Source organism: Tachypleus tridentatus, chromosome 13 (assembly GCF_004210375.1).
Source record: "Tachypleus tridentatus isolate NWPU-2018 chromosome 13, ASM421037v1, whole genome shotgun sequence".
Taxonomy (NCBI): Eukaryota; Metazoa; Arthropoda; class Merostomata; order Xiphosura; family Limulidae; genus Tachypleus; species Tachypleus tridentatus.
Genome location: NC_134837.1, coordinates 64190980 through 64466396, shown reverse-complemented (window position 1 = coordinate 64466396; position 275417 = coordinate 64190980). Strand labels below are relative to the sequence as shown.

Sequence of the window (275417 nt, the reverse complement as noted above, 5' to 3'; positions counted from 1 at the left end):
TTTATGAACCTAACATTAGAAATGTTTGTTATAACAATACCCTCTCGAGCCAGTGGTGGAAAACAGAAAAACAAAAAACTATCAAATTCAATTTTTCTAAGTTTAAGTGATTCTGGACAACTCATTGGCTAAAAGAAGACATTTTTCCGTTCTATTTCAGCGACGTGGCTGCGAAAAGTGATTTAAAGTGGTAAGGTAACTGTAGTCTGTAAGTGCACCCTCGGTGGGCTGAGCAGATAGCCCGATGTGGCTTTGCTATAAGAAAACAAACAAACAAACAAACTGTAAGTGCATCACGAGCTTAACAGTCAAACATACGAATCATGGAAGACTCCAAATGACACAGATGTATTCAGGAACCGTTTATATCCACCTTGGAAGATATTGTGCAGCAAGTTGAGTACAGTATTATGACTGTAGCTACTTTAAAAGTCTTACTATCTGCTCATCCTACTGCTGACTATTGTGATGCTTCCATCTTCCTTACCGAATCGTAGGTGAAATCATTTGTATCTCAGTTGAAAGATAAAACTAACAAATGTGATATTAAATTTACTCCAGTTAATAAGGGGACTTCAAAATGTTTTATTTCAAAATATCAACTCACAAATGTAAACTTGACTTGATGTTTTCGAAAAGATACGTTTAAAACAACTCTGAATGGAAGTTTCCCTTGTTTTAATATTCAATAAATTGTAGTGTAAAGACCCCTTGGATCCTGATTGGCAATGTTAATATTCAAACCATAATGTTTTCACTGTTACATCAGTCGAGTCACACGAACAATATCGCTAAGTAAAGAGAAGAAGGAATCCTCAATAGCCACGGCACTTGAAATTTCTTTAGGCAAGATTAGAGTAAATTGATCTATTTCATTTTCATTAGCTATACTTTTGAGAGCCAGCAATACAAAGCATAGGAAGCTTGAATACCCGATTCGATTTCATCATTCTTTGGGTCTCAAACTGAAATTATTTTAGGCAGGATTGCAGTAAATTAATCTATGAGACCTCGGGTATAGTCAAATACGGCAATCGAAAGGGTTTGACTTCCTGAGTCAAAACTTAGATCGGTTAAGAGGTGCCGGAGTTATAAGCAAAACGTTCATACTTGTAAAAAAATCTCAGAGTCGTTCTATGAACCGCTATGCCACGGCTGAAACTAATCTTAAATATTCTTGTTAATTTCATCAATATGGAAATCTCATTCTTGTTAGTAATTAATTTTGAAACAGTGTATTTATTACCTACTACAAAGAAAGCTTAACTTAAACTTTTCTTAGACGTAAGCACAGGAAAAAATTACCGTATTTCCGGCGTCGAAGACGTTATTTTTCCCGAAAATAAGTCTCAAAACTTACCCTGTGTTTTCCAGGCCGAAGGTTACGTTGCTCATAGGCCTAAACCTAAGCCAGAGGAAGCGTTTTGATATACTAGACATTAATCCAAGCCTCTCTGTATGACCCATAATGAAATGTATATGTTACTTAGTATTAAATAACAAATAAATAAACAAGAACAGGTCACCGTACATATGGTGCAGTAATACAGGCACTCTTTTTAACTCCCTAGGCTTCGAATAACATTATTACTGGTAATAATCACATATTTCAGTGGTAATATAAGGTTTATACTTTCAAAGGTATGTAAGATAAGCATTGGCTCACAAAAAAACGAGAAGTTGGTGAGATAATTTATGTACCGTAAATCACTAAACAATCCACGAAACATCTTGATAAGATTGGTGGAAGTGCTGCGACCTTATTCTTATATTTATGTTTTTTTATCGATATTTAGCTAATCAAAATGGGGGTGCGTCTTCGATGCCGGGAAATACGGTACTTATTAGGAGCATTGTTAGAAAACGCTATTAACTTTTATTTGTTATTTAAATTTACTATTATTTTAAAGTATTTAGCTGGAATCCAACAAAAGCTGTTTCACAGATATAACTTAAGTTCATGTTTATTAGAAAGTCACAACAATTACAAGAGCCCAAGATTACAAGACACAATTAGCTTAAGAGTTACGTAATCTCTATAATTTCGTTGCTTATTTATTTATAGTCATGTCATAACTTGATTAGTTAGTATATTAAACAAATCTATTCTGATAGTTTCAACCAATAAATACATATCTTCTTTAAAGAACTTAGGATCAAAGTAAGGAATAGTATGCAGAAAGTATTTAAAAAAGTTCGAACATAGTCACAAAGCAGTTAAATATAACTAGATATCACTAACTATTTTACTTTATTTTGTTTCGGTCGTAAACTTGTGTTAGCACAGACCTACAACTGAATTCAGACATATTTATGTTACAGCATGTATTACGGTTGACAACTAATATTTATCTCACAAAGTTAGTTTAAGTAAACTTTTCCAACATTGAGGCAGTTCCAGTCGTTGAAGTGTCACTTGTCAAGCATAACTACTGGGCATCACATCTCAATGACGTCACAAACTGGTTACAACTGTTTCTGCAAAGCTATCTGTTAAGAAAAAAAATTCTAACGGAGTGCATCATAACTAGAGAAGTACCTCACCGAATTGGGGGCTAGGCCTAATAAGAAACACCTACGATCATCTACTGTTGTTAAGTGTTTACTCTTCTCTTGTCAAGAGTTTCTTGTACAAGATTCTGCAGGTGTCTTGATAGGAAATGTTTTGAGCTGCTAATTTAACATTACTGTTATACATTCTCTGTGGGGAAAAAAGAAAAACAATAAAATAGCTCAGTAAAACACGTTTCTAAATTATATTATGCCATAAGATGATAAAACATGTCTTGAAAAGTTCCAATTAAATAATATTTCATTAAAACCAGTTTAACTTGCTAGTAAAACCTTCATTTTAGTGCACTTTAATTTATTAAGTTTATATAAGGATTGTGTTTTATATATATATATTTTGAAATATATTTAACAAGTAAACATTATTTAAACAGTTAATATTTAGCTTTAGGGATGTGGAATAAGTGTTATATGCTTGTTCAGATGATTCGGTAGGAATTTTATTTTATTTAAATATAAACTGTTTTTGTCTACTGTTCTATTATGAGGTAACTTTGAACTTTTTTTACCATAGTGGGGAGCTGGAATGCCAACTTCAGGAGTTAAGGTTTTTTCACTCAACACCCTAATACTAGGACCTTATTTTTTATCACTTAGGTTTTTCTGAGAGCATTCTCTTTCACACAGCTGTATGTAGACAATGAAGAATAAGATGGTTGTGGAACACTGTGGGCTTGAACCCCACATTTTACTTTTTTTATTATATATATCTATATATATATTTGATATTATATTCATCACGTTTAAGGGTTAGCGAACAGTGGTTTAAACTGATAAATTTTATTTTGAGCACTATTTTTATTTCCCTCCTTTCACACCTAGTGGCAAAGAATTAACTAGAAGCGCATTTTATTTAAGCTGAATATAAAAGTATGAGTTTGAAGGTTATAACGGAAACTTTTGATTAAGAAAGTGCTTTTATAAAAATAAATACAAAGGAGTGCTGAACTTGAATATTTTAAAAAAAGAAAATTTTAATAAAAATTACTGTTTTTAACAAATAGAACCACACGTGCTTTAAATTTTCGATTTTTACTGTGAAATACACTAAAAGTAATTTAGAATGTTTTAATGAATTAAGTGATGATTCTGTCAATCCTGCAAATGTATTGCTGATACCAATGGATTCAGAATTTAAACAAACTCTCGCGTTTCACACAATGCCCAAATTAATTTCAAGTCGAATACCTCAGTAACCAGCATCGACTAGATAAAAGCTATGGAATATTAATTATAAGAACGTTTGCTAACTTTATTGTCTCATAATATATTTCCGGTGTCGAACTAAGATATATTTCTAACCTCTTGAACCTTTTGTTTTTCGTGACTAGGCTAAATATATATTCTCAATTTTAAAAAGGATTCCAATGATAATGTCAAAGATAACCTTGCAATGATTAGTGTTTGTTTGTCTGTTTTGGAATTTCGCACAAAGCTACTCGAGGGCTATCTGTGCTAGCCGTCCATAATTTAGCAGTGTAAGACTAGAGGGAAGGCAGCTAGTCATCACCACCCACCGCCAACTCTTGGGCTACTCTTTTTACCAACGAATAGTGGGATTTACCGTCACATTATAACGCCCCACGGCTGGGAGGGCGAGCATGTTTAGCGCGACGCGAACCCGCGACTCGGATTACGAGTCGCACGCCTTACGCGCTAGGCCATGCCGGGCCTTTCTTGTAGCAAAGCCACATTGGGCTATCTGCTCAGCCCACCGAGGGGAATCGAACCCCTGATTGTAGCGTTATAAATCCGAAGACATACCGCTGTACTAGCGGTGAGCAATGATTAGTGATGACGTCAAAGATAACCCTGTGATAATTAGTGATGGCGTCAAGGGTAATCCTGCAATGATTCATGGACATTCCTTTGTTTCAGGTTCTCACCAAATCTCCTGGCCGTTACAATTTCCCTCGTTACTTTTCATACTGGAATTTTATAACAAACCTATTTTTCCTCTTCTCACGAAAAATTTCTACATCCACATACTGTTTATATAACAGTATGAACAGTATTTCAATAACTACTAGATCTGTCGTGTATCAGTCAAACTGTGGAGTCCTGGTATTATACAGAGGTGCTCAATAATAGTGGATATTGCAGATGTAATGGAGTTAACATATTCTTCTCTACTCTCATTCACAAGTTACTATAATACCCACACTAAAGTTACTTATAATGAAAAATGGTTGCAATTGTGTATAGAGAAAACAGTAGTTGAGGTTAGTCAAATGATTATTAAACGTACTTGAATATTTATATGGTGAAATAGATAACGAATTATGGTTATTTCAGGGTCACATAAAACATATGTTACCAAATTTGTCTGCTTGAATCAAAATATAAGAATTAAGGTCCCAAAACAAATTATAAGTGAAAACGACTCTACAAGATGTTGACGGCAAAGATGTTATGACAGGTGGCGCTTAACTAGTTTTAGCCAAGCAGCAAAGGTGCAATGTACTTGAAGAAATACATAGATTATGTAAGTAACTATGAAACCTAATTATATCATTGGATTACATACAAATCTTTAAGTTAACAGTTTTTCTGCTTGATAACAGATTATAATCATCAATAGTACACATTGTTATCAAAACATAAGTTCACTATGGTGAGATAAAACAACTAAGAACAACAATATATAATATACATGAACTGTTACATATTTGCTGAAACTATTTTAAAATATTTTTTATAATTTTAATTTTTTTCGTCACTTATTCTATTTGATTTGGTTTCTTTTAAATTTTGCGCGAAACAACACGTAGGCTGTATACACCAACCATATTTTCAGCAATTGTAGTCTAAAGGAAAGACACCAAGTCAACACCTTACATTGTCAACTATTGGGTTACTCTTAGATCAACGAATAATGAAATTCACTGTCATATTTTAATTTTCCCTTACGATTAAATAGGTTGAATGTGTTTGGTGTGACAGGAGCTCAAAACAGCTTTCCGGGTATTGTGAGCAGAGCGTCCTGGCAACCACGTAGCTGAAAGTCAGGATGTATTTGAGAATACATACCTTTTGGGTATGAAAATCCCGGAAGGAACTGATTCTTCTTCTTCATTCCAGATTGTATCATTGATTGGCCAAGATTCACCTAAGTTAAGATAAAAATACTGATTTCTACAAAATTAAATAACATCTAAACTAGTTTTGCTTTGATATCTAGTAAGGAATTTGCTAGATTAAATAATTAAATTCAAAACACAATAACAGCAGCTTTTACACGAGGTAAACTATGACTTTAATAACTACATCGTATTGTCCTTTTGTTTTTTTACGTTCGCGCAATGATACACGAGGACTGTCTTTGCTAGCCGTCCCTGATTTAGCAGTGTAAGACTAGAGGGAAGGCAGCTAGTCATCACCACCCACCGCCAACTTTTGGGCTACTCTTTTATCAACGAATAATGGGATTGAACCTCACTTTATAGCGTCCTCACAGCTGAAAGGGCGAGCATGTTTGATGCGACAGGGATTCGAACCCGTAACCCACAGATTACGAGTCGAATGCCTTAACCCACCTGGCCATGGCGAATCTCGTTCTTCGATGTGGCATCTTTATCAGTTCAAACTGTTTGTTATTGTAATTTTAATTTAACGGTTACATTATTTTCTGAAGGATCATCTCATTATATTTGTCTCAATAATTTTGTTTTCTCTTTAATGAATCAAACTGAATTTAATCAACTGAACATATCATTCCTTCATATTTAGTTAGATTTGCACTCACGAAATATATTAATAAATGAGACGTTTGGTGAAGAGTCTTCTAACGTGTTTTGTTTCAAGAGCATATAAGAATAAAATGAAGGTAAAAAAATGCTTTTATTTCTTGTTTTCAAGTTGGTATCTCATTCTGTTTTGTATCCTGCAGATTGTATAATTATTCTCGTGATTCATGGCATGTACACGTTTTACTATTATCACGGCATTACAAAATGCAGTGTTAAGCGTCCCTTTTATCACAACATCTGGAGGAACTGATTTTTCTTGGAGCTCACAGAGGGTGTCACTGATTGCTTTAGGAAAAAATGTGGTATCCTGACAAAGGCAATTTTTTTCAGTAACATTGTGATTGGTTTTTGTCTGATTTTAAACCTGAAGAGAAAATAATATAAAGCTGTTTTCATTAACAATTTGACTTCTAAGAAATTTTTAACTAGTATCTTTACGAATTATTCCATGTTATACGCACACAGATATTTAAATACATGTATGTAAGTTATGAATAGAACTATTATTTTTAGTTTTAGGAAGAGAATCCTACAATCACTGAACTCACAAAGAAGATTTAGAACTGAATCGCACTACTTAGAAAATGTAGTACTACCTAAAGGTTTAGGCCAAAGTTATATAATAGGGCTTGTATTAACGTTCAAAACAACACAATATATTATAACAACCAAATCCATTCTACCGGCATACCATTTCATGCTCTCTTCTAGTCTTACACTACTAAATTAGGGATGGCAGCGCATATAGCTCCTGTGTAGCTTTGCGCGAAATTAAAAACAGAAACAAACAAACCATTTCATACCAGAAATTTCTTATGAAATTACCAGCCTCTTTAATAAATGGAAAATGATATTAAAGCTTGAAATAATATAAACGTCTTATTCTCTAACCCTAAATAACTACTAATAAAGGAACAAAATATATCATATACGTAGAATCCCATGTATTGTGAAATATAATAGACAAATATCACATTTCTTGTAACTAAATCATGAAAAGAATATAAAGGTCATATGAGTAGTGATGAATTCCAGATATCGTTTTTAACATGCCAGCCATTTGAGCCTGGTCACAAAATACCTTGTAACTGTACACTTTACTCGTACGCTATCCTGCAACTGAAAACGAAACTATACTGTTTAGAAACTACAGAGATCAACAAACCAAACGGCATTTCTCCTAACCGTGATAATGTCTCTAGCAATATCAACCATATTTCGCTTCGTTCATTCACCAACCATAGACTTTACCAACCATGACATTTATATATAATCTTTTCATATGATGGAAACACTTCTTTTACTCTAAATTATTGTACCTCTTGTATATATACCATGTACTGCTTTGCTAAATACCATATCTGAAGAAGACAGACCAACACTCTTTCGAAAAGCGTTGCACGTTCTCCCAAACTAAATCAATTCATTAAAATATAGATTGTTGTTTACCAACTCATTGCTTTACTGAGCCTAAAGTACTTCTTTACTGAAGCATTAAAGGAATGTTTCTTGTGTCTTATGTTGCAGGTTTAATTATTATTTTGTTTAACGTGTTGAAAATCACCAAATATCTTATCCTATATTTTAATCGATAACAAAGATAAATCAGATTTTAGGTTATACAAAAAGTAATATTCGGTAAATATAAAATATTTAAATTTATAAATATGACTTTCTACGTGGAAGAAACTGTAATGGAGAAACAAAACGTGGTCTAAAATATTGTATACATTAGCATGTAGAAGATATAAGAATATTGAAATTTTGGTCATAGCAGAGAATGTACAAGAACAAAATTCAGCATAAAATATTATGTTAAGCATGAAGTACTAGAGTCAATGATATCCGGGAACAATTGGAAATAGCAAAAGAGTGAACAGATTTAATGAATTATGAAATAGAGACACATTTCTTTGTAAGAATATGTCGAGACTTGTAATAATTTTTTTTAAATCTGAAATACGCTTGTTAGACATGGTACGGGAATGTTTCTAAATGTTAAAAGTGTAAGAACTAAAAGGTGTTCACACTTCCAACTTTCGTGTTTAGCCTAGTATGATCAATAACAGCACGTGAGGGTGATGTTTAATTCAAATATTCGTTGAAACGTACATCTATAGGATAAGACTAATATGAATGATTTCACTTTTCTAATCCTTCACTACCCAATTGTGGTGTTGGTTGTAAATTAGCAATTCCACTAAGTTTGCAGAATTGATTGGCTGTGATGTGAGATTCGATTGTTGTCCTATTTTGTCTGTGTGTAATCTATTCCAGTTGTCAGATTATTTTATATTCTATCATGAGGTAACAATAGCTCATTATCATTTAAAACACAGTCCAAAATATGTTGATTTTATTTCCAAGCTTACTAAAGAAACATAGCTGTTGGATCGCGACGAGATGATGAACAAGATTTTCCTTTGTCTTCAATGTGTTTGGCTTGTAATAAATATGGTTTCCTTTCTACATTTTGATCCTTTTTAACTAACTTTCGTTTGGTAAGAACATGGTTAGGTATATAGAGTATAAGATATGTGTTAGTTTTCTAATGTCCAGGATTTTTCTCGTGGTTCTCTATAACTACGGCTTCAAATATTAGGCTCATGTAATCTTTATTTGCTCTGACAAGAAAAGAGTTCAAGATGTTTATTTACTACTTGTACATGATTAGTCGCTTTTATCAGATGAATATGCCGTGTGTATATTGAGTTTTCAATTAAATTAAATGTGACTTTTTCTTCTACTTCAATAATTAAGTTTGGAAATTATTGTTAACTGATGATAATGCTGCTTTGCTTCTAAAACTATTACACCGGATTTTTAAATATTTTAGACGTAACAGCCAAAAGGAAATGTTACTGTAACGATTGTTCTCCGTTAAATCGCTTGAGACTACTATTTGAATTGTTACATCCTGGTGGATATGATACTGGAAATTATATACAATTTGTACAAAATATATAATTATTGCCACTATTGCGGCATGTACGTTGATTATTTAAAAGTTTGAAACGAAACTCAGATTCAGTTTGATTTCGTAAAGATAAACCAACTGTTTAGTTTTTCACTAAGACATCTGACTTTGTTTAGTGCTTGAAAAGGAACAAGAAGTTCAGTTTTAGAAAGTGGAAATTCATGTGTTGAAATAAATATATTGATATGAAATATTTTCTTTGCAGATTTCTTTTCTCCGATTTTGAATTGATTTGCTTGAGAAATCTTATTGTGGTTGTTCTGGCGAAGAGAAGTAACTGAACTTAGGTTGGTTTTTTTTTAATTCCATACTTTCGATGCTTGTTTTGCAGTTTTGCAATTGGTGTAAATTTGATAAGTGGGAGGTAGAGGCGGTTTTGTTCTTGGGTCTACTAAATGATAAAATAAATATTTTAGAAAACGTTTCACAAATTTTGAAAGATTTTGCTGGTACTTTTAATATTAGACAACCAAAAAAATAGAGATATTTTACCTTTTCTTTGGAGCTTTTCTGAGTATTATTCAAGCTTTTAGGCTTGATCCTGGCCATTCTTTTTTCTTATCCTAGTGAAACAAATATATATATTTAACCAAATTTCTGTCTCTCCATAAAGTTAAGATAAAACTACATAAATAGCTCTCTGCGTTCTGTCTATGACAGGTATCGAAACCAGATTTCTAACGTTGTAAGTCCGTGTATTTACCGCTTGTCCCTGGGAGTAATATCCAAAATATCGAAATGATTTTCTTGTGGATATGAATACCAAAATACTGGAATATATGACTTTTATTTCCTTGTTTTACCAGTTTCATAAGTTTTGCCGTTCAAGAAATAGTTACACTGAGAATCTTCGATATCCGTTGTGAGCAAAGGAAAGATAACCAGTTGTGTAAATTTGTTCTTAATTTCAAAATATCAATCATTTAATTAACGTTTGTCTCCTTTTTAAATAGCTAGCAGTGAGGGAGCAGAAGAAACTGGTTGAGTACAGCCACCAGGAACTGTGAAAAGTTACTGAGACTTATAGATATGAAAAAGTAAGTTAAAGTTTGAAATTATATCACAAACAAATTGTATTTTTATTATAACAACAAAAATACAATTAGAATAACATATTAATTTTAAAAGGAAAATATACTAAGTAGTTATCTTTTAATAAATAGTTTTTATATGGACTTTATGATGTGTGTACATATGGCCAGCATATGTATTTATTTCAGATTGTTTATGTTTAATTCAGAAAACGGTTTTTGCATGTTTTGTTCTTATCGCAGATTCATGGTAAAACGGCCCGTTTTGGCCACGTGGGTAAGGCACCCGCCTTGTAATCTGAAGATCGCAGGTTCGAATCTGCGTTACACCAAATATTCTCGTCTTTTAAGACGTGGGGGCGTTATAATGGGACGATGAATCCAATCCCACTATTCGTTAGTGAAATAGTATTCAAAGAGTTATTAATAGTTTTTCATAGCAACATTTAAGATAAATATTAATTTGTCTTCTTTTAAATCAATAATGATGTGCCATATCTACAGTCTGCCGCTGGTACAGCGGAAGCATTCAGGCTTACAAGACGAAAACGGGGGTTCTCAAATCTCCCCGGTGGACTCAACAGATAATCCAATATGGTTTTGTTGTGAGGAAAACACATTTTTAAAGTTTAAGGTTGCTTCGGTAAGTATGAAAAACAGAACCATAGTTATTAAAATGTTAATACTATTTTTAGCGAAAATGAAATTTATTAATATAATTCACGTTCAATTAAAATTTACATCTGATTTCATTTTGTGATAATCGGAAAGAAAATGCGTTAGCAACTTGGTTCAACAAAACTTGTAATGTAGAAACGGCCACGTGATGAGGGCGTTCGACCCTCTATACATTGGCAAAATAGTAAACAAGAGTTTGGCATGTGGTATTTCCCATAATGCACTTATTAATGTTTATATTAATGTTTCGTTTGCGTTTATGGCATAAAATACATAAATTTATTCTGAAACTCGATGCAACGAAACGCTGAATACAAGAGCAAAGGAGGCTGAAAAACATGGTGACAAAATATAATAGCACAGACAGCCTTAACTTCTATAATAAGTGAAGAGAGAACAGGCATGGAAGTGTTCGAAATGGTGTCCTCAGATACTGGCGATGGTTGTAAGAATAATAATAATAATAACTTTTCTTAACAGAGAGCTGTTAAAACATCCAAAATAATGTCTCCAAAACAAAAGCTGAAGAAATGGCACATTATATGACAGAAGGTATAAATATCCAGTTCAAATCCTTCCTAAGTTTCAGACAGAGCCGTTCTTTATTTACAACTGTCAAATAGATGCAGATAACTATTAGCAATAGTTACCACTCTTATGTAAGTATTTTTAACTGAATAACAAGCTAGGATTGCGAGTTCGAATCCCTGTCACACGAAACATACTCGCCCTTTCAGCCGTGGGTCTGTTATAACTGACGGTCAATCCCACTATTCGTTGGTAAAGAGTAGCTCAAGAGTTGGCTATGGGCGGTGATGACTAGCTGCCTTCCTTGTTGTATTACATTTTAAATTAGGAACGCCTAGCATAGATAGCTCTCGTGAAGCTTTGTGCGAATTTCAAAAACAAACAAACTTTATTGGTTTTACACTTTGCGCTTAATATGGTTTTAAAATAAAGTTTTTAAAACAGTTAGGGTGAGCATAGTGCAGATAGACCTTTGTTAAGATTAAACGCGCTCACACACAGATTCACTCCGAATTGTCGTAACAGATTGATTATTGTATGGCTTAGCATATTCTTCACTCAAAGCCACCTATGGAATAACTGCGCATAGCAGTTCCAGGTTTTAAACTTATAAATAAGATAGAAGTTAAGTACTCAATAAAACCGTTGTCCTTTTCAGCCTACTCCAGAGCAGCATCCTGCCCATTTAACAGTTTCAATAGGTAAAAACAATTGTTCGATATGACCTAATATGTTGTCTTTCCTCCTGAAGTTAACAGCCAAGAACAAGTCCATAATTTGAGGGATAAGTAATGTAATAAATATACGAATTGAGCACAGTCAAAGAGGACCAATTTGCTCAGAGCACGTTGTATTACCAACAGTTATATAACAGAGTCTAGAAAAATTGCGTTATCATGCCTACATAGTTGCTATTCCATGTGTCTTTCATTGATTTGTTGTTACTTTAAGGAATGTTTTGTTGTGAAAAGAGAAGAGGAAGGGTTTTAACTGGTTAACGCGATCTAAATATTCAAACATTTTCTTTTCTTATACGGACAATATGTTTTCAAGCTATTTTGTATTCGTGTCTTACCTCATTAACATTGTTAAACAAAGCAAGTTAGCAATTCATAGACGAATTTTAGTAAAGAAGATTGACGCACTAAATAGCAAAAATTACTCCAAAGTGTACATATATGTATATATTTATTGTTTTAATAGTTTCAGGAGTTTTCGTTACTCGTATGAGAAATTACGAAACATTGATTTCACTCACTGGAATCCTTGATCCCGGTGACGAAATTTTAGAAATAGATAGCGTTAGTGTTAGCCAAAAAGCATCAAAGAAATCAGAAATATGATAATAAATACCAAGAAAATACGCTTCACAACCCGGTCATTTTGAATTTGGAAGGAGAAATGAATACATGCAAAGAAGATAAAATGGATTTTTCATTGTAAATAATAATTTGTGTATTTATATATGTTATGTTTCTTGTTTAAAATTGTAAAATAATAAATTAAGAAAAGTTTAAATTGTATTGTTTATTTTATTAAATGTATTGCAAAATGTTGTATTGGATTTTATTGTTCAAATAATGAAATAACACCAACAGAATTCAAGACAGACAATACAAAATGTTGTATTGGATTTTATTGTTCAAATGATGAAATAACACCAACAGAATTCAAGACAGACAATACAAAATGTTGTATTGGATTTTATTGTTCAAATGATGAAATAACACCAACAGAATTCAAGACAGACAATACAAAATTTTCTACTGGATTTTATTGTTCAAATGATGAAACAACAGAAACAGAATTCAAGACAGACTTGCTACAGAGGAATCAATCCAGAAAGAGATATAATTTTATGAACAAAGCTTCACTGAATATAATCAATATATAATTAATACAATCAGTTTAAATCAGTAAGTTACCAGTTAATTAACTTTCCTTACCATTCAATTAAATCATCCTGAAAAAGGATGATACTGTAGAATAATTGAAACGAACTCTTAAATATTAAATTAACTCAATAATGATTTTCGGTTACATGATTACAATAAAATAATCTGGACATATTTCTTTTTAAGAATTTATTAATTTTCTCACAACGTAGATTGTGCAGTATGACCTACACACAATGACACTCTATTCACATAGTATTTTCGAAAAACATTAGTCAATCTCGGTTGTGTCATCTTCTAAACCAAATTAGAATAATTTAAAAATAATTAAAGCCAGTCGTTATCATTCATGCACTTTTCAAGCTTTTTATCTAAACTCTTATGTACTGCTTCTTCAACGTCTGAAGATAACCCATTCCTATGGCCAACCAAACTCTTAAATAATTAAAACTGCCTTAGCTGAAGATGATTCCTACCAGTCCATAAGTTATACCTGTGTCCCCCAGTTCTACTATTTTCGTTGGCAAATATGGAAAAAAACAAACGATTATGCATCAGCATCTCCACGTATGATAAAACAATATTTTCTTTTCTTTTAGTGTGCTTTAAAAAAGTCTGTACTCTTAATTTTTTAATTTACAGTCAATCTTTTCTCATATTTTCATTTCTTGTTTCAACAACTTTTTGATCTTATGAATCTCGTGTCATACCAGTCAATTCAAATTTCTTAAATTTATGATGATTTTAATAAATCTTATATCTTAAACTGTGTGTAAGTCAACCTGTTTATTCTTTTCTTGTAGCTACCATTTTCATTCTATAAGGAATATGTTTATCTTGAATATTGAAGAAATTACCTTTAAAAAGTTTATACATGTGATCAGTGTCGCTAAATAACTCAGTTGACCAATTCAGAACAGATTATTCTTGTTGCATCCTTTCAATTTTTATTTTAAATTATGACCCAAATATCGTTGTTATTTATCTCTATTTGCAACAGAACATTTCACCTGATAGAGCACTTATCATACGCATCCATACGTTCTCCAATTTCCATAATCATTTCTGTATTTGAAGTTAACAATAAATTTAACATAGCATTGTTTCAATAGGTTCCTTAACTAGTTCCTTATGAAGCTCAACAGTTTTTAAAAGCATTTCTCTCTCATGGTTTGACTTTAATATTACCCAATACATATGTTCCCTCATGGTTTGACTTTAATATTACCCAATACATATGTTCCCTCATGGTTTGACTTTAATATTACCCAATACATATGTTCCCTCATGGTTTGACTTTAATATTACCCAATACATATGTTCCCTCATGGTTTGACTTTAATATTACCCAATACATATGTTCCCTCATGGTTTGACTTTAATATTACCCAATACATATGTTCCATCATGGTTTGACTTTAATATTACCCAATACATATGTTCCATCATGGTTTGACTTTAATATTACCCAATATATATATTCCATCATGGTTTCATTAAGAGCTGAATCTTAATCTGATTGTAAAGATTCTCACTTACTTCATCAGTACTATTGTGGTTTTTAAGAAATTCCCACTAAAAGGCCTTTCTTTTATATCCACTAATAACAACCAAAATCAATTTTATCTTCACACTAATATCCTTAATTTTACTATATATTACCATTAGGCATATCTTTTAAAAAACGCACTTTATTGATGAATGAAAAGCGTCGTATGCAACAGACATGTCGAAATTGAAGTGGTTTGAATATTATTGCTATACATTATTCTAATTGTTGAAAGTTTTCATGGGACTAGATATAGTATTATAAATATAATATGTTTAACATTTATTTCACACTATAAGTACATTAATATAATCTCTCATTCCCAGCTTGATGTATAAGTTTGTGTCTTCTTACTGAACGTGATGTTGATATTTGTAGCGGTTGATACGTCTGCAGTCTTAAGGAGCGTGGGTTGAGTTTGGCAGGATGCTGTCTTCTTTGGTTTGAGTCGCTGCTTAAAGGTAACGTCTACGTAGGTCGGAGTATCATTGTCTTTCTTCTTAGCATTAATTAAAGTATTCCTGCTTGCATCAGAGATAATTGGCAAACATGAAGATGAGAAGCTTACTGGAATAGAAGTACTCTGATTGACAGACTTGACATTTTGAAGATTAGTTGATCGATGTTGGGGGCGTTCGGCACTAAAATGAAAATACTGTAGGGTACATCCGTGTTTAAGTATAAAATCAGCTACCTGTTTGTCTTCGGTCACAACTTTAACAAAGTTAGTTGGCAATACTGTGATCTTGGAATGAATTCTGTGAGCAGCATGGAGTTACGTGTAATTTTGAAAAATTAAAAAAATATTTTATTTTGAAAAAATAAAAAATTTAAAATGTTACTGATTAAAGAAAATCTATCTCTTCTTGGTTGCATCATTTTCTTTTTCTTTATTTCAATTCTCGGTAACATCGAATGACATTTTATAACCGCACTTCAGGTCTGAATCATGATTAAATCATGATTACATAATTAAATATGTAGCAGTTTCCACTGCCCGAAACATTGTTTCAAGTTCCAGTAAGATAAATTATTCTTCCTGCTCTTCACGAGCACCTTCCTTACACTCTGGACTTTCTTCTTCTTCCTGATATGCCCGATCTTGGTCTAAATTAAAGAGCGTATCATTGTCGAGAGTTTGAGAATGTGCGTAAATGCACTCTCAAACATTAGCCACGACTAAAGACTCGAAATAAATAGTGTGTCCAATTTTGATGACGTCTTCGGAAACATCCCTAATTTCGGACTCAAAGTCGCAGGAATGACTTGCGCCATCAGGCAAAACGTGCTTCCACGTCGCTCTCGTGTTACTCTTGCTAACTTGGAACCACGCTTCGTTGATGTTTTCGACAGCACTTCCGATGTTGTAATTTTTCCAGAATTCAGTCATAGATAGTGCAGCTTCTCTAGTTGTAGCCTTTCTTGCTTGAGAAAATGTTCGCTTAAAATAATAAGCTTTAAACGTTGCAATGACACCTTGATCCGTTGGTTGCAGTGGACATGTTCTATTGAATGGAAAAAGTGAATTTTGAGATTTTCGTAAAGTCACAATGTCTCGTTAGACGGCTTGGTGCATTACCTAATAAAAACAAAGCTTTAAAGTCCAAGTTGTTTGTTTTCTTTGCAGTAATGTTCAGCTGTTGGAAAAAATTAGCTTTTTCACCAGTCATCAAATAAAGTTTTCGTAATTCATAGTTGTATCACAGTCCACACTTGCCACTCATACAGCCTACGTTTGGCTTTAGACATGGTTTTTGTTCCCCCCCCACCTTCAATCATGTATCCCATAAGTGTCCAAGGAGCTCCACAAAATCCCAGAAGAGGAACTCTACCCTCAAGCCAATGCCTGGTTAAGTTATAGCATCAAAAACATAACCAAGTTCTTTCTTCATATTTGGAGTCTCTTTTTATAGAGACAAGTCATCTGGTTTCTCTAATGGTTTGGGGAAATGTGACTCTCCACAGGACATCAAAATATTTATTTAGAACACTGGGTGGCAGTCAGTTACAGTGTGCACTTACTGTTACTCTGAGGGTGACAAAATTAGTATACATGTACTGTTAGTATGAAAAGTAATAATAACTCTGCTTTCTTCCAATGTTCTACCCAATAAGCCAACATATTCTACACAGCTACAGATATTACTTGTTTAACAAAGTTTTTATGCACTACCTAATTAAATGCTTTCTATAAATCAAGATACACTACATTCATATCTATACCCTTCCCTACACGTTGTACCCTCTTCAAAAATGTCAAATCTCAGTAAGGTAAGATTTTGCACAAGTGAAACCATCATTATTCTTAAAAGTCTAAAGTTTAAGTGACTTTACAAAAATTCTTTCAATAGACTTCCAAAACTTTCCCACAACTGATGTAAGACTAATGGGTCTATAATTAGTAAGGCAGTTTTTATCACTTCCTATTAAAAAGAAAAGTAACATTAGCTGACAACAAGAACAAAGTTATGAATGGTTCACATATCCAATCCTCAACTTACTTTCAAAGCCCTGGGTAGGTAACATCGAGACAAGCTTTTTTACTTATTCAAAGGTCTTTGTTTTTATCTTAAATAGCTCAGAATTAATGTAATGTTGTTCTATCTAGCTTCTATCTAGCAACTGTTCAGGTTGAGGAATATTGTTTAAATTTGATTAGTAAAATTGAAGAAGTAGAATTTAATAAGATAGCTATCCAATAACACTGGCTGTGAACCTTAGCTTCATAATAGTTGCATTGGTTTTAATAACAGGTTTTACATAATTCTACTATCCACGGACAATAAACAAAATTCATGTTTTGCTATCATATGAAGACTTTTTACAACTCGGAAACAAAAGTTAAAGTCTTACTTTTATCAAACTTACAATAAATTTACCAAACAGATATATGTCTGGGTCATTTTACACAACCTTTTGTTGCCATATAATCAAACAAGTATTGAAAAGAATAATATCAAGTGTTCACACAAATATTATCCACTAATGACACATCATGTTGTCTGTTAACTTGTATACAAGTGTTGTGTTTGATTTAGAGAAATCTATAGTCAGCGGTTATCAACATTTTAAGCATAAAAAATGTGACCCAATTTTAATTAAATGGTTCACTTATATAAGAGCACGTACAACATTTTGTGACAACTCTGTAAAGATGGACATCAAGTGTACACATATCACTGTAGAACATTTTAAGACAATAAAACTATTGCAGTTGTAACACCTTTCAAAGGCCATACTTCAATACTAATGTTTTGCTAGCCCTTAATATATTTGAATAAATTCTCACAATTTACTTTAATGTTTTCAGTCAACATTGTTTCATACCTTTCCATAATCTCTCATCCAACCAACTACACTGACCTTCTATAAACCTCCAAGTTTCTCCAAGATTCAAGTGAATTGAAGTTTTTATATTTATAATGGTGTGTGTTTTTTCTGGTAGCCACTTGTTTTGTCTATAGGAAACATGCCTATCTTGAACATTCAACTAACCACTATCTTGAACATTCAACTAACCACTATCTTCAACTCAACTAACCACTATCTTGAACATTCAACTAACCACTATCTTGAACATTCAACTAACCACTATCTTCAACTCAACTGCCCAATTCAAAGCACACAATTCTTGCATCATCTCTTCAAAAATTTGTTGTTTTTTTCATTTGTAATCAAAATATTATTATTTCTTATCTTCATATGTTACAAAATGTTGAACCTAAAGAGCAACAACCACTTGCATCCAGATGTTCTCCAACCTCTACTGGATCAATCACTCACTTATTAGAAGGAATAATAAATCTAAAGTAGCATTGCTCTTAGTAGGGTCCATAATCAATTGTTAAATAAATCACAATGAATCAGAAAACTAGTGAACCAATCAGTTGTTTCTGAGGAGAGAACTGTCAAGTTTCAAAATAAAAACAGCTTTAGAAAAAATGTCGGAAGAGAGAAGAATAAGAGTTTACACAAGATTATGGAAACAACTGTACAAAAAACAGAGAACCACAAATCTCTATAGTTATCTGAATGTAGAACTAGGGAAACAAATAATGAAACAATATGTTCTAAAAGAACATTTTAATAAATGAAGGGTAAACTGCAATAAATAATCATCTTCCTTATGCATTGAAATTTAAGCTCATTATAAAATATGAGCTGTACAATACAGAAATCAGTAGAAAAGTTATTCATATACCAGAGTTACTTGCATTTAAATACCTTCTTATTAAAAAAATATTAAAAACATAGCTTAACTCTTATCATCTTATCATCTTAAAAACATAGCTTAACTCTTATCATCTTAAAAACATAGCTTAACTCTTATCATCTTAAAACATAGCTTAACTCTTATCATCTTAAAAACATAGCTTAACTCTTATCATCTTAAAAACATAGCTTAACTCTTATCATCTTAAAGACATAGCTTAACTCTTATCATCTTAAAAACATAGCTTAACTCTTATCATCTTAAAGTCATAGCTTAACTCTTATCATCTTAAAAACATAGCTTAACTCTTATCATCTTAAAAAATATAGCTTAACTCTTATCATCTTATCATCTTAAAAACATAGCTTAACTCTTATCATCTTATCATATTAAAAACATAGCTTAACTCTTATCATCTTAAAGACATAGTTTAACTCTTATCATCTTAAAAACATAGCTTAACTCTTATCATCTTAAAACATAGCTTAACTCTTATCATCTTAAAATACATAGCTTAACTCTTATCATCTTAAAAACATAGCTTATCTCTTATCATCTTATTATCTTAAAAACATAGCTTAACTCTTATCATCTTGAAAACATAGCTTAACTCTTATCATCTTAAAAACATAGCTTAACTCTTATCATCTTAAAGACATTGCTTAACTCTTATCATCTTAAAAACATAGCTTAACTCTTATCATCTTAAAAACATAGCTTAACTCTTATCATCTTATCATATTAAAAACATAGCTTAACTCTTATCATCTTAAAAACATTGCTTAACTCTTATCATCTTAAAAACATAGCTTAACTCTTATCATCTTAAAAACATAGCTTAACTCTTATCATCTTAAAAACATAGCTTAACTCTTATCATCTTATCATATTAAAAACATAGCTTAACTCTTATCATCTTAAAAACATTGCTTAACTCTTATCATCTTAAAAACATAGCTTAACTCTTATCATCTTAAAAAAACATAGCTTAACTCTTATCATCTTAAAAACATAGCTTAACACTTATCATTTTATCATCTTAAAAACATAGCTTAACTCTTATCATCTTATCATCTTAAAAACATAGCTTAACTCTTATCATCTTATCATATTAAAAAACATAGCTTAACTCTTATCACCTTATCATCTTAAAACGTAGCTTAACTCTTATCATCTTAAAAACATAGCTTAACTCTTATCATCTTAAAAACATAGCTGAACTCTTATCATCGATTTGCTTATCAAGCTTTTTCTTAAACTAGTTTAAATGTACTGCATCTGAAACCAACCCATTCAAAATATAAACCACCCCATTACAAAAATAAAACTGTTTTAGCTGAAGATGACTCCAACCTTGTCCAGATTTTATATAAATGTATACTGTTCTCACTGTTAAGTATGAAGTAAGATGATACATCAACATTATCAATTCCCTTTACAATATTAAACACCTCAATCAAATCTTCCAATTGATTCTTCTTTTTTGAGGAGAAAACAATTTAAGATATTTTAGCCTCTCCTCGTATGACAAACCACTCCATTCCAGGCGCCATTGTCTGAACCATTTCTAATAATTTGATGTCTTTTCTGGGGTAAGAGGCCCAAGACTAAACACAATATTCCGAATGTGGCCTTACAAGCGACGTGTACAATGAAACTATAACCACTTTTTTCTTATATTCAATATTTCTATAGCTACAATCTTATTTGCCTTGCCACTATCAACAGCATACTACTTAAATGGCTTTAGAGACTAAGATCCCATTCTTTCATGCACTGTTAAGATTATTCCCATCCAAATTATACTTATAATTCAGGTTACGATAACCCACATACACTACGCTACATTTATTATAATTAAAACCCATCTGCTATTTATATATGCAAAACGCATATATATTTCTCTACAAGTGGGTTTTCTCGACATCACTGACCATCTGCTATTTATTTACTCAACTCACTAAATGAGCTAAATTAGCAGTATTCTCTTCAAGCCTATCAAAAACTTTAATATATTTTGTAAATTTAAATATTTTATTCACTATTTGTTAATCTTTGTCATTGAAAAAATAAAAAGAACAAGGGTCCTGAAACTGAGCCAGGAGGTGACTCCCTCTTGTGACATTAATTCGGTTTGATTGAACTCCTTTTGTAACAACCCTCTGTTTTCTTCCATTTAGCCATTCTTCTATCCAATTAGCTAACTTATTCAATGCATCTATGCAAATAATTATTTTAGAAGCATTTTACATGGCAGACTGTCAAATGTTTTCTCAAAATACAGACACACCAATTTCAAATCCTTACTCTCAATTATATATAGAGTAACCTAGCCAGATTCTTAGTTCCTTATATGGTTCGTCGTTTTCTAGTGTTAAAAAAGGTTATTCAAGTATGACATCAGATGCTAAATTGTATACATGAGTTAACTTGCTGTTTTTCTAAGGTTGATGCTGTTAGTTTCATAAATGTTATTAGTGTACGAAATAGGTTGTTCAAAACGAATCCCAATTCGTGTTCACGTTACCACTGACTGTAATATAATAAGATAAACTGTTTCTCACTAGATAATTGTTGTATGAATCTGGCTCTTTCTTTTGGAAAACAATAACAAAGACATGTCAGTTATTCTTTTTCTGAGATATCTGATGGTCATTATCATAATATTTCTGCCGTTTTCGATAATCCCAGGTTTAATTTCTTGAGAAACAGGATAATTCAATATAAAGTGACTGTCACAACCTTTCATATTATGTGCTATAGCTTATGTTCATATAGTTCATAGGTTCATACTGTGTGCCATAGCTGTATGGTTCATATGTTTTTTTTCGAAAATAATAATTCACAGAATTTTTCACATGAATAATATCCTTTGCAAACAGTTTCCATACCGTTAACACCATGGATGTTTGCTGATATGTGTCAGTTATATTTGATTTTATACAACAATTTCAACGTTAATAAAACGTTTATTATACAATAAAAATTTTACTAATTTTATTTAATACAATTTATACGTCAATAAAACATTTGTTATACATTAAAAGTCAAACTGATTTGATTTTATACAATACTTTCATCGTGAATAAAACGTCTACTATGCACTAAAAGTTTTACTAATTTTATTTTATACAACAGTTTCATCTTTAATAAAACGTTTATTATAGACTTAAAATTTCATTTGTTTCACTTTATAAAACAATTTCAACGTCAATAAAAATATTATTGTACAATAAATGTCTTACTAATTTGATTTTATACAACAATTTCATCGTGAATAAAATGATTTTCATAAACTAAAAGTCGTATTGATTTGATTTTATACAACAATTTCACCGTAAATAAAACGTTTATTATGCACTTATTTGATTTTATACAAAAGTTCCAACGTCAATAAAAATTGTTATTATGAACTAAAGGTTTTACTAATTTGATTTTATACAACAGTTTCATGGTTAGTAAAATATTTATTATGGGCAAAAAATCTTATTATTTCATGTTATAGAACAATTTCAACTTCAATAAATCATTTATTATACACTAAAACTTTTACTAATTTGATTTTATACAACAATTTAAACGTCAATAAAACGTTTATTATACACTCAAACTTTCATTAATTTGATTTTATACAACAATTTCATCGTCAGTTAAATGATTTTATGGACTGAGAGTCTTATTAATTTGATTTTATTCAGCAATTTCAACGTCAATAAAACGTCTATTATCCACTAATTTTCAACAAGATTTTTCAACGTTAAGAAAACGTTTATTATGCACTAATTTGATTTTATACAACAATTTGACGTCAATAAACTGTTTCTTATGCAATTACTTTATTTTTTACAACAATTGTAACGTCGATAAAACGTTCTTTATGTACTAATTTTGTTTTATACAACAATTTCAACGTCAACGAAACGTTTCTTACAAATTCAATGGTTTACTAATTTGATTTTTACAACAATTTTATCGTCAAGAAAATATTTATTATAGAATAAAAGCCTTATTAATTTGATCTTTTACAACGAATTGAATGTGAATAAAAGGTGTATTATGCACTAATTTTAAACACCATTTTGAACGTCAACACAACGATTATTATACACAAAACGTCTTACTAATGTTATTTTATACAACAATTTGAACACCAATAAAACTTCTTATTATGAATGAATTTTATTTTATACCAGTATTTCAACATCAATAAAACGTTTTTTATGTATTAATTTGATTTTATGCAACAATTGCATCGATAGTAAAACTTTTATTGTACACTAAATTAGTTTTATACAACAATTTCAACGTCAATAACACGTTTATTACTGGCTAAAGTTTTCCTAATTTGAGTTTATGCAACAATTTTAACGTTAATACAACGTTTATTATACGCTAAAACTTTAACTAAGTTGATTTTATACAACAATTTCATCGTCAATAAAATAGTTTTTATAGATTGAGAGTCTTATTAATTTTATTTTATTCAGTAAGTTCAACGTCAATAAAACGTCTATTATCCACTAATTTTGTATAACAATTTCAATGTCAATAAGTCGTTTATTATGCACTAAAAGTCATACTAATTTGATTTTCTACGAAATTTTTGAGCGTTAATAAAACGTTTGTTACGCCCTAATTTTATTTTATACAACAATTTGAACGTCAATAAAATGATTATTATGCACTAAAACTTTAACTAACTTGATTTTATACAGCAATTTCAACGTCAACAAATGTTTATTATACATTAGAAGTCATACTAGTATGATTTTACACAACAAATTGAACGTCAATAAAACGTTTATTGACGTTAAAATTGTTGTATAAATCAAATTAGTGAATAATAAATGTTTTATTGACGTTGTAGTTGTTGTATAAAATCAAATTAGTAAACCTTTTTGTGCATAGTAAAGGTTTTACTGACGTTCAATTTGTTGTACAAAATAAAATTAGTGTATAATAAACGTCTTATTGACGTTACAATTGTTATACAGATTCAAATTGGTGCATATTAAACGTTTATTGACGTTCTTATTGTTGTATAATATCAAATTAGTGTATAATAAACGTCTTATTGACTTTCATATTGTTGTATAAAATTAGATTCGCGAAAGTTTTCGTTCATAATAAACGTTTGATTAACGTTAATATTATTTTATAAAACATAATTTACAAGACTTTTAGTGTGTAATAAACGTTATATTGGCGTTGAATTTCTTTTATATAAAATGACATTAGTAAGACTTTTAGTGCATAATAAACATTTATTGACGAAGAAATTGTTGGATAAAATCAAATTAGTTAGTCTTTAGATGATAAAAGTTTTACTAACATTGAAATTGTTGTTAAAATTCAGTTTAATAAAACATTTAGTCTATAAGAAACGTTTTATTGATGCTGAAATTGTTGTATAAAATAAAATTAGTGCATAATAATCTTTTATTGACGGTCAAATTGTTGTATAAAATCAAACTAATAAGGCTTGTAGATAATAGTAAACGTTTAATTAACGTTGGAATTATTGTATAAAATCAAATTAGTATGGCTTTTAGTGTATAATAAACGTTTTATTCACGTTGAAATTAGTGTAAAAACTCAAATTAGTAAGACTTTTAGTACATAATTGGTGTTTAAATTGTTATATAAAATCAAATTAGTAAAACTTTATTGCATAATAAACGTTTTCTGACGTCGAAATTGTTGTATAAAATCAAATTAGTAAGGTTTTTGTTGCATAATAAATTGGCCCGGCATGGCCAAGCGTGTTAAGGCGTTCGACTCTTCAGCCAAGCGTCGCGGGTTCGAATTCCGATCGCACCAAACATGCTCGCCCTTTCAGCTGTGAGGGGCATTATAATGTGAAAGTCAATCCATCTCTTCGTTTGTAAAATAGTAGCCGAAGAGTTGGTGGTGGATAGGGATGACTCGCTGCCTTCCATCTTTTCTTATACTGCTGAATTAAGGACTCTAATGCAGATAACGCTCAAGGAACTTTGCGCGAAATTCAAAACAAACAAGCTTGATAAACATTTTTTGACGTTGAAATTGTTGTATACGTCCAATTAATATGACTTTCAGTTTTCAATAAACATTTTATTGACATTAAAATTTTTGTATAAAATCAAATTAGTTCATAATATGTTTTATTGACGTTGAAATTATTGTATAAAATCAAATTATTTCGACTTTCATGGTATACTACACGTTTTATTGATGTTCAAATTTGTGTATAATACACGTTTTATTCACATTGAAATTGCTGTATAAAATTAATTTAGTGCATTGTAAACGATTTATTGACATTGAATTTGTTTTACAAAATCAAATTAGTAAGACTTTTAATGTATACTAAACGTTCTATTGACGTTGAAATTGTTGTAAAAATCAAATTAGTGTGTAATAAACTTTTTATTGACGTTTTACTGCTGTAGAAAATAAAATTGTTTAACCTTTTAGATATAGAAAATGTTTTATTGACGTTTAATTTGTTTTATAAAATAAAATTAATAAGACATTTAGTGTGTAATAAACGTTTTATTAACATTGAAATAATTGTTGTATAAAATAAATTTAGTGCATAATAAAATTTTTTTTGACGTTGCAATTATTATATAAAATCAAATTAGTCCGTTATAAACGTTTTGTTGCATGTTGAAATTGTTGTGTAAAATCTAATTAAAACATAATGAAAGTTTTATTGACGCTCAAATTGTTGTATAAAATCAAATTAGTAAGGCTTTTAGTGCATAATAAACGTTTTATTGACGTTCAAATTGTTGTATAGGTCCAATGAATAAGACTTTCAGTTTTCAATAAAAGTTTAATTGACGATGAATATTGTTGTATAAAATAGTATTCGTAAAATTTTTAGTGCCTAATAAACGTTTTATTTACGATGAAATTGGTGTATAAAATCAACTTAAAGCATAATAACGTTTTATTGACGTCGAAATTATTGTATAAAATCAAATTAATGCATAATAAAATTTTTATAGACGTTGAACTTGCTGTATAAAATCAAATTAATGCATAATAAAATTTTTATAGACGTTGAACTTGCTGTATAAAATCAAATTAATAAGACTTTTAGTGTATACTGAACGTTTTATTGACGTTCAAAATAGTATGTAATAAACGTTTCATTGACGTGGAGATTGTTGTATAAATCAAATTAGTGAATAATAAATGTTTTATTGACGTTGTAGTTGTTGTATAAAATCAAATTAGTAAACCTTTTTGTGCATAGTAAAGGTTTTACTGACGTTCAATTTGTTGTACAAAATAAAATTAGTGTATAATAAACGTCTTATTGACGTTACAATTGTTATACAGATTCAAATTGGTGCATATTAAACGTTTATTGACGTTCTTATTGTTGTATAATATCAAATTAGTGTATAATAAACGTCTTATTGACTTTCATATTGTTGTATAAAATTAGATTCGCGAAAGTTTTCGTTCATAATAAACGTTTGATTAACGTTAATATTATTTTATAAAACATAATTTACAAGACTTTTAGTGTGTAATAAACGTTATATTGGCGTTGAATTTCTTTTATATAAAATGACATTAGTAAGACTTTTAGTGCATAATAAACATTTATTGACGAAGAAATTGTTGGATAAAATCAAATTAGTTAGTCTTTAGATGATAAAAAGTTTTACTAACATTGAAATTGTTGTTAAAATTCAGTTTAATAAAACATTTAGTCTATAAGAAACGTTTTATTGATGCTGAAATTGTTGTATAAAATAAAATTAGTGCATAATAATCTTTTTATTGACGGTCAAATTGTTGTATAAAATCAAACTAATAAGGCTTGTAGATAATAGTAAACGTTTAATTAACGTTGGAATTATTGTATAAAATCAAATTAGTATGGCTTTTAGTGTATAATAAACGTTTTATTCACGTTGAAATTAGTGTAAAAACTCAAATTAGTAAGACTTTTAGTACATAATTGGTGTTTAAATTGTTATATAAAATCAAATTAGTAAAACTTTATTGCATAATAAACGTTTTCTGACGTCGAAATTGTTGTATAAAATCAAATTAGTAAGGTTTTTGTTGCATAATAAATTGGCCCGGCATGGCCAAGCGTGTTAAGGCGTTCGACTCTTCAGCCAAGCGTCGCGGGTTCGAATTCCGATCGCACCAAACATGCTCGCCCTTTCAGCTGTGAGGGGCATTATAATGTGAAAGTCAATCCATCTCTTCGTTTGTAAAATAGTAGCCGAAGAGTTGGTGGTGGATAGGGATGACTCGCTGCCTTCCATCTTTTCTTATACTGCTGAATTAAGGACTCTAATGCAGATAACGCTCAAGGAACTTTGCGCGAAATTCAAAACAAACAAGCTTGATAAACATTTTTTGACGTTGAAATTGTTGTATACGTCCAATTAATATGACTTTCAGTTTTCAATAAACATTTTATTGACATTAAAATTTTTGTATAAAATCAAATTAGTTCATAATATGTTTTATTGACGTTGAAATTATTGTATAAAATCAAATTATTTCGACTTTCATGGTATACTACACGTTTTATTGATGTTCAAATTTGTGTATAATACACGTTTTATTCACATTGAAATTGCTGTATAAAATTAATTTAGTGCATTGTAAACGATTTATTGACATTGAATTTGTTTTACAAAATCAAATTAGTAAGACTTTTAATGTATACTAAACGTTCTATTGACGTTGAAATTGTTGTAAAAAATCAAATTAGTGTGTAATAAACTTTTATTGACGTTTTACTGCTGTAGAAAATAAAATTGTTTAACCTTTAGATATAGAAAATGTTTTATTGACGTTTAATTTGTTTTATAAAATAAAATTAATAAGACATTTAGTGTGTAATAAACGTTTTATTAACATTGAAATAATTGTTGTATAAAATAAATTTAGTGCATAATAAAATTTTTTTTGACGTTGCAATTATTATATAAAATCAAATTAGTCCGTTATAAACGTTTTGTTGCATGTTGAAATTGTTGTGTAAAATCTAATTAAAACATAATGAAAGTTTTATTGACGCTCAAATTGTTGTATAAAATCAAATTAGTAAGGCTTTTAGTGCATAATAAACGTTTTATTGACGTTCAAATTGTTGTATAGGTCCAATGAATAAGACTTTCAGTTTTCAATAAAAGTTTAATTGACGATGAATATTGTTGTATAAAATAGTATTCGTAAAATTTTTAGTGCCTAATAAACGTTTTATTTACGATGAAATTGGTGTATAAAATCAACTTAAAGCATAATAACGTTTTATTGACGTCGAAATTATTGTATAAAATCAAATTAATGCATAATAAAATTTTTATAGACGTTGAACTTGCTGTATAAAATCAAATTAATGCATAATAAAATTTTTATAGACGTTGAACTTGCTGTATAAAATCAAATTAATAAGACTTTTAGTGTATACTGAACGTTTTATTGACGTTCAAAATAGTATGTAATAAACGTTTCATTGACGTGGAGATTGTTGTATAAAATGAAATCAGTAAGAGTTTTGGTTATAATAAAGGCTTTATTGACGTTGAAATTGTTGTATAAATTTAAATTAGTGCTTATGAAACGTTTTATTGGTTTTTGGTTTAACAAATTTTAAAAGTTTGGTTCACGAATGTTTAGTCCCTTTTGGTTCCAGCAGTTTTATATCCAGTTCAAGTCAATGCCAATGTAGTGGGGCATTACCCTTATTCACTTGATAAATAGTAAACCTGGTTTTTTTCCACAGTTCTCTTTGTCTCATGTTTCCAAGGAAGTATGGTTATAAACTAACCACTTTTTTCAGACACTTCACTGACATCTCAGTTTAAAACTCATGTGTTTGGTAATACATATATTGAGCATATTTCTGTAATACAGATGTGTAAGGTATTCTAATGTGATATAATTTCCATGTGAGTATGGAAACTACTTGGTTATGATACATTTAAACAGAAAATTTATTGAGTAATTGTAATTAAAAAATATACTGAGTTGTATACCTCTATCAGAAATCAAGGACACTTGACACTCACAGTATGGTTCCACAGCTTTCCATCTCTCGAGGCTAACTTCTATTAAACTATATTCAAACATGAGTTAGGTTCAGCTGAGAAAGGATGAATGAAAAGTTGTATTTCTCTCTGTGATGGCTTCATGATATTTTTCATGTTTCCTGTCTCACCACATATCAGGTCATCCATTAAATAATGTCTGATTTTAGGTTCAGAAGGAGAGAAAGGATTTCAAATGTTTTTAATGTTATTTAATCCATAATGTATGTTCTGTTATTATTAATTACTTCCTGCCAATGTTTCGCAAGCTTCTGAATGTCACATCTAAAAATTGTTGGGGTTTGGAGGAAAATAATGTAGAGAGGATAGTTTTGACATCATGTGTTCCAAGCTCTTTCCCACCAAGACAGTTCTGCAAAATTTAGAATGGGTGAAAATCAGATGGGCAAGGTCTGGAGGGGAAGTTTTTTTTCCAGTCTAGTTCTTCAGTTTTTGGAGATGTGATCCTTTTTTATATGAGGCCATGCATTATTCTGACATAACCCAACACCTTTACGATTGGTCAAAATAGGCTTAATTTATTACAGTGCAACGTTCAGTACTCTAACTGTTGACAATACAAGACTGATGTAATCATTACATTGAGTGGCAGCAATGCAAAGTAGATCACACCAACAATATTTCACCAAATACTTAATAAGACTTTCCTAGGGTAGAGGTCCATTTTGGGCTATGCTTTAGCCAGTTTACCTGCATTGAGCCATTGTCTGCAGTGCTTCACACTTTTATAAAATATCCATTTTTCATCTGCAGTCACCTGTCAAAAAAAAAGGAGGGTTATGTTCACGAGAGTGAAGAGAAGTACAAATGTCCATTCTTGCTCTGAGGTTAGCTTCTGTCTGATCACCCATTTTTCAAGTTTTGACACCTTTCAAAGCTATTGCAGATCACGGTGAACTGTTTAATGGGTTGAATTAAGCTTCTGTACTAGTTCTTCAACTGTTACAGCACAATCTTCATCATAAGCAGCCAACAGCAAGTCATCATTAAACTCAACAAGACAACCTGAACGTGGTGCATCATTTAAGTTCTAGTCACCTGATCTGGAGTTTTGAAACCACCTTCAAAATTTTTTTTCATTGAGAGTCTTAGCACCATAAATGCCTTGAATGTTTCTTATAGTTTCTGCTGCACTATTGCCTTTTTAAACTCATAAAGCATTGTATGCCTTATGTGCTCCTCAGACACATCCATCTTCATAAGGGTTTAAATGATTAATGATTTGAAAAAGTGGAGTTGGGTTAGTTTATTTTATTTGTGTGAACATTTTTGTACACGTTCTACTACATATTTTAGTCATTAAAGCTTTCTACAAAGACAGAAATGATGATACACTTTGGGTATTAAATTTTTGGATATTGCTTATGGGATGACCTGATACATACAGCATTTTGAGATGTCACAGACATGACATCTATCCTGCAGTGGATGTCTCACACTTCCAGTGAAGTTGAAGGTGCACCATGTGCTTAATTTTCACATTATTATATTACTTTACCCAGTGTTCCTGTTGCAATAATGTTGTATTCCAAGAGCCACCTGACTTTTTAATTTTACTCAGGTGCCAACTGACTCAACAGCTTGTACGAGTTTCTCCACTTGACATTGTTAGATAATGGGCATTTTTTTACTGTTCTTCTACACTGGGAATATTGTTCTACCAGATGTAGGAAAATCCTTTGCTCTGTTACCCTGGCTACATGTTTAACCATCATTTAGGACTACAACTCATAATGAGTGTAACAGTTCAGGTACATTTTCAGAACCTTCCTTTGTTGAAAGTCACTTCATATTTGAGCACTTGTATGTCAAGTAAGAAGTTATTGAAGGATCCTGTTACACTAAATGTGTTGCGTGAATTTTGATTATCGTTTATTGAAAGGTAAATTATATTGAACCCTGACGATGACCGAAGAAGGTCGAAACGTTGTTCAGTCCTCTACATAAAACATTTTCTCAACCCAAACGAGCTTCTTTTACATATATATTTCTTTACAAGTGGGTTTTCTCAACATCACTGATTCATACTTCTCTAGTCCAAAGTTTGTATATGGAATTCCATGTATATTCGCCATTTGCAACTGTCTCTTATATATGCTTCCAAACTTCACTCTTTACCACAGCATCCTAGATGGGGTTGTGTTTTCCATCCTCAGTGGGCCACACTTTTCTTTAATAGAAAATCCACCATTGTTCCTTTTAGCTTTTGTATTCGGGCACAATCAGAAAAATTGGATATATCTTTGAATAGTATAGCAGTATCAACAGTTCAGCTTCTTCCACCATGGCTAATTACTATCACCAACTGTGACTTATCTTTGAGTCATCTGAGGAAGGCCAGTATTCCAGAGTGAAAATATCACTCATTATTTGCTGAACATCTTTCAAACAATCCATCCTTTCCCACATATATGGATGGTTCAAAATTAGATGACTGTAGGTTCTGCTATGGTTTGTTACAGTTCAGATGTAGCAAACAGAATCACCTCTACACTTTGTGTTCACTGGTGAATTATATGCTATTTCTCTTGCATTGAATCATATTGAAACTATGCAATATAGGAATTGTATGATCTATTCTGATTCACTCAGCTGTCTATTGGCCCTGACATCATTCCATGTTTGTTACTATCCTATTCTTATCAATATGCAAAACAAACTTGCCCATCTCTCTATATCATCTGTCTCTGTCCAACATTTTTGGATACCAGGTCATGTTGGTATTCGTGGGAAAGAGCTAGCTGTTAGAGCAGCAAAGTCCATCTGCTCTGGCTCTTATCACCACCGTACCTATTACATACATGGACTATGGTCCAATTATCAAAACCCAACTACACAACAGTCAACCTGGAGTGAGCAATGAAATAATGTTTTTATTGGACTATACACTGTTTTAACATTATTTGTTTTACACATTTTAATTTTATTTTAACTTGAACTCAGGACTGGAAAGGCCAACTTCAGGTGACTGACAGCAAGTTTGAACTTAATTCTTCAGTCTTCCTGGCAGGTCTTAATTTTACATATTTTCCCCATCATTTCCATATACCATTATAGTGTACTACATCCTGTTTGGCACAGATAGCCTAATCGCTTTGTGCTAATAAACATGAAATACCTACTTACTTTGCAAGTGATTATATTTGTTTCATTATGTTTATTTACATATGGAAGTGCTGCTGTCAATGTGATTTTTGATGCTACTTCTCATTTAGGTACAGTCAGGACAGTTTTTGTTTGTGCTTTCTTCTTGCACTTCATTTTTTTTTAGAATTTCATTTGAAAAACATATTTTTCTTTTTTTATACTTCATATAAATAGCTTTAAGTGATGACTTATATTTGTTATTTTCTTCAACATTTTATTGAAGTTTTCACCTCAGAAGTGATATTATTTACTTTTAGCTTCATTAAACAGAATTCATGTGGCAGTACTAAACTATTGTCTTCAGTTCACATGTAGCAGTACTGAACTATTGTCTTTAGTTCACAGGTAGCAGTACTTAACTGTTGTTTTTATTTCACATGTGGCAGTACTCAACTGAGCAATTATTCACTGATATCCAACTAATCTTTCACATTAACAAAACTGTTTACTTAGAGCTCTACAATCATTCTCATAGTCTAGTCTTCACTTCCAAATCCCACGTTTAAATTAAAACAGGTTCACGTGTTAATTTTAAAACTTTTTTTACGAACATTTTTAGCTCAAGAGTAGTTCATAGTGTGCAGAAGTTATGTTTGTTTCATGGTTATTACCAAAGACATTTTACGGAACGCGCGGAATTCTGAAGCAAAGATGAATTGATGTTTGTGTATTTAAGTTTGGTTTCGCTTGTTTGAAATTTCGCGTTATAGATATATGAAAGGCAGCTAATCATCACTACTCACCGCCAATTCGTGGGCTACTCTTTTATCAACGAAGAGTGATATTGACCAAAAAATTGTAACACCTTCCCCGGTGAAAATGGTATAATATTTAAGTGCCTACTAGAATATAAAATTGCATTGTATCATATACTGTGACTTATCAGTACCTGTTAGTGTAGAGAACTTTGTTGTTTCATAAACTCAATGTTGTTTATCAACACTCCAAAATGTAGATAATTTTTGTTTCAGGATCAGAAAAAACATTTTCCATCAATGACTCCCCCCCCCAGTAACGCTTATACTGCTAAAAATCCTTAATGGACACACCACAGGTAGCCCATTATGTAGCCATAAACGAACAAAGAGGTCTATTATGTGAGATATACTATTAACAACAATCCAAATGTCATAATTTGTTTTTCGATTTTCTTTACATTTGAAAATAAAAGAAATGAATTATGTAAGTTATTCAGTGGTTTACTTTATTGTGTGAGTTCTATTTTCTCTATTTGTTTTAACTTCGCACAAAGCTACAAGGGGGGCTATCTTCGCGAGCTGTCCCTAATTTAGCTATAAAACAACGTGGGCTACTCTTTTACCAACAAATAGTGGAATTAACCGCACATTATAATGCCCTTACGGGTGAAGGGGCGAGCATCTTTGGTGCGACGGGGATTCGAACCCTCGACCCTCAGATTACGAATCGAGCGACTTTTCCACCTGGCCATGCAGGGCCCTTTTCTTTATTATTTTCACATAAATTTTAAGACGATTTATTCTATTTTAATACCTAGAATATGAGCGGTGCACACACTAAATAGTTCAACTGCTCACTATCACATATGGGAACGTTCAAACAAGAATATCTATTGCACATGTTTTTACGAACACAACGGACAAATTATCCACAACAATAAATGGATTTAGAATCCACTTATTTATTACAATGAATAAGCTTTTCATTTTCATGTATTTCAAACAGAATATTTTTCTTTACGCAAAAAGAAGAGTTACCAACAATCATGTTGTAATTGTTTCATGTTATTTTTTCCTCTCAACTCAAGAGGGCGTTGATGTTGTTTTAACTCTAAGTTGTGGTGTGTCTCAAAATTTAAAAAAACTTTATCTTGACTTTGGTCAAATATAACACATAAATTCAGTGTTCCTTAACTATTATTTTGTTACCTTTTAGTAAAAGTAGGTCAAAAGTTCAAGGTCACACTAAGGCCAACACCATTCACTTTCATGAAAATCTACAGAGATTTTGATAAAGGGACAGAATTAGGAAACAATATGAGATGGAAATTGGATCTTGACACATATATTTCTAAGACTTAGGAATTGTTTGATATATATATTATATCATTAATGCAAAATTAAAAAACAATAAGCCCTTTGTGTGTTTTTTAATTTATTTATCAAATATTTATTTTTAAAAATTGCAATAAAACTGGAAATATAGCGATTTTTTATCAGTTGTTAGATTGTGGTCTTTGAACTGTAAAAATAGTGCCTATTTATTTAAGAAACAAACTAGTACGATTTTTTTAGAAACCTAGTTTTTTTTGTTCTATAAATTATGAAAAAAAAACTAATAAGAATCAGCTTTTCTCAACAAATTAGTAAAAGTAATTTTTAAATAGTTTTTATTTCGTATCTGTTAAAGTACCAAATATGTTTCCGGCTTATCACGACTCGTGTTAAGAGTTCAAAAATAGTTTATGTTCATTTGAAAAAAAAAAGTCAGCCTTGCTTTTCGAAAGCTTTAAAAAGAATTATTTTTACAAAACTGTGAATTTTATTTGGTTTGAATTTAGTGCAAAGCTACACGAGGGTTATTTGCGCTAGCCGTCCCTAATTTAGTAGTGTAAGACTAGAAGGAAGGCAGCTAGTCATCACCACCCACCGCCAACTCTTGGGCTACTCGTTTACCAACGAATAGTGGGATTGACCGTCACATTATAACGCCCCCACGGCTGGGAGGGCGAACATGTTTGGCGCAACGCGGATGCGAACCCGCGCCCCTCAGATTACGAGTCGCATGCCTTAACGCGCTTGGCCATGCCGGGCCGAAGTGTTTGTTAATTTTTACTTTTATCGTGAGTAAGTATGCAGTAACAGCCTTGAAGAGCAAAATATTCTCTTCTTGTCTGTCTGTCATTTTGCACTCTTTGTTTATTTGTAAAAATAATACAATGAATATCAATCTAAGTACTTTTAAGACTGTTAGTTTGACATGGCAAACAGAATATGAATTATGATTTTTTTTTTGACATTTTATTTTTTTTCATTTTATTTGTACAATGCCTTTTGTTTAGTTTTTTATTTTTTTTTGTTTTAGCACCTTTCGACAAAAAAACAACAAAAATAAAGAAACTATGAGGTTAACTGCTCTCCATTTACCGGGAAGAAATGGAACCCTAGATTTTAGTGGCGTGGGTTCATAAACTTACTGTCGACCAACCGGAGGGCGTATGGCTTCTAGAATTGCATTTGGGGGAAAAAAGTTTTCTTTAATAATTAAAAATATTTGACCTTTTTTGGTAACACAAACACTCTGTATCAGGAAGGTTCCTTAAAACTTCTTTAACGGTAGCCTCAGGTAGATCTCCAAAATCTTGAGACAAGGTGAATCTTTTTACAAAGTATATGAAAAGAAACTTGCAGTGGAAATTACTGCATCATAACCAAATTAGTCAGAACCTATAGGTTATGATGACTACCTCTGTAGTAAGTAGAATCATGTAGAATCAGTTGTTTTGTTTTCATTCTCTGAATGGTGTATTGCTTAAAGTTGATAACCTTTTTTGAAATTATTTCTAGAAATACAATTCAATCTGAGAACCTGTCTCATTAAACGATTTACATATGTAGATTTTTAATATAACATGCATTTCTCAGGATGTCACGAACAATTTATTAGAATAGCAAACAATTTTGTCAGACACTTGTAGAAAAATTCGCAATTTAGTATTTTACCTATCACAACAAAACCTAATGAGACAATATAACATAAAATTATTACAAATAGCTTCTTCAACATTATGTCAGTTCATATTAAACATTCAGTGCATGGTTGGTTCTATTCGTACTCTAATAGCCTTGCAATACGACGTGGTATGCTGTCAATCAGGTTATTGATGTGTTTCACTGTTATTTCATCCCAACTTGTCACTAGAAAGTGCTGCAAAGCAGCTACAGCTGCAGTACCTGATTAATGGCTCAATTCTGCCCAATAGTTATAAAGAGATTACACTTAGGAAACTTTGCTGGTCATGACAATCTTGTAACGTCCTACTAGTTGCAGTAATCCTGTACAATACGCGAACTGGAGCACTGCCATTGTTATCCTGGAATACAATGTTATTACCAAACATTGCCCTATCATATGGCAGTATATTATCTCCATGTAATGCCTTTAGGAGGAGTAACTGATGTTTTTCTATGGAGAATAACAATGTTTTCCACTATGATGAATAGCTGCTCAAACGTGTACTGTACCACCTCGTGTACGTCTTCTGTGGGAAAAACACTCTTTCTTCACATTTTTACCAAGTCAATAACGAACACAAATCCTACCATCGGTTTAACAAGCCAGAAACAGAAATCGTCTGAAAAGATGACATGTAGCCAGTGTCTTAATTGTAAAGTGCCATGTTGTTTTGCCCTTGTAACACGGTAATGGCAGGGAATTCTGGTTAATATCGGTTTGCAGATTGCCCTTCTTGCAGAATAGCCTTGTTTGGTCAGTTTTCTGTCAACTGTCCTTCTGGATATCCTGAAGTAAATGTGTTAACGTCATTCCTGTTGTAAAGTGTTGCTAGACTTCTTTCGAACGCTTATCCTGTTTGTTTTATAACAGTCGAACAATTTGACGCCCAATCATTTCTGTATGTAAAGAGACGTGACTATACACTAAATATAGAGAATGTTTTGTTGTTTTTTTTTTAAAATAAATCTTTTTTGGGGATTATTTCACATTATTAATAAACAAATAAAATTAGTTAGTTAGCACCATTAGATTCCATCTAGAACATAGGGCCGCAAACGCTTGCGGATTCGTCAACAAGTATTTAAGTGAGTAGGTTTTAGCCCACTGCACCGAGCCGTCCCTAATTTAGCAGTGTAAGACTAGAGGGAAGGCAGCTAGTCATCACCACCCACCGCCAACACTTGGGCTACTCTTTTACCAACGAATAGTGGGACTGACCGTCACATTATAACGCCCCACGGCTAGGGGGCGAGCATGTTTGGCGCGACGTGGGCGCGAACCCGCGACCCTCGGATTACGAGTCGCACGCCTTCCGCGCTTGGCCATGCCAGGCCAAAAATAAAATTAATTAGAACTAACTTCCCTGTGCTGTGTAAGGTCTCAGCATAATTATATAGGAACGTAGATATTTCGTACATTATAAACATCAACAATAAAGAAAACAAAATGATAACCTCAATATAGCTTGCCTAATTTTTAAAATAAATACTAAACAATAGATACTGTTTAAAGTGAATCGGTAATTACATAATTATTTATAAAAATAAAGATGATTTGTATATTACATTATTGTAATATTTTAGATGTCACTCTTTACTGTTTTTATAATTTAGGCTTAGTTATGTTTTTCTATTGTTTGTTATTTATCATAACTATTTAAATACTTATCTTAAATTATATATTCACTTCTTGTTATTAATTTAAGTCAATAAAATGCTTTTTACATCATTTTAATTATTTTTAGTTTATTAATTGTACGTTACGGAACTGTATTAAAACATACGCACCCATAAGCCGTCAGTGTCTTAGCTCTACTGTCGTTCTTTTCAAGGTACCTCATACAGACCCTAAACTACTCCCCTTATGTTACCAGAATAATTTAGACATTTTACTGGATGTCTCTAATGTTTCTAATATATCAAGGAATACACCATTACTTATACTTAAGTTCAATTCATATTTTATAGGTTTAACTTTACTGTCGATGTAAGCTTTAAACCTTTTAACAGTAATGTCATCGTCTCCTGGACCTGACCTGTTCCTCAGTTTATTTACGGACCGAGTATATTTACTCCAAGTTTTGATTTATATAAGTTAATTTCATTCCCACTTTATTTTTCCTATCAGTTAATTTGATTATTGGTCTTATTGGTGCAGATTGCGTCATAATTGTTGAATTTATTATGTCTTAAAATTTCTTAATATTAATATTCTTTCCCGATATTTATTTTACCATAATATAATTTTAATTTGTTTTAACAAACCATCTAATTTGTTTGAATATTTTAAAAATAATTTTTAGGTGTAAGTTAAATGGTTATTTGTGGGTATTTTTACTTAATTTATCTTCCATTTCAATTGAAACCAGTAAAGCGTGGGTTGTCCACGACTGTATTTTTCGATACTTCAAATTAAAAGCAGACTGAATTAGTCGTTGAGTGGTTTGTAGTAAATGTAAATTCATTACATCACTACGGTATTTATAGTAATATTTACATAGTTTTCCCTTAACTATTCTGTGTTCCTGTCTTGAAAATGTGACTCAGTCGCGAGTAATGAATTATTTCAATTTTTACAACAAGAGTATTGGAGGTTCGTATACTGGAAGTTTTGAAGTACATGTGTACAAATGTATAGTAGTGATACGTAATATTAGTTTTAAATACAATAAGTTTTGTCTGATTGCTTACGAACCCATTAGTAAAAATATAGTCGACACACGATTTCACATATCACAGACTCTAGTAGGAATATTTCCATATAAAGAAAAACTTATTTCCTACCAATGTATTTTCGTAACCTGAGGGTTTTGGGTTTGAATCCCCGTTACACCAAACATGCTCGCCCTCTCAGCCGTGGGGGCGTTATAATATTACAGCCAATCCCACTATTCATTGGTAAAGGGTAGCCCAAGAGTTGACGGTGAGTGGTGATGACTAGTTGCCTTCCTTCTAGCCTTACAATGCTAAATTAGGGACGGTTAGCGCAGATAGCCCTCGAGTAGCTTTGCGCGAAATTCAAAACAAACCAACGTACTTAAGGAATCATTCTACACCGGCCATCTTTAACGTAGTTGTAAATATTTACATTAGCGTACCCTATAATTATACATTTAAAATTCAAATACTTATTTATTAGTTCTTAACATTCTTTGACATATGTATATGTACTATTCCGTAGGAGAGTCCACCGCTGGGACAACACTCAAATCAGGGTTTCGATTTCCCTCGAGGGACATATCAGACATCTCGATGCGGTTTTCCTATGAGAAACACACACACTGGGAGAATAATAGTCATAATATTGTTTACTGCCGTTCCTTTATCAGTACAACCAAACAGTTACAGTTAGTAAGTTGTATTACATCTATTTTAAGCTGTGAATTTAAGCTGTCTTCAATATAAGTCATTAATCCACTGTTTTGGTTTAACTTGTAGTTGTAGTATATCCTCGAATATTAAATAAGGGAACTGACAAGCTATCTAACCAAGCTTCTGTTAGTATTATTATATCAAGTAGCTAGTGTATCCGTACCCTAGACGGATGTTATGTAAATTCACCATTAATTAAAGGTTATTTTTGGGGATGAAAAGTAGTTTTCTTCATATACAGTTTTAAAACAACAACCCAAAACGCCCGTAAAACAACAAAACACAAAATGTGAAACCTTCATGCCAAATTTGGTGAAGATCTATCAAGAGAGTTCAAGTAGTGGTTTAAAAAAACCGCAAAAACACTCATAAAAATGCAAAATTAAAATATGAAAATTTGCATTTATTTCACCATGGACCTAATTGGCCACCATACCAATTTTGGTGATGATCTATTCATACCCTGCGAAGTATTTACGTGAACATATTTATGTAAAAAGTGCCAGTGCATTAGATCCACGTGTGACGTATTCACAACGTCATCTCTGAACCCTGAGAATGGAAAAAATAAAGTTCTCCGTCACGGAAAAATCGTGACCTCTATTGCAAATCAACATGCCCAGAGGATAAAAATTTCGCAAAGCTGGGGATTTGCATACTGCGTAATAAAAATTTTTCCAATATTATATAAGCAAGAGTTTCGTTATAGTATAATATTTAATTTTTATTTCTGTTAACAATAAAATACATTATTCGTAGTTGTTCATTAACCTTCTAATATTCATGTAAAGTACGGTAAAAACATTCTAATAATTTTTTTTATATAAATGAAAACTAGCAAACAGTATCATCTTCACAGGTTTCAATTAAATTAAAATATTCTAAATTCTTTAGGCCTTGTTATAAATGCATACATATTATATCAAACTGTTACGTATAAAATGTTGAATTTTTAAAGAGAAATGTGCATCTTTTCAGTGATTAATTTATTTAATCAAAATTTAAATTTATAAATGCCATATTTAAAGAACTAGACATCCTTTGATACAATAAAGTCTTCGAAGGCACTTTTAATTGACCTTTGCTTTCAGACGTTTTTTTTCCCTTTTAAAAATGTCCAAATATTTAAAAAGGTAACAGTATACAAGAGTAGGATTTGATGAATATGGTGGATGAGGTAGTTTTATAGTATAGTTCGTTTAGTTTGTTGACAGTAACGTGTGAGACGTGAAGTCGAGCATTATCATGAAGTAGAATGAGTCCACTGTGATTGACTATTATTGAATATTTTCGTGACAACTTTGGATGCAAAATTCCAATTTCACCACAATATTTCTTTGATGTGATTGTCTCTCCTGGGTTTAATAACATTTACTGACGATTACCAAACACTAATCATAAGCTTCTTAGGGTAAAGAGCTTGTTTTGATGCTTGTTCATAGTCAAGCCACTGTTCAGACTGTCGTTGATTGTTGTAAATATTCCACTTTTTTATCACAGGTGACAATTCTATTGAGAAACAGGTCGTTTTTGTTGCGTATAAGGAGTGAGGAATAAATTTTAACCCGTCTTATTTGATGGTTTTCAGTCAAATTATGAGGTACGTATTTGTCGAGCTTTTCACCTTACTAATCGCTTCAAAATGTTGGGAAACTGTTGAATAATGAACAATAGGTTTGTCGGCAAGTTCCCTCGCGGTTTGGCAGGTATCTCATTCAGTTAAGGCCTTCGGTTCTTACTCATTAATGGCTGTCTAGGGCAGCTCCGAGGCTTATTTCCAAGGCTTGTGTCACCAGAACAAAATCTTTTAAACCGGCGCTGTGCTATGCACTCATTAGCTGTGCCATCGCCAAATATGTGACTGATATAACGATTTGCTATCGTCGCATTGTGACCAAGCTCGTACAAGTGAATCAGTCATACAAGACAATTACGGTCCGACATGGCCAGGTGGTTACGGCGCTCGACTCCTAACCTGAAAGACACGGGTTCGAATACCCGTCGCACCAAACATGCTCGTCATTTCAGCCGTGCAGACGTTATAATGTGACGGTCAATCCCATTATCCGTTGGTAAAAGAGAAACCAAAGAGTAGGCGGCGGGTGGTGATGACTAGCTGCCTTCCCTCTAGTCTTACATTGCTAAATTAGGGACGGTTAGCGCAGATCACCCTCGTGTAGCTTTGTACGAAATTCAAAACAAAGCAAAACATATATAACAACTCTTGTCTTTGACTGCCTTTGTACATTGTTTTTTCTTCCAGTCAGTAGACTAGGTGTCCTACGTGATAACGAGAAAACCCACTTGTAGAAAAAATATATATATATGTAAAAACGGTTGGTATGGATTGAGAAACTTTCATGTAGAGGAGCAAACAACGTTTCGACCTTCTTCGGTCATCGTCAGGTTCACAAAAAAAGAAAAAGGTAACTGACCGATTGCTGAACACAAGTCCAAAATAAACCAATACAAATGAACACTTTTATATTAAAATATAACGATTTAATTATATTAAATAAATATAATTTATATATTAATAAATATATTCCAACATCTAAGCACGCCCTCTACATTCCTGCATTCAATTGCACAACCGCTTTCAAACATGTGATCAGCTACCTCTTTCTTTCTTTGTAAACTTGACGGTGACCGAATAAAATCGAAACGTTGTTCGCTCCTCTAGATAAAATTTTCTCAACTCATACCAGCCGTTTTTACATATATATTAGGTGTGCTACGATTGAAAGCAGACGTGAAGGATTGTACGATTTCATATGATGGGTCACTTGGTCCTACTTGTAGGCCTGATGATAGCTCATCTTGCTTGACGACCTCTACACAGTCTTCTGTTGCAGGAATAGGAATGTCTACAAGCTCAACATTTTCAATTATATTTCTTTGCTCCAGGAGTAACATTCTCTCCTCTAATTTTTCTACTTCTTCCTTTAACACACTATTTTCTGCTTTTATTTTCCATATCTTTTGCTCTAAATTCACAACTGATATTTCCAACTGGTCCAAAGTTACCTTGAAATCATTAATTAGTCAGAAAATACCTGCACTTGAGTTTTCAAATTCCGAATATGTTATGTTTGTGTTAATGTTGCTGTTTTATCTTTAATTTCCTCCATCATATCTTTAAAATCTTAATAATTTAACCCTCCTTGCACAAAGTGTAATTAGATTCACCAGCACTTTGATTCGAGTGCATTTTGCATGAAATAATTCAAAACAGTCCATACACTGCATTATTTCTTTCGGGATTTTAAACTCGTATTCACACACACACACACAAAACACGTTGACACACCAGTAATAATAAATTTAGTTTTCAGTACAAAGCACAGTATTTAGGTTGGATGGAAAAAATCTTAAGACATAACAACTATCACAAATGCAAGCCGAAAAAAAGCAATTTTTTAGAATATTATAATTACAAACTACAGATGTGTATGTATGTTTTGATGAACAAATACTCAAAATAACTTATACAGATCAGAACAAGGGGATTCACATAAATTGCATACTTCCTCCATCTCCCGATTTTTGTGGAGATTACTTGTGTTTACATCTGATACCGTCAAATTTCACCTCAAAAAACTCACATAAATGAAAACATTTTAATTCTATACTGTAGTTTAAAGGTCGCAAACTGAGTGAGTAGAAAGTACCTAAAATACGTAATACTATATCTTGTATCTATAGCTTCATTGAACTGACTGAGGCCCCAGTAAGAATGTGGAATGTTCTTCAGGATAGGTGAGGGAATATTGAGAGAGTTTGAGATCCCCCTGATCTGAGCTACGAGCAGCTGGTTATGTTTTTGACTTTTAATTATGATGACCAGAAAGCTATAACTTTGCCCCTAAAGAAGAAACATCCACCTTTTGAAAGCTGTCGGATTGTAGGGTTTTTGTTATTTTGTGTCAATACTTCTTGAACCTACGTGCTTTTCTAACATAATAAAGCTACAAGCAGTTAGGGGATATTGAGTATTGGCGACATGTTGAAAACCTGTTCAAAACCAAGAGAAAATCAAACTTTTTCATCCACGTGCACCCAATCTCATTGTTGCAAGGAGTTATTGATGCATAGATTTATTTTAATACAATTTTAAAAAAGTTAGAGCATTGCTACAGATAAAAAATCTCGAGTTTGAAATCATCTCCTGTGGTTTTTAGCCGTCGTTGGATCAATAGTTCCAAGTTGGCTTTTACAATCACTACAACGACGCTATCTGTTGATATACATATAAACTATGTGACCAACTTTATAATAAATATTTAAAACCTCTGCGCTTAGACGTCTATAGAAATATTGCTATATAACTGCACTTAACGTATACTTTATTTATCGATGTTGGCTACGAATTCGGATCTTGTAGTAAAGCTAATTGTTTTTGGTCATATAAGCTATTATTAACTCTAACTAAAAATTAATGAAACTAACTATTGCGTGATCGTTTGTTTTTGGCTATCAGCCATGTTCACCACGAGGAATCGAACCTTGAATTTTTGCGTTGTATTTCATAATCTTACCGCTGTCTCACAGGGGATAATAAGGATGATAAAATATAAATATAAAATTAAATGCTTAAAAAATCAACCCCCTTTCTTTCTGGGGGTATGTTTAGAATATCCACACACATTTGTATACTTATGTGTGTGTGTATATATATATATATAAGCAAAAACGTTAAGTCAGTAGTCAATTGTAAATACAAATAAAGGACAAAGTTTATTCTGTATAAATTATGCTTCAGGTAAGACTAAAACAATATGTTTTGTTTTTGTTTCACTAGTATTCTTTCATTATAGTTTATTCTGAAAATAAAATAATGTATGAACTTTATAATCTGCAGACTTTTTGAAATAATATAAATTGCTTGTGTACTTTTCTTTCAAATAGCTATTTTCTGTGTGGAGTTTCATACAAACCTGGAATAAAAAAGTAACTAAGTTTATTTCATTCTAAGAAGCCATTTATATGTATATTTTTTTTTAAACTGAAGTTATATCTGTCCTGCTCGTAATCGGCTTGGCTGTAAAGCTACAAGTTGTTCAAAAGTGTAGACAGCAGTGTAATTCAATGGTAGGCCAAGTGGTATTTCGAGGTTAAGTTCTCCACATGCTTAAATACTAATGACAGGTCACGCAGACATCCCTAGTCCCTTTGGGTAAACCTGATGTTTTCTTTAAAGTAAGAAGCAACCGTCTGGTAGATATTCTCGACCAGAAAAATTAGATAGAATGGTTGATACAAACAACAGTCCACTGTTGAAAACAATACATATTCTGTGTTTGTGTCTTTTAGGGGCGTAGATCCTGGGGATGGGGAGATACATAATAATAATAATAATAAATTTATTAAGCAATAAATTAGACACAAAAATCAAATAACAATATAAAACCATCAACAAAGAGTTAACTCGTCCTGTGATGGTTAAACACATAATAAAGTAAAATTTTAGGTGGGAGTATGGTGCATACAATCATCCCCCCTACAGTTTGGTCTGTTGGATTGTTTTATTGCATCACAGGCCTACAAATTGTGTGTTTGTTTTTGTGATTCTCGTGTTCTTACCAATCGAATTACACAATTAGGCCTAGATGTAGAATTTTTCAGTAGCCGAAATGTACATCTTTAATACAGGCGTACTTCTAAGCTTTTCGATCTAAGCGATAGTTCTTAAGTATCAGTCAGTAGGCCTAAGTATACATGCAAGGCTTGCAAGCACTATCGCAGAATCTACCTACGTCTTGTACGTAGTGTAAGATTAAGTAAAATTTTCATCACAACAGATTGAATAGAGCATGAAATTCGAAAATATTACTCCCAAGCGTAAACTCCTGTGATCTATACCTGGCAGACCATTTGTAGCTTGTAGCTGCATCAATCTTATATGTATATTGTGTGGTTTTCCTACGCTATTTGTTCTTATGCATGTCTAGCCGGTTTTATTGTTGAACGCCTTACTCTCCTTAGATGCCGAAGCTGCTGACCATAGTGTACGTTTAGTGTACAGTTAACGACAGCTTCGGGCCGCTCGGATCCTACGTTATCCCCCTCCGCTCCCTTTAGTCTGAGCCTCGATTTTACAACAGGGCTCATTAGACCTGTGTTTGTGGCCCTCATTAATCCATGAAATTTTAGATTATTACTGCCCTCTAATAAAGTGCTGGTTCTTTATCGTAAAAAAATAATATATTCTCTTATCATTAACAGTAAAAATATTGTATTTTCTTGTATAAATAGAACACAAAAGGAGCAACTTCAGCAGCCTGAAGCCTCCACTCAATTGTATGCTAGTTTTCGTTTAGGTGTTTTTATTTAAAAGACATGATTATAGACATTATATTGCAACATGTTTGCCTTTTGATGAGCTTTAACAGGAATATAATATATTTGTGATTGTTTAAGTATTTTTTGAGAAACTTGCAATTACTTTTGTTGCAACCAACACACATTATTGTCCCAGCGATGCCCAGGCGGTCAGTCAGCTCGGTAGTCATTGTTAGATTCGGGCGTTCGACTTAAATACATTGTACAGTTCTGTCCTACTTCGATTCTGTTCTATCTTCGTTCATTGTACGTTAGAGTTTTTCAATAAAGACTGTATTTTAGCCTGTTGAGTCATCTGGGAAACAGATTCCAATTATGACAAGCAAGCGTTTGAAACTTTCCGATATTAGACAGTTCTGCAAGCCAGTTACTGGTACTACAAGTGACAATGCAGATGCAGATAATCCAACAACCTCAAGCAAAGGAATAGAAACTTGCCATACAGAGGAAATACCATGTTCATCAGAGGACGAGTCTGAAAATGCTTGTGCAATTATTGCACATCATGAACCACCAGATAGTTGTGAAACAAGTTTGTGCAGTGATGAAAAGGTGACACTCCACAAATACAGTATGGTAAGCCATATCATCCAGATGCACAATTAATACCACGACAGAAAGCAAAATCTCAAAATATCAACTTTCAGGGCAAATGGTTTGATGAGTTCCCATGGCTGCACTTCGACAATCAGACTCAAAAAAGTTATATGCTTTCATTGTGCAAAGGTGGAAAATAGAGGCATTTTTACAGAGAAATTGGAGAGGCCAGTGGAGTATACTTTCATAACCAACGGTTTTTGCAACTGGAAAAAGGCAAAACAGAAATTCACCGAACACCAATCCTCCTCTCAGCACAGATTCTCTATATCTCCAGTAGGTTCACTTGATGTAACTCCAGTGATTGTCCAGCTACATGATGGAAAGAAGAAGCAGCAGGAAGAATGCAAAAGAAGTCCAGTCAAAATATTTAGAAGTTTACGTTTCTTACTGTGTCAATGTTTAGCATTACGTGGACATATTGATACGGAGGGGAACTTCCTGCAGTTAATGAGGCTCCTGGAAGAAGAAGATCCTGTGTTGATGGCCTACTTGTCAAAGAAAACCACATTCACCCAGGCTCAGAATGAAATATTGGAGATGTTCAGCCATCAAATACTGAGGAACATAACATAACACACGAAGTGCAGCAAAGTAAAATCTTTGCATTAATGGTTGAGGGCACTCAAGATGTCACCAGTGCCGAACAGGAAGCAATATTTGTATGATACACTGCGGAGCACACAAGGCTAATTTAATAATGCAACATGCAGTTGAAGCTTGTAAATATGTTCGAGATTCTATCCAATGGGTACATGAATTTGTTGTCTTGCATCAGAGGTCAGGCAAATACAAGACAATCTTCGAAAATATTGTTTCGTCAGACAGTCACAATGGTCCAGTTAAATACATCCGTCCACTGTGTCCAACACGATGGTTATGCCGCCTATCTGCAATTACACGTGCTAATAATCACTGCAGTGACATTGTTGATTCTTTGTCTGAATTAGCAAATGAAAAATCAGATGTAGCAGTAAAAGCATGAGGTCTGCTGGACAGATGTAACAAAGGAAAGAGAGTTTTAGAATTGTTGATGACTCAGCATCCATTAGCTGCATTAGAGGAACTAAGCCATACATTCCAAGCAGAATCAGCAACAGTATCTGACATGACTGAAGCATTTGCAATGACAGTTGAGCAATTGCGGGTATTGCGAACAGAGGAAAATTACAATAAGATATTTGATGAAGCTGATAAAAAGGTAACTTCCCTAGATCTGGTGCCTATTGAACTACCACGCATTCGCAGACCCCCCAGAAGGATCACAGGTGATGGCTCAGCACACCATTCTGCAACAGCTAGAGATTACTACAGAAGCCAATATTTTGAATTTGTGGACACAGTCATAGAACATCTGACCACTAGATTCAATGCAGACAACAATGACTTGAGGCAATATCTGGCACTTGAGAACATGGTCACACCTGGCAAGATTGACAACTCGGTTATAAACTTCTATTCAGAAATCTCTGCACAACGGCTCGAGTTTCAGTTGCCAATGTTCAAAGGAACAACAAAAGCAGTATCTCTGAAAGGTGCGAAGGATTCTTACTGTAGAATGCATGAAACAAACCAGTAGATGTTCAGTGAAGTGTTTCTTCTCATGAAACTTTTGCTTGTATGCCCAGTATCCAGCTGCGAATGTGAACGCAGCTTTTCTGCATTAAGACGGTTGAAGGCGTGGTTAAGGTCAATTATATCTCAGTGCCGCCTCAACCGTGTGGCAATTTGTCACACTCACAAAGATGAGGTCGACAAGATAAATATGGAAGAGCTTGTGAAAGAATTCATAAACAGATCATCACAAAGGAGGTCTATGTTTGGGAACATGTAGACTAGAGGACTAAATGAATCTTACTTCAATGAAAAGTATGAATAATTATGTGCTACATTGTATTGATGTGTAATTTTCAAGAGTTCGCAAAGACATTTTAATTATTTTTTATCAAGCAACATAAACAGTTTCTCAGTAGATATAAATTATCAAGGGTAATTACTAATTTTATTAATATTTGAAACCTTAATTCATGCAATAAAAGTTATTAATAACCTTGTCAGGTATAATGTCCATCGTTTATACTGTGCAGTGTGCAGGAATAAATTCATGTGGCAGTTAATTTGTCTTTATTCTATTAACATTTTGAAAACTGTTCACAACACATCATTTATACAAACCTACATGGAAACTTTGAATATCGTCAGTGATGTCGAGAAAACCCACTTGTAGAGAAATATATATTTAAAAACGGCTCGTTTGGGTTGAGAAAATATTTTACGTAGAGAAGCGAACAATGTTTCGACCTTCTTCGGTCATCGTCAGGTTCACAAAGAAAATATTTTCTCAACCCAAACGAGCCGTTTTTACATATATATTTCTTGAAGTATCGTGGCAACAAGATTACTCTGTGAATGTATGTTTACAGCTTTCAGGTTCACCTAATCAGAGATTACCAATTTGCAAATTGTAGAGTCCACATAAGTCATCCCCCCATCGGGTGTAAAAAATCTACGCCCCTGGTGTCTTTGTGTTTTAATAAATATTACACATTCGTGTTCAGTAACATTGTATCCAGTCTCTTTATTTTGTACCCATGGGCACAGGTATTTAATGTTATACAGAGGTACTTCGTGAAAGAAGTATCTCGTTGAAGGAGACTTGGCGTTGCCTACGTACATTACATTGCACACATAACATTAGTGATTATTTCATCATGATAGTTTTCAAAATTGTCATTGAAACTAATATTTGTAAGCGCATAAGTCAAAGCTAAGTCAGACTAAAAACATTTTTATTTGAAAACCACTGCCACTGAAAATTGTTTGAAGTTATAACATGTTCATAGTATAAGTGCTTGGTACATTTAGTGGTACATGAAGTATAATAACGAATAGTAAAGCAATGGCAGCAGTTGTAAACATCTTTAATCAAAGTTTTGCCTTTACACATATCCCATCTTAAGCAATCTTTAAAACAATATGCGTGTAGTTTTTCTTACCGCAAAGCCACTTCTGGACATCTGCTGTGTCCACTAAGGGGAATCGAGTCCCTAATTTTAGCGGTGCAAATTCGTAGACTAAGTGCCTTCCCAGCGCTGAAAAGTTTCTAATGGTACTGCCCAGCGTGACCAGGTGGCTAGAGCGCTCGACTTGCAATCTGAGGTTCTAGGGTTCGAATCCCCGTTACACCAAACATGTTTGCCCTTTCAGCCGTGAGGGCGTTATAATGTCACGACCAATCCCACTATTCGCTGATAAAAGATTAGTCCAGGAGTTGACAGTGTGTGATGGTGAGTAGTTGCCTTCCCTCTAGTCCTACACTGCTAAATTAGGGACCGCCAGTGCAGATAGCCCTCGTATAACTTTGCGTGAAATTCAATAGCAAGCAAATAAATTTCATGGTATGATTGAATTATGGCTCAGATATTCACAAATTTGACTCAAATTGTACGAAAAGAAGTAATACTATTGAGTTAATGAAGTAAGTCATAAAAATAAGATCTTAGCCTAACAGGAATTATTGATGTGAAATTTCAAAATATAGATGATTAATAGAATAAGCATAATTTACTTTTATTTCTAAAATAGTGTAATAAGAACAGTTTGGATTATATTAATAGAGTCCATTGTCTCGCATTTCTATTGAAGAAAAAGTTGTGAGTGATAAAACGTGAGAGATAATTTCGTCATGAGTCTGAGTTAGGTAGTTTTTCAAAATATATATCAGTGATACCAATGAAAAAAAAAGCTTTTCATCAACTAAAACCGAACATTTCCTTATGAACAGTGTGTTAAACTGTGGACCTGAGAGTCTGTGGTTCGAAACCTACTGTTCTGTTAAGAAACAAACTGTTGTATACCATTTAAGCCAATATGTGTGTTATAATATTGATTATCAACTCCATCTATTCAACTGAAGTATATCACGAGTTGACGGTAGGCGTTATTGACAAATAGTTATTCATAAACCTTACTCTATTGTGGTATATTATGTGTTCCATACCCTCTCGTTTTGATACAGATTTTCGTAGTAATTCATTTGTTCATATATATATGCAACTTTCATTTGACATGCTTGTCAAGAAAGTCATTAGGTTCCTTCTGTTTTAGCTATCCATTTCCTCTATGACATTAATCTGAGATATTATCTTTGGTTTCCCTTAGAAAAGGTTCTACAATATTTAACATACTACGTATGAAAGTAGGCAGTAATCTTTTCTATTGGCATGTCGAGTGACGTCTCGGGACTAAACCTGTGTTACGATCAATGAGAATGGCTAACATTCATCATGGTAATGCAAGTCGTACTAGGAAATTACCATGTCTTATTATAATGTATATAATAGTATGCTTTCTCAGTCCGGAGCAGATTTCTCGAGAACTTCGTAAGTTTTTTCAAATTTAATAGCTTCCAGCTCTCCAATAAATGTGACGTTATACTGTAAAATAAATATACACGATGTTGTTTCGTATTGTTAAGTAAATATTTTGTTTTGGTTTGTGTTATTTCAGATTTTGTTTTTGTTTTTTTCTATTTCACAAGCTCAGTCAGTTTCGTAGAATATGATAATTTGGATCTACTTCGTAATACATTTTCTATTGGAATCTCTTGATATTCAGCGGACTTGTTTTTGCCACCTTAGGGAAATCAGTTTTATTTGACAACAGAAAAAACAAAACAAAACTATCTGTTCGTAGATAGAGATGACTAGCATAGATATCTTGCGTGTGAGTTTGCGTGAATATCAAAACAAAGTCCATAATTGTAATGTTTTTAGCACGTACAAAAACGTAGTTGACGTATTTGGTTTGATAGTCACTGTTTACCTCAAAATTACTTATTACTGCTACTTGCTGTTTTCTTAGTGCAAAGTCACATAATCAGCTGACTGTATTATTTCCACCGATGGTAATTGAATCCTGTGTAAATTTTAGCCTTGTAAGCTCGTAAACGTGTCCCGACCTACCTGGCAATTGAAATTAGCATACAAATCATCACCATAACACTTTTACCACTATCAGATGTATACTATTTTATACTTTGTATATCTCTCAGAGAAAAAAGACAACAAAAAAACAGGTGTAATCCAAAGATCTGTTCATTGATAAATTTACTGTATTTTGTTGTTGTATTTTGAATTTCGCGCAAAGCTACTCGAGGGCTATCTGCGCTAGCCGTCTCTAATTTAACAGTGTAAGACTAGAGGGGAAAGCTGTCAGTCGTCACCACCCACCTCCAACTCTTGGGCTACTCTTTTATCACTAAATAGTGAGATTGACTGTCACATCATAATGCCCCTACAGTTGAAAGGATGAGCATTTTTGGTGTAACGGAGATTCCATCTCATGACTCTCAGATTACGAATCGAACGCCTTAACCCCATCTGGCCATGCCGGGCCGATAAATTTACTGATTAGGAATTTATTATTTGATTTTGAAATATTACATTATTTAAATACAGATGGCAGAAGTGTGTGAGAAGCTGAGAACACCATGGCGGCAAGCGTGGAAACAACAGAGACAAATGAACCAATGACGTTTAAACCGGTAGGTTTTGTAGTTTAGATAAGTTTATAAATATTTAAATAACTAAGAAGTAAAATTAAGTATTTATTTTAGACTATACTGAATTTGTTCAAAATTTTAAATACCTATCTAAATTAAGTATTATTACAAAAGTGTTGTGATAATAATAGTTAAAATACTGATAATAATCAATAACGAGCCCGAGACAGAACACCAGATTCTGGCCTTACCAGATGTGTGATCTGTGCAGTGAAATTGTAACCTCTTTTGATTTGTATTCGATATTTCTGTAGATACAACTTGAAATTCTATTTACCCTACCACTAATAACAATGCACTGCTTGGCTGGCTTTAGAGACTGATTGAATATTACACGAATAACTCTTATAACATTGTTAAAGTTATTCCCATCCAAATTCTTCTTACAATTCAGATTGATATTACCCACATGCATTATCTTGCATTTATTATAAGTAAAACACATCCGCCATTTATTTTTCCAACTCGCTAAATGATTTAAATTCTTTTTTAAATCACCAGCGTTCTCTTCACAGCTAGAAACATCCAAGACCTTAATACCGTCAGAACATTTAATTAATTTATTGAGCATTCCTTTATATCATTAATGTAAATCAAAAACGGAAAATGCTCTAAAACTGAGCCCTGAGGGAACCCCACATTAATCCAGTTTGGCTGAACTCCATTTGTAACAACCCTCTGCTTTATTTCATTCAACCACTTTTCTATCCAGTTTTTTGTCCAAGCCCCTTATGTGGCACTTAATCAAATGTTTTCTGAAAATTCAGGTACACAAAATCTACATGCTTACCCTCAACTACGTAAGCAGTAACCTTTTTAAAAAAATATTTGTAAGACAAGATTTTCCCCATAAGGAAACTATATTAACTATCTAATAAAAGTCTAAGCTTTGTTAAATGATTTTTAAAGCATTTTTTAACAGATGTTAAGAAACTTTTCCCAGAAGTGATGTATGACAAATAGGTCTATAATCATTGGGACAATTTTTATCATTTTCCTCAAAAAGAAGAGTTACACTAAGTAACTCCCAATCCTCTGATACGTGCTCACTGTTCAAGGATAAACAAACAATAGTAGCAAGTGGCTCACATATCCAGTTTTTAACCTCCTTCAAAATCCATGGGGAAATATTTCTGGTCAGATGTACCCGTTTGTTTAATTCCTAAACTTTTGTACTTCGTACCTAATGTTCACATGGATTCCAAATGTAAATGAAAGGGATTTGGTGTGACTTCTACACAAAATAATATCATAAACCTATAGAACCATATTTCTTGCCTCGGATGTGTATTTATTTATTTTTTCCTCTACTGGATTCAGAATGCGAATTCCAAGTTTACCATAGTAGTCATAATGTTTTGAATAAACTGGCATTAGAATACTTTAGTGTTTGGTAAATAACCAAACTGAATATGAATGATAATATAACATTATGTTACATGCTTTTGATAGAAGTGCCTTAACGATGTAATATATTTGACACTTCTGAATGTAAATTTGTTTTACTAATTGTATCTGATATATTTACTGTTAAAGAAAGAAGGGAGGGGTAAATTATGACACACAAGTTTTCTATTTGCAAGCAGTATAATATTTTTAATTTTTTAGATTATGTGCATGGCAGATTTATAGTTTAAGCTCTGGACCAGAAATAATGAAAGCAAAACTAAAACTCGTGTCTTTGTTTAGAGCTGAAACTTCCAAACCAAACCCACTGCTTAGTTTTCACTGCTAACAATTAGTTTGCTACTTAGAGTTTCCTGATTAAATAAATTCAACTAATGGATTATGTTCACAAGATAGAAAACAAAACTGTTCTGAGAAGCTAACTACAAATGGCGTATTGCAATGTAAACTTGGTTTTCAATATCTGTGTTGAAAAAGAGCACAAAAAATCCATTTTATAGCTTTGGGCATATCAACAAACAAATATTAAAGGACTGTTTTAATTTCTATGGCAAATGGAATAATAAAAAATTGTAATAACTGGAGATCATAATTTTGATAAGTGAAATATTTTTCAGGAATTTTGACACTAATTTATTAATCTTTATAAACTTGAATTAATCAAAAAAAAATAGATAAAATCATAATAGTGATAATCTAAATATAGAATAGTTGTAATAATCAAAAATTAATAATTAGAAACACTAATTTTGGTTAATTGATTATATCTATGGCATTAATCAGTTTCATTGTAACTTCAGTTACTGAACAGTTGACATAACTGAAAGCACTAGTTGATCATGTTTATGACTTTAACATAATCATAATTCCAATGAATTGCTTGTTTTACATGATGGTACATGAGTTAAATCATCTAACCCTACAAAGGATCTATATTGAAGTTGCAGAATCTAATGTGTAAATAAGGAACATATATCACTATTACCCACAAATGTTTCACTGCTATAGTGTGATACTTACTGAATTCTGTACTCCTAACTTGCATTGTTAAAACAAATTCAAAGATAATAGCCTTCTCATAAATTTTTGATTTTCAGTTGTTTATTAGATAACTATGGATACTGTTTACATGCATAACAGGTCCATAGAAGTGGCTTCCTTCAAAGTTTTTTTTTTTAAATTTTCGCACAAAGCTACACGAGGGCTGTCTGCACTAACAGTCCCTAATTCAGCAGTGTAAGACTTGAGGGAGGCAGCTAGTCATCACCATCCACCGTTAACTCTTGGGCTGCTCTTTTACCAACGAGTAGTGGGATTGACCATCACATTATAATGCTCCCACAGCTGAAAGGGCGAGTATGTTTGATGCAACAGGGATTCGAATCCCCTGACCCTCAGATTACGAGTCAAATGCCTTAACCCACCTGGCCATGTCGGGCCTCTTTCTTTAATGACATTTATTTACTATAAATAACAGTAATTTGATGGTAAGCACTAAGAAATTATTTAAAATGATGTGTATCATATATTAAATATTTTGAAAAAGATTGTACGTTTCAGTTTGTTTTTTTTAAATAGTCTGCTGAATTTTAGGGTTTTTTTTAATAATTGTTAGTCTTCTAGATGATAATGATGGCTTCACTTTAGCCAATACATGCATGAATTTTCTGTATATTAAAAACTATTTTTTTTATACTGTTTCTAAAACTGTTGGGTAGTTAGAGTGCTTGACTCACATTCTGAGGGTGTAAAGAGTCTTAGCTTACAAAAGTGCTGGCTGGCACCAACTTAATTAGGATTAATTTATCTCAGGACAGCTGGTATGGGTATTAAAACTTGTAATAAAATAAAGTAGAGAACAACATTTCAACCTTCTTAGGTCACCTTCAAGTTAATAAATTTTGTTTTCTACTTTATTTTAATAAAAGTGTTAGTACCCATACCAGCCATCCTTAGATGTGTTTTTACTTAAAGTAGGTTTCTTGTCATAAGGAGCTAGTTAGGATTAAGATTTTAAAGGTAGAAGACCTGTATGTGACATTTCCAGTTGTTAAAGGAATGGATGTCCTATAAAAAGGTTCATAAAAATACTTTGTAATTCCCAAAGCATGATATATATGAAGGTAATCTTGGTATGTTTGGTTGACTTTTTCATTTCTATTGGTCCTCACAAAGCATTCTCTCATGAATACCTTGTACTTTTGACCAGCATAGAGTGCAAAGTCTGCTGCCTAACACCTACTTTCATTGTTATGTTGCTTTTCCATTAACTTGTTCATGTTATGGATTCAATCAGAATCTGTCATAGTGTTCTAGATGACCTAACTTCATAAGCATGAAGTGAGAACACATTGGAGGTTATTCTTCTCTCTCACATCAGTATGTGTTTCTTTAATGAATCATGTATACATTCACAGTATTTATACATACTGGATCCAGGTTTGTTTTTGAAGTCTATAGCAAGGAAATTTGTGGTTCTTCTTCATTAAAACTTTGTTTGTATAGGTATTAGATGTAAGTTGAATATCAAGAAATTATCTTACATGAATAGGGTTTATTTTAATAAACTTCAGTACATTTTGAAAAATTGATACATCTACTTGGTATCCCATTTGAATGAGAAAATCCAGAGAATTATTATAAGCGTTATTTAAGCTATTTATAATTTTAAAAGGCAATCATTAAAAGATATTGTAGGCTGGTATTAAGCCTAGTAATAAAAAATAATAAACTTAAAGAAATGCTGGGCTTGTTGAAATTTATTTTAAAATGTAAAAAAGTAAACAAAAGTTTGTTTTCTATTATCAAGTTTCACAGGGAATATAAAAAGTAACTATTCTTCATAGCCTAATCAGACAGATTTTTATACAGACACAAGAAGCAAATCAAATGTAAAGGAGAATGTTAAGGAAATGATAAGGGTATCATAATTATTGATTGATCATGATAACAAAAATGTTGTAGAATTAAAAAAATGTTTGGTAAGTGACATAGTGAAACCTAATGGAAATCTAGCACTTACCTTCATAGGTAATGGCATTTGTAACTGATATACCTGTCTTTCAATGTTAAGAAAATTATAATTACTGTTAAGATGTTCATAAATTGATCTTTCATTTAAATATAACCAAAAGGGAGAATGCACTTATTGAGAAAATGTTTAGCAATACTGGCTTTTGAAGTATATTTATAGACATTAAGGTATTATTTAAACAAAGTTTGCATTTGCCAGAGTTGTAGATATTTTACTTTGAAATCAAAACTTTCGGTTTTGTTTCTATAAATATAAATCATTATTCACTGAGCAATATATTCAATGAAATGATTTAAAAGGGAAGTAATTTCAGTTTCTTCAGTGATTAGTTAAAGCAGTATTAACATTTTAGTTGTTTTGTTTTTTTTAGAAAACCATCCAAGAAATATTGAAACTTCATTTTAAAAAAAAGGAAAAAACACGAAGTAAGTCTGATGGTCAGGTTTTTATACAAAGGCTATTAATCAAGGTAAGTCTGATATTCAGGTTTGTACAAAGAAAACCATTCAAGAAATATTGAAGCTTCATTTTAAAGAAAAGGAAAAGACAAGAAGTAAGTGTGATAGCCAGGTTTTTCTACAAAGGCTATCAAAGTAAATCTGATGGTCAGGTTTTTGTGTAAGAGCTATCAACCAAGGTAAGTTTTTCAAGATTCTTGTAATGTAATGACCATTGTTAGAATGTCATTTAATGAAATAATTCCATTTTATTCACAACCTGTTAGTAGGTAATGAATAAATAAGATTTATGATAGTGTTTTTCACAGTGTTTGTTATTGGCTAAATCCAAATTTTCGGTGCTATCCTGGTGACTAGTTCAGTGTCTTCCAGCTAGCTCGATTGCAACGTACAAAATATTAGTTAATATCCATAAGAAACTTAAGTATTATGAGTTGTAATATCTAAGATTTCTTGAAGTATGTAATGGGTGTTCTATATTATGATAATAAAGAAATTTTGCACAACTGAAACAATCAATCCATGAGGAAGTTATTGTTAATTATATAGGTAAAGCTTGAATCATATCAACTTAAAATCAGAGAAAATCAGTGTGACAAAACAATGAACATAATGATTCAGTTCACTTAGGGATAAGTTTAGTGAGAGAGCACCTCGGTAAACAGTATAACACCAGTTGGTTTTGCACTGATGTGTATTTGTGAATGTTAGGATATTAATGTTTTCCTTGTAGTTAACACAACAGGTTTTAAGAGAAAATATAAACAGACCATGGAGTAAATCATTTTTGTTAGTCTTAAAAAGTGAAAAGTAAATTATTATACATATTTTTCTTTGGATATGAAGAACTAAAATTAGATATTTTATAGTTGAATATGTAGTTTCATTCTTTTTAAAATTGTTCATTATTTATAAGTTATTTTTTGTTTTTTTTTAAGGAACAAAAGCTAGTAAGGAACTATAATATTGACTGCAATTTGTTCAAAATTACAACTTGTACTTTATCTTACAGTAAGTGGAGATGCCTTAAGACTGACAACAGAGGTGATTAGAGTGTTTGTCAAAGGTAACATATGTGTAATCAATTTGTAGTTTAAATCTAGTTGTAGTTTATCACTTGGATTCCATGAATAGTTGCTTTATGTATTTTTTATTCATTTTGTATGTTTCACATTTTTTCCAACCTGAGAGCAGTGAGAAATGTTAACAGGAAATGTCTCACACCCTCTTAGTGCTAGCTTTGCAGTTGCAGGAACATGTGACATTCGATGATATGTTTTGAGTTCCTGACAGACCCAGTGTACACATCAGTATTTGAGTAGAAATAGAAAGAAACTGTTGGTATTGGCTTCCCTCTACTTATATTTTTCATCTGCTTGTGAGTGAATACTGGATATTGAATGATAATAATGGTAATTATGCATTTATTTTTTCACAGTAAATATATGAATTATATTGTTATAATTGTTATTTGGCATGGCATGTGTATTTTTGAACAGTTAGTTAATTATAGATATATTTTTATATCAATGACATAAATTTTCATCTGCTGTTATGTTACGGTAAGTTAAATTATCGAATGTAAGTTTATTGGGGAAATATTTTTAAGTTATATTTACCCTTTTCAGTTTGTCAAAACATCAGCTCAACTTGCAAAGAAACAAAGATGCTCAAATGGAAGGAGTAGTAGCAGAGATTTTCAAGAAGTGTGGACTGAAAGATTTGATGTGATCAAAAATGGTGATAAAGCATTATGTATCTTATGTTCAGAAACAGTGTTGTGCAGGACTTCCTCTGTAAAATATCATTATGAAACTGTTCATAAATGGCTTTGTGATAAGAATGAGCAAGCAAGAACAAAAATAACACATTTCTCAAGAAGTCAGCAGCTACAACATACAATCAGATGATTTGATGAAATTTGTTTCAGGTAGTTTCAACTTGGTTGCTGCTAGTTTGGAAAGTTTAAAGGTTATTACTCAACATGGGAAACTACTTAGTGATAGGAAGTATGATAAAGAATTGTGGCTAGAACGAGCTTCCTTCCTTTTTGACAGTTTTCCAGAAAAGAAAAAATATTCAGTGCATTTAGGAATTGCCAGCAAGTAGAAATGCAGTAAAAGATAGAATGTTAAAGATAGAAACAAACATAGCAGAACAGCTAGCAAAAGTTATTGGTTCATGTAAATTTCCACTTATCTTGATGACAGCATTGATGTTACATCATCAACTAAGCTAGCCATTATTGCTCAGTTTCATAGAGGCGATAAATTTGTGAAGATCTGGTTAATTTGGTAACGTTACCTGAACATACCATAGGGACTGAAATATGTAAGGCAGTAGTAAATAAATTGTCCAATCGACAGGTTGACCTTTCAAAAATAGTTTCCATAAAAACTGATGGTGCACCCAACATGATTGGTAAAGAAGAAGGTTTTGTAAATCTGTTTGCAAAATATGTTGGGCATCCATTGGTCAGCTTTCATTGTAATATACACAAGGAGGCTTTGTGTGCAAAAGCTGGCCTCAAGGATGTGTAAAACGTGATGTAGATTTGTAACCAAGGGAGTTGATTTTATTTTTGCTCATGTTTTTAAAAAAAGACAATTTTAGAATTTACTGAGAGAGGTGAATTTGGTGTACACAGGACCACTTATGTATGACAATATTTGTTGGCTAAGTAGAGGTTCAATCCTTAAACGATTTGTTGAGTGTTTGGATGAAATTTGTCTGTTTTTGACTAATGAAAAATTTTCTTGTCAAGAATTATCTGATTATGAGTGGATTTTGTAGTTTGGTGTTTTTGACAGATTTCTCCTCACATTTAAATGACTTGAACACCAAATTACAGGGATCTGGCAAAACACTTGATGCTAGGTTTAATAACTTAAAAGCTTTTGAAATAAAACAGAAAATTTTTAGATGTGATGTTTACAAAGGCACTTTTAAATATTTTCCAAACCTAAAAAAAAAACAGTCTTTTCATCAACATATTTTGCAAGACATTATTTTCAGTGTTGAACTTTGTAAAGTGTAATTATATGAACAGACTTTCTGATGAAACTAGTGCTGCAGGTGTAGCTCTCAAAATGACCAAATACAAACCTGATGCAAAATATGTCATCGTTGGTGAAGCAGCAGTTGTGTGACTAGAGTAAAATATGTTTATTTTCCTTGTTTTTTTGTTACATAATATAAACCAAAGAGTATCATTTCATAAAATGCTTTGTTAATAGTAAAACAATGAATAAATGTGAACAAGCAAGAAAACCTCTTTTTTCTTTAAAAAAAAAGTCCATTATTATTGTTACTAATTTATTGATTTTATTTATTGTGAATTATTATAGTTATAATAATTTAAGAGTTACATGTTATTAATTATTATTATTTTAAAATTATTATTGTTACTAATTCATTAATTTTATTTATTGTGAATTACTATAGTTTTTAATAACTTGTAACTTCTAAAGCTGTTTCATTTAAAATAATTCAGAATAATAACAAATGATAATCTGTTGCTAAATTGACCATGAGCACACAAGAGAATTTTTTAGAAGGTTACTCCCAATTTAGGCACACACTCAAACAGGTTTGCCATCTCTGTTCTAAGCAGTTATAAAACTTATTTAATTCCATGACTAGGGGCATAGATTTTTCACATCAATGGGAAAGATGATTTTTGCAACCACTTATGTGGACTGTTCAATTTGCAAATTGGTAATCTCTGATTACGTGAACCTGAAAACTGTAAACATGCAGTCACAGAGTAATCTTGTTGCCACGACACTTCAAGATTTCCATGTAGGATTGTATAAGTGAGGTGTGAACAGTTTACAAAATGTCATTAGAATAAAGACAAACATCACAAATTAACAGCCACATGAATTTATTTCTGCACACTGCACAGTATAAAAGATGGCCATTATACTTAACAAGGTTATTAATAACTTTCATTGCATGAATTAAGGTTTCATATATTAATAAAATTAGTAATTACTCTCGATAAGTTTATATCTACTGAAAAACTGTTCATGTTGTTTGATACAAATAATTAAAATGTATTTGCAAACTCTTGAAAATTACACATCAATACAATGTAGCACCTAATTATTCATATGCTTCATTGAAGTAAGATTCATTTAGACTTCTAGTCTACTTGTTCCCAAACATAGACCTCCTTTGTGATGATCTGTTTATGAATTCTTTCATAAGCTCTTCTATATTTATCTTGTCGACCTCATCTTTGTGAGTGTGAAAAACTACTGCCATATGCTGCCCCAGATAGTACATTCGCAGCTGCATTTTGGACATACAAAAAATATTCATGAGAAGAAACACTTCACTGAACATCTGCTGGCTTGTTTCATGCATTTTACAGTAAGCATCCTTCACACCTTTCAGAAATACTGGTTTTGTTGTTCTTTCAAACATTGGCAACTGAAACTTGAGCTGTTGTGCAGAGATTTCTGGGTAAAAGTTTATAACCGAGTTGTCAATCTTGCCAGATGTGATCATCTTCTCAAGTGCCAGATATTGCCTCAAGTCATTGTTGTCTGCATTGAATCTAGTGGTCAGATGTTTTATGACTGTGTCCACAAATTCAAAATATTGGCTTCTGTAGTAATCCTTAGCTGTTGCAGAATGATGTGCTGAGCCATTACCTGTGATCCTTCTGGGGGGGGTCTGTGAATGTGTGGTAGTTCAACAGGCACCAGATCTTGGGAAGTTACATTTTTCTCAGCTTCATCAAATATCTTGTTGTAATTTTCCTCTGTTTGCAATACCTGCAATTGCTCAACTGTCATTGCAGATGCTTCAATCATGCCAGATACTGTTGCCGATTCTGCTTGGAATGCACAGTTTAGTTCCTCTAATGCAGCTAATGGATGCTGAGCCATCAAAAATCCTAAAACTGTCTTTCCTTTGTCAAATCTATCCAGCAGACCTCATGCTTTTACTGCTACATCTGATTTTTCATTTGCTAATTCAGACAAAGAATCAACAATGTCACTGTAGTGATTATTAGCACATGTAATTGCAGATAGGTGGCACAACCAGCGTGTTGGACACAGTGGGCAGATGTATTTAACTGGACCATTGTGGCTGTCTGATGATACAATATTTTCAAAGATTGTCCTGACGTCTGAAGCAAGACACCAAGTTCATGTACCCATTGGATAGAATCTCGAATACATTCACAAGCTTCAACTGCATGTTGCATTATTAAATTAGCCTTGTGTGCTCCGCAGTGAAAAAAGAAAGCTGACGGTTTCTTCTCTTTTATTTTTGCCTGGCATCCACTGTGCGCACCACTGATGTTAGAGGCTCCATCATAAGTTTGTGCTCTTAATCCTGAGTCTTAAATTGACTATAGTCAGTACATCAAGTACAGTCGAGGATATTGTGTCACCAGTTGCATTGGAAACACTGTACAAACCAAGAAATGTCTCATGGACATCAAGGTTCTTATTTACGTATGATACAAATATTGCTTCCTGTTCGGCACTGGTAACATCTTGAGTGCCCTCAACCATTAATGCAAAGATTTTACTTTGCTGCACTTCGTGTGTTATGTTATGTTCCTCAGTATTTGATGGCTGAACATCTCCAATATTTCATTCTGAGCCTGGGTGAATGTGGTTTTCTTTGACAAGTAGGCCATCAACACAGGATCTTCTTCTTCCAGGAGCCTCATTAACTGCAGGAAGTTCCCCTCCGTATCAGTATATCCACGTAATGCTAAACATTGACACAGTAAGAAACGTAAACTTCTAAATATTTTGACTGGACTTCTTTTGCATTCTTCCTGCTGCTTCTTCTTTCCATCATGTAGCTGGACAATCACTGGAGTTACATCAAGTGAACCTTCTGGAGATGTGGTAAATCTCTGCTGAGAGGAGGTGTTGGTTGAATTTCTGTTTTGCCTTTTTCCAGTTGCAAAAACTGGTGGACATGAAGGTATACTCCACTGGCCTCTCAAATTTCCCTGTAAAAATGCCTCTATTTTCCACCTTGGCACAATGAAAGCATATGACTTTTTGGGTCAAATTGTCGAAGTGCAGCCATGGGAACTCATCAAACCACTTGCCCTGGAAGTTGTTATTTTGAGATTTTGCTTTCTATCATGGTATTAGTTGTGCATCTGGATGATATGGCTTTCCACACTGTATCTGTGGAGTGTCAGATTTTTCATTACTGCACAAACTTGTTTCACAGTTATCTAGTATCATAAAGTTTCAGACATTTACCTATCATAATTGGAATCTGTTTCCCAGATGACTCAACAGGCTAAAATACAGTCTTTATCGAAAAACTCTAACGTACAATGAATGAAGATAGAACAGAATGGAAGTAGGACTGAACTGTACAATGTATTTAAGTTGAACACGCAATCTTCACATTGACTACTGAGCCGACTGACTGCCTGGGCATCTCTGGGACAATAATGTGTGTTGGTTGCAACAAAAGTAATTGCAAGTTTCTCAAAAAATACTTAAACAATCACAAATATATTATATTCCTGTTAAAGCTCATCAAAAGGCAAACATGTTGCAATATAATGTCTATAATCACGTCTTTTAAATAAAAACACCTAAACGAAAACTAGCAACACAATTCGAGTGGAGGCTTCAGGCTGCTGAAGTTGCTCCTTTTGTGTTCTATTTATACAAGAAAATACAATATTTTTACTGTTAATGATAAGAGAATATATTGTTTTTTTACGATAAAGCACCAGCACTTTATTAGAGGGCAGTGATAATCTGAAATTTCATGGATTAATGAGGGCCACAAACACAGGTCTAATGAGCCCTGTTGTAAAATCGAGGCTCAGACAAAAGGGAGCAGAGGGGGGTGATGTAGGGCGCGTCTGGATCCGAACGGCCCGATCCTGTCGTTAACGTACACTATGGTCAGCGGATTCGGAAGCTAAGGAGAGTAAGGCGTTCGACAATAAAACCGGCTAGACATGCATAAGAACAAATAGCGTAGGAAAACCACACAATATACACATAAGATTGATGCAGCTACAAGCTACAAATGGCCTGCCAGGTCTAGATCACAGGAGTTTCTGCTTGGGAGTAATATTTTCGAATTTCATGCTTATTCAATCTGTTGTGATGAAAATTTTACTTAATCTTACACTACGTACAAGACGTAGGTAGATTCTGCGATAGTGCTTGCAAGCCTTGCATGTATACTTAGGCCTACTGACTGATACTTAAGAACTATCGCTTAGATCAAAAAGCTTAGAAGTACGCCTGTATTAAAGATGTACATATCAGCTACTGAAAAATTCTACATCTAGGCCTAATTGTGTAATTCAATTGGTAAGAACATGAGAATCAAAAGAACAAACACAATTTGTAGGCCTGTGATGCAATGAAACAATTCAACAGACCAAACTGTAGAGGGGATGATTGTATGCACCATACCCCCACCTAAAATAGATCTCCCCAGGATCTATGCCCCTGTTTATGACTTATCTTCGTTATTATTGACCATACAATGAATTGAATCAATTTAAATTAGACTTACTTCATATGATAAAAGAGTAATAACTTCACTCACAGGCTAACCCAAACTCCAGAAACAAGTCTGGGAATCAAACATTTTTCAGTATACTTGCCAAGGTGGTTAGGGTGTTCAACTTGCAACCTGCAGGCCATAGGCTCAAATCCTTATCCCACTGAATATGCTTACCCTTTCAACCATGGAAACATTTTTGGTGAGAGAGTAGCCCTCCATTAGGCCCTAAATTAGGGATGGTCAGTGCAAGATTAGCCCTCGTGTAGCTTTGTGTGAAATTCAGACCAAAAATAAAAAAAATAGAATATACTTTTTTGAAGTATTATTTTGAATAATAATTGATTGTTCTGAGTGTTAAATCAACAAAATATATCAAATAATATTAAAATAAAAATTGAACAAGATTTTCAGTAATAACATTCTTTTAGTTTAAATTATGTTCTTATTGTAAATATATATCTGTACAGATATTCAGACAATTTTTCTATATTTGAGGTGTGATTTTTTAAATTTAAAACCTGTAGAAATATGTTCTGAGATGTGAAAAATATTTTATTGGCTATGGCTTCACATTTAAAACAAGTAATTATAAGTTCATGAAGTTTATTTTGAAAAAGTTTTAATTTTTTTTAATTACGAGGTTGTTTCTATTTGTACAGACATAAGTCATTTTTACTACATTCTGTAGAAGTTTGTGTGTCCAGTATTGTTTTTTCCTGGGTGATGAGATGTTTGGACATCCTGTTTATCTTCTCTCTCTTTTTTTTTTTTCTTTTATTACTTAGAGGCATCAGCAAGAGCTGCATTACAAGCTGAGGTAAGTTTATGTGAAAAATCATTCCAGGATATTAGGAATTTTTGTAAAGTTAATTCTAAATGGCACCTTGCATGACATGGACTAAAGAACCATGTCTGAGGTTCAAGCATAGTCATCCTCAATTAAAAACATTGCTCAGACAGAAGCAGGTACTTTATTTTAGAAGTTCTTCTGTGACAGGAGGAATATTTTATTTGGTGTTAGATGTAACCTGGGGCATTTGATTGTTAAGGGATTGTGTATATAAAAATTGACTGGTTGTATTCTCCAAAATCTTAATAGAAGTATATCTAATTTATGCAGTTCTAAATGCTATCATCTAGAAATAATACTATCAAACTTACAAGACAAATTTGGGGTTGAGTTTAAGGAGAAAATCTTCATCCCCTCTGTAGAAACAAAACACCTGGAGGAGGCATCCAGTCAGCATAACCTGCTTTCTGTTAATAATGTAGGTATTCATAAATGAATGGTGGGATTGACTGTTACTGTTATAACACCATCATGGCTAAAAATGTGAAGTGGTGGAGTTTAAACATTGGACCTTCCTGTTGTAGCTGGGCCCAGCATGACCAGGTGATTAAGGCACTTGACTGGTAATCTGAACATCATGGGTTTGAATCCCCGTCACACCAAACATGCTCACTCTTTCAGCTGTGGGCACACCATAATGTGATGGTCAATCCCACTATTTGTTGGTAAAAAAGTAGCCCAAGAGTTGGCAGTGGGTGGTGATGACTAGCTGCCTTCCCTCTAGTCTTACACTGTTAAGTTAGGGATGGCTAGTGCAAATAGCCCTCATGTAGCTTTGTGCAAAATTCAAAATAAACCAAACCTATTGGACTATACAGAATTTTTGTGTGATCTAGTAAATTTTGGAGAAAAATTGGCAAATTTTTGTGAAAAACAAAGACAAATGTATCTTCTTACAACTATTTATTTTTAACTAGTTTTTCAAAAAATATAAAATTGAAACAACTACTTCTAAAAAAAAAATATTTAACATTAAGTGGTGAAACAATTAACTTTTAAACTGTGTAGCAGTTTAAGTTTTGAGAAGTACAATGAATTGTATCATATGTCATTTGAATATTTTGTGTTGCTAATTTTAAGGAACCAGACTTAGAAATGACTTACCTTATTACTTTATGTAATATGTTTTGAGTTGGATAACAAAATAATATTAATGTTGTCTTGGATCTTTTAAAAGCATTCAGAGGCTCTGTGTGTGTTGTTTCTTTTAAAGGTGAAAAAGAGTTATAAAACATTTAATGTTCATTAGCCTAAAAGTAATATATATATACATAAAAACATTTCTGAACAAAATGTGTAATATTTGCAATATCAAGTCTGAGCCTAATCACAGTATTTTGTTTATACATCATAGAGGCATAACAATATTGCAGTGTATATAGATATTTATGTTAAGTTTAGATGGTTCAGAAGTTTTTGAAATTTTTTATACAAAACTTTTTTTTGGATTACTTTTATTTGAGCTTGTTGAATACAATTTTGGTGTAAGTCAAGTTAATGCCAATCTTTTGAAATGTAGCTGCAGTACTCCACTTACCACTACTTTTGTGTAAAAGGTATGGATGATCTAATTCTAATTTAGTGTGTCCAAATATTTTATCTTTTTTTTTTTTTTCAACACCAAGTCTGATCATTTTCAGGTGTTCAAGAAGGAAATTATTATTTTGGATTAGGGAAATAGGATCCAGTAAGGTCATGGCTTGACTACTTATGTTAAAACATGCTACTTTTAATTCAGTACATTGTATTGTGTGTATGAAGTATTTGTAGTTAAAATGTTGATCAAGATTCAGTTTCATGATTTTAAGTTTTAAAATTGTTGGAGGAGAGGCATGTCCCCAGACCTTCCAAAAATAGAATGCTTTGCATATATTGTTTAGCTGTGGCACTCCAAAATGCTCCCTTCTAGGTGGATTCCTGTATGTGGTGAAGGGACCTCCCAGGTAAAGTTTTGTATTTTCAGTTTACCTTTTCTGGGATCTGAACATCCACCCACCTGTTTGCCATGCATGGAAACCTGTGAAAGGGAGGAGAGGATTCTGGTGGTTGAGAAGTTCAACCCCAACATACCACTTTGGGCTTGAATTCCTGTAGGTTGGTGCTGCTCACCCCCATCCCAAAGACATCTGGCTGGTTCTGTTGGGCTAGGGTAATTTGAGTACCAGTGTTGAACATTCTCAAATGATGTTGTGGTTATTGTTTCTGATGCTGGTGTTTGAGTATAGTGTTAATAAAACCCTGGCAATGCAGCAATATCCTTCTTTGGCATTGTAGTGCATACCCTAGTAGGACTTTATAGTGGGTGGGTCCAGTGGACACTGAATCATTCTCTATTTATTATGGATCCCCCAATCTTCCAAAAAAATAAAATAGAAGAAAAAAGCTTATAGGTAAACAACAATGCATAGATGACTTTCATACAGTCACCACCACTGTAAGATTCTGTACCTCAATTTTTAATCCTTTATTCTTTATCTGACAAATCCTTAGGACAAATGTTTCACTTTTTCATTCAGAAAGAACAACAGGGGTTTGCTGTTTCTTCCAAGTTTGTCAGGCATTTATGCTCTGAGACATTTTGGTGGAAACATCTACACCTACATGTAACAAACTTCTCCTGAGGTAGAAGATCACTGGGAATATACCTGTTGATGTCACTTCTCATGCTACTTTCAATTCCTCCTGAGGAGTGCTCATTGAAAGGGATTGAAAGAACATCCCTAAGGTGGAGGTCCTCGCTGATTTCTCCACTCAAGGCATTTCTACTGTTTTGCCATATATCTACTTGCAAGGATGGAATTATTTTGCTGACCAATATCTTAGTTTGATGTTTACATCACAATATCCACCTGCCTTGATAGAGGCAGGATATCTAAATTGTAAGGTATGGCCATACATTCCTAACCTACTACAATGTTTCCAGTGTCAGTAGTGTGGACATTCAGAGGCATATTGTTGCATCACAGTGACAAAGGCCATGTTGTCCATAACTGTGAACTGGACCTTCATTGCATCATTGTGGTGATTCACCCCTCTTAATACCAATCTTGTCCTGAATGGAGGAGAAAGAGGTACAGCATTTGAAAGTGGTTGACAACATTTCCTATCCTGAGGCTTGGAAGTTATTGTTTCCATCTCAATCTCGGACAAATGGTACTGCACTTCATTCCACTGCTACAGTGTAGACAGCTAATTAGGTGTCTCCAACAGTGTCATTATCTAACCATGTGAAGTCGTTTGCCCTTTATGGATAAGCAGGTTCACAAGTCAACGTCTACTCCTGTCTATGTCCCCACTGTTCCTTCCAGTATCTGCTCAGGTCCATCTTCTTCGACCCTTAGATGCAAAATGATTATTCGTTTGCACCCTCAGTCACTGGAACCTACGTCTACTGACAGAGACATGTCCACTTAACCCAGGACAGCATCCACAGAGGTCAGCAGACCTTCTTTTAATAAAGGAAAATGGTGTGGCTGAAAACTCAAGGGTTCTCCACTCAGTTCTCTCCCACCTAAGTACAAATGTGATGGAAACTGTCACTCCTGTTCCACTACCATTCTCTGTGATGGAGACGTTGTATGTTAACATGATGATTGTGTTATTCTCTCTAGATACAGAACTTCTGTCATTATTTATACTTCATGTTAAGTGTGACACAATAAAAGATATTTTAACAGTAGAGATGAGTACAATAAATTCCTGTTTCTCGATCACAGTATGACTGAAGTAAGTTAGTGACTACAGAAACTGACAATTCTAGTTTTTTCTTCAAACTCAACGTTTCTGTTTCAGTTGTTCTTTTTCAGCATGCTTGTTTGCTTCCTGATCACTATTTCAGAAAACTATGTATGTTCGCTTATTCCTGGAGTAGTTTTACATTAGCTGTGAGTGGTGAAGTTAATGAAATGTTTGTATCTTGATACTACTACTGTTGTAAGTGAAATTATTATAGTATTAGTATGTGTTCATAGAAACTAACTTTATTTAGAGATACTTGGCTTTATCATGAATGAAAACATTCTATTCCTTCATTAGAATTCAGCAGAAAAAGAGGTTACTATGGATCACTTGGAAAAGATTTTGCCACAATTGGTAAGATTTGTTTTGAATGCAATGTATATTTTAAGGACTAGATTTTCACTCTATGATAAATATAGCACAGTTTGGTTCATTATTATTAGATAACCTAATTTTTGAAAATCCCTGAAAGATTTAATTAAGAATGGAGTGATTAAAAATGCACTAGGGCTAATGCTACTATCTCATTAGAAGTATACATTTGTTCATTCCTTGCCATCTTGTGACAGACATACACACCATAACAAGCACTGTTGTTTCACATAGCTTATGCAAATTGTGTTCTGATGATGGACCTGACAAATATAGTGTGGTTGGAATAGTTATTTTAGACCCTTCTAATTGTTTAAAATACATAAAGGACCATAGTGTTTAAAAAATGTAATATGCTTAACATTACTGTATTATAAGGTCTTTAAAATATTCAACTTCCACACAGGTAAATGTTTTTTGCATAGTTATTTATTATAGTTTATAACTTACTCATCTCATTAACCAACTTGTGATCTTGTTTCAGATCTTGGATTTCTAAGAAACATTTTCCAGAAGAAACCCAGTGTTTATAGAAAACACATGGAGAAATATTTATCATTAAGTTGTAAATAACTATGTTATAATTCATGTATGAATAAAATTACACTTTCTGAAAGTTATGACTCTGTTGTTGTTGTTATAGATGCTTGGAAATTTTGTCAAAATTTACACAAAAGTATGGGACTTAAAAATGTGACAAAAATTTGGTTTATCAGGTTGTGTATCATAGAGTAAGCTTTCAGTTTATTTTATTGCAGAATGTAATAATGTATATGGTTATGCTTTTACAGGACACATGAATAATAAAATAGTTTCACAAAAAAACTTTTTATTTCATCAAAATCATGATTCTATGGTTTAAACAGGTGCTCTACAATGTAATTAGCTTCTGAGCTTTAAATAAGAAAAAAGAGATTCTTAGAATTTAATTTTAACACACATTGGTATACATTACTTGATACAGTAACCAATAAATAAAATAATATACTACGCTAAGGGTTTGACCATTGAGATGATGTATATATAATACATAAGAAAATTTCATACATGAATATTACTACTATAATATAGGTCGGTTGATTCTACAGTAATGAGAGGACACAGTCTATGCCTTTCAGCTTAGTAAGACAAAACGTGTTCTGAATAAGCATATAATAGTATATGTGAAGTATTCTGTCTTACCAATAATTCAATAGTCCATGTCAGCTTTGTCTTTTATAAAACTTGAAAACAGACATATGAGAAATGTTGTATGATTAATCCACTAATACTAGTATCTTGAACAGATTTTGTTGTCATCCTTATATTGACTAGTTTGCCTATACTATACTGACCATAACTAGTAATTTGTCTAATAACTGTAAAGGTTCAAACCTTGATCTAATGATGTCAAAAAGAGAGGAAAAAACACATTTTTATACTATTTATTAGTGTACAGGAAGTATATAATACTAGTAAGAGGTCCACAGGAAATAAAAACAAATTATGAAACCTCCAATGTTACAGTTCATCATTACCACAGTCTATTGATAGTATTTATTCCCTTTGCTAAGAAATCAAAGAATAGTAAGTATAATATATATATAGATCAGCTGCAGTGGCACACTCTCTCTCTAAAACCTTTGATACATTTTTGACTTTCTATAACTCTAATCACTTCATGGTAAATTTCTCTTTTCCATTAAAGAAATAAGAAAACTACATCCACTTCAATAGCCCATGATAGTCCTGTTACAAATCTGTTGATTTGTTTTCCAAATTATTTCTAGATCATAAGACATGTTCTTATAAAAAAAAAGTTAAATACTAAAACAGTGAGGTTTTGTTTTGTTACCTACATCTGAGGGAAATGCAGGAGTTTGGATTTTATGTGAAACTTCTGCATGCCTAACTGCCACGAACATAGACGATGATAAATCTCATTGAATCTCAACAAAGATTGCAAAAACAAATAATAAATGTAAAGCTGCCATCTTCTTGTTATTGTGCAAGAGGTGTTACTCTCTTTGGTAATGTCTTAATATATTTTTTTTTACAGAATTCATCCACACTATGTAGTCTAGGCTATAACTTCCATGTGTGCTCCTAACCAACAAACAACATGATACTGTTCTGTAAACATGGAAAAATAGCAATGTTTTACTCTGCTGAAATGTTTTAAGGGACAAACAAACACAACATGAAATAGAAGTCCTTCAGATTGTTTTGATTACATGAAGTACCAATAATTATTTTGCTCAAGATCTATCAACAAATTAGTTTTTGTTTTCATAGTTGCCTATACTATGTAAAATAAACATTTTCTACCTAATTCTGTAAACAATACACTGAAGAAACAAATGGTGTACAGCAATCACTGTTGAGTATAATTGTCTTTTCTGAAAGTTTTAAACTATAATGTTACTTATTAAATATGGAAGTCCATAGATTTAAATGAATTATGTTGCAACCATTAAAAATGTTTCAGTAATGAGATCAGGACATCATTAAAGAGATTTCAAAGTAAAGTTGAATGAAGAAAATACATAATGTTATAATTTTAGAATCAGTAAGTCTTGTTTTTGAATGGAATAACCAATTTGGAAATGGAAATTAAACAAGGAAAGAAAAAAAATCTTTCGTGACTAGAACTTGGTGTAAAGCCTCGTTCCTTTAACACGGAAGCCAAACTAATACTTATTTTCAGACTTTGGTAAAAATATGCAAAAATCCATTTAACAATGCACAATATAAGGTAACAAAGAGATACAATGACAGAGGCATACACAAAAACATGGATTAACTTACACAGACTTCCATTAAAAACAGATAACAAATAAATAGTGAATGATAAAAAGCTTTGAAAGTGTGCGAGTATTACATGTGAATATAGGCAGTTCCTAAAATCCCATCACACTGTCTGGTGCAGTCGATGTCACAAAAATAACCAATACGGAGATTCTCTGTTATCCTGGTAACAAATCTGAGCTTTCATTGAGTTTAAGGAGAAAATCTTCATCCCCTCTGTAGAAACAAAACACCTGGAGGAGGCATCCAGTCAGCATAACCTGCTTTCTGTTAATAATGTAGGTATTCATAAATGAATGGTGGGATTGACTGTTACTGTTATAACACCATCATGGCTAAAAATGTGAAGTGGTGGAGTTTAAACATTGGACCTTCCTGTTGTAGCTGGGCCCAGCATGACCAGGTGATTAAGGCACTTGACTGGTAATCTGAACATCATGGGTTTGAATCCCCGTCACACCAAACATGCTCGCTCTTTCAGCTGTGGGCACACCATAATGTGATGGTCAATCCCACTATTTGTTGGTAAAAAAGTAGCCCAAGAGTTGGCAGTGGGTGGTGATGACTAGCTGCCTTCCCTCTAGTCTTACACTGTTAAGTTAGGGATGGCTAGTGCAAATAGCCCTCATGTAGCTTTGTGCAAAATTCAAAATAAACCAAACCTATTGGACTATACAGAATTTTTTGTGTGATCTAGTAAATTTTGGAGAAAATTGGCAAATTTTGTGAAAAACAAAGACAAATGTATCTTCTTACAACTATTTATTTTAACTAGTTTTTCAAAAAATATAAAATTGAAACAACTACTTCTAAAAAAAAAATATTTAACATTAAGTGGTGAAACAATTAACTTTTAAACTGTGTAGCAGTTTAAGTTTTGAGAAGTACAATGAATTGTATCATATGTCATTTGAATATTTTGTGTTGCTAATTTTAAGGAACCAGACTTAGAAATGACTTACCTTATTACTTTATGTAATATGTTTTGAGTTGGATAACAAAATAATATTAATGTTGTCTTGGATCTTTAAAAGCATTCAGAGGCTCTGTGTGTGTTGTTTCTTTTAAAGGTGAAAAGAGTTATAAAACATTTAATGTTCATTAGCCTAAAAGTAATATATATATACATAAAACATTTCTGAACAAAATGTGTAATATTTGCAATATCAAGTCTGAGCCTAATCACAGTATTTTGTTTATACATCATAGAGGCATAACAATATTGCAGTGTATATAGATATTTATGTTAAGTTTAGATGGTTCAGAAGTTTTTGAAATTTTTTATACAAAACTTTTTTTTGGATTACTTTTATTTGAGCTTGTTGAATACAATTTTGGTGTAAGTCAAGTTAATGCCAATCTTTTGAAATGTAGCTGCAGTACTCCACTTACCACTACTTTTGTGTAAAAGGTATGGATGATCTAATTCTAATTTAGTGTGTCCAAATATTTTATCTTTTTTTTTTTTCAACACCAAGTCTGATCATTTTCAGGTGTTCAAGAAGGAAATTATTATTTTGGATTAGGGAAATAGGATCCAGTAAGGTCATGGCTTGACTACTTATGTTAAAACATGCTACTTTTAATTCAGTACATTGTATTGTGTGTATGAAGTATTTGTAGTTAAAATGTTGATCAAGATTCAGTTTCATGATTTTAAGTTTTTAAAAATTGTTGGAGGAGAGGCATGTCCCCAGACCTTCCAAAAATAGAATGCTTTGCATATATTGTTTAGCTGTGGCACTCCAAAAATGCTCCCTTCTAGGTGGATTCCTGTATGTGGTGAAGGGACCTCCCAGGTAAAGTTTTGTATTTTCAGTTTACCTTTTCTGGGATCTGAACATCCACCCACCTGTTTGCCATGCATGGAAACCTGTGAAAGGGAGGAGAGGATTCTGGTGGTTGAGAAGTTCAACCCCAACATACCACTTTGGGCTTGAATTCCTGTAGGTTGGTGCTGCTCACCCCCATCCCAAAGACATCTGGCTGGTTCTGTTGGGCTAGGGTAATTTGAGTACCAGTGTTGAACATTCTCAAATGATGTTGTGGTTATTGTTTCTGATGCTGGTGTTTGAGTATAGTGTTAATAAAACCCTGGCAATGCAGCAATATCCTTCTTTGGCATTGTAGTGCATACCCTAGTAGGACTTTATAGTGGGTGGGTCCAGTGGACACTGAATCATTCTCTATTTATTATGGATCCCCCAATCTTCCAAAAAAATAAAATAGAAGAAAAAAGCTTATAGGTAAACAACAATGCATAGATGACTTTCATACAGTCACCACCACTGTAAGATTCTGTACCTCAATTTTAATCCTTTATTCTTTATCTGACAAATCCTTAGGACAAATGTTTCACTTTTTCATTCAGAAAGAACAACAGGGGTTTGCTGTTTCTTCCAAGTTTGTCAGGCATTTATGCTCTGAGACATTTTGGTGGAAACATCTACACCTACATGTAACAAACTTCTCCTGAGGTAGAAGATCACTGGGAATATACCTGTTGATGTCACTTCTCATGCTACTTTCAATTCCTCCTGAGGAGTGCTCATTGAAAGGGATTGAAAGAACATCCCTAAGGTGGAGGTCCTCGCTGATTTCTCCACTCAAGGCATTTCTACTGTTTTGCCATATATCTACTTGCAAGGATGGAATTATTTTGCTGACCAATATCTTAGTTTGATGTTTACATCACAATATCCACCTGCCTTGATAGAGGCAGGATATCTAAATTGTAAGGTATGGCCATACATTCCTAACCTACTACAATGTTTCCAGTGTCAGTAGTGTGGACATTCAGAGGCATATTGTTGCATCACAGTGACAAAGGCCATGTTGTCCATAACTGTGAACTGGACCTTCATTGCATCATTGTGGTGATTCACCCCTCTTAATACCAATCTTGTCCTGAATGGAGGAGAAAGAGGTACAGCATTTGAAAGTGGTTGACAACATTTCCTATCCTGAGGCTTGGAAGTTATTGTTTCCATCTCAATCTCGGACAAATGGTACTGCACTTCATTCCACTGCTACAGTGTAGACAGCTAATTAGGTGTCTCCAACAGTGTCATTATCTAACCATGTGAAGTCGTTTGCCCTTTATGGATAAGCAGGTTCACAAGTCAACGTCTACTCCTGTCTATGTCCCCACTGTTCCTTCCAGTATCTGCTCAGGTCCATCTTCTTCGACCCTTAGATGCAAAATGATTATTCGTTTGCACCCTCAGTCACTGGAACCTACGTCTACTGACAGAGACATGTCCACTTAACCCAGGACAGCATCCACAGAGGTCAGCAGACCTTCTTTTAATAAAGGAAAATGGTGTGGCTGAAAACTCAAGGGTTCTCCACTCAGTTCTCTCCCACCTAAGTACAAATGTGATGGAAACTGTCACTCCTGTTCCACTACCATTCTCTGTGATGGAGACGTTGTATGTTAACATGATGATTGTGTTATTCTCTCTAGATACAGAACTTCTGTCATTATTTATACTTCATGTTAAGTGTGACACAATAAAAGATATTTTAACAGTAGAGATGAGTACAATAAATTCCTGTTTCTCGATCACAGTATGACTGAAGTAAGTTAGTGACTACAGAAACTGACAATTCTAGTTTTTTCTTCAAACTCAACGTTTCTGTTTCAGTTGTTCTTTTTCAGCATGCTTGTTTGCTTCCTGATCACTATTTCAGAAAACTATGTATGTTCGCTTATTCCTGGAGTAGTTTTACATTAGCTGTGAGTGGTGAAGTTAATGAAATGTTTGTATCTTGATACTACTACTGTTGTAAGTGAAATTATTATAGTATTAGTATGTGTTCATAGAAACTAACTTTATTTAGAGATACTTGGCTTTATCATGAATGAAAACATTCTATTCCTTCATTAGAATTCAGCAGAAAAAGAGGTTACTATGGATCACTTGGAAAAGATTTTGCCACAATTGGTAAGATTTGTTTTGAATGCAATGTATATTTTAAGGACTAGATTTTCACTCTATGATAAATATAGCACAGTTTGGTTCATTATTATTAGATAACCTAATTTTTGAAAATCCCTGAAAGATTTAATTAAGAATGGAGTGATTAAAAATGCACTAGGGCTAATGCTACTATCTCATTAGAAGTATACATTTGTTCATTCCTTGCCATCTTGTGACAGACATACACACCATAACAAGCACTGTTGTTTCACATAGCTTATGCAAATTGTGTTCTGATGATGGACCTGACAAATATAGTGTGGTTGGAATAGTTATTTTAGACCCTTCTAATTGTTTAAAATACATAAAGGACCATAGTGTTTAAAAATGTAATATGCTTAACATTACTGTATTATAAGGTCTTTAAAATATTCAACTTCCACACAGGTAAATGTTTTTTTGCATAGTTATTTATTATAGTTTATAACTTACTCATCTCATTAACCAACTTGTGATCTTGTTTCAGATCTTGGATTTCTAAGAAACATTTTCCAGAAGAAACCCAGTGTTTATAGAAAACACATGGAGAAATATTTATCATTAAGTTGTAAATAACTATGTTATAATTCATGTATGAATAAAATTACACTTTCTGAAAGTTATGACTCTGTTGTTGTTGTTATAGATGCTTGGAAATTTTGTCAAAATTTACACAAAAGTATGGGACTTAAAAATGTGACAAAAATTTGGTTTATCAGGTTGTGTATCATAGAGTAAGCTTTCAGTTTATTTTATTGCAGAATGTAATAATGTATATGGTTATGCTTTTACAGGACACATGAATAATAAAATAGTTTCACAAAAAAACTTTTTATTTCATCAAAATCATGATTCTATGGTTTAAACAGGTGCTCTACAATGTAATTAGCTTCTGAGCTTTAAATAAGAAAAAAGAGATTCTTAGAATTTAATTTTAACACACATTGGTATACATTACTTGATACAGTAACCAATAAATAAAATAATATACTACGCTAAGGGTTTGACCATTGAGATGATGTATATATAATACATAAGAAAATTTCATACATGAATATTACTACTATAATATAGGTCGGTTGATTCTACAGTAATGAGAGGACACAGTCTATGCCTTTCAGCTTAGTAAGACAAAACGTGTTCTGAATAAGCATATAATAGTATATGTGAAGTATTCTGTCTTACCAATAATTCAATAGTCCATGTCAGCTTTGTCTTTTATAAAACTTGAAAACAGACATATGAGAAATGTTGTATGATTAATCCACTAATACTAGTATCTTGAACAGATTTTGTTGTCATCCTTATATTGACTAGTTTGCCTATACTATACTGACCATAACTAGTAATTTGTCTAATAACTGTAAAGGTTCAAACCTTGATCTAATGATGTCAAAAGAGAGGAAAAACACATTTTTATACTATTTATTAGTGTACAGGAAGTATATAATACTAGTAAGAGGTCCACAGGAAATAAAACAAATTATGAAACCTCCAATGTTACAGTTCATCATTACCACAGTCTATTGATAGTATTTATTCCCTTTGCTAAGAAATCAAAGAATAGTAAGTATAATATATATATAGATCAGCTGCAGTGGCACACTCTCTCTCTAAAACCTTTGATACATTTTTGACTTTCTATAACTCTAATCACTTCATGGTAAATTTCTCTTTTCCATTAAAGAAATAAGAAAACTACATCCACTTCAATAGCCCATGATAGTCCTGTTACAAATCTGTTGATTTGTTTTCCAAATTATTTCTAGATCATAAGACATGTTCTTATAAAAAAAAAGTTAAATACTAAAACAGTGAGGTTTTGTTTTGTTACCTACATCTGAGGGAAATGCAGGAGTTTGGATTTTATGTGAAACTTCTGCATGCCTAACTGCCACGAACATAGACGATGATAAATCTCATTGAATCTCAACAAAGATTGCAAAAACAAATAATAAATGTAAAGCTGCCATCTTCTTGTTATTGTGCAAGAGGTGTTACTCTCTTTGGTAATGTCTTAATATATTTTTTTTTACAGAATTCATCCACACTATGTAGTCTAGGCTATAACTTCCATGTGTGCTCCTAACCAACAAACAACATGATACTGTTCTGTAAACATGGAAAATAGCAATGTTTTACTCTGCTGAAATGTTTTAAGGGACAAACAAACACAACATGAAATAGAAGTCCTTCAGATTGTTTTGATTACATGAAGTACCAATAATTATTTTGCTCAAGATCTATCAACAAATTAGTTTTTGTTTTCATAGTTGCCTATACTATGTAAAATAAACATTTTCTACCTAATTCTGTAAACAATACACTGAAGAAACAAATGGTGTACAGCAATCACTGTTGAGTATAATTGTCTTTTCTGAAAGTTTTAAACTATAATGTTACTTATTAAATATGGAAGTCCATAGATTTAAATGAATTATGTTGCAACCATTAAAAATGTTTCAGTACGAGATCAGGACATCATTAAAGAGATTTCAAAGTAAAGTTGAATGAAGAAAATACATAATGTTATAATTTTAGAATCAGTAAGTCTTGTTTTTGAATGGAATAACCAATTTGGAAATGGAAATTAAACAAGGAAAGAAAAAAAATCTTTCGTGACTAGAACTTGGTGTAAAGCCTCGTTCCTTTAACACGGAAGCCAAACTAATACTTATTTTCAGACTTTGGTAAAAATATGCAAAAATCCATTTAACAATGCACAATATAAGGTAACAAAGAGATACAATGACAGAGGCATACACAAAAACATGGATTAACTTACACAGACTTCCATTAAAAACAGATAACAAATAAATAGTGAATGATAAAAGCTTTGAAAGTGTGCAGTATTACATGTGAATATAGGCAGTTCCTAAAATCCCATCACACTGTCTGGTGCAGTCGATGTCACAAAAATAACCAATAATGGAGATTCTCTGTTATCCTGGTAACAAATCTGAGCTTTCATTGAGTTTAAGGAGAAAATCTTCATCCCCTCTGTAGAAACAAAACACCTGGAGGAGGCATCCAGTCAGCATAACCTGCTTTCTGTTAATAATGTAGGTATTCATAAATGAATGGTGGGATTGACTGTTACTGTTATAACACCATCATGGCTAAAAATGTGAAGTGGTGGAGTTTAAACATTGGACCTTCCTGTTGTAGCTGGGCCCAGCATGACCAGGTGATTAAGGCACTTGACTGGTAATCTGAACATCATGGGTTTGAATCCCCGTCACACCAAACATGCTCGCTCTTTCAGCTGTGGGCACACCATAATGTGATGGTCAATCCCACTATTTGTTGGTAAAAAAGTAGCCCAAGAGTTGGCAGTGGGTGGTGATGACTAGCTGCCTTCCCTCTAGTCTTACACTGTTAAGTTAGGGATGGCTAGTGCAAATAGCCCTCATGTAGCTTTGTGCAAAATTCAAAATAAACCAAACCTATTGGACTATACAGAATTTTTTGTGTGATCTAGTAAATTTTGGAGAAAAATTGGCAAATTTTTGTGAAAACAAAGACAAATGTATCTTCTTACAACTATTTATTTTTAACTAGTTTTTCAAAAAATATAAAATTGAAACAACTACTTCTAAAAAAAAAATATTTAACATTAAGTGGTGAAACAATTAACTTTAAACTGTGTAGCAGTTTAAGTTTTGAGAAGTACAATGAATTGTATCATATGTCATTTGAATATTTTGTGTTGCTAATTTTAAGGAACCAGACTTAGAAATGACTTACCTTATTACTTTATGTAATATGTTTTGAGTTGGATAACAAAATAATATTAATGTTGTCTTGGATCTTTAAAAGCATTCAGAGGCTCTGTGTGTGTTGTTTCTTTTAAAGGTGAAAAGAGTTATAAAACATTTAATGTTCATTAGCCTAAAAGTAATATATATATACATAAAAACATTTCTGAACAAAATGTGTAATATTTGCAATATCAAGTCTGAGCCTAATCACAGTATTTTGTTTATACATCATAGAGGCATAACAATATTGCAGTGTATATAGATATTTATGTTAAGTTTAGATGGTTCAGAAGTTTTTTGAAATTTTTTATACAAAACTTTTTTTTGGATTACTTTTATTTGAGCTTGTTGAATACAATTTTGGTGTAAGTCAAGTTAATGCCAATCTTTTGAAATGTAGCTGCAGTACTCCACTTACCACTACTTTTGTGTAAAAGGTATGGATGATCTAATTCTAATTTAGTGTGTCCAAATATTTTATCTTTTTTTTTTTTTTTCAACACCAAGTCTGATCATTTTCAGGTGTTCAAGAAGGAAATTATTATTTTGGATTAGGGAAATAGGATCCAGTAAGGTCATGGCTTGACTACTTATGTTAAAACATGCTACTTTTAATTCAGTACATTGTATTGTGTGTATGAAGTATTTGTAGTTAAAATGTTGATCAAGATTCAGTTTCATGATTTTAAGTTTTTAAAAATTGTTGGAGGAGAGGCATGTCCCCAGACCTTCCAAAAATAGAATGCTTTGCATATATTGTTTAGCTGTGGCACTCCAAAAATGCTCCCTTCTAGGTGGATTCCTGTATGTGGTGAAGGGACCTCCCAGGTAAAGTTTTGTATTTTCAGTTTACCTTTTCTGGGATCTGAACATCCACCCACCTGTTTGCCATGCATGGAAACCTGTGAAAGGGAGGAGAGGATTCTGGTGGTTGAGAAGTTCAACCCCAACATACCACTTTGGGCTTGAATTCCTGTAGGTTGGTGCTGCTCACCCCCCATCCCAAAGACATCTGGCTGGTTCTGTTGGGCTAGGGTAATTTGAGTACCAGTGTTGAACATTCTCAAATGATGTTGTGGTTATTGTTTCTGATGCTGGTGTTTGAGTATAGTGTTAATAAAACCCTGGCAATGCAGCAATATCCTTCTTTGGCATTGTAGTGCATACCCTAGTAGGACTTTATAGTGGGTGGGTCCAGTGGACACTGAATCATTCTCTATTTATTATGGATCCCCCAATCTTCCAAAAAAAAAAAGCTTATAGGTAAACAACAATGCATAGATGACTTTCATACAGTCACCACCACTGTAAGATTCTGTACCTCAATTTTAATCCTTTATTCTTTATCTGACAAATCCTTAGGACAAATGTTTCACTTTTTCATTCAGAAAGAACAACAGGGGTTTGCTGTTTCTTCCAAGTTTGTCAGGCATTTATGCTCTGAGACATTTTGGTGGAAACATCTACACCTACATGTAACAAACTTCTCCTGAGGTAGAAGATCACTGGGAATATACCTGTTGATGTCACTTCTCATGCTACTTTCAATTCCTCCTGAGGAGTGCTCATTGAAAGGGATTGAAAGAACATCCCTAAGGTGGAGGTCCTCGCTGATTTCTCCACTCAAGGCATTTCTACTGTTTTGCCATATATCTACTTGCAAGGATGGAATTATTTTGCTGACCAATATCTTAGTTTGATGTTTACATCACAATATCCACCTGCCTTGATAGAGGCAGGATATCTAAATTGTAAGGTATGGCCATACATTCCTAACCTACTACAATGTTTCCAGTGTCAGTAGTGTGGACATTCAGAGGCATATTGTTGCATCACAGTGACAAAGGCCATGTTGTCCATAACTGTGAACTGGACCTTCATTGCATCATTGTGGTGATTCACCCCTCTTAATACCAATCTTGTCCTGAATGGAGGAGAAAGAGGTACAGCATTTGAAAGTGGTTGACAACATTTCCTATCCTGAGGCTTGGAAGTTATTGTTTCCATCTCAATCTCGGACAAATGGTACTGCACTTCATTCCACTGCTACAGTGTAGACAGCTAATTAGGTGTCTCCAACAGTGTCATTATCTAACCATGTGAAGTCGTTTGCCCTTTATGGATAAGCAGGTTCACAAGTCAACGTCTACTCCTGTCTATGTCCCCACTGTTCCTTCCAGTATCTGCTCAGGTCCATCTTCTTCACCCTTAGATGCAAAATGATTATTCGTTTGCACCCTCAGTCACTGGAACCTACGTCTACTGACAGAGACATGTCCACTTAACCCAGGACAGCATCCACAGAGGTCAGCAGACCTTCTTTTAATAAAGGAAAATGGTGTGGCTGAAAACTCAAGGGTTCTCCACTCAGTTCTCTCCCACCTAAGTACAAATGTGATGGAAACTGTCACTCCTGTTCCACTACCATTCTCTGTGATGGAGACGTTGTATATTAACATGATGATTGTGTTATTCTCTAGATACAGAACTTCTGTCATTATTTATACTTCATGTTAAGTGTGACACAATAAAAGATATTTTAACAGTAGAGATGAGTACAATAAATTCCTGTTTCTCGATCACAGTATGACTGAAGTAAGTTAGTGACTACAGAAACTGACAATTCTAGTTTTTTCTTCAAACTCAACGTTTCTGTTTCAGTTGTTCTTTTTCAGCATGCTTGTTTGCTTCCTGATCACTATTTCAGAAAACTATGTATGTTCGCTTATTCCTGGAGTAGTTTTACATTAGCTGTGAGTGGTGAAGTTAATGAAATGTTTGTATCTTGATACTACTACTGTTGTAAGTGAAATTATTATAGTATTAGTATGTGTTCATAGAAACTAACTTTATTTAGAGATACTTGGCTTTATCATGAATGAAAACATTCTATTCCTTCATTAGAATTCAGCAGAAAAAGAGGTTACTATGGATCACTTGGAAAAGATTTTGCCACAATTGGTAAGATTTGTTTTGAATGCAATGTATATTTTAAGGACTAGATTTTCACTCTATGATAAATATAGCACAGTTTGGTTCATTATTATTAGATAACCTAATTTTTGAAAATCCCTGAAAGATTTAATTAAGAATGGAGTGATTAAAAATGCACTAGGGCTAATGCTACTATCTCATTAGAAGTATACATTTGTTCATTCCTTGCCATCTTGTGACAGACATACACACCATAACAAGCACTGTTGTTTCACATAGCTTATGCAAATTGTGTTCTGATGATGGACCTGACAAATATAGTGTGGTTGGAATAGTTATTTTAGACCCTTCTAATTGTTTAAAATACATAAAGGACCATAGTGTTTAAAAATGTAATATGCTTAACATTACTGTATTATAAGGTCTTTAAAATATTCAACTTCCACACAGGTAAATGTTTTTTTGCATAGTTATTTATTATAGTTTATAACTTACTCATCTCATTAACCAACTTGTGATCTTGTTTCAGATCTTGGATTTCTAAGAAACATTTTCCAGAAGAAACCCAGTGTTTATAGAAAACACATGGAGAAATATTTATCATTGTTGTAAATAACTATGTTATAATTCATGTATGAATAAAATTACACTTTCTGAAAGTTATGACTCTGTTGTTGTTGTTATAGATGCTTGGAAATTTTGTCAAAATTTACACAAAAGTATGGGACTTAAAAATGTGACAAAAATTTGGTTTATCAGGTTGTGTATCATAGAGTAAGCTTTCAGTTTATTTTATTGCAGAATGTAATAATGTATATGGTTATGCTTTTACAGGACACATGAATAATAAAATAGTTTCACAAAAAAACTTTTTATTTCATCAAAATCATGATTCTATGGTTTAAACAGGTGCTCTACAATGTAATTAGCTTCTGAGCTTTAAATAAGAAAAAAGAGATTCTTAGAATTTAATTTTAACACACATTGGTATACATTACTTGATACAGTAACCAATAAATAAAATAATATACTACGCTAAGGGTTTGACCATTGAGATGATGTATATATAATACATAAGAAAATTTCATACATGAATATTACTACTATAATATAGGTCGGTTGATTCTACAGTAATGAGAGGACACAGTCTATGCCTTTCAGCTTAGTAAGACAAAACGTGTTCTGAATAAGCATATAATAGTATATGTGAAGTATTCTGTCTTACCAATAATTCAATAGTCCATGTCAGCTTTGTCTTTTATAAAACTTGAAAACAGACATATGAGAAATGTTGTATGATTAATCCACTAATACTAGTATCTTGAACAGATTTTGTTGTCATCCTTATATTGACTAGTTTGCCTATACTATACTGACCATAACTAGTAATTTGTCTAATAACTGTAAAGGTTCAAACCTTGATCTAATGATGTCAAAAAGAGAGGAAAAAACACATTTTTATACTATTTATTAGTGTACAGGAAGTATATAATACTAGTAAGAGGTCCACAGGAAATAAAAACAAATTATGAAACCTCCAATGTTACAGTTCATCATTACCACAGTCTATTGATAGTATTTATTCCCTTTGCTAAGAAATCAAAGAATAGTAAGTATAATATATATATAGATCAGCTGCAGTGGCACACTCTCTCTCTAAAACCTTTGATACATTTTTGACTTTCTATAACTCTAATCACTTCATGGTAAATTTCTCTTTTCCATTAAAGAAATAAGAAAACTACATCCACTTCAATAGCCCATGATAGTCCTGTTACAAATCTGTTGATTTGTTTTCCAAATTATTTCTAGATCATAAGACATGTTCTTATAAAAAAACAGTTAAATACTAAAACAGTGAGGTTTTGTTTTGTTACCTACATCTGAGGGAAATGCAGGAGTTTGGATTTTATGTGAAACTTCTGCATGCCTAACTGCCACGAACATAGACGATGATAAATCTCATTGAATCTCAACAAAGATTGCAAAACAAATAATAAATGTAAAGCTGCCATCTTCTTGTTATTGTGCAAGAGGTGTTACTCTCTTTGGTAATGTCTTAATATATTTTTTTTTACAGAATTCATCCACACTATGTAGTCTAGGCTATAACTTCCATGTGTGCTCCTAACCAACAAACAACATGATACTGTTCTGTAAACATGGAAAAATAGCAATGTTTTACTCTGCTGAAATGTTTTAAGGGACAAACAAACACAACATGAAATAGAAGTCCTTCAGATTGTTTTGATTACATGAAGTACCAATAATTATTTTGCTCAAGATCTATCAACAAATTAGTTTTTTGTTTTCATAGTTGCCTATACTATGTAAAATAAACATTTTCTACCTAATTCTGTAAACAATACACTGAAGAAACAAATGGTGTACAGCAATCACTGTTGAGTATAATTGTCTTTTCTGAAAGTTTTAAACTATAATGTTACTTATTAAATATGGAAGTCCATAGATTTAAATGAATTATGTTGCAACCATTAAAAATGTTTCAGTACGAGATCAGGACATCATTAAAGAGATTTCAAAGTAAAGTTGAATGAAGAAAATACATAATGTTATAATTTTAGAATCAGTAAGTCTTGTTTTTGAATGGAATAACCAATTTGGAAATGGAAATTAAACAAGGAAAGAAAAAAAATCTTTCGTGACTAGAACTTGGTGTAAAGCCTCGTTCCTTTAACACGGAAGCCAAACTAATACTTATTTTCAGACTTTGGTAAAAATATGCAAAAATCCATTTAACAATGCACAATATAAGGTAACAAAGAGATACAATGACAGAGGCATACACAAAAACATGGATTAACTTACACAGACTTCCATTAAAAACAGATAACAAATAAATAGTGAATGATAAAAAGCTTTGAAAGTGTGCGAGTATTACATGTGAATATAGGCAGTTCCTAAAATCCCATCACACTGTCTGGTGCAGTCGATGTCACAAAAAATAACCAATACGGAGATTCTCTGTTATCCTGGTAACAAATCTGAGCTTTCATATAAAAGTTGTTTCAAACTAAAACCAGGTTTCTTCAACTTAATATGGGGTAAACCTATTGTATCCACTCCGGTAGACTGCAGCCTAGACAGAAACAGACAGTTTCAAGGTAACACAATGATTTTGTACTTGCTTGTAAATAACTACAGAATTTATTAGTTAAACTGACAACTTTGTTTTGATTTAAAAACAAAACATTTGGGATTTGATACCATTCAGTAGCAGCTCATTTGCTTTGAAAAATTACTTCAGGAATTAAATGGTGTAAATATTCATGGTTTATTAATGAGGTAAGTCAGAAATGACTTTTTAAAACAAGTTTTTATTTATCACAAAAATTCACAATGCTCATGGAATTAGTAATTAACAAGCTGCACTACCCTGTTTATTAAGCCATCCTCAATGACTTGGTGATAAGTGTTAAAAGCTTATAATGCTAAGAACTAGGTTTTGATAATAAAGCTCTACACAGCAAAGATAGCCCACTATGTAGCTTTATGGTTAACAACAAAACATACAAACAAGTAAAAAATTCTTCATTTAATCTCAGTTGAAGTCTATCAGTAAATAGACCTCACACAGTTCCTGTTTTTCAAGGGCTTTTAACTTTCCTGTTCAACAGTTCACTATACACATGGTTCTTAATACCAGAAAATGATGTAGATTTTAAATTACATTCTTATGTGCATACTAGTAACCACCTAGTGGTAAATCCAACATAACAAAATATCTTTAGGACATTTATATTCACATACAACTCCTGTAGTTTTGAATACAAGTATTCGATCCTTAAATCTGAGAAAATTAATACAGTATCAAAGACAGCTTTAAGCTATTCCCTAAGAAATAAACAATTACAATGTTAATGGCGTAGTTAATTTTTCTACATTAATAATCCTTCAGTAACTGTATATCAACATGAAAATATTAAAATGAGATTTCCTAAGCATCTGTTGCAAAGACTTGTGAATTTCATCACCAAGGAAATGCATTTTCAATTTGACAATGATTTATATGATCGAATAGGTGATGTTGATGTGTATATGGATTAGCCCTGTCACTCAATAACTTGTTTCAGTGTCACCATGAAAAGTATAGCTTGATGAATGTCCTTTAAACCAACATACAGATGATATCTTTATTACTGTTGAACATGTATTCTTCTGAATTATCTTAATAGAAGACATCCTAATATCAAGTTTACAGCTAAACACCAACTACCTGTAATCTTTATTCAGAATAAAGATGGTAAATTTAAATGTATAATATGTTATAAGAAAACTTTTGCTGATTTGTATTTTATATGTTATAGCTTTCAACCAGCTTCCTTTAAGAAAAACACTTAAAATATAATAATTAATCAATATGAAACTAAATAAACTTTAAACAACTGGTAAAAACTGAAATAGAGTTTAAAAAGCCAATACCCTTTACAAATCTCAGCAAAGTTGTCCACTGATGGCATTATTCTTCAAAATGAAAAGTGTGACAATCAGTTAGTAAAAAATTTTAAAACACTGCCATTGCTCACAGTCATAATGATGGCACAACAGTAAAATGTGGGCTATTATGACTTCAGTATCTCACAGACCATACATTGATGCATCAGTCCCTGATAAAAGAAAACTATGACTTAAAAAACTGTAACCAATGACAACTTCCTCTTTCTGAATCTTACAGAAGCAAGGTGGCCAAAAAACAATAGATGGCCTGATTTGAAAAAGATTTTTTATCACAGTGCTCAATCCAACTGTCATGGATCTGAGCCTTGAAAATAGGACCATAGTCCATGCATGGAACAAACACGGTTGCAGACAGACAGCTGCAGTGTCAGCGAGCTTGTTCCCATGAATACCAAAAGGCCTGGTATCCAGAAAAAATGGATAGAAGTAGATGATAAAAGAGAAATGGGCCAATCATTTTCAAATATCGATGAGAACAGGGTAAGAACTAACATGAAGCAATTCCAGGGCCAGTAGAGAGCTAAGAGTCAGTGTAAATAGTACTGTTTGTGTACTGCGTAACTTCTATGTGATCCAGGGCAAAAGAAATGGCAGTGAACACAGAAACTTCTATGTGCAACCATTAAACCACAACAAACCATGGTAGAGCCCACACAGTCACTTGATTTTGAACCATCCTTATAAATAGGAATGGAAGGATGGTTTGAAAGATGTTCAACAAACAGAAGATGGTACTTCCAATTTGGAGTTTCCACCTTTCTCAGATGACTCAAAGAAAGATCACATTAAGGAACGGTAATAAGCCATAGTGAAATTGGCTGACCAGTGGATACAGCAATGTCATCCAAGAACACATCCAATTCAGCCAACTGTGCTTGGATATGAAGGCCAAAAGGAACAAGGGTAGACCATCTGTTCTGAAAGAGCATGGCCTACTGAGATAAAAAACACAACCCCCGGTTGGATTATATGATAAAAGTTTTAAAGCATACAGTAAAGAAAGTTACAAACTGCAGAGGAGATTCATGAGACTCAGTGTACAAACTATGGACTGGAGAAGAGCTAAAAGCTTCTGTGCAGATTTAAAGCTCCTGATGGTGAACAGGGTACAATATCTTCAAGACCAAGGTCCTGGCAGAGCCATAGACCAGAGACTCATAGTCCAGTTTCAATCAAATGAGGGCACGACAGATCTTTAGCATAAAACATTGACCTGCTCCCCAAGAGGTGAAGACAGGACATGAAGGATGTTCAGTGCCCTTGTACACTTGACATGTAGCTGTTTGATGTGTGGAATATCAGCCCCAAGAACTTTGCCTCGGGGACACAGGAAGCACAAATTCTCCGAGATGGAGCTCAGGATCAGAGTGAATACTCCACTGCCAGCAGAAATGCATGCAAGTGGTTTTAGAGTGAGAAAAGGTAAAACTGTTTGTTATGTTCCACTTCACTAAACAACTGAGAGTAGTCTTTAGCTGTCGCTCAATAAACCTCTTGCCCAACAACTGACATGAGACCATTTGCATCTGCAGGGGGAAGTTGTCCACTGATGGCATTAATCTTTAAAATGGAAAGTGTGACACTCAAGACACAGCCCTGAAAGACTCTAAGTTCCTCTGGGAAAGAACAGAAATGTATCAAACCCACAAGGACCCAAAATCATGTGTCCGTTAAAAAATATTTAATAAAAATGGGTAAATAGCCACACAACCCATATAAATGGAGATCTTGCAGGATGTTGTGTCTCTATGTAGGATCATAAGCTTTCTCAAGGTAAAAAAATACTGAAACAAGATGTTATTGCTTGAGATAGGCTTCTCTGATTAACATTTCAAATCGTATCAGATGGTCCATGGTAGGGTGCTGTCATTGGAACCCATGCTGAGAGGGCAAGAGGAAGTTGTTTGATTCAAGGAACCAAACAAGACTAGCATTAACCATCCTCTCCAAGATCTTAGAGACAGCTTATCAATGCAACTGGATGATAGTTTGTAGGAATCTTCAGATCCTTTCCAGGCTTATAGAAAGGTAGGACAATAGCATGATGCCATACATCAGAAAAAACATTCTCCTGCCAGATTCTGGTTAAAAACAACCAGACGAATAGCAAGAGAAGCAGGAGATAGATGGCACAGAATCTCAGTGTAACATGAGGTCCACCTGATGTACTGCCAGACTGATGAAGAGCAAGCTTGAATTCCACCAGCATAAAGGCCGATTACAGTTATAAAGACAATCAGCACAAAAGGAAAGAGGCGATTGTTTGGCCTGAATCTTGATGGCTAAGAAGGTGGGGGATGAAGCAGAAGTGCTAGATGCATGAGAAAAGCTTTTGCTGAGAGTATCAGCAATGCTCTTGGCATCAGCAGCTTCCTGGCCATTGGAAAGTGGAATGAAAAGTGAAAGTATACTGCCCACTGACCTTCCAAATTTTGTCCCATAAAACTTTGGAACTGGTTGTAGAAGAGATGCTAGCTGTGTACTTAACCCAAGATTCCTTTAGCTTTGACGTCTTACCTGCCAAGCATGTGCATGGGTCCACTGGAAAGCGATGTGTTGTGGGATACCTACAAAAGGTATTCCAGGCTCTTTTTTGAGCCTTCTATGCCGTGTGGTGGACAGAATTCCACCATGGACAAGGATGCTGCAGAAAACAAGTTGAAGTTTTAGGAATAGACTGAGCAGCTGCTTGGATAATATAGTCAGTTACTGTTGCCACACAATCATCTTTCAATGGTTGTGATCCAAGAGCATATGCTCTATGGAGCAACCCCTCCCACCAATATCAGCACCTCCCCAGAGGCAATTAAGTCAATTAAAGTTCCCCAAGATTAAAAAGGGAGACAGAAACTATTCAATAAGAGCATCAAGGTTCTATTGATCATAGATTTCTCCAGGACATTGGTAAAGAGAACATAGAGTGATGGTACAACCCAAGGAAATATGGAAGGCTACAGCCTCAAGGAGTGTACTGAGTGGGCATGTTCTGGTAAATCAGCAGTGCCACACCTCCATACACTTGTCCATCACACAACCTGTCATTGCAATATAAAGAAAACTGATAAAAGGTGACTATATTGGAAAGTTTTAAAAACGTTTCCTATAAGGAAAGACTCTCAAGATAATAACAATCAATCAGCGCCTTGATGTCATCTAAATTACAGTGGAACCCCTCTAAGCTGCCACCCCTCTAATCTGGCCCTTGAAAGTGGTTATTCAATCGCTATCCCTTTTTTTTGTTTTCATAATCCCTAATTATGTACAGTGGAACCCTTCTAATTAGGCCACCCCTCTAATCTGGCCAGTTTGTCTCAGTCCCGAATGTGGCTGCTTTAAAGGGGTTCCACTGTAGAATGGAAACCTTGACAGTTCTACTGTATCAATGTGGATATTTTTATTTACTTGAAGAAGAACTGGGTAGAGAACCTTTCTGGTTTTGACCATGTCTTTTCTCTTTAGCAGAAAGAGGTAATTGTTTTCCATGGATCCTGCCCTGGGTTAAATGGGCAGGTCTCTGTCAATAGATGAAGATTCCAGTAACTGAGGGCATGAACAAATAATCATTCTGCATCTCAGAGCCAAAGATGAAGACAGACCCGAGATAATGCTAGAAGCCAGAGCAAAACAAAGTGAAGTCACTGAAAAAATGGCGGAGATACAGATAGGTGTTGACTTTCATTTGTCAACTCTTGTAATCCTGGAGGGCAAAAGATTCTTAAAGTGGTTTGAAAACAACTCTGACAGAGACACTGAAAGATCTTTCTGCACTCTCACTGTAGCAATGGAATGGAGTGCAGCAGCATACATCCGAGATAGAGTGGTGAACAGTAACTTTCGAGCCTTATGGTAAGAAATGCTGTGAATCATTATCAAACATTGAACCTTTTTTCCCCACCAACCTAGGGCATAAATGAAAGTAAGATGGGTGAGAGCCATTACAGTCAACACAATGAGGTCCATTTCACACCCAAAGGCACCATGGTCCTTGCTGCTGCAAGGAGCACATGTCAAGGAACCACAACATGATGTCTTTGAATGACCAAACTGCTAACATTGTAAACATCAGAGAGGGTTAGGAATATATGAATGTACTCTGCAATTTATATAATCTTCCTTGATGGTGGCAGATGGGCACTGTAATGTAAACATCAAAATTAGGTCACTGGTTGGCATCATAATTCCATCTTTGTGAGTGGAGATATGTCTCACTGCAGAAACTTTTTGGGTGGAAAAACCAGTGTTGATCTATGACTTGGGGATGTTCTTCAAATCTCTCTCAACAATAACTCCTCATGATGAGTAGCATGGGTATGTCCCCAACGGCCTTCAAATGAAAGAGGAGTTCACTCTGCTTTGGAGTGGATGTTGCAACCATGATGCCCCCAGAATGTTGCTTTCTGACTGACTTAGGAAAGCCAGCAAGCCCCTCTAGTCTCTTCTGAATAAAAAAGGGAGAGATTTTCCCCTAAAAATCTGTCCTATAAAGAATGTAATATCAGAAAAAGAGGTACAGGTGTTGAAGAAGTTGAAGATTGCTGTTAAGAATCTCCATGACATTGTCATTTACTTATGCAAGGCCTGTTTTTCACTATTTTATTTTGATTTGGAGGATCCATAATAAAAAACGAATATTTTGGTGCCCATTGATCCCACCCACCATGAAGTCCTACGAGGGAAAGCATTACAATGCTAAACAAGAACTGCAGAACACCAAGGTTTTGTGAGCACTCTACCCAGACACCAACACCAGACACAATGTCCAAAACATCTGTTGAGAACATCCAACACTGGTACTTGGTTGACCATAGCCCAAGTGGACCAGCCAAATGACCCTGGGAGACCACACCAAAGCTGCCCATCTAGAGGAATTCAAGGCCAAAGTGGTGTGTTATCGTTGGGCCCCTCAACCACCAAGATCCTCTCCTCCCCTTTACAGGTCACCACACACAGCAAACACATGGGTAGATGTTCAGATCCCAGAGAAGGTAAACTGAAAGAACAGAACCTTCTCTGGGAGGTCCTCTCACCATGTACAGGAATACACACCAAAGAGTAAAATATAGGGGTTGCTCTGTCAAAAAAAAATTAAAGTTTTAGAAATCTGTTGCAAATTTTCAAAACCAAGAACCAACTTAAAACTAATTTTTCAATACTGAATTTGTGATGTGCATGCATTCATATAGATAAAATAGGGTATTTACAACACACATGAATAAGACAGTAAAAATTTTGATTTTAAAACATTTTGGTGTAAAAAGTAAAAGAAAAAAACAAAAACTATCTCTTTCTTAAGCATGTCACATCCAGTTGTGAATCAATGAATTAACCACTTACATTTTGAAACAAATGTCACAAAATATAGCTTTTACTCTGCACTCATATTTTTGCCATGGAGACCTGACATGGCTTGATGGTTAAGGCACTGGATTCACAACTTGCAGGTTTTAATCCCCATCACACCAAACATGCTTGCCCTTTCAGCCATGTGTTATAATGTTACAGTCTATCCCACTATTCTTTGATAAAAAAGTTGGTGATAAGTGGTGTTGACTAGCTACTTTCACCCTAACCTATCACTGCTAAATTAAGGATGGCTAGTGCAGGTAGATAGCCTTCACATGTAGCTTTGTGCAAAATTTAAAACAAACCAAAATAATCTCTGCCATGGATAGCCAAATGTCTAAAAATTTAACTGAAACTTGGTGTCCATGGTGATAATCAACAGGTAATTTCTTGAGTAAAGTTTTGAAATGTCAGTAATAATTTCAGACTAAACTGTCTACAGCATCTGAACAAAAGCCAAGACCAGACAGTTTAGAAAACTGCAGTGGAGAAGAATAAGTTTAATTTACACATTCTTAAGATGATGTGACTGTACAGAAGTTAAGCTAAAACATTATATCTGGATTTAATAAATAATTATGTGTTATTTTCTATTCTTACTCAGCTTAATGATTCCTTGTTCGGGAAAGTGATATAGGGATGAAACCTGGACTACTATCATAATTTCCTAAAAACAATGTTAACTAAAGCTAAGCAGACATGATTATGACATCTAACAGCATTAATAGTTTTTGTACCCTTTTGTGCAATGTCCTCCACTAAGTATTCCAGAATCTTAGTTATTTTATTAACTGTTGAACTAACACTCATATGATATCAGCTGAAATTGATAACTTGTGATGTTACCTGTACAATAAACAGACAGCACGTTACTCCAATCTGAATGAAATATTGATATTAAAATCTTACTGGCAAAAAATGTTGGCACAAAAAAACGTCCAATTCTATAGTATGTTGACAAGAAAGGGTAAGAGAAAAAAATACAAGATGGAATTTTGGCAAAGTTCAGAGCAGTCTGTGAAGCATTAGCTCACCAAGCATATGTACTAAGCAAGTAGTATGAAATTTTCTATAAAGTACTCATTCTTATTTTAAAAATACCTTTCCAATAGGCATTATAAGCCACATTATTTATGACTATTTACATCATACATAATGAAATTAAAATATTGGTAAACAGAGAATTTCTTTAGTATTGCCACTTACAGGGTTCTTAGAATATAAGTTATGCAACTGCACTTAACTGCAGGTTTAACTGTGATGTGTCTTTAAGCCTACAACATCTCTTCAGGTTTAAGAATCAAATACCAACATTCAAAGCTTAAAATATGGTATGTGAATATAAATGTTCTTCGTTATGTTGGATCCATCACCAGATGGTTATTAGTTCACATACAATAATGTGCAATTTTAAAACCTGTCACTTTCCAGCATTAAGAACCATGAACTGAACAAGTATAATAACCCTACAAGTAGAAAACAGTTTAAAATCCTTGAATGGTACGGTGATCAACAGGAACTACATGCGAAGTCTATTCATAAACCAAATGTGTACAGGGTCAGTTCACTGAATCTGTATCTACAAAAAATGCCACGACCTTCTATTCTGTTGCACACAAAAAACCTGATGTGTTACAAATGTATTTTTACTCAAATGTGTTTGCGAACTGCCCACATCAGTCTTACTAAAGAGTCTGACAAGTTGATCGATATTCACGTGAATAATAACAATACCTTTGTTCATCATACAATTTACATATTATATTTGCATAACCTCTAGAACCTCTAAAATGGATATCTACACTTTGTTCAGTATCCCTGCACATTATATCTGATTTGTACTCTCTTCTTCTATAAACATTCACTGCATTGGCAATGTAGAGTAAATTATAGTTGATAACTCTGACATGAAGTACATAACACTATGCTGAGATTGGCATTCTGAAAAGGATTGTGACATATAAACTTTAACCCCACCCATGTAAATAGGGTTAATATGCTTCAACCCAGGTTAATAAACAAAGTAGTACAGTTCATTTATTAAAGTTTCAGAATGATGAAATATAGAATTAGCATGTTATTGAAACTGTAAAACTTTGGATATTCATAGTATTAAAAACATATATATATATATTTAATACAAGTGTTCATATCACATTTAATTTGTAAAAGAATTAATAAAAAAATTATTTAAGATGTATTTTTGATAACTGGAACTGTCAGAATCAGTGACAAGCTAATGAAGTACTTTTAAACAATTTGCAATGCTGTAAAGGCATCTATAACTTAACTGAAAAATGTCTACCTTATTCAAAGCTGAGCTCACCCCATATCCAGCAACTGGGCCAATACTGTGCCCTATGTATGGATCTGTAAACTCTCTACCATATGCATAGTAGAGGGATGGGGATCTAAGGAAAGGAAAAACAAAATATGTACATAAATATGTAAGTATTAAAATTTGTAAAGTAAGAATATTAAAAACCAGTTCACAAACTGTGTCATAATTAGAAGCTTATATGAATGCCCAAAGCTAAACAATAATTAGTTACTAGTTTACATTTATTGATTTATTATTGTAATAAAAACTAATAAAGAAACTAGACACTGGCAATGATACTGGCTAGTAAACACTATAATTAATATCCAATCACCACAACCTTTACATAAATACTTAAATTACAGTTTTATATTTCAATGAAATAAGCAACATTAGAGTATAAATTACATTTTCCATGTAAACTCCAGTTCAACCCAATGTACTCTTCAATGCATAAATACTGAGGCTTGAACAAATGTTACTGTTATGGTTTCATAAGTAAGTCTACACATGTAGGTATGTATGATCATACTGGAGAGTGTATGTCACACTCTTAAAATAGGCTATTCACATGTGCACACTTTATTTTTGAATAATTAAGTCCATAAAGTTATTAAGATTTCTGCACACACACATACACACTACTTCATGTTATCCACACTTTGGGTTTGGTTATCAGTCAAGAAGCAAGGTTACTTTTAGCCAATAATTAGGTGAAATACTCCTAAGTAATACTGTAAGTACAGTCATACTTTCAAGATTTTATCAGAACATAACTTCTGCACATCAACTAAGCTTGAAATGTTTGAACTAAACACAATTTTTAAAAAACAGAACTAAACACTTAATATATACTGTGTGGTAGTAGTGCAGCTACATTATAACAACCTAATACAGATAACAGCAGATAAGCTAACCGTTAATAAAGGTAAAACGTTAAGCCTAACATTTCAAAATCCCCCTATTAATAACAAAGAGATGAAGATATCTCTGGCTTGATAAAAGCATATTTTTATATAAAAGTTTGACAATAAATGATTAATGCAGAGTCAGAACTGTGGAATTTAACTGATTAATATTTGTTTTTTCAGCATTTTGTGTTGTTAATTTTTGCTTGTTTGTTTTTACTTATACCTAAACTATGCTGTTAACAAAGACATGCTATTATAGAGACCTTACTGATGTAAGGGTTCTTTGAGAACAATCCCACAATTCCATGGTTTAGTTTGGTGAGTTATATTTATTCAGAACATTTTGTATGTTAACATAGAAGTTACAATGCTGATATCTGTCAGTAAGGACCAAGAAATCTCTAACATAAATGTAACAACAGTCCTGCTTCATGTGTTTTCTGAATACACAGATAATTCCCATATATGTGAATTATTTTTTAATTTTAGATGAATTAGCTAAACTATTGAATCATATATTTAACCAACTAAAGAAGCAGTCCAACACACTCTTGGTGAGAATGTGCTTTATAGTCAGTATGAGAAAAACCTATACACTGTATAGATGAAGTGAAGAAAAGTGTCATTTGTCACTATTGAGCTCTTCACATTAAATTGCTGCACAGTAGCGAACATAATAAATCACCTTAAAAACTTGAAATTACAATTTTTGGAATAGTATTTCAGAATGGATAAAGTTAAAAGATGTTACAATTAATTGGTTTTATTTATAAAAAGATGTAGCCCGCCTTGAGAAAGTAAAAGCATTAGCATTTCTTGAAATGTGATCAGTGAACAAATAAAGGGTTTGATTAGAGAACCAACAAAGTGTAGTGATTAGTGAACTAACAAAGTGTAGTGATTAGTGAACTAACAAAGTGTAGTGATTAGAGAACTAACAAAGTGTAGTGATTAGAGAACTAACAAAGAGTAATAATTAGTGAACTAACAAAGAGTAGTGATTAGTGAACTAACAAAGAGTAGTGATTAGTGAACTAACAAAGTGTAGTGATTAGTGAACTAACAAAGTGTAGTAATTAGAGAACTAACAAAGTGTAGTGATTAGTGAACTAACAAAGTGTAGTGATTAGTGAACTAACAAAGAGTAGTGATTAGTGAACTAACAAAGAGTAGTGATTAGTGAACTAACAAAGAGTAGTGATTAGTGAACTAACAAAGAGTAATGATTAGTGAACTAACAAAGAGTAGTGATTAATGAACTAACAAAGAGTAGTGATTAATGAACTAACAAAGAGTAATGATTAGTGAACTAACAAAGAGTAATGATTATTGAACTAACAAAGAGTAGTGACCAGTGAACTAACAAAGAGTAATGATTAGTGAACTAACAAAGAGTCATGATTAGTGAACTAACAACGAGTAGTGACTAGTAAACTAACAAAGTGTAATGATCAGTGAACTAACAAAGAGTAATGATTAGTGAACTAACAAAGAGTAGTGATTAGTGAACTAACAAAGTGTAATGATTAGTGAACTAACAAAGCATAGTGATTAGTGAACTAACAAAGAGTAGTGATTAGTGAACTAACAAAGTGTAATGATCAGTGAAAAAACAAAGTGTAATGATTAGTGAACTAACAAAGTGTAATGATTAGTGAACTAACAAAGTGTAGTGATTAGAGAACTAACAAAGAGTAATGATTAGTGAACTAACAAAGCATAGTGATTAGTGAACTAACAAAGTGTAATGATTAGTGAACTAACAAAGTGTAGTGATTAGAGAACTAACAAAGAGTAATGATTAGTGAACTAACAAAGCATAGTGATTAGTGAACTAACAAAGTGTAATGATTATTGAACTAACAAAGAGTAGTGACCAGTGAACTAACAAAGAGTAATGATTAGTGAACTAACAAAGAGTCATGATTAGTGAACTAACAACGAGTAGTGACTAGTAAACTAACAAAGTGTAATGATCAGTGAACTAACAAAGAGTAATGATTAGTGAACTAACAAAGAGTAGTGATTAGTGAACTAACAAAGAGTAATGATTAGTGAACTAACAAAGAGTAGTGATTAATGAACTAACAAAGAGTAATGATCAGTGAACTAACAAAGTGTAATGATCAGTGAAAAAACAAAGAGTAGTGATTAGAGAACTAACAAAGAGTAATGATTAGTGAACTAACAAAGAGTAATGATTAGTGAACTAACAAAGAGTAATGATTAGTGAACTAACAAAGAGTAATGATTAGTGAACTAACAAAGAGTAGTGATTAGTAAACTAACAAAGTGTAATGATCAGTGAACTAACAAAGTGTAATGATCAGTGAAAAAACAAAGTGTAGTGATTAGTGAACTAACAAAGTGTAATGATTAGTGAACTAACAAAGCATAGTGATTAGTGAACTAACAAAGCATAGTGATTAGTGAACTAACAAAGTGTAATGATTAGTGAACTAACAAAGTGTAATGATTAGTGAACTAACAAAGCATAGTGATTAGTGTTTCTACGTTACAAAGGTCTTAAAATCAATACAAGAAAAACAAGTATTTCTAACTCATTACCTGAGATTCTCAATACACAATAAACATTGAACAGCTAATATATATATACACTTATCAATATTTGATATTGTTTGCATCTGTTCTCGCATTAAGTTCACAAGTTTTACAGCAAAATGTGTAAGCAAGAAGATATCAAGAATTAAATAATTTTTGTTATTACATTTTAACTCTATTGTGCTAATGTTTTCACTTTCTTCAGTGATACTTACTAGCCCAGTTCTTGTGGTTGTAATTATCAACACTTTTGCATGTTAATTGGTATATCTTTTCATTTCAGAAGTGATTGAACACATAATTAAAGTAAAACAACTTCCTTCTAAATATTTCACTACATACCTTTACACTTGTCATACTTTCTCCAATTATTTAATAAGTGTTTTACAAGCTTTGTTTATCTAATACTTAAAACCTGACTTACAAAATTATTAGAGGTCAAAATTACAAATAATTACAAAATTATTACATTGTCTTTCAAAAAATTATTTTTATTATTTAGTTTATGCACAGGTGTTTCTTTTTTCTCACACACTCCTTGTATTCAACCAGATTTTATTGTGTTGTTTCAAAATGGCTGTCATATTGTTAAGTTAATTATACGTAGAACTGTATTGAGCTAGACTTTATTGTGTTTTTTTGCAAGATATGTAGTATTCTTGAGATAATTGCATGGTGAATTGTTGTATTAAACTAGAATTTCTTATGTTTTTTCCCAACATGTGTAGTATTGTTGAGATAATTACATGTAGAATTGTTGTATTGAACTAGAATTTCTTATATCGTTTCCCAACTTGTGTAGAATTGTTGTATTAAACTAGAAGTTCTTATGTTGTTTTGCAACATGTGTAGTATTTTTGAGACAATTACATGTAGAATTGTTGTATTGAACTAGAATTTCTTATGTTGTTTTGCAACATGTGTAGTATTGTTGAGACAATTACATGTAGAATTGTTGTATTGAACTAGAATTTCTTATGTTGTTTTGCAACATGTGTAGTATTGTTGAGACAATTACATGTAGAATTGTTGTATTGAGCTACACTTTATTGTGTTGTTTTGCAAGATATGTTGTATTGTTGAGATAATTACATGTAGAATTGTTGTAATTAAACTAGAATTTTTTATGTTTTTTCCCAGCATGTGTAGTATTGTTGAGACAATTACATGTAGAATTGTTGTATTAAACTAGAATTTCTTATGTTGTTTCCCAACATGTGTAGTATTGTTGAGACAATTACATGTAGAATTGTTGTATTAAACTAGAATTTCTTATATTGTTTCCCAACATGTGTAGTATTGTTGAGATAGTTGCATGTATAATGTATTCAGAACTTACCCTGCTACTGCTGCATATGTAGCAACTGGCTGGGCAGCTGCGGCTGCAGCAGCGTAACTTCGAGCTGCAGCTGCCGTATAAGCTGCAGTAGCTGCATAAGTGGCCTGTGGGATGAAACATAAACAGTCATCAACACATCTACTATACATGATTTTGTTTCTGAAGTCTAATTACTTTCAGTTAGTTGAGTGAATAATCAAAAATAAATAAATCTCAAATTGTTTTCAGGTCACCGTCATGCACATGCATTTCTTTGATAGACAGTTTCATATAATTGCTTATACATTCTAGTGAATGACACTTGCTTAATTAAGGAGGCATCAGCCATTGCCTGATTTTAAATGGTTTTAACAGTTATATTTGTTTCAAGCTTTCAAATTTTTACAGTTTTACTTTATCCTGTAAAAATGTTTTTTATAACACTAACTTTACTCTACAGCTTGTGTAGAATTATCTGCAATAGTATCTAGCATCTGCTACACTAAAATATATGTGATTTTCATCTTGTATCAAAACCTTTATATAACTGGTACAGAGTGAGTAACAGCAAATACCTCATTAGATATGACTGTTACAAACAACATTATATTTACGATTATGTTCAGAGAATGTGAAAGGTTTCTTTTTCAACTTGTACTTTCCTTTTACTGAGGTAGGTAACCTAAGGAGTACTGCTGTGTAACCAGCTTAAGAAACCACATTAGCTATTACTACAGTCTATTGATTTGATATCTGTAGGTGCTACACACAATAGTCAGTCAAAACCTTAACAAAGATGTTTTCAATTTGCAGTTTCTTTTGCACTACTATTTCAATTAGTGTCTTTCTATTTCAATGCTGCTAGTTGTTAGATTGATGTTTAAATTTGTATTCTAGATATATAAAATAAAAATGTATTAAATGCTTTTGTTTTAAAAGTTTAAGGCTAAAAGACATATGCACATATATATACATATACAAAGTGGCCCAAAATTATGTACACTGTTGATTATTGATAGTGTATTTAAAGTAATTGAATCAACCCTTAAATAGCAGTTATCATCAACTGATTCTGCTACCTAGAACATTCCCGCTGTTTAAGGGTTAAAGTATACAGTTGATGATTGATAATTTATTTAATGGCACTTTATACAAGACACAAAATTATGGAAAATTTATCCCACAGGTGTTCAAATTGAAACCCATCACTGTTCACACCATCTGTCTGTCCATCAAGTTCTGTAAATGAGTCTGTGATGTAACCTTTCACTCCATCAATATTCCATGACTTCTGTACACTTTATCCTCGAGTACTCCCCACAAGTGAAAAGTCCATACGTAACTGCATAACTACTTTTGGACACTCAGTATATGTATATTTTTAATGTAAGTAAAATATTTTACACATAGTTAGTATTACAAGTTGTTGGTCAATATCTAACATGTAAAAATAGTGCTTTCCAATGACTACTGTTTGCTACTTTTGTTTTCCCATTACTTGACTAACAGTTCCTAGTTACTGGAAAAAAAAAAGTGAAAAGATAAAAATTTTTAAATGCACAAGAAAAATGAAATTTTCAAACTTTATAATCAGTGGAAAATATTACATTGTAAAAACTGTTATTAGTTATTTTATTTATTTATTACAAGTAACAATGGTCTATGTTTCAAATAACCTGTTCTGTACACTAAAGTTATATAAATGCCCAATTATTTTAGAGTAAGTTAAAAGACAACTACATAACAGGTTAAATGTACTTACAGGTAACTGATATCTTTCAGCTCCTGCATAAGCCAGAAAAGGATCTTGATAGATACTAGCTGGAGAAATGAGTCTGAAACAGAGAAGGAACTGGCAGAGAAAAACAATTTGGTTTCAAATCTTCCAAAGTGTTCTAGGTGATTTTAATTGCATGATAAATACATGTAATATTTATGCATATAATAAACAAAATTTATAAGATAACTGAGGTTATACTCACGTTATATGTAATAACTTACTTTAGGAAGCAGTAAGGTACTGTAGTAATGGAGTTTGCAAATAATAAAATATGTTTACCTTTATTTTCTGGGAACTTTAGTTAATATGCAACTGAAGATATTTCAAACTTTTATTGTTTTTTTTTTTTCTGTACTAAGATATTAATTTTCATAATATAATGATTATAATAAACATTTTCACAGTGAAAGTTATTCTGACAACGTTCTAGCTGTTCATTAAACATTCTCCTTCAGAAATATCCAAGAAATATTAGATATGTATCAAATTTATGATAAAGACTTTAAACAAGTATGTAGTTATATATGTAAAAATGGCTGGTATGTACTTGCTGTTACACATACCCATGAATTAAAAATTAAATCCATTATTCTTGATGACAAGAAACCCACTTGAAATAAAAAAAATGTATCTCAGAATGGCTGATATGGGTATTAACATTTTTACTAATAAAGCAGAGAACAACGTTTTGACCTTCCTAGATCACCATCATTAACAAGCAGAGGATGAAGTGATAAATAAAAACATAATAAAGTGATAAACAGTGTGAGACATGTGGGAACAACAGTCAGACAGAGAAAATGAGAAAGTGGAGTCACAGAAAGTAAACATGTAGCCAAAGAAAAGTTAAATCTAAAGTTAACTGCCAAGGAACAAAAGGCCTGACAGTTCATACACATCTAATGATTAATATGTTAAAGTAAAACTAACAATTTTAAAAGAGATAAGAAGCATAGTTTATTCCATCAAAGTGAGTTATAAGGTAATTGAACCAGCTTGAGTGAACTCTGACAAAAGGAACAGGCAATATATGAAGTTCTAAAACCAGATGATTGCTGGAAGAGCAGTATTCAACACACTACAGTCTTAAAGTGAAGTATACATAGAATACTAGTATGAAAGAAATAGAGAAAAGTAGTTCAGCATGCCAACTGAAATTCTAAAGCAGCTGAATAGACCTAAGTGGACTTTTGACAAGAAGAAAATGACTATATATGTAGTGTTTATGATACCTTTTGTGTAAATAGTTTGTTGTACATATGTTTAAGTAGTTTGAAAATATATGGATATATTATTACGAAAACAAATGGAGTGTGTGTTGTTGATTTATTTTTCAACTTATCTCCAACAAGTCATAGACACCTACTGTGACTTGTTGGAGAGTCTGAAAACCATATTACTCAACCTATTTACTAAAAACTACTACTATATATAATATGAAGAATAAGCCCATTACTTTAACAGTGATTTTTGAAATAATAATAAAGAAAAAAAAATATAGAGAGATACAAACACAGCCAAATATAGTGGTGACTAAATCTTCTGTACTTACGGAGCATAACCATGCAGAGCTGTAGCAGCAGCTGCTGCAGCTGTAAGTGGAGAAGGATGTCTGGCAAAAACACCACGTGCACGACCCCTCTGGATTGCTACTCCACGCAAGGCTGCAACTATTAGCCCACATAAAATAAGATCTTAAATGAAACTATAAACATATTGAGCAAATGATATATATATCTAAATATTTAGTTTGTGCATTGATTTTGTAACAGAAAGTATCATGTTAAGTCGTAAAAAGTTCCATTTTAACAGAAAAATAAAGTTACTCTAGTGAGTTGATATAAAAACAAACACACAGAACAACTACATGACACCAAATACTAACCATTTGGGATGGTTGGAGATTTCTTGGTTTGAGTTCTTGCTGTAGCATTATTTACCTGATGTCACATAAAAATAATATTTTTAATACAAAATAATATGTATATCCATATAACCTATCAAATAAAAATATTACACAACTACTACAGCAATTAATAATCATATTATTATTATTTATTCTGCAAGTTAAAAAAACTTATTTCAATCATGTATTCTTTAAATGTTTTTAGTTAATTATTCAATAATTCATTAACTCTTCATAAGTTCTTTATAGTTTTTTTTTATAATTTTCATGCAAAAATATTAAATTATCTTTTCCTATATATATAGTTAATAGAAATATTTAGCTGAGTTGTAGTATGGTAAACTGGAATATGGTTTGAATTCTCTTTGTAGCAAGATTATTAATTATTATTTTTATGATATTAACATGCTGAATAAGGTAAATTATAATAAACCACAATAAAATAAACTTGACTATCAAAGTGAAATATACTCAAAATTATAATATAAAATATTGTCCAGTATTATATATAAATGATTAACTTACTACTAAGATGACTCATTAAATCAGAATAAAAATTATGGTATTCTGGAACATCCCATCAAGATAATTCAACTTTTACCACTAAACTTTACAACCTAACATTTTTGCATACTTTTAATCTACTGTTTAATATCACTATACAATTATCATCTTTCACTTTACTTAACTGATTATGAGATATTCATACTGAATTCATTTTTTACAACTAAATATATAAAAACCATTAAACAATTTGAAAGTTTGTTTTATAAGTTTAAAACAGAAATCATTAAATGGAAGTCACTGCTGTTTTTCAGTATTTTAACTTTACACATATTAAGTAGCCAGCCTCCTTTCACCATCTGAAGAAAAGCATATACTTTAATTTACTTTTAAATCTTGTGAAGAAAGAAAAAGTGGGTTTGTCTGTTTGCTCTGTTGAAATTTACATAGAACTACTTGAAGATTATCTTTGCTAGTCATCCTTAATTTTGAAGTGATAAACTAAAGGAAAAGTAGCTAGCAGACACCACTGATCATCAACCCTTGGGCTATTATTTGCTAATGAATAGTGGGATTGACTGCTACTTTTTAATTCCCTCATGGTTAAAAAGGGAAAGCATTTTCAATGACAGACGTTTAGCCCATAATCTACACATTCCAAATGCCCTAACCACCAGGATGTGTCAGGCCAAAAACAAATAAATGAAAAATAAGAATAACAGAAAACAGAAAACTTTTCCTAACAATTTAAGCCAATTGTGTAGTAATAAAAATACTAAATGAAGTCAATCTGTTAAAAAGAAAATAAGAATGTGAACCAACTGTGTGGTGATAAAAGTATTGAATGACTAAAATAGACAAAAAACTAAAATGTAAGTATTAAATGAACTGGCTTTTGAAAATGAGAAATATTAAATTACGTGTTTGACGATACTGAATACTGTTAAAACTTATGCAAAAAATCACGAAATCAGAATGTTTTTTTTATCCAACTAACTTCAAAAGTATTTTCATTCATAGCACTACAACAAGTTCAATTAATGTGTCACATAACAAACCAAAGTATAAATGTGTGTACATCACGGTCACTTGATAAGAAATTGATACAAAAATCACTAAATACTTATCATTTCAGTAAGTTATAGTATATACTTAGTTATTCATAATTTCCCAGTTTTAATTTTTTTATGTACTGAGTCAAGAAAAACACAGTCAAGAAAAATTCAAATGTATGGCTTCCTAAATTCAACAACATTTGAGGTCACGGTTTTCAATATTAAAAACATTATTAATTAATTATACTTTTTTCACACAAGTTAAAAGACAAATATTGCAAATCTGCATCAGGGTTCCTTTTTTTTTTTTGTTACTGCAGAGGACATTAGCACCAATCCCCCATACCTTGGATAAAATACATCCAACTACTTCTAATCATAGAGTTGGTAGATTCCACATGTAGATACTCTCAATAGGCATAATAAAAGTGAGATAAATAAAATATTTGGAGTTAAAAAAACAACACAAATATGAATCACAAAAAGGTAAGCTAACAAGATTAGAGATACTGTAGATGTATTTTGGCTCCATACTGTTACCTAAAAATATATTTTAAAATGCTTTAAATAACCTTCATATCTTTTAAAGTAATTATTCTATGATGGTATATAATAAAACTTAATATTATGTGTACTGATTTATTTTTTTTTACTCCTTCACTTCATACATAATATTGGGGTTGGCTCCCTTAGGATACCAATTGTATAGTGTACAAAGCATTGAACAATGACATGTTACAGTCACTTAATGTTCATCTATTATTACTCAAGTTTTTAAAATGAACACAAGATATCTGTAAGAAAGCTAACTTCAAAGAGTAATGGTAACATCACTTACACTAGAATTGTGATGTTTTTAGCTGGTGTAATATACAGTAGCAACAAATCAGCATTTTATTACTTCATAGTATCTTGTTTAGTATTGTAAAATAAGTTTGTTGTAGGCTGGCAAGAATAATAATAAGAATTACAAATAGTCCGTTTCAAGTAGATTTACTTTTCCTTGTAAATCTAACACGTGTGCTTTCATGTGCAATTTTATATTATACAACCTTAGCATTCAATAATAAAGATCTTAGAGTGTTGTTTGAACAGAATCTTTAGTGTTTAAAGTGTTTTTTCACTGAACATTCTATCAGGGTTTTGTTCTATTCCTCGAGATCCCTACTGTTTGTTTGTTTCTTATAGCAAAGCCACATCAGTCCATTTGCTGTGTTCACCGAGGGGAATTGAACCCCTGATTTTTGCATTGTAAATCTGAAGACTTATTTCTGTCCCAGGGGTGGGACAAGGTCCCTATTATGAACCACTATTACTGGTTCATGACATCTACAATCACAGACTTTTACTTTAAAAGATGGCTGCTGCTACTTTCCATTTTAGAGCTGCTCTATCCAAAAAGTTCCAAAATAAGGCACAAAACCATCACTAAGATACCAAATCAGAAAGTGACCAACCCACCAAATTGGCCATCTTTCTTTTTCTTTGTTGTTTCAGGTGAGATAACAACTACTTTAACACTAGCATCAGTTTAAACCCTAATCAACTGTGTGTGTTTCTGGACAGTGCAAGATGTCATCACTTAGTCATAACAACTAGCAGTAAGTTTTAAAAAAATTATAATTCTAGTATAAACATTGTTATCATTACACCTTCAAGTTGGCTTTCTCACAATAATATTGTGCTCCTTTAAATAGCTTATATATAGCTTGAAACAGGAACTACCAGCCAATAGTAGATGAGCATTAGATGGCTGCAGCATATAGATATTCAATGCTTTGTACACTATACAACTGATGCCTCTAAGGAACCAACTCCTATATTACATATGAAGTGAAGTAAAAAAACAAACAAACAATTTACATAAAATTAAATATTACACAAATTCATAGAATGCACTAACTTTTGGTCAGGAGAAGAAAAAAAATCACAAAACATGTAATAAAAACATTCTGTAAATGTAAAATGATATACAAATGACAGTGCCAAAAAATAAAATTGCAGGCATGAATATATATGGAATGATATGCTATAAGCATATAAGCATATCATTCTTACATGACTTTGAACATTAAAATTCAATATTACACTGCAAAATGCATATTTGACTTTAATATTACTTAAATTGGAAGTTATACATTCCTCACTGTTGGTAAGCAGTTTATTTATCATAATATCATGGTAGTTTCAGAGTAGATATCAATGTAGTATATCTAACCAGCTAGGACTTTACGTACAAGAAAATTTGAGTTGAGTCAAAACATGTCTTGTTATTACAGACTTTTGCTACATTGTTGATTGAAAGTAATTTAGGGATAACACATGTATAGTGATATCACCTCTACATTGTTGTTTGCACTCTCTTTTGACACTGCAATCCCTATATCATTTCACATTTACAAAGTGAATTTTATTACTTGTTTTAATATAGTTAACAGCTTTACAACATAAATGACATTTTTAAATTATTAAAACTGTGATGTTTCATCCTATAGCAGTGTTATAGCTCCCAACTATGTACAGTTAATAATACTTACAAACTGAAAATATAACAGTTAGCTTTGGCAATAAATATGTTGAACTGTATGTATTGAACACAGGTGGAAAACATTATTCACAAAAAGTAGAGTATAAAACCATACGGATTATAATAACTAAAAAGACACAGAGAGAAATATTCAGGACATTTATTTTTAAAATGTTTCAATTTTTAGGATTAAAATTTCAGCAATTTTTTTTTCCATTTTGACCAATTTCATTTTGTATAATTTTAAATGTTGTTTTTCAAAATGGACTTTTGTCAAGTATTCAGAATATAGGATAGTCTATTAAAGTATGTATTCTTGTGCAAGTTTTTTTTTTATTTTGCCTAAATAAAATCCACAAAGTGAAATTTGTTAAAAGTTTCTTAACCTTTTTAACTGTTATTGAACAAGTATCCCACAATTCCTCTCTACCTACAATAATTATATGCAGTCCTGCACTATATAGAAATATTTTATTTTTATGTATTTTGTAAACAATAAATTACTATCCATATTAAACACGTATACTTCAGTATGTCCATTGCCAAGAATAACTGTTACATTTTGAGCTCTGAAATTATGATTTTTTGTTTTTTTTTTTCAATTTCGCACAAAGCTATATGAGGGCAATCTGTACTAGCTGTCCCTAATTTTGCAGTGTAAGACTAGAGGGAAGACAGCTAGTCATCATCACCCATCACCAACTCTTAGACTACTCTTTTACCACTGAACAGTGGGATTGACCATCACATTATAATGCCCCCACGGCTGAAAGGGTGAGCATGTTTGGTGCAACGAGGATTTGAGCCTGTGACCCTCAGATTACAAGTTGAATGCCTTAACCCACCTGGCCATGGACTGTTAGTAATCCTTGTTGTTTCTTATTTCATGAATTAATGTTTCAACAATGTAAATGTGGACCAGACTTTCAATATCATAATACTGACAACATTCACAGTGCTGGTATGTATTTGTATTGAAAAACCCAACAACTTTGTTCCTACTTATTACAACAGTCTGTATGTCAGGACCTTCAAGGAGGTCACAGAGGGTGTTTGTGGGATATAAAACATGAACAAGTTTCAAATCTTACAAAAGAACAGAAGTCCAGTTAACTGTATTTGATGGTTATTTTCTTCAACATCTCAGTGTCTAGCATTATAAATATAAAATAGGGAAGAAAGTTGCACACTTTAAAGACATTGTCATAATCCAAACAACTGAAAAACATCCACATGTAAAGACAAGCAGTATAAAATTATAAACTCTCCATGTTTGGTACATTTTACCAAGTTTTTCCTAACCTTAAGAGTAAGTCTTTATGTGGTCAATAGTTACAGATATAAAAGATAATTAATGAGCATTCAATTAACACAGTTTAGTAATAACAAGTATAATTTCATAAGTTTCAAGTGTGAGAAAAAACAACAAGAGTCTAGTGGTATTCCTTCTCAACATTAGGATAAAACAGAGTATTTGGTAAATTTGTAAGTACAGGGATACAAAATATAGTGCTATGAGTGTATACTTTTCATTTATAATGCACAATAATAACTCTTTTTTTTTACATCTATCCTTGGTTATCAAAAATAAACATAATTAATGATGAATTCACTCCACCTATTAAACTTTCATATATCTCTATCTTATTCTAAGATACTGAATATTTTATATGATACTACATGTATTCATGCCCTTTAAAGAAATAAACTAAGTTAGCAAAATAACTACATTTATTTCACTTTAAACTTACATGTAGCTTTGATGTAACACATACAATTTAATGACAACAAGGGACCCATTGGCTAATCTAGGTCATCTCATCTACTTTACAAACAAACACAAATTTAAATAAAACACTCAAAGCTAGCCCTTATCATTCAAATATCTATCATGCTTCTTCTTTTCATCTTTTTTAAATTTACTGCCACTACAACATCTGAAGGCAACCCATTCCCAAGGTCAACCATCCTGTTAGAAAAATAAAGTTTTCTCAGTTAAAAATGACTCCTGCCATGCCAAAATGTATATCTGTGTACCCTATTCTCACCATTAAGTATAAAAAATTGATGCATCAACACTATCAATTCCCTTAACAATCAGAAACTCCTGTAACTCTTTATTTTTCAAGAAAAAACAATTTCAGAGATCTTAACCTATGCTTCTATGGTATTTGACTTTTATAGTGAAAGAAATATTTAATGTGTTATATATAATTGGATGACATTTCATCATCATATAAGACAAAGATGGTTCTGTTGGTTTAAAAAAGTAACAAAAAAGGACAAAAAATCCCAAACACCATCTCAACCATTCACAGCAAGCACACAGTTGTCACCAGGCATGATATCTAACTACTGTTTTAATTATGCATGAAATGTTCATTTTTCAAGACTCCCACTGTTAGTATTTATCTGGATAATTCTCATTTGGCCTAAAATAACTAATACATAAGCAAGAGACAATCTTGACACATCTTTACACATTACAAACAAAAAAAAAGAAAAATGGACCTTTCTGTCTACCCCTTCGAGTCATTTATTTAGGATTTTAAAACTGTGAAGTGTATATTTCACACTATATATAAGTAATTAAAAAGTAAACAAGGTTTTATCTCTTAACCATATGACAAGCTTTAAGTTATACACATAAAACAGAACTAAATACAAAATAGTCTGAAAATGTAACACCCATAACTATACTTAAAAACTAAAGTATACACTAATAATAAAGTTGAATATGGTTGATAGATAAAATATATTTTATATTCACAAAAACTTCAACCATTTCAAAATTCATCTCTTTTCTGTATAAACACTACAATGGTGATAACTGTCTGCTGTTGCAAACATCTCATTACATTTCTATATTCTCTCTTTCCCGAACTCCAAGCACCCTGTATGAAGTTCACACCTGAACTACAAAAAATAAAATGAGATTTCTAAAATAGCTGCTGCACTTGAAATTCTTTCAGGCAGAATTACAGTAGATTAACTTACGGGATTTTTTTTTTATTAGCTGTACTTTTGTGCATCAGCAATACCAAGCATGAAGCACATGTATACCTGATTTGATTTTACTACTCATCAGGATTTCTACTAGCCTACCTACAAATTGAAATAATTTCAGAAAGAATTAGAGTAAATTAATCCATGAGACCTCAGGTGTAGTCAAGTACATCAATAGAGAGGGTTTGGAGTCCAAAACTGTAATTAGATCTCAAATAAGTCAAGAGATGACAGAGCTATGAGCTAAAGGTTTACACTTGAAAAACTCAAAGCCATTTTGTGAGCCCATACAGCACAGCTAACAGTGGATTTCTGTTGTTAGCCGGACATTAGACTAGGCGGAAAATGCTTTTTTTTTTTTAACTATTTGATTTACAAATCAAATCATTGTTCTTGTTACCAACATATTTCATTACAAACAAAAAAAACTATTCATCCATATTAATGACACTATATTACTCTGTATTTTCCAATATCACAGTATTGGTTAAAATCTTCAGTTGCTTCATCCCCCCCATAGGACAGCAATAAGTTTTTGAAAATAAAAAACTCAAGAATCATTTTCTGAGTCAATGTGTTGTGGCTAAAAATGGATCCTTACCTTGGCATAACAAAGATTAGTAAAAAAAAGTGAGCATTTTTCTAACTCTTGTGTTCTGTAAAAAAGACTTTTACCAGCCTTTACTCTAATTTTAAAAACTTTATCCCAACCTCTTTAAATAAAACCAAGTCATGTTACTTTTATAAAGAAAATTTTCAACCTCTAGTCTAAATACTCTTTTTTACATAAACAAAATACACTTCTGGACAAAAACCTACTAAATAACGGCTAACCAACATAGCTCACAAATCTTATAATTAATAAACAACTCTCTTCCTTGATATAAAAAAAAAACCCTCCAAGTTCAGCTCAGTCTAATACCTAGCATTTAAAGCTAGCCTACACAATAAACACTTCTACCAATATCAACATCTACTACAAACATTTCTACAATTAACTACACTGACAAAATAACTGGAACCCAGACATTCAGCTATATGTTCACTTACTGAAACTAGAAATCACAACATTTTATATAACAATTTCTATATAATGAAACTTTGTAGAATGGATGGCAACTACCTGTTGTTGGGACACAAGCGTAGAGGACGACATTTTGAATTTTTTTTGCCTTTCGTCTTCAAGACTCTACATTTGGGTCTCCACAACAGGCAGTTGCCATCCATTTTACAAAGTTTCATCATGAATATTCTGCCTAAACAATCTATTAAAAAATTTCTCTATAATTATAACAGTCTTCAGGACCTGAATCCTGCATTAAAGAGAGCTTCCTCATAAGTACAAACCACCAAGCTGTTAATGATTTACACACATTCTTAGACCTAAAAGTATTCTAAATAGCTTCATTTAACACTGACAAAAAATACACCAACCTGCTAACGACTTACACACATCCTTAGACCTAAAAGCATTCTAAATAGCTTCATTTAACACTGACAAAAAAACACCAACCTGTTAATGTCTTATACACATCCTTAGACCTAAAAGTATTCTAAATAGTTTCGTTTAACACTGACAAAAAAAACACCAACCTGTTAATGACTCACACACATCCTTAGACTTAAAAGTATTCTAAATAGCTTCATTTGACACTGAGCCATTTATAACTTAACATCTCATTCACATGTAACTTTGGTTCTTCCTTAACATGTTCTATGACCTGTACTTCTTTCTGTTTACTTCTTTACTGAATAGTTTAAGTACATTAATTATTGAAATTAGTATAACATTAATTAACAAATGTAACTACAATTTTATTTCCAAATTTTGCTAAAGTTAAAATAGGTGTATTCCAAAATGTTTAAAGCTTTTGTACATAACAATGTGTTTTTGTCTTATGAAACATCTTCACTGTCATTATTATACTTTGCTTTCCCATCATGGATCCATTGCCACATTATGAACTCTTTCATTAAACTTAAAGTCCCTACCCACTGAAAGGCTAAATAATTAACAACAAAGTTTTTGGGTTTTTCCCCCCAAATATTAAGGGTATTTGTGATTAACGCAGATAATCCTTTTCACGGAGACAGAAGATAATGAAGTAGCTGTTTAGCAGCTGTCATTCTGGAAACATAATAGTCTTTAATCCTACAACTGACAACTTTGTTTCATTGTCACACTATATTTCTTTTTGTTTTTTTGTGAAGCATTATAACAACCTCCTTTAGGTATTCATTTATTCTAACCTATTCTTTTTATACAAAGTAAAATAAATGAAAACCAGATTTGTATTTTATAAAGATTTTCTTACAACTAAGTTATCAAAAGTTTATCTCATTAGTTCCAGTCTGTCAACTATTTAAGTCTCACCTCTATATTCAATAATCAATTTCCAAGTTAAATGGAATCCAAAGTCCACAAATGCAGAACTTAATTAATTACTGAAAATACTTCAAAACTAAACCTATATAGTATTCTAACTATATTCTAATAGAGCATTCTACTTCCTTAAGAAAGGCACACAATTGAACCACAAAAGGTTTTATAATGCTAATTCTTGTACACATTTGAAATAAAAACAGATTTCAAATTCTCAATAAATAGCTGAGATGTTGCTACATTAGTTACTTGTTCACTGACAATTTAAAAATAAAGCAAAAAAAAATTGCAACAGTAAGTTTTGGCCAAGCTAAGTTATAGCTCTAGTTATGTCTATCCTGAAGATAAAGCTTTAAATACACAAAAAGCTATTAATTTCACAATTATCTCAATATTCTCTCTTTAAAATTCTTTATACCACAATAAAGTAAAATTAAATTGGGGTTAATGTAAATGTAAGTTTCTTATTTTTGTCTTAAAAAGAGATGGGAAAGAAGGCTGTGCTTACATTTTACATAAAGCATATCTTCAATATTGCTATTTAACTAATGGTAAGTAATGAGAATTTTATAGTGCCACCAGCACAAGAAATGTCTATCCAGTGTTCACTCAAGGCACACCAGTGAAAGGAAGATTAGATTTCGAGCAGTAAGTGTGAATACAAGATACAAATACATATGGAACCTCCAGCTGCATCATTCAAATCATACACTCTATTCACTATTAAAAGAACAGCTAAAGAAAGCTGGTTTGATTGAAACAATACCAAAACATGTGAACATAAATATCATAACAAACTGAGAAAAAGAAATTACAGTTGGATGCAAAAAAACAAATGAATTAATCTAAAGCAAGCATCAAGTTTACTGAGCTTTATACAGTAAGTTAAACCAAAAGCCACACTTCTTTTTCACAAGAAAGGTTATTTATAATGTTACACAACATACTGTAAGTTTTTCATTCACCCCTATCCATGTGACTAAAGAATGAAAATATATATATACACACTCTGTGACTGGATCAGGAAAAACTTCTCATTAGAAAAACAAATCAAAACAGGATGGACATTTCTTTGCTGACTGACTCTATCTAAGCCTAAACGTTAGAATAGCAAGTGCTATCACAAAGGATAAAGATCATGCACCTCTATTTTACGTCCCTCAACCACCGTGCTGTTCAATTGCTCTCGTGCGCGATCAGCATCCGCACTAGTTGCGAAAGTTACAAAACCGAATCCCTGCATGCATAAGACAAACAAGAAAAAAAAAATCATGCATTAATATCCGTGCACTTCAACAGAAGAATCCCTGCAAAGACAAATTATAGAGACATTAAAATTCTCAGTGTTGATTTAGGCATCAGTCAGGGTTTCTAAGCCCTTTCAGGCATGCAGCACTTCTCAGTTTGGTGCATAGGTCTTCTCTGTCAGAGCTTCTAGGACTGCTAAAAATTAAAAAAAGGAGAATTTCTGTACAGAGCTGTTAGGAGCTTTGATGAAAAGAACTGTATAAAAATCTTCAAGACTTCTCTCACAAATTAAATAATCTTTAATTGTTTTATTCTACATTTCTCACTGCTATTTTAATAAGTGAATTAATAAGCTGAGTGGAAAAATAAATATGAAACAATTTCTAATCATAAACTTTTTCCATCTGAAGACATTTTAGCTTTCTTTGGAAACATCTGAAAATGGAGATAAATAAAACATTGTTGGTCATAATCTGCGAGACAGAGTTCATTTGACGTTATAAAGTTACAACAGGTATTATATGCCAGTACTTCAAAGCATCAGTATTGATATGACTTCATGCACTCATGCAGTTCTTCTGAGATGAGGCTGAAAATAATTAGAAATATATCAGAGTTGAAGAGGGTTAGTTGAAAATATAAACTAATAAATTCAATGATGATTTCATCCAATTTTTCACGACAGAGAAACATTAAAAAAGAGGAGATAATCCTAAATGTCAGAATAAATTATATGTATTTGCAAGTTCTGTGGTCATCCAATACTTGCCTTGAAGATTATACACTATGGATATACAAATTTGGTTCTCATAAAGGCTATGTCACAATCAACTGGAAAGGAAATAAAAACATTAGGTCATCTATACGCAACTTTTTCAAAGAACCTATGCTTTGTTAGGTAAATCTGAGAAATTATTACAAGGAAACTGTGTGTTCCAATAACCTAAAGTTCCATATTCTATACTGGCACAGCTAAAATATTAAATTACACAAAAGCTACCCATTTCACACACCGAAATATTTGTATGTTTTTAATCAAAAACATGTATTACAAAACTGACAGATATGACCTTCTAAACAGAGTCAAAAGCTGACGGTAAAATATATATATATAAAATTTTCAAAATGTGATAAAACTTCCTTTAAAATATTTTTTATAGCATACTCCTATCCCTAATACAGTGTTCACAGTATAAATAACATTTTGTTAAATTGGATGAAATTAAATAAAGAATTACATAAAAAATTACAAGCGAAATGCCATGTTCCAATATAATAAACCACATATAAAAATAATCCTAATATTTAAGAAAATTCCACGATACCGCTTACGAAATTACTTTTGTTAAGAAATATTAAAAGATGGTTTTCATCAACATTAAATATTACGAAAACTGCACCACATTTGCTAGTTATCTTATCAGTTAAGTACTTTATAATGTTCAAAGAGTTTTTCTTTATAAAACTTGAAAGTCCTAATTTATATTGATTTCTCACAACCAGAGCTATAAGATTCCATGTTCATAACCTTTCCCCAGTAATTTATACTACCTACTTCTCTATACAGGAGTATACAGTATCACATTAATGTTAAAAATCTGGCCAGAGAACAGTTTTGTATGCAGATTATTCTTAGTGATTTCAGGTACAGAAGCTATAATCAATGTAAATAGGAAAAGAGAATGACAGCATGAATCTACAGAGGACCTACAGACCTAGTATTTTGATTTACAATTTTTCATTTATAAAAATCTGGGAACTCATATCAGTTATACTGGGAATTATTTAATAGTATTTAAGGCCCAGAAACAAAGATTTCAAAACTGTATTGTTTCTTCAAATTGACAAAGCTTAGGGAAAAAAATTATATATAAAAAACAGTCTTAATTTAGAAACCCTACATAAAGCTTTCGTCATGTCTTTTAGCATATTTAAATATTTTTTAATCACAAGATGTCTCTTTAAAAATTTTGTATTTTTCAATTAATAAATTATTTGTACTCAGTACTCTGCAGTTCATTACACCTTCCCAGTCACGCTTTATCAAACTTGGCAATCTATCCACTTTCCCTTCGGATGTAATAATACATTTGAAAGAATGAAAAATGGAAGTGCATCAATAATTTTCATGCCTTTAAAACAGTATTCAAAATTAAAGGCAATCTCTGAGATGTTTTTTTTTTCTACATACTATTATTAATCTAAAACATAAATTTAAGGAATGGAAAAATAAAACACTTTCTCTAAGTTAATTTCTATTTCTACTATATTTGTTCTGCAATCTTTCCTTTCACAACTAAACAAAATCACACATTATTTCAGCTTTTTACAAGGAAAAGTTTGATGACATTTGTGTGTTATGTATGATTCACTCTGAATGCAATGCTTACCTTTGAGCCTCGTTCATTAAAAATGATTTCAACATCTAGTATTGGACCAAATTGCTGGAAAAAAAACAAAAAATAATAAAAATTTGTTTAAAGATTTTAAGAGCTTAAACTCATGTAAAATGTTATCAGCACTGAAAAATATATTGTAAACAAATTCCAGTTATTTAAACAATTAAAATCAAGATAAAATTTACTTATTTAACCAAATCAGAATTAATTAAACTTGTTCTACCACTTACAGAAAACATAATTACCTTTAGAGCACAAAGAACAATTCACAAGTCAAATTCTAAAACTGTTTACTCATTATGCACCAATACTATACTATCTAGAATAAACCTACTCCAAACAATTGCCTGAGATCAGAATCCCTGAATCGGAATGGGATGTTACTGATATGAAGGCGTTTTGGCTGGTTGGACTTGGAAGTGTCTATCCCGTTTGTTGTCGTTTGGGTAGCTGCTTTTCCTTGGCTCCCTGATGAAAATTCTAATTCTAAGTCTGTTTGCTGTCAAATCAATAAAAAAGATGTTAAATTCACAAACCAAGCATATTTAAAGTAGGTAGCTACTCATATGTAAAATTAATTTTGAAAGACAACAAAAGTCACCTTCTAACTTTATAATGTTTTACAAACTCGGCTAAAACGTAAAAGTTACATTTATTATCACCCTTTGGACATCACATCTGTTCACTGAAAACATATCCATGTACTACACAGTTTTTGCAAATTAAATGCTATATACAAAACTGATGCAATATAAAAACTCAAACCTGCATGAAACTGGAAAATAACATTAGTCTTATGTTCTGAAACTCAATCTGACACTAGCTAATAGCCGAAAGATTAGATAAAATAAAGAAGTAATATGATTGCGAAAAATTAAACTTAGAGTAATTTCATATACAACTATGTAGAATAAATGAAAGTCATGAAGCATATTAATCCAGAAAACCAGATACTAAAAAAAACACAACCAAAAAATTACAAATAAGGTAATATAATATAATAACTGTCAATATAACTGTTCTTGTAGAACACTTAACCTAACTTTAAGGTGATGGTCATGCAGTAATACAAATTTAGTTATAATCTATTAATATTACAAAAAAACAAACAAAGTAATATACTAAAATAACTCGGTATACAATGGCAAATTGCTACCCAATCTTCAGGTTACTGATTTACATTTCATGTGTAGAAATATCTCACACTTCAGATTCCTTAGAATATTGTACTATTTAAAAGGACAATATTGTTACATTGAATTTCATCCAAATGGTCTTCATTTAGGAAATCCAACTGAATGGCCATACCACAAACTGATGAAATTCAAGAATTTATCACATACAGCTCATCATTATTATTCTACAACTCTTTCCAATACAACTAAAAATACATATTAAATTAAACAATGAAGGTCAGCTTACAGTATATTGCTACATGTTTACAGCAACTTTATAACTAGCAACAAACTTTTGATTTTCTTGTATTGGCACATTCACCAAACAAAACATTTTATCTGCTAATGAAAAGTTTAAGTTTAAAAATTATATGTGGAAGTCTGGGCAATATTTATTAAGTTGAATTTGCCCACGATTTTGAAGTAATTGAATAACAGTTGGATTCCACAGTGGTTAGTATCAGTTCTGAGAGCTAATCAATAATAATTGTTGTAACTTGGAAACTGCCTGAAAATTTTTATCTTACTTCAACAATATGAGTTTACAAACATACTTACTAAGAACATCAATTCTTTTAAATGGAAACTCCACCTCTAATGCATCTTTATTACATGAGAGAAATCCTTTAATCATGTCTCTTGTTTTAAGGGAAAAGATCATGTAATAATAACAACAAAACAAAATAACAAATGTGAGACTATTTATTGTGGTGTGTTGTATAGATTACACCAACAAATGTTAGTTTGAGCTACTGTTCATGATATACAAACACTGACCATCTACTGACCCATTCCTTTGCATATGAGTTTAGAAGTGAGGAGAAGTGGTGTGTTTTACAAAGTTGGAGGAACCAACTGACAAAATTAGATAACTTAAAATTAAGTATTGTCACACTAAACTGTACAATGAATAAAACAAAATAAAATGATGAGAGGACTTTGTTAAAATCTGGAACAATTACCTTATTAAAACCTAAAATGGGTGCCCTTTTTTCTTGTGCACCATCAATAAAGGTTTTATTGGAAGTTTAATTAAGCAAGTGAATCAGCTCAAAGTCTGTTAAAAAGTTGGTAGACAAACAAAAACTAAAACCTAAAACCCTTCAGATGACCGCTGATATTTTATACTTTTGCCTGGTTTGTTACACTAGATACATCTCTCCAGTGAAAACTGATAACTAAAAATCACTAAACAAGAAAGTTAAATGTAAGATTGAGAGAGAAAATTGTTTTAATGTAAAACCAGGTAAAAGAAAGCAGGGGATCATTGGTTTATACAAAATAAGCAGGTACAGGTACAATACTGATAATACAGTTTAAAGGTAAAGAAGACACAAAGTTAAGTAATACATGCATTAAGTCACTTGTATAGCTCATATTTTTGCTATAATAAACAACAGTCATACTGTACTCCAGTGTTTTGTTTGTTTGTTTCTATGTATGTTATCAAGTAGAAAGCTACACAAAGGGTTATCTGTGATTTGCCCACCATGGGTATCAAAATCCAGTTTCTAGAGATACAAGTCTGCAGACACGCCACTGTGCTACTGGGGAGCATACTCCAATTTCCATTATTTATTAGTTTGTTTGTTTTAATTTTGTGCAAAGATACATGAGGGTGTTCTGTGCTAGCCATTCCTAATTTAGTAATGTAAGATTACAGGGATGGCAGCTAGTCTTCACCATTCATCACCAACTCTTTAGGCTACTCTTTTACCAAAGAATAGTTGGGTTGACCATAACATTCTCATGACCCCACAGCTGAACGCACAAGCATGTTTGGTGTGATGAGGACCCTAAAATTGTGAGTTGAGAGCACTAACCGCCTGGCTATGCCAGGTGGTTTTATCACAGCATAATTTGTCATTTATTTTTGATTTTGCGGAAAAACTGTCTGATAGAATAAGCTGACAATATTTTACACACTAATTACATGATACAGCTATATCTACTTAATTTAATATCAAAGACCACTCAGAAACACATCAAATATTATAGTTTTTTGCCCAAAAAAATGATACTTTCAGAGTCATTTTTGCATGGAAGAATGCTAAAAAAACTGGAAAACAAGGTCATATGTAAACAATTCATGTGCTTCAAAATCAATCTTCTAAAAATTTTCATGCAGCGCAAGTATGACCGAAGTTAGGAAAAGGCCAGGACCACGTGAAGAACATAAATATAAAAAAGAAAGAAAGCAGTAAAATGTGTTTACACTGTGATCCTGAAGCCACACGTACAACAACACACTGTCATATAATCCACGAAAATAGATGTGAAGTAACGTAAAATTTCCAAAAATCAACAAAAAGGAGAAGGGAGAAACAGAGCAAGATGTTCTTACATAAATGTATACTTTGTTACAAGATATGGACAAAGAGGTTGAAAATATACTAGAATAATACTGAAAACATGTTTACTCTCACTAATTATGCATTAAAATTGATAAAAAAACATTGTTAGAATTGAAATAACACAGATATTTCCTACACTTTTGCTTAAAGTGTTCTCAGTTATTTACAACTGGGATGTTGTAACATTTCCTGGAAATTTCTTAGAGTATATGACCTTCAGAAAAATGCAGAGCAATCCTGAGAGAAGTACTCACAGCAACTTCTGTAATGATGTTAGGTGCAATTTTTTTTCCAAAATTTTGCTGACCAAATGGATATTCTGATGCAATTTTGCTGAAAACACATAGCTCTTCTTCAAATATGCTTAAACTAGTTGTTCCAAACTTGGTACATATGTCAAAAGCATGAGTCTCAAAGCTGACCTGCCAGTTCATGATTGTAAAATGTTTGTAACAATACTGGCATAGCAAACGTTGATGCAATCACAAAAGGATACCATGACTGACAAACTGAGCCATAAGAGGTCATTGAAGGTTTACCTTTGGCAAAGGCAACAATGCAAATAAATACTCGAAGCAAAGAGCAACATTCACATAACAATGTATATCTATTTCTAAGGAGATTCTAGAAAATATCCCAGATCATGAAAACAGTTGTGTGTATGCTTTTCTTGCAGCAAAGCCACACCAGGCTATCTGCTACATCCAAGAGGAACCCAAAAAAACAAGTATGAGGAAGGAAAATGGCAATGAATCAATAAACAGTACTGGCAAGCTGCTTACTGTGTTGGTTTGGTTTTGAATTTTGTGCAAAAGTACAAGGGCTATCTGTGCTCGCCAACCCTAATTCAGCACTGAAAGACAAGACGGAAGGCAGCTAGTCATCATCACCCATCACCAACTCTTGGGATCCTCTTTTACCAGTGAATAGTTGGATTGGACATCCCATTATAATTCCCCCACAGCTGAAAGTGTGAACATTTTTAGTGGAATGGGAATTTGAACTCGCAATCCTCAGACTAAAAGTCAAGCACCCTAACCACCTGGCCATGTAGTACTGTGTTGAACTTTGTTTAAATGATTACCATAATAAAAAGGGTACTGGACTGAGGTAGTGTGTAAAATTTCATATGCAGGATTGATGCTGCCAGGGAGGATTAGTCACCTGAAATATCATTACTGTCTAAAGCCTTTGATTAATCCAACTTTGAAATGTGTTTTAAACTTAGTTCAATTATTTCCCTCTCCCTCCCACACATTTAGAAAAGGTAAAGCTGGGACTGTTTCCCTGTGGAGCTTTCACACTTTCATATGGTAGGAAAAAAAACACAGGCCAAACAAGTCCCGCCCCCCATGTAATTTGCTTATAATTTTTAATATTTTTGAACTTGCAAAGATCCTACACTTTTATCAAAGTACTGTAAGTTTCTCTGATTAAGTCAGAAACTGCTCGTTAAAATGAGTGTTAATTTTATCGCACATTTGGACTGTCTCTGGTCTTAAGAGTTGTACAACAGATGGTAAAGTACATACGTTAAAAGGTGTGTCTTTACATCAGAACAGAAAAGATGAATAGAAAATAACTACCTCCAGAATTTGCCTCATACAAATTAAAATATTAAAATTTAATTTTGGATATTTTAAAAATTAATTGTGCTTTAATGATTTTTATTTTTCCTAAAAATAAACAAGACAACAACAAACACACACGTCACAAAAGTATATCAAATTTCACAAGACTTGTTCATGTAAAACGCATTAAAACAAGAGTTTGTTTTGAATTTCACACAAAGTTCCTCTTGGGCAATCTGTACTAGCCGTCCCTAATTTAGCAGTGTAAGACGAGAGGGAAGGCAACTAGTCATCACCACCCACTGCCAATTCTTGGGCTACTCTTTTGCTAACAAACAGTGGGACTGACCATCACATTATAATGCCCCCATGGCTGAAAGGGCTAGCATATTTGGTATGACGGGGATTCGAACCTGAGACCCTCAGATTACGAGTCAAGTGCCTTATTCATCTGGCTGTCAGTTATTAGTGTCATGTTCAAACAAGGATATCAAATCTCAGATTTTAGCTTTATAAGCTCTGAAGTTTGCCACTGGGGTGGGGGTGGGGACCCAAATGATCAACTACTATACTACTTCCTAATGAAATATATTAATAACCCTTAACAAAAAAAAGAAGGTCTTTAGTAATCAATTCCACATTTCACATTTTTGAAACAATAATAAAAACATAGAAAATGGAAAAAAATAAAACAGCCATACAAAATAAATGTTAACATACAGTGGAAGTCAACTGAAGTACAGATTTTTTTATTGTTTTTATAATCAAATAAAATACCTAACCATAACTACTACAGCAGTTTTATTTTGGTTAACGCTGATAAAAAGTTGATATCTTTATCTGACCAATCTCCACTCCAAAGTTTGGATGTATTATAATTTATTGGTGACGTTGACAAAAGCACTATGAAAGTGTAATAATGTGTGGAATGAGTAACAAATAGTTTGAGACAACAAACGATGGGTATAGTTCATACTCTCTAAGATAACTGAGATGATGCAGTTGTGTCACAGGATCTCACGTAGCAGTCTGAAAGCATCTAGTTGATGTTTTAAATATTCATAAAAATCAAAGACTGTTTTATTTCAAGGAAGACAAATACTGGTGTTCTATTATACCAACAGACACAGGAACGGGGATGAATAGGCCAAAAACTGGTGGCTACATACAAAACGAATAAAAACATTATATTACACTGTGCTTGAATTATTGTAAATATCAGTCAGTTCCTGTTTGGAATGATCTCAGAGAAAAAGTTACATATCCGTTCCTTAACTTAAGACTGTAAACTATTGTAGGAGCAACGAATCAGCAATACATACTGCCTACAAGGCAAATTTTAACTGAATATCATGGACTTGAATTATGAATATTCCACTCCAAAGTAAACAGAAAATTCTTACTTTTCATATTACACATTTACTAACACCAGAAACACAAACAATAGACATGATGAGCCCTGGTAATAGATGAAAGGTCTCGTTGTCACTGGATATGAAAGTTCTATAATAGTTGATATGTCATAGTATTTCTCTTTACTGTCACTCATACTGTCTGTACATATTATGGTGAAACTTCATAGTAAGAGTTATTAGAAATAAATCCCTTTATAAAAATTCCTATAAACAGATATAAGACCTAGTTCGCTTTAAAGTTATTCCAAAAATCTTGCAAAATGTTTTAAAACAAATAATACTGTTGTAAAGCAGCCAAGCTTGTTATTTTATTAATATTGTTATACTGCTACAAAAATTCAAAGATATATACAGCATATCATTATAAACATGCCAAAAACCAAATGTTGGAGAGTATTCAATTTTAAAAGTTCGCGTTTTGATAAGAAAAATGGTGCATTTTCTAAGAAAAAAAAACAACCTAAGCCTAAGGTCTCAGTCATTAATTTACCCATTGGCAACAGTTTTATGGCTAGCGATATTCGACAACAAAATAACTTATTGACAGTTGACTTCCCAACAAAACACTTTCTGTTCGAACGACTTCGGTTTAATGATTACTCTTACTGATTAACTCTCGCCTGTCCAACAATCACACACGCTGGAACAAAAGCACCTACTATATCCAGTTACCATAACAACAGAAGGTATTTAATTGCATTAACACTGAGGTATCCAGATACGCGGTTAGACTTGGTACCAGTCGATCGATTGACGTATTTTCATCAAATGTTGTCATCAAATACCCAATGGTTCTTTATCACTTCTTTAAGAAATTGTAAATTTCTAATGGAAGAATGTCTGATATATTTTTATCTCTTTTGTAGGATAATTTATGATATAACCACAATAAACAAGTGACTATGACGAGTGTTTGTTTGTTTTCAATATTCGAAATGTTCTCTGTTTAATATGTCCCTCACTTTGAAATGACAAAACAGAGAGAAGGTTACTAGTAGGCCAAGGTCACAGCTCGCCAACTTTTGGGAACTTCTAATTATGGTAGAATTTCACCATCACTCTTATAACGGATTACAGACTACCAACTTCGGAGCACTATTTGGCAGTAGCAAGGCGTGAACCACGCACACGTGGATTCACAATCCAACACACTACATTCTGTTATGACGAACTTCATAACACTGAAAAAAAAGTATTATTCTGGGCAGAATAATACATGCCTCTACCTTCCTCAGAATCTCTGGCCTGTCACTAAATATTATGAAATATCCCCGCACCTCTACCTTCCTCAGAATCTCTGACCTGCCATTAAACATTATGATCCTTGTGCCTCTACCTTCCTGGGAATCTCTGGCCTGTCATTAAACATTATGAAATATAAAGATCCCCCTGCCTCTACCTTCCTGGGAATCTCTGGCCTGTCATTAAACATTATGAAATATAAAGATCCCCGTGCCTCTACCTTCCTCGGAATCTCTGGCCTGTCACTAAACATTATGAAATATCCCTGCCTGTCTCTGACCTAAACATTATGAAATATCCCTCTACCTTCCTCGGAATCTCTGGCCTGTCACTAAACATTATGAAATATCCCTGCACCTCTACCTTCCTTGGGATCTCTGACCTGCCATTAAACATTATGAAATATCCCCGCACCTCTACCTTCCTCAGAATCTCTGACCTGCCATTAAACATTATGAAATATCCCCGCACCTCTACCTTCCTCAGAATCTCTGACCTGCCATTAAACATTATGATAGATCCTTGTGCCTCTACCTTCCTGGGAATCTCTGGCCTGTCATTAAACATTATGAAATATAAAGATCCCCCTGCCTCTACCTTCCTGGGAATCTCTGGCCTGTCATTAAACATTATGAAATATAAAGATCCCCGTTCCTCTACCTTCCTGGGAATCTCTAGCCTGTCATGAAACATTATGAAAGATTCCAGTGCCTCTACCTTACTGGGGATCTCTGGTTGGTTGGTTGGTTGATTTGGTGTTTTACGGCACAAAGCAACAAAGCTATCTGCGCAAAACATCCGGTAAAAAATTAAAATCGAAGTAAATTTCGTAAAATTCATAAAAGGAAATTAAGGTAAAACAAAACAAAGTTTTATAAAAAGCATAAAACCAATGTTTACATCTAGTCTATAACATTAAGAGAAAAACTACAGTAATACAAGTTGTAAAGGAGTTTCTGTAACATAATTCTAATTATCATAACTCACCAGGAAGACTAACAGGTAAATAGAAAAACCAGCTTCAGTCACCTGAAGTTGGCCTTTCTAATCATAGTTTCAAGTTATTTGACGTTATGGCCAATTTCAAAAAGAAAAGTAATAAAAGTTTTAAAAGACTTGTAGCAAAATTTTAATAATAACTTGTCAGGATGACCAAAATGTAGTTCAAACAGCAGCGTTAGTCACCTGAAGTTGGCCTTTCCAGTCCTAGTTTCGAGTTATTTGATGATACAGCAATTTTCTAATTTCAAATCGAACTACATGGGGAATCACATTAAAATAGGTCTAATGTATAAAAAATAAAATTAGATGGCATTAAGAAGATTAATGGCCTTTAAAAAACTAAAAACATTACCAAGGTGGACAGTGTCACCATCACCAATAACACTGTCCAATGTTATGAACAAACCTTGGGACAGAACATGTTTAAAATGGTGCCGTCGTTGAGAGTCACAACGATGGCAAGAAAGTAATATGTTGCTTATCGTGATCTGAGTGTTACACAGACTACACATTGGTGCATCAGTTCCAGATAAAAGAAAACTATGAGTTCAAAAACTGTGATCAATGTGTAGTCTAGTTAAAACAACTTCCTCTTTCCGATCCTAACGGAAGCAAGACGACCAAGATCCAATATAGGGTTTTATTTGAAAAAGCTTGTTTTCGCGTACGTCACTCCAAGTGGACTGCCAGCTGGCACGGAGCTGAGCCTCAAATACAGGATTATAGTCCACGCATGGAATATGCACAGCGGTGACAGTACCAGAGCAGATAGATTTAGCTGCAATGTTGGTGAGCTCGTTCCCGCGAATACCAACGTGGCCCGATATCCAGAAAAAACTGGACAGAAGTAGACGTTAAAGAGAAATGGGCAGGTCGGTTTTGAATATCGGCGAGAACAAGCCGTGAACTAACGTGAAGCGACTCCAAGCCAGTAAAGAACTAAGCGAATCAGTATAAATAGTGCAGTTTGAGTACTGCTTAGCTTCTATGTGATCCAGGGCAAGAGAAACGGCGTACAGTTCAGCACTGAACACAGAAGCTGTAGAGGGGATTCTGTGCACAACCACCGAACCACAACAAACCATGACAGAGCCCACACAGTCACATAATTTCAAACTATCTGTATAAATAGGAATGCAAGGATGGTTCAAAAGATGTCCAGCAAATAAAAGACAGTACTTCCAATCAGGAGTGGATGCCTTTCTCAGATGACTTAAAGATAAGTCATACTTGGGGACTGTGAGAAGACATGGTGTGATTGACTGACCAGTGGATAGAGCAATGTTATCCAAGGACAGATCCAATTTATCTAACAGCGCCTGAATACAAAGGCCAAAAGGAGCAATGGCAGACCGTCTGTTCTGAAAAAGTATGGCCCACCGTGGAGGGAAAGCACAACCCCAGGTAGGATGCTTTATGTATAAGCTCTAAACTGGGGAAGTGCAAAAAGCCCCAGTGCACAGCCGAAATCCTTGATGATGAATGAGGTCCAGCATCTTTAAGGCCAAAGTTCTGGCAGAGCCATAGACCAGTGATCCACATTTCAGTTTCGATCGAATAAGAGCACAATATATCTTTAGCACAGAACATCGATCTGCTCCCCAAGTGGTGGAAAAGAGGACACGGAGGATGTACAGTGCTCTTGTACATTTGACCCGTAGATGTTTGATGTGTGGTATAAAGGTCAGCTTACAGTCAAAAATAAGTCCCAAGAACTTTGTCTCAAGGACCACAGGCAGCAAAACTTGACCGATACGAAGTTCAGGATCAGGGTGAATAACTCGTTGGCAGCAAAAGTGCATGCAAACAGTTTTAGAGAGAGAGAAGTTAGAGTCGTTTGCTGTAGTCCACTTAAATAAACGATTGTCTGTAGCTGCCGCTCAATATACCTCTGTTTAACGACTGATGTGAGATGTGAAAGTCGTCGACACAGAGCTCATTTGCAATAGTGAAAGGGAGTTGTTCAGTGATGGCATTAATTTTTATACTGAAAAGTGTGACATTCAAAACACAGCCCTTAGGAACTCCAAGTTCCTGAAAAAAACAATGGGAAAGTGTCGAACCCACACAAACTCGGAATCCCCTGTCCATTAAGAAATTTGTAATAAACATGGGTAAATGGCCACGTAACCCATATATATGGAGGTCTCGCAAAATGCCATACCTCCATGTTGTATTATGAGCCTTCTCAATGTCAAAGAATATTGATATAAAATATCGTTTGATAAAGGCTTCTCTAATTGCATTTGAAATCGAATCAGGTGGTCTATGGTGGAGTGTTGTCGTCAGAACACACACTGGGTGGGCGAGAGGAGATTGTTTGATTCGAAGAACCAAACAAGACGAGCATTAACCATCCTCTCTAAGGTCTTAGAGAGACAGCTCGTCAAAGCGGTAGTTTAAAGGAATCCTGGGATCTTTCCCAGGCTTAGAGAAAAGTAGGACAATACCCTGTTGCCTGGCATCAGGAAAAACATTCTCCTGCCAGATCAAGTTAAAAACAATCAGAAAAATAACAAAAAAAAACAGCAGGAGATAGATGGCGCAGCATTTCATAGTGTATATCATCAGGTCCAACTCATGTACTGCCAGACCGATGAAGAGCCAGTTTGAGTTCCACCAGTATAAAGGAACGACTATAGTCATAGAGACAATCAACTCGAAAAGAAAGAGATAATCACTCTGCCAGAGTCTTGATGGTGAAAAAGGTGGAGGAAGAAGCAGAAGTGCTAGATACCTGGCAAAAACTTTCACCTAGAGTATTGGCGATGCTGCGGATATCAGCTACTTCTTGGCCATCAGAGAGCAAGATCGAGAGGGGGACAGAATTATATTGCCCACTGACCTTTCGAATTTTGTCTCATATGACTTTGGAACTGGTGGTAGAAGATATGCTGGTTGTGAACTTAATCCAAGATTCCTTCTAGCTTTGACGTCTTACCCACCGAGCATGTGCATGGGCCTGCTGGAAAGCGATTCGGTTCGAGAGTGTAGGATATCTACAGAAAGTATTCAAGGCCCGTTTTTGAGCCTTCCGTGTCATGTGACAGGCATGATTACACCATGGACGAGGATATCGTGGAAAATGTATCGAGATTTTAGGAATACATTGAGCAACTGCTTGTATAATACAATCAGTTACTGCTGCCACATAGTCTTCTTTTGATGGCTTACAGACGATGGCAGGATCAAGTTCTGCGAGAGCAGTAAAAGAGGGCCAGTTTGCGTGATTCAGCTTCCACCAGGGCACGTGGATGGGGTGACATCGAGCACAGCCAGTGTCTCTCAATATTACAGAAAAATGATCACTTCCTGGTGGATTACTGTCAACCCTCCATGAAAAATCGGAGAACAGTGAAGGGGAGCAAGTTGAGAAGTCAGTAGCAGTAAAAGACTGACTAGGTGCATGAAAATAAGTAGGAGAATCGATATCGAAAAGAAAAAGATCGTGATCAGAGAGCATACGCTCGACAGAGTGACCCTTCTCTGTCAATATCAGCACTTCCCCAGAGGGGATGATGTCTATTATAGTCCCACAACATTAAAAAGGGAGACAGCAATTGTTCAATGAGAGCATCGAGGTCTGATTGATCATATGACTCTCCATGTGACAGATAGAGAGAACAAACAGTGATGGTATGACCCAAGGAAACACAGATGGCTATGGCCTCCAAGGGTGTGTCGATCAAGTGGCAAAGACAGGGTGGGCACATGCTGATCAACCAACAGTGCCACCCTCCATGCACTCATCCATAACACAGCCTGTTATTTTTTTACAACAAAAACCACTTAAAAGTGACTACATCTGCAGGTTTCACAAATGTTTTTTGTAAGGAAAGACAAGCAGGATGGTAGGAAGCGATCAGTGTTTTGATGTCATCCAGATTAGAACGTAAACCTCGACAGTTACATTGTATCAAGATGGCCATTTTTATTTACCTGTAGGCGAATTGGGTGGAGAATCCTTCTGTTTACGACCGTGTCTTTTTTCTTTACGAGGGTGGTCTATTGACCTTCATGGATCCTGCTCTGGGTCGATTGGGCAGGTTTCTGCTGTTGGAAGATGATTCCAGTGACTGAGGACGTGAACAAACGATCGTTCTGCATCTTGGTGTGGGAGAAGATGATATATTCAAGGAAATGCCTGTACCCGTAACCAAAGGATGTGGATCTTGGGATTTGTTGGAACGTATGTAATGGACAAAAATGGGTATTAAAGTTGATTCATCAACTTTTTTAACCATGGAGGTCAAAATACTTTTCATTTGTTTTGAAAATGATTCTTTTGGAGGCACAGAGAGATCTATTTGCACTCACATTGTATTTGTGGAACAAAGTGCAGCAGCATATGTCCAAGATGAACTGATGGCCAGCAACTTTCGAGCCTCAGGATAAGTAATGTTATGAATAGTTTTCATATGATTCCCCTCTTTTTCTTCCAACCATTTAGGACAAGAACGAAAGTAGGACGGGTGACAGTCATTGCAATTGACGCAATGAGGGTCAGTTTCACACTCATAGGGCATCATGGTCCTTGCCAACACAACAAGTACACATCAGGGAATAATGACATGACGTCTTTGAGTGACCGAACCTCTGACACTGGAAACATCAGAGAGGGCTTGGAATGTACAGCCATACATTGCAATTAAGATAACCTGCCTTGATGGCGGCAGGTGGACGTGGTGATGTAAATGTCAGAATGAGGATATTGGTTGGTATCATAATTCCATCTTTGCGAGTGGAGATAATTCTCACTGAAGAAACTCCTAGAGCGGAGAAACCAGCGAGAATCTCTGACTCGGGAATGTTCTTCAAACCCCTCTCAACAATATCTCCTCGTGATGAATTCAGAGTAGCATGAGGTATAACCTTAATAGGTATATCCCCAGTTGCCTTTTAATGCAAGAGGAGTTCACTGTGTTGAGATGTGAATGTTTACACAAATATTTCACCAAATCGAAGCTGCTTTACTGACATTTTCTTTAAAGGTTTGTCTGAAAGAGAATATAGGATAAGAAAGTGATGTACAGCAGGTCATACAGATGTTGAAAATTGCTGCTCAGAATCTTCAAGACGTGGTCGTTTTCCTATGAACTGTTTTTTTCATTATTTTATTTAAGTTTTTATTTGGAGAATCCATAATAAAAAAAGAAAATTTCGGTGCCCACCCACCCAACCCACCATGGAGCTCTACGAGGAGACACACTACAATGTCAAACAAGGACACTGCAGCAACGCCAGGGTTTCGTGAGCATTATACCGAAACACCAGCATCAGATACAATATCCATAACACCTGCTGAGAACATCCAACACTGGTACTTGGTTGACCGTAGCCCATGTGGACCAGCCGATTGACCCAAGGGGGCCACCCCAAGGCCGCCTGTCTACAGGAATTCAAGGCCAAAGTGCTGTGTTAGGGTTGGAACCCTCAACCACCAGGATCCTCTCCTTCCCTTCACGGTCGCCACGTACGGCAAACACGTGGGTGGATGTTTAGATCCCAGAGGAGGTAAACTGAAAGACCAGAACCTTCCCTGGAAGGTCCCCTCACCACGTACAAGAATCCACACCGATGGGGGATCTCTGGCCTGAAATTAAACATTATGAAAGATAAAGATCCCCATGCCTCTAGAACCCTGTGGATCTTTGGCCTGTTATTAAACATTATGAAAGATCCCCACAACGTCTGAAATGAAAAGGAGGTTCTTAGAACATGTGAATGTTCCTTAACTTTTGGTCTGAATCTGGATTAACATAAAAACTATGTGTATTCCAATTAAAACTTGTTTTCAATTAAAGTGTTTTGTTTTATGTTACATTCATCTTTTTACATTTCTTCTTAACTTAACACTTACAATTGATAAAACGGAATTAACATATAAATAAATGTTCATCGAGTGAAACAGTTAAACCTGGAAAAGTTAGAATCCCTAGAGGACCGGTTAGAAATTTTGTGAATTTTGGACCCTTATGGACAGAGTGTATATTTAGAATTATGTGCGAAAAAAAATAAATTATTCACAGAAGAAACATAACATTAGGAAACAGTAACTTGATTATCTGAAGAAACAGTTTTTATTATAAACCAAAGATCTCGTTTACGATTTCAGAAAGCAATGTTCAATGTTTGTTACAGTGATAACGTGTTTCGTCTATTTTAAGACTATTTGTTTGTGCACATATTCTGTTATCTCAATAAAAAAGAAAACAAACAACTACATAACTTACAGTCTGCTGTTCTACACCACTAACGGTCACCGCCTGAGCGTTAAATGCGTCTTTCTGGTCACTTCGTTGTTGACCAATTGAATCATCACCATTCAAAGGATATGGACCATAAGAAGCAGGCAGTTGCGTGTGAACCATTTGCTAAAATAAATAAATAAATAAAATTTACAGCAAGAAAGAGAAATAATTATTCACTAAATCCGAATTTTGGAAAGTGTTATATATATACATACAATACAGATGACTATATAAAATACATTATAACAATACATATGCGTACATGTTAAAACAATCTACAATAATAAAACGACCTATGTGCATCAGTCACTCAATCAGCGACTTAATTCTAAGAGGAAAGAACCTAGGAATCTGAAATTTTGGTTTGGCTTGTTTTGAATTTCGAGCAAAGCTACACGAGGGCTATCTGCACTAGCCATCCTTACTTTTGCAGTGTAAGACTAGAGGGAAGGCAGCTAGTCATCACCGTCCACCGCCAACTCTTGGGCTACTCTTTAATCAACGAATAGCGGAATTGACCGTAATATTATACTACTCCTACGGCTGAAAGGGCGAGCATGTTTGCAAACATGTTATGGTCAATTCCACTATTCGTTGGTAAAAGAGTAGCCCAAGAGTTGGCGGTGGACGGTAATGACTAGCTGCCTTCTCTCTTGTTTTACACTGCTAAATTAGGGACGGCTAGCGCAGATAGCTCTCGAGTAGATTTGCGTGAAATTAATAAAGCAAACAAAGAAATCGTATATAATTTTGTCCAATAGACCTCAAGCCATCAAAATAGAAAAGAATATGTTGCGATCTGTCGCTTGGTTTAATAATAATAACTGTTTTGTAACAACAGCTTAAGAAAAACAACACGGAGAAATACATTAGAATTCATATTTTTGGCGGAAATAATTATATTTAAATGTTTTTGTTTGTTTGTAACTCTGATTTTCAAACTGATAAAAAATCGTTTTTAAAAGTCGTTATTACTCGTGCAGCGAAATAACAAATTTGAAATTAGATTAAATTTGTTTTTCGCAGCACTGATAATAACGAGTTTTATAATAATTATAAAAATATTTCAAAAAATTGAAGGAGTTACGAATGATGCAAAGCTTTCCTCAGTCACTTTACAAAAATTATTTCCGAATGAGCTGTCCAATCACAGAATTTCACCAGAAAGTGAGATAATGACTACCCAGGAAGAGTAACATGAAAAGTAAGCGACATTTCCATCGTGCTTAACTTGCCCCTAACATGTGGAATTAAACACGGACATTTACTTACGTTAGAATACGTTTATTTGCATACTTTCGGCCCTCTTATCACAAGCAACAATGTACTAAGGGATAAAAATTCGATAACTGTGAAACTCCATTTTTAAATAATTATCTAGGCAACAGTCGTAAGAATAACTGACGCGCTGAGATTATAGTTATTAAATATACAGAATAGAAATCGATTTCTTCGATACAAAAAGACATAAGGAAAATAATTACAAGTATTGTGTACAGAAAAACAGAGGAACGTTTTGTACTTCCAATAATACACTGTAAAATAAAATATTTAATTTTACATTGAAACCATATATATGTTATGTTTGTACAAGTATCTAAATACTGTCTTTGATTTTAAATTATACAGTTGAATAGTTTGGCTAGATGACAGAGTGATTGATTATACTAATTAAATACTGAAAATAAATGACCTTATACTTGTGCCAGGAAAGCTTTAGAACAATGGAAGTTGAAGTTAGGGAAGAGAGATTTTCTTATTGATTTGTGAAACAAGGTGGTAGACTGTATAGTATTGTCACTGTCGATCCTTGAGGTAACGTCAAGAAAAGCCATGTTCTTCTTGTTATTTTAATGGTTCAGAGTGGATTAGGTATTGTAGTATATGGAATTTAGGCAGTCTGAAAATTGGATTAAAGAAGGAAGACTGTGGTTCCACAGTCCAAACACGTTATGGATGTATCTAAGCTAGAAATCAGGGCCAGTGTTGGTATTTTGATACCACTTGTTAAGTGCCGTTGTTCTAAAAAAACGTGCATAAATATTAAGTCATAAGTAACAGCGACTCTACTTACTACCCATTGAGACACCACTAAGTTCGAGATGTAGTTTGAAGTTCAAAGGAAAATATCCGGCCCGGCATGGCAAATGCAGGTAAATTATTTCAAAAATACCTTTATCTGAACAATTAGATTTACTGTTTAATGTGTGAAAATCAAGCTGTTTGTTTGTTTTGAATTTCATGCAAAGCTACAGCAGGGCTATCTGCGCTAGCCGTCCCTAATTTAGCAGTGTAAGACTAGAGGGAAGGCAGCTAGTCATCACCACCCACAGCCAACTCTTAGGCTACTCTTTTACCAACGAATAGTGGGTTTTACCGTAACATTTTAATGCCCCCACGGTTGAAATGGCGAGCATGTTTGTTGTGATGGGAAATCAAGCTGTACGAATGCAGTTATAGATTCGAATATAATTTATTATCTAAACCATTTGAAGCATTATACTGTCAGTTTCGAATTTTGTTTTAGTGAACGTTCCTTGAGATGTAAAGCGAAACGTTGAGGGTCTAATTAAACAATAACTACATTTTGATGTTGTAACGTCGTTTCTTTCTGGTATTAACATGTCTTCTGTACACCAATATGCACTACATAAATAATTAATGGTCTGATCAAGAGTATTATTCTATGCACGGTATTTAAAAAAAAATCTATGGTTACAAAACTATTTTCTTTTTAAATTGTTATAAATGTTATTGTTGTGTTTTTGTTTTTTGTTTACATTTCTAAAGGATATGTGTGTTTTCTTATAGCATAGCCATATCGGGCTATCTTCTGTGTCCACCAAGGGGAATCAAACACCTGATTTTAGCATTCTAAGCCTGAAGATTTACCATTGTCTCACGGGGATTTTTTTTTAAAAGAAATCACATCATCATTTCCGCCAATAATGTAAAGCAAAAACAGTTTTCTAACAACAGGTAAAGACAAAAAATCAAAACTGTATAAAGCTGTTAGAATTCATACTGTTGGCTTCCCAGTTGTTTAAAATTTTTTACTTTGCCTTCAGCGTCACATAGCCATACGTCTGTCCGTCTGTGCATCTCAGAACCTCCTAACGGTATGGCTTTCCTCCAGCGAATCTTCAGTTTGTGTACAGAGTCGCGAAGCAGTAAATCTCTTTCTGTGTATACTTGATTCTTATTACAAACTCTATTGTCATTAGCACTATCTAGAAATATATTTGTCCTTCTTGTGTAAACTGTCTCGTTTCCAGCGTCACTATGTTGATCTTTCTGCTTTATGCTATTTTTCTTAGGCTTAAGCACTTATCATAACTAAAAATAAGAAACTTCCAAATAATTTAAGTAACAAAATTAAAAGATCGTTTTGTTTCTTTTGAAATTAAGACACCGTTGTTTTTAAGAGTTCAACCGAATGGAAGAGATGATGTAATATTGTATACAAAAATAATCACAGTAACCTTGTTGGTTTTAAAGATACCTCACATGAAGCAGATTCAAGGAAGCTCGAACTAACCCTATAAATTCATGATGTTTTAACTTCTACTTGTCGAGTTGAATTTCGTGCAAAGCTACAAGAGGGCTATCTGCGCTAGCTGTCCTTAATTTAACAGTGAAAGAGGGAAGGCAGCTAGTCATTATTATCCACAGCTAACTGTTGGGTTACTTTTTTACCAACGAATAATGGGATTGATCATCATCTCACAACTTCCCCAGGGCTGAAAGGGCGAGCATGTTTCGTGGGACGGGGATTCGAACCCGCAACCCTCACAATGTGAGTCAAGCGTTCTAGCCACCTGGTCAAGCCGAGAGACAGACAAACGAAGAAATAAATTTATACAGTGCTATAACAAAAAACACAATGTGTAATCAAAAAAGAGAGAGGGCCATTTCTTGTACGTGAAAAATGTTAATTTCCGACTTCCGAAAGTGTGGCATTGTTTGTGTTTCTTTAGATCATTTGCGTTATGATACATTATTGGAAAGAAACGTACTCAATAGCACCCATCGTAAATTCTTGGGTTTCTTTCAACGAATAGTGATATTTGACTGTCATTCTTATAATGCACACACGGTCTCAATATGTTTATGAAGGCCTGGCATGGCCAGGTGGTTAAGGCACTCGACTTGTTATCTGAGGTTCGCAGGTTCGAATCCCCGTCACACCAAACATGCTCGCCCTTTCAGCCGTTTGGGCGTTATAATGTGACGGCCAATCCAACTATTCGTTGGTAAAAGAGTAGCCCAACAGTTGACAGTGGGTGGTGATGACTAGCTGCCTTCCCTCTAGTCTTACACTGCTAAATTAGAGACGGCTAGCGCAGATAGCCCTCGAGTAGCTTTGTGCGAAATTCAAAAACAAACAAGCATTACGAAAAGACGGAAGTAATATTTCATTTTCAACATTTTGATTCGCTGAGAGAGACTTCCAAAAGATTTATCTCCTGTGAATCTTATATACGGCCCCTCCAGTGACACAGTACTATGTTTGTGAACTTACAACGGTAGAAACTGGGTTTCAATACCCATAATGGACAGTGCATAGAAAGCCCATTGTGTACCTCTGTACTTATTTGCAAAGAAACAAACCTTATATCCGCATACTACTAGTGGCACAGTAGTATGTCTGCGGATTTATACTGCTAGAACCCGGGTTTCGATACCCGTGATAGACAGAACACAGATAACGTTTTGTGTAGCTTTGTGCTTAATAACAAACAACAAAATAACTGCCAAATTCTAAAGTAATCATTACACACCAATAGTGTTGCAAATGAGGAGTATATTAATTATGTATTATTATAATTAAAATTTGCTAATGTATGTATAATATCCTGAATAGAACAAATAAAACCTTTAAAAGAGAGTTAATTATTCGTGCAACTTTGAAAGATAGTCTCGGTGCACGAATCGATACCTTAAGCACCCCTAACGGCCCCAAATGAAAACTTTCAAAATGCTTATTCCATTTTGCCAGTCCAGTGATGCATGTGAGAATATTAAAATTAAGCATAAGAAAGTGGTAAATTGTGCTTCCTTTACTAAATCAATACTCTGCGATTAATCGTTTCTTTGGACATTCGCTGCCAACACCTGCGGTGCCATTAACATAAAGCAAGGGAAAACAAAGACGACACAATTTAACATATATGGAAAAGAAGCACGCACTTTAGACTCAACCTTTGGAAATATACACATTGTATTTGTTCGTTTGTTTCTAATATACACATTGTATTTGTTCGTTTGTTTCTAATATACACATTGTATTTGTTCGTTTGTTTCTAATATACACATTGTATTTGTTCGTTTGTTTCTAATATACACATTGTATTTGTTCGTTTGTTTCTAATATACACATTGTATTTGTTCGTTTGTTTCTAATATACACATTGTATTTGTTCGTTTGTTTCTAATATACACATTGTATTTGTTCGTTTGTTTCTAATATACACATTGTATTTGTTCGTTTGTTTCTAATATACACATTGTATTTGTTCGTTTGTTTCTAATATACACATTGTATTTGTTCGTTTGTTTCTAATATACACATTGTATTTGTTCGTTTGTTTCTAATATACACATTGTATTTGTTCGTTTGTTTCTAATATACACATTGTATTTGTTCGTTTGTTTCTAATATACACATTGTATTTGTTCGTTTGTTTCTAATATACACATTGTATTTGTTCGTTTGTTTCTAATATACACATTGTATTTGTTCGTTTGTTTCTAATATACACATTGTATTTGTTCGTTTGTTTCTAATATACACATTGTATATGTTAGTTTGTTCCTAATATACACATTGTATTTGTTCGTTTGTTTCTAATATACACATTGTGTTTGTTCGTTTGTTTCTTTTTCAAGTTCACGCAAAGCTACACGAGGGCTATCTGCGCTATCCGCCTCTAATTTAGCCGTGTAAGACTAGAGGGAAGACAACTAGTTATCATCACTAACCGCCAACTCTTGAGCTACTCTTTTACCAACGAATAGTGAGATTGACGGTAGGTAACATTATAACACTCCCACGGCTGAAAGGGCGAGCATGTTCGGTATGACGGGGATTAGAATCCGCGACCCTTAGATTAAGATTCAAGCGCCTTAGCCATCTACCTGGCCATGCCGGGCTTTATACATTGTATAATAGCAGCTTTTGCCTGAAGAAAACTATGCAGCAAGGTGAAACTGCCACGAACACAGGCCTCGTTTGAACAAGAGCTCTTATCTCGAAGAGATATTAATGTTTTTGAAAATCAGTGTTATATTTTCAACATCACAGGCAGTTTATTACTAAACTTAACGTTGTTTCTTATCTTTCTAGCATTACATAAAACGTATTTGATGCTGTACCTAATAGGTAACACCTAGTGGCACTGCTTCTCAACTTCATTACTAATAAGTAATAGTATTGGTTAGCCTACTTTGTGGTGTGTGTCTGTTAAAAAACATTGAATCTTTCGACCATAAGATTAAATATATATATAATTAAACCTAAAAAAAAAAATTTTAAATAAGTCAACGTACTTGAAGATCTGTATTTTTTACCAGTTCCTAAAATTCCAGCGAAATAAAATATACTATTGCTACTTAGTATTCAGTCGATCTTTTAAACGCCCAGTTTTTTATTTCTAAACAAAATTAATCATAATGACAAGCTTTTAAAATTTTCAAAATACGTCATTGAAATAAATATTACTAACTTTTGTCAATGTCAGTAGCTATAAACAATGAGAAAAAAAAAGCCACAATTGTTGACTTACATCAATATAGCTTTGTAAGACACAGCTCTGTATGATGCATGACCAGGAGGTTTCGACATCGAACCCCTTCACCGAAGAAACTCAATCACTGAGAGCTTTGCTAGTGCTATCATGTGATGATTGGTATTACTATTCCTCAGTAAAAATTAGCCACAGAATTGACGGCGGATGGTTTTGACTAGCTGCCTTCCCTTTACATAAAGATTAGGAAGGTCTAAAACAGATAATTTTCGAGTAGTTTTGGGCAACATTCATCAAACAAATTCTGTAGGTCACACTTACTTGAATAAAATCGAACATTCTAACACAAATAACAGCACGAAATCCTGACAGGTGATTTTACCACGGTGTTGCACAAGGTTTTGGATTTATAGTGATTCATTGTTTTCATACTGCAAAGCAACAAAAAGTGCTATCTGCGGGTATTCGAACTAGGGATTTTAGCATTGCAAGTCCGTAACTTATCGCTAATCCCAGGGAACTGGATATGAAAAGGGATCAGTCAAAACAGTCGACAACCTTTAAAGCTCTATTCAAAATTAAATAACCCAGCACGATGAATGTTTATCTCTATGCTTCTCTTGTTTCCTGTCTTCCTCATCCTAAACACATAAAAATAAGAAGAAATAAACCTTACTTGGTTCTGTGTGTTGTTCGAATAGGTCATTTGTCAATGATCACGACATAAACACTGTTTTATGATCAGCTTAATCAAGGGACGGTTGTTGCGCAAAGAACGCCTCAATATATAGTCGTTAAATTCATCTATCTCACGTTTTAAACTTCGAAAACGGGTTTCTCAACAGAAGGGCGATAGTGGAGAAGAGTTAGAGCATATCATATTTATTCCAAGTTTTTTTATGAATTTTATCTACAGACGAGTCAAGATGACTGACAGGTGAAATACGCAAACACGGCTATGCATGAAGTCGACACTTTAAAATTGAAAGAAAATACCGAAATCGCTGAAGTTAAAAGAAATGTTTGTTTTGAATTTCGCGCAAAGCTACACGAGGGCTATCTGCGCTAGCCGTCCCTAATTTTGCAGTGTAAGACTAGAGGGAAGATAGCTAGTCATCGACGCCCACAGCCAACTCTTGAGCTACTCTTTTATTTTACGTAGGCCGCTTGAGTCCTAAACTAACGTTATAAACCTATAAACTTTTACACAGTTGCAACCCAACAGTTGTGTGAATTGTAAGTAACTCTGCAGGGTCCCACAATACAACAAATATTCTAGGTTAGAACTGAGTGAAAGTAACGAGGTATTTATGTACATTATCTATATATTTTCTTTAGTTTCTATTAAGACGCTCATGAGTAACAGTCAAGATGAGAAAACTGCTACTATGTTTTGTATAAGGCCTAGAAGACAGAACATCACTTATATTACTTGTATATAGAAAACCAATACATAACATTCCCATATACGATAGATGCCTTGTAAGAATTTGGCAGTATTCCCATATTCCTCTTAATTATTTCCAAATTCGCGGATTTCTGCAAGACTGAAGCTATCATAGAACGTGTAGACTCTGAAATAAACGTTCTCGGTCTACAAAGCACAGTGGCTGCAAGTTAAGTATCGCCAAAATTTAGCTGTTCATAGATTAACCCTTTTAGAGCTGCCTATTAAAGTATTAAATATACTTCATCATAAAATCTGATTTTCGTGTGTAAAAGCCTGGTAATGTTTACTAAAGTCTACCAAATTTTATGATTTTCACTTAATATATTGGAAATTAGTAGTATGTAAAACTATGACAAGTACAAATGGTTACGAAATTGGTCGTATGGACCTATGCAATGTTCAAAGTGTTAAATCGTAACGCTATGCAGGCGGGATGTATACTCTAGCGCATAGTTATGATGTAGGTGATAACTCTCAAGTGTAATATAACATTAGAAAGAATGAACCAAAGAGATTTTACAAAATACAGTTCCTGAACTTGACATGCGTTTACAGGTTCTAGCTGATGATGCAAAAGCAAGATCCCTAACTAACTAGTTGGTACCTAAAGTAAGACACATATTGGAAATAAACGCTTGATACAGGAAAAGATTATTACAAAGTGTTAAAACACAATTTAGAGAAGAACATCTGCCACGATTAACGTTCTTTCGCACCAGCTCAAACAATATCCCATTTACGGTTCGTCATACGAAACAAATGAAAATTAATGGTTGAAGATGAATATATTAAACTTGAAATTGTTTAAGCATCTGTGAAAAAAGATAGCGTTGGTTTAAATGTTTACTGGAGCGAATATTCAACTCAATACGATAATGTAAACTTGTGAAGTAATACACGAAAATAAAACAACCATAACTGACCCTAATAATGAGTTGTATACTAGAAGCAACGCAGAAAAACCAAAAATTAATTGTGAGGGCATGTGTCTGAAATACTCTGACGTAGATAAAATCTTCGTCGTCTTTATCGTACAGCCAGTCGTCTATTTTTTCTCCTGTACCTTGGTGTCGCTTTTTGCACGGAATAGCTACACTTTTGCATTGACGTTAACACTAAAAAAAGGTGGATGGTCCTATTAAAGGACGATGTCTTGACATGAGAACATAGCTTTAAATTAAACTCGTCCAACAATCAGTTCAAGAAGTCAGTGTTTTTCTTATAGTAAAGCCACAAAGGGATATCTGCTCAGCCCACCGAAGGGAATCGAACCCCTGATTTTAGCGTTGTAAATCCGGAGACATACCGCTGTACTAGCGGGGGGACGCCATAAATATTACAAACCTCAGAGCGCTGTGGAGGCAAGAAGTCAGACAGAACGTTTCAGTAAAGAGTTTAATAAACAAACTTGGACATGTTTTAGTAGCAAAATCGACTCAAGACTTGGTCTAGCGAAATAGAGATGATAAATTAATGTATTATGTTTGTTTGTTTGTTTGGAAATTTCGCACAAAGCTACTCGAGGGCTATCTGTGCTAGCCGTCCCTAATTTAGCAGTGTAAGACTAGAGGGAAGGCAGCTAGTCATCACCACCCACCGCCAACTCTTGGGCTACTCTTTTACCAACGAATAGTGGGATTGACCGTCACATTATACACCCCCACGGCTGGGAGGGCGAGCATGTTTAGCGCGACGCGGGCGCGAACCCGCGACCCTCGGATTACGAGTCTCACGCCTTACGCGCTAGGCCATGCCGGGCCAATGTATTATGTATTATAATTTATTTTGGAGGAGTCTCCGATTTATTATTTTACATGCGTTACGTATTACTATTTCAAATAAGCGGAAATTTAAATTTAGAAGTTAATCAAATGTTAATATGTATCAAATTTATGAAATTTGCCAACAACATTAATACACAGTTTTCTTTTTTTAACAAAAATATAATTTAATATAAAACAAAAACCAATACAATTTATAATAATGGTTATTACTAATAGTTATTACAAATGATGATTTATTAACAATAATTTTACAAGCTTACAGACAATACTGATTGTTATAGCCGGTTTAGAACTGAATATCGTATCGACAAACTAGGTCCGAGCAAATTAATTTTGAGATGATAAGCTAACTAGCTAGACTGGCCTCACACCACTGACTTTTTACCGAAAGAGATATTTAATGTTCCTGTAGAAACACTGACGTCCAAAGTTAATTCACTGAGGCTGAACAATTTGTAATGTTCGGAATCTATAATGCTCCTGGTGAAATTCTGTAGTCTTCCGAATAAAAGCGAAATTAAAATAATTATAATTCCAGAGGCCTATAGTACACTGAATGTAGTTGACGAATAATAATCTTCTGTCTTTCGGCTAACTGATTTTATATGAATCACGCGAGTTCTAGGAGTTCCAACATTATTCAAAAACGTCAACGTTTTCGTAAAATAAATATTATTGATTCTTGCTCTCAAGAATCTTCTACAACTTTCGGGAACAGATAGGGCTTGCGCAATACGTAGTCAAGATTATACGTCATATGCAAAAAAGAAAACTATAATGAAACAAGCATAGGTATTAAAGTAAACGTTTCATGGTAAATCCGTTATAAGTGAATTGTGAATAACCTAAATTATTATTCAATATGAATGAGATAATGCAATGTGATCTATCGTTGTCAGAAGGTAATGCGATAATAATTATGGATATAGATCACGTTAAACAATCTCGCTGCGCCACTAAAGCTTATACCTTTGAGGTCAAACAAATGTGTCGTCAAAAGTATTCACATGCAAAGTCACTGGTCAAATGAGCAGACTTAGTTTTCCGCCAAGACTACTGCAGCCATTATCGGAACTGACTGTCTCTGATTTTCTTCAATAGTCATGTTTTTTTCTTGGCAGTTACCCACAAAGCTTCACAAAGAAACAACTGTGCTGTGCCTATTATAAGTAACGAAAAACAGTTTCTAGCGTTCTAAGTCCACAAACTTACAACTCCGCCTCTGGGAAGATTCTTCATTGTGTCAGTCTAAACTGGTATATTTTACAAGTAGTTTGAGAATTACGAGGAACATTTCCTGAGGTAATATATTCATCTTCCGCACAGAGACTTATCCAAAAAGCACTGTTTCTGTTAACTAAACAGGGCTTACTGACAATACTCAAATATTTGTAGAGAATTTATTATTTAAAAACTTTTTTATAGAGAACTACTAATATTACTAGATTAGTTTACACGATAGTAATATATTTATAACATAAAAGACAGAACCAAAGAACTAGTTGGTTTGTTTTGAAATTCGCGCAAAGCTACTCATGTAATGAAAGTTATATTATGCACAACCTATATAAAAAACAAAACAAATCTTTAACTCCACTAAAAGGTTCATGTTTACCCAATATGTCAAGCCAGAAACATCAATGCTAGGATTAAAAGTGTTTAATAGAAATAGTTTCCTAATGACTGTTTTATGTGCATATATGACCTACAACCCGTTGCCCATCGACGTTTCATATGTGTGGGAAATTAAGTCATGTTACCAAGACGTTCGTGTTTTTAATGCACTTTGACGGTGCTTATAACGCACTTTCAAAGCTGAATGATATGTACATTTAGCAAGGGTAAAAAAAGACATAGCATTGGTTATGAACTGTATATATAATAATAAATAATAATATATAAATGCAATATAAAGTATATCTTATGTCCGTAGGTATCTAGTTTGTGAATAAGACAGTTTTGTACACAAAATGACAAGTAAACGGAGACAGATGAATAGACAGAGAAGAAAACAGATAGATATTACATATTAAATAGAAAAGAGCTGCGTTAGTCCTTTAAACTGGTGAAATGCTTATCCGGAATAGATTTACACAACGTGATATGGTGTAGAGTTATTGGTTATTTATATGATGATTTTGTTTTGAATTTCGCGCAAAGCTACACGAAGGCTGTCTGCGCTAGCCGTCCCTAATTTAGCATTGTAAGGCAACTAGACATCAGTACCCACCGCTAAACTCTTGGGTGACTCTTTTACCAACGAATAGTGGGATTCACCGTCACATTATAACGCCCCCAAGGCTGAAAGAGCGAGCATGTTTAGTGTTCGAACTTGCAAATCTCAGATTACGAGTCGAATGCCTTAACCAACTGGTCATCCTGGGCCACCAAAGAATTAGATCCAAATTAATGGTCTTATCTTTTTAAACCAAGAAATAACTCATACCATGAATTGCTGTTGCTACTGTATAACAAAGTGTGCTATAACTATTTCACTAAACAAGCACAAAACATATTATAAATGCAATAGTTTCTCCAGCATACTTTGTAAAAAATCTATTCTGAAACTTACAATTTTGGAATAAGACAGATATAGTAAGAACTAACTGTCGAGAGAAAAAAAGCGCATGGAACCTTGAAAACCTCATGTACGAAAGTGTTCGAGTTTCTTCACCTGTCAAAACAGTCGGTAAGGTTTAAGTTACAGATTTAACTAAATATATCAGAGCCGCTCTACATACCAACCACGGGGATAACGATATATTATAAGAGAAAAATGCCGTAAAAGTTGATTTGCTAATATGTAGGACAGCTCCACCAGCAATAAAATAATCGTTACAAACATTTGTGCCCAGGAATATAGACGGTTTTGATAAATTCTAACATAAACATAATAGTACATTTGAAACACAACGTGTGAAAGTTTCTTCGTAACTAACGTGATAGTACTGCTAACAATATACGTGTGTGTGTTCATACCGTAATAAGACATCTTCAAATTATTCATACAAGTAAATAAAACCGTATTCACTTGTACAAAACTCGTTCATTGATTGTAAAATTCGTAATATGTGTTGTTTTGTTAAGCACAACAATGACAGATTAAATTAAAAGGTAAAATTCATTCGACGGGTAATTAATAATTAATACACATGTTCTTTGTTATTCAAAAAAGAACAAAAACTGTCTTGGGGAATAGCGGTTTTCTTGTAGACTGCGAAATAGGTCATCATGTAGATACTTATTACTAATATCTTTTTTTTTAAATATGTTGAACTTTTCAGATAAAACTTTAGAAATACTAAAAGAAAATAGTTTTAAACAAATAATTACAGCAACATTTCCAGCCCTACCCAACTTATGATCACTGGAATATTGAAAACAGCTTTATATATGCCTACCTATTTATGGAACTAATAAATGGTAACTCCAAATCCACACAAATATTATCAAGTTATATTGATAACATAAGCCTCAGCATTACTTTCAAACAGTGTAAAGAAAAAAAAGTTACGAAATACAAGTAAGCATTTATTACAGTTTATATTATTATATCTGTTTAATGCTCGATTAACTGGTGAAAGATACGCCAATGGACAAAAAGGAACCATACATAACATTCTATCTCCACTGTATCATGCCAAGCAGTAATTAGACCTGACTTGCCTCTTAAGACTGATTGTTGTCCACCTGATACAAAAATCTTATTTTGTATGATTTCACTTAGTTATAATTATTATTACAAGAACAAAGGTTTCTATAATGCTTTTACCTGTAGGGTATTTTCGGAAAGTTAAAAATTTCTACCAAGATTAACGACCTGCCTAAATTCTAATATCATGTATTTTAAATGCAGTCGAATTTCTTTCATGCATTACAAACCGACTCACGTGTACAAGTTCCAGTACTTGTTTCATTTACCTACTGGCAAAGAAACCATCACATACAAACAAATGTGATACTAGTACTCACATACAGAGAAAACATAAACACAAGTTTAAAGAGAACACAACAAGTGTGTGTTCGATAATTCACTGTCGTCAAACAGAAGAGAAACGAACTCAACAACAAACACACGAATTACCCTAATTTATGTCACTCATGCGCCATACATATTTTTGCTAATCATTCTTTATCGGTGTTACACGATTAAACACAATGTATTTACTTTACAACGGTATAAGGTTTCTCGGCATACTTTATAAGATTTCTTTTTACGGTATCTTTAAATAAATAATATTCTATTTTATTATATATATCGTTCATTCACATCCATATAAGCGTGCGTGTTTATACAATGTTATATATATTTCCATATTTCCACACAGAAAAGAATTTGTTACTTTACTAAAAGATTTGATCTTGAAATATATACAAACATTACGAATAGTAAATACTTAACCCTACTATTTTTTCGATTTTACAACATCAGGAGTTTTTCTCAACATGAATAAGAAAGTACCTGTAAAGCATACTTTATCTCACTTAAAAGCTTAACAGTGAAATATACATACATGAGCCACGACATGTGGTATCCCAGGTGGGATTGTTCCAAAGAAATTGTGTATTTGCTTCCAAATTCCTTTATGCATCAGTGGACATGAGAGATGGATGCAGAGAATGTATCAGGTTGTCTGAAGATGGGCTGAGGCCGCAGTCAGCTTTATCAAGGACCCCCGCAATGGAACTTCACAGCAGCTGTTAGCAGTGTACAGAGCCCCAGTTCGACGCGCGCGTGACAGCTACAAATCTTTATATAATATTATTATCACCATACCACCTATGAACTAAACTGTTGGACACGTCGTTACTGTCGATCTCAAAGAATGTCGTGCAAAACTTACGTAGGCCTTGGAGAATAGCTTCGCTACTAATACACCAAGTTGGTTATTTTAATGAAAATACATGGGCTACAAAAGAAACATTAAAATATATAGCTTCTGTAAAGACGTGTTCAGTTCCAGAGAGACTCCTGGAGATAAACAATCGTACTGTTCAAGTAGCTATATACTACAGAACACTTTACTTCATAGTTAGAAATAACAAATTAAAGGTTTACTCGACTAACGGTTTGTTTGTTTGTTTTGGAATTTCGCACAAAGCTACTCGAGAGCTATCTGTGCTAGCCGTCCCTAATTTAGCAGTGTAAGACTAGAGGGAAGGCAGCTAGTCATCACCACCCACCGCCAGCTCTTGGGCTACTCTTTTACCAACGAATAGTGGGATTGACCGTCACATTATACACCACCACGGCTGGGAGGGCGAGCATGTTTAGCGCGACGCGGGCGCGAACCCGCGACCCTCGGACTACGAGTCGCACGCCTTACGCGCTTGGCCATGCCAGGCCTTCGACTAATGGCAGTCTACTTTCATCTTTAAAATTATCGGAAACATAGTAAAACAGTTTTAGTGACGACCAATTCGAACTGTTTACCATTAATTTAAGACCCTACGAATTTCAACAAACTGAAATATAAGATAAGAGTAACGAAAACATTTACCTAATTTCAGGTCACATTACGACTTATATTCGATTTTGGTATTATATCCCCCTTTGCCAACAAGACATAGCCATGAGACATCACTAATATACAGATTATATACCAGGTGATTTGAAATTGTGGATCTTAACTCCAGTGAGGTCACTGAAGACTCCACAGGGAGTTGGGAAAACGTTGGTTTAGTTTGTTTTGAATTTCGCGCAAAGCTACACGAGAGCTATTTGCGCTGGCCGTCCCTAAGACTACATGGAAGGCAGTTAGTCATCGCCACCCACCGCCAACTGTTGGGCTACTCTTTTTACCAACGAATAATGGGATTCACCGTAACATTATAACGACCCCACGACTGGGAAAGCGAGCATGTTGGGTGTGACGGGGATTCGAACCCGCGATCCTCGAATTACGAGTCGAGTGCCTTAACCACCTGGCCATGCCGGGCCAGGAAAGAGTTGGTAAGATGAAAATATTTGTTTGTTTTTTTTATCAAAAATATTAATATATTTAAAAACAACTATTTCATCTTCTCAATAATTTCACTTCACTTTCAGGTTGTACAAAACAGTAAGTAGTTCCTTTCTTACCTACACTTTATTCGTTTCAGGTTTTCTCGCTAATCTCTTTTACACACAAGGCCTAATGCATCTTCATGAGTAGCATACGTGTCACAACTGCTTGACTGTGTGATAGGCGCGTAAAGTAAGACAATACTCTATATGCATAGCGTGACGTCCCTCTATCTATTCATTCCAACGCGCTTTAAAAGGGAAAGATTTCGTGCGTTAACAGGTGATGTCGGAGTCAACAAATTATATTTAACGAGTTTCGTCCCGCACTAAAATGCTTTCAAAGATTAATATTCGTATCCAATTTTGTGAAAATGTTTATACAGCCAAGAATGTAAATTTTCTTCAGTCTAAACTCAACATAATTACAAATTACACGTAGCTTTCCGCAATCAATTAATTTAATGCAGCAGGACAACTAGCTCATCGTACCAGTTGCATCACAACACTTGAGTGCTGTTGCGTTTTTGTTTAAATAAATAATTTATCTGTTTAATGCACTTCGTTGGCCTTAAACTACAAACATTATTGATTAATAATACCTCGAAACAAAAATGGCAGTTTCTTAAGAACTGTTTATTAAAGCTACACAATGGGTTATCTGTGCTCTGCTCCCACGGGTATCGAAACCCGGTTTCTAGTGTTAAAATCCGCAGACAGAGCGCTGTTCCACTGGGATAGGGTTACTTTTAAGAACTGATACCACTGAACTTTCAGAATTTGACATGTGCATGGCCAGGTGGTTAAGGCACTCGACTTGTAATCCGAGGGTCGTATGTTCGAATCCCCGTCGACCCAATCATGCTCGCCCTTTCAGACGTGGAGGCGTTATAATGTGACGGTCAACCCCACTTTCGTTGGTGAAAGAGTAGCCCAAGAGTTGGCGGTGGGAGGTAATGACTAGCTGCCTTCCCTCTAGTCTTACACTGCTAAATTTGGTACGGCTAGCGCAGATAGCCCTCGTGCAGCTTTGCGCGAAATTCCAAAACAAACCAATCCTAACTACAAACTAATGGGAATGTAAGAGTTAAAATCGCTGAAAAGCAAACATAATTTCAAACTCAGACCTCCGGTCCTAGATCTTAAGATTTATTTCAACAGTGGATTAAAGAAATAAGAATTAATGGGAATATAAGAGTTAAAATGACCTAAAGCTAGAGTAAGTTTGAAGAACAGTTATTTTTCCATCAGGAGTTCTGAAGAAGTAATGACTAAACTATTCGAATTTTTCGTAAAAAAATACTGTATAATTCAGAAGCTATCGAGCTTTTGAGATGCTTTAATTAATTCTATTATCACTATTTTATTCTGAAAATTAAAATGACTGTTATGACTTTTTGATGACACGTACGCCTAACGTTATTTAACTACTCTGCGTGTTCGTAAACATAACAAACAGCAATGGATTGTATTATCGCCGGATTTGGGTTTAAATCACTGCCGGACTTGAACGTTTAACTGGCTGAAGCATATAAAAATAATTCCAGTCAACTGACGGGTAATGTACTCAATTCAAACAATGTAAGTTTAACAGCGAGACATATTTCAGAGAAATAACTTGAACATAAACAACATTTGAAGTTTCTTTCCCGTCTACCAACAAATAAAGATTTTGAGGCGATCTCACCGTTGACCATGACAAAAGCGTGGTAGTTTAAGAAACAGTCCAGCAGCTTTAATGCTTTGACACTGAATCCCTTTAAACAGCGAATATCAACATGACAAGATTGTTTGAGATTAGCTCAATAGGGTTGAAGTAATTACCCAACAGGATTTACAGAAACAGAAACATACCTCGTAGTTCATAATAATATTTACATGCAAATTTTGGTCGAGATTTACCCAACACGATTGGAGGAGTCTGGGAACAAACAGACACACACAGACTTAAGTCTTACATATATATATATATATATATGAAGTAAACAGGAGCTATTTGACACTTGAATAATATTTAAAATGATTTGATAAGCTCAACGCTGTACGCTTACACTGGCTAAACGAACCAGACTATTGTTTCTGAAGAAATACAGAATTTTACTGAGAAGATTAGACACCAAAAAAGTTTATCAATGAAGAACAGAAGTTAGCGAATAATCCACTTTGACCTTCTTCATTGGCAATCTGCAGCAAAGCGTAATACGTTTACATCAGAGCAAAATAAGGATTTTTGTGAACATGTAGAAAAAACATCAAGCACTTTGCGACACGGTTGCTTTGCCAAGCTCAAATCTTTGTGCTGAGATTTTTTCTTTAGCAGGCGAAAATGTGTCACTCAGATAACGAATATAGGTATGGTTCCATAAAGGTTTTCAAATTAAGAAAGCAAGCGAAAGGAAAATTAAACAGAACAATGATTTTATTGATCTGTTTCTTTGTTATGAAGTTCGTGCAAAGCTACATGAAGTTACTGCGCTAGTCGTCCCTAAATTATCAGTCATTACCACCCACTGCCAACTCTTGAGCAACTCCCTTACCAACAAATAGTGGAATTGATAGTAACATTATAGTTATGAAGTTCGTGCAAAGCTACATGAAAGTAATTGCGCTAGTCGTCCCTAAATTATCAGTCATTACCACCCACTGCCAACTCTTGAGCTACTCCCTTACCAACGAATAGCGGAATTGATAGTAGCATTATAGTTATGAAGTTCGTGCAAAGCTACATGAAAGTAATTGCGCTAGTCGTCCCTAAATTATCAGTCATTACCACCCACTGCCAACTCTTGAGCAACTCCCTTACCAACGAATAGTGGAATTGATAGTAACTTTATAACGCCTCCACGGCTTGAAGGGCGACCTTGTTTGGTGAGGCGGGGATTCGAACTTGCAACCATCAGATTGCGAGTATAACGCCATAATCACCTCGTCGGCCGATTTTATTGAAATTACTTCAGTCTGTGTGTGCAGTTTATTACGTATTTCAAAGAAGACTTGGTTATAGAAAGTTGGTACAGTGACATTACCAAAATATATAATATTCCACGTTGTCGTCTAAGATATTTTTGATATAGTAGAATCTGGTGAACTTTTTATTTTATTAGTGTACATAAAAACATGGTATAATTTTCCTCGCAACAACATGCGATGTTACTTTGTCTAGGATCTTTTCCTATTGTGAAATTGAGAAAAAAATACATTAAATTACATGGAAAATCCTAAACTATATTTCTTTGATATAACGATGCATGGGCTCTTTGCATCATAACTTGCAAATATACAATCTCTGAAAACGAACTTAGAAATACGGGTAAATGTAAAAATGCACCAAAATTAAGTCTTCATACTAGTCTGCACTTAGAAGTTACACTTCCTTGGAATCTCGGAAACTGACAGTAAAATTAAACATATTAGTTAGTAACTATAAAAGCTGAAATATATTTTAAATTTAGAGTTATCTTGTTGAAAAAGTTGTTAATAGAAACTCATTGTCTTCGCTTATACAAAATGATGATAGTTTCATCTTCACTGTTCAAAGGATAAAGTAGGATACCCGTTATGTTATAAAAAATTTAGTTTTGTTGCATATTAGATATTCATCACCATCGATGAAAAGGAAGAAATTCTTAGCGAGATAGTTTTCCATGTCGCCGCCTTCAATTATGCTTTACTTTACGATGATTGCAAAAGATTCCGTTGTTAAGGTTATGTCCAAAGTACTCTATCCTCTCTGATTTGTTTCTATAATTCAACAAGTTTAAGAGCAGAAAGATGGTTTTAGAGTAATTATTTCAACAGTGCGATCATACAGAAATCCATGGATGCTGCGTCCAAAACTTTATCGATATGTCTTCGTATGAAATAGCATGAACACCAGCTCTATTCTCCAGCTGCTTGAGGTATGCAACGGTTGGACGGAAGGCATATCTGAAAGCCATATCTTGGTGGGCCCGTACTTCGCTGACCTCGTTTCTAGACAGAGATCCTTGTTGCTTACTGTTGCCTGAGGTACGTTTGCAGCTCTTGCCAGTGACTTTTATGTTCATGGATTGTTACTTACTTCAAGACATCATGCCCCCTGTAGGAGAATGCTAATTCCACAGACTTACAATGCTAAAATCCAGCGTTCGATTTCCCGCGATAGACACAGCAAATAGTCCATTGTGGCTTTTCTCTAACACAATTAAACAATACAAAATGCAGCATTTTGTAGGTCTCTTTCTGAATGGTCCTTGTGTCTTGAGTTGATCCTTTTTTTTTTTTTTCTTATAATAGCTAAAGTACTAGGGATATCTCCACCTTGGAAATTCTAAATATCCGATCTAAACTCATCTTTAGCCCTGAGTGTATGAAAATGTTGGTAAGAAATGTTACATACCTTTCTCAAATGTGATCAATATTTCACACCCTACACAGCAATAAACACTGTCAAAATATATATTTCTGTTACACTTAGTTCCAACCAAAGTGTAACAGTAACGTAATTTGTTGATTTTGATATTCAAAATAATTTTAATATAACGTACTTGACCATGTATAATGGAAAGACAAGAAACATTGCTGGTTGCTAGAAAACAAATTTAAATCAGTGGTTATTGTGAAAAAGAAAGAGAAATGCACAGAAGTTTCTTGTTTATAATCAGACAGATCCCCCTATTGTAAGCATCAGATCTTTGACTGTCCAGATAGTTACAAAGAAATTGGACATACTTAAAAACAAGTACATTCTCACCACATGCACCTATTGAATATGAATGCCAAGCGTAATATTTTCAGTCAACAAATTATAAACATTAGCCCCTTTATTACACAAGCGTGTGTGTGTGTGTGTGTTTGTTTTTGAATTTCGCACAAAGCTACACGAGGGTTATCTGTGCTAGCCGTCCCTAATTTAGCAGTATAAGACTAGAGGGAAGGCAGCTAGTCATCACCACCTACCGCCAACTCTTGGGCTACTCTTTTACCAATGAATAGTGGGATTGACCGTCACATTATTACGCCCCCACGGCTGAAAGGGCAAGCATGTTTGATGCGACCGGGATTCGAACCCGCGACCCTCAGATTACGAGTCGAACGCTTTAACCCACCTGGCCATGCCAGGCCCTATTATACACGTACCAGAAAAATATAGTTATAGTTATATCTGAACAATACTGAGTTCACACACCAAAATATGTCTCCGGATTTACAACGCTAAAATCAAGGGTTCGATTCCCCTCGGTGGGCTGAGCAGATAGCCCGATGTGGCTTTGCTATAAGAAAAACACACACACCCACACCAAATAGGCTCATTGTTTTAAAAAATAAAAATAAAAACTAGTGTTAAAACCATAGTGACATGAGCCTGAGATCCAGTAACAATGAAGACAGTATAATATCAACTAGTAATAGCGAACAGACTATAAAATTAACTATAGCAACAATGAACGCAATACAAGTAACATGCACTGTGGTCAACTACTTAAAAGTATCATACTATATGATAATATAAAACATGGACTCATATAAAAGACATATAGACTTGCCACATCTATAGAGACCTCCACAACAAACAATCTTATGACTAGTTACAGTGACAAAAAATAATTTATTAAACATATTTTAATTTAGATTAAGTTTATTTGCATGAAGGCGCAGCATCTACAAATTTCATGAAAGATGAGGCCTCGATAGAGCCTACAATTTTAGTATTCTGTAGTATGTAGAAATAATGGTGCAACATAAAATTAACTGGGTGAGTTAATGAGTTAGTCGGTGATTCAGTTAGTAAGCTAAACAGTGGCACAGTGCGTCTGTTTATTTTTTAATTAACGAAGAAACCCTGCACTCGAGTTTACAAGCTAGGCGTACATTAGTTTGCGAACGTCTATTGAAACGTTTTGTTTTGATTGTGAAGTTAGGCAGGTCTATTAGTGAATCTGAAAGAAAAATGTCTAAGTTCAAACCACCAAGAAGTTAACTATCCCTAACAGAACCAGTAAATCCGTAAACAACCACTATGCGTAATTTCCTACAGAGTTTTATACCAATATAAGTAAATACAGGTTGTGATAAAAGTTAATGAAGAAATACATTAATTCACTATCGTTACGTGGACTAGGCTTCTCACTGTATTCATCAAATAATCTATAAGATTCCGTCCAACGACAGAAAACGTTACAAAATTATAAACCGAAAAAAATTAATATACACGAAAACAAAATATTAAACAAGACACAATTTTTTAACTTACTAAGATTCACGCATATATACCATCTTTAAAACAAATTATAATATACCTGCGTTCTTTTAGCACTTCACCACGCAAAGAAGACATCTGTTTCTTAACTTTTACGAAGCTACTTGAGGATTATCTTGGTCTACCCTTTGCCCCCAAATAAATGAATTGACTGTCAAATTATACTACCCCACCCCTACTGCTGTAAGTGTGTGTGTTTCTTATAGCAAAGCCACATTGGGCCATCTGCTGAGTCCACCGAGAGGAATCGAACCCATGATTTTAGTATTGTAGATCCGTAGACTGCTGAAAGAGCAAGAAAATTCGAAAACGGGTTTCAATCCCTCTACTAGCTGATTACTAATCATGCAGTCTCCTGGTAGTAAAGCGGTAAGTTTTCGGATTTACAACGCCAAAATCATGGGTTCGATTCCTCTCAGTGGACTCAGGAGATAGCTTAATGTAGCTTTACTATAAGAAAAAATACACTAATCTTGCGCACAAGCGCCATACCATACCAGACCTCATGTAGAAGATTGTTTTTGTTGTTGGAATTAAACACAAAGCTACACACAATGTGTTATCCGTGCTCTGCCCATCACAGGTATCGAAACCCAATTTCTAGCGATTTGAGTCCGCAAAAGAGGAGAAGAAAACAAAAGCACAAAACTGTTACGCACACCGTGGAAGTTTCCGACTGGAAAGAGATTAAAATATCTTAAATAGACGAGTTAATAAATTCTAATATAAAAGTTTATACCCTCCTCTCCACTAATAACAAAACACTCCATTATTAATTCCTACAATGGCAGGTTCACTTTTTCCACCACCATCCCCGTAAAAAGAGGCGAATGTTCATTAGAACTTGAAGGGTTGTAATGGCAAGCTAAATGAAGAGTTTGATCCATATATGTCATTTTTTGTCAGAAAGGATTTCCCTTTGGAATGGTAATCCTACTTAATAAGAGCTAAAATATTGGTCATTATCCATAAGAAATACCAAATTCCCTACGTTTATTTATAGCAAATAACAACAAAGAAAAGAAAAATATTAAAGGCCCGGAGAAATCAATTACAAAAAACACCTGTCAAGTCCAATGAACTTCTTTGAGGAGATTAACTCAAAGGACCTTTGAACTATGATCGACCATACATATATATGATAAAACTCTGAAGAGGAAATTGGGGTCATGCGTCTTTAAACTTTCAGACATGGTCTATTTATTGAAAACTTTCCTTGGTAGTCATTGTCCAAAAATCAATTGTGACAGAAGGTAGATGAAACAGACAAAAAAAAAAGTATTTGTAAGGTATTAAAATGTAGACAACGAACCAAGATATTCAGATATATTTTGTAAACGTAACATAGATGTTCTTCGTAAATAGTTTACGACAATAAGCCTATCTCTTTCGTCTTCTTATAAGCTCTCCAACTCAGTTTGACAAAGCTGCAGTGTATCTGTGAAATGAATTTTAAAAAATGCCTTTCGCTAAAAATGTATATAAATCTATATAACATATACCACAAAATAAAAATCACCAAGAAAGGTTTGTGTGTGTGTAACAAAGGTTATAATACAAGTATTTTATCAAGTGACAAACAAGTGGCCCGGCATGGTCAGGTGCTCAAGGCACTCGACTCGTAATCTGAGGGTTGCGAGTTATCCCTTTCAGCCGTGGGGGCGTTATAATATGACAGTGAATCCCACTATTCGTTGGTAAACAGAGTCGCCCAAGAAATTTATATGCAAAAACGGCTCGTTTGGGTTGAGAAAATATTTTACATAGAAGAGCGAACAACGTTTCGACCTTTTTCGGTCATCGTCAGGTTCACAAAGAAAGAGGTAACTGACCGGAAGCTGACCACATGTTTGAAAGGGGTTGTGTAACTGAGTGTCGGAATGTAGAGGGCGGTATTAGATGTTTGAATATATAATTTTATTTATTTTATTATATTAATATAGGTATAAAGGCGTTCCTTTATATTGGTTTATTTTGGGTTTAAGTTGTTGTATAAGTAAGGCTTCTTTAATTTTGCGTTTGTTTATGTTTGTTTCTTTATTTAGTATTTGAGTGTTTTCTATGGTTATGTTGTGTTTATTTGACTTGCAGTGTTCGAAAACGTGTGATAAAAATAGTGACGTCGTTGTCATAACCTAAAACGTAAACTTCTAAAAATATATTTAGGTGAAAAACGTTTGCGTGTATGGTCGATAACAGGATATAAAAATCATATCACATACACACACATATAATAACTGTGACATCTACAATATATTACATACTAGTAAACTATCTCACTATTTCATAAAAGTCTATGTGTGTGTGCCACTAAAAAACCTGGCATTTAATTTTAGGCCTGTTCAGAAAGTGAAGGGAGGGCAGGAGGCGTTCGTGCCCGACCTCACCAGGGTTTTCTATGTTTTCCCCCGTATATTGAATGGGTGAGTCAACAATTATATTATAAATAATACAAGTAAACACAGATTACCTGCATTGAAATTAACTTGAGATATATTGGTGATGATATATCTTACTTTTAAAGTTCATATGTCATACTGCATTACTGGCTACAGAGTCACTCTCTCTCTCATCGGTATTTGCGTACTTATGTTTATATACCCAGGAGAGTCAGGTTTCATCGACCTCTTCCTCCAAACACAGTCACATAATTCTTGGTTTGTTTGTTTTGAATTTCGTGAAAAGCTACACGAGGGCTATCTGCGCTAGTCGTCTCTAATTTAGCAGTGTAAGACTAGAAGAAAGAAAGCTAGTCATCACCACCCACCGCCAACTCTTTAACTACTCTTTTTACTAACAAATAGTAAGATTGACCGTCACATCATAACGCCCCCGCAGCTAAAAGGGCGAGCATATTTGGTGTGACGGGGATTCAAACCCGCGACCATCCGATTACGAGTCGAGTGCCTTAACCACTTGGCCATGTAGGGCAACATAATTCTTATCGTGATTCATGTCATGCGTACGTTTTACTCATGTTACAACGTTAAGCATCCATTATTTGACGTATTTCAGTGTCTACTGACTGGCAGAGAACACACTACTGTACAATGCTGCGAGCGGTTTAAAACAGGTGCTCAAGGTATTTATCTATTTTTACCAGAGGCGAGATTTGAGGGGAAGGGGAGAAAAAAATGTCTGATTATTAATTACTGTGTATGTCACGTGTATAGTATTTCCTGCAGAAAGAAACAAGGATGGGACAACCGCTCCTCTTGCTGACTCTAAAACACTTCCACTTATTATTTTAACAAATATATATATGTGTGTGTTTTTAACGTTTCAGTAAGTTTATCTAAACAACTTCTCCTAATGAGTATTCCAGACACTATTTACAAACACCGTTACGTGTTTATCCATACATAAAGAGAAACTGTTTTTTTTTTAATCAAAGACAGTACGTAAACAAACTCTTTAATGTACATTTACTTATACGTTACTGTTACGTTTCGTATCATACCAGTATTTCTGTCTCAACTATTGCGATTATACAGACAAACAGAAGAATTATTTTTCAGAAAAGTCTAAAATTATATCAAAACTAGTCTCTATTTCTGCAAGACAGTGCTACAAACGAACAAACCTACACAATAAAAAAAAAAAAAGAACTGCTACTGAGACGTTACATTACGAGATGTTTCCAATGATTTATTAACTCGCCTCTTATAACATTAGACGAAACAACTCAAGCGTTTTTTGAGAAAGACTTAATTAAAGTAATCAGGCATGTTATAAAATTTTATTATCCAAACCTCGGTTCTGCCAAAGTAGACGAGGAAACTCTACAAAATGGAAAAACAATTTTATAATAATTGAATTCAAAGTTTAAATTACTTGAGTAACGTTACGTGACTTAACTTAGTTAAAATTTATAAAAGCAGCCGAAATAAAGTTTTATTCTTTCATTGAAAGCTTCCTGAATAAAACCTGTTTGCTATAGCTAACAACACGCTGTATCTAATTAATTAGTAAACATATGACACGGGAAATTTTTTTTTGATATTTTCGCGTTATATTATATACAGTATCAAGTTGTATTTGGGATAATTATACGTTACTACTTTATACTGAGGATAGTCTAAATCTGACAGCATCAAACTAACAAAAGAATTAACAAAATGGACACTTTAAATACACTTATGGACAAGTTGCGTGCTTTCTGCCTTGAAATTTATTCAAACCAGCTGGAATACCCGTCCCCTGGACGGAAGTTACGTAAATTCGTGATTAATGAAAGGTTATCTTTGGACATGAAAAGTTGTTTCCTTTGTAAAATTTGTAAAAATCGCTCATAAGAACTGCAAAACACAAAAATGTTTAACCGCAAATGTGTGGGTACCTCTGCATAGATTCAAAAAAATCTTCGTGCCAAATATGGTGAAGATCCATCAATAGAGGGCGCAGTAGTGGCAAAAAACGCGTAAACACCCGTAAAACTGCGAAATTCAAAACTAAAAACTTGAATGTCTCTCTCCATGGACCCAATGAACCTTCACACCAATTCTGGTGAATATCCATCTACTCCTTGCGAAATAGTTGCATGGACATACAAAAGACAGTGCTATAATGTTTAAATTAAGTGTATTGTATGTTTTTCTGTTAAAAAGTATTGTTAGTATAAACGACGTTTTTAATAATATAAATGTTGCTGTAACAACACCCAAAATTTCCTCTAAATGTTTTACATACCTGCATAAATGATTCCAAAGCAGGTTTTTTTCCCCATTCAAAAACATTCTTGATTTAGGGCGAGTGTCTAATTAAATGAATAATAAGCACTTTAAATACTAACAAGTTACAATATTTAAACTCTTTGTTAAGCTGAAAATGACCCAGGAAGATCGAAACGTTGTTCTCTGCTTTATTAGTAAAATTGTTAATACCCATACCAGCCGTTCTGAAATACAATTTTTCAACCGTTTCTCTTACCAATGTGTTAGCTTGTATAACACTGAATCCTAATATTTGATGTGTTGTTTTTTTTTCCTTTTAGAATTGGATTTTTGAACTTTACGTGACCCACGGCTCAGAGAGCCAAGTCCGAGACTCCTAGGGCACATTTATGGCTCTTCCTAGTTTTGAGCTACTGCCAACATGGTGCGCAGCCAGTCAGTAATACTCACTGCTATAAGACTCTTTGAAGCCGATAATAAGACTGACTGCTACTTTCACAACGCGACTGACTACAAATGTTTTCAGTGTCATCTTCGCTCGACCTAGTAAGATTTATCAGTTGTCTTGAGCGGAATGAAGGAAAAGAGATTTTCTATGCACTCACGGTTATATCTGTTGCGACAGATACATTTAAACCGAAATACCTGCCACGTTCTTCGTTCATTCGCTCGACCCTTGGACCATTCAACTCGAAGCTAAAGCAGGCCATGCTTTACCCCTTTGTTCTCTACATTTAAAGTTAACAGTCAATGGTCATTACTTAACGTCGTGTTATACTCAACTTGTATTCTTTTTCATTCTTTTACGTTTTCAGTAGCGATAACAAACATCATGGGGTTTTTGAAACTGACAAGTTGAAGTTGTTCTACTTGGGTAACTTCCTGACAAAAACGTCAAAATGCACGCGCAGACACACTCTGAAGACATCCTTGTTATTTCTTTCTTCGGTAGAACACGAAAATGGTAAGCAGACCATATCTTAAGTTGTTAACCACTTTGAGATCAATGTAACTTTTTGTCTAATTACTGGTTTCAATAAAGATTTAGCTTTACCTAATTAAATCTTCGCCCCCTTAAAATGGTTGAAGTTTGGTTTGATTTGGTTTGTTTTGAATTTCGCGCAAAGCTACACGAGGGCTATCTGCGCTAACCGTCCCCAATTTAGCAGTGTAAGACTAAGATGGAAGACAGCTAGTCATCACTACCCACCACCAACTCTTGGGCTACTCTTTTATCAACGAATAGTGGGATTGACCGTCACATTATAACGCCCCCACGGCAGAAAGGGCGAGCATGTTTTGCATGATGGGGATTTGAACCCGCGAATTACGAGTCAAGTGCCTTTACCACCTAACCATGCTGGGCCCCATCGTTAAAGTAACTGTAAAAGATTGAAATTAAAACTACGTGAAGTAGTGTTTCAGATAGACGATATTACAATAATTAGAACCATATACCCCCCCTCAGATAACTCTCGTTGTTTTTGGATACTTTTTTAACCTGTTGTGCCAGGAAATAATTAAAGTGTAATAACAACAGAGTTCTCTAAACACAAAACTTTTTAAAGTAAAGAAAACCTAAGTGAAGTCCAGCAGTGCACATGGAGAGAAGATAAAACACGATAATCTACAGACTTTGTTGTATGACCAAGTGCATGTCACACGCCCACCCATGCCATGCTCGACTTGTTAAAAATGTTAACAACTCGATGTGCTTTTCATTTTGTCGTTTCGTTAATTAAGGTAAGTCCTCCAAGTATGTAATAATCGTAATTGAATGCAAATGACATCATGAAACATTCCCATTTTTAATTGAAAAAAAAAAAAGTTGCTTATCTATAATAAACCATAAATATAAAATCAGATGCGTAATTTGCGTTCCAGCAAGGAGGGTACGAGAACGACTGCTGATACGCGTAGCAGGATTAAACCGTATTAGTATAGTGCTATTGCTGAAATGCGCAGGAACAATTTCTACAGTTCATGAAAACGTGACAAGTACACGTGCTCCTCGTCACGTGCTGTAGGTCCAAAACGTAAAAAAATACAGTATTGGAGTAATTTGACGGGATTAAGAAACGTATGTCCTGAACTGAAAATCTTTTCAATAATGAACTATAAACAAAAGGTGGTCGCTTCTTTAAATCACATCCACGCGTAATAAAGCAAGTAGACTAAACGAATTCCTTTAACAATTTGTTAAAATAGGGCACTAAATAATTATTGATAAGAACACCTATGGGAAAGTAAAGAATGTATAATAATATGTTAACGGGACTTGCTATATCTGATACAAACCGGGTCTTTCGCTCATTATCAATATACATCGGTGGAAAAAAAATATATCGTTCAATTTTCTTTCACACTTTTCTTCGTTTCTGTAAATTCTAACGAAATTATGCAATTTGGGGGCGTAAAATTACTCAGATCCAAACACACACATGCATTTTGATTAATAAATAAAACTGTGACAACCGTATTGCTTTCAAACAGTTGCATTCAACAAATACTTGGCAAATGTGTATATATAACTGACCAAAAGTGATCACACAGCCTGTTTCTTGTTTCGGTATTTGGTAGTGCCCCTTCTGTCCATGACAACTGCTTGACATCATAGTGGCGTGGAGTGCATGAGGAACTAAATGTTGATAGGGTTTTGTTCGTTTTTGAATTTCGCACAAAACTATACGAAGGCTATCTGCAACAACCATCCCTGATTTAGCAGTGTAAGACAACAGGGAAGACAGTTAGTAATCACCACCCACCGCCAACTCTTGGGCTACTCTTTTACCAATGAATAGTGGGATTGGCCGCCACTGTTTAAGACCCCCACGGCTGAAAGGGCAAGCATGTTTGGTGTGATGGGGGTTCGAACCCGCAGCTCTCGGATTACGAGTCCAGTGCCTTAACCACTTGGCCATGCTGGGCCTGTTGGTAGAGTTGAGTTCGTGGTACCACACATGGATTAGGACTTCCTGCAGTTCTAATGTACTTCTAGGTTTCTTGTCTTAGACTTATTTTTACCCACTACATCCAACAGTTTTCGATGGGGTTGAAACCTGGGCTGCTACCTGGCCAGCGTGGTGTCTTGATCCTCTATCATCAAGATAGTCTCTCACCTGGAGTAGTGAAATAAAACCTAAGATATCATTCCAATATATGAAGAATGAAACTTCCTCTTTATTACACATGTACTGCATAGAGTACAGGAATATTACAAACCATTTTAGCCTTGTAGCATGGAGCAGAGTCATCGTGAAATGCGTACTGGTCATTTCAACCAAAGTGAATCACAAATTGTTGGTTTTAACCGTGATTCAAGGATCTCGGTGTACATTTTGGCACTTACAGTTCCTTTTACAAAATTCACATCTGGCCAGAGATGCATCACCATATCACCTGCCTCCGTAGATGTATCACAGTTGCATTCAAACATACTAGATGACACTTGTCCGTATCCGTGCCATATAAAATGGTTCCCGTCAAACCCGTGCAGATTTAAGTCTGAGAAGATCACTTTAATCTATATTACTTCAATCCAGTGAGCAAGATCTTTGACCTAGATAAACCTCAACTGGTGAGGAGGTGTTTCTTTCTTGGTAGTTTTCTTGAAAGACTGGCTGAACACAAGAGAGATCGGACAGTGAACACAGAGGCAGTGACTTCTGAAGTTTCCTGCTATGCTCTTTTTGATCTGTGGACAATAATCGACGATTCTGCACGCTTATGGGTTTTAGAACACGACTGTTAGCTGCTGTGGAAACTTTCTTCTAATCTCTTCCCTTCTACCGCTTCACACAGCCAGTAACTACGAATCTGGCTAACAATGGACTAGTTAAATGTGATTCTTCTAGCAATACACCTTGTCGAAAGTCCCTCTCAGTTCAAATAAACAATGGCTACTTTTTCCGTGGAGTTAACTTGCATACCCTGCCCAAGGTAACATAATACGAACGTTTCAGCAGAAAGGCTCCTAAACTAACTCTTATCAAGAAGCTGTATTTATTGCAAAAAAAAAGGCCAATATAATACCCAGACAGTCTATAAAGGTGCTAATATAATAATTAGATAGTTGTGAGTCATCACGCCAACATCTTTACGCATTAGGCCGTGAAAATAAACGATGATTCGGACGAAAGGTGTGAAAAAAGTAGGTAATACATTAAATTTTTCAACCACTAACTTTGTACGTTGGTTCATCATGTTACAAAATATACACTCTAAGCACTAACTTTGTACGTTGGTTCATCAGAGATATAATGTTACAAAATATAAACTCTTTACTTCGTTCATTTGTAATTAATTTAATAATTTATGCGCTTATAACATAAATCTGCTGTATTCTTTTGTGTGTACAATATTAGCTATTTTGAAATAACACAGTTTGCTTCCCATTAACGTAACTTTGTTATCGTAACCAAATTCAATGAGCCCGTATATAAAATAAAAGGAAAATATGATATAAATATCGGTTTACATTCTTTCCCGATTGCGAAGAACGTGTCGTGGGTTATAAATAGACATCTTATGTTAAAGGATGTTAAACAGCAGATACAGAGTTATTACCATATTATTATACACCTCTTTTAATTTCAAGTTTCCACTGATAATTACATCGTAACAACTAACCAATAACGATCTCAAGGTACATTGGAAATATCACCGCATACCATGGTACGGACCATTTTTGTTCCATATTTCCTACGATGGTTATTTAAATAACGCCCATCCCAATGGAACAGCGGTATGTCTGCGGACTCGTACTGCTAGAAACCAAGTTTCGATGGTCATAGTGGGCAAAGCTACTTTGTAGCTTTGTGCTTAATTCCAAATAATTAATTTATATAACATAATGCTGAAATATCAAACAGTTATACACTGACCGTTATTATCAGAGACAACAAGTTTAACTGATTTTATATTAAATTATAACAGGAGTTGAATAACACAACTTCTAAGCCTCCCTCTCAATACAAACATAGATTTGATATTTATTTGATATAATGCAGAAACATAACATCTGTCAACAAAGTATCACCATTTCGGAGACAATGAACAAGTAGTTCTTGCATCTCAATGCATTTTTGGCCTGCATGTTTAAAATTCTTATAACTCTCTCTCATTGGATAATGGAATATAGTTTATGATTACATTTACATGAAAGCAAATACAGTACAAGCATTACAGGACTACATCTAATTTTAGAGGTTATTTGTTATGGTAATGATGCTTTACGTAAGTTCTTGCTTCAAATTCACAACCCACCAAGGTTCATCGTTGCTCTAGTTGTCAACAACTGACATGTAGGCGTGAAAAACGACGTTTCTTTCGGAATTTCTCTCCCGTTTAGCACCACTCTCCACATTCATTGAAAGGATTTGTATTCTAACTCCAAACATACAGGACCGGGCGTGGCACAGTCGTTAGCGTGCCCAAACTGTGAACATAATTCGCTATCACGTTGCTGGTATAAAAAAAAAAAATGCGCTACGCAATTTGAGGTTATAAGTACACTAAAAATTACTTTTAAAATTATTATACTTACTGAGTACCGATTTATAACCGATTTTTAGGTTTTCCTTCTATCTCACCTTGTAACGTTTCTGTCAAGTTATGAAGACACTGCTTGATTAACATTAGAGCCCACTTCTAATCTATTTCATAAACATAATTACAAAACCACCCTCGCCTGTCATGACATTTATTTCCTTGACTTCAAGGTGAAAGTAGAAAGGCGTGCGTCAATTCAACAAATCTGGTCAACAATGGAACATTTTTGGTGTATGGGGAAGAGTAGGAAGCCACAGGAATTTTCCTTTACCAAATTTCATTAAAACTGGTTCAGTCAGTTTCACACAATTCGGGGGGCCCGGCATGGCCAAGTGGGTTAAGGCGTTCGAATAGTAACCTGAGTGTCGCGGGTTCGAATCCCCTTCGCATCAAACATGCTAGCCCTGTCAGCCGTGGGAGCTTTATATTGTGACGGTCAATCCCACTACTCGTAAGTAAAAGAGTAGCTAAAGAGTTGGCGGTGGGTGATGATGACTAGCTGCCTTCCACGTAGTCTTAGACTGCTAAATTAGGGACGGCTGTACTGTTAAAAATCAAGATTTCTTACATTACATAATTTACTTAAACTACAAGAATTTACTTCCAAATTTAGTTTAATGAAGTATATGAAAAAGTACTCAATTTGAAGAATGTATAAAACTAAGTCAGCTGATAAGTTGAACTTGCAAGTTTACCCAAACGAAGCATGGAAAGGGGTAAAATTATAGTGATATGACTTACAAGAAAAGTGCTTGTGTGTAATTATAGAAATATAAAGGTGACACACAAATTATTACCTACGATATATACACCTAACACGACTATCAATACCATGATACTGGTACTGTGGAAATAAATATAATTGTGTTCCTTTTTATCGAAGCTTGCACAGAAAATTAAAAAATGGCAAATTAACCCTGAAATAAATGGGACCATTCTTTATTTTTCTTTTACACGGACAGATCCTGTAACTTGATTCAAATATTTGTTGAAATACTACATGTTACGCGTCATTTACATCTCAGAACAGTACAAATATATATACGGAAGAATCACTATTAACTGAATCCTACAAATAAAATGAAAAATAATACATTGATAAGAAACAATATATATATGTATTGTTGTCTATAGGAGGCTCGTCATTGGTTCAATGCAACAATCAAAGTAATACATCTTTAAAATACTATATGTAGTCGTTACAGACAGTTTAAAGTTTTCAAACATAAATTATATAATTATACTAACCATGCAGTAGTAACTGCCCACGGAAAATGCTCCGTTCCCTATTCTCCAAGGAATGAGGACACACAATGTAAAAAAACAAATAAACCACAAGATGTGGAAAATGATAAAAAAAAGTTTTAAAATGTTAAAACACACCTCTATAACCGTGTTACAGTGAGGCTTAGACTTTTTTTTTTTTCATGTAACAAGGTTTATACTGCCTGACGGAGGGCTTCATACATACTCTTCCTTTATTATATACTAGAATGGTTTATTGTTAAACGCAAGGCTAAACAATGGATCGTCTGTGTCTTGCTCACCAAGGATATCGAAATTCGATTTACAGCGTTATATGCCCTAAGAATTAGCTCTGAGCTACCTGAGAAAAAGCTGCTAAGATGAGAATGTCTAAAACTGTCTTAAGACATAGCAACCATTTTTGTAAATTAAAAGAAGAAAGAAAAGTAATACGGTAACACTAACTATATCATTATTTATCAGAATTAATAAAGTTATAAAACACATCATTAACAATATTATCTTTAAAAATAATCAGAGAACAAACGAAAACTTTACATTCTAAAGTAAACTTTTCGATGCGGCTAAACACACACACACACACACATGCTCCACCAAAGAATGAAAAAACAATCAGCTAAAAGGTTTGAAGTTCTTCAGTTCTTTTAATATCAAATTGTCTATTCTTTTACGATATGGTAATCACTACAAATGACCATTTCCTTATAGTTTGATCTTTATATATATATTCTAAATACATATTCGTACGACCACAGAACTAATTGTTTAGAAATTAAAAACAGCACCTTTTTTTAAATTCCTAGTATTAAAGCTTCATTCGATTTGAAAAATGATCTTAAAACGGATAAAGAACATGGCTTGGAATAGTACGAAGTTTACATTAAGGCAGTTTTGAACAAACAACTCAGTAATTCACGTAACAACTGTAGTCTATTGTAAAGTCAAGCCACTAGATGCAGAACCTAAGGATTTCTGTGCTATTTAACTATTGAATGATTATAAAGGTTGCTGGGAAACTGTCCTTTTCTAAATGGATTACAGAAAACATGCAAGGCAGGACTGTTGTACAAAAGTTTAGCTTTATGACTCATCCATTCGAAATGGAAACTGTGGTGCAAGACTGGTGCAAAGGTCGTTATATACAGCATAAAAGCACGACCAAATGTGGTAGCAATTGACTTTAATAAAGTGATTAGCCTCAAAAGTCGTTTGATATAATGTTCTCAACTCGGTATAGACTCGTGCTCTACTAATATATATGTATGTATTACTTATAAAAGAAGCTTTCTCAACTAGACAGTTAAAGAAAAAAACAGTTCATGAATCTTAAAAAAAAAACGACTATTAAATATACTATTGGTGATATGAAATGAAGGTAAAACATATTAGCTCGCCTATTTGTATGCAAAATCGTTGAGCCAATGCGGAAAATTATCTGTTGTTCACATGTACCAGATCATTCAATCATCCATGTTGTACAACACAAATACACATTCAGCATTAAATCCATCCTAAAAAACTTTACGAAGAGTTCAAGGCTTCAGACCTGCACTTCACTCAACCCAAGAAGCTTTATGCTACTGATTTCCTGGACGGGCTGCTTGTATTGACTTTTGTGGTACCAGAATAATGGGCAATAAAGCCACGAATCCCGCTACTGATTCATTGTCCCAGATAAATTGAGAAATTCTTTTGGTATTAGGGAAAGAACAGCGAGAAATATTTTGAAATGTGACGGAAAGAATAGTGAGAAGTATTTTGAAATGTGACGGGAAGAGTATCGGGAAGTATTTTGAAATGTGAAACATTTGTTGAGAGCAAGTGTGTTAATAACAGAGTTTAATCAACGAGTGTTCCCAGACGTGATCATATTTCTTATTAGCATAGACCCACACCAGCAAAATTGTTGTGCCATAATATTTCTTGCGATATATTGTACATTTTTAACAAATATAAAACTAATCACCAGACAACAATAAAATAGAAATCTGTAAATACAATGGTCTCAGAGTAGTTGTTTAAAACAGACCAAACAATGGTAACATCTAAATTATGTCATCAATGGAACTCTTTTATCAATTGTTTTCTTCACGTCATATTTAATTTTCCAAATGCAATCACAATTATATGAATAAGAGTAAAATTTGGGTGAATACGTTATACAGTAGAAATCATTTGTTGTGAGGGGTTGCGTCTGTAGATCTATAGGACATTGTCAAATAAAACATCTTCAACTGCATCAGGTATATCCCAGTTTATTGAGTTTAAACAATTGGTTAAGTAATCATCAAAACATGTTAACTGTTTTATCTAGACGGTTAAATGGAAGGATGAATAGGTGACGTCCACCACGAGGAATCAAAGCCAGAATTTTAGCATTGTAAGTCCATAAACTTACCGCTGTCTAACAGGAGGACAGATGAATGTATAAAAAGTAATAAACTCATGACCAGATAACTGGTAAGACAGGTTGTTTTGTTGTTTTCTGAATTTTGTCCAAAGCTACCCGAAGGATATCTGAACTATCCGTCCTTAATTTAACAGTGTAGGACTAAAGGTAAGGCAGCTAGTCATCATCACTCTTTTACCAACAAATAGTGAGATTGACCGTAAATGATAACGCCCCCAGGGCTGAAAGGGCGAGCATATTTGGTGTGACGGGGATTCGGAATCCACAACCCTCATACTGCGAGTCGAACGCCCTAACCATTATGCCATGTCATGTAAGATAGAATAAAGCAGGAAAATCTTACATTCTGGTGGGGGGGATGGGGGATTTACTCACACTTGTATTACGGTACCATGTATAAAACCAGGTTTAATCAAATCAAATAACAGATAACTCTCCTGCTAAGTGTTGCCCATGTCCTTAAATGGTTAACAAGGCAAATTATACGTATGTACACGAAAATTCAATTTAAATACCGTATTTTACGCCTTGCAAGACGCACTTTTTCTTTAAAAATACCTTGAAAATTCTTCATGCGTCTTCCAAGACAAAAGTGATGGGTTAAGGCAAGTGATTAGCTTAGGGTCTTCTCAAAACGGCCTCTTATACAGATCGTAATTTCATTACTTACCAATTAAAATTATTTTGAACACCATAAAATATTCAATTTAACTGTCTATATACTGTGAAGAATATTATATATTTGACTGTATTTACTCAGTACGTTAAAAAAAAATCAAGGTAATTACATCAAGGTGTTGGTTGCAGAGTCAAAATATATATATTTTTATTTTAGAATTGTCTTTCCAAAATTAGGGTGCGTCTTACAAGGTGTAAAATACGGTAAAAAGGGCCTTGTAATGGAGAATGTTTTCTGTTATACTATTTATGTGAAGAGAAAACTACAAGTACCAACCTACAGCACATCTTTGTAGGATGCAACATCCTACTCTCTCCAGAAGGTAACTTCTAAGTGTTATTTATTCACAAGTTACAGATCACTGACAATAATCCCTAAATACAAACACTTATTTCCTGAGAGATGACTCACTCATATCCACAGAATTCTCTAAGGACGTATAAAGTGAAACCTTTTCAATTACATTTTTTAACTTACCAACAACATCCACATGCTTCTTCGTAACTACTCGCTTTATGTTTCTAAATAATTTCAATGTCTATACTTTTCTGCACACCTACAGCGTCTATAACTACTGTTATGTTTCTAAGTGACTGCAGTTTCTATACGTGTTTACATACCTACTACCAGGAGCGTATTTAACGATCAGCTAAAGTTATCTGGGCCCCTCTTTAGGCAGGAGTCCTACTGGCTTTCGCTTGATGTATATTTGTGTGAATAGAGCCCGCCCCTTCTTTTTTTATTTTATTTTCAGTTGACTAAGCATTTAGGCTTAAATCTGTCACTGCCCACCCTCTTTATGTTTCTAAACAGTTAAAATAGCTTTTAATTTCTCCAATTTTACGTAATTACTGTTTTTATGTTTCTATGAAACTGCTTTCTTTCTTCTAACTTGCACAACTTTCAGACCAATATACTACAGGGTCAAACCCTAATAAGTGCTTCGGAACTTAATAAACGCTCCCAAACAAAATATTACGATGGTGTCTCCACACCTGAAAAACAGAATATTATTTTAAATCAAATACAATAATAATAACATAAATTATATGTATAACCACACACAAAACATTTTAGTCACAGTTTACGAAAAAGAGGTTCAGATAGATATTCTTGACTTCATTGCACTCGGGATTAGCTGAGAACAAGCGGAAAGACACGAGCAAGATCTGAATATTATTGTAAGTTGTAGTTTTAAACATAGAAATTTAAATTCTGTGAATGCTTTTTTTTGTGTGTGTGTCGAACAAACCTTCAACCTGTTTCCATTTCAGCTTACAGTATCCCTTTAAAGACAATATTAGAAACTGGATTAGTGAAACATTATAAGGATTCGTCGTTATATTTACAATTATTCCACTAGGCCTAAATTAACTGTGAAATAAGTGACGTAATTCTGAGCTCTTTGTCACTTGTTTTTTTATTTTACAGTTCTCCTTTAATTGTTATTTCAGTACAAGTTACTTAATGGGCTATATGCGCTCCATTATAAACCAAACCTTGGATGTTAGCGTTATAAACACGAAAACTTATCGCTGATCTTCAGCGGGGGGAGGGAATTTACTCTAAATATGTGAATAAATTAGTGTAAATCACAAGATTTCGATGACCCATTCATTCAGGAACAAACACAAATGGATGAAACGACAAAGTCAAGGTACTGTGATAAAGTTTTCTTTCGATGTTTAATTAACATGTGTATGTAGCAAATATAATTTATGTAGTCCTAATCTCGCAGTTCTCAATATTATGTCTGTAATGGTAAGGAAAAAACAACCTAATAACGTAAAGCAAAAGAAAAAAAAAGTGGATACATAAATTATCCATGTTGGTAACCAGTATATAATATGTGTATGTTGGTAAACAATATAACCTTGATATATATAACTTTTGAAACTATTTATCAAGTTCTTATACGAGTGATATATGAAAGCCATTTTCAGGTGATGATTGATCGATTTTTTGGTATTAAACACAAAGTTACACAATGGGTTACCTGTACTCTGTCCACCACAGGTATCGAAACACGGATTCTAGTGGTGTAAGTCCGCAGACATGCCGCTGTGCCACTGAGGTCAAAATGGAAATTCCACAATTTTTGGCATTTTACGATAATCTCACTCGAGCATCCAGAGCTAAACCTGCCTCTAGACCATAGCTAAACCTGTCTCTATACCATATAAGAGAAAATGAGCAATCTATTTTTGAAAATTTATAGCAATGTCTAGAAAAAATTTAACCTCAAAATTACCAATAAAGATCATAATAATTTTTCAACACATTTTCTTTGTTTTAAATTTCGCGCAAAGCTACACGAAGATTATTAACGCTAGCCGTCCCTAATTTAAAAGGGTAAGACTAGACGGAACACAGCTAGTCATCACAACCCACCGCCAAACTCTTGGGCTACTCTTTCACCAACAAATAGTGAGATTGACTATCACATTATAATGCTCCCACGACTAAAAGAGCGAACATGTTTGATGTGACGGGAATTCGAAACCGCGACCCTCGGATTACGAGTCAAGTGCCTTAACTACCTGGTCATGCCGGGCCAATAATGGAATTAATTTCACTAATTTGCGCTTATACTCGCTATCTATTTATGGTATACAAAATTTATTGGTCAGTATTTTGTATTGACAGTTGTAAGGAGAAAAAATATAAAACGGTATAAAAAGAAGTCACTAAAATGCAGTCAATATTCAATCCCGCAATAATTTATTTTCTGAATACGATCAAAATGCACTCATATGTGAACACTGTACGAACCTTATTACACAAATTACTGTGTAAATGTTGCTGAAAATTACAGTACGCACACAATTACGTAATTTTCCCGGCCTGAGAACAAAGTAGCTTTAAGCAGAACTCATTAAGCGTTAATTCAAAAGTTGAAAAATGAAAACACACCGCAGCATAGCACGAAAAGAAGTTTGTAGCTGGGAACAGTTTGTTTTTGTTTTCTTTAAAGAAGTACTTGGTTCATTCTATCCATAACAAACACAGCTTTACATATGTTCGAGCTATAACAAACGAAAGCTGCAGCTGTTGATGTTAAAAGTATTTTGAATCTGTGAAAAGTTAGACGGTTTAAATTTCTTTACAAAAGTTTTTAGGCAACACAAAAGCACTTCATTAACCATTAGTTAACACAGTTCAAAACTTGAATGACTTATATGATTTGTTTTTTGAATACAAGTCTAAGAACGGACAAGAGACAGAGAGAGAAATTTGCAGAAAAGGAGAAAAAAAACACACCAACAAATTAACCGAGATAAAAAGAACTATTTGGATAAAGGTGACCCTTTTTCTATCTTTTCAAATGTATATAGTTTCTTGAAAACCACTAAACGCAACGCAGAGCTTTATTTTCTGTCACTTTACTGTTTCCCTTTTGCCAAGAAACATGAGGACCATTCCTGAAATTTAATAGAGATATTTCTAGTCCATTCAATGCTTCAACCATACACAGATAACTGAAAATGTACGTTCCAAGGCAAGGCAATATTGTTTTACTTTGTAAGTATACACATATTAACGTATTCAGATACGTTTGTCCGTCAGTCTCGGTTTTTACGATCAAACTGATAGCCTTATGTGTCTGTTTTAATTTGTTTAATTTTATTTGTTTTAATATCCTTAAGTATTAGGTAACAATCATCGTTTTTACTTGTGTAGGATATTTGCATGTCGTGTTCATGGTAACAGGCAAGGGCACATCGATGAAAACAATTATAACAATAATCAACTGGAGTAGCACTTAATGGGGCGCATACCTACGCCATGCCGGGTTGATCATATTCAGCCATCAAAAAAATACAAAAATGTATCAGTATGTCTGTCACTATCAACCGTTACGAATCGTGTGTTGCAAGGAAATGGAGAACAATATTTTACATGTGTCCACTAAATTTCATAAAAATTAGATAATTCTTGTCTGAGTTACAGATTTTGTTTTGTTTGTTTTGAATTTCGCTCAAAGCTGCACAAGAGCTACCTGCGCTAGCCTTACCTAATTTAGCAGTGTAAGACTAGAGGGAAGGCAGCGAGTCATCACCACCCACTACAAATTTTTGGTCTATTTTAAAGAAATCTTGTTGACAAACAAAGGGTTAAGACACGTAACTTAGGTGGTAGAGGTAACAATGCTAGTTATCCAATAAACTATAAAGCAAACGTTTACAACGATGTTTTAATGTATTCAATTAATACAGTTTTACGAAGGACAAAGCTTTAGTTTCCGCTCAACTCCCCTCTCCCAACTTCCTCTTTGAGTTCTGCTATTAAATTAATTACTAAAAGTCGCTGGCATTATTTTTGTTGGAAATACCTTATAGTATATTTAGTATCTTGTTTTTCTTTTAATTTCGTATAACGTCGTTATATTTTAATTCAGAGTATCAATGTTATATTAGTTAGTTATACTATTTGGGTATGCATTTCATTTCTTATTTACTATCCTACATCGTCGTAAACACTTGTTTTTCGCTGTACTATTGGTACTACACTGATACTGGACAGCTCATCTACGCATCAAATGTTGAAGCAATTTGTCTCATATATCAGGCTTCTGTGAAGTTACACTGTCAAAGCCGTTTAATGGATTTTTATTCGTCAGAAGATACGGTCATAGAGATGTTACACTGTTCAACAAAAGAAAATTACGACAGTACTTAAAAGCTAACAACCAGCGGTCGTGTGTTCCGTAAGTACAGAACATTCTGTTATTTATATAATGTTACTTTCATTAACAGTACTGTTTAGAATATTTAACGTGGTTACTCTTTTCCTACAGAGGTTTTGCGCTGATAGCCTAGTATTTGGATTTAAAACTAAACCAAATCTCTAAGCTGGTCGACCCCCGTCATACGTTATAAAAATTACAGCCGAAAATATCGTAACGGCGAGGGTACCGACAACCGATGAAACAATTTATTCTATCTGATTGTTATAAACAAAAACCTAAAAAAGTATATTTAATTAAATATTTTTATTACTAATTACGTAGCCAGCACGTTATGATCGCAAGCTTAAAGTAAAAATAAAATATATGACGTAGCTTGCTTGCTTGCGTGAAAATGAAATCAATTTCATTAGACGTCACGTATGCTTTTAGCAAAAAAAAAATCTAACAATACAGAATATTTATGCCAAAAACAGAAACGCTAAAAAAATATTATACTGTTCATAATAATATGTGTATAAGGTCGCTAAGTTTGTTTGTTATGTTGTAACTAAGTCACTCGTCGAAAATATTTAAAACTACACTAAAATAAAATAAATCGGTAAAGTTTTGTCACATCAGAGATAGCGTTTCGTTTAAGCACATCTTAACATACTTCACTGTTTACAACAACTTGAAATGTCTTGACATAAAGGAATCAGAGCCCTAAAAAGATTTTAGGGAAAACCTCAAAGCTAAAATAACAATATTATGAAGAATTTGGTTAAAAATACATTTTTAGGTAAAAGAACTGTATGATACTGTATAAAAACAAAGAAAACATTAAATATTTATCAACATCTTACTAGTCTAGATTTGAGACCCATAAAAATTATTTCTCTCACGTGTGGTGCTTGCAAACGAAGACCCAAAACTCCAAAATTTGGATGATCCACAAGCCCTCCTAAACGCAAAGAAAACATTGTTCTCACGCAAGAAGTAATGTACGGCACGTTACTGGCTGGTAACAAATACACGTTCATCGTCAAAAGAGGCGTCGCCACCATCCACCCCAAAGTAAGCGCTGTTCAGTTGCTAGGCAACTCAGTACTGTTAAATTATTACAGTGCACAGAAGCCGTTTAAACTAGGCTTACGCATCACTCATACATCTTACGCTTCATACACCGTAGAACTTTATAGAATCGGATTACGTATCGCTCGTACTACAGTGGACGAAACTATCTTTAAAGATAACGATATAACACATATATTTCCCTCGCATAAAAACATCCAACTCGCGATAACTAATACCATACAAAATGTGTGTGTGTATGTATGTATATTACAGTAGTGAATCCAGAAAAAAATGTCTGCGGTGTCGGGACCCACAAAAAAAGAAAGAACGAGAGGTATGTTTTTATAATGTTTTTTTTTTTTTTAAGTAAAGGAAAATAAACGATAAAACAAAATTAACAATGAGATGGCTGATTCTACAACCGCACACATTTATTTGTGTCTGAAATTAAACTGAGCAAACGTTATTCGTTCAGCACTACCATGAGACAGATTATCATAGTCATAGGTTAATTCACAATATGCTGAAATGCTTTCATATTATCACAAAACAACCAGACAACATCTGACATCAAAATCTACATTCCTATTTGTGAGACCCCAAATACTGATTGGTACATTAGTTGCATTTATTCTACAAATAATTATAAATCATCTGTAAATTATTAATGTATTCTTTAATTATAAGCTTGATCTGGAAATATATATACAAATTATCAGAGTGTATCGTTTGGCTTTTGTTAAATATATATCAATGTAACTGATATACCGTGGTTGTTGTTATAACCACTGACTTTTTTAGTAATATAAAAGTACAGTGCATTAGCAATCAGTATAAAATAGTTTGTTAAAGCTATTGTTAAACATTGGATTAATCTTATAATTGAGGTGTGGGGGAAAGTTTAGCATAGGAAATCAGTATAAAAGGAGTTATAAGAATAGGCATAATTGTTACTGTTGTAATGTTAAAAGTATAAAAAATAAAAGATGACTTTAGGGCACTGGTAGAAATATAATATTTTGATATAAAGGGAATAACTAAAACATGGTTAAAAGTAAATAACTTTGATGACAGAAATTTCTTTTAAACACATGATTATAGGTTATTTAATAGGGACAATAATAAAAGGAGGGTAGGAGTGGCTGAAATTGATAATATTAAGGATAATAGTAAAAAGGTTGAAACCATTTCTGTTTCTATTAGTAGATTTCAATGGAAAAACACTTTTAATAGGACCTTGTTACAAACCACCAGATAAAACTGGTGAAATTAATGAGAAACTTTACAGTGAGATTTAAATTTCAGCTGCTAATGAAGTCTTAATTATGGGTGATTTCATTTCAGACATATTGATTAGGAAACGATAGAGTCAAATCATAAGGGAGAAAGGTTTCTGGAACTGTTCAAAATGAATTTCTTCACCAATTGGCCAAAAAACCTACTAGAAACAATGTTATTTTAGGTTTATTATTAACTTCTAACACAGAAATGATGGAGAGGGTATAAGCTAGGTAACACTTAGGAACAAGTGATCATTGCTGTATCAGGTTTGTTGTTTTGCTGCATATGGAAAGCAAGAATAATATTTTGATTCCAAATATCAGTAAAGCAAATTTTGAAGAGATACAACAAGAATTATCTGGTGTGAATTTGGCAACTGAGTTATTTGGAGACACTGAGCAAACATGGACAATTTTTAAAGAAAAATTTTCAATGTTCAAAACAAATACATATTCCTCACAGAAAGAAAATGAAAGCTGTAAGTGAAAAAACCACTCTGGCTGACAAAGGATACGAGAGATAAAATTAAAGAAAAGCATCACAAATTTAAGAGATTTAAATTTACTGGTATTACAAAAGATTTAGAAGATTACAGAACACCAAGATTTTGATCAAACAGGAAATTAAAATGTCCAAAAATATATGAAAAACATTTGGCTGAAAACATAAAAATTAATAGTAAGGATTTTTTATGGACTTTAAAGGTAAACAAAATGTTAGAATGGGGGTGGGACCCTTAAGGGATTATAAAGTTAGGTTTTATATGATAATTAAGAAATGACTCAATTATTAAATATTAAATTCTGCTTTTTCTTCTGTTTTTACTCATGAAGACTTAAGCAGTATTCCCTGTCTTGAGCAACTGATGGATGAAAACAAAGTTAAACAAAACAACTGCATAAATTTAGATCATATTAAAATAAAATAGGGAAGATTAAATAATGATAAGGTTTCTGGGCCAGGTAATATTTATCTGAAGGTTTTAGAGGAGGTCAAGAATTCATATGAGAGCCACTTGCCAACAAATTGGAAATTAGCTAATGTTACTCTTATCTTGAAAGGAGGTAACAGAAGTTGTTACAGTCCTATTAGTCTTGCATCAGTTGTGAGGAAAATTTTAAAAATTCTGACAAAAAATGCTTTACAAAGTCATTTAGCAAAGTTTAGAATTTTATAGGGCAGTCAACATAGTTTCAATAAGGAAAAATCTTGCTTTACAAATCTTTTCACATACTTTGAAAAATTACTGCATTTGTAGATGAGGGTAAGGGTGTAGATACATAGTATCTGGATTTTCAGAAAACATATGACAAGATGTCACATAAAACGCTTGTAAAGAAACTTAGCTCTATAGGTGTGAGGAGTAATTTAACTAATTAGACAGAAGAGTGGCTTAATGGAAGAAAGCAAAGAATTCTTATAATTGGAATTCAGTGAAACTAGATTAATGTTCCAAGTGGTGTTATCTCAGGGAATAATCTTAGGACCACTGCTCTTTTTGATTTATATCAATAACACGGATAAAGGAATGGTCAATAAATTATTTAAATTTGCAGATGATATTAAGGTCTTTGGTGTTGCTAGTTGTGAAGAGGATGCTGTTGCTTTACAAAAGGATTTAGATCATTTAGTGAGTTGGGCAAATAAATGGCAGATGGGTTTTAATTATAATGAATGCAAGATACTGCATGTGGATTATTATAATTTGAGTTATAGGTATAATTTGAGGGGAAAGTGAAATGTTTCAAATTGTTTTCCCTTGAAAAGAGAAGAGTTAGAAAGGATCTGATTGAGGTGTTTAAGATTGTAAAAAAGAATTGATAATGTTAAGGCAACAACATTTTTTATACTTGGCAGTGAGAATTATAGAATTATGAAACACAAATACATATTTAGGTAAGGTAGAAGTCATCTTCAGCTAAAACAATTTTTCAAATAGGGTTGTTCATCTATAGAATGGATTGCCTTTGGATGTTATAGAGGCAATAAATTTGAGTTATTTAAAAAAAAACTTGATAGATATATGAATCAGGTTACAGATCTCACTGAGTCTGTGGAGATAACAAGAACAACAAAAAAACAATCAGATAGTCCAGGAAGAAAAAGTCTGAAAACCACTTCTCAACCATAATTAAACAGAAGATCTTGCTTTCTTATCACAAAGGTACACTTCAGGATATTTGCACTCAGCTGAGAAGAATGTAACCCTAATTTTAACATTGTGCGTACGTAAACTTATCTCAGATCCACCAAGAACTGTATGAAAAAAAAAAAAAAAAAGAGGACTATATGTAAGTCAAAACAGTCTTTCTCCCTATAATATCATCAACATGCTCTGATGATTTTATTTACTTATTGTTTTTCTTTGTAGCATTCAATCAGCAACAGACAAATTAATTTGATAAAACAACAAAATATAACTACAATAACTCTTCCAATAAGTTACATTAATGGTTTGATTTTTGAATTTCATGCAAAGCTATACAAGGGTTATCTGTGCTAGCCTTACCTAATTTAGCAGTGTAAGACTAGAGGGAAGGCAACTAGTCTTCACCACCCACTGCCAACTCTTGGGCTACTCTTTTACCAATGAATAGTTAGATTGACTGTCACATTTTTTACACCACCACACCTGGCCATGCTGGGCCGTTACATTAAAGTAGTTTAGATTTTGTGTTTTATTTTCATTCATTAGGAGAAAAAAATGCAAAAAAGAAAAAAAACATGAGGGAAACTGTGCTCATGCATTTGAACATCCTATTACACAAATAATTAAGTGACTGCTTTACTTTTAAGAAACATATTTATTCATAACATATGTAACATTTAAAGCATGTGAAAAACCACAAATCTTTCACGAGTTCTGTGCAACCAAACATCAAACTAAATAAGATCTTCATGGTATATTTTATATAAAAAACATATGGTAAGATTTTATCACAAACATCGTTGCTTCATTACCAATACATGTAACCAACAAAGAAGGCCTTCACATATTAAAGTTCGACTGTATCGTATTTTCAAAGTTTTTATAAACATATTAGACTTAAGAAGCACATAAATGTATTCAACTACACAGAAATTCCTCTGAATATTAACATTATCACAATAAAGTTAGGACTCGGTATGGCCAGGTGGTTAAGGCACTCGACTCGTAATCTGAGGGTTGAGGGTTTGTATCTTCATCACACCAAAAATACTCGCCCTTTCACCAATGGGAACATTATAAAGTGTGGTTACTCTCACTATTCATTGGTAAAAAAGAGTAGCCCAAGAGTTGGCAGTGGGTGGTGATGAATAGCTGCCTCCCTCTGCTAAATTGGAGATGGCGAGCACAGATAGCCCTTGTGTAGCTTTATATGAAATTCAAAAAACAAGTAATAAAACTAAAACAAAAAGTTATCAGGTATGTAAGTAATATGCCACTGTCGAACCTAAACTTAAGTTTTGTATCACAATTTGCTGATGATGTAGTGGTCTGGAAAAGTGCCCGTACTCCTTCAATAGCAGCAACAAACCTCCAACCAGTCCTGAATAATTTAGAAGAATACTGCCAGAAATATAGAATAAAAATAAATATTCCAAAAAAACCAAGTAATACTATTCACCATATTAAATAAACTGAAAAAAGATCCACCAAAGTTATACATGAACAGATCACTTTTACAGACTGCTGCTTCGGCTAAATTTTTAGGATTAACTTACGATACTAAATTAACATGGATACAGCTAACAATATCCTGACTAGAAACTGGAAAAGAGCAAATTATGCAAGAAGCCTATTGGGTAAAAATCAAGGCACATCACTTGATAATATAATAAAAATCTACAAAACATACATTAGATCTATAATAGAATATGCATGTACAGCTTAGATAAACATAACACAAAAAACAATTACATTAACTACAAGAAATACAAAATTCACTCTTAACCTCAGCTTATAAAGTATCACATGGTACTTCATCCACATTTATGCACAAGTATGCAAACATAGAGACAGTACCTGATAGACTCTTGCATAATGCATTAAATTATTTTAATAAAAATTGGCATAAAAATGACTTAACGTGTGATATATGTACATGATGAACATAGTCCTAAGTACTTCTCTCCAATAAATATACATTTAATAAATATAAATCAAGCTGGCCACCTTGCACTAGATGCCTAGAACTAGAATAATATTTATAGCTTCTTTATTATTTTTTTCATTTCTTTCTTTTTCTTTTTTTCATTAAATAGATTAAAAAATAATAATGGAAAAATATATATGAAAATCAAAAAATAGTAAAATAAAACAAAACATAAGTTAAAAAAGGCAACTCGAGGCAATAAATGGATGTTGCCCTGAAAAGGTGGAGTACTGTGGGCTACTCTGGCCCTAAATCACTACAACTGAAAAGGTGGAGTATTGTGGGCTACTCTGGCCCTAAATCACTGCAACATAGTAGTAGCCGTCATGAAAGTTGGGGATGGAGGAAGAGGTCTTTTGCACCTGAACCTCCTGGGTATCCCAACATACCCAAATTCCCACAGAGTAGAAACGAAGAAAAAGTAACCCCGCTAACTTCAACACTTTGTATATCGATATCACCAAGAATCGTGTGCTGCCATCTATTTCTCCCTATTATAAACACTCATAGGACTAATAACTTCGTATTTTATTAGGTCACAGTGTGAATACAGTTCAGTAACTCGTTAATATTTAAATATATTTATTAGTAATAAAAATACTGCCTCAGTGAATGACAATGCTATATCATCTTAAAGATTTCTTGACCAAAGCGATACTGAAATGTTTACAACTATGATAGTTTAACATTGGTTATTCACGATTGTTAGTACTATAAAGATAGTTATTTGAAACTTTAAAACACTTTGGTTACTTCATACTGTAAATTTTTACAAAAACAAACCAACAAATTGATAATAATGGTGTATGTATTGCGTAAACTAGTAACACTATAATTTTGCAGCTTTATCAGCGCACACAAAAATCTTGTGTTCTTACACATTTTTATTTCACAAAAAGCATGGTTTTGTTTATTGGAAGTTAAATGCTAGAAAAACTAACAAGTTCACGTCATCTGACCTCTTAGTGTTCACATTATGTCCTGCAGTGCTAAATGCTTGTTCTGAAAAAGCAGAGGTTATAGGAACAGCACGGTCTTTCATGGCTAATTTTACCAGTTCAATATTGCTGAACGTTGGTCACCATTTTAAAGGACTACATTAGTCCCATGAATCAATCATACTTCATCGCCAGAATACCTTGCCATCTCTCTTCTTGCTTTGTCATTTCCTGTAGCCTCACCCGCCAGTTGGTTGAACACTGTCCTTCAATATGTAGTTTTTGTTCACCACAAAAATCCTTTTAGGTGAAAAAGTTTCATCAAACTGGACACAGGTCCGACATGGCCAGGTGGTTCGGGCGCTCGACCCGTAATCCGAGAGTCGTGGGTTCAAATCCCCGTCACACCAAATATGTTCGCTCTTTCAACCGTGAAAGTGTTATAATTTTAAGGTCAATCCCACTATTCATTGGTAAAAGAGTAAGCCAAAAGTTGGCGATTGGTGGTGATGATGAGCTGCCTTCCCTCTAGTCTTAACACGTCTAAATTAGTGACAGCTATCACAGATAGCCCTCGTGTGGCTTTGAGCTGAACTCTAAAACAAACAAATCGGTCACAAGTCGCAGCTTCTTCTGTTGGCTGGTCTAAAACCTGTTGCTTCTCTGAATCAGTAACAAAAGTAAGTGATTTGGAACATGAGCTAAAAAAGCAGCTTTGTTCAGTAGATTACAAATAGGTCCAGTGTAACGACCATGTCAATTATTTCATCTTTAGTTTCATCACTTTAACAACTCTGCATAGTTTTCAAAAAAATATTAAATAGCATGTGTAACAGTATTCATATCATAGATATATCAACATATACATGTGTCTCTAAAGCCTCAGTGATCTCGACGGGTGGCTTCATTGATCGTATAAACAGTTCCATATTGAAAAGGCGTCTACATCAGTAAGCATTAACTTACTATTCTTCAGTTCCAATATTTTAGTATACAATGGTTGCTACTGCTGGATTATTCTTTCACCCATATAGTAACTGCTATTTCACTGCATTACAATGTCATCAACAAGTTAAATCTATTTGTGGTTGAGAGCAAGTTCCTTTTGATGCAACGGGTAACATGACTTTAGAGGGAGGTTAAAACGAGCTCCAAGTTGTTTGCACCTACCACTTATTTTCGATATCTCTGACAACTTTAAATCCTGACCAACAGTAAACTATAGTGTGTGACTGAAACATCAGAAATTTCAAGAATTTTAACTATGGTAGTGTGTTTGCTCCATTACCTCAGGAAATGGTAAATTCCACTATGCCAGCATATAGTTTTGTTCTGCTCGATATTTACACTTATGTGACTATAGGAAAAATCATGGGCTATTATAAGATAACTTTGTAGCCTAAAATGTAGTTCAACGAAATAAACTATAATACCACAATATGGTTGTTTTGCTCGTAACGTCCACGTGTCTGTCGTAATAGCATAACATTCCCTTCCATCAACTTGCTGTAGGACTCTCCTATTGGTACAATTCCTGCATATAATGATAGGCTATGGTCTTGTGACCTGGAGATGAGTAGCGTGGATAAAAAAGCTTAATTATCTAATGGAAACCAGAGGTACTAACTGTATCTAATATTTGCATGTTCCTTGCAGGAAAATAACAGCTTCTTCTGTCACCTGGTGAGTAGTAACTGAACCTCAAAGATAGCTGGAAGGTAAGTTTGTGAACTGGACGTTTCGTCTTTATTCCCTGCTTTTCCTACTTGCGTTTGTAGCTTCGTTTTTTGTTTTGTTTTTCTCTTTTCGTCGCCATGAAATCATTTGGACACACACTGCTTGAAATACAAAGCATGTTATAAGTAGTTTTATATTTAAATCGCTTGCTACAAACGTCATAAGTTATTTCAGTTCTTTTTCTCTTATATCTTTTTTCCAAATACGTGCCATCTTTTTCTGGAAAACCAAAACTTCCAAACCTTGCTTGTAAAGCCTTCTAGCGAAATCAGTAATTCTATTTCTTGTACACTTGAGTCATTATTACTCGAACTAATACTACAATTATATATTCCATCATACCGCACGTCATCCGCCATATTCAATTCACATTCTAAATAAAAATGGATGAGTGGTCGCGTGACACGGTACCAAACCATGTACAAGTATGACGTGTACTATTCGAAGAATGTGCAGATTAACCATCGTATTCATGAACATTGCTAAATTATTACGTATAGTGAATATAGCATGGAAGAAACAGAGACAAAACAGATCACGACTAAACGTTTTCTTTACGGGTTTTGATTGGTTTGTTTTTTAATTTTGTGCGACGATACACGAGGGCTATCTGCGCTAGCCGTTCCTACTTCAGCACTGTCAGGCTAGAGGGAAAGCGGCTGGTCATCACCACCCAACGTCAACTCTTGGGCTACACTTTACCAACTCATAGTGAGATTGACTATCACATTATAACGCCCACACGGCTGAAAGGGCGAGCGCGTTTGGTGTTACGGGGATTTGAACACCATATTGAAGTTAAAAGAATATTGTTTTAAAACAAAACACGTTTATAGGGTATAAACATTCAATTTTAATACAAAACATGTCTTTTAAAAATTATAATTATTAAAAAGAAGTTATTTAGTAGTCTTACAAAGTACTTACTTTAAAAACTTTTAAAATAAATAATAAAAATAACCGCACTCAATAATTAACTTAAATTTAAAAACGTGTTTACCATGTACGTTCTTCACAGAATGTTATTTTCAGATTATTATTATTATTTTCTTTTTATTCAGTTTATGACGGAAAAAAAAACCATTTTTGAAGCGTCTTTCTGGAAAGACCCGGCATGGGCAGGTAGTTAAGGCACTCGACTCGCAATCTGAAGGTCGCGGGTTCGAATCACTGTCACACCAAACATGCTCGCCCTTTTAATGTTACGGTCAATCCCACTATTCGTTGGTAAAATAGTAACCCAAGAGTTGACGGATGACTAACTGCTTTCCCTCTAATATTACACTGCTAAATTAGGAACGGCTGGCGCAGATAGCCCTCGTGTAGCTTTACGCGGAATTCAAATCTTTCTAGAAACATTTATTCGAGAGCCGACATAAACGACGTTTTCATAGAGAATTATAAAATAAAGCATTGTTCGAAAATAATTATTACACGTTAAAATAGCGTCTGTACGATTATTGAACTAAAGAAAAGATACTGGTAATTTTTCTACCTTTTTAATGCAACCAATGGTTGGCCTCAAATGGGCATTAGCTTTTGTTTTAAAACATGTTCGTTTGTTTTGGAATTTCGCACAAAGCTACTCGAGGGCTATCTGTGCTAGCCGTCCCTAATTTAGCAGTGTAAGACTAGAGGGAAGGCAGCTAGTCATCACCACCCACCGCCAACTCTTGGGCTACTCTTTTACCAACGAATAGTGGGATTGACCGTCACATTATACACCCCCACGGCTGGGAGGGCGAGCATGTTTAGCGCGACGCGGGCGCGAACCCGCGACCCTCAGATTACGAGTCGCACGCCTTACGCGCTTGGCCATGCCAGGTCCTTTAAAACATAGAGTGGCAAAAATAAACTGAAAAGTCCATCGCGTGACTTGAACTGGTGCATTGGTATCCAAGTTGCTAGGGGTGCTAAAAGGGTTCCACCAAGCGAAGAATAATTAAGAACATAAAACATATAAAAACATTGCATTTGGTAGAGAAGATGTGGTAAGGGTTGGTTAGGGTAACGTCAGTGAAAAAAATTTGGGAACCATAGAACTGGTCTATCAAAATGAAGAAGCTGTAAAGGCGAATGTTGGCTCATAAAATAAGTTATTTTATAATTATCTAGAGTTTACAGATCGTTTTACTCTAACATTTTAATTAAAATGTGTAAATCCCTCCAATATGCTCTACAAATTTTGAAAAGTCAAAAATAAGAAACTGAGACTTAAAAATGAGCTTGCTTCTATGTGAAAAAATATTCATTGTGTGTGACAAAACCTAAATTAGATAATGTTCTGGGATATTTATCTCCTGGAACACTAATAATGAAGAACTATGATGAAACTTTGTAGAATGGACGGCAACTGCCTGTTGTGGAGACAAGTGTAGAGGACAACGTTTTGAAAGTCTTCCGCCTTTCGTCTTTAAGACTCTAAAAAATGTTGGTTTATGAAATTACCTGCGTTATAATTAATTCGATTTTTAAGGCTGGTTGAATACGTACATGATAACGAAGAGTTACATTAATTTGCTGGTGTTTTTGCCTTATGAACAGTTTCTACTTCTGCCATCTGTCGTCAGCCAAGCGTATAATAAAAACGTTTCTGTTCTAAAATTAGAGAACTGGTCGTATCAGGACAACAGCAAATATATATATATATATATATTATTCGTAACATTATTTCTTAAAGCTGTTATGTTCATTAACGACTTACGTACCGTGTTTTTGTTTCCTCTCTCATTTGTTTCTCCAGTAATTATAATTTTTCGTTATCTTTAAATAAATAAAACGTCGAAACCAAACAGGAATCACCCATTTTTTGAAACATCTCGTACAAATCTATGCATATATGTAACGGACAGAAGATTTCTTTCTTATTGTTAGCAAAGGCACGTTGACCTATCTGCTGCGTCCACCGCGGAAACTCAAATCTCGGATTTTAGCGTTGCGTGTTCGTAGATTCACCGCTGTCTCAACAGGTGATGAGAGGAAAAATTATATATTTGTTTATAATGAAATATTACGTGTCTGGTTTTAAACATCTCCGAGAAAAACTCAATTCTACAACAGATCAATTACGATTTCAGATCAAAATTAACACGTTCGTTGCCACCAGTAGTAGTAATAGTTCTTACTCTAGTACCAATTATAATTGTTTCTTACTTAACCGACGTGCTTGATATTTATACGGGTAACTATATTATGTTCAGATAACTCATTGAAGCCACTTGTAACATGTGACCCACAAATGTGTTACGCGGTCCGTTACTAAAAGTCTGTTGTGGTCCACCGGTGGGGCACATAGCGGATAAGGTGTTAAGGTTAAAACTATAAACAAACTTGGTTCAAATGGTACGATATGTTTCATATGTCAATGTCCACTTTATAAGAAACTCAAAGTATCAATGTCATCCACCTTAGCGTACGGAAGACGCTGAAATATGTTCGTCACGTTAAAATCCTAACATCAGTTAACAAGACAATACAATTAAATTAAACATATTTATTATGTTCCTTATATATATATATGTATTATTAAATTACAAATTACAGGGGCATTCCAGTATTTGAGATCAAAATGTTTGATTCGGTTAAAACCAAAATAGCAAAAAGCAGAGAGAAAAAATACACTACTTCCACCATCCCAGCTGGAACAATCAGTAAAGCGTGTATACGTACATACCTTGTGTGTTCAGGCTTAACGTTCACACATATAACATATAATCACAGATAATTTCTTTGAACTCTATTGCATATTTCACAAGACTAAAAGTATAAAATAAAACACGGATTGGACATCCACCAGTAGAAAGAAAACCGGATAACGTTTTTTTTTCTTATTTAAAAAATGGGATGTGTTTATCCTGTGTTTTAAAAATCGGGTAACGTGGGATTCAAATTTATTTATTATATGCAACAGAATTTCTAAAATATAAAAAATTGTACTACTACAAAGAAATTATTTTTTTCTGGATGTATGATAAGGTTTATTGTTACAATCTATTGCTTACAGGCAATAAAATGACATCGTTGGAGTAATGCCTTGCTGTTTGGTAACTGGTGCATGAAAACAAGGTATCTGTCAAAAAATAAACCATAAGAAATTAGACGTTGTTTTTCCTACTTTGTGCGAGTTCGCGCACAGGTATTGTTTGTTTGTTTATTTATTTGTTGAATTCCCGGCAAATTACTCTAGGGCGCTAGCCTTCCTTAATTTTGAAGTGATTGGCGAGGAAAAAAATGGAACTAGTGAACACCACCCACTGCCAACTCGTGGGTTACTCTTACAAAGATAAAGGAGAGTGACCATTACATTACACACCACGGCTAGAAAGCTATGTTCAGATACGGGTTTTGATCCCGTGAACATCTCCTCCCCAAACCCCGCGTATATATACATATAAAACTATCATTACAAACAACGCTGGGGTTGGAGCAGTATGTCTTCACATTGTTTAGTTAAGCCTATAGAGCTTATATTCTCAACGTTGCTCACTGTAGTTAAGAAATATTATCAATTTCTTACAAATCGTCACTTGGCCACAACTTATCATAAAAACACAATCCTTTTACTTATAATGTGAAATTCGTGTGAAAAAAATTATACGTCAAAGTTATATTAAATAACACAAAAATTAATCATTAGTAGATAGCTGCCGATTGACTGCTTCTCTGAGGTGGGCGTTTCCAACCATGAGGCGGGGTTAGCCTACAGTGAGTGGCATTGCACTGACAAAGATGCGCGACAGAACTCCAGCTCATGCAAGAAACTCCTCTAACTCAAAACCACAATCTTTACTGTTAAGAAATTAATATGTTATCAAAATTATGTCTGTATACAGTTACTCCCATTAGACATTTACTCCATTAAAATACAGTACTAACAAAATTTTCATACAAGTTTTCCAGTTTATTATATAACTTTCCTAACATCACAAACGAGCCTTGGAGAGAGAGATTTTAGAGAAGATATGAAAAAGATATCCAGTCTGAAGTACACTAAAATTCAGGCGTAATGACGTTTAAATATATCATTTTACTACATAACCAATTTACTATTTTTAAATGTGCTAAAAAAATTTGGGTAAGATATTTTCAGAACAACCGTTGGACTTTTTAGTAACTTATTTGAATAGCAATATTCAACTTATGAGAAAATACAAAATTTATTCCACTTGAATTAACCTATCAGGCCATTAACGCATGACTAATAAACCAGAAACTGGACAGTAAACAACGTGCACGTTGTACGAGCACTCACTCAATCAATCTTGTAAAACTCCAGTGAAATATTTGTACGTGAAAAATCTTGACATTCTAAACTTGAGCAGTACCTTACGTGTACGTGGCCAAAACGAGCAGGTCAGAGGATCCAATTTAAAGTATAACCGTACCTATGACTCTCTTAAGGAAGCCAAATGCTTCGTCATCTAATTAGTGATGCGCATGAATAGATTAACGAGATTCTCACTGTTCCTATCTACTATCTAGCGAAACTACAGCCAAGGTTACGGGCTTCGAGAAATCAGCGGTGAAAGAAGACCACTAGGAAGGCACCTAGTCAGCAGCACCCACTGCTATAACGGGTTGGTCTAATAAGTGAAATCAACATAACAAGCTAAACTTTTAGTTCTCGTAAACGTAGATGACTTGCACTGATTAGAATTAATTGACAATTCGCATTTTTAAAGGTTGATACTTAAAGTAACAACAGAAACGTGCTTAACCTTCATCAGTACACCTGGGGTTCATATGGACCCCGATGATTAATATTTTTTCATGGACCAGTTATATTTTTATTTATTTTTATGTAACTATCACATTATCATCTCCTGACACAAAAATGGGCCCAGCATGGCCAGGTGAGTTAAGGCGTGCGACTCGTAATCTGAGGGTCGCGGGTTCGCATCCACGTTGCGACAAACATGCTCGCCCTTTATTAAAAATATAGGGGCGTTATAATGTGACGGTCAATCCCACTATTCGTTAGTAAAAGAGTAGTCCAAGAGTAAGCGATGGGTGATGATGACTATGTGCCTTCCCTCTAGTCTTACACTGCTAAATTAGGGACGGCTAGCGCAAATAGCCCTCGAGTAGTTTTGCGCGAAATTCAAAAATAAAAAAACAAAGACACAAAAATAGTAAAACGTTTGATATTTTGCAGTCGAACAGTTTTTGTGAATAAAACGTTGCATGGAGTCAGCAATTAAAAAACAGATTTGCAGCTCTGTGTCTTCATCAGGCTTTGTGTGAATGGTTTCACAGAGGTTATCCATTGTGATAAACAATGATCACGTATTTAGATCTCTCCTGAAGTGAAGTAATGCGCAAAACTTACTTCGGATACGTCTCCAGAATCCACGTGAAATGCAAAAAGGCGTCAATTCTACCTCTGTAGATCTAGAATTGCTTGACATAAGACAGCATGCTGGTTAAAATGGTCCAGCAACAACAACAACTAAAAACAACGTTATATTTGCCCAAGAATCGCGGACAGGAAAGTCCGTCAAACCTGTACAGCACGTGGAAACCATGTCTGCGTTGGTCACTCCACACCCAGTGTACGGTGTGATGAGTGTTTGTAAAATGACTGGTAAAAATATGAGAAACACTTTATGTTCCTTCAGAATAAGTTTTGCTTACATGTTGTTCAAAATTTGGTATTAGTCTAGCTCTCAAACAAAGTTTCATGTAGTTCGACCCCCTGGATCCGTTCGGATCCCAAGCACATTTTCGTACAATTTGGTGTTGTTTTTTTTTGTTACATATTCGAGAAATCTCTTTCTTCATTCGGTATTTTATTATTTTAATTGTGAGATATCAGTTAGAGAAGAAGTAGCCCTATATTATTGAAATATATGTCAATGATGACAATTTTTGTATAAATATGAGAAAATGGATACAAGTAAATTTCATATTTTGTAATAATAAATCACATACTTATGGTACTCAGTCTTTCTTACAGTTTATCTGTACAATGATATGAGAAGCCAGTATGCTAACATTTCAACATCTAAATCATTGCTTTAACATCATGATCATTAAATATATGCAGGCTCCCTATGGACCCCAGGTGTATTGAAAGGTGGATATTTTAACGTGTAGTGTTGATACAGTCAAAATATTCTGTGTAGATAGCATCGATTTCATTCAGTAAAATTTAACTAAAATGAATACAATGAAAAACCATATTAAATATTTCATGTGATGTTTACCCTACAAAAATATTTCAAACAAATGTTCGATAAAAAAAAGTAACTGCGTATATAATACTCGGAAATTAGTGTTAAAATTAAATGCTACTTATAGATATTAACCATCCAAAGAAACGGTGTATTACACGAATTTTTAATCATATGTCTTTACTTATTATTTTTAGTGACAGAGTATAGACTGGTGCTACGAAAAACTTTAAAGACTTGTGTTAACAATGCGTTTTCTCTATCAAGCCCTGTTCTTGTGCCAATGAATGTGAGCATGCGTCAACGATGCCTTTGCGGTACAATTTCTCTCATAGAGCACAGTACGAAAAGGCGGGTAGAAAATTTTTTGTTGTTTTTTTTTGCAACATGCATCTGTCGCATGCTATGAAAGTGTTCCTTACTCGCAGCTGGTATACATATTCTGAAACTGTCAAGGTCACTTCAGAATCATTCAAACTAAAAAAAGCAGAGTCCCACTATCCACACCCCTGCAAAGCTTATGATGATTTTTGCATCTGGTCTTATAAAAAAATAATAAAAAACTCTTCCCCTCCCCCACCATGGTAGGCAGTCAGTGTACACTCTGAAGTACTCATTGGCTGTTTTAAAAATAATAACTAAAAACAAAATACAAACTTAATAGCTTACAAAAAGGAACTCTATGAAAACACAGTAAAAAGAAATACGTAATAGCACAAGGCTTTAATAATTCAATATCTAATATACAACCTCTATCCTTGATATAGAAAACTGCACGCGTTTATTTGATATTTCACCTAGTTTTCTGTATACAAATATTTTCAAAGACAGAGAGACATAAACCTACTTCAAGATAATTTCATTAAGATGACAAAATATTCGAAGTGTTCTGCTCGTTTACATAATTTGATTAATACACTGTGCGTTTGGGTTCGTGTACTCCTGTAAAACCAAGATCACTTGTGTTTCATCGCCAACACGAACTGGCACGAATTCAAATTTAAGTTTTCCGAGAAGGATCTCGGAAGACAGTCGGAATTGCTCGGAAACTTCTATTCCCCTTCGCCCTCTTCGCCCTCGACAGACAAAAAATTATCATCACTCGTGGAATAACAGGGAATATAACATTTTAATAGAAGACTCGTGTTGGGGTGAACATAGAAACTGTTCCTCCTCCCTTCTACAGTCGGGGTTATAATTAGTGGTACTTATTTTGTTGTATTGAATATAATATTCAACAATATGTGTACGGGTCGGATCAGGAGTGCATGTCTTTACTGTAACAGTTATCGCTTGTCTTAATTACCTCATCCTCTACTCGTACACTCAATCAGCCATACATTCAGCAAAGCACACATATATACATATAAAACAAGTGTGGAAGACTAGGAGAACGGGGGCGCCACAATCAAATTTGCATCGATGGAGCAGAGCACTAGAATAAAATATCACCTAACTAAAAATTATGGCTGTATATATTACCACTTGTAATACACTGCAGTGTAAGTAATATTTGAGATGTGTTTTATAACAGCTGAATTCTGTTTATTAACTATATGATTTTTATTTTTTATTTTATGCTGTTGAATAAGATTACAGGGCTGGCATGGCCAGATGTGTTAAGGCGTTCGACTCGTAATCTGAGGGTTGCGAGTTCGAATCCTCGTCACAACACACATGCTCGTCCTTTCAGCCGTCGGGGCGTTATACGTTACAGTCAATCCAACTATTCGTAGGTAAAAGAGTAGCCCAAGAGTTGGTGGTGGGTGGTGATGCCTAGCTGCCTTCCCTCTAGTCTTACAGTGCTAAATTAGAGACGGCTAGCGCAGATAGCCCTCATGTAGCGTTGCGCGAAATTCAAGAAAACAAACGAATAAGATTATTTGACTGAAATGAAAGGTGAATTGACCCCAGTGTTATATTTATAATATAAATAATTCACCAAGTATGTTTGTTTCCTATTACTGTCACTTGAGGTACATTAGAAGCAGAAAGAGACACGCCGAAAAATAAAGAATGATACAAAATTACAGGCCTTATAAAATTGTCGCTAACCTTCGAAAATATAACAAGGTAATGAAACGACTTTCGTAATGTACTGATATATAACTATTATCCGTGTGTTTCATTTTGAAGAGTTTGGAGGTACCTGCATATGTATTATTTGGTCGAGGGCACACAAATTAGCAAAAACCAGACGCGGTACCATTGCTTGGTCAAAAACCAAACTTGACCCTCTGATAATATTTATGTAATATAAAATGATTCAGGAAACAAAGAATATCTCAAAAAAACTATATAACAAAATCAACATTTACCGACTAAGCTGATTAACATATGGTGGCCTTAGCAAAGACACTAATTTTAAAAAGTGCATGCTACAATAATAGCATCCAAAATGTACTGCATATATATTGAAACTGACAGACAATCCACAGAATAAAAAAAAAAGAAAGAAAGAGTAGTAACATATGCTCAACCATAAACCTAAGTCATATGGACAAACACTTCTTTATGGCTAATACGGTATATACACACATGTATATCTTGAGAAAAAGAATTTGATTTGGTTTGTATTTCATGCAAACTACATAATGATTAGTTTCACTAGCCGACTCTAATATAGCAGTGAAAGACTAGATAGAAGGCCACTAGTCATCACCACCCACCGCCAACTCTTGGTTTGCTATTTTAGCAACAAACAGCAGGATCGACCATTATATTATAACGCTCCCACAGCTTAAAGGGCGAGCATGTTTGATGAGACAGGGATTCGAAACCGCGACTCTAAGATTGCGAGTCGATCGCTCTAACCACTTGGCCATGATGAGCCATCGAGAGAAAAAGGCCATGGTTTAAAATAATAATAATAACAATCATTACATGCACCATAATAAATCAGTGCTATCAATGTCTTTAGAATATTATATTTCTGGAGTTTTTCAACCTTTCTTTGTCTACAATGGTTCAAATGCCCCTACTTTAAATCCAGAAAGCGATAGTCATATGAGGAAACTAAATAAGTAACAAAATTCAAAACATTTATAAGTATTACTTTTTACGTTCATTCACCTTATAAACAGATTATAGCACTACCATTAAATAATCCGTTTAATAAAAGTCGTTTAGTAGTGCTACCCTGTGTAGTTCATTTTCGTAACTCAATATAAAGTAATTTTCATCAGTGTTATAACTTTTAAACAACAATGAAAGCTACATTTTATAATTAGACACTATACGGATATATATATAATGCTTCTACTTGGTTGGAAAGTTTTATGAGAAAAACTGAATACATTTAAATAAAATATTTCAAGTGGCTTTATGCTTGCATGTTCTAGCATCACGAGTTTGTTTTATAACCTATCACTGAATGCCAGCAAAGAAAAACCAACACATTTGAACAACTGTGTTTATGTTAAAACCCTTCCTAAATAATATATACCTACACATACACACTACAGGGAATCGAACCCGACTCGTCGTTACTGTAAGCCAGTAATTAGGCTATCAGTTTAAGTTAAGAACTCGAAGTTTTATAGCAGTATAATACAGATACATTTTATACACTATTTTAACTAAAATTACACTGATACATTAATCTAACTTTGTCACCTAACTGACCTTCCTGAAACACTAGAAGCATCAGTATCACGTGACTTAAATCAACACATGCTAAGACTTTACTTATTTCCCGCGTTAAGAGAGCAGCTACGAAACTGAGATGAAATATTAAATATATACATATATTTCAAGTAATTCTGTAAAACAGATATCACATTCTAAAAATTCCCTGAACGTAAATATGCCGTTGATCATACTCAATAAATCGGTGAAATTAGAAATGGCGCCCTTCTAACACCATATTTTATTTGTCGGCCCAAATACTGCTCATTTTATTTCTTAGTTATTCCCTGCATTTACTGACCTATATCACGACTTAGAACCAACCCATCTACAATCATTCAATTCAACACTATAGTTAACGTATAAAGCATATGCTCAATAATTAGGTATTACACATGGTATTTGTCGTTCATTTCATGAGTCACTGTGTTTTTCATCAAGAAATCAAAACGTCGCCAGGGTATTACGTCATTTTTCAAATATAGCATTTGGACATTCAAGAAATGTTACTTATTTATTGTAATTCATATCGTGTTGTGTCGCACTTGTCATTCTCAGTTGAAAAACAAAACTAATTTAAATACATGCTGAACAAAATGCAATTAAGTCACGTGTTTATATAAGAACGAAGCAGTAATAGTGAACACAACGATTTGGAAACGGTAATAAAACAGAAAAAATAGCAAAAAGATAGGTTACAGAATAAAAAATAACCAACAGAGTATTATTTCAACCAACTTTACTACATACTAGACAGTATAATATAAATTAGACTAACATTTAACAATGCAATTTTATTGCTAAGAATGACAAAGTGCACTGAACCTGGCTTCTCTTTAAGAACAGAAAATAATACCTAATAGTTTAATCGCGCAATGTATGTATATCACGTGCAATAAAATCGATTGATTACTCAGAAAGCACAATTATGTTCACCATCCGGAATTCTCAGTCTAGTACAATGTAAAATACCGTCCTTCCTATGCTTCGTTCTCTTTCGGTTACCACTAAGCCTAAACCATGCGTCACTGATTATTCTACATATACAGATTTTCCGAGCGCTGCGCATGTATTGCTGTGTGTTACATTAGTCTTACTAGAGGTACAGCTCTTATGGAAATTAGGCTGTTATTAAATGAAATATCACCATATTACTATATAAGTAATGTACCTTAAAATGTTTAATTACGTAGTAACTACTGAAAATGACTGCTTGCTACCCTGTATGATGGATCATATTTTAGAAAATACCTAATTTCTTTTTTTTTTTTATAAATAAACAGCAACACTTTTCCAAACTCAATAAAACTTCAAGACCTTTTATGATAATTAAGCCTATATTTACATTACAACAATTACACGCGATGAACAACACGAGTCAGAATGACGAGAAATGTTGCTTCTGAAACGGTTTGAATCAAACAATACACTGGTAACAATAAAAACTTAGAACCAAACTATTGGAAATGCATGGTAATTTTAAGTTTTAATTAGGCTTGAAAAGAAGTGTTAAATAAATATATTTGTTTTAGAATAAGTTCCAGCCCCAATACCCTGGGGCTAAAATCTCAAATGATGAACCCAAGTTTCAACATTAATGAAATGAAATTAAACTTTTTGGTATTAATGTTGATTTCATGTTAAAATATGATACTTATCTGACAACCTCTGGTGTTCAAAAATTCATGTAGAGGAATAAATTTAAGGCGAATCTGACAAGGTCACATAATCAATTCCATTTTGAGTATAACTATTATTTTTGTCGCAATATTTTTGCAGTAGATCCAACACTCGATAAAAAAAACTTTACGGTTTAAGCTGCTGGCAGCTTCAACCAATAATAAAACAGTTCTAAGTTATAATACATGGGTCAGTTGTGAATGATCTTGTACTCTTTAATTTTGATGTGCTTTGTGTATTTACGTTCTGTGCTACTCGGTTGAAAAGCTCTGTAGAATTTACATTATGAACCTATGGTTAAGAAAAATGCAAAAAGCTTCCTGTGCCTGCAAGTCATAAAACCACACACATAATATTTCTAACTTCACCTGAACACTTACTCTTACACACAGTAGCTTCCCTGGTACTGGACGTTATTCAATAGAGTTCAACAACTTATACTACTAATCAGTCATTTCGTTCAGATTCATAACGTCAAATGTGGACATAATATGAAACAAATTCTATAAGTATTAATACAATTATCTACAATTTAGTTCATACTATCACTTACTTCAAACCTTGGGTTAATAAAATTAAAGATTAATAAAGTAATTTCTCAATTATTTATTTATAAATTGTTCTTTATCTAATGTTATTATGTTAAACTCAGAGTGAGTTTGGATAAGACCATATGTTTTACACTGAATTACATATAAACTTGATAACTTCTTTAAATAAAATAATAATAATAATATGCGATTAGGAAAGACGTTTAAAAACCTCTTTTTTCAGTTTAATCGTATTTCTTATCTTTCGCTTACCTTGTTTGTCTCGTTAAGATCTGAAGTGTCTGTAGCAATACCGTTGGTTTGGTTCCATGTTTCACTTCCAGTATTTCCCGTTTTCGAAGATGCACTGTTTCCTTGATCATCTTTCATTTTAGCGTCAGTTTGCTCGGGTTCACCATTGATCATCTTTGTGGTCATGTTTGCGAAGCAAATTTATGGAAACAGTTTCAACTTCAAGTAAGACTTAGTAAGTGACTTTCTAAAAGTATTATTTTAACTTTCAGATGATGATTTTAGATTTATATATTATTATTTTGGTTGTTGTTTTGTTTTTTTACACAGTCTAACGTAAACAACTGTACAATATCTTTAGAACTAAGTGGAAGCAACACTAACAATGGGTAGGCCTAGACTGGTTACTAAATTTACAAGGCTAAGGCTTAGTTATGACATTAAAAACTTCTTATCTGACTCTAAATATCGAATCTACCTTCAGGCCAAATTTTAAAGTGTAACGCCGTGTTTCCAAATCTCATAAAATATCTAGCGATGAAATTTGTTTGCAGCCTATAACTAACTAGAATTTGTGGGATCTTAAAAACTATTCTCGAACTAGAAATAGAAGAACTACACAGTGCTTAGGCTACAGCGTACGTACACAATGGTTAAACTAGTAACAGCTACTAGCAACACAGAGTCCCGGATGAGGTGAAAGCATGTGGTTAACGCTTTGTATCTCCTTTACTCCGTGCGGCAATTTGGTGTCGTTAGTCAGGTTTTGTAATCTATTATTTTGTTAAAATCGCAAAACGTTTTGATATTTTTAAACTTATTTCTTCTTTTTTGTCTAGTTTTAATGATGTATCAGAAAGAATAAAAACACCACGTTTTTAGTTTTTAAAATGTAACTATTGGTTGAATACCATGTTAGTGTGTTACCGTTAGTGTTAATACTATAACATATAAGATATTAATGAGGCGTGTATCCCGTACTTTATGTATGTGCATAATTGTGTGTATTCTTTCACTGTTCTTGTTACAAATATCATGTCAGTGTTCCTGTGCTTTAGTTGTACAAGATTCTTTAACTTCGTTATTATCTAGTTCAAGCACCTTGCAAGTGCTTTTTCAACTTATTAAAGGAGCATCACACCATATATATCTATATGTATAAAATATCTTTTAAAGTTATTGTCTTAATCATAACATGTAATAGTGTTAATAATTTAAATTAATTCCATTATTTTAATATAGTAATTATTTAAAGTTTTATAATATAAAAAATTAGTTTGAAAATTTGTAATATATTTTATCAAGGCTTAGAAAGTGTAGATATAGCCTTTCTCAGAGTTACCTGTGCTTTATGTAATTGATAATGCAATCATTGCATGGACTTCTGCAGTTCTGCAGGGAGGAAGAAGAGGTACTTGTTCCACTCTCGAAAATAAGATTTAGACTTTTCCTTTTCTCCCTGGAGGAATTTCTGTGGATGACCATGGATCATTGATCAATTAAATGTGATGTTTTACTGCATACAAGAGTTTGAGGAAAGTTTTTTCATGTTTGCTTTTGTTTAGTGGATAGGACAACCTAGATGGACCAGAAATTCCCTTGTTGTCCTTTAATATTATTTTAATGTGTGGCAAAAAAAATAAGCAATATTCAAGTGTAATAACCTTTTTATATGTTCAGTCTTATGACACTACAAAAAATATCATGCAACATATGTGTTTTTTATGTTATTTTCAAATTTTTTTTAGACTTTGGAACTAGCCATTGTAAACAGTCTGTTTCATTTTATGAATTTCTATCTTTGTTTATGATCCTAACTAAGCAGCATTCTTATTTTATTCATAGATAAATTTATGTTTTAAAGCCATTAATGTGCAAAGTTCATTTCAGTACTCATTGGATAACAATTACAAAATTCAGGTTTAAGTATTTGCTTAGGAAATGGAAAGTGTAAATCCTGGCAGATTTTGCAGTTGAAAAAGCATTTGAAAACCTTGAAAAATAGAAGTAATGTAGCCTAGCCTAAGATACCTGAAAACCAAGATTAACACCAAATTTTGTAAACATTCTGTGTACAGTAATTTAACAAAATTTAGATTTGTGCTTAATTTATTTATTTAACCAGCATTACTTGTTGGATTTCAACTATGTTGATTCAGTAATATTAAATTTGTTATTTATTGGAATAATGTTTCAAAAGCTTTTAATTTGGGCAAGTTTTTGAAGGTTAGCATCAGAAAGATACAATACACTACACTTGCAGTGAATTCTTACTTCAGGACAAGTGAGAGTTAGAAGACAGTGCCATTAGAGGGGGAGATAATCAGCAGTAAGTAAGAGAGGAAGTGGATAAAGCTAAGGTAAAGGTTGCTTTTTGGGGAGGGAGATGGAAATAAGAGTTCTGAATTTACAAGGATGCATAGGAGTGAAATGATTAGGGTTATAGAAGCAGGTCCAGTTATTATTCTATTAACGAACTGCTGGCTACTTGCAGTAAGGACCATTGAAATCAAGAGGTTAATATAGTGTACTGGTAAAATTATTTGTAGAAAGGGAGCATTAAAAAAGCTAGAACTCCAACTTATTTACCAGGTTTTAATATAAAAACATTATACTTGGAAAGGTTTTGTAGAGTGTGATTAAAGACACTCTGCAGTCACATAATGCAGTTTGAAATAGTGTCAAAGAGTCAGCATAGTTTCAATAAGGGAAAATCTTATTTAACAAATCTTTTGACATTTTTGAGGATGTTACTGGATGAGTTGACAAAGGAAATACTGTGGATTTGGTTGACCTTGATTTTCAGAAAGTATTTTATAAATTACTCTGGGATTTAGATCTGACTGGATCACAGTTACAAGTGGAAGTTACACAATCAAGGCTGTGTGCTGGGTTCTCTTTTGTTTTTGATTTATATTAATGTTATTCATTCTGGAATGATTAACAAAGCATTGAAGTTTGCAGATAGCATTAATATTTTATTGTTGGTTAACTGTACCAAAGATGGAGCAGACTTACTGGGATATTTAGATCATTTGATACATTGGATCATTATGTGGCAGATGGTGTTTAACTATACAAAATGTGTTGCATGTAGGTTTTCAAAATTCATATTATTGTTAAAATTTAAATGGAAATAAATTATGTGGTTGAAGAAAATATCATGGTGTGACAGAAAAGTTACTTTAGTAATCTAAACAGAGTACTGTAACTAGCAGTAGAGCTAATAGTATTTTGGTAACATCTATAGAAACATTGAATATAAGACAAGGGATAATATTGTTCCACTGTATAGATCACTTGTAAGGCTTTATCTAGAATATTGTGTACAGTTTGAACTGTTTGAGAAAGTCCAATGGGATGGTGAAACTGTTCTAAGGGGAGAAGATTAAAGTACCTAAGCTTTTCTTCTCTGGAGAGGTGAATGGTCAGAGAGTTTTTGATTGATGAGTTTAAGATTAGGAGTATTGGTAATATAGATCCATCAAACTTGTTTGTGTTTATTAATGAAAACAATAGGACATGGGGTAATAAATTCAAATTTTGGTAGTATAGGAGTCGTCTGCAGTTTAGACAGTATTATTTTTCAAATAGGGTGGTTGGTTTTTGGAATGAGGTTCTTTAAGGGTGATAAAAGCAGAAAATGTAACTGAGTTCAAGAAAAGATTTGAAAAATACATGAGTAGTAAGAGGTGGTTATAATTGTGAGGTGAAAAGGACAACCTTGCTGGATTAACGTGATCCATTTTTGTCTCTTTAAAATGTGATGAAATATCAAATGTTAAATAGTTTACTTATTTATATCAAGAAACATTTATTTTTTGTAGCGTGTGTAGGAGCAAATTATACTGGAAGATGTCAAGAACTACAAAGAATTCCTTTAGAAGTCTAAAGATAGAAGCAAACATATTGTTCTTTTGGAATTGGAAGTGCTTCTTTAGTCTCAATGCAGAAGTGATGAGTTTACTTAATACTATCCAAGGCTTAAATGAAATATTATCAGGGAAGTGTTTATAGCAACATTTTGGCTAGTTGGACCTACATGACAGTTTTAATAATAATGCTCAATTTTATGCTAGGAAGGAACTACACTTAAGTAAGCTACATAATGGAAATTTTGAAAAAGTTTTAAAAATACTTATTTAAAATAGTCCTGTACAGTAATGAAGGATTTTGGAAGAAGTTAGTATAAACAAATTAATAAGGCAGTGTAGGGATTGTAAAAAGAAGGTTTAGAGCATGATAATTACAGATTAAATGATAGTTTATCAGATTTCAAAATGAGCATAGAAGATTGAAGAATAGATTTAGTTGTTATTAGATGTGAGGATTTCTAAATCAGAATTTGAGAAAATTTCTAAATGTGGACACTGATGAGAAGACAGTCATATCACTTAAAGGATCTGTGAAAGCAGTTTCCAAGAGCACTTTGTATGCCACATAATTTGCTAAATTATTCAACAGTGTTGCACATTTTAACCCATGAGTTTTTTTTACAGCTAACACTCCCTGTTTCTTGCAACAAAAACACTCAACAGAAGTTTACACAATGTTACCATGCTGTATCTTTCCCAATGGGTCATGGGTCAAAGGCTATGTCATCAAGTTTCTTGACTTGCTTTCAAAATTTTATTGAACTACTATTTTATGCATGTATGTAAATAAGTTTGGAATCAAATTGGAAATTATAATTCATATTTTATTATTTTATACAAGTTCATTTCTTAATTTAAAAGTAATTATTAAAAGCACAAATATAGATTTTAGTGAGTCATGGGATATGTTGAATACAGCACTGTTTAAAATTAGATGTTTGTGGTGTAAAAATACTAAGTCTATATTTTTCATACAAATTAGTAGCTTATCATGTATCTTTTTATTTTGTTGAGATATGACTTATGTACTGAATCAAACACAGACCCATTATCCTCTTTCCATTTTTGGAAACAGCCCCTTATATACACTTACTTCAATATAAGGCATACGAATAACCAATTAACAGCTTAAATTGTCCCCAGAGTGATTTTTTGCAATCATTTAATCTTTGAAAAGGCTACTATGTTCTTTTAATCTAAGTTTCAGTGAGATAGGTTGTGTGTTTAGTTTGCTCCAAGTTTCTTTTTTTTTTTAAATCTAAATATATCTTAGTTACTAAGCTTAATAAATTATGGTAGAATTCTGTGGTGTCAGTGTAGTTATTTATGATTTTGTGGTTATTCAACTGGATATATATATATATATAACCTAAAAACATTTTGTTTGATATCCTCCACATGGAAAATTTTAAAAGGCTTAGCAACCTATTTTCCACAGCACCCAAATACAAGGGCCATAGTGAAAAGAGATAATTATTTGCTTCTTGGTTTATTCTTCTATATTTTAAGACAAATAACTTTAATAATTTATCTCTAAATAGCAATAATCTATATATGTAAATATAATGTATAATAATTAAACTGTGATTGTACATTACTAAATCTAGTCCACTAAAACATAGGAAAGACTAAAAGTCAGTTTTATAATACTAAATACATAACAGGAATGCTTGCGCATTGTGTCATTGCAAGTTGTGTAATGTTAGCTAGGAATGACTGGAAGGTTAATATAATAACAAATAATAGATGTATATGCAAATATATACATTATGAGACTTAAGCTACTTAAAATAAATATTTGTATTTTCATATAATAATATGTAGTTATTCTAACATAAAAGTAGCATACTTTATATTTATTTCTAAATTTTTATGATGTCTATGAGAAGTGACAGACCCTAAATAGTTATAGAAAAATAACATATGAAGTTTTACTGAAAACAAATGTTTGAAATATATTTTGGAGGTTTTAGAGATTATGCAAATATTCAAGATTTTTGGGGTGAATAATAGGTTTTTTTAATCATAACATAAAATCACTTTGCACTCAGACTAGTAATAAAACTATTTTCATAGACAAATCATAAGTAAAAAATGTGTCATTACAAAAATCAGATTTTTGGTATACAGAATGTTGTAATCTCAACTAAAAGTCTACCAAATTTTATGAACATACACATATTGTATCAAAAATTACAGTGCAATTACTTAATGTGTACAAATGTAGTGAAAAGGTTAATCCTGTTGTGCCAACTGTCTATACTCATATCATTTGTTTTAGAAGAAGACAAAAGACTTATCCAAACTCATCTATTTTTTACAAAAATCAAAATATTCACATTTGATTGGTAGGTAACTTTATTCACTCATTTCTTGCACAGATGTGTCTATTATTCTAACTCAAAGACAATGTGACTGCTGCTCTTTAGTATTGTTAGCTTAAAATCAGGAAGCCACAATGTTATGTATGGTCTACACATCATATCAAACATCCTTTGGCATATATGATTTAAAACTTGTTTTGCTCTTTTTCTTATATTTACGATGAGGTACCTTATAAAGGACACTAAACAGGTAAGTTTGCAGAGATGACAGACGATGCATTTAATTATATTTAACTTTCAAAAGTACTCTTTTGAAGGATGCTGATGATGATATGTTTTTTGTTAAAGACAATAAAATGGATGATCTTTTAAATGTAATGTTATTACTAATATTCTTCTCAAAGGGTATATTTTCAAGACAGCTGGTATGGGTATTAAAACTTTTATTAAAATAAAGTAGAAAACAATGTTTTGACTCTCCCTTTGTTAACCTGAAGGTGACCTAAGAAGGTCCAAACATTTTTCTCTATTGTAATAAAAGTTTTAATATCCATATCAGCTGTTTTGAGATACATTTTTACTTCCAGTGGGTTTCTCATCATCACGAGGGTATAGTCTATAGAAAATACTGGAAGTAGCCTGAACCATGTATGGTAAATAGAAAGATTTGGGAATTAAAAATGGATAAAGCACTAGGACTAGACATGCTTTTTCTTCAGGGCTTGAAAAGAGGTTAGAGATATACAAGACTCATTTTTGGTTGGTCAACAGATGGTGGGCATGTGCATGAGGACTGAAGAGTTTCTAGTATAACTGTGATAATTTCTAGAGAGTCTGATAAAAGAAAGCTAATATGGATTCACTAAGGAAACTATTGACTTTTCTCAAGTATTTCACTTGTCACTTGGACAGTGGAAAAGGGTTTTCACAGATTTTCCAAGATATTTTTAATAAAGTGCCAAACAGAAGATTTGATAAGAAAACCACATTAGAAGGGGTTGGGGAAGACTTATGAATTGGATTGTAAAATGGTTAGATGAGACAAAGCAAATGGTATTTATAAATAGTATGGTCAAACTAACCTTATTAGTAGTGAAGTATCTCAGAGCTTCATTATGATTTTTCTCACTTATATTAATGATATTGATAGGGATATAATTAATTAGTACAGTTTGCTGATGGGTATTTCTAACTGTATTGAGGATGATGAGGTACTTCAGACTGACATGAATCAGTTGGTAAAGTATTTGTTAAATAATCTTTAATTATAAGAGGTTAAAGGTAATAAATTTGGATTATTAACTTTGATCATACATCTAATAAAAAACAGAACTTACTTAGTAGCATGACCAAAGAAAAGAATCTTGGCAAAGTGGTAGATAAGTTACTCAAGTGATCGAGACAGTTCTCTCTCATTAGTTGTTAGGCCTCACTTGGAATATTGTGTTCAGTTTTGGCCTCCTTATCTGGGAAAAGAGCTCAGAGGAGGGCTGCTAGGATGATTTGTGGATGGACAGTTTACCTTTTATATTTACAATCTTAATCTTTTTCTTGAATAAAATACGATAAGAGGTGAATCATATTAAAGTTTACAAGGATATCCAAAGGATGGAGAGAATAAAGGCATCTGATTTCTCTGTACTGGATTGTAAAGACAATGACATCAGAAAACACAGGCTTATGATTTGTAAAAAAAAACAAAAAACATGCCAGGTTTTAGATAAGTCATTTTTATTTTTCTAAAATTGTGAAAAGCTTATGGTATGATTTACTATTAGCATTGGTGAGGCTACAATTTTTCAAGAGATTAAGAGGTAAACAGATGATTTCTTGAAGAATAAAAGGTAGATTTAAATTTTGACTTTTCGTAACAGTGGGCATGTAAAATTCAAATGGTCATTTGTTGTTTATGTGTTAATTGATTAGTACATAGATTTTGTAATTTTTTTATTATATTTTTAGTTATATTTCTTGTCTGGTGTATTTTCAGTATTTGAAGAGGCTGGCTATAGAAATGTATTCATTATCTTGACAATTAAAATAAAAACTTACATAGGGCAAAGAATTAAATTTGTAGCTCACAATCATTACGTACATATGATGATTCTGGAGTACTTCAAAAATCTAAGAAATTAATTTTTTTTTCTTTTTCTTTTCAGCTTTGCCAAATATTATGTTGGCTCTGAAGTACTTTTACAATATTTTGGCAGTTATTTCTGTCAATTTCTTGTTTTACTGACAAAAATCATGTTATTTCTGGAGTCTGTGGACAGTGTCACACTTAAATCTCACCAACTTTATTAATGTATAAATATGGTGATATTTTGGATTTATTGATCATATTACAGGGTTTCAGGTTTTTCATATCTCTCAGTCTGAATGCGTAATATTTCACTCCAAAAAATGGCATTCATTCTGGGGTATTTGCGGTATAAAAATATCACAGGTTTCGTCTTTTATCGGGTGACCATACTTTTCTTTTGTCAGCATGTTTAGTTTGAAGAAGCAATTATCTCTGGTTTGTTTAGGTTGTGAAACTGGTGACAAGTGTTTTTCTTATCTTCTTTAAGTTACAACAAGTTTCCTTATCTTCAAACACTTAACAATGTTTGAGGAGATTAAATTTTGTTTACCTTGCAAAGAAACTTATCCAAATTAGCTTTAGATTATCTATACATAATCCAGTTATATCAGTTTTAAGAAACAAAATATAAATAAGCTATGATAATGTGAATGTCTTTGTGTGAAAAATATTTATAACATATCTGGATGAATATTAAGAATTTATTTTATTTTTTAAGCTTTAGATTATTTGGCATAAGGCACAACACAACTATGAGAAAATAACTAAAAAAATAAACTGTGTTTCCAACCTTTTCTCATTTATATCTTGAGAAAGAAATATTGGTTTTCATTTTCTGTGTAAATTATATTGTATTCTAATAGTTGTTGATAAGTTGCAGGAACAAGGAATGTGGTTAAAGCTTATTAGATAAGTAAGCTAAACCAGCATGTCTTTTGTGACTACAAATATTATGTAATTAATTAAGCAGTATGTCTTACTGTATGTAAAACATTTTATTCTTTTGCAGTGTAATGTTATTATAATTAATTTTATATATTGGATTTCTATTAATTGTTCTTTATTACAGAACTATTGATTAAGCAAAGAGCTGATAATTGCATAATTCCCATGTCAAGCCTTTGTATCATTTCCTATGTTCCAGAGGTTAGTTTCAATGTTAGTTTCTTTTATGATTAGAACAGTGTAACTATATTGTTCAAGATGTATCAACACTGCAGGAAAGATGAGAAGTGGAACAATTCTTAGTAAGTATATATTATAAATATATAAATCTTACATGTAGTACAGGAACATATTGTTAATGCAAATTAAGGGTAAATAGTTTAATATTGTCACAATCTTGGCAAAATGCAGCTTTTGTATAGATTTAAAACACAGCCATTAAAACATGATTCAGTTAGCACTTTAATTTTTTGAAAACAGTAATACGGGTGTAATCAGTAGGACCAGCATCTTTAAATAACCATCAAAACATGATTCAGTTAATACTTTAACTTATTGAACATAGTAATATGGGTATAATCAGTAGGACCAACATCTTCAGATAGCCATCAAAACATGATTCAGTTAACACTTTAATTTTTTTTAACATAGTAATATGGGTGTAATCAGTAGGGCCAACATCTTTAGAAAAATTGATGAGCACTTGTTGAACTATAGAATATAGTTACTCTGTCATTAGTCAGTTCTGTGGGACACTCACATGGTGGTTTACAAGTTTTGTCAGGGCTCATCTTAGCCTTGCAATCCATGAACCGAGGATTATATTATTATGATCAGTTTTGTTAGATAAAACACTTACAGACTACAAGATTCACAAGAAAAGTATTGCATTTTATTGGTGATTTAAAATGTGTACAAAATGACATTTCACTCCATTGTTTTTAGATAGGCGTGCTCTTTGTAAACACCATAAGGTGTGTTAAGTGTTGTATATACTGTGTTATGCTACAGATACTTAGTATGGCATTGTAAATTCGTTATGCTGTAGTTTGTTGAGGTATGTACTATTGGGAATGACATTTTGGAAATTAATATTAGTAGTACATATGGTAATGTAAATATCTGGATCTGTTGGGCTAAGGATTCTACAGTAGGTGTTTGTGATTTGTTGGCAATAAATACAACAATAAATGAACAGTATAAACTCCACTTTTTTAAAAATAATATATATATTCAAAACAAGGCAAACATATGTACAAATATTGTTAACACTAGAGAGTTCTTAATTGTAACTTAATCACTATACAGTTCCCTTCTTGTCAAAAGCTCACTTAAGCCAATTTAATTGCTTTAGAATTCATTTGACAAGCCAAACTATTTTTCTCTATTTTTATCACAATAGTATCCATGTACAATTTACTTTGGCTGTAATGTCAGTTACTGCAATTGTATCCTGAACTTCCAATAATTGTCTGCTCTTCATACTTCCAGTGATTGTTTGCCTTTTGTCAAAGTCTACACAGGTGGGTTCAATTAGTTTATAAAACCCCTTTGACAAGACAAATTCTTCTTCTTATCTAGTTCAAACTTTTAATCTCACTCTAACATATGAACCATTAGGCTATTCACTCCCATGATGGTTAGCTTTGCTTTCTAACTTTTTTTTTGACCAAATTTCTTTTTTGTGTGATGTTACTTTTACTCTGTTTCTGCTTATTGTTATTTGTATGTATATCAGTTAAGCCTTGTAGAAATCTCCATAGCCTTGACATCACTGAATTACAAATACGAAATAATTTAATTAATAATACAGCCTACACTGAACAGTCTTTTATATCTGACATGCCTAAGCACATTAGAATGCATATCATTAAAGAAAACTGTTAGTAATGGAAAATCAGTGACATTAAATATATTTCAAACAAGTATACATGTATTTAAACACGGAAACAATTAATATTACAATAATTATATGCATAATATAAATTTAGTTATCATACAATATGGAATATAAATCAGAACCATTAATTAATTAAGTCAATTAAAGGAATTTTATCACTTCAGAAGAACTGTATTAAATTTTACTTCTGAGGAAAATTACAGATAAGTTTGCAACCTTGCATGCCACAAAATAGAAAACAATTACTAACCAAAACTGATGAATTCAATCACTTGTTCAAAGATTTATCTTTGTATTTAAGTTTAATATTTTTAATCATATCTGGAATAAAATAGCAATTCAATAAAAAGTGCAGTTGTGAACAATGTTTTAATATTTTCATTCAGATGTTTTCTATTGTTTGCTGGTGAGAAGAGAGTTTTGGTATGAGGAAATGATGATGTGTGGTGTTGAGAAATTTATTGATCATATAGGTTTGATTTGATGTGTTGACATGTCATATTTTATAATGACTTTCAAGATAGAATATTGTAAGGATATAAAAACACCAAAGAGTTGTAATTAGTTAGGTAGTCAGTTAGTTAGTAAATAGTTCACCAGTTTTATTTAAGAGTTGGGCTAATAATGCTCAGTGAGCTTGTAAAATTTGTGTTTTGAAAAAATAAAATGCTTTCCCTTTCATGAAGTGTACTAAACTTTGCATTATCTTCATTGAATAATTAAAACAAATACCAAATGATAAGTTTCACAACAACATTTCTTTTCATGTTAAAGTGCTGTGATGAACATTTTCTTGCTAAGTTCAGCTTTTCTTATAAGAGAGAGTGATATTAACAGAAAAGATAAATAGTCTCACAATGCTTTAGTGAGCACATAACACAGTGATACAAAGTCATTCAGTTCTTTAGGGGAATCCTTTCACTTACCAAGCCAACTATTATTACTTATACAAGTTAAATGTGACTTATTGAAACAATTTTGAATTAATACATGTTATCCATTATGCTAAGAGCATTCATTTACATACCCCTTAATTTGTTTGCCCTTAAAACATGATTTAACAGCTGATAAAATCCATTTCAAACTTAGCCTTTGAATATATACAATATTATTTTACCTATCTTGAATATAATAGTTGGAATTATTAATAAATTCAGGCTTATAATGAGTGTTTTATAAAATTCTCCTTAACAAATTAGCCTCAACTCTATGAATAATAGGTGAATTTTGAAACTGGATAACTGATTTTATTACTTGTTATTTTCTGTTTTATCAAGTGGATATTATTATATAAATTGTAGTCCTATATGGTATTGTTTCAAGTCCTGTGTTCTTATCTGGGCATGAAACTGACACATTGGAAAACTTTCAAGATAAAAATATATCACAAAATGGCTGGTATGGCTATTAACACTTTTATTTTTAAGCAGAGAACAACATTTTGACCTGAGGATGACCTAGGAAGGTCAAAACATTGTTCTCTGCTTATCAGTAAAAGTGTTAACACCCACACCAGACATTCTGAAATATGTTTTTATTTCAAGTGGATTTCTTGTCATCAAAAATTACTATCAACACTTGATTATGTATAAAAATTTCTTGTAATAACGTATATTTCTGTGGTTTCATAATCATTTCAAACATTTGCTGTGGTGAAAACAGAACTTACGTCTATTTTTTAAAACTTTTTTGGGACACCCCTCTTTGGAAAGTTCTGCAGCTACAACATCTATATCTTTCTCCTTTTCTTTTTCTTTATTTCTTGACCCTTTGATCAGTAAAGGGCTGTATAGCACTCTACATAGGATGGTGAAAATACAATTATTTTATTTATTATCTATAAAACAAAGTAAGAAATGTATTAATTGTACAGATTTTATTTGTCAACTATTTGCTTAACTTCTTGCTTGATCTAAGACATTCTGTAATATCTCAACATATTTGATATAGCCATAAATATCTAACATTTTAATGCAAACTTTACTAATTATACTTCTTGTTTGATGGCTGGCATCTGTTTCACTGGTCAGATAGTGGAGAGGTTGGTCTGCTATGGCCAGTATTTTCAGCTAACTAATCATCTCTTCACAGTGGTCTTTTGTTAATCTTATAATTCCATTAAAAATATCTCAATCTTGAAATTGAAACATTCTCTCACCAGTATTATTGAAAATAGTAGGTACGTCGTATCTTCAAATAATACATTACTCATCAGTAATCACAGATAACATCATATCAGCATATCTTAACATCCAGATTGAATCTTTTATTTAGTTCATATGTGGCTTAATAGTTGCATTCTTTGGGAGATTTATTCATGAGTGACTTCACATAATATCCATACTTACATGTGAGACTGCACATGTAGTTTATTCATACACTTAGTAGCTTTCAACAGACTGCCTTTGTCTGCTAGTAAAATTATTTCTTAACCATTGCAAGTTATTTTCAAGCTAAGTAACTGAGGTTTAGTAAGTTACTACAACCTACAGACCTTTAAACTTCACATTTTTCTTTTTAGGCATCACAAAATAAATAAAAACCAACAGAACCTAGCTAAACTAAGATATTTTAGCTAAGTTACTACATGTGTCAATAGATAGATGAATATCAACTCTTTTGCTGCACCTGGAGAAGTTATAGACCTTTCAGGTATACCAAAAGATATAATGACGATCATATGATATCTCTTGTTCCTACTGCTCAGCTAAATCACATGAAAGATTTGAGTAAAACTCTAAAATATTGCTCTTGGAAAAGTCACTTGGTAGCATAAAAAGCAATGGTTGTAAAGTCCTTTCAACTGAATATTTGGAATTTCTCATTATCATTTTCAGTTTCTGAAGTTGTTGATGAACTTTATATTACATCTACTCACACCAGTCATCAAAAACTATCCCAACCTCAGATAAGTGAATGGTAACTCTATGGTGTAGCACTTACTCTAAAAGTACCACTTTATGAAGCAGCAGAGTTGGGTTTTTTCAGTTCTTTTCAGTATGTTATGCATACTGGGGATGCATTACCTGTTATATCTATTGGTCAGTCACCTTAGCTTCAAGGCAAACAGTTAGTAATCACACAAGATGATACATATATTGTATGATGAATATCACTTGGTAGCTTAATAAGTAATGATTTTCACTTGCTTTCAGTCATTCTAGCTATGTGTCAAATCTTAGGACATCAGCTGTGGCTGTGTGGACTACTGGAGCTGCATCTTGCTTCTAAGCTCAGCAGTTCTTCATCTGACACATTTTGAACTGCCTGATGGGTAGTGTCAGCTCTTTTCTCCTACTTGGACTTGACTACCTCTTCTTCTGACACATGGTCAAATCACTTCACTCAACATTTATTGGTCATTTGTGAACACTGCTGTTGGACATTAACTTTTACTTTTGCATATTCCTTGACTGTTTTAACTCATTTGATAACTGATTAACTTATTGCAGCACAAATATAAACCCTGTTCAGACACAAATAAGAGGCTTCCATGCTGCTGCCATATACCAAAACCATGTGCAGTATCTCCTTTCTTCTGTTTGTTCCTTTATTCTTTTATTGTGTCACCTCTTTAGTTGTATAGCAGCCTTTTCTAGCTGTTGATGTGAAAATTCATGCTCATCAACCAAAACAGATCTTAGGACTCTACATATTCTTGCAGACATTGTAGGATATCAATTCTGTGGGTGATCGTGCATCACTTCTACAGGTAGCAAAATTCCGTGGACAAACATAAACAGGTTCACAAACAACCTGTTGTTTTCTGATCAGTTGCAAAGTATTCCATCATGATATAGAGTAGTGTTTGTGCAGTTCAGTTCAATTAATTTTAACATGCTTATCAATCATACCCCAACAGTCTGTATCACGTATATCTTTGGAATATCAGACTGGGGATAACAAGATAAAATGCATGTTTTCACCAACCCAACACTTTCTACTATTAAAAATGCAGTCTGCTGCAAAATTTAGGTTCATGATCCATTTTGGCCCAGCATGGCCAGGTGGTAAAGGCACTTGACTCATAACCTATAGGTCGCAGATTTGAATCCTGGTCGCACCAAACATGCTCACCTTTTCAGCCGTGAAAGCATTATAATGTGACAGTCAATCCCACTATCCTTTGGTAAAAGAGTTGGCAGTGGGTAGTGATGACTAGCTGCCTTTCCTTTAGTCATACGCTGCTAAATTAGGGATGGCTAGCACAGATAGCCCTTGTGTAGCTTTGTGGAAAATTTAAAACAAACAAACCTTCCAAGATTTAAATAAATGGAGAACAGTTACATGGTGCCAAGCACAAGGAAAAGCATTCTCCTACCAGATCCAGTTTAAGACAACTACAAGAGTAGCGAGAGGAGCACGAAAGAAATGACACAACATTTTGTGCTAAATATCATCAGATCCGACTGATCTACTGCCAGACTGATGAAGAGCAAACTTGAGTTCCACTAGTGTAAGTTGATGATTACAGACCTAGAGACGATCTCTTTGCCCGAATCTTAATGGCCAAGAAGGTGGGAGATGAAACGAAAGTGCCAAATGCACGAGAAAAGCTTTTGCCAAGAGTATTGGTGACGCTCTGGGCATCATAAATTTCCTGGCCATATCACGCAAGATCGACAGGGGGTAAGTATACTGCCCACTGACCTTCCAAATCTTGTTCCACGTTATTTTGGAGTTAGTAGTAGTAGAGATTCCTTCTGGCTTTTACTTCTTACCTGCCGAGCATGTGCACAGGCTTGCTAAAAAATGATGTGGCTTCAAAGTCTGGAACACCTAAGAAAGGTATCCCAGGCCCTTTTCTCAGCCTTCTGTGCCATAAGGCAGGCAGGATTCCACCATGGGAGAGGTAACCATTGAAAACATGTCCAGGTTTTAGAAACAGATTGAACAGCTGCCTGGACAATACAGTTAGTCACTGCTGCCGCACACTCGTCTATCAATAGCTTACAGACGACAGCAGGATTAATTTCCGAGAGAGCAGTGAACACGGGCCAGTTGACCTGGTCTAGCTATCACTGAGGCATGCAGGTCAGATGGCATGGAACATAAAGACAGTATAACTCCTGACTTAGGCTGAACAAATGAAATTTTCACGAGCTTGATACTGGAGATGCAGTCCTAGCACATTACCTAGTCATTTAAATCCCACTTGCAAAATAGGTTAAGGATTTCATAGAAATAAAAATAATAAAAAACAAGGAGGTGACAGAATGAATACCAATCCTTTGGCATCACCTATTAAACTTGTGGGAAGAAGGATGGTTCCACAAAGTTTTCAGACTACTGGTAAGTTAATACATTCACAAAAAATTATTCCTCCTCACTGCTAAAGATTGATTCTACTTAGGATGCTCTATCTGGATCAAAAAAGTTTTCAACATTAGATCGTAAGATTGGATATTGGAAAGTGTAAATTAACAAAACAAGTCGAGAGAAAACAGATTGTACCACGGGAAATGAAGAGTACTTATTTGTCATGTTAACATGAGTATTTAATGATCCTTCTGCAGTTCAATTATTTATAAAATATACTCTTTTTCTGAACTACTATGGAATGTATTATTCATCTACTTAAAAGACCTCTGATAATTCATATGAATGGCCAAAGATGGTTCTAGGTTGGTTGAGAAAAAACTGTAAGCTGAATCTCACAAAGTGTGAATTGATTAAAGCCTTCAACAAATTGAAGAAGGGATTGGACAATACTTTTTAATTGATATATATAATTTTGGAAGATACAGATGCCGATGATTTTGCAATTTCAAAAGTATAACACGAAAGGAAAAACATGAATACCCACTAAAGCAAGGCAATGAATGTCATAGAAAGGAATCGTTGCAAAACTCGAAAAGAACAGCAAATTGTGGTTTGGGCACTGAGTCACCTCTATCATTATCTATACATACAAGGGTTTATCTCCAAATGTATTGTGCAACATTGAAGTTACTGATGAATTTTTGAAAGCTAGATATCAAAATGGTTCCAAAAACTTCAGGAGTTCAACTTTAACATGATGCGTCACACTGAGTGGAGCCGTGGATGTGCTGATTCATTATCTAAAAACCACGCTTAAATGAATATTATAGCAATATAAAAAGAAGGAGCAAAAAGTACAACACAGTATAATAGTTCAAGATGGAACATCCACAAGTGATGATGGAAAATTAATGTGGTTCAACACACAAACGTATAATGCTCAGCAAAAGATACAAGTTTGAAACCTGTTGTCCAGTAGATGAAGAACTGTGAAAAAACTCTCTTGGCAAATAATTACTTCATACAGCCCATAGGCAAAAAGTTCCCTGGCACAGTGGGATTCATTATGCCTATAAGAGGGTTTTGGAAATGGGAAAATACCAGTCGACAGAAATACATTTACAGGCTCTACATCCTGAATCACTTTATCATATCCACAGTCTTCAAAGAACTTGACAATTAGGTGCTAAAAACACTTGAAAGAGAAGAGAGTATTTCTATTTGATTTGTTTCCAGAAATGTATAGAAAATTGGTGTAAATTATGAGTTATGTTGTAAATATAAAGTTCCACAAAAGAGGCGTCGTGAGAACTACAGTAGCATTGTGTTGGAGAACCGCACAAGAGAGTTACCATCAATGTTTTTTATCTTCTGTCACAGAATAACCATGAAAATATCTCCTCAGAAACCAGGAAGCTGAATTTTAACAGGGAAACTCGTCAATGTACACATTTGAAGATTTGGAGTACTCATGGAACTCCCCTCAACTCGAGGAAAGAAGGTTGAAGTAACCTTGTTTGTGGAAATATGCCACATCCTTAAAATAAAAAAAAGACTAGGACAACGGCCTTTCAATTGTGTTTCAAAATCATAATTGAGAGATACAACTTATACTTTTGAATGAATTAGTAATTTATGTGGACGAACATTAGAAAACATGAAACCAAAATCTTTCACTGCTAGTTATGAGTTGTATTGAACTACAATACACAAGCTACAAGCAACACATTTTCATTATTGATGTTTTGAAGAGAACCTTAACTGTTACTGGATATTCTATAACCATATCCAAAGGTTGGTACTTCAAAGTTTTATACAGAGGTTGCAGAGAAACGAAGGAATACCAACTAATGGTGTTACACATTAATTTACCCAGAAAAGACTTAAATAATCTGAGAGTAAACCTGAAAAGGGTATAACTACACAATCCACACTATAAAAAAGGACGAACTCTAAAGTTAAGTAGATGTTGAAAAGGGTCATATATTGTAAACAGTGAACTGTGTAACTTCAATTAAGAGTTTTTCAGAAGAAAGTTACACTATTGAGGATAGAGCTGATAATGGATTCACTCGACTAACTACGTAAGGAGAAATCCCCTAGTGACAGGACAACACATGTTGATAAGAGAAAAGAGGTCATCACATCTGCAAACCATAACTCTTTGGATAGAAAACCACTACTGTTAGTTATGATTTGTATTGAACCATAGTACACGACTTACATATGTTACGAGTCTCCGATTTATTATGTGCCCCCCCCGCTAGTACAGCGGTAAGTCTTCTGATTTACAACGCTAAAATCAGGGGTTCGATTCCCCTCCGTGGGCTCAGCAGATAACCTGATGTGACTTTGCTATAAGAAAAAACACATTTATTATGCTAAGCACGTCACGTATTACGATTTCAACTAGCCGAAATTTTAATTTAGAAGTTCATTGAATGCCGATATGTATTAAATGTATGATATTCGCCAATAAAATTGATACACATAATAATCTTTCTTAACAAAATATATTTTAATATGCGAACAACAATACAATTTATATACAGAAGTTTTACAAACAGTACTGAGTCTTCTGTCTGAACTGGAACTGAATACTTTGTCGACGGTTCACTGAAAAAAATTAATGTATTAATAATATTTTAACATTCTTCGAAAAGGTTGCTGCTTATGGAGATGAAGAAACGGGTGGAGATTTGATATATCTTAATTTTGGGGTTCTATTTGACAAGATGCCACGTAAAATGTTTGTTTAAAAATTTATCTCTGTAACTGTAAGGGTTAGGTTGGCTTATTAAATAGAAATCTGATTAGAGATGGAATAAACCGAACAGTTGTTATTAATAGAATTCAGTCAAACTGAATTAATGCCATAAGCTTGACACCTTGGAGCTCAGTGTGGGGACATTTGCTTTTTGGATTTGCATCAATGACAGAGGTGAATGAAGGACCAATAAATTATTGGTTAAATTAAAGTATTGTATGTTGCTGGCTGTGAGGAAAAACAAACTGCTAATTCACAAAAGGACCTGGAGTATTTGTTAAGCTGGGTAAATAAGTTGCCCGTAACTTCTAATTACAACAAATGCAAGATAATTGGCATGGAATACCAGAATTTGAGTTATAAATGTAATTTTGATAGGACTAAAATAGTGTTATGGAAGAAATCACTTTGGTGTTATGAGTGATCAGTCTCTTAAGCCATTCGTTATGATTACCTTGTATAGACTTCACATTATTTTTATTCAGTAATCCAATTTAATTCGCCACGCAAAACACGTTACAACAGTATTAAAAAGTAACATTTCCATGATTGGTGTATTCTTCAAAACCTAGGTTTTGTGTTCTTTTTCTCCTGTAAATTGTTTTGTAACAAAACGTCCTCCAACACATCATCAGTAAAATTATGGCCTTAGAAATCTTAAAATCCGAGGCTTGATTCCCCTTGATGTACAAACTATGTATATCATATCATAAAGCTTTGTGGTAAAAAATAAACAAGCAACGAAACAAAATGTACAAGCAAATGCAGCTTTTTGATGAATGTTTTCGTTCCTGCCATTGTATTTAGAGTATTATAAAAGTTTACAAAGAGAGTAGTTACGTGCACAGTGAATTCTTCATGAAATAAAAATAAAAACATGTTAAATATATTTGTTACTACCCCTCACGTAAATATCCAAATGCAAAATTGTGTTGCAGAATTTTTATTTCATTAAAGCTAAACATGAATTTTTTATACTCTAAACTGACGTTTTTAACCTATTCCATTTTATTTTATCTTCCAAATATATAATTTTTTTGTTTCCAAATGTATTAAAGTGTTTTGCAGGCGGCGTCAGTTTAAAACAAGTTTTAATCATGTGGAGGACTAGCAATGTCAAGAATCATCGAAGACCGAAAAATAAACAAACAAAAAAGGTTCTTTTGTTCGACGAACTGGAAAGAAAGTAAGATTAATGTTATGGTTATACCTTAACCTTTGATTTATTACGGGTTTTTTCTTCGATGAATAATATTCTGGATCTTTTACATAGAAGAGCGAACCACGTTTCGACCTTCTTCGGTCATCGTCAGGTTTGTGAACCTGACCGAAGAAGGTCGAAACGTTGTTCGCTCTTCTATGTAAAAGATTTTCTCAACTCAAACGAGCCGTTTTTTGCATATAAAATTCTGGATCTTTATAATTTACTTTGTTATTAGTGCTGTTAGTGTTAAGTGTAATGGTAAGGCCTAACGTCTATGGCCATTTGAGTTTGATAAATTCGTCCATCGTTACCTTTAATTGTTACAATACATTTTATAATAATATAGTACTATAAAGATGTATTTTTGTAAATGTATAATTTATATATTTAACTTGTTATTTGCAAAAGAAAACTATCAGTAAGCCTGCCATTCATATTTGCACTGTCACATGAAAGATGGTGCTTCTTGAACAAATGAACGAAAAACATAATGTAAATTTAAATTTTAAAAAAAGATTATGTAACATCTTAGTACTGTTAGTGTTACATATTTCAAACTCCAGAAGTAGCAGAGTTTGAAGTAAATAAAAACTGACTTTAATAAGAGGTTATTAAATTGATGAACAAGGGTCCTTGTTTAATTTTGCTTCAGTTGTAATATTTACAGTAGTATATATATTATAACCGTAGCTTTTAAAAAATTATGGTTATAATTAATCAGAGGTTGGGATTTGCTGTTTCTAATGCAGCCCTTCCTCATGTTTTTGTTTACTTATTTAACTTCATTTAAATGTATTATAGCATTTGAAAATAATATTTAGAAATTCCTGTTACAAATTCCCTGAGAATTGTTGTTTTCAGGCATATAACTGCCTGAATATGAAGTTGCAGTTGTGCACTTATAAATCTTCCATAGACAAAGTACTAAATTATTGTATGCCAAACAAGTAATGTAAAATAATCAACAGAACTATTATGTACTGAATTTGTAGTTTAAGGTAACCATACTCCCAGTAGTTGTAAATTAGCTATAGGGTTGCCATGACTGCTAAACATTCATGTGCCATTTAGTGGTGACGAGCAGTGCTTGTCCACTAAGGATCAGTGACATATTAAACAATAGTTCTGTTAATGCTTTTTATTTTTGTGGGTGTATTTTATATCCAGAAGCATTTCTTATTTGAAAAAATACAAACAAAACTTTAAAATCATTAAGAAATACCAATTGGTCATTTAACTTGAAAAGTCAATGCTGTAAAATGAACTTTGTCATCCTTATTTTATAATTTCAGCCAACAGCATGTCAAAAAAACAAAACTTATCTGTGACCAGATATGTTGCCTTGACAACAATTTGCTTCACATATTAACAGGTGCACACCTGTAAATCTTGGAACCAGTGTGAATACAAAATGTTTCACTTTGTTTAATAGATAAATATATAAGTTCACTTTTGATTTTTAACATCTGGTTGTTGACAATTTTCATTTCTTTCAGCAGTATGATATAAATTCACTTGTATTGTGTTAGAGTTACATTTTGCCTTAACTTGTTACAAGTTTCATGCAATGTTTCAGGTTACCAGGTAAAGCATTTTTTTTACATTGTTTCAATTAGACATTCATGTAGTGAAAGATCATTTCACATATGATCATTAATTATTTGCTACATAATTCAAATTGCAGTGTAAATTACTATTATTTTTTTACTGGAGAAAACAGTGGTATGTAATCATTTTTATTTATGCTATTTAAAATTCAGTGAAGCACTTACTCTTATTGAATAGCAGTTTGATTCATTCTATTGTTAATTTGAATGAGACTGTTGCAGAAATTGAACTTTTGAAGCAGAGAAATAAATTAACATTTTTTTAAATGTATGTAATGTGTGTATACAGATTTACTTGAATGGTAACCAGGATGAAACATCCAGCACTTGGTGTTGGCTTAGATACAAGTCTTCAGCATGTAAAGCCAGAAATGACACACACTGCTATTCAGTATGAGTCTTTTTTTTTTTTTCCCCATCCTTGGAATAATAATAATAAAAACAACAACAATAATAATCTGTGTGTTTGCATGTGTGTCTAAAAGTTGAAGAGTACTGAAGTGTGTAACACTAGAGAGGAGAATGGTTTTATTCATTACTGCAAATATCCACAAAATATCTAGAAGTAGCCAGAGATATTACTTCATACTTTTATTATTTTTGACTTTTTATTTTGTCCAGGCTGTCTTACACTTTGGAAATTTCTGGGTATACATAATTTTAGTTTTGTTGCTAGCCCATTCAAGAACTTTCACAAGATACCTACTTTTCTTGTTTTTCTGACACTGCAGACCACACAAGCTGGGTGAATCTAGAACCTAGTGGTGCAGTTCATAACCCCCCCTGTTCATGATAACTCTTCTGAAGTTCTGCACATTGTAACTTTACTATACTGGGTATTTTCTTAATGAATTCTGGTAGTTTTAATGCTATCCATTTTGTTGGATGATTTTAGCAAAGTGATCAGCAAATTTAGTTATTATTTGTCCAGTCAAGTGCACAACTTAGAAGTTCATAATAAAAGATACATTTTTGTTTGGTATCTTCCTGGATACCTGGTTACTGTGGGTGTGAAAGTAAAAGTAAACTTTTAAATTTAATGCATGAAAATGGTAGATAGATATCAGTAGTTTGTGGAGTGTAAAGAAAATCTGTCCATTCTTTCCTGAAAGTGACTGTCAGAATGTTTTCCATGCTGGATCATTCTCATTTCAACTTTCAACCTAGATTCCCTTGAATTCTCACAAGACAACAAAGGAAAAAATAACATTCTATTTTAACTCTTTTGCAATGGGTCAAGAGCCAAAGAGCAAATCATCACATTTGTTGACTTGCATTCAAATTTTTATTGAACTACTATTTTATGAATTTATGTTAATACATTTGGAATCTAATTGTAGATTATAATTCACACTTTAATATTATATACAAGTTAATTTTTAATTGAAAAATAAATATTAAAAGAACACATCTAAATATAGATTTTAGTAAGTCATGTGGTATGTTGAATGCAACATTGTTGAAAATTAAATGTTTGTGATGTTAAAATACTAAGTCTATAGTTTTATACAAATTAGGAACTCAGATTACTAATATTGACAAGTTAAAATATAAAATAAGAACCTCTTTATTTTGCCGAGATCTTATTTTCATACTGAATCAAACAAGGTGGCTCTTTAACTCTTTCTATTTTTGAAAAGATTCCTTATATACACTTACTTTATTATATGACATGTGAATAACCAATCAAGAGCTTAGAATGTCTCCAGAGTTTTTTCTCCCACCATTTTTTCTTTGAAAATGCTTCCATGTTCTTTCAATCCAAAGATTTTAATGATGTAGGTTGTCTTTAGTCTGCTTCAAGTTTCATTTTTTTAAAATCTAAATACATCTTAGTTACTAAGCTTAATAAATTATAGTGGAATTCTATGGTATCAGTGTAGTTAGTTATGATTTTGTGGTTATTAAAATGGATATATGAAACCTAAAAATTGTTTGTCCATGTGGGAAATTTTAAAAGGCTTAGCAACCTATGTCCAATAACAGTTTAGTATAAAGGTCCTAGTGAGAAGAGATATTTGTTTACTTTACTTTTTGATTTATTGCTCTGTATTTCAAGGAAAATAAAGTTTAATAATTTATTTCTGAGTAGTAATAATCTCTATACATATATATAATTGATATGTGACTATATTACAAAACACTAGACCACTAAAACACAGCCAAGACAGGGAAGGCTAATGGTTCGTTTTATACTACTGGATAGGTGACCTGAGTGTACATGCACCATTGCAATGCAAGTTATGTAATGTTAGGTAGGCGTGACTGGATGGTCAATATAATAAAAGAATATATTTGTTCATATATAGTGTTATAAGCTACTTAAACTAAACATTTGTATTTTCATTTGTATGTAATATGTAGTTATTCTAGCATGAAAATAGCATAATTTATATTTATTTCTCAATTTTTTATTATGTTTATGAGAAGTGACAGACCCCACATAGTTAGAGTATAGAAAATAACATATGAAGTTTTACTGAAAACAAATGTTTGAAATATATTTAGGAGGTTTTAGAGATCATGTAAATAATATTATATATATTTTTAGGGTGAATAATAGGTTTTTAATCATAACATGAAATCACATTGTACTCAGATTAATGACAAAAGACTATTTTCACAAACAAATCTTTAATGAAAATATTTCAATAAAAATTCAGATTTTTTATGTAGTAAAAGCTTGTAATCTTTACTAAAATGTATACCAAATTTTGTGAAGACATGCCCTATGTATTAAAAGTGATAATGCAAATACTTAATGTTTGCAAGTGTTTAGACAAACCTATATATTATACCAAGCCTGTTGAGAACTGGTTAATAAACCGTTAAAGGCATATGCATTACACCTCTTTCTAAAGATAGAATAAATAAGAGATTATATATCATATAGTAACTAACTTGTCATCAGTATTTAAACATAAATGTAACACTTTATAAACTTTATATACTCTTATTTTCACTTAAGTTTATTTTATGGAGAGATCTTGTGCACATATGGATAATATGATGAATTGAAGCTTTATGGTTGTGGGCTATCAACAACATATTAATTTCTTACTGTTATCTCACTGTATCAGTACCTAAAATACCATGCTGATAATCAAAACCTGTAACACCAATATGGTGACCATTCAAATAGACTGCCTTCTCTCCCTTGCAGATGTAGCTTTGTAAGATAGTCACCATCTGAAACCAAGTTTAAAAGCTTAACAAGAACTGTTTCTTGAAATATGTATCTTAACACTCCTACGAAAAGACGTTTCTAGTCCTGATTTCTCCAAGCCCGTTCCCCTGGCTGTGGTTTCGCTAGATAGTAGATAGGGACAGTGGGAATCTCGTTAATCCATTCATTAATGGATTTAAATGGCAAATTCATTTAAATACAAAATTATTAGCCTAATATTAATAACCTTTCATGTTGCTCTGGGGCCTATTAGGCCCCACTTTTTGTAGGAGTGTTAAGGTTTCATGGTTCACTTTGGGTATTTAGTGAAAAATTCATGTGTATATGTATCATTCTTGTGCTTTGGCTTTCATCACTAGTTTCAGTAACAATGATAATGAATTGTTTAAAGGCAAAACTACTGGTATATATGTAGAAATGCTAATTTGAAATTTTTATCCTTTTTTTTGTAAGTTATACCAAATGTTATAAAATGTCAAAATATTGATTTTAAAATATTTTTAAGTTAAGGTTATTGAAATAGAAGTAAAGTATAGAATTTACTCAAAAGTTTTTAGTGAATAAATATGAAAAATCGGAGAAAATTATGTATTTAGATACAATAGTTTATAGAAAATTGGTAAACCTAGACTGTTGCACATGAAAATATATCATGAAGAAATCAACACATGAAATGAACTGAAAATATGACTAATAATAGTGTTCCATGTGTTTTCCCCCCCAAGTTTCCTCAATGCTACTGTAATAAACATACTTGAAATAATCAATAATGATAATAAAAAATTATAATTCCAGTATTTCAATTACTGGATAGTTGGAAACACTAATTTTGATTATTTGATTGTTTTTTGAACATTAGTTGATTTAATTTAAATTTAAATTTTAATGTTAATTGATTATTGCATATGAAATTAATTGCTATTACCAGTGTTCATAGGTAATACGTTAATCGAGTTAGTCAAGCTTTCCTAAGTGCTACACATCAGCATCTGTGATATGAGCATACAAAGAAATGATATGAAGAGTATGGCATCTTTTAATTGGTAAAAATTAAAATAACAAAGGTCAGTGATAAAAACCATTAATACAAACACAAGCAACAACATGCAACATCATTAAGAAACATCTTCACTTCAAAAAACAACAACATAACTTGTGTAAACAAGTTGTTTATATGACACATTGAAGAAAGGAAGATAAACTGTTAAAGTGTGCGAGTATAACCATGCTGAACTAAAACAGCAGCACACAGTGACATTTGACGATACATATATATACCTAACTCTAACACGTGTCACACAACTTTCTAGCAGTTATGGATGAAAAAACAAATTCCATAAACATTTCAAAAAGGTTTATGGTAACCACTGGATACTGCATCAGGGTTATTTATTAACAAAGTATAACCATACTGTTTCGTGTGGAACTTTGAGAGCATTATTTCACATTTAAAAGTTTTTCTTAAACTATTTATGTCAACAGTGTAAATAGATTTATTGTTGTTTTACTTTTACTTTTTTTTTCTTTTTAAAGGGAATACTTACAAGGATTTCATAAACGTAAAAAAGAACGTCGCCGTAAAGCTCAAGAGGAACTGAAGCAAAAACTTAAAGATGAGAAGAAAATGATTCAAGAAAAAGTAAATACCGTTATATAATCTGTGCAAAAAAAATTGAATCAAATGTTTTAAACTATTTGTTATCATATTTAATTGTCTTTACAGTTTTTTTTTCTCAATCAATTTATTTTTAATGTATGTATCATGCCCTACATGGCCAGGTGGGTTAAGGCATTTGACCTGTAATCTGAGGGTCACAGGTTCGAATCCCCGTCACACCAAACATGCTTGCCCTTTCAGCTGTGAGGACATTACAATGTGATAGTCAATCCCACTATTCGATGGTAAAAGAATAGCCCAAGAGTTGGCAATGGGTGGTGATGACTAGCTGCCTTCTCTCTAGTCTTGCACTGCTAAATTAGGGACAGCTAGTGCAGATAGCCCTCATGTGGCTTTGTATGAAATTCAAAAAACAAACAAACAATGTATGTATCAAATATTTAAATATATTTAAGTTTACAAAATGCACTACTGACTACTTATAAATGTGTGTTTGTACACTTACTAAATTCACCCAGTTTCTTACAGTTAAATACTGAAATGGCAGTGTTTTAAGTTGTAAAGTTAGTTTTCTGAGACAGTAACTCAACTTGTCACACAGAAATGCTGGTTATTCTTACATGTCACTAGCCTTGAGCTCACTTCCTTCTTGCACTTGATATGAACTGTGCTGGTGCATGATGTAACTGTCCAAAAATAGCCCTGTGCTTAACTCTTTCAACATGGGCTTGGTCAATTTGACCAATTATGTGACCTCTTTGTACTTGTTTAAAATTTAGATTTAATACTTCTTTCATTATAGAAAGTACATCTTCACAAAATGTGTCAGTCTTTCAGTTAAATTATGTCATTCACATATAGGAAATCATGCTTTCTTAAAGAAATATTTTTCACAAACTAAAATAAAGATTTATCCATTAATATATAGAGTATTTGTTTTAAATAGTCCATGTGCAAAGTAATTTTCATGTTCAGATTAAAAAAAATTCTTATCTCAAGAATCTCAAATTTCCTTAGTGTAATACCTAAAAACTCACTAAAATTGAAAAAAATCTAAACTACTCTTTCTCTCATTCTAGAATAACATGAAATTATAACATGAAACTATGTTTGCTTATCATAAGTAGCTTTCAGATTGTTAATAGTATACTTGTATTTATAATCAATTTTATTGTCTTATTGCCCATTAAATGTTATATAACTATCTGTGCCATTATAGATTGTAAATCACTCCATGCACATGCTGTTTGCATGCTTACCTCTTGAAACATTTTTATAATAGTATTCTTGACTGACCTGAAGAAACTGCTGTTTTTAAATTTTAGTTAATTTTATAATGATAACAATAAGAAATAAAGTACTTACCTAATTTATCTTTTTCTTGCTGTTGATTGTAGATGATACTTTTTTATACTAATAGTAGTAATTCACTACATTTTTGTTTGATTAACTAATGAACCAAATAACATTGACTAATAATATCCAAAAAGAGGAGAATTTCCCCTAACTTAAATATCTTCTGGATTTCTAACTATGTGTCAAGAAGCATTACAAGTTCATCCAAGCTAATCTTTACATTTTTTACTGGAATGTTGCTTGTATTCTGAAGGAAATTGATTATTATCTGTTCACAGTATTATGCTATATATCACTGAGTAAATGAAAACCTTAACTTTCTATCAGTTATACATTTTATGTAATTAAATGTAAGAGAGAACTGCCAATCCTGTGAGAGAGTATGTGCCAGGTGGGTATGGCTGGAAGGGTCTTATTTTCATTTGATAGTTCTCTATCTGAACAAAATTGAAGACTGTGAAAATTATGATTTGTCTGAGCAATAGTGATTCAATAGTGAATGATTTGTTTAATTTCTTACTCTTTTGAGGGGTGGTGAAAAGAATAGAGAAGATGGGTTGCCTAGAAAAAATGTTGCATGTTATACTAGGGGAATTTCAGGATTTAGTTTTAATATTTCCTTGTAGAATTAGTAATTTCAAACATATATACTATTAAAATATGGACTGTTAGCCAAGATGTGCTATACTAATTGGTATGACAGTATTTTAATAAAATTTTGAATGTAAGACACTAGAACTTTGTCATGCTTGGTAAAGGATATTCAGGGTGAAGAAGTTAAGAGGAGGAGGAGGATAACATAACCTCCATGTGCAGTAACTCACCTCATGCATTTGCTCTCATGAAATCTTCAGTTTTTTTCTCAGCATTGCATTGAGCAGGTGTAGAATTATCTTGGTGACTAATGTGTGCCAATACTCCATCTGTCATACCCTTATGAACCCAGAGACAAGTTCTTCATCTCTTCATCAGTGTTTCTGTCTCAGATAAGGGTGTATCTTTGAATAACAACATGACATCTGTCATTTGGGACTAGGGATGAAAGCTCACTCCATCTCGACATGCTTGAACTTCTTGCTATTCTTTGTGCACGTCTTCATTTCCCACATCTGATAGATAACTTGGTCATGATGTACTCCAACAATTCTAGTCTTTTCTAACATTGACCAACTAGGGAGTATCCATTCTGGGACTCTTTACTTTGGGACATTGATCCTCCTATTCTGAGCTGATTCCCATTGAATCTGGCTTGCCATATGTCATGTGACACAATCTATAAACTTTATTACAGACTATTTCTCTGGGCCAGATTGAAATTCTACCTATGTAGTGATCTCTTTAGAATTAGATCAGTTCCTGCTTATTGTTTGGGCTGATCAATATCACTTATAATGGAATTTTTCCCTTTTGGGATCTCCATTGTCTCCAGATACCTCTCTTTTTATACCTGTCTGAATGACTGTTAATACCTCCAGTTGGTATATTTTTCTCTGGATATGGATGTTTGCAAACTGTTTCACCTTCCTATACATCAGATTCATCACCTGTCTCACTATCATGCTTTCCATCTTTGCACTACATATATATTGGCTTGCTGTCCATTTTGACATCAAATCTATCTTCCATAATTTGTGTTAAATATATTGAATCTATTACATTTCCTTTAATGTAGCCAAGATAGTATAGTTTCTCACATTTTGGTAGGTTGTTATAATTTTAGCAACATTTGTACCTTCATTGAGATGTTTTTCATGTACTAATGATTTGAAAATTGCACACAGTGCTCTACAGTAGTGCTACACAAACTCTTCTATCATCTCTTCCTTCTAAACTTGTTTTGTTGCACGTTGTATATCTTATTTTTTTACACATTTTACATGCCATTTTTAATAGCTGTTACTCTCTTACTTAATAGTTGTAGTAATATTTGTATGGTAGTTTTTAAAACATATTTTTAAATTTGTACTGCTTATATATAATTTATTTGCTCCTATAGTCATGGTTGCTCCTCCACTGATTCTCCTGCCCCTTTTGGGTTGCATGCTCCCCTGTTTGCACACAACTCTGAAAGACTGCACATTACATTAATATTAGTACACTTGAGATTAGAAGCTATTAATTGGTCACAGAAATATATTAAATCTCTTTCACAATGTCATACACTTTTTCAAAGGCTTTTGGCATATTTTATTTATAATCACACCTAAATTCTTAAAAAAAAACAAAAAAACTCAAGGAAGATGTTGTGTGAATAAAAATGAAGTAAATTAATGTAAAATGAACCTGAATATAGCATTTTTGTTTCTGGAGGTTTAAAAAGTTTTCAAAAACAAAACTTAATTAGCCTATCATGCTTTCGTGTCATTAATATATATACACACAGTCATGTGAAAAAGTTAGGATGCTCTACCCTCTAATAGGTACTGTTACCCTTTTTGGCTGAAATAACTGCAGTGAGACACTTCTTGTAGCCATCTACCAGTCTCTGACATTGGTCTGAAGAAAGTTTGCCCCACTCCTCAATGCAGAATTCTTTCAGCTGTGAGATGTTTCAGGAGTTTTTTGCGTGTATAGCCCGTTTCAAGTCACCCCGCAGCATCTCAATGGGATTAAGATCTGGGCTTTGACTAGGCCATTCTAGGACTTTCCATTTTTTAGTTTTCAGCCAGTCCTTGGTGGATTTACTGGTATGTTCTGGGTCGTTGTCGTGTTGCAGGGTCCAGTTCTGCTTCAGCTTTAATTTTCTTAAGATGGTCTTACATGATCCTCAAGCACCCTCTGATACACAGTAGAATTCATGGTGGATTCTATGATTGTGAGCTGTCCAGGTTCTGCTGCAGCAAAGCAGTGCCAAACCATGACACTTCCACCTCCATGCTTCACAGTTGGTATGAGGTTCTTTTCCTGGAATGCTGTATTTGGTTTATGCCAAACATATCCTCTGTTCTGGTGTCCAGATAATTCAATTTTGGACTCATCTGTCCAAAGAACATTATTGCAGAAGTCCTGGTCTTTGCCTACATTCTCTCTGGCAAACCTCAGTCTGGCCTTGATGTTTCTCTTAGAGAGCAAAGGTTTCCTCCTTGCACACCTCCCATGCAAGTTAAACTTGTGCAGTCTCTTTCTGATTGTAGAGGCATGCACTTTCACATCAACAGAAGCCAGAGCCTGGTGTAGGTCTTGTGATGACATGTTAGGGTGTTTGGAGACCTCTTTTAGCATCTTGCAGTCTGCTCTCTCGGTGTGAACTTGCTTGGACGACCAGACCTGGGTATGTTGGCAGTTGTTTAGAAAGCCCTCAACTTGTTGACTGTTTTCTGGACAGTGGAATGGCTGATTTCAAAATTTTTTGAGATCTTTTTAAATCTTTTACCACACTCATAAGCTGCTACAATTTTCTTTCTGAAGACCTCAGACAGCTCTTTTGCTCTCATCATGGTGCTCACTCTCACTTCAACAGTCAGGAGCACACCAAACTAAATGTCTGAGATTTAAATAGGGCAAGCCTCATTCAAAATGCTCAGTAACAATCTTCTAATCATGTGCACCTGGTGTGATACACCTGTATGTGAGTTGAGCCATTTTAAGTGGGAATAAATGTGGGGGGTGTCCTAACTTTTTCCTCAGTTAGAATATGTATTTTTGTAGAATTACATTTACAGAAGATCTTGAAAAGTCTTTTCTTCAGTTTTAATTGTTTAGTTATTCCTATAATCTCTCAGTATTGTTAAAATTGAAATTAAATATCTGTATATCCAAAAATGTTACAAAAATACACAGGCTTTCATAGGGTATCCTAACTTTTTAACATGACTCTATGGTATACTCCTTTCATTTTTTAGTAATGGTCTATAATTTACATTGTTGATTAACAAAAAACTACCAATTGATGATGATGTTAGGCTAAGTGTTGTGTTTTTTGAATGCTTAATGTCCATGTTTATTCTTTATTTTTTGATAACTTTGATATAACAGCAAAATGCATTAATTGAAAAATGATTCAAATTTAGAGTTTATATATATATTTTTCATAAGTTTCATGTATTTGGGCTTAGGGTTTAATTATTTAGCATTACACCTTTAGGCTTCATTGCAAAACAAATAGTGCTTTAGGCTCTGTTATTACACCATGATAAATTAAATAACATTTTAGCTATAGTTTTTCATTTGTTTGATGAATATCCAAGTTTTTTTTATATTGAGTTTCAGACAAAAGTAAAATAGAAACTGCCGAATAGTTCATTGAAGTAATGTTTTAGCTAAGCCTCACATTACTTTTGTGTATTAGGCCTAATGTTTAAATTAGAATACAAATAAGCTTATGATTACTAAAGTTAGAGTTAGATATTATTTAGTTACGTGTGTATAAACGTGAATAGATAATGTTTAAATTATGCAATTAAAGAAATATTAAGAGTGGAAATTATCAAATAATGTTTTATCTATTTGTGTTATCATCCTTTCTTTTAGTCAAATCACAAAAACTTTACAAATTTACTAAAACTGACTTGCCAGTTATGTTATTATGTTCTGAATTACTGTATACAATAATGTAATTTTCATTGGTTATTTTATAGCAATCTTTAAATATTTTGCTTAACACTCATCATTGGCTTGGTGACTTAAAACTTTTGTATGTGGGCTGTTCAGTTTCCAAATAATTTTAGTAAAAATACTTTTTTAAAGGATCATGAGGAGCTAAGAAGTTTTTACTGAATAGATTTAATTAAAAATTAGTATTAACATGCATTAGGCTGTTCAAAATAATTTTATTAATTCAGATTTTGAGAATGTCAAATTAGAGCCTTTATGTGGAATTGAAGGGAGTTTGGGGGCTTACAGGACTTGTTCCACAAATTTAAATGAAAGTTTGAAGGAACATATAAGAAACCATTCATCATAAATATCTGACTTTAGGTTTGAAATTTTTAAGTTGGAACCTCAATTAAGGAGTAAGGAGTTGGGAGAGGGGCTCTTTGGCTTAAAATATTTATTAAAAATTGTGAGCGTATAAAAGTTCTATTTCAAAACAGTTTGCAGCACAATTAGCATAACACTTTTTTTTTTAATTCCTATGTGGAATCTGTGGAAAATAATTGGCATAAAATAATATCTCTGGTCATTAACTCCATATACATGAGGTGAATGCTATGAGTATGATTTATCTGTTTATGAAGTCATTTTAATCAGTTATCTGTAGTTCTGCATTATTTTGGTAACTGTCTTGCCACTTTTGAAGTTACCTTGTTGTAACAGGGGCTTATGACAATGAGTCATGTTATAGTGGGACCCCAGTATGTTTTCATAACTAATTTGAGCCAACTGGAAGTAATGCTGCACTGAATTTTACTGTCACACACATTTAAGAATGAATTATTGTGAAAAGAAAAATGAATTATTCCTTAACTTAGTGTTGAATGTAAATATGTGCACACTAGAAATATGTATATTAAATTTTGTATTTTGTTTCAGCGAAGAGAAATGAAGAAGCAGATGATGATGTCACAATGTGCAGTACCAGGCAAGTTTTATTGGTCAATTCTTCCTTAAGCTTTTGTTTGGTGTTAGTATTATTAGTGGGAAGATGAATATTTGTGGTGGTTTATGAAGAATAAGATTTTTTTTTGTTTCACATAATATAGACATTGATTACTATAATTTTCCAAATCTTATCAATTTACATTTTATGAAGAACAAGTAATATTGTTTGATTGTAACTGTTATAAAACTGTATCAACTATATCAAAAAGCTATTATTTTTAAAATTATCAGTACACTGGGGCCTCACCATAATGTGAAACTCAGTATAATGTGGTCCATGTTGGACTTCAAGATTTTATTGAAGTTTATTCCTTCAGAATGTATCCATTCTTTTTTGCTATGTGTTGAACATTATTAAACTATAAATACTCAAAATATGAAAAAACTGTTCTTTATTAACTACTGGAGTATTGGTTATGCCTTCATTGTTATTTTTAAAATAACTTTTTGATAAGAAAATACACAGTTTTAGAGTCAGCAAATGAGATAGTTGCCTTGTGTCTAATAGGCTTTGCCTATGAAAGATCATCATCATAATTGAATGCCATTTTTCTCTGTATAACTAGAGATCACATTTTTGTCACCAGAAGGAATAAAATTTATTTCAATTGATTGTTTTCATTTTTTTACCATAGTCTGTTTGAATCAGCTTATCTGGACCTTGTTATGACAAGATCTTGTGATGTGGACTACATATAATGAGGCCACAGTGTATTGTTGTAACGACTATTTTGAGCCAACTGGAAATGATGTTACTCTGAATTTTAGAATAGCATACATTTTACATTTTAGAATGTAATAGTGTGTAAAGGAAAACCATTTAAATTGTGTCCTTACATTAGTATTGATACAATCATAACCAGTAAGCTATTACTTAAGTTTATGCACACCACATATGCACTGATCTCACAAACTAACCACAGTCAGTTAGAAAACCTCAAACACATCAGTACAGAAAAGCTTAATGACTTAATGAGTAGCATCATATTTATTGTGGTATTTAGTATTAAGTAATTTTAAAGAATGACTAGTGCATCTAGAAACCTTGTAAAACTTGTATTCTCCTACATAACATTGATTTGATTCGTTCTTTACTTGTAGAAATATACATCTTAGCCATAAATGTTTCTAGCTGTTATGTGTATAAAAGTATATTTTTTACTAACAGTTTGTACTTTAGGTACTTATAATTTACAATCATCTAGTAAAATACTCAAATGTGATAAAGTATAGCATTTTTAGATTTTTAAGTTCCCCAGATTTGTATAATGATATTAAGAATCTTACTGCTTAAGAAAAATACGGTGACTGTGCACTGGTATTCTTTTTAAATAGCTTAAATTTGAAATGTTTGAGCTTCCAGTGGCAACTGAATATATTTTTGCAATGTTTTCAGATGAGACTAGTTGCTAGAATTGAATCATGTTTTACTTATTATGTTAGTCTAATTGACTTTATTTTAGTGCATGTTAAAAGTGCATTATGTCAGGTTTAGTTAATATATTTCAGAGGTGGAGCATCTTTTTAAACCAGTAACCTATGACTTTGAAAAGCACACAGTTACCATTAGTACACTGGAAGATGGGGACTTAGTTGACTATAGGGATCAACAACTTGGCACAAACAAATCTGATGATGAAAACTTGGGAAGAAAAGAGTTATGGAATTCTCAATCTGGGAATGATCAAGATCCTGTTAGGTGAATGACACATAACAGTATTCTCTATACCTGCAATATATGTGGATGTGAAGCAATAGGGATTTAGATTAGTTTTCTGAATAGATGGAAGAAGTTTTGAATACATCTCATAATGTTTAATGAAGTACTGTGAGAGCTTTCTTTTGTATTTAAACTTGTAATATCTCGTAATGCATTCCTATCTGTGGCAACGGCATTTTTGTAAATCGTGTTAACTTGATTGACGATTCACAAATTAATAGAGATAAAAGTGTTGGTAAGTTACTTTAAAACACTGATTTAAAAATGAAAACTTTAATTCAATTTGTAGACTAAATAACTTAGAAAGGAGAAAAAATATTGTAGGAGTTTAGTGAGTTAGAAAAACTCTTGATGCAGGTTTTTTTTGCTCTTCCTCTCATTCAGCATTTTCACGTGTCAGCTTGAATGCAGAGAAACCTGTTGTGATGAAATATACATTAAAGATATAACTTTAAATTTATTTAATTAAAAATAGTTTTTAAACACTAGCTATTTTCACAAATACAGAATTTTTTAGAGAAATCCAAACAATAAAGTGAAAAGAAGGAAAAAACCTGCTTTGTAACTTATTTTATAAAGAATAAGTGACATTCTTTTTTATATATTAATATCACGTGAACTTTAAATATATCCTAAAGAAGTATTTACAGATAAATTTCCTTTCTTCTCAGAACATCTGATGTGAAAAACTATCTTAGAAAAAACAACACTGCTGCAGTGAAGAAGAGCAGCGTTTTTAAACAGAAAAATAAACAACAGAAAATCAAAGATAGAAAACAAGCCAGAAAGAAGAAAAACTTACAGCAGAAACAGCATAGGAAAAGGAAGGGAAATGTAAAAAGAAGATAATTATTTTTGTAACTAGCAACAGTTAATAAATTTGTTTTAATTCACAACGGTCGTGGTTTACGTGAAATTGTAAATATGTTGGGATGAAGTTAAAATTAAGTGTAGGAATTGTTAAAGGGCAGTGCCAAATTTAGAAGTGATCAAACCCATAGTATTGCACACAGGTCTTGAGCTTCAAGGGGTCTCAATTTTGAATTATATCTTAGTAAGAGGGCCTCTAGCATCAGAGTATTGCATGTGGACCTCAAATTGTTCAAGGTAGTGGAATAACTTGTCTTCTACTTAACTAACCATAATATAATTCAACTTAGATTTTGTTTCCCTGTAATTTTAATTTTTTCTCTTTTCCTTCATAGGTCGAATACCTGATATTCAAAACCACAATATGATTTGAAACTACTTTTTCAACTTTTAAATTTATTTGTAGTTTAACATAAACTTGTATTATTTATAGTTTTGTATAAAATATCATTTTGATCACTCTCAAATTTCCTATAAAAAATCAAAAAGTACTGGTCCTTCTCCATTTCCTACGGTAGTGTGTGTATGAAACTACTATTTCTAGGATTTATGTACTTTTTGAACATGGAATTTCAGGACTTTCAGAATTTCAGTAATAAAAAGAATGTTTTCAAGTATAACCTTCAAATCTCTGAGGAGTTAATAAAAAGAAAAACATTTATATATATTTTAATGAAATGTTGAAATCAAAAGTGCTTTCTGAATTCTGTGAAATTGGTTATCATGGGACCTGTGGTAGTTTTTAGTGCATTATTAATGTTAAGAAAAATGTGTATTTTGTTGATTGGATGTTTAGCATTTATAGGAGCAAATCAACTAGGCTATCTACACCAAACAACTGGTAAACAATAAAAGTAAAATTGTTAAAAAGTAAAGAAAAAATCAAATCAAATAAACCACTGGCCAAATTTCAGATAAAAACGTAATTAGGATTAAAAGGTCGAATAGCCCTTAAAAAGTTAAAAAAGTGAGATGGACAGTGTCACCAATGGCAATGACATTGTTCAATATTGGGGGTGAACCCATGGTAAAAACATGTCTAAAATGGTTCTGTCACTCATGGTCCTAAGGATGACATGACAGTACAATGTGGACCACCTTGACTTCAGTGTCACAAAAGCCACACATTGATGCTTTAGACCCAGATAAAAGAAAACAATGAGGTAAACACCATGACCAATGCATAGCCTAGCAAGGATAGCTTTCTCCTTCTGATCCTTACAAGAATAAGATGGTCAAAGAATAAAAGAGGATTTGATCTGGAATAACTTATCACATTGCTCACTACAAGTCAACTGCCAACTGACATAGAGTCGAGCCTTGAATACAGGACTGTAATCCCCCTATGGTACAGGCACAGCAGTGATAGTACCAGAGCAGATGGACTTAGCTGCAACATCAGCAGATTCGTTCCCGTGAATACCAATGTGGCCCAGTATCCAGAAAACTGGATAGAAGGAGAAGATAGAGAGAAGTAGGCCAGTCGGTTTTGAATATCAACTAGAACAGGGTGAGAACTAATGTGAAGTTATTCCAGGGATAGTAGAGAGCTAAGCAAGTTGGTATAAATAGTACAATTGGTGTATTGCATAGCTTCTAAGTGATCCAGGGCAAGAGAAATAACATACAATTTGGCAGTGAACACAGAAATTGTAGAGGGGATCCTGTGTGCAATGACTAAACCATAACAATACATGGCAGAGCCCACAGAGCTACCTGATTTCAAACCATCCATATAAATGGGAATGGAAGGATGGTTTCAAAGATGATTGGCAAATAAATGACTGTACTTCCAATCAGAAAGAAAGGTCATATTAGTGATAAGCCACGGTGGGATAGGCTAACCAGTGGAGGAAGCAACGTTACCCAAGGACAGACCCAATTCAGCAAGTTGTGTCTGTATACAAAATTCATATGCAACACTGGCAGACTGTCTGTTCTGAAAAAGCATAGCCCACAGAGGAAGGAAAACAAGTGTGGAAAGAATTGAAGTTTCGAAGCATAGGGTAAAGTATGTTGCAATTGGGTGGAAATATATAGGAGGTTCATGAGATTTGGTGAAGAAGCTATGGACTGAAAAATTCCCAGATGATGAACAGGGTCCAGCATCTTCAAGGCCAAGATCCTAACAGAACCACAGTCCAATTTCAATCAAACAAGGAGATGATGGATTTTTAACATAGAAAATTAATCCACTTCCCAAGAAGATGGAAGAAAGGACATGGAGGATATTCAGTGCCCTTGTACACTTAACACATAGCTGCTTGATGTGTGAAAGGAAGGTCAGCTTATTGACAAAGATAACCTCCAAGAACTTTGCCTAGGGATCACAGGAAGAATAACATCACTTAGACAGATCTTGGGATCGAGGTGAATATCCCGTTTGCAGAATAAGTGCAAAACCGTTTTAAAAAAAGAATAATAGAACAAGTTGCTGTGGCCCACTTCAATAAACAATTGAGAGCAGTTAGAATATGCTGCTCAATAAACCTCATGTTCGACGACTGACACGAGATGTGAAAATCGTCGACATAAAGCTTGTTTGCAACAGTAGGAGGAAGTTTGTCCAGCGATGGCATTAATATTTACACACAAAGGTTTGATACTCAAGACACAGTCCTGAGGGACTAATTTCCTGTGGGAAAAACGGGAAAGAGTCAAACCCATATGAACTTGGAATCAGCAATCCATAAAAACATTTTGATAAAAATGAGCAAATGGCTATGCAACACATATGAGTGGAGGTCACGCAAAGTGCCGCATAATGTTGTAAGCCTTCTCAAGATCAAAGAATACTAACGTAAATAATTTGAGAAAATCTTCTCTAACCGACTTTTCAAGTCAAATCAGGTGGTTCACAGTGGAGTGCTGTCATCAGAATTCACACTGGGTGGGCGAAAGGAGGTTATTTGATTCGAGGAACCAAACAAGATGAGCAGATACAGCTCATCAAAGCAATTGGACTACAGTTTAAAAGAAACTGTATCCATACCAGGTTTAGAAAAAGGGAGGACAATAGCCTGGCACCAAGCATCAGGAAAAGCACTGTCCTGTCAGATCTGGTTAAAAATAACCAGAAGAATAGCAAGAAATGCAGGAAGAGAGATGGTGCATCTCATAGTAAATATCATCAGGTCCAACTGGTGTTCTGCCAGACCAATGAAGAGCAAGTTTGAGTTCCACCACTGTAAAGAGTCATTTATAGACATAGAGATGATCAGCCCGAAAGGAAAGAGGTATTTGTTCTGCCCGAGTCTTGAAGGCTAAGAAGGTTGAAAATGAAACAGAAGTTCTAGATGCACGAAAAAAACGTTTACTGAGAGTAAAAGATTGAAAGGGGAGGGAAGTATACTGCCTAATAACCTTCTAAATATTGTCCCATATGATTTTGGGACTAGTGGTAGAAGAGTTGCTAGTTGTGAACTTAATCCAAGGTTCTCTCTGGTGTTGATGTTTTACTTGCCGAGCATGTGCGCGGAACCACTGAAAAGTGAAGCAGTTTAAAAGTGTGGGATACATATGAAAGGTATCCCAGGCCCGTTTTTGAGCATTCCATGCCACTTGTTAGGCAGGATTATTCCATGGACGAGGATACCGTGGGAAACGTGAAGTTTTTTGAAATAGCTGTCTGGACAATAGTCAGTCACTGCTGCCACACAGTCTGTTATTGAAGGCTTACAGATGCAAGATCAAGTCCCAAGAGAGTGAAAAAGGGCCAGTTGGCCTGGTCTAGCTTTCACAGAGCCACGTGGGTCGGGTGGCATTGGCCATGGCCAGTTTCTCAAAATGATAGGAAAATGATCACTCTCTTGTGGGTCACTATCAACTCTTCTATAAAAGTGAGAGAAAAGTGAAGGGGAGCAGATATAAAGATAAATAGCAGTAAAAGGCTGACTAGGTGCATGGAAATAAGTATAAGAACCAGTACTGAAGGGAGAAAGGTTGTGATCTGAGATGCATATGCTGTGGAACATCCCCTCCCGTCAATATTGGCACCACCTCAGAGGGGATTATGTCCATAAAGTACCCAGAATTAAAAAGGAGATGGCAACTATTCAATGAGAGCATCAAGGTCTGATTGATCATAGGTCCTCCAGGTGACAAGTGGAGAGAACAAAGTTATGGTACGACCCATGAAAACGCGGATGACTACAGCCTTCAAGGGTGTATCGAGTGACAAAGACAGGGTAGGCATATGTTAGTCAACCAGTAGTACCACATCTCATTACACTCTTCCATCACACAACTTGTCATTTCGATATAAAGAAAACTGGAGAAAGGTGACCGTATCAGCAGGTTTCGTAAATGTTTCTTGTAAGGAAAGACATACAGGATGGTAAGAGTCAATCAGTGCTTTGTTGTTGTCCACATTAGAACAGAAACATCTACAGTTATACTGTATCAAAGTTGCTATATTTTCTAAGGAGGAGAATTGGGTGAAGAGCCCTTCTGTTTTCAATCATGTTTTTCTTTATTAAATGGAGGTTGAGTAGGCAGGTCTTTGTCGGTGGACTTAGATTCCAACGACTGAGGGCGTGAACGAATAATCATTCTGCATTTCTGGGCTGAGAAAGAAGAGGGACCTGTGAAATCCCAGAAGCTGGAGCCAAAGGAATTGGATCCAGGGAGCCATTGTAAGGAGTGATTGGTACAGAGATAGGCATTAATGTTGATTCATCAATTCTTATAAATATGTAGGGCAAAAGACTTCACGTGGTTTGAAACGACTTTGTAGAAGTAAAAAGGAGGATCCGAGATGGAGTGGAGACAGTAACTTCTGAGCTTTTGGGTGGAAGATATTGTTCAAACTGTACATCTCTCTCCTGCACCTACTTGGGACAAGAGCAAATTTTCAGTTTTCATTTGGGCAAAATTAGAAACAGAAGATAGGGTAATTATGGCAATTTTTACCTTCATTCAGAAAACTGGTAGCAGAAGATTCTTACTCATAATCTATTTTTTTTTAAATCCGTCTTTCCCCTATGAGTTGGGCAATAAATTGGATTCTACACTGAGCTTGTTATTGGTCAAAGTCAATTAAAGTCAAACTTTAATATATTTGCATTGCCTTAAATATCCTTTAAACAAGATATACCTTTAAAAGTTATTTGTTCTTGTGTTAAGTATGTTTATCTCTTAATATTGGCTAAAATACAAGTAACTTAGTAGAATACAAATATTTTTACATTCATATTTTTATTAAAAAATACTTTTAAGTAGCGGCCATTGAAGAACTATTTACCATGATTCACGTTTTAAAAGAGCCTAGGTAGTAGTACATTAGGGTAAACCATTTGAAATTCGACTGTCTTTTTGCTTTATAACAACGATGAATTAAGTAAGTGTATATAACTACAAATTTTAAATGCAGTAAGGGATACATTCTATATTCACATTTAAACTTTCCACCGTCACTAACCTTTTTTTAGCTTGAATTACATGAGTAACTATGTAAGGTAACGCTTACGTCTGCTGTTCCCCAAGAACGTTTGATAGCAGTAAGTACAGGATACATGTTAACTAACCATTATAATTTAGTCACTGTTAGTGCAAATTAGAAGGCATATATACTTTTGTGATGCATTTTAGTAAGTATATTGCAGTGGGCATTAAAGAGTGCCGTTAATAAGAAAAAATCTAGTGTAAGTTACTGATAATCTATGATAAACTGAAGTATCTTAGGAACAAATACATTTTTATAATATTCTGAACATTGCTACAGCTACGTACAATTTATTTGTTGAAAAACACTAGTTGAAACTAAATTATGAATAGGTCATGTTTTGCTTATTGTCCAGAACAATTTTAATAATCAAAAAATACAATGCATACTAAACTTTTAATATCTTTGGAAATTATTCGTAAGTTTAAAACTATTCTTCCATTTCTTAATATGAGACACATATAATCAAGACCTATTTTACTGTTGTTTTTTTAATTCCATCTACCGGAAATGAGACGTTAAATTTTTATACAAACAATTTTAGTTGTTAGTACTTTGTTATATGTGATAAATATGTATCTATATACATTAAGAAAATAATGAATTATACCCGTGGTTTGCACAGCACAGATTCCCTGTTGTTTAGGAACAGAATTTCACGCTTATAATTTTTCGTTACAGTCATTTATATGTATTTGAATGACCAGCAAGAGGAATTACTTGCTTTTTTTTTTTTTTTGAGATTATTTCAAATTACTTCTAATATGCCTCCTATGGTACATTTCCATCATGGTCTGTTGGTTTTTGTTTTGGCAATGTTATCAATCTAATAGTGAGGTAATGAAATAGCTGTTTTGATCTTTGCCCGTATTAATTCATTTACTTTCAGACATTTACTATGGCTTTTTCAATCTTGTTTTTTATACCCCTTCTAAACTTTATATAAATCCTATTGTATTTCTTTGTTTTATCGACAGACTCGAACTCCCTAACACCCGACAACGAGTTCACAGCACTGAGCGAAACTGCCCCATTTGTTTGTTGAAACACAAACTATATTTATTCACAGCACAGTGCTGCTAAGTAATTGATTTATAGTTACAAATAATTGATTAAATGATGCACTGTTGTTGTTTTGAATTAAGCACAAAGCTACACAATGGGCTATCTGTGCTCTGTCCACTACGGGTATCGAAACCCGGTTTTTAGCGTTGTAAGTCCACAGACATACCGCTTAGCCACTGGGGTGCATCATGCACTGAATAATAGCTAACAGATTCAATAACTGAACATAGATTACCTCACTTTTTATGTATGGCATAGTTCAAATTGTTTCCTTAACTTTCAATAATATTTTGGTTACTACGCCTATCACTTCCTTTTACCTAAATAAGAAAAAAATTTAAAATATAAGCCACATCATTGGAATAATTGTCTACAAAATTATGTATTCAAAATATACTTCAAAGATTAGATAGCAACCACATCAACTTTTACAATGTTTGTTGTGTTTCGTATATTATTTGTGGGTTTATTATATTCAAGTTAATCTGATTTTCCTTTGATCAATGGGGCAAGTCCTCTGAATAACAAAAGATTCAACATTGTATTTATACAGAGTAGTTTATAATTTGCAGAATATCTGTGTTCGTAAGAATGAAATAATGAGAATTAGTAGTGGCCATAGTTAGTTATTAGTCTTTGTTCAGGAAAATTGGTTATAGAGCATGTTTTAAAGATGACTGGCACAACAATAATAGCCAGTTAATGATAGCAAAGTGTTTTTGGAAACTTTGGTGTTCTCAATTTTCTATTGTTCGTTAACAGACCTTTTAAGACTAATTGAACTACAGCTAGATGAACCCTTTAGAGCTCGTGGGCCTCTGCACTGCACATACTATATGGCTCCCGCTGGTGAGATTAGACATAATGTAAAATACTGTTGAACAGTATTTCTTCTAACAGACGTATAATGTGTGTGTGTACTTTGTTGACAAATAAAGTAGCTGTTACTGGATCAACTACCTAACTATTTATCTTGACATTTTATACTGGAATGTTTAAAAATAACGTTTTTGTTTAATAAGTAATGTCGAATTTAACAGGAATTACTAGCACTACTGGTTGGTCATCCTTATAATTAAGGGAGATTGTAACCTCAAGATATATCATCTTACTATTAGAAAATACAGCTTTCTATTTTCTTGCACAAGGTACATTCCATTCATATACCTCCATAGGTAGAACAGGTGTTATATCCATAGAATAACAAAGGAATAAAATCGAAATCGGTTAACGATTATTATGACCACGCGGTATGTGAAAGCTGTTTATACCAGAATATATACCTAGTTTTGAAATAAATAGTGTACTAATATAAAGCGATAGAAAATACCAATATTCTTATATATGACATGGGTCAGGAGAAAGTGAATGATGAAGGCCACTTTTTCAAATTTTAAGAACTATTTCCGAAAGCAAACCCATAAGTAGCGTTAATATGATTTCATCTTACTTTCCAGAGTGAAGAAAAGTATTAAGGAATATTACTACAACTTAAAGACTTTTTGTGTTCCGAAGAAAGTGTATGATGAGACGTATTTATTACAGAAATCTGAGATAATATTAAGTATTTTACAAACAATTATACTTTTCTCAAACTCTCGAAACACGAATAGTCTCTGTTTAATGTTAAGCTCAAAGCTATTTGTAATATACTAGCCAGGTATGTTAAAACAAGGCTTTTGGTGTTATAAGTTTTCAGACTTCTTAGTTAGCTACTGGGGGCTACTGCATGTTTAAAAATGAATACGAGCATTATTTATTTCAAAGTATTATTCAAAAGATGGAGCCACAAACATAAGTCTGTTCCGGATTAATAACCTATTTAAAAATCAAAACTACTTTAAAGATATATTTGCTTTCAGATACTATCAGAAAGATTATTATGGCACATTATATACAAAAATGCTTTAAAGTTTGTATTTTAAGAATTCTATGGAACATTTAAGTAATTATTCCCACTTTATCTTATATTCAACATAATTTTACTGGTTATTGACGTAGTACTGATTAAAAACCCTTTAGCTGTTCTTTACCTTTTGTTTCAGAAATTTATGTAAAGCTGCGTAAAAATCATCCGCGCATAACCATCCTTAATTTGGAACTTAAAGATTGTTTGTTTGTTTAGAATTTCGCGCAATGCTACACGAGGGCTATCTGCTCTAGCCGTCCCTAATTGAGCCGTGTAAGACTAGCGGGAAGGCAACTAGTTATCACCACCCACCGCCAACTCTTAAGCTTTTATCAACGCATAGTGGAATTGATCATAACATTATAACTCCTCCACGGCTGAAAGAACGCGCATATTTGGTGCGACAGAAATTCAAACCCGTCACCCTCAGATTACAAGTCGAGTGTCTTAACCATCTGGTTATGCGGGGCCAGAACTAAGAGACAAAAGGAAGGTAGTTAGTCAATAATACCAACTCACAACTGTTGTTTTAATGTTGTCTGATCAAATTATCGGATTTGACCGTTGTTCATGTAGTGCATCTAAGGCGAGGCGCTTTTTTACGGTAAAGTGTCGGGAACCGTGATCGCTCAGATTCATAGTTAGGGTACGAGAATCATAGCGTCACACCCGGTCCAAAATTGCGCGTGTCCCATACTGTTTTAATTTTCAAATTGTCATTTGTCAAATAGTTCTTCAAACAACATCTGTGTGGCCTTTCTAACAAGTATTGTATTTATTACATAAATCTTTCGTTTTACTAGCAGCTACCGATAGAACAGCAACAACTTTCTATTCTGATCTAGCCTTGATTTTCAATGCTGTTCACCACGCTTATAGATGATGCACTTGTAACCCTGATCAGATAATACGTGACTAATGCTCAAAGTGTTACTTCTCGAATGTGCTCTTAAAATAGACAAGCGTTAAATTTCGAGAATAATATCACAATGAAACTGTATCGGATACTTACTTCTACGTGTTTAAGTAAAGTGTGTTTACCAAGCGTTCTTACAGACTACAGGATTTGATTGATCGCAATTTTCATAGATTTTCATCATCTGTTTATTTTTCTTTAAAAACAAAATTAACGAAACTAGACCAATATTTTCAGTATCATTTCATTTCGACACTTTCGGTTGGTAAAACGTAGGAGATGTGATAACATAATATACCTAATAATAAAACTATCCACTTTAAAAAAAGTGCTTTTTGTTTATTTTGAATTTTGCCCAAAGCTACACAAGGACTATCTGCACTAGCCGTCCCTAATTTAACAGTGTAAGACTAGAGGGAAGGCAGCTAGTCATCATTGCCCACCGCCAACACTTAGGCTACTCTTTTACCAACGAATAGTGGGATTGACTCTTGCATTATAACACCCCCATGACCCTTAGATTACGAGTCGAGTGCCTTAACTACCTGGCCATGTCGGGCCTAAAAGTTCTTTTAAAATCCTTGTTTTATCAGCCGTGAGAGTGTTAAAATGTGACAATCATTTTCACTATTCTTTAGTAAAAGAGTAGCTCAAAAGCTAGTGGACTGCACTAGTCGTCCGTATTTAGACCAATGGCGCATTGGCCTGTAAAAGTTGGCGCACCATGGTTTGAAAAATTCAAGATAATCAATGAAATTCATTAATGAGTTTGAAAAAATATAACCAAAAATTCAACAGAAAATAAGAACTACAATAAATATTAAGTTGGTAGAGAAAAAATACATTAAAGGGGTGTGTGTTTTCTTACAGCAAAGCCACATCGGGCTATCTGCTGAGTCCACCGGGGGGAATCGAACTCCTGATTTTAGCGTTGTAAAGCCGTAGACTTACCGCTGTACTAGCGGGGTGCATATTGAAGGAACGGTCAACGTTTGAATCTGCGGCCAAAGTGACTTCACTTCCAAGTTCCCTGATAAAAATTATCACATGATTTTAACCAGTCTATTTAAAGCAGATAAGTAGCACTATTGTACTTTTATAACCAAAAGTATAGTGAAGCTGAGCTCATGAACAAAACCATGTTTTGTATTGTAGTGGATAGGCTGTGAATACATATAAATCATCTTTTGAGCAACCGGTTTTCAGAGCATTTAAGTGATAAAATAGCACAACATACAATGAAATTTAGTTTAATTACACGGCAGCTGTCTGTTGTAGAAACACGAGTATAGAGGACGACTATTCGAGACATGGAAGATTTTCGGAACGTCGTTCTCTATACTTGTGTTGCCACAACAAGCAGTTGCCGTCTTGTGTAACTAAATTTCATCTCGATTACTCAGCCTATATAATCTATCATATAATGCATAAAATATTTTCTATTGCCAGATATACAAATTTACTTGAAACGTAAATGTCGATTTTATTAACTATAATAAGACAAGTATCAGGAGTTTTCTAAAAGCCGTGGAATCGACAAGTCCTATACTGATGGATTTTGGGTACGATCATGTATTGTTACACATAATTACGGTTAAAACAAACTCCGCTGCTAAGCCTATTTGTATATCTTTTAGTTATACTATCGAAATATCTAAAGCAGTGCTGAGAGTTTCATACGTTATTGATTATATGTAGATCGTCACGGTTTTCTGCAAGCTACATTTAAAATTAATTCTTCCTACAAGCAAATTAATGTCTGTAGTGAAATACGTTAAATTACACAGGCCTATTCATTTCGTCAAATAAAACAAAGAACCGCTTAGGTAATATAGTACGCTGTACAATGGACGCAATGCACTGTGGTCGTTTTTGATACTACGTTCATTTAAACTACAATAGCCACCCACATTGCTTTTCTCGGTGAAGAACAAAGAGGCTAACTGGATTAGGAATTTCAGCACTACTTGTCTTGCAAATGCACTCTAACTATTCATTCTAATAATGAACTCCAACACGACCAAGTAACCTAAGCAAGCAATTTTCGTAGTTGAATAATTAATGGCTACAGCAACTCTTGCCTTTGTTTACATTAGAGCTATTGACGTACATTTCTACTAACGACCTTCGTTTTCGAGCCAATGTTACAAAGTCAATATAATTTACAAGAGTTCCCCCTCCTTCCTCATGAGGAGTGCCTGAAAGATTAGTTTAACCATTATTTTACCGCGGATACAATAAAATCAAACTGCACCATACTCAATAGTCACGAAAAACTTTGACTTCTTTCCCTCATGTTCAATCGAAATTAATGATGTTGATGCAAGAGCTGATATATTTTTTCGTCGAAATTATACTCCTTGAAGAAAAAAGGAATTAACCGAATCGATTGGTTATCAAAATAAAAGATAAATATTTTGGTAAAGAAGCTAGAATAGTATATTATGGCTTCGAAAAGATGAACTTCAGTGTAGAGTTTAAAAGAATCTTCACGAACATATAATCGTGTTTTTGTATATATACAGTACTGTGACAAACTGTTAGGACAAAATAATATTTTATCATTCGTTTAATTTTATAAAGCTAATTCTTCCATGTCATTACAGAATGTAAAGAGGCCCCGGCATGGCCAGGTGGTTAGGGCACTCGACTCATAATCCGAAGGTCGTGGGTACCAATTCAAGTAGCATCAAACATGTTCGCCCTGTCAACTGTGGGGGCATTATAATGTAACATTCAATCCCACTACTCGTTGGTAAAAGTGTAGTCCAAGAGTTGGCGGTGGATGGTGATGATGACTAGCTGCCTTCCCTCTAGTCTTACACTGCTAAATTAGGGACGGCTAATGCAGATAGCCCTCGTGTAGCTTTGTGTGAAATTCAAAACAAACAAACAGAATGTGATGTTTAACACTATAGTAATGCTTCATTGATTACTGTTTACAGTTGAATGAGTCAGGGTGAGAATATTTATCATTCTTTAGAATTCCCATATACTTGTAACTAGGACATGTCATAAGGGTTCTGCTTGAATGAACATACTGATCAAATTTAGAGGAAAAAATAACTGTCATGGTACCTCTTGTAATGTCTTAACTGTATAGAAAGAAACTAGTAAGGAGCTAATATATGGTACCAGTATATGTTAGAAGAAATAGTGCTCCACAAATTAACTTTGATAAAAACAGTGTTTAACTTTATACTAAGTATTGTTATCATGCCACGGCTCGAAAAGTGTAAAGAATTGTTACTAGAGTAAAAAATTCGGGTTTGCATAAAAGTTTTACGTAATACTGGTTGGACTCTCTGACAAACTGCTGCAGACTTGAAATGCTCCCCAATCACTGTCAAGTACTCACTAGGTCACAAAACCGAGACAGGTAAATTTAAAAATATGAAAAGAAGAGACAAAACACCTGAACTCAATGATACTGATGTTAAGTTGCTTTGTTTATGCAGCCTTCAGGACAGAAGAAAGATTACCACTGATCTCAAGCATGAGATAAACAACCATGTAACAGACGAGAGAAAAGTGTCCAGATATACAGTATGAAGATGACTTAACAAGAATGGAATATTTGGTTGTGTAGAAGTTAAATTACTTCACTTCAATCTCCAATGGCTCAGCATGCTCGTCCTTTCAGCCGTGGGGGCGTTATACTTTACGATCAATCCCACTATTCGTTGGTAAAAGAGTAGCCCAATAGTTAGGGGTAGGTAGTGATGACTAGGTGCCTTCCCTCTAGTCTTACACTGCTAAATTAGGGACGGCTAGCGCAGACAGCCCTCGTGTAGCTTTGCGGGAAATTCAAACAAACCAAATCAATCTTCAAGAGACTGAATGAACTTTACTAAGAAGTACAAAAATTGAGCTGTTGATGATTGGAAAAAGAGTGTTATAAATAAATGAGTCCAATTTATTTGGTTCAAAGCGTAGGTTGTACACATAGTGGAAGAAAGATGAAATATACTATCTCAATGCTTAGCACCTATCATGAAAAATGGGGAAGGCAGAGTGATTGTTTGGGAGTGTTTTCTGCAAAGGCGACAGGATATATTTGCAAAACAGATGGAATAATGGACAAGTGAAAGTGCCATTAGATATACTGTCATGATATACCTAGTGGATTACGTATTATTAGTGAAGGATTCTACTGTCAAGAAGATAATGACTCCAAATATTCATCCAACCTAAGCAGAAATTACTTAGCTAATAAAGAAGCTGCTGGCATCATTCAAAGATGATACAATAACCCAAATAGTGCTACGATCTCAACCCATTTGAGAAGATCTGGGATTTCATATGTCAAAAACTTGACAGCTAAAAAGTTATTTCCAAAGAAATTTTATGAAAGTATATTAGAGACATTTATAATAAAATCTTAAAAGACACTTTGATTAAGTATATTTCACCAAAGCCTGAAAGACTGCCTGCAGATATTAAAGCATAAAAGGGACGCATAAAATAAACTGCTCAGAAATATTAAAGGAACAAGTACGTTTTCTTATATAATCTATCTCAGTGTTCCAGATGTGATAATATTTTTATTTTTTAGGTAATTTGCCTCATTTCAGTTCCATCTGTATCAATTTTTTAATGTGTGATGAACGGTAAAACATGGAGAAATAAATTTTTTTAAAAATGACCAATATCACCAAAACTGTGACACACTCCTGACACTGATTTGGCACACTTCGAATCAGTCTATCGATGTTATCTTGGGGTATGGCAGCCCACTCTCTACCAGAGCTTGTCGGAGTTCCTGTACATTCTGAAGAGGGTGTTGACGTTCACTAACACGCCTCGACAACATATCCCAACAATATTAAATCGGTTTTAAATCTGAAGATCTGGTGGGCCACTCAAAAGTCTCTATTCCTTTCTCGTCAAGGAAGTCCATACACAGTCTGGCGACGTGGACTCGCGCGTTAATCTGCATGAGAATGAACCCATCGCCGACAGCACCGGCAGAAGGCCTCACAATGGGTTCCAGAATTCGTTTCTGTATCGTCGTGCGTGCACAGCACCCTTGTCGAGTATGAGTAAGTCCGTGCGGCCACCCAAGCATATGCTTGCCCAGACCATCACAGAACCTCCTCCATAAGCGTCGACTTGAACAACGTTACAGGGGGAAAATCGCTCTCCTCGGCGTCTCCATCAGCACGAGACTCAGTGAACCTGCTCTGGACTGTTCATAGCACGGTGGTCCATTGACGAAGTTCTCAGTCAAGGTGCTGACGAGCAAACTCCAACCTGGCTGCACGGTGTCGCGCTTTTAGAATACACCTCTTGCAGGCCGTCTGGCTCTAAGGCGTCCTTCATGCAGTCGATTACGAACTGTTTGGACCGACACACGAGTTTCAGTGGGATGCTGATGGTCATTTCGCAGTGACCGAGCCGTAGCTAACCTGTCCCGCAGAGCGATAGTCACGATGTAGCGGTCCTGTCTGGTTGTTGTGCAGCGATGACGGTCTTGACCTGGTCTCCTGCCGTAAGAGTTTGTCTCCTGATGATGTCGCCAAAGTCGATTGACGACGCTTGGTGACACATCGACGCGCTGTGCCACCTACCTTTGGGTCTGGCCCTCCTCCAGCATTTGGACCGCCCTGGCCACCTCATTCTCTGTCAGATGGCGCCTGACTGCTTGAGTACACAAGATGAAGGTATACACTGACAAAACTAGCCGCAAAAGAGCCATGTTGGTGTTTGTTTCGAGAATTAATGAGGAATGTATAGTTTCACGTAACAGCCTTATATAGGGTACCTTGAGTTGTATTCTCCTTGGGTGAGGTGAGTTTCGTTTGAGCTGGTTCAAACTTCACTCGCAAGCTTAAAAAATATACACTTGTAGACGAACAGATATGTTTTTCATGCATAAATTTAGTTATAACAAAAATATACTGAAATATGTACTTGTTTCTTTAATTTTTTTGAGCAGTATATTAAATGTTTAACGAACTCAAGCACTTCCTCTATGTTTCTGTTGTACTAAATATGAAGATTAATAACATTTTGATGTTTAACCTGTGACTTATCTTTCATAGTTATTTGAAAGTATCCTGCAATCTAATTTTTGTACAGTATTGAATAGCATGGACACCAACACACAGACGTTTGTTTGCTTGTTTCTCAATTTCGCGCAAAGCTACACGATGGCTATCTGCACTAGCTGTCCCTAATTTAGCAGTGTAAGACTTTAGGGAAGGCAGCTAGTCATCAGCACCCACTGCCAGATCTTGGGCTACTCTTTTACCAACGAATAGTGGTATTGATTGCGAAAGGGCGAGCATGTTTGGTGTGACGAAAATTCGAACTCGCGATCTTCAGATTATGAGTCGAGCGTCATACTGGGTCTATAGAGATGTACAATTTATTATAGCTGAAAAATATTGTCATTAGCGCACAGTTTAAATTAGCGTTGATAGATAAATCGAACCAGGTAATATGAAACAAGACTGTGAGAATAGTAAACGGTTTTACTGCACACAAATATCTATTATTTTACCTTCATCAATAGTGCAACTGACTTGTTCTGTTCCTTTATTTACAGTTATCAACAGTCTGATGGAGAGGGGTCCAACTCTCTTTCTGCGGTTCACGAGTTCGAATATTTGTCATTGAACTTGATCGTCCTTTCAGCCGTAAGGGCATTATAGATGACGGTCAATCCCGCTAGTCGTTCGTGATAGTAACGTAAGAGTTGTCGATGAGTGGTGTTCATAAGTTGTTTTCCCTCTAATCTATCATTGCTAAAGTAGGGACATCTATCGAAAATAGCCATATATTAGCTTTTTGCGAAATTCATAACAAACAAATGAGAATAGAAATGTATCATCGTATTGCGTATTTATCTAAACTTGTAACGACAGTTGCTTTTTGTCTTTTTCATTATCGTTTGTAACGATAACAATGGTGTCTTACCACACAGTTACCTTCACTTGTAACAGCAGGATCTCTTTTATTGTGTAGTTTTTGATGGACCCCTAACGTAATATAGGCTCAGAAATATACGTCAACAAATTACCAAAATTTATAATGAAAAACTTGTTTTGATACTTTCCTCATTTGATGCTTTGAATCCAGAGTGTATCATGATACTTAACGTACCTTAACCTTGTTAAGGTTATCAGTTCACCACAGAAATCAAACTGCGAATTTTAGCGTTAAGGTCATCGCTGAGCTCCTGGCAAGGAGGAATTGATCTAATTGAAATACGAATTTGAATTTTGCAGTCATAGACGTGAAGGCAAGTAGTCAACGCTATTCACCACCAATTCTGGTGCCATTCTTTTATTACCGAATAGTGGGATTAACCGTAACTTTATAACAGTAAACATGTTCAATGACGGTATTCGAAACCGCATCCCCTAGGTTGCGAATCAAGCGACTCAGTCGCAAGGTCATGCCAGACCCTGCTATCAGCTCGTCTATGAAATAGAAAAACGATAGTTCATGTGAAATTGCTAATGAAATTATCTATGTTTGTATTTAGAAAGTTATTTCATAATTATAATCCTTTTAGTGAAATGGGTAAAAGTTTTTTCTATAATTTTCCTATACTACTCTAGCAGCCCCTGCAGACTCCCACAGGGGAATGTCTGCTGACTCACACCGCTAGAAACCGGGTTTCGATACTTGTGGTGGACAGAGCACAAATAGCACATTGTATAGCTTTGTGATTAATTCTAATCAATCAGTTAATCAGCCTTCACAGTGGTTTATCAGCAAGTCTGATTACTTATAATGTTAAAAAATCGGAGTTCGATTCTCGTGAGGGGTACAGCACATATAACACATTATGTTTAACAACAGGCTACTCTAGCTCAAAACTCAATGATAGCACAACCTCATTACTCTCATTTTCTGGTTTATCAAATAAATAAATGTATAAGTTTTATTTAGTAAAATACATAACACGAATTTGGCCCGGCATGGCCAGGTGGGTGAAGGCGTTCGATTTGTTATCCCAGGGTCGCGGGTTCGAATCCCCATCACACCAAACATGCTCGCCCTTTCAGCCGTGGGGCTGTTATAATGTTACTATCAATCCCACTATCGTTGTTAAAATAGTAGCTCAAGAGTTGGCGGTTAGTGGTGATGACTTGCTTCCTTCCCTCTGGTCTTATACTGCTAAATTAGGGACAGCTAGTGCAGATAGCCCTCGTGTAGTTTTGAGCGAAATTCTCAAACAAACAAACATAACACGAAACATTTTATATTTTAAAGTACATCCAAGTTTCATTCTAAATTAGAAAGAAGAATAGATTAGGCTTCAGACAGCAGATAAATTGCAGTTCAATAACCATTTTTAAGCTGCTTTCTGTATAAAGACAAAATAAAAGATGAAGGAAAGAAAAAGCATATCTTCAACCACTTTACTGTTGACTGGGTAAAAGTTGTTTGTGTCACTTATCTGAGAGGTATTAGTGCCTTAAAACTTCCGTTCTGTCCGATGAAAATAATGACTTGTATAACTTTTGTAATCTTGATTCATAAATCCTTGCCATACTAAGAGGTCCTCGTGATAAATCGTTGCACATTTTAACAGAGGCATGCAACAGCAAATGCAGAACACACTGGATGAGTCACTGCAGTATAAGGAAGGGAAGAGATCGATTCGGTGATTTTTAAAGACAGATTTTAAAGTTTTCTTTTCTTTTAAACTTCGTTGTAGTAAAAAGAGAATAAAATTTCAGTTTTGTTGGGTATTCTTGGAACCATATTTCTACCATTTTAAAAATAAATCTTTAAAAAAAACATGTCAATGTTTGAATACTAATATTATTTTTGAGGTAACTAGATGCGAATGATGTTACCTCGCATGCATAGGCTGCCATGCTAACTATTGGGCCATGGTTTGCCCCTATCATAGGGAAAGCAGTCACTTAGCAGCATCCTGCCACTCACCATTCACGCGAAGTGATTGGCTCTTACTCTTATAACGCACCTAGAGCTTAAAGTGCTGGGAATATTTTGCGAGGTTCCACAGATACGAATCCAGTTCACAGCTCTTAAATTTAGAGCACTACTACATTGTTAACCTGATTGTTATTAGTAAACCTCCAAACTTAAACTTATCCGACCTTTAAACCTTCTTGTCCTTCCAAAGCAAAAATCGTTTGTCATAATCAAACCCCCCAGTGAGCGTTTAAGAAACTACTAAATTTTATATATGGAAATAGCTCTTATGTGTGTGTGTGTGAAAATGACTAAAAAAACCTATAGTTTTTCAATCAACTTGAACCACGTGTGTATTGATCGTTACATTTTTATATAGATGTATTAAAACAGAACTTAAAAACGAAAGATATCGTTATTCACTCTAACGGTAAACAAAACCTACAGAGAAATTAATATATCAGTGAGTATTTTGTTAGATTTGGTTTGGTTTGTTTGAAATTTCGCGCAAAGCTACACGAGGGCTATTTGTGCTAGCCATCCCTACTTTAGCAGTATAAAACTAGAGGGAAGGCAGCTACTCATCACCGCTCGCCGCCAACTCTTGGGCTACTCTTTTATAAACGAATAGTGGAATTGACCAAAACATTATGATGCTCCCAGAGCTGAAAAGGGGAGCGTGTTTAGTGTAACGGGGATTCAAACCCACTAACTTTAGATTACGAGTCGAGCGCCCTAATCACCTGGCCATTCCCGGCTATTTTGTTGGATAAACGTAATAAACCTGCTATATTTCAAATAACACTGTGACATTATGAGTGGTTGAGTTCGGAGAATGATTATTACCTGAAGGAAGTGTGCAGAAAAAGCCTGTATTTTTATCGTCATTAAGCTTGTAAAACACCTATATTTTAATATTACAGTCTAACTATAGAACCTATATTTTTTTCTCAATAATGAACTCGGAGGCCTTAATAAGTTTTATCCATGAAGGTTTGGCCAATGTAGAGGCTGATTTCAAACCATGTTATGCTGCATAAGTAAATCGATTTTCTGGAGACTATTATTATTTCTATTGTTCCCGTTTGTTTGTTGGTATGGAGAAATGTTTGTAAAGTTGCAATTGTTGTTGGAGTGTCATGAAGTAGTGACAATTTTGTTTTCGTCAAAATCAAAAATTTAAAATTCCCAGTTCTTCATGGGAGCCTTAAAGAAGTAAAAATAGATAGGTATTCAGTTCCTGGTAACAGGATCCATTAAATATTCTGACTTTTTATACTGTTGTAGCAAAAGCCGAGTGGCTGGTTGAGAACAAAGTTCAACGTTTATTAACAATATAGAACAGTAAACATCAACGTTTATTATTAATACTAAACAGTAAACACCAACGTTTATTAACAATACAGAACAGTAAACATGAGCGTTTATTATTAATACTAAACAGTAAACATCAACGTTTATTAACAATACAGAACAGTAAACATACTAAAATACAGTAAACTAAACAGTAAACAAACGTTTATTAACAATACAGAACAGTAAACATGAGCGTTTATTATTAATACTAAACAGTAAACATCAACGTTTATTAACAATACAGAACAGTAAACATGAGCGTTTATTATTAATACTAAACAGTAAACATCAACGTTTATTAACAATACAGAACAGTAAACATGAGCGTTTATTATTAATACTAAACAGTAAACACCAACGTTTATTAACAATATAGAACAGTAAACATCAACGTTTATTATTAATACTAAACAGTAAACATCAACGTTTATTAACAATACAGAACAGTAAACATGAGCGTTTATTATTAATACTAAACAGTAAACATCAACGTTTATTAACAATACAGAACAGTAAACATCAACGTTTATTATTAATACTAAGCAGTAAACATCAACGTTTATTAACAATATAGAACAGTAAACATGAGCGTTTATTATTAATACTAAACAGTAAACATCAACGTTTATTAACAATACAGAACAGTAAACATGAGCGTTTATTATTAATACTAAACAGTAAACACCAACGTTTATTAACAATATAGAACAGTAAACATCAACGTTTATTATTAATACTAAGCAGTAAACATCAACGTTTATTAACAATACAGAACAGTAAACATGAGCGTTTATTATTAATACTAAACAGTAAACATCAACGTTTATTAACAATACAGAACAGTAAACATCAGCGTTTATTATTAATACTAAACAGTAAACACCATCGTTTATTAACAATACCGAACAGTAAACTTCAACGTTTATTAACAATATTGAACAGCAAACTTCAACGTTTATTAACAATACGGAACAGTAAACTTCAACGTTTATTTACGATACCGAAGAGAAAATTTCAACAACTTTTATTTACAATACCGAACAGAAAATTTTAACGTTTATTAACAAACAAATAATCTACTTATAGTAAAATTTCCTCAGTCGTTAAGACATGTTTAAGTATAGGGGATTGGTCTAGTGGTGAGAGCGCTATTTTGCAATATGCTGTCGCGATTTTGAATCCCTGTCACGGAATGTACTAGCCTTTCCAACTGTCGGGGGAGTTATAAAGTGACGGCTAATCCCTGTATTGTTTGGTAAAGAATAGTGCTCGTTAGTCACCTTACCTGTAGTCTATCACCGCTAAATTAGTGTCGCATAACACAAATAATCCTCGATTAGCTTCACGTGAAATTCATATCAATCATGTACACGAACACTATCTAGTATTACGTGGAGACACGATTTTTCTGTTGCCACTTTTTACAAACCTATAAATGGTGATTAAATCTACAAAACATCCGGGTTTATAAAGTCACTTACCTGTCTGATTTAATTCACATACTTAAATATGTCTTAACGACTGAGGAAATTTTAAGTAACTTATTTGTTTGTTGAATTCTTCACACAAAGCTACACGAGAGTTATCTAAACTAGCTAACCCTAGTTTTGAAGTAATAGATTAAGGGAAGTAGTTTGGTTTGGTTTGAATTTTGCGCAAAACTACACGAGGGCTATCTGCGCTAGCCGTGTCCCTAATTTTGCAGTGTAAGACTACAAGGAAAGCAGCTAGTCATCACCACCAACTGCCAACTCTTGAGCTACTCTTTTATCAACGAATAGTCACATTATAATGTCCCCACGGCTGAAAAGGCGAGCATGTTTGGTGCGACAGGGATTCAAACCCGCGACCCTCGGATTACGAATCGAGTGCCTTAACCATTTGGCCATGTCAGGCCTAAAGGAAGTGGAGCTTTTCAGTATCGCTCACAGCCAACTTTCTGCCTATTCTTTACCTACAAATAAAAGAATTGATCGTTCGAGAAAGCGAGCATATTTAGTGGCAGGTTTTGATCTCACAACTTAGTGAGTGGAGTTGAGAGCTCTTACCATGTGGACATAAGTAGATGGAATTATTTTTATTAGTAGCGAAACGATATCTGAAAAAATGTAAACGTTCTGGGTGTCTAAATTGGTTATATAAAATTTTAGAGTAAAATAAGATGTCATGCAATGACTCAGCTTCAGGGATCTAATTCGTAGCTCGATCTCATCAGCAATTACAGGGTGTATATCTCGCTTTGTAACTTTGTGCTAACACATGATTAAAATATATATTTTCTCTCTTTTCAAATACATAACTTTATTTTGACTATCATTATATTCTTTCTATTTTTTACTTCAATAACACGTTTTATTAAAATCTTACTTTTGGGAGAAAATATATTGGATTCCTCGAATAATAGAAAGACGGTATAACTCTTGTAATCTCTATATTGCAATAAAAAATTAGGCTAGAGAAACTTTTAAACTTCAAGAAAGTAAAACATGTGATTGCATCCTATAGATCAAAGTCGAAGGTAGAAAATTAGTTTTTATTTTTTAGTCTGTTGACTGCTTAATGGTTTTAATTAGATTGATGATTGCTTCAGTAAGCCATCATTTTAACGCGTGGACTTTTTATCCACGTTTCTGCAGAGAAAACACTTTTTTGTCATGAAACCGGTTCCTCTTGTTATTTCTGTAGGTTTCGTTGAAATGTGCAAGGTACATGAGAAGAAAAAATATACTCATTAACACTTTTTATTTGTGTATAGTAACTTGAATTTTGTACATCATCTGAAGTTACCCCTATAACACTAATATACTTTAATATAATAAACAAAAATAACAAGAAATGCTTATTTGTATTTTTGAAGCATGCGTGGTTTCTCGACATTAAATAACAACGAAAAAATTTACATCATTTATGAATCTTAAATAAAATGAAATTTGCAAAGAGTCTGTAAGTATCGCTGTGTTAGCTATTGCCCCCTAGCGGCTTGGTGGTAATTCTGTTAAAAAATAAATCGGCTTTGGATATCCGTGGTGGGTATAGCACTAATAGTCCATTCTGATGACGTATGCTTAATTAAAAACAAACTAATGTCGTTCCCTTGTATATTTATTTTTTATTAACTACAACTAGAGCCAGCTCTCCATGTAAGCCCGACATGGCCAAGTGGTTAGGGCGCTCGACTCTTAATCTTAGGGTCGTGGGTTCGAATTCCCGTCACACCATACATGCTTGTCCTTTCAGCCGTGGGGGAATTATAATGTTTTGATCAATCCCACTATTCAGTGGTAAAATACTAGCTCAAGAGCTGGCAGTGGGTGGTGATGACTAGCTGCCTTCCCTCTAGTCTTACACTGCTAAATTAGGGACGGCTAGCGCAGATAGTCCTCGGGTAGATTTGCGAGAAATTGAACACAAACGAAGAAACGTATTATATTTTAGTACCAAGTCTGGGACGGTTAAGAGGGAGAAACCGGCGATTTAGGGATATTTCAATGGTTATCAATGAATGAAACTCATCATAAATTCTAAAACGGAAAAAAAAGATGAACTCTATATGGATTGTACTATGTTAGTACCATGGTGTATATTGTACTATGTTAGTACCATAGTGTATATTGTACTATGTTAGTACCACAGTATATACTATACTATGTTAGTACCACAGTATATACTATACTATGTTAGTACCATAGTGTATATTGTACCATTCTTCTTATATTTACTCATTATTGCATAAATGACATTTTAAATTTGAGAATCGCTAGAGAAATCATCAATAGTGTCAAATGTCTTTTTTTTGTCCAATCAAAACATCCTAAGCCTTTTTGAATGACTTTTTTTTTGTTTCATGTGGCAGATGTTACAAAACTTCATGTATGTTTCAACCGTTCTACTCAAATATATTTAATTTAAATTACAAGTATATTGATTATATAATTAGCTTAAATACTCAAAAGATTGATTACGAGGCTGACATGACTTGGTGGTTTTGAAGGTCACGAGCTGGAATCCCTGTCGCCAGACACGCTCCTCTTTTATGGTTGCTGTCTGGGCTGGTAACTCAGGCGTAAAAATTATTGGCTTACAAAAACATTAACTGATCCCAAATTATTTGCGATTAGGGATTTATTGAGGAAGAACAAGAAGTCAGGTCTGGGAATATAAACTTTATTAAAGTTGTTTTGGTTTTAATAACGAATTTTCTTTAACTCAGCTACACAGGTTTTGAAAATAATATTCTATTTTTTACATTAAGTAAGAATTTTATTTTACAAATGATGAAGAAAAGAACTTACTTAGATCAAAACGTTATATCGTTTGCCACAATGAACAGTTTTTATTATTATATTTGGATTCTAGAACGATCGATAAGACTCACGTCGCGATTGGTCTAGAGAAATATATAATCAGTGGTCGTCAATATTTTAAACGTAACAAAATGTGACTCGATTTCAATGAAAATGGTTCACGTATGTAAAAGTACATATGATGTTTTGTGAAAAATATTAGTGGTGGCCAAAAATGGATATCACTTTAGGATTCAGCATACAGAATAAATAGTAGAATATGTAAACATTTCACGACAATAAAACCTTCGTAGACTTGTTCATTAGAAATAATAAATATAACAATATCTAACATGAGTACATTGCTTATAATAAGATTTTGTCTGAAATTAGCAGTTTGTTTATAAATGTCGAGAATGTTCCTCCCAAAATTATATATTTCCTTCGTCTTTATGTCCTTGTTTTGTTATAATAAAGAAAGAGAGAAAAAGGAAGAGAAATCAGACTTCGTAATTTGTAGCCATGGTGTGTAATAAGAATGACAGTCAAATCCACTATTCGATATGATAAGAGTAGCTAGGAATTGGTGTTTGTTTGCTGTTCTTTTTACTATCCGCGTTTTCTCTAAACTGAGGCCCGGCATGGCCAGATAGGTTAAGGCGTTCGACTCGTAATCTGAGAGTCGCGGGTTCGAATCCCCGTCGCACGAAACATGCTCGCCATTTCAGCTGTGGGGCGTTATAATGTTACATTTAATCCCACTATTCGTTGGTAAAAGAGTAGCCCAAGAGTTGGCGGTGGGTGGTGATGACTAGCTGCCTTCCCTCTAGTCTTACACTGCTGAAATAGGGACGGCTAGCGCAGATAGCCCTCGTGTAGCTTTGTGCGAAATTAAAAAAAACAACAAAAAATTCTCTAAACTGTTACTTCAAAATTAGGTACTGCTACAGAGGGCCCGGCATGGCCAAGCGCGTTAAGGCGTGCGATTCGTAATCTGAGGGTCACGGGTTCGCATCCCCGTCGCGCCAAACATGCTCGCCCTTTCAGCCGTGGGAGCGTTATAATGTGACGGTCAATCCCACTATTCGTTGGTAAAAGAGTTGTCCAAGATTTGGCGGTGGGTGGTGATGACTAGCTACCTTCTCTCTAGTCTTATACTGTTAAATTAGGGACGGCTAGCACAGATAGCCCTCGAGTAGCTTTGTGCGAAATTAAAAAAACAAACAAACAAACAAACTGCTACAGAGATTCCAACCATTACGATTTGAACTTAATCATTACGATTTTGATGTATACATTACGACTATATGCTCATATAGACAAATATTACGACTTTACCAAATTATTATATATTATATAGGCTTATACAGTAAAGTGATAAATTGTTCTCTCAGGGCTTGAAAGGGGTGAAAAGAAAATTTCTAGTGAGATACAAATAAATTTTGATAATAAATAAAAGACATAGTCCAAATGGCTACTGGCGATAATCATGCTTGTGCTTGAAATAATAAAAAAAAATATTTGTATCTCCGACGTCTACCAATAGTTTGAATGCGGTGCTTCTCCATACTGGGTACGTGGGAGACTCCATAGTTACGTCATCAGTGTTTGTCAGCCAATCAGCGCTCGCGTAGATGGGTATTTTTCGTTTTCTAAGCGGCATAAAAACACCAATACGATCGTTCACAAGTTGGAAAAAAAGAGGCCTCGTTCACCAGATTGTCTCGTTTCTGGCAAATCTAAAAGGACTAAAACTGTGAATCAAAAATTTAGGAAAGAGTATAGTGCAAAATATCCGGTCATTGCATCACAAGTCAGTGGCAGTCATGCGTTTTGTACAGTTTCTTACATCAATGTTAAAACAAGATGGCTATCACTTGGGGTGTGCCTCAACAGAATATTGGACATGTGGAAGCCATTGAAGAAGTATTTTCACTATGAAAAAAAAAAACTAGATTCAAAAGGATCTAAACGTGCAGTTCAGTCAGGCAGCAAGACGTTAACAGTCAGGATATCCTCTCAGCCACACAGGGACACAAGACAACAGTCTCCAAAAGCAGACAAAGAAACATTTGATATAACTCAATATATGTTTAGGCAGTCTTACCTTGAACTAAAGAAGAGACAATCAATGAAAAAAAGAGAAGATAATTCTGTGAGATTAATTCAGTCAGTGTAGCAAATTTCAGCCTTCTACCACCATTACTCTTGCAGCTTTAAGCAGCCAAAGTTGCCCGAAAAGGAATTCGCCAAATTTAAAACAAAATTAATTAAATTTTACATGGCTGTAAATCAGCAAGTTCATTTTGTTGTCCAAGAAAACTGTAAACTTACCTAACTTGCTCTGCACATAACTTTTCTTGGTAACTTCCTTGCTAGCTTTTGTCTTTTTCTTCAGTCTGCAATTCCTCTATTTGAGCAAGCCAATTTGATATTGCAAAGAGAAGAGCCTTGCATACACATTATGCATAGAACTCTGATTACACAAGTTAAAAATATACTTGTCAGATACATCAAGCCTGAATATCTTGAAGGCAACATGACTGAACTTGACTACAACAATGAATCCTTACACAAATCTGATGAGGCAGTTTCTGTTGGAAATGCTGCCAAGGAATACATTGTTAAATATGAAAAGGACCTGGACCTGATCAACTTCTACACCAGTGTCAAGAAATGCTATATTGCAGCTACAAATTACATGATGAAACATTTCCCTCTGAATGATGAACTTCTGATTCATGCAGAGGTTGCTGATCCAAAACTGAAAGTCAGCAAAGATTTCTCTTCTCTACGCTTCTTCACAGGCAGGTATCCTGTCCTTGTCAATACACATGAGCACGACACTATTGACAAGTTGGAAGGGCAATATTTGAACTATTAAATTGATACTTTCTTAGAAACTGTCCTTCAGTTAAATGTTGACAAGTTTTGGGTTCAGCTGTCTACAGTTAAGGATGGAAATGGCAACCAGAAGTATGACATTCTGTGTAGAGTTATGCTTGGAATTCTTAAAATCTTCCATTCTAATGCTGACAGTGAAAGGATATTTAGTTTAGTGACTAAAAACAAAAGCAAGTTCAGACCAAACTTGAGCACCTCAGTTTTGAACAGTATTATAACACACAAGATGTGTATGTAGTCAAATGGACAATGTTGTTATAACTCCCAACCATCCAGAGACATTCTCATAAAAGCAAAGGCTGCAACAGCTGAAAAACTATTACAGTAAGTGTCATAAACATGATATAAACTAGTCCTTACACAAAGGCTTTTCTGCTTACTGTTTGTGCATGTTCAATGTTGTTTTACTAGTATGTTTGTTACTCTTAACTAAATAAGACACAATTTCAAAATATTTTTTAAATTAATTTATTAAATACACAAAACACAGTCATAAATGGGCAACTTATAGCAGTAATAAATAATAATAGTTATAATAATAATATAATAATAAACAGCTTAGAAACATTGGTCAGGCTTAGTAGCCGCAAATGATAAAGGGCTCTGTCTACAATCATTACGCTCAGTCATTTGAAATAGTTGACATCTTTGCTGCTAGCCCAGTCATCTCTCATGTAGCTTTGTGCGAAATTCAATAAAACAAAAGAAGCAAATATTAACATAGATTACTAGGATTCTAAGGACTCCACACTTGCCGAGGTTGTCTTTGGTATCTAGTACATGCTTGTTAAACGCGCGTGCCATTCAAGTTTACTCGCGCTGCTGAGTACACATTTCAACGCCATATTGATCTGAGTAGCAGGATGAATGATGGATAACGTTTATTGGGATTCTTTTTAGCTTAGGTAAATATTTAACAAACTAAGTTTTTAATTTTTTAAATTATTTATTTCTGATCTAATATATTAAGTTTTATAATGTTGTTCACAAGGATATTCAGATATATTATTGTCAAGATAATGTCTCCCCACCAAAGTATATTTATTTAACTATGTAATATTCAGTTATACTGATCTCCAAAAGCAACTCAACACAAAAAGAAACAAAAAACAACTAAAAACGTAGGTTCAGGAGAAAAATAACTTAATTAAGCAAGTTAGTGTAGCTCAAAACACAAGAAAATATTAACATAAACACTGTTCTACTTCTTAAAGTGGTTGACTTCTTGTTTTTGTGAACAGTAGGTTTACATTCTCTAGATAAAATTCTCAAACTAACCCAACACAACCTCAGGTTACCACAGTCGCTGAATAAATTCCCGAAACTAACGTGACAGTCCTGACATGGCCAGGTGGTTAAGGCACTCGACTCGCAATCCGAGGGTCGCGGGTTCGAATCCCCATCACACTAAACGTGCTCGCCCTTTCAGCCGTTAGGGCGTTATAATGTGACCGTCAATCCAACTATTTCTTCGTAAAAGAGTAGCCCAAGAGTTGGCGGTGGGTGGTGATGACTAGCTGCCTTCTCTCTAGTCTTACACTGCGAAATTAGGGACGGCTAGCGCAGATAGCCCTCAAGTAGCTTTGCGCGAAATTGAAAACAAACCAAACTGACGTGACACAAACCTTAGGTTACCATAGTGGCTGAATAAAATTCTAAAACTAGTTTACACACCTCATATTACCACAGTTTATAAATAAGATACCAAACCAAACCTATACACCTTACATTACCACAGATGTTTGTTTTACGTATTTTGGACACGAAGTACTTAACTTACCGTTACATACAGAGATACTTGGATTTCGTTTTTAGGACCTGTCATTTCAGTTGGTACATGTTATGTTAAAGTTTAAATTGTTCATAATAAACTCACTGAAATGAACCAATGCTCAACAACATATAACAAATTCACCAAAAGAAGAACGACCCTCGTCCCAAAACGAGAAAAAGATACAAACACAAACACTTTGTGCTAAGATAATAATCATAGTAACTAAATAGGATGGGGCACAATCTAACATGCCCCAAAACTCTACCCCGCTAGCATCAGGAGGGATTATTGATAACGACGGAAGAGGGCACCAGTTCACGAAGAACATTCGGGACCGCGCCCAGCTCCGAGGGCCTCCATGCCCTTACAACAAGCAAACAAGCTAATGTCCCGTTTTATACAATAGAGTCAGTCTCACACTCAAACATCCGGAAACGTTGAGCTTGTCAGCAAATCTGGTAATACATGATATAATGTACATAATCATACGCTACGTGTAGAAGACTCATTATCTGATTTAGACCAAAGCCACATTGGGTTTATTGTTGTGTCCACCTTGGAGAATCGCACCCTGGATATTAGCGTTGTAATTCCTTAAATTTATCTCTGTCCCACCGAGGGTCAGGTGTAAAGGAAAGTGCATAATTTCATCTTCTTCCAACAACAGAGTTTCCAAAATGAACAAAAGGTTAAATAGAATGATACAATTATGATTCATTTAAATTTCTCCTTGACAACAGTTGCTCGAACCGCGTCGATGAATTAACGTTTCGGGAAAGTTTGTTTGTTTGTTGTAAAACACAAAGCTACATCATGAGCTGTCTGTGTTCTGCTAATCACGGGTATGGAAACCCGATTTTAATGTTATAAAACCTTAGTCTCAGCGATGAGCTACCGAAGGGCATTAAGGAAAGAAATTATTTAACCAATATTAAAGCCAATGTGCGTCACACCACGTCACGCTTAATTTTTCGAAATAGGAGGAGTTATAACAGTCGAAAGATATTTATAGAATAGTTCCATCTATCTGCCCGTCACGTTATATGATCAACGTTTTTAATTAAAAAAACAACAACTCTCTTAATCGATAGAAGATTAAATGAATAAATCAACAAATATTTTTCCCGTTTTGTTATCTATACATTTCATTTTGTACTTTCAGTACATAAAAGTGGGTACGAGACTGTAGACTTTTTGTAATGACACATATCTCGTTCGCCTTATTGTTTTTATTGAACGCAATCTTATATCAAAGACTGCGAACGAAACAGGGGGAAGGGGTAAAATTTTGACCCTCGTAGCTAAATACAACTCTGAATTGGAAATTGAAACTTGCGCACAACTATCATGTTTCTATTTGGAATTCAATGGTTGCCACTAACGTAAAAGATAAAGTGTTCCCATTCTTCGGTTCTGCCTCCTCTCTATTCAAATATATTCCGCTGCCAACGATCTAAAACATTTTAGGATGATTGTACTTTAGTCTTGCCGATAGTATTTCTTGAAGTACTTTTGGAAATTGTTGATGAAGTATTTCTTGAAGTATTATGCACTGACAGTCGGCTTGAAGTCGTTTTCCTTCGTCTTTTAATTGCATTACTTTAGTAACAATATTTTGTTTTCGGCAAATAACTCAGTAATTCCAAGAAAACTGCAGTGATGATTATTTCTGCTATTTTGAAGTGTTCCTGGAGGTAATTCCTCTCTTACCCATGAAGGCCCGGCATGGCCAAGTGCAAGGCTAGTTATCGAGGTGTTTGACTCATAATCTGTGGGTCGCGGTTTCTAATACCCGTCGCACCAAACATGCTCGCCCTTTCAGCTGTGGGGGCGTTAGGATGTGAGAGTCAATCCCACTATCAAGAGTTGGCGGTGGGTGGTTATGACTAGTTGCCTTCCCTCTAGTCTTACACTGCTAAATTAGGGACGGCTAGTACAAATAGCCCTCGTGTAGCTTTGCGCGAAATTCAAAAACAAACAAACTCTTACCCATGAATAGATCACTGATAAAAGTCCGAGACAATCCTCCCTCCTCACGTTTCACTTTAGCTTCCATTTCTTCATCTAGCTGTGAATTTATATAAACTACTTACACACATTTTCTCTCTAAATCTCACAATTTCATATAGCGCCATTTCTGACGAACATTGGCTTGGTGAGCAGGCTAGTTATCATGCAGTTTATGCAATGGTTTGGTTGGTTTGCTTCCAAATTCCGGGCCATTTATGCAATAAAATTCCTTTTTGCAGCCTCTGTCACTTGATGAAACCGACCTGTGAGAAAATGGGTTTCAGTTGATTGATCTACACAGAAAATGAAAAAGCGATTCCATTTCTTCACTCCAAAATATCCAACTCCTGTCAATAACTTCTTTAGTTCCTTTGGTTGATTTTAATATGGACTTTGGAACCTTGTTTTTCTCATCACAGGGAAATAAGTCTAAATTGTTAGACGGTCTTTTTGGAAGAGCAGTTTCTATCTAACTTGCAAATAACACACTCCTGTATCGCATCCTTCCTTTTCGTGGAAGAGGACGTTTTTTTGGTTTGCATTTGGAATTTTTGTGTTTTATTCTATCAACAGTGTTTGAAATATTAATATTTGTAAATTAGCTGCTCTGTCTAATATTCCGTAGGACTAGCTCCACGTCCAAATAAAGGTTTACTTCCTCTTGATTCTTGATGACGAGAAACCCACTTGAAATAAAAATGTATCTAGATTTAAAGAACAAAAAAACAACAACAACTGAAAACACCTTCACACGTTTTTAAACACTGCAAATCAAATAAACACAACATAACCATAGAAAATACCAAGATACTAAGTAGGGAAATAAATATAAACAAACGCAAAATCAAAGAAGCCGTATTTATACAGCAACTAAAACAAAAATTAAACCAATGTAAAGGAACATTTTTATACCTATACTAATTAATAACCTAAAATCTAATTGTAGCGCCTCCTACAATCCCTTACCCGTTTATACTCTCGTCCCTAAGACGTGTGCCCATGGGCAACGGTCAGTTGCCAACTCTCTCTTTGTTAACCTGAAGATGACCGAGGAAGGTCAAAATGTTGTTCACTTCTTTATTAGTAAAAGTGTTAATACCTATACCAGCTGTCCTCAGATACACTTTTACTACCTTTATTATCATTTTTTTTCAAGTTTATAGAATTTTAAACTTATGTGGGATATAAAATCTAAAGAAACAGAACAAGTTTGACATTCCATAAGTCCACTGTTACATACTTGAACCAATGACCTACATGCAATTTAAACCGAACCAGCGTGTGCAAGTTTCTGCCTCTTTGAATGGACTACCTTCCTAGAAATCCATACAGAAACAAATACATGCCAACTTGAGACTTAAGAACAAAAGTAATAGTAGTATATGATCTTTGCTTGTGGCTTACGACTTTGAGACATCCGGTTAAGATGGGTGTGATTAGCTGCATGAAAATGTGGAAAAAAAGCTGTGTGAACATATCTGAATAAACATATGTTCGATACTGTTGAAATTCATTATCATATACACATATAGATAGGTAAATGACAACTATTGGAAATGAAATGCCATCTTCAGGAAATAATTTTACTGTAAACCTTAGTGATCTAGTTGCCATATTCTTTTCATTTATTTTTGTAGTTATTATTTTACTATTATATTCAGTTTCAAAGAACAAGTTTCTTAATCTTCCCACAACTGACTGAGTGGCAGTGTTAGATGTTAAAGAGTTTAAGAACCAGAATTTGCTTTGAGTGTTTAAATTTGTTTGGTTTTTCACAGACGAGTTTTAGAAAAAGGCTATCTTAACTCCGATATCCACATTGATTTGTGGGTTCTACGTTGGCAGATACTTTTCCACTGAATACATTTTATATTTCCTACAACGCGTTTCACATTTGAATGTCGTTTGGTTGTCTTTTATCTCTTTATCGTCTGGAAGGTTTTCATTTATGAACCAAATTAAATAAATGCTTTTTTTAAGCTCTCGTTGTTTAGGTTATAAAATTAGCACAACTCTTGTGTTAACAACATAAAAACAAATGTTAAGAGTATTAACGCTGCAATCTATAAAGCAAACAACTGGTTAAACTGGTGGCTCTCAGAAAAATTACATCTGTTCAAACAAACAGATAAAAAAACGAAAGGTTTGTTTGTTTTTCTTTTAGCAAAGCCACAAAGGCTATCTGCTCAGCCCACCGAGGGGAATCGAACCCCTGATTTTAGCGTTGTAAATCGGGAGACATACCGCTGTACTAGCGGGGGGCAAAACGAAAGGAAAACGTTAAACAAAACAAGAAGTAACGAAAAACTTGTTCACTCAAAATCAGTTTGGGAGCAATAAGACAAAGCAGGTAAACTGAAGAAAGAACTCAAAACTGAAAGTTCAACAAGATGTAGTTGAAACTTCGAACTAACTCTCTTTTCAGCCTTTTTTAGAAACCCATATAGAATAGCTAATCGAACTCACAAAATTAAATTCCTTTACTTGTCTGATTATAATAAAACTTATTTTAATTATTTGCACGATAGGAAGACAGTGAGAATTGCACCAGATGTGTCTTACTTTATCTGATTTTTTTTTTTAAATCTGTATGCGGTTAATTTTCGCCTCTCTTATCAAATTTCATTCTACTATGGGCCAGCGGTAAGTCTACGGATTTACAACGCTAAAAAACAGGAGTTTGATTTCCCGCGGAATGGATACAGGATGTAGCCCAGTGTGGCTTCGCTATAAATCGAACATATCGAATTAAGAACTTTGTTTTCAGTCGGATGGATACTTATATATTTTTTGTGATGAAAATTAAGCCGACTTAGGCGTAAAAGATAAGAAAATTTTCTAAACAAACAGGAGTCATGTGTCAAAAACTTCCGTCTTTCTCATGTTTTATATAAATGTTTGTGACTCATTAAGTTTTGTTTTATAACAGAAGCTAATGAAAAGTCACGTAATCATATCCGCCAGCTCAGAGTAGCAATTGCGTTCTAGCATTTTTCTTAATAAAATGTGAAACAAAAAAATCGCCACATGCGAGATCCTTTCTTTAAAAAAAATATTACAGTGGTGGTGAAACGTATTTAAGATTTGGTGTTTTACGTCACTGGGAAATTTAGAGTTGATGACGCAAGAAAATTACTTTGAAAAACCTAACACAGCTAAGTAAGTATTCAGTTTAATTTGTAGGATTTGTTTATTTTGTTTATGAATTTTGCACAAAGCTACACGAGGACTTTTTGCACTAGTCGTCCCTAATTTAGCAGTGTAAGACTAGAGGGAAGGCAGCTACCCACCGCCTATTCTTTTACCAACGAATAGTGGGATTGACCGTAAAATTATAACGCCCTCACGGCTGAAAAGGCGAACGTGTTCGGTGTGACAGGGATTTGAACTCACGACCCTAGGATTACGGGTAGAGCGCCCTAACCACTTGGTCATACCGGGCTAAATTTGTAGAATATCATACAAGTTAATTAAAACGTTTTGAACATAAAATATAACTACTTTTTACAATTTCCAAATTATCTTTAACCTGTTATGAAGTTAGATGTTATGTAATATCGGTTGAAGTTGAGAGAATGTGAGAAATCGGCTGGGCTTTGGTTAGTGTCGAAGAAATTAGATAACTCTCTGAATCATTATGAAATGATTGGAGTGAGCGAGTGTAGCTGCCATCTTTCCAATTCACCCGATATGAGACTACAAACTTCCCGTATGGTTATTAAACGTTATAATTTGGTATACGGGAAAGAGATCAGTTCGGCATTGGTTTGAGAAAGGACTAAAAATGCAGTTCAACAAAAGTAAAAAAAAAAAAAGGAGAAGTGAGAGAGAACAAATTAACCAAGAGAGGCGATAAAAGAAATCAACATTCTGCCACAAAGAAAAATAGCTATTTTTAAATCTATGTATTATTGAGCATTAATAGTAAACAAAAGTTTAATGTGTTTACACGAGTACGAGTCAATTTCTTATAGGAATAATTACAACCTAAGTAAGAAGGAAAAAAAATTGCGAATATAGCACGATTCTAACAATTTACTACGTAGATTCTAAATATACATAAATCAGCACAATGGACATTATAAATTGAAATACAAGTTACTTTCGTTTGTATGTGTGCATAGAGAAACATAAGAACAAAGAATGCCATTATGGAGTAATTAATTATTTACACATGCGGTTATTTCTACATATTGGACGTCTATCATTGAAATATCTGGAATAAGTATCGGTTCTTGCGATTAGTGTTCCGGAGAGTAAAACCGAATGTCGAAAGTTTGCGTTTCTTTGCTTCAAATTCGTTCTTAACACTTTGAAACCGTGGATAGGTCGATTAATTCTTACTGTTAAATTAGAATAACTCAAACGTGAGGGTGGTAATCCGTATTCCTTGTAGTCTGAGTTTAACGCTTGAAAACCCTATTGCAGATAACCCTTCTATCTATTTTTTGAGTTTGACACTAGAGAACCCTATCATAGATCGCTCTTCCCTCCAATCTTTGAGTTTAACACTATTGAACCCTATCACATATAGATGTTCTCTCTGACCTTTAACACTAGACAGCCATAGCAAAAACAGTCATTCCTTCTAGTTTACGAGCTTAACACTAGAGAACCATAGCACAAATACTTGATGAAGAGAAACCCACTTGAAATAAAAATGTATCTCAGAACGGCTGGAATGGTTATTGTCACTTTTATTGATAAGCAGAGATCAACGTTTCAACCTAAAGATGACCTAGGAAGGTCGATCAACGTTTCAACCTGAAGATGACCTAGGAAGGTCGATCAACGTTTCAACCTGAAGATGACCTAGAAAGGTCGAAACGTTGTTCTTTGCTTATCAATAAAAGTGTTAATACCCATTCCACCCGTTCTGAGATACAAATAGTCCTAGTGTAGCTTTGCTCAAATTTCTGAACAAGTCAATCGAACAATTAAAACATTATGTTTTAGCCAAACTGCTTTTGTTGTAATTTCAAAGTGCTTTTGTTTGTTCGGATTCAGACAGTGAAGAATAATTAAAACACACATTTTATGTTCTTATTACCAGTAAGACCATTGTTTTAACATCAGTTTCTGAACTAAGTGTTTTCAGCTCTTACGCTGAAATATTTCTATTCTGTTTTTGTTTTGTTTTTTTACAAAAGATTTACTGGCATGTTAATGTTTACTAACCAGATAGTCCATTATATTGATATACGCCTAACTACAAACATAAAAACTACTGTTATTGACTTATATCTATTTTGTTATTAACTGTCCCACGAACCAGCTCACCATCTATTTCAATAGATTTTGAAGAATGAAGCTTGGTACAACTTTTCAAACGAAAACAAATGAAATATTAATGAAATTACGAGATGATGAAACCTATGGGGATTATATACTATGGGTGGTATAATATGGCGGTACCGTACTGGGTATTATACCATCCTTACTGTGATATGAAACAGATTATTGTTGTATCGAAAATATTTACAAAATATTGAGTTGTATAACCTGTATGTCCTCGCCTTCCCAGCCGTGGGGGCGTTATAATGTGACGGTCAATTCCACTATTCGTTGGTAAAAGAGTAGCCCAAGAGTTGGCGGTGGGTGGTGATGACTAGCTGCCTTCCCTCTAGTCTCACACTGCTAAATTAGGGACGGCTAGCGCAGATAGCCCTCGAGTAGCTTTGCGCGAAATTCAAAAACAAACAAACCTTTATGTCTAAGGTGTTGAAGGCCTTAACTGATATCAGTGGCGGATTAAAATACCTCGGGGCTACGGACGGTAAGTATTATTATATATGACCCTTCTCGTGTATATTATTTTTATTGTACAAGAAAAGCGTTACCTCACGGCTAAATATACATTTTAGTCTACAGATATGTATATTTCTAATTAAGTATCATTTACACGTATACCGATTTAATTGTGAATTCTATTTTAACATAAAGCTTGCTCGAAAAAAAATTCATACCTACAGTAACATTTCTATCTTAAAGTAGTATAATGAAAAAAACGTTCCTTTAACATTTTTTGAACATTTTTTACATACAGTATTCAAACATACTTCTTGGGGATCCCATTTACCTCGGGTTCCCCAGGGCAGAAGACTCGTCTACCCTCTACTTAATTCCCCATAGGCTGATGTAACATTTAATATATCTAGTAATATAAATATGGCATTCCCTGGTGCTAAGACTAATTATATTGAACCAATACAAAATAACTTGGATTAATTTATTAGCAGTAATAAGTTGGTTATAATACTCCGCTGTAAGATATATTATGAAAATTGTATATTTTAACCTAAACTTCATGGCGCTTAACTTATTTGTATTCGATTTTCGTTAGTTTATTTTTGTCTTTCTATGAGCTCTCTCTGCTTTCCTCCAGGTTAGAAGTTTCAATTTTGTACCACACCACCTCAAATTTCTGTCATTTTGACGTTTGTTACTTTTAATCCCGAAGTCTCTTGGGACTGCAACGCAAAAATTCAGATATATCGCAGATATTCCGTTGTGTAGCTTTGCCCTAAAACAACTAAACGATTTTAGTCCGAAGTGAATTGCATTGTTTTCGTATTCAGTATTCGCTAAGCTATTAGATGATTGTAGATAGTCTCTTTCCTAACTCACTCGCTATTTATTCACAGGAAATTACATGTCATTGTAAGTTTGAGAAAAAAGCAAAGCTACTGAAGCGTAGAAGATATTAGGTTCATAGGACTTTTACATATCTAAAAAAATAAGTAAAATAACATGGTAAATTATAATTTCAGTAGTAAGGCCCGGCATGGCCAGGTGTTTAAGGCACTCGACCCGTAATCTGAGGGTCGCGGGTTAGAATCCCCCTCACACCAAACATGCTCGCCCTTTCAGCCGTGGGGACATTATATGTGATGGTAAATCCCACTATTCGTTGGTAAAAGAGTAGGCCAAGGGTTGGCAGTGCATGACGATGACTGTTTGCCTTCCCTCTAGTCTTACACTGCTAAGTTAGGGATGGCTAGCACAGATAACTCTCGTGTAGCTTTGCATGGAATCCAAAACAAACAAACAATCTGCACTGGTAAGTTTTTTTTAGTGGTTAAACTAATTACCTAATTTAATTGAATGAAATATTAACAGGCGTATCTTGTTTTTTATTATTTAAGAAGTGCTCTCTCTTTACCTTTATCGCTACAAATTGTGTTTTACGAGTTATTATTTAACAAATTAATGAACTCTATGTAGAAATTGATTTTCTCTCAAGATGGAAAAACAACATCGAACATTAACAGATGGCGCCATGGGCACCAATCAACAAACTGCAATTTTTTTGCGATATTTCTGAATATTACTAGATGCGATTGGAAAACTCAAGAAATAATTAAATTTCTACCGTTAACACAGTTTCTTCTTTTAACAGTTTTCAGATCTTCGTTTTAAATATAAAGCTAGAGAATGGGTTATTTGTGCTGTGCCCACCACAGAAATAGAACGTCTAATAGTAGTGTAGAGAGCTTCCAAGATTACTGTAGAACCGCTAGAGAACCGATCATTTTGCAGCTGGTTACCTATTGTTTTCACTGGTAGTTCATTGGTACGTTTACGAACTTACAACGCTAAAATTCAGGGCTCGAATCACTGCGCTGGATAGAACGCATGTAGCTCTTTATGTAGCTTTGCGCTAAATATCGACAACAACGAGTCTCCTAGCGAGGCTGTTAACGCTAGAATTGGAAATTTATTTTCAGTCTACTATTTGACGTTAATATAGATTAATGAAACTACTATTTCTATTGACAATGAAAACGCTTTTTATGATAAATCGCTCAACGCTCTTGTCCAAGTATTATAGTTGCTTAAATCCACTGTGATAAAATCAGCAGCTTATAATAGAAATAAAATGAAGTGTTGTTACATTAGACGTGCTGTGATCAACGTACATGCACGTATTACTTCTTTACCTCTTGTCCCGGGGTGGCCAGGTGGTTAAGGCACCCGACTCATAATATGAGAGTGCGGGTTCGAATCTCGTCACACCAAACATGCTCGCCTTTCAGCCTGTGGGGGCGTTATAATGTGACAGTCACTCCCACTATTCGTTGGTAAAAGAATAGCCCAAGAGTTAACGGTGGATGACAATGACTAGTTGCCTTTCCTCTAGTCTTATACTGCTAAATTAGGGGCGGCTAGCGCAGATAGCCCTAGTGTACCTTTGTGTAAAAAACAAACCAAACAATCTTTACCTCTTATGTTAAAGCATTGAAGAGTCATCTCAAATTATTTCCAGGACAAAAGTGATTAATAACTTCTGGCTTAAATAATGCTACTCTAGTAGCAAAATAGGCCAAACTCCAATCCACTGGCGCGGTTTATAGAGAGCACTAGCAACACAGAATCTGCGGCTGAAGTAGATTCTGTTTAGTATTGTAAATGATTAATCAAGTGTTAATGAAAGTTTATACATAAATGTCTTAAATATAATATTTGTGAGTTATAGGAATATACTTGGATAAAATTACAGTTACGACAGAAAGTGTTCGTACCCCTGCGTCCCGAGTAGTTTTTTGCTCATAACTTAAAAAAGTATCACGATTAGGCTAATAGACATATAATATATTATAAATATTATACTAACACATATCCACATAAATTTTTATGTAAATTAAACGACAAATAAACTGTTTATAAACAAATAACCAAAAATAGGAGAAGCAGAAAGTGTTCGTACATTTCAGAACATGTGAAAAAACTGATATTCCCGTAAAAATTTTGTTTAGTTTGGTGAATAAACTACATTATCCCATTCCAGAACTAGACACTGGGTTCATAATTATTGGAATTTAGCCAGCAAAAAATGTACTTCCGGCATTTTAGCGCCGTCTCCGTCATTATCTGCTTGGTCATCATGGCGAACAGGAAACAACTGTCCAGTGATTTAAAAAAGCGAATTATTGTAAAATACAAGTCTCGTGTGTCTCTTTCCGGTATTGCTACACAACTTAAAGTGTCGAAATTTACTGTTAAAAGCATAATTGCCAAGTTTAAGCTTACAGGATCAACTGCTAACCTCTCTCGTTCCGTTTGCTCCACTAGAGAGAACCAAGAGGAAGGTTTTCAGAGAAGTTAGTAGGAACCTTCGTTTAACACGTAATGACATACAGAAACTGGGATTGAACTAAGCACCTCTACAGCTACAAATATGTTACGCTCTTCTGGGTTCAAAGCATGCCGTCCTCGTAGAACTCCATATTTAAAGCCTGTTCATTTAGAAGCACGATTGAGGTATGCAAGAAAGCATGTAGATAAACCCTTTACCTATTGGAAGAGTATTCTTTGGTCAGACGAGACTAAAATAAAGATTTTCGGCCACAATGATGTTCGCAATATTTTCCGTAAGAAGGGGGAACGAAATCTTCCAAAGAACACCGTCCCTACAATTAAACACGGAGGTGGCTCGATCATGCTATGGGGTTTCTTCAGCTCTTCTGGTGTAGGCAGCCTTCACCGCGTCAACGGAATCATGAAAGAGAAGAGTACGTTGATATATTCGGCACTTATATCAAGAATGATGCTCTGAACTTGCGGCTTTGGCGTCGTTGGATCTTCCAGCACGACAATGACCCTAAGCACACATCGAAATATGTGCAATCCTGGTTGCAGAGGAACCATATAAGCGTTCTGGAGTGGCCATCGCAGTCACCCGATCTCTACCCAGTTGAAAACGTTTGGCACGAGTTGAAGACCAGGGTTCATCAACGTCATCCGAAAAATTCGCAAGAGTTGAAAGTCTTCTGTAAAGAAGAATGGAAGAAAATACCAATCGAGTACTGTCAAATGATCATGAAGAACTATGAGGAGAGATTGCGCCAAGTAATTCATCTGAAAGGCTACACAACTGACCATTAAAGTAGACGCACGAACACTTTATGCTCCTCCTATGATTGGTTATTTGTTTCTAAACAGTTTATTTGTCGTTCAATTTACATAAAAGTTTTGTAGATGTGTGTTAGTATAATATTTATAATATACTTTACTTTCATTATCCTAATTGTGATACTTTTTAAGTTACGAGGAAAATACTACTCACGACGCAGGGGTACGAACACTTTCTGTCGTAACTGTAAATAATTGGTTCTAATCTCAAAAATATGAATGACCTTGTATGGCTAGGGCGCATGTATTGCAAATTGCGGATCGCGGGATCGAATCCCATAGCCTGACATTATCTTTCATTTTTGCAGCGAGAGTGCTATAATGTAACGGGCAATCCCCTTCTTTCGTGGGTTAAAGTAACAGTGGGTTGTGTTGATTAGCTGCTTTTCTTCTAGCCTATCGCTTTTGAGCTAGGGACGGTTGGTCTAGAACAGCTTACAGTAAAATTAAACAATCAAATAGTAACACAAGAATCAAAATATATTGTTGGATCAAACCAGTTAGAAACAATTTTACACATCAAGTAACAATAGTGAGCGTGATGTTTACTTAAATAAATTAGTGTTAGGACGCAGAAGGTAAAAATAATAAAGGTTTAAACAAATGATCTTTGAACTTTGTAGACGCAGGTTCGCGCTATCGTAGAACTCTGAATGATTGAAATGGCGAACCAGTTTCGAACTAGTGATATACCACAAAAAATTAATCCAGTTAGTTAAAGATAAGTTTACAGATTTACATTTCTAAAATCCAGGGTTCGATTCCACATGGTGAAAAAAGCGCAGTTAACCTAACCTAAAACTAACCTATTGTTAGTTTTACGCAAAAAGACAAAACAACAGCAATTAAAAACACAAATTTATTTTTATAATAAAGTCGAATGTTCTAACTTGAGAGTCCTTCAAAATTTCGTAATCATAAACTAGCCTTCTACAATATCATTACTGAAGTATTATCACCATAAAATTTAGGATTCGATTCCTTTAATTCACATAATGCAATCTATTCTGCATCTTTGGGACAAAACAGAGATTTAAAGAAACAAATATATAACAAATTAAAACGAAAAATTAAAACGAAAAATTGAGAGCGGCGATATTACGTACACTATAACCTGGTTGAAGTGTGTGTGTGTGTAGTCAGGGGTTCGAATCACTCCAGATTTTAGTTATTTTATTGAAAAGTTTTCTAATTTGTCATTACTAAACCACTTTGACAATAAGCTGGTTGTGAGATTCATTTGGTTTATTCAAAAGCCAGTCTTTTCAAGCTTATGAAGGAAATTGACGAATGCAAAGACGTTTACTAATTAAAGTTGTAAAATTAATTATCAAATAATATTAGCAAATGAGCGTCTTGAACCTAATATAACAGGACGAAAATTCAAGATAGAATCATTGATATATGTTGAAAAAATAACTTTCTTTAAATAATGCAGATATCTACTCAAGGGATAGTGTTTTTAAAAAATACACCAAGACCTATAACCTCAACGTATCTACTTGACAAACATTACTTACGTTTTCATTATTCTTGAAAATTCTTCATGTAATATTTACTTATAGCTTACTTTTACAGTAAAAAGTCATCTTTAGTTTACCTTGAAAGAAGAAACGAAAAATATAAACTAAGATAGAAGCCAAATTACAATATGGTAAATATTATAAATCAATACAAACTTCTTGCGTAATTTGACGATTTGTTTCTGTTGTTTAGAATTAAGCAGAAAGTTACACAATGGACTATCTGTGCTCTGCTCACCACTGATATCGAAACCCGGTTTTTAGCGGTGTGAATCCGGAGACATGTTGCTGTGTCACTGGGGGACAAACGATTTGTTAGAAGTTTTAGAATATCTGCTTGTCTATTGTTCTTTTAAGTGTCTGTCTAACCTTTTAAAAAACTTATACCTCGTGAAGTGTTACTGGAATTACGACCGAAAATGTCGTTAACAATAACGGTACACAAATGATAAATAAAGGTAATTCACTCACTTTAAGGATCATAATCCAATTTGAAGATGTATTTGATGAGCATGGTTTCTCTTGATTTTTGATGTATTTACAGGCCTTGAAAAAATAAACAGGTGACATAATTAAAATGGAGATAGTTTTGTTTCAATATTTACTGCTGCCAATATGTTATTTATTTTAGTGGAGAGGTTATTCATGGTCTGCCTTATAGACTTAAACATACTGCTATAGCGTTTATAAGAGACTCGTTTCTCTCGCATAAAGATCGACAAAAAACATTGCGATTTCATATCATTTGAATTCATGTGCAAAGGATTATTGAAAACTGTAATAAGGAACTATTTAACACAACACGGCGGATTAATAACAATATAGACCATGCTGAGCAAATGATACTAATAATACACCTGAGGTGATTGGGCCAGATGTTATAGGAATAGTAACGTCCACACATTTGTACCAAATTAAAACTGAGGCTTCGCAAGGCACATAAGAAGGAAGCACTTCCTTAGATTACTTAGTAAGAGAAGTTGTTTTATACCAATACATCTCTACAGAACTTAATGTAATAGCTTTTCTGTTAGTAAACTGTAGACGCATATTTTTTTCGACAAATAACGCTCATAATCAAAGTTGTTACTTTGATTAACGGATCGTGGACACATTTTTGTTTTGTTCAATAATTAAGGTGCTGACATGCGACATCTAAACACTTCTCGTAAGTAAGGATCTAATTAATAAAACAACTAATCGCAGAGAATCTCGCGATAACTAACGACTCGCGCTTTCACGATAAGAATAAGGGAAAGTGACAGTAGATCAAAGAAGATAAAACGACTGTATGACAAGAAAGATGAAGTGCGTGTAGGACGAGAAAGAAAAAGATGAAGACAGGACAATAAAAACAGTCAATGTCCAGATGACATACTGAGAGACATTTTCAGTGGACATTACGTATTACTCCACTCAAAGATATTAGAATGAGCTTTCGCAAATAAAATTGGTTAACATTATTTTGTTGAGAAACAGGTAGCTGTAGTTAAAATATTCCTTATTTTATAATTTCTTAGAAAATAGTTCATTCAAGGGCAGTGTTCACTGATCAGCTAACCTATATTTATTACTAAAGTTAATTAATAATAATAATAAATCAATTTATAACATTGTTTAACCCAGTAATTTTTTAGTTAAAAATAACTGCTTTAAAATCTGTTCTCGCAAGTTTATTCGACTTTTA

The 275417-nt window shown here is 33.7% G+C and overlaps 3 protein-coding genes and 2 long non-coding RNA genes across 10 annotated transcripts; 4 read left to right on the top strand and 1 right to left on the bottom strand.

Annotated features, from left to right (window-relative positions):
* Positions 1 to 51892: 51892 nt before the first annotated feature.
* Positions 51893 to 70007, top strand: LOC143238274 (centromere protein X-like). Of its 2 annotated transcripts, XM_076478362.1 has the most exons (6): positions 51893 to 51983; positions 56813 to 56867; positions 57913 to 57966; positions 65213 to 65244; positions 69313 to 69369; positions 69872 to 70007. In XM_076478362.1, the coding sequence occupies exons 1-6, from the start codon at positions 51930 to 51932 to the stop codon at positions 69884 to 69886; spliced, it is 267 nt and encodes an 88-aa protein (XP_076334477.1). In that variant the 5' UTR covers positions 51893 to 51929; the 3' UTR covers positions 69887 to 70007. The 2 variants fall into 2 exon arrangements, with proteins under 2 accessions (XP_076334477.1, XP_076334478.1); XM_076478363.1 differs by lacking the exons at positions 69313 to 69369; positions 69872 to 70007 and adding an exon at positions 66797 to 66874.
* Positions 70008 to 74497: 4490 nt separating this feature from the next.
* Positions 74498 to 78215, top strand: LOC143238273 (uncharacterized). Its single transcript, XR_013020489.1, has 2 exons — positions 74498 to 76121; positions 76624 to 78215. It is a non-coding gene; the product is annotated as an uncharacterized LOC143238273 (long non-coding RNA).
* Positions 78216 to 83686: 5471 nt separating this feature from the next.
* On the bottom strand, positions 83687 to 196152 carry LOC143238269 (RNA binding protein fox-1 homolog 2-like). 5 transcript variants are annotated; one of them, XR_013020484.1, is made up of 11 exons: positions 195500 to 196152; positions 131565 to 131705; positions 116907 to 117071; positions 116564 to 116617; positions 114070 to 114162; positions 103430 to 103484; positions 103097 to 103214; positions 101527 to 101616; positions 99786 to 99889; positions 94959 to 95064; positions 83687 to 85931 (listed from the first exon to the last, which is right to left on the bottom strand). XR_013020484.1 is itself a non-coding variant. In XM_076478357.1 (11 exons), the coding sequence occupies exons 1-11, from the start codon at positions 195662 to 195664 to the stop codon at positions 85887 to 85889; spliced, it is 1119 nt and encodes a 372-aa protein (XP_076334472.1). In that variant the 5' UTR covers positions 195665 to 196151; the 3' UTR covers positions 83687 to 85886. The 5 variants fall into 5 exon arrangements, 3 of the variants coding, with proteins under 3 accessions (XP_076334472.1, XP_076334474.1, XP_076334473.1); XR_013020485.1 differs by having other exon boundaries at positions 94980 to 95064; XM_076478357.1 differs by having other exon boundaries at positions 101527 to 101599; positions 195500 to 196151.
* Positions 195591 to 207285, top strand: LOC143238272 (uncharacterized). Its single transcript, XR_013020488.1, has 2 exons — positions 195591 to 195713; positions 204830 to 207285. It is a non-coding gene; the product is annotated as an uncharacterized LOC143238272 (long non-coding RNA).
* An 8407-nt stretch (positions 207286 to 215692) lies between these two features.
* LOC143238270 (uncharacterized) lies at positions 215693 to 231763 on the top strand. The gene is made up of 5 exons (XM_076478360.1): positions 215693 to 215820; positions 222166 to 222271; positions 229079 to 229127; positions 230657 to 230846; positions 231539 to 231763. Exons 1-5 carry the CDS (start codon positions 215732 to 215734, stop codon positions 231714 to 231716), a joined length of 612 nt encoding a protein of 203 aa, XP_076334475.1. The 5' UTR covers positions 215693 to 215731; the 3' UTR covers positions 231717 to 231763.
* The last annotated feature ends 43654 nt before the right edge of the window (positions 231764 to 275417 follow it).

What these genes read in the sequence shown, in the direction of transcription:
- LOC143238274 (XM_076478362.1), top strand. Translation starts at nt 51,930, where the DNA reads ATGGCGGCAAGCGTGGAAACAACAGAGACAAATGAACCAATGACGTTT. An exon ending in AAAAAAGGAAAAAACACGAA is followed by an intron (nt 56,868 to 57,912) that starts GTAAGTCTGATG and finishes TTTATCTTACAG; the next exon opens with TAAGTGGAGATGCCTTAAGA. An exon ending in GATTAGAGTGTTTGTCAAAG is followed by an intron (nt 57,967 to 65,212) that starts GTAACATATGTG and finishes TTTATTACTTAG; the next exon opens with AGGCATCAGCAAGAGCTGCA.
- LOC143238269 (XM_076478357.1), bottom strand. Translation starts at nt 195,664, where the DNA reads ATGACCACAAAGATGATCAATGGTGAACCCGAGCAAACTGACGCTAAA. An exon ending in ATCTTAACGAGACAAACAAG is followed by an intron (nt 131,706 to 195,499) that starts GTAAGCGAAAGA and finishes TATTTATTTTAG; the next exon opens with CAAATGGTTCACACGCAACT. An exon ending in TGAGCTCAGCTTTGAATAAG is followed by an intron (nt 85,932 to 94,958) that starts GTAGACATTTTT and finishes GTTTCTGTCTAG; the next exon opens with GCTGCAGTCTACCGGAGTGG.
- LOC143238270 (XM_076478360.1), top strand. Translation starts at nt 215,732, where the DNA reads ATGTGGAGGACTAGCAATGTCAAGAATCATCGAAGACCGAAAAATAAA. An exon ending in TTCGACGAACTGGAAAGAAA is followed by an intron (nt 215,821 to 222,165) that starts GTAAGATTAATG and finishes TTCTTTTTAAAG; the next exon opens with GGAATACTTACAAGGATTTC. An exon ending in GTCACAATGTGCAGTACCAG is followed by an intron (nt 229,128 to 230,656) that starts GCAAGTTTTATT and finishes AATATATTTCAG; the next exon opens with AGGTGGAGCATCTTTTTAAA.